The sequence below is a fragment of the Myxine glutinosa genome, chromosome 1 (genome assembly GCF_964187855.1).
Source record: "Myxine glutinosa chromosome 1, kmMyxGlut1.1, whole genome shotgun sequence".
Taxonomy (NCBI): domain Eukaryota; kingdom Metazoa; phylum Chordata; class Myxini; order Myxiniformes; family Myxinidae; genus Myxine; species Myxine glutinosa.
In genome coordinates, this window is record NC_136261.1 from 98,169,978 (window position 1) to 98,458,335 (window position 288,358).

A 288,358-nucleotide genomic window follows, 5' to 3' on the forward strand; every position below is an offset into this window, starting at 1 on the left:
ACGGTTGAGAAGGAACGGCTGGCTTGGCAAGCGACAGCAAGCTGATTGATCATGGAAAATACATTGTGTTGCAAAGCCTGATTGTCGTTAAGGACGCGTAGACTGCCTGGAAACCGCGAAGCCACGCCCCTCGGTCAGTTGTGTTTTTAATGAGTCGAAATCGATGAACTAGTGCAACTTATAAACGTCTAATTGCTTCACTGTGAGTTGTGTTGTCCTTTAAAAGCCTGACATATCATATGAAAACGAAGCTGGTTTCCTCGAGAAGAAGGAACGAGGTCAGAATACCTTCAAAGTATTAAATTGCTTATTTAAGTTGTGATTTTAACAGATTTTGAGGTTGTTTGAAGATGACGAAAGGAAAGTTATTCGAATATTCCCTTTTGGAGAATTTCTCAAAGAAATCCGCAATGAGGGAAACTCATGTGAGCTCCATCGGACGATGAACGGAGGAAAGGCGACGGTAAAGAGAGGGAAATAAAGCACAAACGTTTGGACGGATCAGGAGGGCGTGTCCTCGACGAAGTCCGACTTTCCGGCATATAAATCGCGCAATTCAGCCAATTGATCTGGGTAGTGAACGTTCACCACCTCGTTGTCTCTTGTGGTCAAAGCTCCTTGGTCCTTGGAGGAGTCTTCCGGTTCACAAGACGTTGTTGTGGATGAGTCTTCCGGTTCACAAGACGTTGGGGTGGAGGTGTCTTCCGGTTCACAAGACATTGTTGTGGAGGAGTCTTCCTGTTCACAAGACGTTGTTGTGGATGAGTCTTCCGGTTCACAAGACGTTGGGGTGGAGGAGTCTTCCGGTTGACAAGACGTTGGGGTGGAGGAGTCTTCCGGTTCACAAGACGTTGTTGTGGAGGATTCTTCCGGTTCACAAGATATTGTTGTGGAGGAGTCTTTCGGTTTTCAAGACGTTGTTGTGGAGGAGTCTTCCAGTTCAAAATATGTTGTTGTGGAGAAGTCTTTTGGTTCACAAGACGTTGTTGTGGGGGAGTCTTCCGGTTCACAAGACGTTGTTGTGGAGGAGTCTTCCGGTTCACAAGACGTTGTTGTGGAGGAGTCTTCCGGTTCACAAGACATTGTTGTGGAGGAGTCTTCCTGTTCACCAGACGTTGTTGTGGAGGAGTCTTCCGGTTCACAAGACGTTGTTGTGGAGGAGTCTTCTGGTTCACAAGACATTGTTGTGGAGGAGTCTTCCTGTTCACAAGACGTTGTTGTGGAGGAGTCTTCCGGTTCACAAGACGTTGTTGTGGAGGAGTCCTCTGGTTCACAAGACATTGTTGTGGAGGAGTCTTCTGGTTCACAAGACGTTGTTGTGGATGAGACTTATGGTTCACAAGACGTTGTTTTGGAGGAGTCATTGGGTCAGCAAGACGTTGTTGTGGATGAGACTTATGGTTCACAAGACGTTGTTGTGGAGGAGACTTATGGTTCATAAGACGTTGTTGTGGAGGAGTCTTCCGGTTCTCAAGACATTGTTGTGGAGGAGTCTTCCGGTTCATAAGACGTTGTTGCGGAGGAGTTTTCCGGTTCAAAAAACGTTGTTGTGGAGGAGTCTTCTGGTTCACAAGACGTTGTTGTAGAGGAGTCTTCCAGTTCACAAGACGTTGTTGTGGAATAGTCTTCCAGTTCACAAGACGTTGTTGTGGAGGAGTCTTCCGGTTCACAAGACGTTGTTGTGGAGGAGTATTCCGGTTCACAAGACGTTGTTGTGGATGAGTCTTCTGGTTCACAAGACTTTGGGGTGGAGGAGTCTTCCGGTTCACAAGAAGTTGTTGTGGAGGATTCTTCCGGTTCACAAGATGTTGTTGTGGAGGAGTCTTTCGGTTTACAAGACGTTGTTGTGGAGGAGTCTTCCAGTTCAAAATATGTTGTTGTGGAGAAGTCTTTTGGTTCACAAGACGTTGTTGTGGAGGAGTCTTCCAGTTCACAAGACGTTGTTGTGGAGGAGTCTTCTGTTTCACAAGACGTTGTTGTGGAGGAGTCTTCCGGTTCACAAGACATTGTTGTGGAGGAGTCTTCCTGTTCACAAGACGTTGTTGTGGAGGAGTCTTCCGATTCACAAGACGTTGTTGTGGAGGAGTCCTCTGGTTCACAAGACATTGTTGTGGAGGAGTCTTCTGGTTCACAAGACGTTGTTGTGGATGAGACTTATGGTTCACAAGACATTGTTGTGGAGGAGTCATTGGGTCAGCAAGACGTTGTTGTGGATGAGACTTATGGTTCACAAGACGTTGTTGTGGAGGAGACTTATGGTTCATAAGACGTTGTTGTGGAGGAGTCTTCCGGTTCACAAGACATTGTTGTGGAGGAGTCTTCCGGTTCACAAGACGTTGTTGCGGAGGAGTTTTCTGGTTCAAAAAACGTTGTTGTGGAGGAGTCTTCTGGTTCACAAGACGTTGTTGTGGAACAGTCTTCCAGTTCACAAGACGTTGTTGTGGAGGAGTCTTCCGGTTCACAAGACATTGTTGTGGATGAGACTTATGGTTCACAAGACATTGTTGTGGAGGAGTCATTGGGTCAGCAAGACGTTGTTGTGGATGAGACTTATGGTTCACAAGACGTTGTTGTGGAGGAGACTTATGGTTCATAAGACGTTGTTGTGGAGGAGTCTTCCGGTTCACAAGACATTGTTGTGGAGGAGTCTTCCGGTTCACAAGACGTTGTTGCGGAGGAGTTTTCCGGTTCAAAAAACGTTGTTGTGGAGGAGTCTTCTGGTTCACAAGACGTTGTTGTAGAGGAGTCTTCCAGTTCACAAGACGTTGTTGTGGAACAGTCTTCCAGTTCACAAGACGTTGTTGTGGAGGAGTCTTCCGGTTCACAAGACGTTGTTGTGGAGGAGTCTTCCGGTTCACAAGACGTTGTTGATCTATGTAATACCGGCACCATCCGCACAATAGAGATTAGTGGTGGTGACTGCAGAAATCTGTTGTCGGATTGGCGCACACTCGCACCCCCTCTTAACCAATAAGAATGGACAGGATTCTAACATTTTCTCCAGTGACCATCCTGATCGATGACGAAACTGTAATCGATAGTAATTGATAGATTAAAAATTTGGAAATGCTCTGCGACCCTCCGCCAGGTCTGCAGGTGTGTTCCATTGTCAATAAACTTGTGGAGTGCTCGCCTAATTTTAAACACTCAAGCAAGCACTCCAAAGAAACGGTTGAGAAGGAACGGCTGGCTTGGCAAGCGACAGCAAGCTGGTTGCTCATGGAAAATACATTGTGTTGCAAAGCCTGATTGTCGTTAAGGAGGCGTAGACTGCCTGGAAACCGCGAAGCCACGCCCCTCGGCCAGTTGTGTTTTTAATGAGTCGAAATCGATGAACTAGTGCAACTTATAAACGTCTAATTGCTTCACTGTGAGTTGTGTTGTCCTTTAAAAGCCTGAAATATCATATGAAAACGAAGGTGGTTTCCTCGAGAAGAAGGAACGAGGTCAGAATACCTTCAAAGTATTAAATTGCTTATTTAAGTTGTGATTTTAACAGATTTTGAGGTTGTTTGAAGATGACTAAAGGAAAGTTATTCGAATATTCCCTTTTGGAGAATTTCTCAAAGAAATCCGCAATGAGGGAAACTCATGTGAGCTCCATCGGACGATGAACGGAGGAAAGGCGACGGTAAAGAGAGGGAAATAAAGCACAAACGTTTGGACGGATCAGGGGGGCGTGTCCTCGACGGAGTCCGACTTTCCGGCATATAAATCGCGCAATTCAGCCAATTGATCTGGGTAGTGAACGTTCACCACCTCGTTGTCTCTTGTGGTCAAAGCTCCTTGGTCCTTGGAGGAGTCTTCCGGTTCACAAGACGTTGTTGTGGATGAGTCTTCCGGTTCACAAGACGTTGGGGTGGAGGAGTCTACCGGTTCACAAGACGTTGTTGTGGAGGATTCTTCCGGTTCACAAGATGTTGTTGTGGAGGAGTCTTTCGGTTTACAAGACGTTGTTGTGGAGGAGTCTTCCAGTTCAAAATATGTTGTTGTGGAGAAGTCTTTTGGTTCACAAGACGTTGTTGTGGAGGAGTCTTCCGGTTCACAAGACGTTGTTGTGGAGGAGTCTTCCGGTTCACAAGACGTTGTTGTGGAGAAGTCTTCCGGTTCACAAGACATTGTTGTGGAGGAGTCTTCCTGTTCACAAGACGTTGTTGTGGAGGAGTCTTCCGGTTCACAAGACGTTGTTGTGGAGGAGTCCTCTGGTTCACAAGACATTGTTGTGGAGGAGTCTTCTGGTTCACAAGACGTTGTTGTGGATGAGACTTATGGTTCGCAAGACGTTGTTTTGGAGGAGTCATTGGGTCAGCAAGACGTTGTTGTGGATGAGACTTATGGTTCACAAGACGTTGTTGTGGAGGAGACTTATGGTTCATAAGACGTTGTTGTGGAGGAGTCTTCCGATTCTCAAGACATTGTTGTGGATGAGTCTTCCGGTTCACAAGACGTTGTTGCGGAGGAGTTTTCCGGTTCAAAAAACGTTGTTGTGGAGGAGTCTTCTGGTTCACAAGACGTTGTTGTAGAGGAGTCTTCCAGTTCACAAGACGTTGTTGTGGAATAGTCTGCCAGTTCACAAGACGTTGTTGTGGAGGAGTCTTCCGGTTCACAAGACGTTGTTGTGGAGGAGTATTCCGGTTCACAAGACGTTGTTGTGGATGAGTCTTCTGGTTCACAAGACGTTGGGGTGGAGGAGTCTTCCGGTTCACAAGATGTTGTTGTGGAGGAGTCTTCCGGTTCACAAGATGTTGTTGTGGAGGAGTCTTTCGGTTTACAAGACGTTGTTGTGGAGGAGTCTTCCAGTTCACAAGACGTTGTTGTGGAGGAGTCTTCCAGTTCACAAGACGTTGTTGTGGAGGAGTCTTCCAGTTCAAAGACGTTGTTGTGGAGGAGTCTTCCGGTTCACAAGACATTGTTGTGGAGGAGTCTTCCTGTTCACAAGACGTTGTTGTGGAGGAGACTTATGGTTCATAAGACGTTGTTGTGGAGGAGTCTTCCGGTTCTCAAGACATTGTTGTGGAGGAGTCTTCCGGTTCACAAGACATTGTTGTGGAGGAGTCTTCCTGTTCACAAGACGTTGTTGTGGAGGAGTCTTCCGGTTCACAAGACGTTGTTGTGGAGGAGTCTTCCGGTTCACAAGACGTTGTTGTGGAGGATTCTTCCGGTTCACAAGATGATGTTGTTAGAGGAGTCTTTCGGTTTACAAGACGTTGTTGTGGAGGAGTCTTCCAGTTCAAAATATGTTGTTGTGGAGAAGTCTTTTGGTTCACAAGACGTTGTTGTGGAGGAGTCTTCCGGTTCACAAGACGTTGTTGTGGAGGAGTCTTCCGGTTCACAAGACGTTGTTGTGGAGGAGTCTTCCGGTTCACAAGACATTGTTGTGGAGGAGTCTTCCTGTTCACAAGACGTTGTTGTGGAGGAGTCTTCCGGTTCACAAGACGTTGTTGTGGAGGAGTCCTCTGGTTCACAAGACATTGTTGTGGAGGAGTCTTCTGGTTCACAAGACGTTGTTGTGGATGAGACTTATGGTTCACAAGACGTTGTTTTGGAGGAGTCATTGGGTCAGCAAGACGTTGTTGTGGATGAGACTTATGGTTCACAAGACGTTGTTGTGGAGGAGACTTATGGTTCATAAGACGTTGTTGTGGAGGAGTCTTCCGGTTCTCAAGACATTGTTGTGGAGGAGTCTTCCGGTTCACAAGACGTTGTTGCGGAGGAGTTTTCCGGTTCAAAAAACGTTGTTGTGGAGGAGTCTTCTGGTTCACAAGACGTTGTTGTAGAGGAGTCTTACAGTTCACAAGACGTTGTTGTGGAATAGTCTTCCAGTTCACAGGACGTTGTTGTGGAGGAGTCTTCCGGTTCACAAGACGTTGTTGTGGAGGAGTATTCCGGTTCACAAGACGTTGTTGTGGATGAGTCTTCTGGTTCACAAGACGTTGGGGTGGAGGAGTCTTCCGGTTCACAAGAAGTTGTTGTGGAGGATTCTTCCGGTTCACAAGATGTTGTTGTGGAGGAGTCTTTCGGTTTACAAGATGTTGTTGTGGAGGAGTCTTCCGGTTCACAAGATGTTGTTGTGGAGGAGTCTTTCGGTTTACAAGACGTTGTTGTGGAGGAGTCTTCCAGTTCACAAGACGTTGTTGTGGAGGAGTCTTCCAGTTCACAAGACGTTGTTGTGGAGGAGTCTTCCAGTTCACAAGACGTTGTTGTGGAGGAGTCTTCCGGTTCACAAGACATTGTTGTGGAGGAGTCTTCCTGTTCACAAGACGTTGTTGTGGAGGAGTCTTCCGATTCACAAGACGTTGTTGTGGAGGAGTCTTCCGATTCACAAGACGTTGTTGTGGAGGAGTCCTCTGGTTCACAAGACATTGTTGTGGATGAGACTTATGGTTCACAAGACATTGTTGTGGATGAGACTTATGGTTCACAAGACATTGTTGTGGAGGAGTCATTGGGTCAGCAAGACGTTGTTGTGGATGAGACTTATGGTTCACAAGACGTTGTTGTGGAGGAGACTTATGGTTCATAAGACGTTGTTGTGGAGGAGTCTTCCGGTTCACAAGACATTGTTGTGGAGGAGTCTTCCGGTTCACAAGACGTTGTTGCGGAGGAGTTTTCCGGTTCAAAAAACGTTGTTGTGGAGGAGTCTTCTGGTTCACAAGACGTTGTTGTAGAGGAGTCTTCCAGTTCACAAGACGTTGTTGTGGAACAGTCTTCCAGTTCACAAGACGTTGTTGTGGAGGAGTCTTCCGGTTCACAAGACGTTGTTGTGGAGGAGTCCTCTGGTTCACAAGACATTGTTGTGGAGGAGTCTTCTGGTTCACAAGACGTTGTTGTGGATGAGACTTATGGTTCACAAGACGTTGTTTTGGAGGAGTCATTGGGTCAGCAAGACGTTGTTGTGGATGAGACTTATGGTTCACAAGACGTTGTTGTGGAGGAGACTTATGGTTCATAAGACGTTGTTGTGGAGGAGTCTTCCGGTTCTCAAGACATTGTTGTGGAGGAGTCTTCCGGTTCACAAGACATTGTTGTGGAGGAGTCTTCCTGTTCACAAGACGTTGTTGTGGAGGAGTCTTCCGGTTCACAAGACGTTGTTGTGGAGGAGTCTTCCGGTTCACAAGACGTTGTTGTGGAGGATTCTTCCGGTTCACAAGATGATGTTGTGGAGGAGTCTTTCGGTTTACAAGACGTTGTTGTGGAGGAGTCTTCCAGTTCAAAATATGTTGTTGTGGAGAAGTCTTTTGGTTCACAAGACGTTGTTGTGCAGGAGTCCTCTGGTTCACAAGACATTGTTGTGGAGGAGTCTTCCTGTTCACAAGACGTTGTTGTGGAGGAGTCTTCCGGTTCACAAGACGTTGTTGTGGAGGAGTCCTCTGGTTCACAAGACATTGTTGTGGAGGAGTCTTCTGGTTCACAAGACGTTGTTGTGGATGAGACTTATGGTTCACAAGACGTTGTTTTGGAGGAGTCATTGGGTCAGCAAGACGTTGTTGTGGATGAGACTTATGGTTCACAAGACGTTGTTGTGGAGGAGACTTATGGTTCATAAGACGTTGTTGTGGAGGAGTCTTCCGGTTCTCAAGACATTGTTGTGGAGGAGTCTTCCGGTTCATAAGACGTTGTTGCGGAGGAGTTTTCCGGTTCAAAAAACGTTGTTGTGGAGGAGTCTTCTGGTTCACAAGACGTTGTTGTAGAGGAGTCTTCCAGTTCACAAGACGTTGTTGTGGAATAGTCTTCCAGTTCACAAGACGTTGTTGTGGAGGAGTCTTCCGGTTCACAAGACGTTGTTGTGGAGGAGTATTCCGGTTCACAAGACGTTGTTGTGGATGAGTCTTCTGGTTCACAAGACTTTGGGGTGGAGGAGTCTTCCGGTTCACAAGAAGTTGTTGTGGAGGATTCTTCCGGTTCACAAGATGTTGTTGTGGAGGAGTCTTTCGGTTTACAAGACGTTGTTGTGGAGGAGTCTTCCAGTTCAAAATATGTTGTTGTGGAGAAGTCTTTTGGTTCACAAGACGTTGTTGTGGAGGAGTCTTCCAGTTCACAAGACGTTGTTGTGGAGGAGTCTTCTGTTTCACAAGACGTTGTTGTGGAGGAGTCTTCCGGTTCACAAGACATTGTTGTGGAGGAGTCTTCCTGTTCACAAGACGTTGTTGTGGAGGAGTCTTCCGATTCACAAGACGTTGTTGTGGAGGAGTCCTCTGGTTCACAAGACATTGTTGTGGAGGAGTCTTCTGGTTCACAAGACGTTGTTGTGGATGAGACTTATGGTTCACAAGACATTGTTGTGGAGGAGTCATTGGGTCAGCAAGACGTTGTTGTGGATGAGACTTATGGTTCACAAGACGTTGTTGTGGAGGAGACTTATGGTTCATAAGACGTTGTTGTGGAGGAGTCTTCCGGTTCACAAGACATTGTTGTGGAGGAGTCTTCCGGTTCACAAGACGTTGTTGCGGAGGAGTTTTCCGGTTCAAAAAACGTTGTTGTGGAGGAGTCTTCTGGTTCACAAGACGTTGTTGTGGAACAGTCTTCCAGTTCACAAGACGTTGTTGTGGAGGAGTCTTCCGGTTCACAAGACATTGTTGTGGATGAGACTTATGGTTCACAAGACATTGTTGTGGAGGAGTCATTGGGTCAGCAAGACGTTGTTGTGGATGAGACTTATGGTTCACAAGACGTTGTTGTGGAGGAGACTTATGGTTCATAAGACGTTGTTGTGGAGGAGTCTTCCGGTTCACAAGACATTGTTGTGGAGGAGTCTTCCGGTTCACAAGACGTTGTTGCGGAGGAGTTTTCCGGTTCAAAAAACGTTGTTGTGGAGGAGTCTTCTGGTTCACAAGACGTTGTTGTAGAGGAGTCTTCCAGTTCACAAGACGTTGTTGTGGAACAGTCTTCCAGTTCACAAGACGTTGTTGTGGAGGAGTCTTCCGGTTCACAAGACGTTGTTGTGGAGGAGTCTTCCGGTTCACAAGACGTTGTTGATCTATGTAATACCGGCACCATCCGCACAATAGAGATTAGTGGTGGTGACTGCAGAAATCTGTTGTCGGATTGGCGCACACTCGCACCCCCTGTTAACCAATAAGAATGGACAGGATTCTAACATTTTCTCCAGTGACCATCCTGATCGATGACGAAACTGTAATCGATAGTAATTGATAGATTAAAAATTTGGAAATGCTCTGCGACCCTCCGCCAGGTCTGCAGGTGTGTTCCATTGTCAATAAACTTGTGGAGTGCTCGCCTAATTTTAAACACTCAAGCAAGCACTCCAAAGAAACGGTTGAGAAGGAACGGCTGGCTTGGCAAGCGACAGCAAGCTGATTGATCATGGAAAATACATTGTGTTGCAAAGCCTGATTGTCGTTAAGGACGCGTAGACTGCCTGGAATCACCGAAGCCACGCCCCTCGGTCAGTTGTGTTTTTAATGAGTCGAAATCGATGAACTAGTGCAACTTATAAACGTCTAATTGCTTCACTGTGAGTTGTGTTGTCCTTTAAAAGCCTGAAATATCATATGAAAACGAAGGTGGTTTCCTCGAGAAGAAGGAACGAGGTCAGAATACCTTCAAAGTATTAAATTGCTTATTTAAGTTGTGATTTTAACAGATTTTGAGGTTGTTTGAAGATGACGAAAGGAAAGTTATTCGAATATTCCCTTTTGGAGAATTTATCAAAGAAATCCGCAATGAGGGAAACTCATGTGAGCTCCATCGGACGATGAACGGAGGAAAGGCGACGGTAAAGAGAGGGAAATAAAGCACAAACGTTTGGACGGATCAGGAGGGCGTGTCCTCGACGAAGTCCGACTTTCCGGCATATAAATCGCGCAATTCAGCCAATTGATCTGGGTAGTGAACGTTCACCACCTCGTTGTCTCTTGTGGTCAAAGCTCCTTGGTCCTTGGAGGAGTCTTCCGGTTCACAAGACGTTGTTGTGGATGAGTCTTCCGGTTCACAAGACGTTGGGGTGGAGGAGTCTTCCGGTTCACAAGACGTTGTTGTGGAGGATTCTTCCGGTTCACAAGATGTTGTTGTGGAGGAGTCTTTCGGTTTACAAGACGTTGTTGTGGAGGAGTCTTCCAGTTCAAAATATGTTGTTGTGGAGAAGTCTTTTGGTTCACAAGACGTTGTTGTGGAGGAGTCTTCCGGTTCACAAGACGTTGTTGTGGAGGAGTCTTCCGGTTCACAAGACGTTGTTGTGGAGGAGTCTTCCGGTTCACAAGTCATTATTGTGGAGGAGTCTTCCTGTTCACAAGACGTTGTTGTGGAGGAGTCTTCCGGTTCACAAGACGTTGTTGTGGAGGAGTCCTCTGGTTCACAAGACATTGTTGTGGAGGAGTCTTCTGGTTCACAAGACGTTGTTGTGGATGAGACTTATGGTTCACAAGACGTTGTTTTGGAGGAGTCATTGGGTCAGCAAGACGTTGTTGTGGATGAGACTTATGGTTCACAAGACGTTGTTGTGGAGGAGACTTATGGTTCATAAGACGTTGTTGTGGAGGAGTCTTCCGGTTCTCAAGACATTGTTGTGGAGGAGTCTTCCGGTTCACAAGACATTGTTGTGGAGGAGTCTTCCTGTTCACAAGACGTTGTTGTGGAGGAGTCTTCCGGTTCACAAGACGTTGTTGTGGAGGAGTCTTCCGGTTCACAAGACGTTGTTGTGGAGGATTCTTCCGGTTCACAAGATGATGTTGTGGAGGAGTCTTTCGGTTTACAAGACGTTGTTGTGGAGGAGTCTTCCAGTTCAAAATATGTTGTTGTGGAGAAGTCTTTTGGTTCACAAGACGTTGTTGTGGAGGAGTCCTCTGGTTCACAAGACATTGTTGTGGAGGAGTCTTCCTGTTCACAAGACGTTGTTGTGGAGGAGTCTTCCGGTTCACAAGACGTTGTTGTGGATGAGTCTTCCGGTTCACAAGACGTTGGGGTGGAGGAGTCTACCGGTTCACAAGACGTTGTTGTGGAGGATTCTTCCGGTTCACAAGATGTTGTTGTGGAGGAGTCTTTCGGTTTACAAGACGTTGTTGTGGAGGAGTCTTCCAGTTCAAAATATGTTGTTGTGGAGAAGTCTTTTGGTTCACAAGACGTTGTTGTGGAGGAGTCTTCCGGTTCACAAGACGTTGTTGTGGAGGAGTCTTCCGGTTCACAAGACGTTGTTGTGGAGAAGTCTTCCGGTTCACAAGACATTGTTGTGGAGGAGTCTTCCTGTTCACAAGACGTTGTTGTGGAGGAGTCTTCCGGTTCACAAGACGTTGTTGTGGAGGAGTCCTCTGGTTCACAAGACATTGTTGTGGAGGAGTCTTCTGGTTCACAAGACGTTGTTGTGGATGAGACTTATGGTTCGCAAGACGTTGTTTTGGAGGAGTCATTGGGTCAGCAAGACGTTGTTGTGGATGAGACTTATGGTTCACAAGACGTTGTTGTGGAGGAGACTTATGGTTCATAAGACGTTGTTGTGGAGGAGTCTTCCAGTTCAAAATATGTTGTTGTGGAGAAGTCTTTTGGTTCACAAGACGTTGTTGTGGAGGAGTCTTCCGGTTCACAAGACGTTGTTGTGGAGGAGTCTTCCGGTTCACAAGACGTTGTTGTGGAGAAGTCTTCCGGTGCACAAGACATTGTTGTGGAGGAGTCTTCCTGTTCACAAGACGTTGTTGTGGAGGAGTCTTCCGGTTCACAAGACGTTGTTGTGGAGGAGTCCTCTGGTTCACAAGACATTGTTGTGGAGGAGTCTTCTGGTTCACAAGACGTTGTTGTGGATGAGACTTATGGTTCGCAAGACGTTGTTTTGGAGGAGTCATTGGGTCAGCAAGACGTTGTTGTGGATGAGACTTATGGTTCACAAGACGTTGTTGTGGAGGAGACTTATGGTTCATAAGACGTTGTTGTGGAGGAGTCTTCCGATTCTCAAGACATTGTTGTGGATGAGTCTTCCGGTTCACAAGACGTTGTTGCGGAGGAGTTTTCCGGTTCAAAAAACGTTGTTGTGGAGGAGTCTTCTGGTTCACAAGACGTTGTTGTAGAGGAGTCTTCCAGTTCACAAGACGTTGTTGTGGAATAGTCTGCCAGTTCACAAGACGTTGTTGTGGAGGAGTCTTCCGGTTCACAAGACGTTGTTGTGGAGGAGTATTCCGGTTCACAAGACGTTGTTGTGGATGAGTCTTCTGGTTCACAAGACGTTGGGGTGGAGGAGTCTTCCGGTTCACAAGATGTTGTTGTGGAGGAGTCTTCCGGTTCACAAGATGTTGTTGTGGAGGAGTCTTTCGGTTTACAAGACGTTGTTGTGGAGGAGTCTTCCAGTTCACAAGACGTTGTTGTGGAGGAGTCTTCCAGTTCACAAGACGTTGTTGTGGAGGAGTCTTCCAGTTCAAAGACGTTGTTGTGGAGGAGTCTTCCGGTTCACAAGACATTGTTGTGGAGGAGTCTTCCTGTTCACAAGACGTTGTTGTGGAGGAGACTTATGGTTCATAAGACGTTGTTGTGGAGGAGTCTTCCGGTTCTCAAGACATTGTTGTGGAGGAGTCTTCCGGTTCACAAGACATTGTTGTGGAGGAGTCTTCCTGTTCACAAGACGTTGTTGTGGAGGAGTCTTCCGGTTCACAAGACGTTGTTGTGGAGGAGTCTTCCGGTTCACAAGACGTTGTTGTGGAGGATTCTTCCGGTTCACAAGATGATGTTGTTAGAGGAGTCTTTCGGTTTACAAGACGTTGTTGTGGAGGAGTCTTCCAGTTCAAAATATGTTGTTGTGGAGAAGTCTTTTGGTTCACAAGACGTTGTTGTGGAGGAGTCTTCCGGTTCACAAGACGTTGTTGTGGAGGAGTCTTCCGGTTCACAAGACGTTGTTGTGGAGGAGTCTTCCGGTTCACAAGACATTGTTGTGGAGGAGTCTTCCTGTTCACAAGACGTTGTTGTGGAGGAGTCTTCCGGTTCACAAGACGTTGTTGTGGAGGAGTCCTCTGGTTCACAAGACATTGTTGTGGAGGAGTCTTCTGGTTCACAAGACGTTGTTGTGGATGAGACTTATGGTTCACAAGACGTTGTTTTGGAGGAGTCATTGGGTCAGCAAGACGTTGTTGTGGATGAGACTTATGGTTCACAAGACGTTGTTGTGGAGGAGACTTATGGTTCATAAGACGTTGTTGTGGAGGAGTCTTCCGGTTCTCAAGACATTGTTGTGGAGGAGTCTTCCGGTTCACAAGACGTTGTTGCGGAGGAGTTTTCCGGTTCAAAAAACGTTGTTGTGGAGGAGTCTTCTGGTTCACAAGACGTTGTTGTAGAGGAGTCTTACAGTTCACAAGACGTTGTTGTGGAATAGTCTTCCAGTTCACAGGACGTTGTTGTGGAGGAGTCTTCCGGTTCACAAGACGTTGTTGTGGAGGAGTATTCCGGTTCACAAGACGTTGTTGTGGATGAGTCTTCTGGTTCACAAGACGTTGGGGTGGAGGAGTCTTCCGGTTCACAAGAAGTTGTTGTGGAGGATTCTTCCGGTTCACAAGATGTTGTTGTGGAGGAGTCTTTCGGTTTACAAGATGTTGTTGTGGAGGAGTCTTCCGGTTCACAAGATGTTGTTGTGGAGGAGTCTTTCGGTTTACAAGACGTTGTTGTGGAGGAGTCTTCCAGTTCACAAGACGTTGTTGTGGAGGAGTCTTCCAGTTCACAAGACGTTGTTGTGGAGGAGTCTTCCAGTTCACAAGACGTTGTTGTGGAGGAGTCTTCCGGTTCACAAGACATTGTTGTGGAGGAGTCTTCCTGTTCACAAGACGTTGTTGTGGAGGAGTCTTCCGATTCACAAGACGTTGTTGTGGAGGAGTCTTCCGATTCACAAGACGTTGTTGTGGAGGAGTCCTCTGGTTCACAAGACATTGTTGTGGATGAGACTTATGGTTCACAAGACATTGTTGTGGATGAGACTTATGGTTCACAAGACATTGTTGTGGAGGAGTCATTGGGTCAGCAAGACGTTGTTGTGGATGAGACTTATGGTTCACAAGACGTTGTTGTGGAGGAGACTTATGGTTCATAAGACGTTGTTGTGGAGGAGTCTTCCGGTTCACAAGACATTGTTGTGGAGGAGTCTTCCGGTTCACAAGACGTTGTTGCGGAGGAGTTTTCCGGTTCAAAAAACGTTGTTGTGGAGGAGTCTTCTGGTTCACAAGACGTTGTTGTAGAGGAGTCTTCCAGTTCACAAGACGTTGTTGTGGAACAGTCTTCCAGTTCACAAGACGTTGTTGTGGAGGAGTCTTCCGGTTCACAAGACGTTGTTGTGGAGGAGTCCTCTGGTTCACAAGACATTGTTGTGGAGGAGTCTTCTGGTTCACAAGACGTTGTTGTGGATGAGACTTATGGTTCACAAGACGTTGTTTTGGAGGAGTCATTGGGTCAGCAAGACGTTGTTGTGGATGAGACTTATGGTTCACAAGACGTTGTTGTGGAGGAGACTTATGGTTCATAAGACGTTGTTGTGGAGGAGTCTTCCGGTTCTCAAGACATTGTTGTGGAGGAGTCTTCCGGTTCACAAGACATTGTTGTGGAGGAGTCTTCCTGTTCACAAGACGTTGTTGTGGAGGAGTCTTCCGGTTCACAAGACGTTGTTGTGGAGGAGTCTTCCGGTTCACAAGACGTTGTTGTGGAGGATTCTTCCGGTTCACAAGATGATGTTGTGGAGGAGTCTTTCGGTTTACAAGACGTTGTTGTGGAGGAGTCTTCCAGTTCAAAATATGTTGTTGTGGAGAAGTCTTTTGGTTCACAAGACGTTGTTGTGGAGGAGTCCTCTGGTTCACAAGACATTGTTGTGGAGGAGTCTTCCTGTTCACAAGACGTTGTTGTGGAGGAGTCTTCCGGTTCACAAGACGTTGTTGTGGAGGAGTCCTCTGGTTCACAAGACATTGTTGTGGAGGAGTCTTCTGGTTCACAAGACGTTGTTGTGGATGAGACTTATGGTTCACAAGACGTTGTTTTGGAGGAGTCATTGGGTCAGCAAGACGTTGTTGTGGATGAGACTTATGGTTCACAAGACGTTGTTGTGGAGGAGACTTATGGTTCATAAGACGTTGTTGTGGAGGAGTCTTCCGGTTCTCAAGACATTGTTGTGGAGGAGTCTTCCGGTTCATAAGACGTTGTTGCGGAGGAGTTTTCCGGTTCAAAAAACGTTGTTGTGGAGGAGTCTTCTGGTTCACAAGACGTTGTTGTAGAGGAGTCTTCCAGTTCACAAGACGTTGTTGTGGAATAGTCTTCCAGTTCACAAGACGTTGTTGTGGAGGAGTCTTCCGGTTCACAAGACGTTGTTGTGGAGGAGTATTCCGGTTCACAAGACGTTGTTGTGGATGAGTCTTCTGGTTCACAAGACTTTGGGGTGGAGGAGTCTTCCGGTTCACAAGAAGTTGTTGTGGAGGATTCTTCCGGTTCACAAGATGTTGTTGTGGAGGAGTCTTTCGGTTTACAAGACGTTGTTGTGGAGGAGTCTTCCAGTTCAAAATATGTTGTTGTGGAGAAGTCTTTTGGTTCACAAGACGTTGTTGTGGAGGAGTCTTCCAGTTCACAAGACGTTGTTGTGGAGGAGTCTTCTGTTTCACAAGACGTTGTTGTGGAGGAGTCTTCCGGTTCACAAGACATTGTTGTGGAGGAGTCTTCCTGTTCACAAGACGTTGTTGTGGAGGAGTCTTCCGATTCACAAGACGTTGTTGTGGAGGAGTCCTCTGGTTCACAAGACATTGTTGTGGAGGAGTCTTCTGGTTCACAAGACGTTGTTGTGGATGAGACTTATGGTTCACAAGACATTGTTGTGGAGGAGTCATTGGGTCAGCAAGACGTTGTTGTGGATGAGACTTATGGTTCACAAGACGTTGTTGTGGAGGAGACTTATGGTTCATAAGACGTTGTTGTGGAGGAGTCTTCCGGTTCACAAGACATTGTTGTGGAGGAGTCTTCCGGTTCACAAGACGTTGTTGCGGAGGAGTTTTCCGGTTCAAAAAACGTTGTTGTGGAGGAGTCTTCTGGTTCACAAGACGTTGTTGTGGAACAGTCTTCCAGTTCACAAGACGTTGTTGTGGAGGAGTCTTCCGGTTCACAAGACATTGTTGTGGATGAGACTTATGGTTCACAAGACATTGTTGTGGAGGAGTCATTGGGTCAGCAAGACGTTGTTGTGGATGAGACTTATGGTTCACAAGACGTTGTTGTGGAGGAGACTTATGGTTCATAAGACGTTGTTGTGGAGGAGTCTTCCGGTTCACAAGACATTGTTGTGGAGGAGTCTTCCGGTTCACAAGACGTTGTTGCGGAGGAGTTTTCCGGTTCAAAAAACGTTGTTGTGGAGGAGTCTTCTGGTTCACAAGACGTTGTTGTAGAGGAGTCTTCCAGTTCACAAGACGTTGTTGTGGAACAGTCTTCCAGTTCACAAGACGTTGTTGTGGAGGAGTCTTCCGGTTCACAAGACGTTGTTGTGGAGGAGTCTTCCGGTTCACAAGACGTTGTTGATCTATGTAATACCGGCACCATCCGCACAATAGAGATTAGTGGTGGTGACTGCAGAAATCTGTTGTCGGATTGGCGCACACTCGCACCCCCTGTTAACCAATAAGAATGGACAGGATTCTAACATTTTCTCCAGTGACCATCCTGATCGATGACGAAACTGTAATCGATAGTAATTGATAGATTAAAAATTTGGAAATGCTCTGCGACCCTCCGCCAGGTCTGCAGGTGTGTTCCATTGTCAATAAACTTGTGGAGTGCTCGCCTAATTTTAAACACTCAAGCAAGCACTCCAAAGAAACGGTTGAGAAGGAACGGCTGGCTTGGCAAGCGACAGCAAGCTGATTGATCATGGAAAATACATTGTGTTGCAAAGCCTGATTGTCGTTAAGGACGCGTAGACTGCCTGGAATCACCGAAGCCACGCCCCTCGGTCAGTTGTGTTTTTAATGAGTCGAAATCGATGAACTAGTGCAACTTATAAACGTCTAATTGCTTCACTGTGAGTTGTGTTGTCCTTTAAAAGCCTGAAATATCATATGAAAACGAAGGTGGTTTCCTCGAGAAGAAGGAACGAGGTCAGAATACCTTCAAAGTATTAAATTGCTTATTTAAGTTGTGATTTTAACAGATTTTGAGGTTGTTTGAAGATGACGAAAGGAAAGTTATTCGAATATTCCCTTTTGGAGAATTTATCAAAGAAATCCGCAATGAGGGAAACTCATGTGAGCTCCATCGGACGATGAACGGAGGAAAGGCGACGGTAAAGAGAGGGAAATAAAGCACAAACGTTTGGACGGATCAGGAGGGCGTGTCCTCGACGAAGTCCGACTTTCCGGCATATAAATCGCGCAATTCAGCCAATTGATCTGGGTAGTGAACGTTCACCACCTCGTTGTCTCTTGTGGTCAAAGCTCCTTGGTCCTTGGAGGAGTCTTCCGGTTCACAAGACGTTGTTGTGGATGAGTCTTCCGGTTCACAAGACGTTGGGGTGGAGGAGTCTTCCGGTTCACAAGACGTTGTTGTGGAGGATTCTTCCGGTTCACAAGATGTTGTTGTGGAGGAGTCTTTCGGTTTACAAGACGTTGTTGTGGAGGAGTCTTCCAGTTCAAAATATGTTGTTGTGGAGAAGTCTTTTGGTTCACAAGACGTTGTTGTGGAGGAGTCTTCCGGTTCACAAGACGTTGTTGTGGAGGAGTCTTCCGGTTCACAAGACGTTGTTGTGGAGGAGTCTTCCGGTTCACAAGACATTATTGTGGAGGAGTCTTCCTGTTCACAAGACGTTGTTGTGGAGGAGTCTTCCGGTTCACAAGACGTTGTTGTGGAGGAGTCCTCTGGTTCACAAGACATTGTTGTGGAGGAGTCTTCTGGTTCACAAGACGTTGTTGTGGATGAGACTTATGGTTCACAAGACGTTGTTTTGGAGGAGTCATTGGGTCAGCAAGACGTTGTTGTGGATGAGACTTATGGTTCACAAGACGTTGTTGTGGAGGAGACTTATGGTTCATAAGACGTTGTTGTGGAGGAGTCTTCCGGTTCTCAAGACATTGTTGTGGAGGAGTCTTCCGGTTCACAAGACATTGTTGTGGAGGAGTCTTCCTGTTCACAAGACGTTGTTGTGGAGGAGTCTTCCGGTTCACAAGACGTTGTTGTGGAGGAGTCTTCCGGTTCACAAGACGTTGTTGTGGAGGATTCTTCCGGTTCACAAGATGATGTTGTGGAGGAGTCTTTCGGTTTACAAGACGTTGTTGTGGAGGAGTCTTCCAGTTCAAAATATGTTGTTGTGGAGAAGTCTTTTGGTTCACAAGACGTTGTTGTGGAGGAGTCCTCTGGTTCACAAGACATTGTTGTGGAGGAGTCTTCCTGTTCACAAGACGTTGTTGTGGAGGAGTCTTCCGGTTCACAAGACGTTGTTGTGGATGAGTCTTCCGGTTCACAAGATGTTGGGGTGGAGGAGTCTACCGGTTCACAAGACGTTGTTGTGGAGGATTCTTCCGGTTCACAAGATGTTGTTGTGGAGGAGTCTTTCGGTTTACAAGACGTTGTTGTGGAGGAGTCTTCCAGTTCAAAATATGTTGTTGTGGAGAAGTCTTTTGGTTCACAAGACGTTGTTGTGGAGGAGTCTTCCGGTTCACAAGACGTTGTTGTGGAGGAGTCTTCCGGTTCACAAGACGTTGTTGTGGAGAAGTCTTCCGGTTCACAAGACATTGTTGTGGAGGAGTCTTCCTGTTCACAAGACGTTGTTGTGGAGGAGTCTTCCGGTTCACAAGACGTTGTTGTGGAGGAGTCCTCTGGTTCACAAGACATTGTTGTGGAGGAGTCTTCTGGTTCACAAGACGTTGTTGTGGATGAGACTTATGGTTCGCAAGACGTTGTTTTGGAGGAGTCATTGGGTCAGCAAGACGTTGTTGTGGATGAGACTTATGGTTCACAAGACGTTGTTGTGGAGGAGACTTATGGTTCATAAGACGTTGTTGTGGAGGAGTCTTCCGATTCTCAAGACATTGTTGTGGATGAGTCTTCCGGTTCACAAGACGTTGTTGCGGAGGAGTTTTCCGGTTCAAAAAACGTTGTTGTAGAGGAGTCTTCTGGTTCACAAGACGTTGTTGTAGAGGAGTCTTCCAGTTCACAAGACGTTGTTGTGGAATAGTCTGCCAGTTCACAAGACGTTGTTGTGGAGGAGTCTTCCGGTTCACAAGACGTTGTTGTGGAGGAGTATTCCGGTTCACAAGACGTTGTTGTGGATGAGTCTTCTGGTTCACAAGACGTTGGGGTGGAGGAGTCTTCCGGTTCACAAGATGTTGTTGTGGAGGAGTCTTCCGGTTCACAAGATGTTGTTGTGGAGGAGTCTTTCGGTTTACAAGACGTTGTTGTGGAGGAGTCTTCCAGTTCACAAGACGTTGTTGTGGAGGAGTCTTCCAGTTCACAAGACGTTGTTGTGGAGGAGTCTTCCAGTTCAAAGACGTTGTTGTGGAGGAGTCTTCCGGTTCACAAGACATTGTTGTGGAGGAGTCTTCCTGTTCACAAGACGTTGTTGTGGAGGAGACTTATGGTTCATAAGACGTTGTTGTGGAGGAGTCTTCCGGTTCTCAAGACATTGTTGTGGAGGAGTCTTCCGGTTCACAAGACATTGTTGTGGAGGAGTCTTCCTGTTCACAAGACGTTGTTGTGGAGGAGTCTTCCGGTTCACAAGACGTTGTTGTGGAGGAGTCTTCCGGTTCACAAGACGTTGTTGTGGAGGATTCTTCCGGTTCACAAGATGATGTTGTTAGAGGAGTCTTTCGGTTTACAAGACGTTGTTGTGGAGGAGTCTTCCAGTTCAAAATATGTTGTTGTGGAGAAGTCTTTTGGTTCACAAGACGTTGTTGTGGAGGAGTCTTCCGGTTCACAAGACGTTGTTGTGGAGGAGTCTTCCGGTTCACAAGACGTTGTTGTGGAGGAGTCTTCCGGTTCACAAGACATTGTTGTGGAGGAGTCTTCCTGTTCACAAGACGTTGTTGTGGAGGAGTCTTCCGGTTCACAAGACGTTGTTGTGGAGGAGTCCTCTGGTTCACAAGACATTGTTGTGGAGGAGTCTTCTGGTTCACAAGACGTTGTTGTGGATGAGACTTATGGTTCACAAGACGTTGTTTTGGAGGAGTCATTGGGTCAGCAAGACGTTGTTGTGGATGAGACTTATGGTTCACAAGACGTTGTTGTGGAGGAGACTTATGGTTCATAAGACGTTGTTGTGGAGGAGTCTTCCGGTTCTCAAGACATTGTTGTGGAGGAGTCTTCCGGTTCACAAGACGTTGTTGCGGAGGAGTTTTCCGGTTCAAAAAACGTTGTTGTGGAGGAGTCTTCTGGTTCACAAGACGTTGTTGTAGAGGAGTCTTACAGTTCACAAGACGTTGTTGTGGAATAGTCTTCCAGTTCACAGGACGTTGTTGTGGAGGAGTCTTCCGGTTCACAAGACGTTGTTGTGGAGGAGTATTCCGGTTCACAAGACGTTGTTGTGGATGAGTCTTCTGGTTCACAAGACGTTGGGGTGGAGGAGTCTTCCGGTTCACAAGAAGTTGTTGTGGAGGATTCTTCCGGTTCACAAGATGTTGTTGTGGAGGAGTCTTTCGGTTTACAAGATGTTGTTGTGGAGGAGTCTTCCGGTTCACAAGATGTTGTTGTGGAGGAGTCTTTCGGTTTACAAGACGTTGTTGTGGAGGAGTCTTCCAGTTCACAAGACGTTGTTGTGGAGGAGTCTTCCAGTTCACAAGACGTTGTTGTGGAGGAGTCTTCCAGTTCACAAGACGTTGTTGTGGAGGAGTCTTCCGGTTCACAAGACATTGTTGTGGAGGAGTCTTCCTGTTCACAAGACGTTGTTGTGGAGGAGTCTTCCGATTCACAAGACGTTGTTGTGGAGGAGTCTTCCGATTCACAAGACGTTGTTGTGGAGGAGTCCTCTGGTTCACAAGACATTGTTGTGGATGAGACTTATGGTTCACAAGACATTGTTGTGGATGAGACTTATGGTTCACAAGACATTGTTGTGGAGGAGTCATTGGGTCAGCAAGACGTTGTTGTGGATGAGACTTATGGTTCACAAGACGTTGTTGTGGAGGAGACTTATGGTTCATAAGACGTTGTTGTGGAGGAGTCTTCCGGTTCACAAGACATTGTTGTGGAGGAGTCTTCCGGTTCACAAGACGTTGTTGCGGAGGAGTTTTCCGGTTCAAAAAACGTTGTTGTGGAGGAGTCTTCTGGTTCACAAGACGTTGTTGTAGAGGAGTCTTCCAGTTCACAAGACGTTGTTGTGGAACAGTCTTCCAGTTCACAAGACGTTGTTGTGGAGGAGTCTTCCGGTTCACAAGACGTTGTTGTGGAGGAGTCCTCTGGTTCACAAGACATTGTTGTGGAGGAGTCTTCTGGTTCACAAGACGTTGTTGTGGATGAGACTTATGGTTCACAAGACGTTGTTTTGGAGGAGTCATTGGGTCAGCAAGACGTTGTTGTGGATGAGACTTATGGTTCACAAGACGTTGTTGTGGAGGAGACTTATGGTTCATAAGACGTTGTTGTGGAGGAGTCTTCCGGTTCTCAAGACATTGTTGTGGAGGAGTCTTCCGGTTCACAAGACATTGTTGTGGAGGAGTCTTCCTGTTCACAAGACGTTGTTGTGGAGGAGTCTTCCGGTTCACAAGACGTTGTTGTGGAGGAGTCTTCCGGTTCACAAGACGTTGTTGTGGAGGATTCTTCCGGTTCACAAGATGATGTTGTGGAGGAGTCTTTCGGTTTACAAGACGTTGTTGTGGAGGAGTCTTCCAGTTCAAAATATGTTGTTGTGGAGAAGTCTTTTGGTTCACAAGACGTTGTTGTGGAGGAGTCCTCTGGTTCACAAGACATTGTTGTGGAGGAGTCTTCCTGTTCACAAGACGTTGTTGTGGAGGAGTCTTCCGGTTCACAAGACGTTGTTGTGGAGGAGTCCTCTGGTTCACAAGACATTGTTGTGGAGGAGTCTTCTGGTTCACAAGACGTTGTTGTGGATGAGACTTATGGTTCACAAGACGTTGTTTTGGAGGAGTCATTGGGTCAGCAAGACGTTGTTGTGGATGAGACTTATGGTTCACAAGACGTTGTTGTGGAGGAGACTTATGGTTCATAAGACGTTGTTGTGGAGGAGTCTTCCGGTTCTCAAGACATTGTTGTGGAGGAGTCTTCCGGTTCATAAGACGTTGTTGCGGAGGAGTTTTCCGGTTCAAAAAACGTTGTTGTGGAGGAGTCTTCTGGTTCACAAGACGTTGTTGTAGAGGAGTCTTCCAGTTCACAAGACGTTGTTGTGGAATAGTCTTCCAGTTCACAAGACGTTGTTGTGGAGGAGTCTTCCGGTTCACAAGACGTTGTTGTGGAGGAGTATTCCGGTTCACAAGACGTTGTTGTGGATGAGTCTTCTGGTTCACAAGACTTTGGGGTGGAGGAGTCTTCCGGTTCACAAGAAGTTGTTGTGGAGGATTCTTCCGGTTCACAAGATGTTGTTGTGGAGGAGTCTTTCGGTTTACAAGACGTTGTTGTGGAGGAGTCTTCCAGTTCAAAATATGTTGTTGTGGAGAAGTCTTTTGGTTCACAAGACGTTGTTGTGGAGGAGTCTTCCAGTTCACAAGACGTTGTTGTGGAGAAGTCTTCTGTTTCACAAGACGTTGTTGTGGAGGAGTCTTCTGGTTCACAAGACATTGTTGTGGAGGAGTCTTCCTGTTCACAAGACGTTGTTGTGGAGGAGTCTTCCGATTCACAAGACGTTGTTGTGGAGGAGTCCTCTGGTTCACAAGACATTGTTGTGGAGGAGTCTTCTGGTTCACAAGACGTTGTTGTGGATGAGACTTATGGTTCACAAGACATTGTTGTGGAGGAGTCATTGGGTCAGCAAGACGTTGTTGTGGATGAGACTTATGGTTCACAAGACGTTGTTGTGGAGGAGACTTATGGTTCATAAGACGTTGTTGTGGAGGAGTCTTCCGGTTCACAAGACATTGTTGTGGAGGAGTCTTCCGGTTCACAAGACGTTGTTGCGGAGGAGTTTTCCGGTTCAAAAAACGTTGTTGTGGAGGAGTCTTCTGGTTCACAAGACGTTGTTGTGGAACAGTCTTCCAGTTCACAAGACGTTGTTGTGGAGGAGTCTTCCGGTTCACAAGACATTGTTGTGGATGAGACTTATGGTTCACAAGACATTGTTGTGGAGGAGTCATTGGGTCAGCAAGACGTTGTTGTGGATGAGACTTATGGTTCACAAGACGTTGTTGTGGAGGAGACTTATGGTTCATAAGACGTTGTTGTGGAGGAGTCTTCCGGTTCACAAGACATTGTTGTGGAGGAGTCTTCCGGTTCACAAGACGTTGTTGCGGAGGAGTTTTCCGGTTCAAAAAACGTTGTTGTGGAGGAGTCTTCTGGTTCACAAGACGTTGTTGTAGAGGAGTCTTCCAGTTCACAAGACGTTGTTGTGGAACAGTCTTCCAGTTCACAAGACGTTGTTGTGGAGGAGTCTTCCGGTTCACAAGACGTTGTTGTGGAGGAGTCTTCCGGTTCACAAGACGTTGTTGATCTATGTAATACCGGCACCATCCGCACAATAGAGATTAGTGGTGGTGACTGCAGAAATCTGTTGTCGGATTGGCGCACACTCGCACCCCCTGTTAACCAATAAGAATGGACAGGATTCTAACATTTTCTCCAGTGACCATCCTGATCGATGACGAAACTGTAATCGATAGTAATTGATAGATTAAAAATTTGGAAATGCTCTGCGACCCTCCGCCAGGTCTGCAGGTGTGTTCCATTGTCAATAAACTTGTGGAGTGCTCGCCTAATTTTAAACACTCAAGCAAGCACTCCAAAGAAACGGTTGAGAAGGAACGGCTGGCTTGGCAAGCGACAGCAAGCTGATTGATCATGGAAAATACATTGTGTTGCAAAGCCTGATTGTCGTTAAGGACGCGTAGACTGCCTGGAATCACCGAAGCCACGCCCCTCGGTCAGTTGTGTTTTTAATGAGTCGAAATCGATGAACTAGTGCAACTTATAAACGTCTAATTGCTTCACTGTGAGTTGTGTTGTCCTTTAAAAGCCTGAAATATCATATGAAAACGAAGGTGGTTTCCTCGAGAAGAAGGAACGAGGTCAGAATACCTTCAAAGTATTAAATTGCTTATTTAAGTTGTGATTTTAACAGATTTTGAGGTTGTTTGAAGATGACGAAAGGAAAGTTATTCGAATATTCCCTTTTGGAGAATTTATCAAAGAAATCCGCAATGAGGGAAACTCATGTGAGCTCCATCGGACGATGAACGGAGGAAAGGCGACGGTAAAGAGAGGGAAATAAAGCACAAACGTTTGGACGGATCAGGAGGGCGTGTCCTCGACGAAGTCCGACTTTCCGGCATATAAATCGCGCAATTCAGCCAATTGATCTGGGTAGTGAACGTTCACCACCTCGTTGTCTCTTGTGGTCAAAGCTCCTTGGTCCTTGGAGGAGTCTTCCGGTTCACAAGACGTTGTTGTGGATGAGTCTTCCGGTTCACAAGACGTTGGGGTGGAGGAGTCTTCCGGTTCACAAGACGTTGTTGTGGAGGATTCTTCCGGTTCACAAGATGTTGTTGTGGAGGAGTCTTTCGGTTTACAAGACGTTGTTGTGGAGGACTCTTCCAGTTCAAAATATGTTGTTGTGGAGAAGTCTTTTGGTTCACAAGACGTTGTTGTGGAGGAGTCTTCCGGTTCACAAGACGTTGTTGTGGAGGAGTCTTCCGGTTCACAAGACGTTGTTGTGGAGGAGTCTTCCGGTTCACAAGACATTATTGTGGAGGAGTCTTCCTGTTCACAAGACGTTGTTGTGGAGGAGTCTTCCGGTTCACAAGACGTTGTTGTGGAGGAGTCCTCTGGTTCACAAGACATTGTTGTGGAGGAGTCTTCTGGTTCACAAGACGTTGTTGTGGATGAGACTTATGGTTCACAAGACGTTGTTTTGGAGGAGTCATTGGGTCAGCAAGACGTTGTTGTGGATGAGACTTATGGTTCACAAGACGTTGTTGTGGAGGAGACTTATGGTTCATAAGACGTTGTTGTGGAGGAGTCTTCCGGTTCTCAAGACATTGTTGTGGAGGAGTCTTCCGGTTCACAAGACATTGTTGTGGAGGAGTCTTCCTGTTCACAAGACGTTGTTGTGGAGGAGTCTTCCGGTTCACAAGACGTTGTTGTGGAGGAGTCTTCCGGTTCACAAGACGTTGTTGTGGAGGATTCTTCCGGTTCACAAGATGATGTTGTGGAGGAGTCTTTCGGTTTACAAGACGTTGTTGTGGAGGAGTCTTCCAGTTCAAAATATGTTGTTGTGGAGAAGTCTTTTGGTTCACAAGACGTTGTTGTGGAGGAGTCCTCTGGTTCACAAGACATTGTTGTGGAGGAGTCTTCCTGTTCACAAGACGTTGTTGTGGAGGAGTCTTCCGGTTCACAAGACGTTGTTGTGGAGGAGTCCTCTGGTTCACAAGACATTGTTGTGGAGGAGTCTTCTGGTTCACAAGACGTTGTTGTGGAGGAGACTTATGGTTCATAAGACGTTGTTGTGGAGGAGTCTTCCGGTTCTCAAGACATTGTTGTGGAGGAGTCTTCCGGTTCATAAGACGTTGTTGCGGAGGAGTTTTCCGGTTCAAAAAACGTTGTTGTGGAGGAGTCTTCTGGTTCACAAGACGTTGTTGTAGAGGAGTCTTCCAGTTCACAAGACGTTGTTGTGGAATAGTCTTCCAGTTCACAAGACGTTGTTGTGGAGGAGTCTTCCGGTTCACAAGACGTTGTTGTGGAGGAGTATTCCGGTTCACAAGACGTTGTTGTGGATGAGTCTTCTGGTTCACAAGACTTTGGGGTGGAGGAGTCTTCCGTTTCACAAGAAGTTGTTGTGGAGGATTCTTCCGGTTCACAAGATGTTGTTGTGGAGGAGTCTTTCGGTTTACAAGACGTTGTTGTGGAGGAGTCTTCCAGTTCAAAATATGTTGTTGTGGAGAAGTCTTTTGGTTCACAAGACGTTGTTGTGGAGGAGTCTTCCAGTTCACAAGACGTTGTTGTGGAGGAGTCTTCTGTTTCACAAGACGTTGTTGTGGAGGAGTCTTCCGGTTCACAAGACATTGTTGTGGAGGAGTCTTCCTGTTCACAAGACGTTGTTGTGGAGGAGTCTTCCGATTCACAAGACGTTGTTGTGGAGGAGTCCTCTGGTTCACAAGACATTGTTGTGGAGGAGTCTTCTGGTTCACAAGACGTTGTTGTGGATGAGACTTATGGTTCACAAGACATTGTTGTGGAGGAGTCATTGGGTCAGCAAGACGTTGTTGTGGATGAGACTTATGGTTCACAAGACGTTGTTGTGGAGGAGACTTATGGTTCATAAGACGTTGTTGTGGAGGAGTCTTCCGGTTCACAAGACATTGTTGTGGAGGAGTCTTCCGGTTCACAAGACGTTGTTGCGGAGGAGTTTTCCGGTTCAAAAAACGTTGTTGTGGAGGAGTCTTCTGGTTCACAAGACGTTGTTGTGGAACAGTCTTCCAGTTCACAAGACGTTGTTGTGGAGGAGTCTTCCGGTTCACAAGACATTGTTGTGGATGAGACTTATGGTTCACAAGACATTGTTGTGGAGGAGTCATTGGGTCAGCAAGACGTTGTTGTGGATGAGACTTATGGTTCACAAGACGTTGTTGTGGAGGAGACTTATGGTTCATAAGACGTTGTTGTGGAGGAGTCTTCCGGTTCACAAGACATTGTTGTGGAGGAGTCTTCCGGTTCACAAGACGTTGTTGCGGAGGAGTTTTCCGGTTCAAAAAACGTTGTTGTGGAGGAGTCTTCTGGTTCACAAGACGTTGTTGTAGAGGAGTCTCTTCCAGTTCACAAGACGTTGTTGTGGAACAGTCTTCCAGTTCACAAGACGTTGTTGTGGAGGAGTCTTCCGGTTCACAAGACGTTGTTGTGGAGGAGTCTTCCGGTTCACAAGACGTTGTTGATCTATGTAATACCGGCACCATCCGCACAATAGAGATTAGTGGTGGTGACTGCAGAAATCTGTTGTCGGATTGGCGCACACTCGCACCCCCTGTTAACCAATAAGAATGGACAGGATTCTAACATTTTCTCCAGTGACCATCCTGATCGATGACGAAACTGTAATCGATAGTAATTGATAGATTAAAAATTTGGAAATGCTCTGCGACCCTCCGCCAGGTCTGCAGGTGTGTTCCATTGTCAATAAACTTGTGGAGTGCTCGCCTAATTTTAAACACTCAAGCAAGCACTCCAAAGAAACGGTTGAGAAGGAACGGCTGGCTTGGCAAGCGACAGCAAGCTGATTGATCATGGAAAATACATTGTGTTGCAAAGCCTGATTGTCGTTAAGGACGCGTAGACTGCCTGGAATCACCGAAGCCGCGCCCCTCGGTCAGTTGTGTTTTTAATGAGTCGAAATCGATGAACTAGTGCAACTTATAAACGTCTAATTGCTTCACTGTGAGTTGTGTTGTCCTTTAAAAGCCTGAAATATCATATGAAAACGAAGGTGGTTTCCTCGAGAAGAAGGAACGAGGTCAGAATACCTTCAAAGTATTAAATTGCTTATTTAAGTTGTGATTTTAACAGATTTTGAGGTTGTTTGAAGATGACGAAAGGAAAGTTATTCGAATATTCCCTTTTGGAGAATTTATCAAAGAAATCCGCAATGAGGGAAACTCATGTGAGCTCCATCGGACGATGAACGGAGGAAAGGCGACGGTAAAGAGAGGGAAATAAAGCACAAACGTTTGGACGGATCAGGAGGGCGTGTCCTCGACGAAGTCCGACTTTCCGGCATATAAATCGCGCAATTCAGCCAATTGATCTGGGTAGTGAACGTTCACCACCTCGTTGTCTCTTGTGGTCAAAGCTCCTTGGTCCTTGGAGGAGTCTTCCGGTTCACAAGACGTTGTTGTGGATGAGTCTTCCGGTTCACAAGACGTTGGGGTGGAGGAGTCTTCCGGTTCACAAGACGTTGTTGTGGAGGATTCTTCCGGTTCACAAGATGTTGTTGTGGAGGAGTCTTTCGGTTTACAAGACGTTGTTGTGGAGGAGTCTTCCAGTTCAAAATATGTTGTTGTGGAGAAGTCTTTTGGTTCACAAGACGTTGTTGTGGAGGAGTCTTCCGGTTCACAAGACGTTGTTGTGGAGGAGTCTTCCGGTTCACAAGACGTTGTTGTGGAGGAGTCTTCCGGTTCACAAGACATTATTGTGGAGGAGTCTTCCTGTTCACAAGACGTTGTTGTGGAGGAGTCTTCCGGTTCACAAGACGTTGTTGTGGAGGAGTCCTCTGGTTCACAAGACATTGTTGTGGAGGAGTCTTCTGGTTCACAAGACGTTGTTGTGGATGAGACTTATGGTTCACAAGACGTTGTTTTGGAGGAGTCATTGGGTCAGCAAGACGTTGTTGTGGATGAGACTTATGGTTCACAAGACGTTGTTGTGGAGGAGACTTATGGTTCATAAGACGTTGTTGTGGAGGAGTCTTCCGGTTCTCAAGACATTGTTGTGGAGGAGTCTTCCGGTTCACAAGACATTGTTGTGGAGGAGTCTTCCTGTTCACAAGACGTTGTTGTGGAGGAGTCTTCCGGTTCACAAGACGTTGTTGTGGAGGAGTCTTCCGGTTCACAAGACGTTGTTGTGGAGGATTCTTCCGGTTCACAAGATGATGTTGTGGAGGAGTCTTTCGGTTTACAAGACGTTGTTGTGGAGGAGTCTTCCAGTTCAAAATATGTTGTTGTGGAGAAGTCTTTTGGTTCACAAGACGTTGTTGTGGAGGAGTCCTCTGGTTCACAAGACATTGTTGTGGAGGAGTCTTCCTGTTCACAAGACGTTGTTGTGGAGGAGTCTTCCGGTTCACAAGACGTTGTTGTGGATGAGTCTTCCGGTTCACAAGACGTTGGGGTGGAGGAGTCTACCGGTTCACAAGACGTTGTTGTGGAGGATTCTTCCGGTTCACAAGATGTTGTTGTGGAGGAGTCTTTCGGTTTACAAGACGTTGTTGTGGAGGAGTCTTCCAGTTCAAAATATGTTGTTGTGGAGAAGTCTTTTGGTTCACAAGACGTTGTTGTGGAGGAGTCTTCCGGTTCACAAGACGTTGTTGTGGAGGAGTCTTCCGGTTCACAAGACGTTGTTGTGGAGAAGTCTTCCGGTTCACAAGACATTGTTGTGGAGGAGTCTTCCTGTTCACAAGACGTTGTTGTGGAGGAGTCTTCCGGTTCACAAGACGTTGTTGTGGAGGAGTCCTCTGGTTCACAAGACATTGTTGTGGAGGAGTCTTCTGGTTCACAAGACGTTGTTGTGGATGAGACTTATGGTTCGCAAGACGTTGTTTTGGAGGAGTCATTGGGTCAGCAAGACGTTGTTGTGGATGAGACTTATGGTTCACAAGACGTTGTTGTGGAGGAGACTTATGGTTCATAAGACGTTGTTGTGGAGGAGTCTTCCAGTTCAAAATATGTTGTTGTGGAGAAGTCTTTTGGTTCACAAGACGTTGTTGTGGAGGAGTCTTCCGGTTCACAAGACGTTGTTGTGGAGGAGTCTTCCGGTTCACAAGACGTTGTTGTGGAGAAGTCTTCCGGTGCACAAGACATTGTTGTGGAGGAGTCTTCCTGTTCACAAGACGTTGTTGTGGAGGAGTCTTCCGGTTCACAAGACGTTGTTGTGGAGGAGTCCTCTGGTTCACAAGACATTGTTGTGGAGGAGTCTTCTGGTTCACAAGACGTTGTTGTGGATGAGACTTATGGTTCGCAAGACGTTGTTTTGGAGGAGTCATTGGGTCAGCAAGACGTTGTTGTGGATGAGACTTATGGTTCACAAGACGTTGTTGTGGAGGAGACTTATGGTTCATAAGACGTTGTTGTGGAGGAGTCTTCCGATTCTCAAGACATTGTTGTGGATGAGTCTTCCGGTTCACAAGACGTTGTTGCGGAGGAGTTTTCCGGTTCAAAAAACGTTGTTGTGGAGGAGTCTTCTGGTTCACAAGACGTTGTTGTAGAGGAGTCTTCCAGTTCACAAGACGTTGTTGTGGAATAGTCTGCCAGTTCACAAGACGTTGTTGTGGAGGAGTCTTCCGGTTCACAAGACGTTGTTGTGGAGGAGTATTCCGGTTCACAAGACGTTGTTGTGGATGAGTCTTCTGGTTCACAAGACGTTGGGGTGGAGGAGTCTTCCGGTTCACAAGATGTTGTTGTGGAGGAGTCTTCCGGTTCACAAGATGTTGTTGTGGAGGAGTCTTTCGGTTTACAAGACGTTGTTGTGGAGGAGTCTTCCAGTTCACAAGACGTTGTTGTGGAGGAGTCTTCCAGTTCACAAGACGTTGTTGTGGAGGAGTCTTCCAGTTCAAAGACGTTGTTGTGGAGGAGTCTTCCGGTTCACAAGACATTGTTGTGGAGGAGTCTTCCTGTTCACAAGACGTTGTTGTGGAGGAGACTTATGGTTCATAAGACGTTGTTGTGGAGGAGTCTTCCGGTTCTCAAGACATTGTTGTGGAGGAGTCTTCCGGTTCACAAGACATTGTTGTGGAGGAGTCTTCCTGTTCACAAGACGTTGTTGTGGAGGAGTCTTCCGGTTCACAAGACGTTGTTGTGGAGGAGTCTTCCGGTTCACAAGACGTTGTTGTGGAGGATTCTTCCGGTTCACAAGATGATGTTGTTAGAGGAGTCTTTCGGTTTACAAGACGTTGTTGTGGAGGAGTCTTCCAGTTCAAAATATGTTGTTGTGGAGAAGTCTTCCGGTTCACAAGACGTTGTTGATCTATGTAATACCGGCACCATCCGCACAATAGAGATTAGTGGTGGTGACTGCAGAAATCTGTTGTCGGATTGGCGCACACTCGCACCCCCTGTTAACCAATAAGAATGGACAGGATTCTAACATTTTCTCCAGTGACCATCCTGATCGATGACGAAACTGTAATCGATAGTAATTGATAGATTAAAAATTTGGAAATGCTCTGCGACCCTCCGCCAGGTCTGCAGGTGTGTTCCATTGTCAATAAACTTGTGGAGTGCTCGCCTAATTTTAAACACTCAAGCAAGCACTCCAAAGAAACGGTTGAGAAGGAACGGCTGGCTTGGCAAGCGACAGCAAGCTGATTGATCATGGAAAATACATTGTGTTGCAAAGCCTGATTGTCGTTAAGGACGCGTAGACTGCCTGGAATCACCGAAGCCACGCCCCTCGGTCAGTTGTGTTTTTAATGAGTCGAAATCGATGAACTAGTGCAACTTATAAACGTCTAATTGCTTCACTGTGAGTTGTGTTGTCCTTTAAAAGCCTGAAATATCATATGAAAACGAAGGTGGTTTCCTCGAGAAGAAGGAACGAGGTCAGAATACCTTCAAAGTATTAAATTGCTTATTTAAGTTGTGATTTTAACAGATTTTGAGGTTGTTTGAAGATGACGAAAGGAAAGTTATTCGAATATTCCCTTTTGGAGAATTTATCAAAGAAATCCGCAATGAGGGAAACTCATGTGAGCTCCATCGGACGATGAACGGAGGAAAGGCGACGGTAAAGAGAGGGAAATAAAGCACAAACGTTTGGACGGATCAGGAGGGCGTGTCCTCGACGAAGTCCGACTTTCCGGCATATAAATCGCGCAATTCAGCCAATTGATCTGGGTAGTGAACGTTCACCACCTCGTTGTCTCTTGTGGTCAAAGCTCCTTGGTCCTTGGAGGAGTCTTCCGGTTCACAAGACGTTGTTGTGGATGAGTCTTCCGGTTCACAAGACGTTGGGGTGGAGGAGTCTTCCGGTTCACAAGACGTTGTTGTGGAGGATTCTTCCGGTTCACAAGATGTTGTTGTGGAGGAGTCTTTCGGTTTACAAGACGTTGTTGTGGAGGAGTCTTCCAGTTCAAAATATGTTGTTGTGGAGAAGTCTTTTGGTTCACAAGACGTTGTTGTGGAGGAGTCTTCCGGTTCACAAGACGTTGTTGTGGAGGAGTCTTCCGGTTCACAAGACGTTGTTGTGGAGGAGTCTTCCGGTTCACAAGACATTATTGTGGAGGAGTCTTCCTGTTCACAAGACGTTGTTGTGGAGGAGTCTTCCGGTTCACAAGACGTTGTTGTGGAGGAGTCCTCTGGTTCACAAGACATTGTTGTGGAGGAGTCTTCTGGTTCACAAGACGTTGTTGTGGATGAGACTTATGGTTCACAAGACGTTGTTTTGGAGGAGTCATTGGGTCAGCAAGACGTTGTTGTGGATGAGACTTATGGTTCACAAGACGTTGTTGTGGAGGAGACTTATGGTTCATAAGACGTTGTTGTGGAGGAGTCTTCCGGTTCTCAAGACATTGTTGTGGAGGAGTCTTCCGGTTCACAAGACATTGTTGTGGAGGAGTCTTCCTGTTCACAAGACGTTGTTGTGGAGGAGTCTTCCGGTTCACAAGACGTTGTTGTGGAGGAGTCTTCCGGTTCACAAGACGTTGTTGTGGAGGATTCTTCCGGTTCACAAGATGATGTTGTGGAGGAGTCTTTCGGTTTACAAGACGTTGTTGTGGAGGAGTCTTCCAGTTCAAAATATGTTGTTGTGGAGAAGTCTTTTGGTTCACAAGACGTTGTTGTGGAGGAGTCCTCTGGTTCACAAGACATTGTTGTGGAGGAGTCTTCCTGTTCACAAGACGTTGTTGTGGAGGAGTCTTCCGGTTCACAAGACGTTGTTGTGGATGAGTCTTCCGGTTCACAAGACGTTGGGGTGGAGGAGTCTACCGGTTCACAAGACGTTGTTGTGGAGGATTCTTCCGGTTCACAAGATGTTGTTGTGGAGGAGTCTTTCGGTTTACAAGACGTTGTTGTGGAGGAGTCTTCCAGTTCAAAATATGTTGTTGTGGAGAAGTCTTTTGGTTCACAAGACGTTGTTGTGGAGGAGTCTTCCGGTTCACAAGACGTTGTTGTGGAGGAGTCTTCCGGTTCACAAGACGTTGTTGTGGAGAAGTCTTCCGGTTCACAAGACATTGTTGTGGAGGAGTCTTCCTGTTCACAAGACGTTGTTGTGGAGGAGTCTTCCGGTTCACAAGACGTTGTTGTGGAGGAGTCCTCTGGTTCACAAGACATTGTTGTGGAGGAGTCTTCTGGTTCACAAGACGTTGTTGTGGATGAGACTTATGGTTCGCAAGACGTTGTTTTGGAGGAGTCATTGGGTCAGCAAGACGTTGTTGTGGATGAGACTTATGGTTCACAAGACGTTGTTGTGGAGGAGACTTATGGTTCATAAGACGTTGTTGTGGAGGAGTCTTCCAGTTCAAAATATGTTGTTGTGGAGAAGTCTTTTGGTTCACAAGACGTTGTTGTGGAGGAGTCTTCCGGTTCACAAGACGTTGTTGTGGAGGAGTCTTCCGGTTCACAAGACGTTGTTGTGGAGAAGTCTTCCGGTGCACAAGACATTGTTGTGGAGGAGTCTTCCTGTTCACAAGACGTTGTTGTGGAGGAGTCTTCCGGTTCACAAGACGTTGTTGTGGAGGAGTCCTCTGGTTCACAAGACATTGTTGTGGAGGAGTCTTCTGGTTCACAAGACGTTGTTGTGGATGAGACTTATGGTTCGCAAGACGTTGTTTTGGAGGAGTCATTGGGTCAGCAAGACGTTGTTGTGGATGAGACTTATGGTTCACAAGACGTTGTTGTGGAGGAGACTTATGGTTCATAAGACGTTGTTGTGGAGGAGTCTTCCGATTCTCAAGACATTGTTGTGGATGAGTCTTCCGGTTCACAAGACGTTGTTGCGGAGGAGTTTTCCGGTTCAAAAAACGTTGTTGTGGAGGAGTCTTCTGGTTCACAAGACGTTGTTGTAGAGGAGTCTTCCAGTTCACAAGACGTTGTTGTGGAATAGTCTGCCAGTTCACAAGACGTTGTTGTGGAGGAGTCTTCCGGTTCACAAGACGTTGTTGTGGAGGAGTATTCCGGTTCACAAGACGTTGTTGTGGATGAGTCTTCTGGTTCACAAGACGTTGGGGTGGAGGAGTCTTCCGGTTCACAAGATGTTGTTGTGGAGGAGTCTTCCGGTTCACAAGATGTTGTTGTGGAGGAGTCTTTCGGTTTACAAGACGTTGTTGTGGAGGAGTCTTCCAGTTCACAAGACGTTGTTGTGGAGGAGTCTTCCAGTTCACAAGACGTTGTTGTGGAGGAGTCTTCCAGTTCAAAGACGTTGTTGTGGAGGAGTCTTCCGGTTCACAAGACATTGTTGTGGAGGAGTCTTCCTGTTCACAAGACGTTGTTGTGGAGGAGACTTATGGTTCATAAGACGTTGTTGTGGAGGAGTCTTCCGGTTCTCAAGACATTGTTGTGGAGGAGTCTTCCGGTTCACAAGACATTGTTGTGGAGGAGTCTTCCTGTTCACAAGACGTTGTTGTGGAGGAGTCTTCCGGTTCACAAGACGTTGTTGTGGAGGAGTCTTCCGGTTCACAAGACGTTGTTGTGGAGGATTCTTCCGGTTCACAAGATGATGTTGTTAGAGGAGTCTTTCGGTTTACAAGACGTTGTTGTGGAGGAGTCTTCCAGTTCAAAATATGTTGTTGTGGAGAAGTCTTTTGGTTCACAAGACGTTGTTGTGGAGGAGTCTTCCGGTTCACAAGACGTTGTTGTGGAGGAGTCTTCCGGTTCACAAGACGTTGTTGTGGAGGAGTCTTCCGGTTCACAAGACATTGTTGTGGAGGAGTCTTCCTGTTCACAAGACGTTGTTGTGGAGGAGTCTTCCGGTTCACAAGACGTTGTTGTGGAGGAGTCCTCTGGTTCACAAGACATTGTTGTGGAGGAGTCTTCTGGTTCACAAGACGTTGTTGTGGATGAGACTTATGGTTCACAAGACGTTGTTTTGGAGGAGTCATTGGGTCAGCAAGACGTTGTTGTGGATGAGACTTATGGTTCACAAGACGTTGTTGTGGAGGAGACTTATGGTTCATAAGACGTTGTTGTGGAGGAGTCTTCCGGTTCTCAAGACATTGTTGTGGAGGAGTCTTCCGGTTCACAAGACGTTGTTGCGGAGGAGTCTTCCAGTTCACAAGACGTTGTTGTGGAATAGTCTTCCAGTTCACAAGACGTTGTTGTGGAGGAGTCTTCCGGTTCACAAGACGTTGTTGTGGAGGAGTATTCCGGTTCACAAGACGTTGTTGTGGATGAGTCTTCTGGTTCACAAGACTTTGGGGTGGAGGAGTCTTCCGGTTCACAAGAAGTTGTTGTGGAGGATTCTTCCGGTTCACAAGATGTTGTTGTGGAGGAGTCTTTCGGTTTACAAGACGTTGTTGTGGAGGAGTCTTCCAGTTCAAAATATGTTGTTGTGGAGAAGTCTTTTGGTTCACAAGACGTTGTTGTGGAGGAGTCTTCCAGTTCACAAGACGTTGTTGTGGAGGAGTCTTCTGTTTCACAAGACGTTGTTGTGGAGGAGTCTTCCGGTTCACAAGACATTGTTGTGGAGGAGTCTTCCTGTTCACAAGACGTTGTTGTGGAGGAGTCTTCCGATTCACAAGACGTTGTTGTGGAGGAGTCCTCTGGTTCACAAGACATTGTTGTGGAGGAGTCTTCTGGTTCACAAGACGTTGTTGTGGATGAGACTTATGGTTCACAAGACATTGTTGTGGAGGAGTCATTGGGTCAGCAAGACGTTGTTGTGGATGAGACTTATGGTTCACAAGACGTTGTTGTGGAGGAGACTTATGGTTCATAAGACGTTGTTGTGGAGGAGTCTTCCGGTTCACAAGACATTGTTGTGGAGGAGTCTTCCGGTTCACAAGACGTTGTTGCGGAGGAGTTTTCCGGTTCAAAAAACGTTGTTGTGGAGGAGTCTTCTGGTTCACAAGACGTTGTTGTGGAACAGTCTTCCAGTTCACAAGACGTTGTTGTGGAGGAGTCTTCCGGTTCACAAGACATTGTTGTGGATGAGACTTATGGTTCACAAGACATTGTTGTGGAGGAGTCATTGGGTCAGCAAGACGTTGTTGTGGATGAGACTTATGGTTCACAAGACGTTGTTGTGGAGGAGACTTATGGTTCATAAGACGTTGTTGTGGAGGAGTCTTCCGGTTCACAAGACATTGTTGTGGAGGAGTCTTCCGGTTCACAAGACGTTGTTGCGGAGGAGTTTTCCGGTTCAAAAAACGTTGTTGTGGAGGAGTCTTCTGGTTCACAAGACGTTGTTGTAGAGGAGTCTTCCAGTTCACAAGACGTTGTTGTGGAACAGTCTTCCAGTTCACAAGACGTTGTTGTGGAGGAGTCTTCCGGTTCACAAGACGTTGTTGTGGAGGAGTCTTCCGGTTCACAAGACGTTGTTGATCTATGTAATACCGGCACCATCCGCACAATAGAGATTAGTGGTGGTGACTGCAGAAATCTGTTGTCGGATTGGCGCACACTCGCACCCCCTGTTAACCAATAAGAATGGACAGGATTCTAACATTTTCTCCAGTGACCATCCTGATCGATGACGAAACTGTAATCGATAGTAATTGATAGATTAAAAATTTGGAAATGCTCTGCGACCCTCCGCCAGGTCTGCAGGTGTGTTCCATTGTCAATAAACTTGTGGAGTGCTCGCCTAATTTTAAACACTCAAGCAAGCACTCCAAAGAAACGGTTGAGAAGGAACGGCTGGCTTGGCAAGCGACAGCAAGCTGATTGATCATGGAAAATACATTGTGTTGCAAAGCCTGATTGTCGTTAAGGACGCGTAGACTGCCTGGAATCACCGAAGCCACGCCCCTCGGTCAGTTGTGTTTTTAATGAGTCGAAATCGATGAACTAGTGCAACTTATAAACGTCTAATTGCTTCACTGTGAGTTGTGTTGTCCTTTAAAAGCCTGAAATATCATATGAAAACGAAGGTGGTTTCCTCGAGAAGAAGGAACGAGGTCAGAATACCTTCAAAGTATTAAATTGCTTATTTAAGTTGTGATTTTAACAGATTTTGAGGTTGTTTGAAGATGACGAAAGGAAAGTTATTCGAATATTCCCTTTTGGAGAATTTATCAAAGAAATCCGCAATGAGGGAAACTCATGTGAGCTCCATCGGACGATGAACGGAGGAAAGGCGACGGTAAAGAGAGGGAAATAAAGCACAAACGTTTGGACGGATCAGGAGGGCGTGTCCTCGACGAAGTCCGACTTTCCGGCATATAAATCGCGCAATTCAGCCAATTGATCTGGGTAGTGAACGTTCACCACCTCGTTGTCTCTTGTGGTCAAAGCTCCTTGGTCCTTGGAGGAGTCTTCCGGTTCACAAGACGTTGTTGTGGATGAGTCTTCCGGTTCACAAGACGTTGGGGTGGAGGAGTCTTCCGGTTCATAAGACGTTGTTGTGGAGGAGTCTTCCGGTTCTCAAGACATTGTTGTGGAGGAGTCTTCCGGTTCACAAGACATTGTTGTGGAGGAGTCTTCCTGTTCACAAGACATTGTTGTGGAGGAGTCTTCTGGTTCACAAGACGTTGTTGTGGATGAGACTTATGGTTCACAAGACGTTGTTTTGGAGGAGTCATTGGGTCAGCAAGACGTTGTTGTGGATGAGACTTATGGTTCACAAGACGTTGTTGTGGAGGAGACTTATGGTTCATAAGACGTTGTTGTGGAGGAGTCTTCCGGTTCTCAAGACATTGTTGTGGAGGAGTCTTCCGGTTCATAAGACGTTGTTGCGGAGGAGTTTTCCGGTTCAAAAAACGTTGTTGTGGAGGAGTCTTCTGGTTCACAAGACGTTGTTGTAGAGGAGTCTTCCAGTTCACAAGACGTTGTTGTGGAATAGTCTTCCAGTTCACAAGACGTTGTTGTGGAGGAGTCTTCCGGTTCACAAGACGTTGTTGTGGAGGAGTATTCCGGTTCACAAGACGTTGTTGTGGATGAGTCTTCTGGTTCACAAGACTTTGGGGTGGAGGAGTCTTCCGGTTCACAAGAAGTTGTTGTGGAGGATTCTTCCGGTTCACAAGATGTTGTTGTGGAGGAGTCTTTCGGTTTACAAGACGTTGTTGTGGAGGAGTCTTCCAGTTCAAAATATGTTGTTGTGGAGAAGTCTTTTGGTTCACAAGACGTTGTTGTGGAGGAGTCTTCCAGTTCACAAGACGTTGTTGTGGAGGAGTCTTCTGTTTCACAAGACGTTGTTGTGGAGGAGTCTTCCGGTTCACAAGACATTGTTGTGGAGGAGTCTTCCTGTTCACAAGACGTTGTTGTGGAGGAGTCTTCCGATTCACAAGACGTTGTTGTGGAGGAGTCCTCTGGTTCACAAGACATTGTTGTGGAGGAGTCTTCTGGTTCACAAGACGTTGTTGTGGATGAGACTTATGGTTCACAAGACATTGTTGTGGAGGAGTCATTGGGTCAGCAAGACGTTGTTGTGGATGAGACTTATGGTTCACAAGACGTTGTTGTGGAGGAGACTTATGGTTCATAAGACGTTGTTGTGGAGGAGTCTTCCGGTTCACAAGACATTGTTGTGGAGGAGTCTTCCGGTTCACAAGACGTTGTTGCGGAGGAGTTTTCCGGTTCAAAAAACGTTGTTGTGGAGGAGTCTTCTGGTTCACAAGACGTTGTTGTGGAACAGTCTTCCAGTTCACAAGACGTTGTTGTGGAGGAGTCTTCCGGTTCACAAGACATTGTTGTGGATGAGACTTATGGTTCACAAGACATTGTTGTGGAGGAGTCATTGGGTCAGCAAGACGTTGTTGTGGATGAGACTTATGGTTCACAAGACGTTGTTGTGGAGGAGACTTATGGTTCATAAGACGTTGTTGTGGAGGAGTCTTCCGGTTCACAAGACATTGTTGTGGAGGAGTCTTCCGGTTCACAAGACGTTGTTGCGGAGGAGTTTTCCGGTTCAAAAAACGTTGTTGTGGAGGAGTCTTCTGGTTCACAAGACGTTGTTGTAGAGGAGTCTTCCAGTTCACAAGACGTTGTTGTGGAACAGTCTTCCAGTTCACAAGACGTTGTTGTGGAGGAGTCTTCCGGTTCACAAGACGTTGTTGTGGAGGAGTCTTCCGGTTCACAAGACGTTGTTGATCTATGTAATACCGGCACCATCCGCACAATAGAGATTAGTGGTGGTGACTGCAGAAATCTGTTGTCGGATTGGCGCACACTCGCACCCCCTGTTAACCAATAAGAATGGACAGGATTCTAACATTTTCTCCAGTGACCATCCTGATCGATGACGAAACTGTAATCGATAGTAATTGATAGATTAAAAATTTGGAAATGCTCTGCGACCCTCCGCCAGGTCTGCAGGTGTGTTCCATTGTCAATAAACTTGTGGAGTGCTCGCCTAATTTTAAACACTCAAGCAAGCACTCCAAAGAAACGGTTGAGAAGGAACGGCTGGCTTGGCAAGCGACAGCAAGCTGATTGATCATGGAAAATACATTGTGTTGCAAAGCCTGATTGTCGTTAAGGACGCGTAGACTGCCTGGAATCACCGAAGCCACGCCCCTCGGTCAGTTGTGTTTTTAATGAGTCGAAATCGATGAACTAGTGCAACTTATAAACGTCTAATTGCTTCACTGTGAGTTGTGTTGTCCTTTAAAAGCCTGAAATATCATATGAAAACGAAGGTGGTTTCCTCGAGAAGAAGGAACGAGGTCAGAATACCTTCAAAGTATTAAATTGCTTATTTAAGTTGTGATTTTAACAGATTTTGAGGTTGTTTGAAGATGACGAAAGGAAAGTTATTCGAATATTCCCTTTTGGAGAATTTATCAAAGAAATCCGCAATGAGGGAAACTCATGTGAGCTCCATCGGACGATGAACGGAGGAAAGGCGACGGTAAAGAGAGGGAAATAAAGCACAAACGTTTGGACGGATCAGGAGGGCGTGTCCTCGACGAAGTCCGACTTTCCGGCATATAAATCGCGCAATTCAGCCAATTGATCTGGGTAGTGAACGTTCACCACCTCGTTGTCTCTTGTGGTCAAAGCTCCTTGGTCCTTGGAGGAGTCTTCCGGTTCACAAGACGTTGTTGTGGATGAGTCTTCCGGTTCACAAGACGTTGGGGTGGAGGAGTCTTCCGGTTCACAAGACGTTGTTGTGGAGGATTCTTCCGGTTCACAAGATGTTGTTGTGGAGGAGTCTTTCGGTTTACAAGACGTTGTTGTGGAGGAGTCTTCCAGTTCAAAATATGTTGTTGTGGAGAAGTCTTTTGGTTCACAAGACGTTGTTGTGGAGGAGTCTTCCGGTTCACAAGACGTTGTTGTGGAGGAGTCTTCCGGTTCACAAGACGTTGTTGTGGAGGAGTCTTCCGGTTCACAAGACATTATTGTGGAGGAGTCTTCCTGTTCACAAGACGTTGTTGTGGAGGAGTCTTCCGGTTCACAAGACGTTGTTGTGGAGGAGTCCTCTGGTTCACAAGACATTGTTGTGGAGGAGTCTTCTGGTTCACAAGACGTTGTTGTGGATGAGACTTATGGTTCACAAGACGTTGTTTTGGAGGAGTCATTGGGTCAGCAAGACGTTGTTGTGGATGAGACTTATGGTTCACAAGACGTTGTTGTGGAGGAGACTTATGGTTCATAAGACGTTGTTGTGGAGGAGTCTTCCGGTTCTCAAGACATTGTTGTGGAGGAGTCTTCCGGTTCACAAGACATTGTTGTGGAGGAGTCTTCCTGTTCACAAGACGTTGTTGTGGAGGAGTCTTCCGGTTCACAAGACGTTGTTGTGGAGGAGTCTTCCGGTTCACAAGACGTTGTTGTGGAGGATTCTTCCGGTTCACAAGATGATGTTGTGGAGGAGTCTTTCGGTTTACAAGACGTTGTTGTGGAGGAGTCTTCCAGTTCAAAATATGTTGTTGTGGAGAAGTCTTTTGGTTCACAAGACGTTGTTGTGGAGGAGTCCTCTGGTTCACAAGACATTGTTGTGGAGGAGTCTTCCTGTTCACAAGACGTTGTTGTGGAGGAGTCTTCCGGTTCACAAGACGTTGTTGTGGATGAGTCTTCCGGTTCACAAGATGTTGGGGTGGAGGAGTCTACCGGTTCACAAGACGTTGTTGTGGAGGATTCTTCCGGTTCACAAGATGTTGTTGTGGAGGAGTCTTTCGGTTTACAAGACGTTGTTGTGGAGGAGTCTTCCAGTTCAAAATATGTTGTTGTGGAGAAGTCTTTTGGTTCACAAGACGTTGTTGTGGAGGAGTCTTCCGGTTCACAAGACGTTGTTGTGGAGGAGTCTTCCGGTTCACAAGACGTTGTTGTGGAGAAGTCTTCCGGTTCACAAGACATTGTTGTGGAGGAGTCTTCCTGTTCACAAGACGTTGTTGTGGAGGAGTCTTCCGGTTCACAAGACGTTGTTGTGGAGGAGTCCTCTGGTTCACAAGACATTGTTGTGGAGGAGTCTTCTGGTTCACAAGACGTTGTTGTGGATGAGACTTATGGTTCGCAAGACGTTGTTTTGGAGGAGTCATTGGGTCAGCAAGACGTTGTTGTGGATGAGACTTATGGTTCACAAGACGTTGTTGTGGAGGAGACTTATGGTTCATAAGACGTTGTTGTGGAGGAGTCTTCCGATTCTCAAGACATTGTTGTGGATGAGTCTTCCGGTTCACAAGACGTTGTTGCGGAGGAGTTTTCCGGTTCAAAAAACGTTGTTGTGGAGGAGTCTTCTGGTTCACAAGACGTTGTTGTAGAGGAGTCTTCCAGTTCACAAGACGTTGTTGTGGAATAGTCTGCCAGTTCACAAGACGTTGTTGTGGAGGAGTCTTCCGGTTCACAAGACGTTGTTGTGGAGGAGTATTCCGGTTCACAAGACGTTGTTGTGGATGAGTCTTCTGGTTCACAAGACGTTGGGGTGGAGGAGTCTTCCGGTTCACAAGATGTTGTTGTGGAGGAGTCTTCCGGTTCACAAGATGTTGTTGTGGAGGAGTCTTTCGGTTTACAAGACGTTGTTGTGGAGGAGTCTTCCAGTTCACAAGACGTTGTTGTGGAGGAGTCTTCCAGTTCACAAGACGTTGTTGTGGAGGAGTCTTCCAGTTCAAAGACGTTGTTGTGGAGGAGTCTTCCGGTTCACAAGACATTGTTGTGGAGGAGTCTTCCTGTTCACAAGACGTTGTTGTGGAGGAGACTTATGGTTCATAAGACGTTGTTGTGGAGGAGTCTTCCGGTTCTCAAGACATTGTTGTGGAGGAGTCTTCCGGTTCACAAGACATTGTTGTGGAGGAGTCTTCCTGTTCACAAGACGTTGTTGTGGAGGAGTCTTCCGGTTCACAAGACGTTGTTGTGGAGGAGTCTTCCGGTTCACAAGACGTTGTTGTGGAGGATTCTTCCGGTTCACAAGATGATGTTGTTAGAGGAGTCTTTCGGTTTACAAGACGTTGTTGTGGAGGAGTCTTCCAGTTCAAAATATGTTGTTGTGGAGAAGTCTTTTGGTTCACAAGACGTTGTTGTGGAGGAGTCTTCCGGTTCACAAGACGTTGTTGTGGAGGAGTCTTCCGGTTCACAAGACGTTGTTGTGGAGGAGTCTTCCGGTTCACAAGACATTGTTGTGGAGGAGTCTTCCTGTTCACAAGACGTTGTTGTGGAGGAGTCTTCCGGTTCACAAGACGTTGTTGTGGAGGAGTCCTCTGGTTCACAAGACATTGTTGTGGAGGAGTCTTCTGGTTCACAAGACGTTGTTGTGGATGAGACTTATGGTTCACAAGACGTTGTTTTGGAGGAGTCATTGGGTCAGCAAGACGTTGTTGTGGATGAGACTTATGGTTCACAAGACGTTGTTGTGGAGGAGACTTATGGTTCATAAGACGTTGTTGTGGAGGAGTCTTCCGGTTCTCAAGACATTGTTGTGGAGGAGTCTTCCGGTTCACAAGACGTTGTTGCGGAGGAGTTTTCCGGTTCAAAAAACGTTGTTGTGGAGGAGTCTTCTGGTTCACAAGACGTTGTTGTAGAGGAGTCTTACAGTTCACAAGACGTTGTTGTGGAATAGTCTTCCAGTTCACAGGACGTTGTTGTGGAGGAGTCTTCCGGTTCACAAGACGTTGTTGTGGAGGAGTATTCCGGTTCACAAGACGTTGTTGTGGATGAGTCTTCTGGTTCACAAGACGTTGGGGTGGAGGAGTCTTCCGGTTCACAAGAAGTTGTTGTGGAGGATTCTTCCGGTTCACAAGATGTTGTTGTGGAGGAGTCTTTCGGTTTACAAGATGTTGTTGTGGAGGAGTCTTCCGGTTCACAAGATGTTGTTGTGGAGGAGTCTTTCGGTTTACAAGACGTTGTTGTGGAGGAGTCTTCCAGTTCACAAGACGTTGTTGTGGAGGAGTCTTCCAGTTCACAAGACGTTGTTGTGGAGGAGTCTTCCAGTTCACAAGACGTTGTTGTGGAGGAGTCTTCCGGTTCACAAGACATTGTTGTGGAGGAGTCTTCCTGTTCACAAGACGTTGTTGTGGAGGAGTCTTCCGATTCACAAGACGTTGTTGTGGAGGAGTCTTCCGATTCACAAGACGTTGTTGTGGAGGAGTCCTCTGGTTCACAAGACATTGTTGTGGATGAGACTTATGGTTCACAAGACATTGTTGTGGATGAGACTTATGGTTCACAAGACATTGTTGTGGAGGAGTCATTGGGTCAGCAAGACGTTGTTGTGGATGAGACTTATGGTTCACAAGACGTTGTTGTGGAGGAGACTTATGGTTCATAAGACGTTGTTGTGGAGGAGTCTTCCGGTTCACAAGACATTGTTGTGGAGGAGTCTTCCGGTTCACAAGACGTTGTTGCGGAGGAGTTTTCCGGTTCAAAAAACGTTGTTGTGGAGGAGTCTTCTGGTTCACAAGACGTTGTTGTAGAGGAGTCTTCCAGTTCACAAGACGTTGTTGTGGAACAGTCTTCCAGTTCACAAGACGTTGTTGTGGAGGAGTCTTCCAGTTCACAAGACGTTGTTGTGGAGGAGTCCTCTGGTTCACAAGACATTGTTGTGGAGGAGTCTTCTGGTTCACAAGACGTTGTTGTGGATGAGACTTATGGTTCACAAGACGTTGTTTTGGAGGAGTCATTGGGTCAGCAAGACGTTGTTGTGGATGAGACTTATGGTTCACAAGACGTTGTTGTGGAGGAGACTTATGGTTCATAAGACGTTGTTGTGGAGGAGTCTTCCGGTTCTCAAGACATTGTTGTGGAGGAGTCTTCCGGTTCACAAGACATTGTTGTGGAGGAGTCTTCCTGTTCACAAGACGTTGTTGTGGAGGAGTCTTCCGGTTCACAAGACGTTGTTGTGGAGGAGTCTTCCGGTTCACAAGACGTTGTTGTGGAGGATTCTTCCGGTTCACAAGATGATGTTGTGGAGGAGTCTTTCGGTTTACAAGACGTTGTTGTGGAGGAGTCTTCCAGTTCAAAATATGTTGTTGTGGAGAAGTCTTTTGGTTCACAAGACGTTGTTGTGGAGGAGTCCTCTGGTTCACAAGACATTGTTGTGGAGGAGTCTTCCTGTTCACAAGACGTTGTTGTGGAGGAGTCTTCCGGTTCACAAGACGTTGTTGTGGAGGAGTCCTCTGGTTCACAAGACATTGTTGTGGAGGAGTCTTCTGGTTCACAAGACGTTGTTGTGGATGAGACTTATGGTTCACAAGACGTTGTTTTGGAGGAGTCATTGGGTCAGCAAGACGTTGTTGTGGATGAGACTTATGGTTCACAAGACGTTGTTGTGGAGGAGACTTATGGTTCATAAGACGTTGTTGTGGAGGAGTCTTCCGGTTCTCAAGACATTGTTGTGGAGGAGTCTTCCGGTTCATAAGACGTTGTTGCGGAGGAGTTTTCCGGTTCAAAAAACGTTGTTGTGGAGGAGTCTTCTGGTTCACAAGACGTTGTTGTAGAGGAGTCTTCCAGTTCACAAGACGTTGTTGTGGAATAGTCTTCCAGTTCACAAGACGTTGTTGTGGAGGAGTCTTCCGGTTCACAAGACGTTGTTGTGGAGGAGTATTCCGGTTCACAAGACGTTGTTGTGGATGAGTCTTCTGGTTCACAAGACTTTGGGGTGGAGGAGTCTTCCGGTTCACAAGAAGTTGTTGTGGAGGATTCTTCCGGTTCACAAGATGTTGTTGTGGAGGAGTCTTTCGGTTTACAAGACGTTGTTGTGGAGGAGTCTTCCAGTTCAAAATATGTTGTTGTGGAGAAGTCTTTTGGTTCACAAGACGTTGTTGTGGAGGAGTCTTCCAGTTCACAAGACGTTGTTGTGGAGAAGTCTTCTGTTTCACAAGACGTTGTTGTGGAGGAGTCTTCTGGTTCACAAGACATTGTTGTGGAGGAGTCTTCCTGTTCACAAGACGTTGTTGTGGAGGAGTCTTCCGATTCACAAGACGTTGTTGTGGAGGAGTCCTCTGGTTCACAAGACATTGTTGTGGAGGAGTCTTCTGGTTCACAAGACGTTGTTGTGGATGAGACTTATGGTTCACAAGACATTGTTGTGGAGGAGTCATTGGGTCAGCAAGACGTTGTTGTGGATGAGACTTATGGTTCACAAGACGTTGTTGTGGAGGAGACTTATGGTTCATAAGACGTTGTTGTGGAGGAGTCTTCCGGTTCACAAGACATTGTTGTGGAGGAGTCTTCCGGTTCACAAGACGTTGTTGCGGAGGAGTTTTCCGGTTCAAAAAACGTTGTTGTGGAGGAGTCTTCTGGTTCACAAGACGTTGTTGTGGAACAGTCTTCCAGTTCACAAGACGTTGTTGTGGAGGAGTCTTCCGGTTCACAAGACATTGTTGTGGATGAGACTTATGGTTCACAAGACATTGTTGTGGAGGAGTCATTGGGTCAGCAAGACGTTGTTGTGGATGAGACTTATGGTTCACAAGACGTTGTTGTGGAGGAGACTTATGGTTCATAAGACGTTGTTGTGGAGGAGTCTTCCGGTTCACAAGACATTGTTGTGGAGGAGTCTTCCGGTTCACAAGACGTTGTTGCGGAGGAGTTTTCCGGTTCAAAAAACGTTGTTGTGGAGGAGTCTTCTGGTTCACAAGACGTTGTTGTAGAGGAGTCTTCCAGTTCACAAGACGTTGTTGTGGAACAGTCTTCCAGTTCACAAGACGTTGTTGTGGAGGAGTCTTCCGGTTCACAAGACGTTGTTGTGGAGGAGTCTTCCGGTTCACAAGACGTTGTTGATCTATGTAATACCGGCACCATCCGCACAATAGAGATTAGTGGTGGTGACTGCAGAAATCTGTTGTCGGATTGGCGCACACTCGCACCCCCTGTTAACCAATAAGAATGGACAGGATTCTAACATTTTCTCCAGTGACCATCCTGATCGATGACGAAACTGTAATCGATAGTAATTGATAGATTAAAAATTTGGAAATGCTCTGCGACCCTCCGCCAGGTCTGCAGGTGTGTTCCATTGTCAATAAACTTGTGGAGTGCTCGCCTAATTTTAAACACTCAAGCAAGCACTCCAAAGAAACGGTTGAGAAGGAACGGCTGGCTTGGCAAGCGACAGCAAGCTGATTGATCATGGAAAATACATTGTGTTGCAAAGCCTGATTGTCGTTAAGGACGCGTAGACTGCCTGGAATCACCGAAGCCACGCCCCTCGGTCAGTTGTGTTTTTAATGAGTCGAAATCGATGAACTAGTGCAACTTATAAACGTCTAATTGCTTCACTGTGAGTTGTGTTGTCCTTTAAAAGCCTGAAATATCATATGAAAACGAAGGTGGTTTCCTCGAGAAGAAGGAACGAGGTCAGAATACCTTCAAAGTATTAAATTGCTTATTTAAGTTGTGATTTTAACAGATTTTGAGGTTGTTTGAAGATGACGAAAGGAAAGTTATTCGAATATTCCCTTTTGGAGAATTTATCAAAGAAATCCGCAATGAGGGAAACTCATGTGAGCTCCATCGGACGATGAACGGAGGAAAGGCGACGGTAAAGAGAGGGAAATAAAGCACAAACGTTTGGACGGATCAGGAGGGCGTGTCCTCGACGAAGTCCGACTTTCCGGCATATAAATCGCGCAATTCAGCCAATTGATCTGGGTAGTGAACGTTCACCACCTCGTTGTCTCTTGTGGTCAAAGCTCCTTGGTCCTTGGAGGAGTCTTCCGGTTCACAAGACGTTGTTGTGGATGAGTCTTCCGGTTCACAAGACGTTGGGGTGGAGGAGTCTTCCGGTTCACAAGACGTTGTTGTGGAGGATTCTTCCGGTTCACAAGATGTTGTTGTGGAGGAGTCTTTCGGTTTACAAGACGTTGTTGTGGAGGACTCTTCCAGTTCAAAATATGTTGTTGTGGAGAAGTCTTTTGGTTCACAAGACGTTGTTGTGGAGGAGTCTTCCGGTTCACAAGACGTTGTTGTGGAGGAGTCTTCCGGTTCACAAGACGTTGTTGTGGAGGAGTCTTCCGGTTCACAAGACATTATTGTGGAGGAGTCTTCCTGTTCACAAGACGTTGTTGTGGAGGAGTCTTCCGGTTCACAAGACGTTGTTGTGGAGGAGTCCTCTGGTTCACAAGACATTGTTGTGGAGGAGTCTTCTGGTTCACAAGACGTTGTTGTGGATGAGACTTATGGTTCACAAGACGTTGTTTTGGAGGAGTCATTGGGTCAGCAAGACGTTGTTGTGGATGAGACTTATGGTTCACAAGACGTTGTTGTGGAGGAGACTTATGGTTCATAAGACGTTGTTGTGGAGGAGTCTTCCGGTTCTCAAGACATTGTTGTGGAGGAGTCTTCCGGTTCACAAGACATTGTTGTGGAGGAGTCTTCCTGTTCACAAGACGTTGTTGTGGAGGAGTCTTCCGGTTCACAAGACGTTGTTGTGGAGGAGTCTTCCGGTTCACAAGACGTTGTTGTGGAGGATTCTTCCGGTTCACAAGATGATGTTGTGGAGGAGTCTTTCGGTTTACAAGACGTTGTTGTGGAGGAGTCTTCCAGTTCAAAATATGTTGTTGTGGAGAAGTCTTTTGGTTCACAAGACGTTGTTGTGGAGGAGTCCTCTGGTTCACAAGACATTGTTGTGGAGGAGTCTTCCTGTTCACAAGACGTTGTTGTGGAGGAGTCTTCCGGTTCACAAGACGTTGTTGTGGAGGAGTCCTCTGGTTCACAAGACATTGTTGTGGAGGAGTCTTCTGGTTCACAAGACGTTGTTGTGGAGGAGACTTATGGTTCATAAGACGTTGTTGTGGAGGAGTCTTCCGGTTCTCAAGACATTGTTGTGGAGGAGTCTTCCGGTTCATAAGACGTTGTTGCGGAGGAGTTTTCCGGTTCAAAAAACGTTGTTGTGGAGGAGTCTTCTGGTTCACAAGACGTTGTTGTAGAGGAGTCTTCCAGTTCACAAGACGTTGTTGTGGAATAGTCTTCCAGTTCACAAGACGTTGTTGTGGAGGAGTCTTCCGGTTCACAAGACGTTGTTGTGGAGGAGTATTCCGGTTCACAAGACGTTGTTGTGGATGAGTCTTCTGGTTCACAAGACTTTGGGGTGGAGGAGTCTTCCGTTTCACAAGAAGTTGTTGTGGAGGATTCTTCCGGTTCACAAGATGTTGTTGTGGAGGAGTCTTTCGGTTTACAAGACGTTGTTGTGGAGGAGTCTTCCAGTTCAAAATATGTTGTTGTGGAGAAGTCTTTTGGTTCACAAGACGTTGTTGTGGAGGAGTCTTCCAGTTCACAAGACGTTGTTGTGGAGGAGTCTTCTGTTTCACAAGACGTTGTTGTGGAGGAGTCTTCCGGTTCACAAGACATTGTTGTGGAGGAGTCTTCCTGTTCACAAGACGTTGTTGTGGAGGAGTCTTCCGATTCACAAGACGTTGTTGTGGAGGAGTCCTCTGGTTCACAAGACATTGTTGTGGAGGAGTCTTCTGGTTCACAAGACGTTGTTGTGGATGAGACTTATGGTTCACAAGACATTGTTGTGGAGGAGTCATTGGGTCAGCAAGACGTTGTTGTGGATGAGACTTATGGTTCACAAGACGTTGTTGTGGAGGAGACTTATGGTTCATAAGACGTTGTTGTGGAGGAGTCTTCCGGTTCACAAGACATTGTTGTGGAGGAGTCTTCCGGTTCACAAGACGTTGTTGCGGAGGAGTTTTCCGGTTCAAAAAACGTTGTTGTGGAGGAGTCTTCTGGTTCACAAGACGTTGTTGTGGAACAGTCTTCCAGTTCACAAGACGTTGTTGTGGAGGAGTCTTCCGGTTCACAAGACATTGTTGTGGATGAGACTTATGGTTCACAAGACATTGTTGTGGAGGAGTCATTGGGTCAGCAAGACGTTGTTGTGGATGAGACTTATGGTTCACAAGACGTTGTTGTGGAGGAGACTTATGGTTCATAAGACGTTGTTGTGGAGGAGTCTTCCGGTTCACAAGACATTGTTGTGGAGGAGTCTTCCGGTTCACAAGACGTTGTTGCGGAGGAGTTTTCCGGTTCAAAAAACGTTGTTGTGGAGGAGTCTTCTGGTTCACAAGACGTTGTTGTAGAGGAGTCTCTTCCAGTTCACAAGACGTTGTTGTGGAACAGTCTTCCAGTTCACAAGACGTTGTTGTGGAGGAGTCTTCCGGTTCACAAGACGTTGTTGTGGAGGAGTCTTCCGGTTCACAAGACGTTGTTGATCTATGTAATACCGGCACCATCCGCACAATAGAGATTAGTGGTGGTGACTGCAGAAATCTGTTGTCGGATTGGCGCACACTCGCACCCCCTGTTAACCAATAAGAATGGACAGGATTCTAACATTTTCTCCAGTGACCATCCTGATCGATGACGAAACTGTAATCGATAGTAATTGATAGATTAAAAATTTGGAAATGCTCTGCGACCCTCCGCCAGGTCTGCAGGTGTGTTCCATTGTCAATAAACTTGTGGAGTGCTCGCCTAATTTTAAACACTCAAGCAAGCACTCCAAAGAAACGGTTGAGAAGGAACGGCTGGCTTGGCAAGCGACAGCAAGCTGATTGATCATGGAAAATACATTGTGTTGCAAAGCCTGATTGTCGTTAAGGACGCGTAGACTGCCTGGAATCACCGAAGCCACGCCCCTCGGTCAGTTGTGTTTTTAATGAGTCGAAATCGATGAACTAGTGCAACTTATAAACGTCTAATTGCTTCACTGTGAGTTGTGTTGTCCTTTAAAAGCCTGAAATATCATATGAAAACGAAGGTGGTTTCCTCGAGAAGAAGGAACGAGGTCAGAATACCTTCAAAGTATTAAATTGCTTATTTAAGTTGTGATTTTAACAGATTTTGAGGTTGTTTGAAGATGACGAAAGGAAAGTTATTCGAATATTCCCTTTTGGAGAATTTATCAAAGAAATCCGCAATGAGGGAAACTCATGTGAGCTCCATCGGACGATGAACGGAGGAAAGGCGACGGTAAAGAGAGGGAAATAAAGCACAAACGTTTGGACGGATCAGGAGGGCGTGTCCTCGACGAAGTCCGACTTTCCGGCATATAAATCGCGCAATTCAGCCAATTGATCTGGGTAGTGAACGTTCACCACCTCGTTGTCTCTTGTGGTCAAAGCTCCTTGGTCCTTGGAGGAGTCTTCCGGTTCACAAGACGTTGTTGTGGATGAGTCTTCCGGTTCACAAGACGTTGGGGTGGAGGAGTCTTCCGGTTCACAAGACGTTGTTGTGGAGGATTCTTCCGGTTCACAAGATGTTGTTGTGGAGGAGTCTTTCGGTTTACAAGACGTTGTTGTGGAGGAGTCTTCCAGTTCAAAATATGTTGTTGTGGAGAAGTCTTTTGGTTCACAAGACGTTGTTGTGGAGGAGTCTTCCGGTTCACAAGACGTTGTTGTGGAGGAGTCTTCCGGTTCACAAGACGTTGTTGTGGAGGAGTCTTCCGGTTCACAAGACATTATTGTGGAGGAGTCTTCCTGTTCACAAGACGTTGTTGTGGAGGAGTCTTCCGGTTCACAAGACGTTGTTGTGGAGGAGTCCTCTGGTTCACAAGACATTGTTGTGGAGGAGTCTTCTGGTTCACAAGACGTTGTTGTGGATGAGACTTATGGTTCACAAGACGTTGTTTTGGAGGAGTCATTGGGTCAGCAAGACGTTGTTGTGGATGAGACTTATGGTTCACAAGACGTTGTTGTGGAGGAGACTTATGGTTCATAAGACGTTGTTGTGGAGGAGTCTTCCGGTTCTCAAGACATTGTTGTGGAGGAGTCTTCCGGTTCACAAGACATTGTTGTGGAGGAGTCTTCCTGTTCACAAGACGTTGTTGTGGAGGAGTCTTCCGGTTCACAAGACGTTGTTGTGGAGGAGTCTTCCGGTTCACAAGACGTTGTTGTGGAGGATTCTTCCGGTTCACAAGATGATGTTGTGGAGGAGTCTTTCGGTTTACAAGACGTTGTTGTGGAGGAGTCTTCCAGTTCAAAATATGTTGTTGTGGAGAAGTCTTTTGGTTCACAAGACGTTGTTGTGGAGGAGTCCTCTGGTTCACAAGACATTGTTGTGGAGGAGTCTTCCTGTTCACAAGACGTTGTTGTGGAGGAGTCTTCCGGTTCACAAGACGTTGTTGTGGATGAGTCTTCCGGTTCACAAGACGTTGGGGTGGAGGAGTCTACCGGTTCACAAGACGTTGTTGTGGAGGATTCTTCCGGTTCACAAGATGTTGTTGTGGAGGAGTCTTTCGGTTTACAAGACGTTGTTGTGGAGGAGTCTTCCAGTTCAAAATATGTTGTTGTGGAGAAGTCTTTTGGTTCACAAGACGTTGTTGTGGAGGAGTCTTCCGGTTCACAAGACGTTGTTGTGGAGGAGTCTTCCGGTTCACAAGACGTTGTTGTGGAGAAGTCTTCCGGTTCACAAGACATTGTTGTGGAGGAGTCTTCCTGTTCACAAGACGTTGTTGTGGAGGAGTCTTCCGGTTCACAAGACGTTGTTGTGGAGGAGTCCTCTGGTTCACAAGACATTGTTGTGGAGGAGTCTTCTGGTTCACAAGACGTTGTTGTGGATGAGACTTATGGTTCGCAAGACGTTGTTTTGGAGGAGTCATTGGGTCAGCAAGACGTTGTTGTGGATGAGACTTATGGTTCACAAGACGTTGTTGTGGAGGAGACTTATGGTTCATAAGACGTTGTTGTGGAGGAGTCTTCCAGTTCAAAATATGTTGTTGTGGAGAAGTCTTTTGGTTCACAAGACGTTGTTGTGGAGGAGTCTTCCGGTTCACAAGACGTTGTTGTGGAGGAGTCTTCCGGTTCACAAGACGTTGTTGTGGAGAAGTCTTCCGGTGCACAAGACATTGTTGTGGAGGAGTCTTCCTGTTCACAAGACGTTGTTGTGGAGGAGTCTTCCGGTTCACAAGACGTTGTTGTGGAGGAGTCCTCTGGTTCACAAGACATTGTTGTGGAGGAGTCTTCTGGTTCACAAGACGTTGTTGTGGATGAGACTTATGGTTCGCAAGACGTTGTTTTGGAGGAGTCATTGGGTCAGCAAGACGTTGTTGTGGATGAGACTTATGGTTCACAAGACGTTGTTGTGGAGGAGACTTATGGTTCATAAGACGTTGTTGTGGAGGAGTCTTCCGATTCTCAAGACATTGTTGTGGATGAGTCTTCCGGTTCACACGACGTTGTTGCGGAGGAGTTTTCCGGTTCAAAAAACGTTGTTGTGGAGGAGTCTTCTGGTTCACAAGACGTTGTTGTAGAGGAGTCTTCCAGTTCACAAGACGTTGTTGTGGAATAGTCTGCCAGTTCACAAGACGTTGTTGTGGAGGAGTCTTCCGGTTCACAAGACGTTGTTGTGGAGGAGTATTCCGGTTCACAAGACGTTGTTGTGGATGAGTCTTCTGGTTCACAAGACGTTGGGGTGGAGGAGTCTTCCGGTTCACAAGATGTTGTTGTGGAGGAGTCTTCCGGTTCACAAGATGTTGTTGTGGAGGAGTCTTTCGGTTTACAAGACGTTGTTGTGGAGGAGTCTTCCAGTTCACAAGACGTTGTTGTGGAGGAGTCTTCCAGTTCACAAGACGTTGTTGTGGAGGAGTCTTCCAGTTCAAAGACGTTGTTGTGGAGGAGTCTTCCGGTTCACAAGACATTGTTGTGGAGGAGTCTTCCTGTTCACAAGACGTTGTTGTGGAGGAGACTTATGGTTCATAAGACGTTGTTGTGGAGGAGTCTTCCGGTTCTCAAGACATTGTTGTGGAGGAGTCTTCCGGTTCACAAGACATTGTTGTGGAGGAGTCTTCCTGTTCACAAGACGTTGTTGTGGAGGAGTCTTCCGGTTCACAAGACGTTGTTGTGGAGGAGTCTTCCGGTTCACAAGACGTTGTTGTGGAGGATTCTTCCGGTTCACAAGATGATGTTGTTAGAGGAGTCTTTCGGTTTACAAGACGTTGTTGTGGAGGAGTCTTCCAGTTCAAAATATGTTGTTGTGGAGAAGTCTTCCGGTTCACAAGACGTTGTTGATCTATGTAATACCGGCACCATCCGCACAATAGAGATTAGTGGTGGTGACTGCAGAAATCTGTTGTCGGATTGGCGCACACTCGCACCCCCTGTTAACCAATAAGAATGGACAGGATTCTAACATTTTCTCCAGTGACCATCCTGATCGATGACGAAACTGTAATCGATAGTAATTGATAGATTAAAAATTTGGAAATGCTCTGCGACCCTCCGCCAGGTCTGCAGGTGTGTTCCATTGTCAATAAACTTGTGGAGTGCTCGCCTAATTTTAAACACTCAAGCAAGCACTCCAAAGAAACGGTTGAGAAGGAACGGCTGGCTTGGCAAGCGACAGCAAGCTGATTGATCATGGAAAATACATTGTGTTGCAAAGCCTGATTGTCGTTAAGGACGCGTAGACTGCCTGGAATCACCGAAGCCACGCCCCTCGGTCAGTTGTGTTTTTAATGAGTCGAAATCGATGAACTAGTGCAACTTATAAACGTCTAATTGCTTCACTGTGAGTTGTGTTGTCCTTTAAAAGCCTGAAATATCATATGAAAACGAAGGTGGTTTCCTCGAGAAGAAGGAACGAGGTCAGAATACCTTCAAAGTATTAAATTGCTTATTTAAGTTGTGATTTTAACAGATTTTGAGGTTGTTTGAAGATGACGAAAGGAAAGTTATTCGAATATTCCCTTTTGGAGAATTTATCAAAGAAATCCGCAATGAGGGAAACTCATGTGAGCTCCATCGGACGATGAACGGAGGAAAGGCGACGGTAAAGAGAGGGAAATAAAGCACAAACGTTTGGACGGATCAGGAGGGCGTGTCCTCGACGAAGTCCGACTTTCCGGCATATAAATCGCGCAATTCAGCCAATTGATCTGGGTAGTGAACGTTCACCACCTCGTTGTCTCTTGTGGTCAAAGCTCCTTGGTCCTTGGAGGAGTCTTCCGGTTCACAAGACGTTGTTGTGGATGAGTCTTCCGGTTCACAAGACGTTGGGGTGGAGGAGTCTTCCGGTTCACAAGACGTTGTTGTGGAGGATTCTTCCGGTTCACAAGATGTTGTTGTGGAGGAGTCTTTCGGTTTACAAGACGTTGTTGTGGAGGAGTCTTCCAGTTCAAAATATGTTGTTGTGGAGAAGTCTTTTGGTTCACAAGACGTTGTTGTGGAGGAGTCTTCCGGTTCACAAGACGTTGTTGTGGAGGAGTCTTCCGGTTCACAAGACGTTGTTGTGGAGGAGTCTTCCGGTTCACAAGACATTATTGTGGAGGAGTCTTCCTGTTCACAAGACGTTGTTGTGGAGGAGTCTTCCGGTTCACAAGACGTTGTTGTGGAGGAGTCCTCTGGTTCACAAGACATTGTTGTGGAGGAGTCTTCTGGTTCACAAGACGTTGTTGTGGATGAGACTTATGGTTCACAAGACGTTGTTTTGGAGGAGTCATTGGGTCAGCAAGACGTTGTTGTGGATGAGACTTATGGTTCACAAGACGTTGTTGTGGAGGAGACTTATGGTTCATAAGACGTTGTTGTGGAGGAGTCTTCCGGTTCTCAAGACATTGTTGTGGAGGAGTCTTCCGGTTCACAAGACATTGTTGTGGAGGAGTCTTCCTGTTCACAAGACGTTGTTGTGGAGGAGTCTTCCGGTTCACAAGACGTTGTTGTGGAGGAGTCTTCCGGTTCACAAGACGTTGTTGTGGAGGATTCTTCCGGTTCACAAGATGATGTTGTGGAGGAGTCTTTCGGTTTACAAGACGTTGTTGTGGAGGAGTCTTCCAGTTCAAAATATGTTGTTGTGGAGAAGTCTTTTGGTTCACAAGACGTTGTTGTGGAGGAGTCCTCTGGTTCACAAGACATTGTTGTGGAGGAGTCTTCCTGTTCACAAGACGTTGTTGTGGAGGAGTCTTCCGGTTCACAAGACGTTGTTGTGGATGAGTCTTCCGGTTCACAAGACGTTGGGGTGGAGGAGTCTACCGGTTCACAAGACGTTGTTGTGGAGGATTCTTCCGGTTCACAAGATGTTGTTGTGGAGGAGTCTTTCGGTTTACAAGACGTTGTTGTGGAGGAGTCTTCCAGTTCAAAATATGTTGTTGTGGAGAAGTCTTTTGGTTCACAAGACGTTGTTGTGGAGGAGTCTTCCGGTTCACAAGACGTTGTTGTGGAGGAGTCTTCCGGTTCACAAGACGTTGTTGTGGAGAAGTCTTCCGGTTCACAAGACATTGTTGTGGAGGAGTCTTCCTGTTCACAAGACGTTGTTGTGGAGGAGTCTTCCGGTTCACAAGACGTTGTTGTGGAGGAGTCCTCTGGTTCACAAGACATTGTTGTGGAGGAGTCTTCTGGTTCACAAGACGTTGTTGTGGATGAGACTTATGGTTCGCAAGACGTTGTTTTGGAGGAGTCATTGGGTCAGCAAGACGTTGTTGTGGATGAGACTTATGGTTCACAAGACGTTGTTGTGGAGGAGACTTATGGTTCATAAGACGTTGTTGTGGAGGAGTCTTCCAGTTCAAAATATGTTGTTGTGGAGAAGTCTTTTGGTTCACAAGACGTTGTTGTGGAGGAGTCTTCCGGTTCACAAGACGTTGTTGTGGAGGAGTCTTCCGGTTCACAAGACGTTGTTGTGGAGAAGTCTTCCGGTGCACAAGACATTGTTGTGGAGGAGTCTTCCTGTTCACAAGACGTTGTTGTGGAGGAGTCTTCCGGTTCACAAGACGTTGTTGTGGAGGAGTCCTCTGGTTCACAAGACATTGTTGTGGAGGAGTCTTCTGGTTCACAAGACGTTGTTGTGGATGAGACTTATGGTTCGCAAGACGTTGTTTTGGAGGAGTCATTGGGTCAGCAAGACGTTGTTGTGGATGAGACTTATGGTTCACAAGACGTTGTTGTGGAGGAGACTTATGGTTCATAAGACGTTGTTGTGGAGGAGTCTTCCGATTCTCAAGACATTGTTGTGGATGAGTCTTCCGGTTCACAAGACGTTGTTGCGGAGGAGTTTTCCGGTTCAAAAAACGTTGTTGTGGAGGAGTCTTCTGGTTCACAAGACGTTGTTGTAGAGGAGTCTTCCAGTTCACAAGACGTTGTTGTGGAATAGTCTGCCAGTTCACAAGACGTTGTTGTGGAGGAGTCTTCCGGTTCACAAGACGTTGTTGTGGAGGAGTATTCCGGTTCACAAGACGTTGTTGTGGATGAGTCTTCTGGTTCACAAGACGTTGGGGTGGAGGAGTCTTCCGGTTCACAAGATGTTGTTGTGGAGGAGTCTTCCGGTTCACAAGATGTTGTTGTGGAGGAGTCTTTCGGTTTACAAGACGTTGTTGTGGAGGAGTCTTCCAGTTCACAAGACGTTGTTGTGGAGGAGTCTTCCAGTTCACAAGACGTTGTTGTGGAGGAGTCTTCCAGTTCAAAGACGTTGTTGTGGAGGAGTCTTCCGGTTCACAAGACATTGTTGTGGAGGAGTCTTCCTGTTCACAAGACGTTGTTGTGGAGGAGACTTATGGTTCATAAGACGTTGTTGTGGAGGAGTCTTCCGGTTCTCAAGACATTGTTGTGGAGGAGTCTTCCGGTTCACAAGACATTGTTGTGGAGGAGTCTTCCTGTTCACAAGACGTTGTTGTGGAGGAGTCTTCCGGTTCACAAGACGTTGTTGTGGAGGAGTCTTCCGGTTCACAAGACGTTGTTGTGGAGGATTCTTCCGGTTCACAAGATGATGTTGTTAGAGGAGTCTTTCGGTTTACAAGACGTTGTTGTGGAGGAGTCTTCCAGTTCAAAATATGTTGTTGTGGAGAAGTCTTTTGGTTCACAAGACGTTGTTGTGGAGGAGTCTTCCGGTTCACAAGACGTTGTTGTGGAGGAGTCTTCCGGTTCACAAGACGTTGTTGTGGAGGAGTCTTCCGGTTCACAAGACATTGTTGTGGAGGAGTCTTCCTGTTCACAAGACGTTGTTGTGGAGGAGTCTTCCGGTTCACAAGACGTTGTTGTGGAGGAGTCCTCTGGTTCACAAGACATTGTTGTGGAGGAGTCTTCTGGTTCACAAGACGTTGTTGTGGATGAGACTTATGGTTCACAAGACGTTGTTTTGGAGGAGTCATTGGGTCAGCAAGACGTTGTTGTGGATGAGACTTATGGTTCACAAGACGTTGTTGTGGAGGAGACTTATGGTTCATAAGACGTTGTTGTGGAGGAGTCTTCCGGTTCTCAAGACATTGTTGTGGAGGAGTCTTCCGGTTCACAAGACGTTGTTGCGGAGGAGTCTTCCAGTTCACAAGACGTTGTTGTGGAATAGTCTTCCAGTTCACAAGACGTTGTTGTGGAGGAGTCTTCCGGTTCACAAGACGTTGTTGTGGAGGAGTATTCCGGTTCACAAGACGTTGTTGTGGATGAGTCTTCTGGTTCACAAGACTTTGGGGTGGAGGAGTCTTCCGGTTCACAAGAAGTTGTTGTGGAGGATTCTTCCGGTTCACAAGATGTTGTTGTGGAGGAGTCTTTCGGTTTACAAGACGTTGTTGTGGAGGAGTCTTCCAGTTCAAAATATGTTGTTGTGGAGAAGTCTTTTGGTTCACAAGACGTTGTTGTGGAGGAGTCTTCCAGTTCACAAGACGTTGTTGTGGAGGAGTCTTCTGTTTCACAAGACGTTGTTGTGGAGGAGTCTTCCGGTTCACAAGACATTGTTGTGGAGGAGTCTTCCTGTTCACAAGACGTTGTTGTGGAGGAGTCTTCCGATTCACAAGACGTTGTTGTGGAGGAGTCCTCTGGTTCACAAGACATTGTTGTGGAGGAGTCTTCTGGTTCACAAGACGTTGTTGTGGATGAGACTTATGGTTCACAAGACATTGTTGTGGAGGAGTCATTGGGTCAGCAAGACGTTGTTGTGGATGAGACTTATGGTTCACAAGACGTTGTTGTGGAGGAGACTTATGGTTCATAAGACGTTGTTGTGGAGGAGTCTTCCGGTTCACAAGACATTGTTGTGGAGGAGTCTTCCGGTTCACAAGACGTTGTTGCGGAGGAGTTTTCCGGTTCAAAAAACGTTGTTGTGGAGGAGTCTTCTGGTTCACAAGACGTTGTTGTGGAACAGTCTTCCAGTTCACAAGACGTTGTTGTGGAGGAGTCTTCCGGTTCACAAGACATTGTTGTGGATGAGACTTATGGTTCACAAGACATTGTTGTGGAGGAGTCATTGGGTCAGCAAGACGTTGTTGTGGATGAGACTTATGGTTCACAAGACGTTGTTGTGGAGGAGACTTATGGTTCATAAGACGTTGTTGTGGAGGAGTCTTCCGGTTCACAAGACATTGTTGTGGAGGAGTCTTCCGGTTCACAAGACGTTGTTGCGGAGGAGTTTTCCGGTTCAAAAAACGTTGTTGTGGAGGAGTCTTCTGGTTCACAAGACGTTGTTGTAGAGGAGTCTTCCAGTTCACAAGACGTTGTTGTGGAACAGTCTTCCAGTTCACAAGACGTTGTTGTGGAGGAGTCTTCCGGTTCACAAGACGTTGTTGTGGAGGAGTCTTCCGGTTCACAAGACGTTGTTGATCTATGTAATACCGGCACCATCCGCACAATAGAGATTAGTGGTGGTGACTGCAGAAATCTGTTGTCGGATTGGCGCACACTCGCACCCCCTGTTAACCAATAAGAATGGACAGGATTCTAACATTTTCTCCAGTGACCATCCTGATCGATGACGAAACTGTAATCGATAGTAATTGATAGATTAAAAATTTGGAAATGCTCTGCGACCCTCCGCCAGGTCTGCAGGTGTGTTCCATTGTCAATAAACTTGTGGAGTGCTCGCCTAATTTTAAACACTCAAGCAAGCACTCCAAAGAAACGGTTGAGAAGGAACGGCTGGCTTGGCAAGCGACAGCAAGCTGATTGATCATGGAAAATACATTGTGTTGCAAAGCCTGATTGTCGTTAAGGACGCGTAGACTGCCTGGAATCACCGAAGCCACGCCCCTCGGTCAGTTGTGTTTTTAATGAGTCGAAATCGATGAACTAGTGCAACTTATAAACGTCTAATTGCTTCACTGTGAGTTGTGTTGTCCTTTAAAAGCCTGAAATATCATATGAAAACGAAGGTGGTTTCCTCGAGAAGAAGGAACGAGGTCAGAATACCTTCAAAGTATTAAATTGCTTATTTAAGTTGTGATTTTAACAGATTTTGAGGTTGTTTGAAGATGACGAAAGGAAAGTTATTCGAATATTCCCTTTTGGAGAATTTATCAAAGAAATCCGCAATGAGGGAAACTCATGTGAGCTCCATCGGACGATGAACGGAGGAAAGGCGACGGTAAAGAGAGGGAAATAAAGCACAAACGTTTGGACGGATCAGGAGGGCGTGTCCTCGACGAAGTCCGACTTTCCGGCATATAAATCGCGCAATTCAGCCAATTGATCTGGGTAGTGAACGTTCACCACCTCGTTGTCTCTTGTGGTCAAAGCTCCTTGGTCCTTGGAGGAGTCTTCCGGTTCACAAGACGTTGTTGTGGATGAGTCTTCCGGTTCACAAGACGTTGGGGTGGAGGAGTCTTCCGGTTCACAAGACGTTGTTGTGGAGGATTCTTCCGGTTCACAAGATGTTGTTGTGGAGGAGTCTTTCGGTTTACAAGACGTTGTTGTGGAGGAGTCTTCCAGTTCAAAATATGTTGTTGTGGAGAAGTCTTTTGGTTCACAAGACGTTGTTGTGGAGGAGTCTTCCGGTTCACAAGACGTTGTTGTGGAGGAGTCTTCCGGTTCACAAGACGTTGTTGTGGAGGAGTCTTCCGGTTCACAAGACATTATTGTGGAGGAGTCTTCCTGTTCACAAGACGTTGTTGTGGAGGAGTCTTCCGGTTCACAAGACGTTGTTGTGGAGGAGTCCTCTGGTTCACAAGACATTGTTGTGGAGGAGTCTTCTGGTTCACAAGACGTTGTTGTGGATGAGACTTATGGTTCACAAGACGTTGTTTTGGAGGAGTCATTGGGTCAGCAAGACGTTGTTGTGGATGAGACTTATGGTTCACAAGACGTTGTTGTGGAGGAGACTTATGGTTCATAAGACGTTGTTGTGGAGGAGTCTTCCGGTTCTCAAGACATTGTTGTGGAGGAGTCTTCCGGTTCACAAGACATTGTTGTGGAGGAGTCTTCCTGTTCACAAGACGTTGTTGTGGAGGAGTCTTCCGGTTCACAAGACGTTGTTGTGGAGGAGTCTTCCGGTTCACAAGACGTTGTTGTGGAGGATTCTTCCGGTTCACAAGATGATGTTGTGGAGGAGTCTTTCGGTTTACAAGACGTTGTTGTGGAGGAGTCTTCCAGTTCAAAATATGTTGTTGTGGAGAAGTCTTTTGGTTCACAAGACGTTGTTGTGGAGGAGTCCTCTGGTTCACAAGACATTGTTGTGGAGGAGTCTTCCTGTTCACAAGACGTTGTTGTGGAGGAGTCTTCCGGTTCACAAGACGTTGTTGTGGATGAGTCTTCCGGTTCACAAGATGTTGGGGTGGAGGAGTCTACCGGTTCACAAGACGTTGTTGTGGAGGATTCTTCCGGTTCACAAGATGTTGTTGTGGAGGAGTCTTTCGGTGTACAAGACGTTGTTGTGGAGGAGTCTTCCAGTTCAAAATATGTTGTTGTGGAGAAGTCTTTTGGTTCACAAGACGTTGTTGTGGAGGAGTCTTCCGGTTCACAAGACGTTGTTGTGGAGGAGTCTTCCGGTTCACAAGACGTTGTTGTGGAGAAGTCTTCCGGTTCACAAGACATTGTTGTGGAGGAGTCTTCCTGTTCACAAGACGTTGTTGTGGAGGAGTCTTCTGGTTCACAAGACGTTGTTGTGGATGAGACTTATGGTTCGCAAGACGTTGTTTTGGAGGAGTCATTGGGTCAGCAAGACGTTGTTGTGGATGAGACTTATGGTTCACAAGACGTTGTTGTGGAGGAGACTTATGGTTCATAAGACGTTGTTGTGGAGGAGTCTTCCGATTCTCAAGACATTGTTGTGGATGAGTCTTCCGGTTCACAAGACGTTGTTGCGGAGGAGTTTTCCGGTTCAAAAAACGTTGTTGTGGAGGAGTCTTCTGGTTCACAAGACGTTGTTGTAGAGGAGTCTTCCAGTTCACAAGACGTTGTTGTGGAATAGTCTGCCAGTTCACAAGACGTTGTTGTGGAGGAGTCTTCCGGTTCACAAGACGTTGTTGTGGAGGAGTATTCCGGTTCACAAGACGTTGTTGTGGATGAGTCTTCTGGTTCACAAGACGTTGGGGTGGAGGAGTCTTCCGGTTCACAAGATGTTGTTGTGGAGGAGTCTTCCGGTTCACAAGATGTTGTTGTGGAGGAGTCTTTCGGTTTACAAGACGTTGTTGTGGAGGAGTCTTCCAGTTCACAAGACGTTGTTGTGGAGGAGTCTTCCAGTTCACAAGACGTTGTTGTGGAGGAGTCTTCCAGTTCAAAGACGTTGTTGTGGAGGAGTCTTCCGGTTCACAAGACATTGTTGTGGAGGAGTCTTCCTGTTCACAAGACGTTGTTGTGGAGGAGACTTATGGTTCATAAGACGTTGTTGTGGAGGAGTCTTCCGGTTCTCAAGACATTGTTGTGGAGGAGTCTTCCGGTTCACAAGACATTGTTGTGGAGGAGTCTTCCTGTTCACAAGACGTTGTTGTGGAGGAGTCTTCCGGTTCACAAGACGTTGTTGTGGAGGAGTCTTCCGGTTCACAAGACGTTGTTGTGGAGGATTCTTCCGGTTCACAAGATGATGTTGTTAGAGGAGTCTTTCGGTTTACAAGACGTTGTTGTGGAGGAGTCTTCCAGTTCAAAATATGTTGTTGTGGAGAAGTCTTTTGGTTCACAAGACGTTGTTGTGGAGGAGTCTTCCGGTTCACAAGACGTTGTTGTGGAGGAGTCTTCCGGTTCACAAGACGTTGTTGTGGAGGAGTCTTCCGGTTCACAAGACATTGTTGTGGAGGAGTCTTCCTGTTCACAAGACGTTGTTGTGGAGGAGTCTTCCGGTTCACAAGACGTTGTTGTGGAGGAGTCCTCTGGTTCACAAGACATTGTTGTGGAGGAGTCTTCTGGTTCACAAGACGTTGTTGTGGATGAGACTTATGGTTCACAAGACGTTGTTTTGGAGGAGTCATTGGGTCAGCAAGACGTTGTTGTGGATGAGACTTATGGTTCACAAGACGTTGTTGTGGAGGAGACTTATGGTTCATAAGACGTTGTTGTGGAGGAGTCTTCCGGTTCTCAAGACATTGTTGTGGAGGAGTCTTCCGGTTCACAAGACGTTGTTGCGGAGGAGTTTTCCGGTTCAAAAAACGTTGTTGTGGAGGAGTCTTCTGGTTCACAAGACGTTGTTGTAGAGGAGTCTTACAGTTCACAAGACGTTGTTGTGGAATAGTCTTCCAGTTCACAGGACGTTGTTGTGGAGGAGTCTTCCGGTTCACAAGACGTTGTTGTGGAGGAGTATTCCGGTTCACAAGACGTTGTTGTGGATGAGTCTTCTGGTTCACAAGACGTTGGGGTGGAGGAGTCTTCCGGTTCACAAGAAGTTGTTGTGGAGGATTCTTCCGGTTCACAAGATGTTGTTGTGGAGGAGTCTTTCGGTTTACAAGATGTTGTTGTGGAGGAGTCTTCCGGTTCACAAGATGTTGTTGTGGAGGAGTCTTTCGGTTTACAAGACGTTGTTGTGGAGGAGTCTTCCAGTTCACAAGACGTTGTTGTGGAGGAGTCTTCCAGTTCACAAGACGTTGTTGTGGAGGAGTCTTCCAGTTCACAAGACGTTGTTGTGGAGGAGTCTTCCGGTTCACAAGACATTGTTGTGGAGGAGTCTTCCTGTTCACAAGACGTTGTTGTGGAGGAGTCTTCCGATTCACAAGACGTTGTTGTGGAGGAGTCTTCCGATTCACAAGACGTTGTTGTGGAGGAGTCCTCTGGTTCACAAGACATTGTTGTGGATGAGACTTATGGTTCACAAGACATTGTTGTGGATGAGACTTATGGTTCACAAGACATTGTTGTGGAGGAGTCATTGGGTCAGCAAGACGTTGTTGTGGATGAGACTTATGGTTCACAAGACGTTGTTGTGGAGGAGACTTATGGTTCATAAGACGTTGTTGTGGAGGAGTCTTCCGGTTCACAAGACATTGTTGTGGAGGAGTCTTCCGGTTCACAAGACGTTGTTGCGGAGGAGTTTTCCGGTTCAAAAAACGTTGTTGTGGAGGAGTCTTCTGGTTCACAAGACGTTGTTGTAGAGGAGTCTTCCAGTTCACAAGACGTTGTTGTGGAACAGTCTTCCAGTTCACAAGACGTTGTTGTGGAGGAGTCTTCCGGTTCACAAGACGTTGTTGTGGAGGAGTCCTCTGGTTCACAAGACATTGTTGTGGAGGAGTCTTCTGGTTCACAAGACGTTGTTGTGGATGAGACTTATGGTTCACAAGACGTTGTTTTGGAGGAGTCATTGGGTCAGCAAGACGTTGTTGTGGATGAGACTTATGGTTCACAAGACGTTGTTGTGGAGGAGACTTATGGTTCATAAGACGTTGTTGTGGAGGAGTCTTCCGGTTCTCAAGACATTGTTGTGGAGGAGTCTTCCGGTTCACAAGACATTGTTGTGGAGGAGTCTTCCTGTTCACAAGACGTTGTTGTGGAGGAGTCTTCCGGTTCACAAGACGTTGTTGTGGAGGAGTCTTCCGGTTCACAAGACGTTGTTGTGGAGGATTCTTCCGGTTCACAAGATGATGTTGTGGAGGAGTCTTTCGGTTTACAAGACGTTGTTGTGGAGGAGTCTTCCAGTTCAAAATATGTTGTTGTGGAGAAGTCTTTTGGTTCACAAGACGTTGTTGTGGAGGAGTCCTCTGGTTCACAAGACATTGTTGTGGAGGAGTCTTCCTGTTCACAAGACGTTGTTGTGGAGGAGTCTTCCGGTTCACAAGACGTTGTTGTGGAGGAGTCCTCTGGTTCACAAGACATTGTTGTGGAGGAGTCTTCTGGTTCACAAGACGTTGTTGTGGATGAGACTTATGGTTCACAAGACGTTGTTTTGGAGGAGTCATTGGGTCAGCAAGACGTTGTTGTGGATGAGACTTATGGTTCACAAGACGTTGTTGTGGAGGAGACTTATGGTTCATAAGACGTTGTTGTGGAGGAGTCTTCCGGTTCTCAAGACATTGTTGTGGAGGAGTCTTCCGGTTCATAAGACGTTGTTGCGGAGGAGTTTTCCGGTTCAAAAAACGTTGTTGTGGAGGAGTCTTCTGGTTCACAAGACGTTGTTGTAGAGGAGTCTTCCAGTTCACAAGACGTTGTTGTGGAATAGTCTTCCAGTTCACAAGACGTTGTTGTGGAGGAGTCTTCCGGTTCACAAGACGTTGTTGTGGAGGAGTATTCCGGTTCACAAGACGTTGTTGTGGATGAGTCTTCTGGTTCACAAGACTTTGGGGTGGAGGAGTCTTCCGGTTCACAAGAAGTTGTTGTGGAGGATTCTTCCGGTTCACAAGATGTTGTTGTGGAGGAGTCTTTCGGTTTACAAGACGTTGTTGTGGAGGAGTCTTCCAGTTCAAAATATGTTGTTGTGGAGAAGTCTTTTGGTTCACAAGACGTTGTTGTGGAGGAGTCTTCCAGTTGACAAGACGTTGTTGTGGAGGAGTCTTCTGTTTCACAAGACGTTGTTGTGGAGGAGTCTTCCGGTTCACAAGACATTGTTGTGGAGGAGTCTTCCTGTTCACAAGACGTTGTTGTGGAGGAGTCTTCCGATTCACAAGACGTTGTTGTGGAGGAGTCCTCTGGTTCACAAGACATTGTTGTGGAGGAGTCTTCTGGTTCACAAGACGTTGTTGTGGATGAGACTTATGGTTCACAAGACATTGTTGTGGAGGAGTCATTGGGTCAGCAAGACGTTGTTGTGGATGAGACTTATGGTTCACAAGACGTTGTTGTGGAGGAGACTTATGGTTCATAAAACGTTGTTGTGGAGGAGTCTTCCGGTTCACAAGACATTGTTGTGGAGGAGTCTTCCGGTTCACAAGACGTTGTTGCGGAGGAGTTTTCCGGTTCAAAAAACGTTGTTGTGGAGGAGTCTTCTGGTTCACAAGACGTTGTTGTGGAACAGTCTTCCAGTTCACAAGACGTTGTTGTGGAGGAGTCTTCCGGTTCACAAGACATTGTTGTGGATGAGACTTATGGTTCACAAGACATTGTTGTGGAGGAGTCATTGGGTCAGCAAGACGTTGTTGTGGATGAGACTTATGGTTCACAAGACGTTGTTGTGGAGGAGACTTATGGTTCATAAGACGTTGTTGTGGAGGAGTCTTCCGGTTCACAAGACATTGTTGTGGAGGAGTCTTCCGGTTCACAAGACGTTGTTGCGGAGGAGTTTTCCGGTTCAAAAAACGTTGTTGTGGAGGAGTCTTCTGGTTCACAAGACGTTGTTGTAGAGGAGTCTTCCAGTTCACAAGACGTTGTTGTGGAACAGTCTTCCAGTTCACAAGACGTTGTTGTGGAGGAGTCTTCCGGTTCACAAGACGTTGTTGTGGAGGAGTCTTCCGGTTCACAAGACGTTGTTGATCTATGTAATACCGGCACCATCCGCACAATAGAGATTAGTGGTGGTGACTGCAGAAATCTGTTGTCGGATTGGCGCACACTCGCACCCCCTGTTAACCAATAAGAATGGACAGGATTCTAACATTTTCTCCAGTGACCATCCTGATCGATGACGAAACTGTAATCGATAGTAATTGATAGATTAAAAATTTGGAAATGCTCTGCGACCCTCCGCCAGGTCTGCAGGTGTGTTCCATTGTCAATAAACTTGTGGAGTGCTCGCCTAATTTTAAACACTCAAGCAAGCACTCCAAAGAAACGGTTGAGAAGGAACGGCTGGCTTGGCAAGCGACAGCAAGCTGATTGATCATGGAAAATACATTGTGTTGCAAAGCCTGATTGTCGTTAAGGACGCGTAGACTGCCTGGAATCACCGAAGCCACGCCCCTCGGTCAGTTGTGTTTTTAATGAGTCGAAATCGATGAACTAGTGCAACTTATAAACGTCTAATTGCTTCACTGTGAGTTGTGTTGTCCTTTAAAAGCCTGAAATATCATATGAAAACGAAGGTGGTTTCCTCGAGAAGAAGGAACGAGGTCAGAATACCTTCAAAGTATTAAATTGCTTATTTAAGTTGTGATTTTAACAGATTTTGAGGTTGTTTGAAGATGACGAAAGGAAAGTTATTCGAATATTCCCTTTTGGAGAATTTATCAAAGAAATCCGCAATGAGGGAAACTCATGTGAGCTCCATCGGACGATGAACGGAGGAAAGGCGACGGTAAAGAGAGGGAAATAAAGCACAAACGTTTGGACGGATCAGGAGGGCGTGTCCTCGACGAAGTCCGACTTTCCGGCATATAAATCGCGCAATTCAGCCAATTGATCTGGGTAGTGAACGTTCACCACCTCGTTGTCTCTTGTGGTCAAAGCTCCTTGGTCCTTGGAGGAGTCTTCCGGTTCACAAGACGTTGTTGTGGATGAGTCTTCCGGTTCACAAGACGTTGGGGTGGAGGAGTCTTCCGGTTCACAAGACGTTGTTGTGGAGGATTCTTCCGGTTCACAAGATGTTGTTGTGGAGGAGTCTTTCGGTTTACAAGACGTTGTTGTGGAGGAGTCTTCCAGTTCAAAATATGTTGTTGTGGAGAAGTCTTTTGGTTCACAAGACGTTGTTGTGGAGGAGTCTTCCGGTTCACAAGACGTTGTTGTGGAGGAGTCTTCCGGTTCACAAGACGTTGTTGTGGAGGAGTCTTCCGGTTCACAAGACATTATTGTGGAGGAGTCTTCCTGTTCACAAGACGTTGTTGTGGAGGAGTCTTCCGGTTCACAAGACGTTGTTGTGGAGGAGTCCTCTGGTTCACAAGACATTGTTGTGGAGGAGTCTTCTGGTTCACAAGACGTTGTTGTGGATGAGACTTATGGCTCACAAGACGTTGTTTTGGAGGAGTCATTGGGTCAGCAAGACGTTGTTGTGGATGAGACTTATGGTTCACAAGACGTTGTTGTGGAGGAGACTTATGGTTCATAAGACGTTGTTGTGGAGGAGTCTTCCGGTTCTCAAGACATTGTTGTGGAGGAGTCTTCCGGTTCACAAGACATTGTTGTGGAGGAGTCTTCCTGTTCACAAGACGTTGTTGTGGAGGAGTCTTCCGGTTCACAAGACGTTGTTGTGGAGGAGTCTTCCGGTTCACAAGACGTTGTTGTGGAGGATTCTTCCGGTTCACAAGATGATGTTGTGGAGGAGTCTTTCGGTTTACAAGACGTTGTTGTGGAGGAGTCTTCCAGTTCAAAATATGTTGTTGTGGAGAAGTCTTTTGGTTCACAAGACGTTGTTGTGGAGGAGTCCTCTGGTTCACAAGACATTGTTGTGGAGGAGTCTTCCTGTTCACAAGACGTTGTTGTGGAGGAGTCTTCCGGTTCACAAGACGTTGTTGTGGAGGAGTCCTCTGGTTCACAAGACATTGTTGTGGAGGAGTCTTCTGGTTCACAAGACGTTGTTGTGGATGAGACTTATGGTTCACAAGACGTTGTTTTGGAGGAGTCATTGGGTCAGCAAGACGTTGTTGTGGATGAGACTTATGGTTCACAAGACGTTGTTGTGGAGGAGACTTATGGTTCATAAGACGTTGTTGTGGAGGAGTCTTCCGGTTCTCAAGACATTGTTGTGGAGGAGTCTTCCGGTTCATAAGACGTTGTTGCGGAGGAGTTTTCCGGTTCAAAAAACGTTGTTGTGGAGGAGTCTTCTGGTTCACAAGACGTTGTTGTAGAGGAGTCTTCCAGGTCACAAGACGTTGTTGTGGAATAGTCTTCCAGTTCACAAGACGTTGTTGTGGAGGAGTCTTCCGGTTCACAAGACGTTGTTGTGGAGGAGTATTCCGGTTCACAAGACGTTGTTGTGGATGAGTCTTCTGGTTCACAAGACTTTGGGGTGGAGGAGTCTTCCGGTTCACAAGAAGTTGTTGTGGAGGATTCTTCCGGTTCACAAGATGTTGTTGTGGAGGAGTCTTTCGGTTTACAAGACGTTGTTGTGGAGGAGTCTTCCAGTTCAAAATATGTTGTTGTGGAGAAGTCTTTTGGTTCACAAGACGTTGTTGTGGAGGAGTCTTCCAGTTCACAAGACGTTGTTGTGGAGGAGTCTTCTGTTTCACAAGACGTTGTTGTGGAGGAGTCTTCCGGTTCACAAGACATTGTTGTGGAGGAGTCTTCCTGTTCACAAGACGTTGTTGTGGAGGAGTCTTCCGATTCACAAGACGTTGTTGTGGAGGAGTCCTCTGGTTCACAAGACATTGTTGTGGAGGAGTCTTCTGGTTCACAAGACGTTGTTGTGGATGAGACTTATGGTTCACAAGACATTGTTGTGGAGGAGTCATTGGGTCAGCAAGACGTTGTTGTGGATGAGACTTATGGTTCACAAGACGTTGTTGTGGAGGAGACTTATGGTTCATAAGACGTTGTTGTGGAGGAGTCTTCCGGTTCACAAGACATTGTTGTGTAGGAGTCTTCCGGTTCACAAGACGTTGTTGCGGAGGAGTTTTCCGGTTCAAAAAACGTTGTTGTGGAGGAGTCTTCTGGTTCACAAGACGTTGTTGTGGAATAGTCTTCCAGTTCACAAGACGTTGTTGTGGAGGAGTCTTCCGGTTCACAAGACATTGTTGTGGATGAGACTTATGGTTCACAAGACATTGTTGTGGAGGAGTCATTGGGTCAGCAAGACGTTGTTGTGGATGAGACTTATGGTTCACAAGACGTTGTTGTGGAGGAGACTTATGGTTCATAAGACGTTGTTGTGGAGGAGTCTTCCGGTTCACAAGACATTGTTGTGGAGGAGTCTTCCGGTTCACAAGACGTTGTTGCGGAGGAGTTTTCCGGTTCAAAAAACGTTGTTGTGGAGGAGTCTTCTGGTTCACAAGACGTTGTTGTAGAGGAGTCTTCCAGTTCACAAGACGTTGTTGTGGAACAGTCTTACAGTTCACAAGACGTTGTTGTGGAGGAGTCTTCCGGTTCACAAGACGTTGTTGTGGAGGAGTCTTCCGGTTCACAAGACGTTGTTGATCTATGTAATACCGGCACCATCCGCACAATAGAGATTAGTGGTGGTGACTGCAGAAATCTGTTGTCGGATTGGCGCACACTCGCACCCCCTGTTAACCAATAAGAATGGACAGGATTCTAACATTTTCTCCAGTGACCATCCTGATCGATGACGAAACTGTAATCGATAGTAATTGATAGATTAAAAATTTGGAAATGCTCTGCGACCCTCCGCCAGGTCTGCAGGTGTGTTCCATTGTCAATAAACTTGTGGAGTGCTCGCCTAATTTTAAACACTCAAGCAAGCACTCCAAAGAAACGGTTGAGAAGGAACGGCTGGCTTGGCAAGCGACAGCAAGCTGATTGATCATGGAAAATACATTGTGTTGCAAAGCCTGATTGTCGTTAAGGACGCGTAGACTGCCTGGAATCACCGAAGCCACGCCCCTCGGTCAGTTGTGTTTTTAATGAGTCGAAATCGATGAACTAGTGCAACTTATAAACGTCTAATTGCTTCACTGTGAGTTGTGTTGTCCTTTAAAAGCCTGAAATATCATATGAAAACGAAGGTGGTTTCCTCGAGAAGAAGGAACGAGGTCAGAATACCTTCAAAGTATTAAATTGCTTATTTAAGTTGTGATTTTAACAGATTTTGAGGTTGTTTGAAGATGACGAAAGGAAAGTTATTCGAATATTCCCTTTTGGAGAATTTATCAAAGAAATCCGCAATGAGGGAAACTCATGTGAGCTCCATCGGACGATGAACGGAGGAAAGGCGACGGTAAAGAGAGGGAAATAAAGCACAAACGTTTGGACGGATCAGGAGGGCGTGTCCTCGACGAAGTCCGACTTTCCGGCATATAAATCGCGCAATTCAGCCAATTGATCTGGGTAGTGAACGTTCACCACCTCGTTGTCTCTTGTGGTCAAAGCTCCTTGGTCCTTGGAGGAGTCTTCCGGTTCACAAGACGTTGTTGTGGATGAGTCTTCCGGTTCACAAGACGTTGGGGTGGAGGAGTCTTCCGGTTCACAAGACGTTGTTGTGGAGGATTCTTCCGGTTCACAAGATGTTGTTGTGGAGGAGTCTTTCGGTTTACAAGACGTTGTTGTGGAGGAGTCTTCCAGTTCAAAATATGTTGTTGTGGAGAAGTCTTTTGGTTCACAAGACGTTGTTGTGGAGGAGTCTTCCGGTTCACAAGACGTTGTTGTGGAGGAGTCTTCCGGTTCACAAGACGTTGTTGTGGAGGAGTCTTCCGGTTCACAAGACATTATTGTGGAGGAGTCTTCCTGTTCACAAGACGTTGTTGTGGAGGAGTCTTCCGGTTCACAAGACGTTGTTGTGGAGGAGTCCTCTGGTTCACAAGACATTGTTGTGGAGGAGTCTTCTGGTTCACAAGACGTTGTTGTGGATGAGACTTATGGTTCACAAGACGTTGTTTTGGAGGAGTCATTGGGTCAGCAAGACGTTGTTGTGGATGAGACTTATGGTTCACAAGACGTTGTTGTGGAGGAGACTTATGGTTCATAAGACGTTGTTGTGGAGGAGTCTTCCGGTTCTCAAGACATTGTTGTGGAGGAGTCTTCCGGTTCACAAGACATTGTTGTGGAGGAGTCTTCCTGTTCACAAGACGTTGTTGTGGAGGAGTCTTCCGGTTCACAAGACGTTGTTGTGGAGGAGTCTTCCGGTTCACAAGACGTTGTTGTGGAGGATTCTTCCGGTTCACAAGATGATGTTGTGGAGGAGTCTTTCGGTTTACAAGACGTTGCTGTGGAGGAGTCTTCCAGTTCAAAATATGTTGTTGTGGAGAAGTCTTTTGGTTCACAAGACGTTGTTGTGGAGGAGTCCTCTGGTTCACAAGACATTGTTGTGGAGGAGTCTTCCTGTTCACAAGACGTTGTTGTGGAGGAGTCTTCCGGTTCACAAGACGTTGTTGTGGAGGAGTCCTCTGGTTCACAAGACATTGTTGTGGAGGAGTCTTCTGGTTCACAAGACGTTGTTGTGGATGAGACTTATGGTTCACAAGACGTTGTTTTGGAGGAGTCATTGGGTCAGCAAGACGTTGTTGTGGATGAGACTTATGGTTCACAAGACGTTGTTGTGGAGGAGACTTATGGTTCATAAGACGTTGTTGTGGAGGAGTCTTCCGGTTCTCAAGACATTGTTGTGGAGGAGTCTTCCGGTTCATAAGACGTTGTTGCGGAGGAGTTTTCCGGTTCAAAAAACGTTGTTGTGGAGGAGTCTTCTGGTTCACAAGACGTTGTTGTAGAGGAGTCTTCCAGTTCACAAGACGTTGTTGTGGAATAGTCTTCCAGTTCACAAGACGTTGTTGTGGAGGAGTCTTCCGGTTCACAAGACGTTGTTGTGGAGGAGTATTCCGGTTCACAAGACGTTGTTGTGGATGAGTCTTCTGGTTCACAAGACTTTGGGGTGGAGGAGTCTTCCGGTTCACAAGAAGTTGTTGTGGAGGATTCTTCCGGTTCACAAGATGTTGTTGTGGAGGAGTCTTTCGGTTTACAAGACGTTGTTGTGGAGGAGTCTTCCAGTTCAAAATATGTTGTTGTGGAGAAGTCTTTTGGTTCACAAGACGTTGTTGTGGAGGAGTCTTCCAGTTCACAAGACGTTGTTGTGGAGGAGTCTTCTGTTTCACAAGACGTTGTTGTGGAGGAGTCTTCCGGTTCACAAGACATTGTTGTGGAGGAGTCTTCCTGTTCACAAGACGTTGTTGTGGAGGAGTCTTCCGATTCACAAGACGTTGTTGTGGAGGAGTCCTCTGGTTCACAAGACATTGTTGTGGAGGAGTCTTCTGGTTCACAAGACGTTGTTGTGGATGAGACTTATGGTTCACAAGACATTGTTGTGGAGGAGTCATTGGGTCAGCAAGACGTTGTTGTGGATGAGACTTATGGTTCACAAGACGTTGTTGTGGAGGAGACTTATGGTTCATAAGACGTTGTTGTGGAGGAGTCTTCCGGTTCACAAGACATTGTTGTGTAGGAGTCTTCCGGTTCACAAGACGTTGTTGCGGAGGAGTTTTCCGGTTCAAAAAACGTTGTTGTGGAGGAGTCTTCTGGTTCACAAGACGTTGTTGTGGAATAGTCTTCCAGTTCACAAGACGTTGTTGTGGAGGAGTCTTCCGGTTCACAAGACATTGTTGTGGATGAGACTTATGGTTCACAAGACATTGTTGTGGAGGAGTCATTGGGTCAGCAAGACGTTGTTGTGGATGAGACTTATGGTTCACAAGACGTTGTTGTGGAGGAGACTTATGGTTCATAAGACGTTGTTGTGGAGGAGTCTTCCGGTTCACAAGACATTGTTGTGGAGGAGTCTTCCGGTTCACAAGACGTTGTTGCGGAGGAGTTTTCCGGTTCAAAAAACGTTGTTGTGGAGGAGTCTTCTGGTTCACAAGACGTTGTTGTAGAGGAGTCTTCCAGTTCACAAGACGTTGTTGTGGAACAGTCTTCCAGTTCACAAGACGTTGTTGTGGAGGAGTCTTCCGGTTCACAAGACGTTGTTGTGGAGGAGTCTTCCGGTTCACAAGACGTTGTTGATCTATGTAATACCGGCACCATCCGCACAATAGAGATTAGTGGTGGTGACTGCAGAAATCTGTTGTCGGATTGGCGCACACTCGCACCCCCTGTTAACCAATAAGAATGGACAGGATTCTAACATTTTCTCCAGTGACCATCCTGATCGATGACGAAACTGTAATCGATAGTAATTGATAGATTAAAAATTTGGAAATGCTCTGCGACCCTCCGCCAGGTCTGCAGGTGTGTTCCATTGTCAATAAACTTGTGGAGTGCTCGCCTAATTTTAAACACTCAAGCAAGCACTCCAAAGAAACGGTTGAGAAGGAACGGCTGGCTTGGCAAGCGACAGCAAGCTGATTGATCATGGAAAATACATTGTGTTGCAAAGCCTGATTGTCGTTAAGGACGCGTAGACTGCCTGGAAACCGCGAAGCCACGCCCCTCGGTCAGTTGTGTTTTTAATGAGTCGAAATCGATGAACTAGTGCAACTTATAAACGTCTAATTGCTTCACTGTGAGTTGTGTTGTCCTTTAAAAGCCTGAAATATCATATGAAAACGAAGGTGGTTTCCTCGAGAAGAAGGAACGAGGTCAGAATACCTTCAAAGTATTAAATTGCTTATTTAAGTTGTGATTTTAACAGATTTTGAGGTTGTTTGAAGATGACGAAAGGAAAGTTATTCGAATATTCCCTTTTGGAGAATTTCTCAAAGAAATCCGCAATGAGGGAAACTCATGTGAGCTCCATCGGACGATGAACGGAGGAAAGGCGACGGTAAAGAGAGGGAAATAAAGCACAAACGTTTGGACGGATCAGGAGGGCGTGTCCTCGACGAAGTCCGACTTTCCGGCATATAAATCGCGCAATTCAGCCAATTGATCTGGGTAGTGAACGTTCACCACCTCGTTGTCTCTTGTGGTCAAAGCTCCTTGGTCCTTGGAGGAGTCTTCCGGTTCACAAGACGTTGTTGTGGATGAGTCTTCCGGTTCACAAGACGTTGGGGTGGAGGAGTCTTCCGGTTCACAAGACATTGTTGTGGAGGAGTCTTCCTGTTCACAAGACGTTGTTGTGGAGGAGTCTTCCGGTTCACAAGACGTTGTTGTGGAGGAGTCCTCTGGTTCACAAGACATTGTTGTGGAGGAGTCTTCTGGTTCACAAGACGTTGTTGTGGATGAGACTTATGGTTCACAAGACGTTGTTTTGGAGGAGTCATTGGGTCAGCAAGACGTTGTTGTGGATGAGACTTATGGTTCACAAGACGTTGTTGTGGAGGAGACTTATGGTTCATAAGACGTTGTTGTGGAGGAGTCTTCCGGTTCTCAAGACATTGTTGTGGAGGAGTCTTCCGGTTCACAAGACGTTGTTGTGGAGGAGTTTTCCGGTTCAAAAAACGTTGTTGTGGAGGAGTCTTCTGGTTCACAAGACGTTGTTGTAGAGGAGTCTTCCAGTTCACAAGACGTTGTTGTGGAATAGTCTTCCAGTTCACAAGACGTTGTTGTGGACGAGTCTTCCGGTTCACAAGACGTTGTTGTGGAGGAGTATTCCGGTTCACAAGAAGTTGTTGTGGATGAGTCTTCTGGTTCACAAGACGTTGGGGTGGAGGAGTCTTCCGGTTCACAAGAAGTTGTTGTGGAGGATTCTTCCGGTTCACAAGATGTTGTTGTGGAGGAGTCTTTCGGTTTACAAGACGTTGTTGTGGAGGAGTCTTCCAGTTCAAAATATGTTGTTGTGGAGAAGTCTTTTGGTTCACAAGACGTTGTTGTGGAGGAGTCTTCCAGTTCACAAGACGTTGTTGTGGAGGAGTCTTCCGTTTCACAAGACGTTGTTGTGGAGCAGTCTTCCGGTTCACAAGACATTGTTGTGGAGGAGTCTTCCTGTTCACAAGACGTTGTTGTGGAGGAGTCTTCCGATTCACAAGACGTTGTTGTGGAGGAGTCCTCTGGTTCACAAGACATTGTTGTGGAGGAGTCTTCTGGTTCACAAGACGTTGTTGTAGAGGAGTCTTCCAGTTCACAAGACGTTGTTGTGGAACAGTCTTCCAGTTCACAAGACGTTGTTGTGGAGGAGTCTTCCGGTTCACAAGACGTTGTTGATCTATGTAATACCGGCACCATCCGCACAATAGAGATTAGTGGTGTTGACTGCAGAAATCTGTTGTCGGATTGGCGCACACTCGCACCCCCTGTTAACCAATAAGAATGGACAGGATTCTAACATTTTCTCCAGTGACCATCCTGATCGATGACGAAACTGTAATCGATAGTAATTGATAGATTAAAAATTTGGAAATGCTCTGCGACCCTCCGCCAGGTCTGCAGGTGTGTTCCATTGTCAATAAACTTGTGGAGTGCTCGCCTAATTTTAAACACTCAAGCAAGCACTCCAAAGAAACGGTTGAGAAGGAACGGCTGGCTTGGCAAGCGACAGCAAGCTGATTGATCATGGAAAATACATTGTGTTGCAAAGCCTGATTGTCGTTAAGGACGCGTAGACTGCCTGGAAACCGCGAAGCCACGCCCCTCGGTCAGTTGTGTTTTTAATGAGTCGAAATCGATGAACTAGTGCAACTTATAAACGTCTAATTGCTTCACTGTGAGTTGTGTTGTCCTTTAAAAGCCTGAAATATCATATGAAAACGAAGGTGGTTTCCTCGAGAAGAAGGAACGAGGTCAGAATACCTTCAAAGTATTAAATTGCTTATTTAAGTTGTGATTTTAACAGATTTTGAGGTTGTTTGAAGATGACGAAAGGAAAGTTATTCGAATATTCCCTTTTGGAGAATTTCTCAAAGAAATCCGCAATGAGGGAAACTCATGTGAGCTCCATCGGACGATGAACGGAGGAAAGGCGACGGTAAAGAGAGGGAAATAAAGCACAAACGTTTGGACGGATCAGGAGGGCGTGTCCTCGACGAAGTCCGACTTTCCGGCATATAAATCGCGCAATTCAGCCAATTGATCTGGGTAGTGAACGTTCACCACCTCGTTGTCTCTTGTGGTCAAAGCTCCTTGGTCCTTGGAGGAGTCTTCCGGTTCACAAGACGTTGTTGTGGATGAGTCTTCCGGTTCACAAGACGTTGGGGTGGAGGAGTCTTCCGGTTCACAAGACATTGTTGTGGAGGAGTCTTCCTGTTCACAAGACGTTGTTGTGGAGGAGTCTTCCGGTTCACAAGACGTTGTTGTGGAGGAGTCCTCTGGTTCACAAGACATTGTTGTGGAGGAGTCTTCTGGTTCACAAGACGTTGTTGTGGATGAGACTTATGGTTCACAAGACGTTGTTTTGGAGGAGTCATTGGGTCAGCAAGACGTTGTTGTGGATGAGACTTATGGTTCACAAGACGTTGTTGTGGAGGAGACTTATGGTTCATAAGACGTTGTTGTGGAGGAGACTTATGGTTCATAAGACGTTGTTGTGGAGGAGTCTTCCGGTTCACAAGACGTTGTTGCAGAGGAGTTTTCTGGTTCAAAAAACGTTGTTGTGGAGGAGTCTTCTGGTTCACAAGACGTTGTTGTAGAGGAGTCTTCCAGTTCACAAGACGTTGTTGTGGAACAGTCTTCCAGTTCACAAGACGTTGTTGTGGAGGAGTCTTCCGGTTCACAAGACGTTGTTGTGGAGGAGTCTTCCGGTTCACAAGACGTTGTTGATCTATGTAATACCGGCACCATCCGCACAATAGAGATTAGTGGTGGTGACTGCAGAAATCTGTTGTCGGATTGGCGCACACTCGCACCCCCTGTTAACCAATAAGAATGGACAGGATTCTAACATTTTCTCCAGTGACCATCCTGATCGATGACGAAACTGTAATCGATAGTAATTGATAGATTAAAAATTTGGAAATGCTCTGCGACCCTCCGCCAGATCTGCAGGTGTGTTCCATTGTCAATAAACTTGTGGAGTGCTCGCCTAATTTTAAACACTCAAGCAAGCACTCCAAAGAAACGGTTGAGAAGGAACGGCTGGCTTGGCAAGCGACAGCAAGCTGATTGATCATGGAAAATACATTGTGTTGCAAAGCCTGATTGTCGTTAAGGACGCGTAGACTGCCTGGAAACCGCGAAGCCACGCCCCTCGGTCAGTTGTGTTTTTAATGAGTCGAAATCGATGAACTAGTGCAACTTATAAACGTCTAATTGCTTCACTGTGAGTTGTGTTGTCCTTTAAAAGCCTGAAATATCATATGAAAACGAAGGTGGTTTCCTCGAGAAGAAGGAACGAGGTCAGAATACCTGCAAAGTATTAAATTGCTTATTTAAGTTGTGATTTTAACAGATTTTGAGGTTGTTTGAAGATGACGAAAGGAAAGTTATTCGAATATTCCCTTTTGGAGAATTTCTCAAAGAAATCCGCAATGAGGGAAACTCATGTGAGCTCCATCGGACGATGAACGGAGGAAAGGCGACGGTAAAGAGAGGGAATTAAAGCACAAACGTTTGGACGGATCAGGAGGGCGTGTCCTCGACGAAGTCCGACTTTCCGGCATATAAATCGCGCAATTCAGCCAATTGATCTGGGTAGTGAACGTTCACCACCTCGTTGTCTCTTGTGGTCAAAGCTCCTTGGTCCTTGGAGGAGTCTTCCGGTTCACAAGACGTTGTTGTGGATGAGTCTTCCGGTTCACAAGACGTTGGGGTGGAGGAGTCTTCCGGTTCACAAGACATTGTTGTGGAGGAGTCTTCCTGTTCACAAGACGTTGTTGTGGAGGAGTCTTCCGGTTCACAAGACGTTGTTGTGGAGGAGTCCTCTGGTTCACAAGACATTGTTGTGGAGGAGTCTTCTGGTTCACAAGACGTTGTTGTGGATGAGACTTATGGTTCACAAGACGTTGTTTTGGAGGAGTCATTGGGTCAGCAAGACGTTGTTGTGGATGAGACTTATGGTTCACAAGACGTTGTTGTGGAGGAGACTTATGGTTCATAAGACGTTGTTGTGGAGGAGTCTTCCGGTTCTCAAGACATTGTTGTGGAGGAGTCTTCCGGTTCACAAGACGTTGTTGTGGAGGAGTTTTCCGGTTCAAAAAACGTTGTTGTGGAGGAGTCTTCTGGTTCACAAGACGTTGTTGTAGAGGAGTCTTCCAGTTCACAAGACGTTGTTGTGGAATAGTCTTCCAGTTCACAAGACGTTGTTGTGGACGAGTCTTCCGGTTCACAAGACGTTGTTGTGGAGGAGTATTCCGGTTCACAAGAAGTTGTTGTGGATGAGTCTTCTGGTTCACAAGACGTTGGGGTGGAGGAGTCTTCCGGTTCACAAGAAGTTGTTGTGGAGGATTCTTCCGGTTCACAAGATGTTGTTGTGGAGGAGTCTTTCGGTTTACAAGACGTTGTTGTGGAGGAGTCTTCCAGTTCAAAATATGTTGTTGTGGAGAAGTCTTTTGGTTCACAAGACGTTGTTGTGGAGGAGTCTTCCAGTTCACAAGACGTTGTTGTGGAGGAGTCTTCCGTTTCACAAGACGTTGTTGTGGAGCAGTCTTCCGGTTCACAAGACATTGTTGTGGAGGAGTCTTCCTGTTCACAAGACGTTGTTGTGGAGGAGTCTTCCGATTCACAAGACGTTGTTGTGGAGGAGTCCTCTGGTTCACAAGACATTGTTGTGGAGGAGTCTTCTGGTTCACAAGACGTTGTTGTAGAGGAGTCTTCCAGTTCACAAGACGTTGTTGTGGAACAGTCTTCCAGTTCACAAGACGTTGTTGTGGAGGAGTCTTCCGGTTCACAAGACGTTGTTGATCTATGTAATACCGGCACCATCCGCACAATAGAGATTAGTGGTGTTGACTGCAGAAATCTGTTGTCGGATTGGCGCACACTCGCACCCCCTGTTAACCAATAAGAATGGACAGGATTCTAACATTTTCTCCAGTGACCATCCTGATCGATGACGAAACTGTAATCGATAGTAATTGATAGATTAAAAATTTGGAAATGCTCTGCGACCCTCCGCCAGGTCTGCAGGTGTGTTCCATTGTCAATAAACTTGTGGAGTGCTCGCCTAATTTTAAACACTCAAGCAAGCACTCCAAAGAAACGGTTGAGAAGGAACGGCTGGCTTGGCAAGCGACAGCAAGCTGATTGATCATGGAAAATACATTGTGTTGCAAAGCCTGATTGTCGTTAAGGACGCGTAGACTGCCTGGAAACCGCGAAGCCACGCCCCTCGGTCAGTTGTGTTTTTAATGAGTCGAAATCGATGAACTAGTGCAACTTATAAACGTCTAATTGCTTCACTGTGAGTTGTGTTGTCCTTTAAAAGCCTGAAATATCATATGAAAACGAAGGTGGTTTCCTCGAGAAGAAGGAACGAGGTCAGAATACCTTCAAAGTATTAAATTGCTTATTTAAGTTGTGATTTTAACAGATTTTGAGGTTGTTTGAAGATGACGAAAGGAAAGTTATTCGAATATTCCCTTTTGGAGAATTTCTCAAAGAAATCCGCAATGAGGGAAACTCATGTGAGCTCCATCGGACGATGAACGGAGGAAAGGCGACGGTAAAGAGAGGGAAATAAAGCACAAACGTTTGGACGGATCAGGAGGGCGTGTCCTCGACGAAGTCCGACTTTCCGGCATATAAATCGCGCAATTCAGCCAATTGATCTGGGTAGTGAACGTTCACCACCTCGTTGTCTCTTGTGGTCAAAGCTCCTTGGTCCTTGGAGGAGTCTTCCGGTTCACAAGACGTTGTTGTGGATGAGTCTTCCGGTTCACAAGACGTTGGGGTGGAGGAGTCTTCCGGTTCACAAGACATTGTTGTGGAGGAGTCTTCCTGTTCACAAGACGTTGTTGTGGAGGAGTCTTCCGGTTCACAAGACGTTGTTGTGGAGGAGTCCTCTGGTTCACAAGACATTGTTGTGGAGGAGTCTTCTGGTTCACAAGACGTTGTTGTGGATGAGACTTATGGTTCACAAGACGTTGTTTTGGAGGAGTCATTGGGTCAGCAAGACGTTGTTGTGGATGAGACTTATGGTTCACAAGACGTTGTTGTGGAGGAGACTTATGGTTCATAAGACGTTGTTGTGGAGGAGTCTTCCGGTTCACAAGACATTGTTGTGGAGGAGTCTTCCGGTTCACAAGACGTTGTTGCAGAGGAGTTTTCTGGTTCAAAAAACGTTGTTGTGGAGGAGTCTTCTGGTTCACAAGACGTTGTTGTAGAGGAGTCTTCCAGTTCACAAGACGTTGTTGTGGAACAGTCTTCCAGTTCACAAGACGTTGTTGTGGAGGAGTCTTCCGGTTCACAAGACGTTGTTGTGGAGGAGTCTTCCGGTTCACAAGACGTTGTTGATCTATGTAATACCGGCACCATCCGCACAATAGAGATTAGTGGTGGTGACTGCAGAAATCTGTTGTCGGATTGGCGCACACTCGCACCCCCTGTTAACCAATAAGAATGGACAGGATTCTAACATTTTCTCCAGTGACCATCCTGATCGATGACGAAACTGTAATCGATAGTAATTGATAGATTAAAAATTTGGAAATGCTCTGCGACCCTCCGCCAGATCTGCAGGTGTGTTCCATTGTCAATAAACTTGTGGAGTGCTCGCCTAATTTTAAACACTCAAGCAAGCACTCCAAAGAAACGGTTGAGAAGGAACGGCTGGCTTGGCAAGCGACAGCAAGCTGATTGATCATGGAAAATACATTGTGTTGCAAAGCCTGATTGTCGTTAAGGACGCGTAGACTGCCTGGAAACCGCGAAGCCACGCCCCTCGGTCAGTTGTGTTTTTAATGAGTCGAAATCGATGAACTAGTGCAACTTATAAACGTCTAATTGCTTCACTGTGAGTTGTGTTGTCCTTTAAAAGCCTGAAATATCATATGAAAACGAAGGTGGTTTCCTCGAGAAGAAGGAACGAGGTCAGAATACCTTCAAAGTATTAAATTGCTTATTTAAGTTGTGATTTTAACAGATTTTGAGGTTGTTTGAAGATGACGAAAGGAAAGTTATTCGAATATTCCCTTTTGGAGAATTTCTCAAAGAAATCCGCAATGAGGGAAACTCATGTGAGCTCCATCGGACGATGAACGGAGGAAAGGCGACGGTAAAGAGAGGGAAATAAAGCACAAACGTTTGGACGGATCAGGAGGGCGTGTCCTCGACGAAGTCCGACTTTCCAGCATATAAATCGCGCAATTCAGCCAATTGATCTGGGTAGTGAACGTTCACCACCTCGTTGTCTCTTGTGGTCAAAGCTCCTTGGTCCTTGGAGGAGTCTTCCGGTTCACAAGACGTTGTTGTGGATGAGTCTTCCGGTTCACAAGACGTTGGGGTGGAGGAGTCTTCCGGTTCACAAGACATTGTTGTGGAGGAGTCTTCCTGTTCACAAGACGTTGTTGTGGAGGAGTCTTCCGGTTCACAAGACGTTGTTGTGGAGGAGTCCTCTGGTTCACAAGACATTGTTGTGGAGGAGTCTTCTGGTTCACAAGACGTTGTTGTGGATGAGACTTATGGTTCACAAGACGTTGTTTTGGAGGAGTCATTGGGTCAGCAAGACGTTGTTGTGGATGAGACTTATGGTTCACAAGACGTTGTTGTGGAGGAGACTTATGGTTCATAAGACGTTGTTGTGGAGGAGTCTTCCGGTTCTCAAGACATTGTTGTGGAGGAGTCTTCCGGTTCACAAGACGTTGTTGTGGAGGAGTTTTCCGGTTCAAAAAACGTTGTTGTGGAGGAGTCTTCTGGTTCACAAGACGTTGTTGTAGAGGAGTCTTCCAGTTCACAAGACGTTGTTGTGGAATAGTCTTCCAGTTCACAAGACGTTGTTGTGGACGAGTCTTCCGGTTCACAAGACGTTGTTGTGGAGGAGTATTCCGGTTCACAAGAAGTTGTTGTGGATGAGTCTTCTGGTTCACAAGACGTTGGGGTGGAGGAGTCTTCCGGTTCACAAGAAGTTGTTGTGGAGGATTCTTCCGGTTCACAAGATGTTGTTGTGGAGGAGTCTTTCGGTTTACAAGACGTTGTTGTGGAGGAGTCTTCCAGTTCAAAATATGTTGTTCTGGAGAAGTCTTTTGGTTCACAAGACGTTGTTGTGGAGGAGTCTTCCAGTTCACAAGACGTTGTTGTGGAGGAGTCTTCCGTTTCACAAGACGTTGTTGTGGAGCAGTCTTCCGGTTCACAAGACATTGTTGTGGAGGAGTCTTCCTGTTCACAAGACGTTGTTGTGGAGGAGTCTTCCGATTCACAAGACGTTGTTGTGGAGGAGTCTTCTGGTTCACAAGACGTTGTTGTAGAGGAGTCTTCCAGTTCACAAGACGTTGTTGTGGAACAGTCTTCCAGTTCACAAGACGTTGTTGTGGAGGAGTCTTCCGGTTCACAAGACGTTGTTGATCTATGTAATACCGGCACCATCCGCACAATAGAGATTAGTGGTGTTGACTGCAGAAATCTGTTGTCGGATTGGCGCACACTCGCACCCCCTGTTAACCAATAAGAATGGACAGGATTCTAACATTTTCTCCAGTGACCATCCTGATCGATGACGAAACTGTAATCGATAGTAATTGATAGATTAAAAATTTGGAAATGCTCTGCGACCCTCCGCCAGGTCTGCAGGTGTGTTCCATTGTCAATAAACTTGTGGAGTGCTCGCCTAATTTTAAACACTCAAGCAAGCACTCCAAAGAAACGGTTGAGAAGGAACGGCTGGCTTGGCAAGCGACAGCAAGCTGATTGATCATGGAAAATACATTGTGTTGCAAAGCCTGATTGTCGTTAAGGACGTGTAGACTGCCTGGAAACCGCGAAGCCACGCCCCTCGGTCAGTTGTGTTTTTAATGAGTCGAAATCGATGAACTAGTGCAACTTATAAACGTCTAATTGCTTCACTGTGAGTTGTGTTGTCCTTTAAAAGCCTGAAATATCATATGAAAACGAAGGTGGTTTCCTCGAGAAGAAGGAACGAGGTCAGAATACCTTCAAAGTATTAAATTGCTTATTTAAGTTGTGATTTTAACAGATTTTGAGGTTGTTTGAAGATGACGAAAGGAAAGTTATTCGAATATTCCCTTTTGGAGAATTTCTCAAAGAAATCCGCAATGAGGGAAACTCATGTGAGCTCCATCGGACGATGAACGGAGGAAAGGCGACGGTAAAGAGAGGGAAATAAAGCACAAACGTTTGGACGGATCAGGAGGGCGTGTCCTCGACGAAGTCCGACTTTCCGGCATATAAATCGCGCAATTCAGCCAATTGATCTGGGTAGTGAACGTTCACCACCTCGTTGTCTCTTGTGGTCAAAGCTCCTTGGTCCTTGGAGGAGTCTTCCGGTTCACAAGACGTTGTTGTGGATGAGTCTTCCGGTTCACAAGACGTTGGGGTGGAGGAGTCTTCCGGTTCACAAGACATTGTTGTGGAGGAGTCTTCCTGTTCACAAGACGTTGTTGTGGAGGAGTCTTCCGGTTCACAAGACGTTGTTGTGGAGGAGTCCTCTGGTTCACAAGACATTGTTGTGGAGGAGTCTTCTGGTTCACAAGACGTTGTTGTGGATGAGACTTATGGTTCACAAGACGTTGTTTTGGAGGAGTCATTGGGTCAGCAAGACGTTGTTGTGGATGAGACTTATGGTTCACAAGACGTTGTTGTGGAGGAGACTTATGGTTCATAAGACGTTGTTGTGGAGGAGTCTTCCGGTTCACAAGACATTGTTGTGGAGGAGTCTTCCGGTTCACAAGACGTTGTTGCGGAGGAGTTTTCCGGTTCAAAAAACGTTGTTGTGGAGGAGTCTTCTGGTTCACAAGACGTTGTTGTAGAGGAGTCTTCCAGTTCACAAGACGTTGTTGTGGAACAGTCTTCCAGTTCACAAGACGTTGTTGTGGAGGAGTCTTCCGGTTCACAAGACGTTGTTGTGGAGGAGTCTTCCGGTTCACAAGACGTTGTTGATCTATGTAATACCGGCACCATCCGCACAATAGAGATTAGTGGTGGTGACTGCAGAAATCTGTTGTCGGATTGGCGCACACTCGCACCCCCTGTTAACCAATAAGAATGGACAGGATTCTAACATTTTCTCCAGTGACCATCCTGATCGATGACGAAACTGTAATCGATAGTAATTGATAGATTAAAAATTTGGAAATGCTCTGCGACCCTCCGCCAGATCTGCAGGTGTGTTCCATTGTCAATAAACTTGTGGAGTGCTCGCCTAATTTTAAACACTCAAGCAAGCACTCCAAAGAAACGGTTGAGAAGGAACGGCTGGCTTGGCAAGCGACAGCAAGCTGATTGATCATGGAAAATACATTGTGTTGCAAAGCCTGATTGTCGTTAAGGACGCGTAGACTGCCTGGAAACCGCGAAGCCACGCCCCTCGGTCAGTTGTGTTTTTAATGAGTCGAAATCGATGAACTAGTGCAACTTATAAACGTCTAATTGCTTCACTGTGAGTTGTGTTGTCCTTTAAAAGCCTGAAATATCATATGAAAACGAAGGTGGTTTCCTCGAGAAGAAGGAACGAGGTCAGAATACCTTCAAAGTATTAAATTGCTTATTTAAGTTGTGATTTTAACAGATTTTGAGGTTGTTTGAAGATGACGAAAGGAAAGTTATTCGAATATTCCCTTTTGGAGAATTTCTCAAAGAAATCCGCAATGAGGGAAACTCATGTGAGCTCCATCGGACGATGAACGGAGGAAAGGCGACGGTAAAGAGAGGGAAATAAAGCACAAACGTTTGGACGGATCAGGAGGGCGTGTCCTCGACGAAGTCCGACTTTCCGGCATATAAATCGCGCAATTCAGCCAATTGATCTGGGTAGTGAACGTTCACCACCTCGTTGTCTCTTGTGGTCAAAGCTCCTTGGTCCTTGGAGGAGTCTTCCGGTTCACAAGACGTTGTTGTGGATGAGTCTTCCGGTTCACAAGACGTTGGGGTGGAGGTGTCTTCCAGTTCACAAGACATTGTTGTGGAGGAGTCTTCCTGTTCACAAGACGTTGTTGTGGATGAGTCTTCCGGTTCACAAGACGTTGGGGTGGAGGAGTCTTCCGGTTCACAAGACGTTGGGGTGGAGGAGTCTTCCGGTTCACAAGACGTTGTTGTGGAGGATTCTTCCGGTTCACAAGATATTGTTGTGGAGGAGTCTTTCGGTTTACAAGACGTTGTTGTGGAGGAGTCTTCCAGTTCAAAATATGTTGTTGTGGAGAAGTCTTTTGGTTCACAAGACGTTGTTGTGGGGGAGTCTTCCGGTTCACAAGACGTTGTTGTGGAGGAGTCTTCCGGTTCACAAGACGTTGTTGTGGAGGAGTCTTCCGGTTCACAAGACATTGTTGTGGAGGAGTCTTCCTGTTCACCAGACGTTGTTGTGGAGGAGTCTTCCGGTTCACAAGACGTTGTTGTGGAGGAGTCTTCTGGTTCACAAGACATTGTTGTGGAGGAGTCTTCCTGTTCACAAGACGTTGTTGTGGAGGAGTCTTCCGGTTCACAAGACGTTGTTGTGGAGGAGTCCTCTGGTTCACAAGACATTGTTGTGGAGGAGTCTTCTGGTTCACAAGACGTTGTTGTGGATGAGACTTATGGTTCACAAGACGTTGTTTTGGAGGAGTCATTGGGTCAGCAAGACGTTGTTGTGGATGAGACTTATGGTTCACAAGACGTTGTTGTGGAGGAGACTTATGGTTCATAAGACGTTGTTGTGGAGGAGTCTTCCGGTTCTCAAGACATTGTTGTGGAGGAGTCTTCCGGTTCATAAGACGTTGTTGCGGAGGAGTTTTCCGGTTCAAAAAACGTTGTTGTGGAGGAGTCTTCTGGTTCACTAGACGTTGTTGTAGAGGATTCTTCCAGTTCACAAGACGTTGTTGTGGAATAGTCTTCCAGTTCACAAGACGTTGTTGTGGAGGAGTCTTCCGGTTCACAAGACGTTGTTGTGGAGGAGTATTCCGGTTCACAAGACGTTGTTGTGGATGAGTCTTCTGGTTCACAAGACTTTGGGGTGGAGGAGTCTTCCGGTTCACAAGAAGTTGTTGTGGAGGATTCTTCCGGTTCACAAGATGTTGTTGTGGAGGAGTCTTTCGGTTTACAAGACGTTGTTGTGGAGGAGTCTTCCAGTTCAAAATATGTTGTTGTGGAGAAGTCTTTTGGTTCACAAGACGTTGTTGTGGAGGAGTCTTCCAGTTCACAAGACGTTGTTGTGGAGGAGTCTTCTGTTTCACAAGACGTTGTTGTGGAGGAGTCTTCCGGTTCACAAGACATTGTTGTGGAGGAGTCTTCCTGTTCACAAGACGTTGTTGTGGAGGAGTCTTCCGATTCACAAGACGTTGTTGTGGAGGAGTCCTCTGGTTCACAAGACATTGTTGTGGAGGAGTCTTCTGGTTCACAAGACGTTGTTGTGGATGAGACTTATGGTTCACAAGACATTGTTGTGGAGGAGTCATTGGGTCAGCAAGACGTTGTTGTGGATGAGACTTATGGTTCACAAGACGTTGTTGTGGAGGAGACTTATGGTTCATAAGACGTTGTTGTGGAGGAGTCTTCCGGTTCACAAGACATTGTTGTGGAGGAGTCTTCCGGTTCACAAGACGTTGTTGCGGAGGAGTTTTCCGGTTCAAAAAACGTTGTTGTGGAGGAGTCTTCTGGTTCACAAGACGTTGTTGTGGAACAGTCTTCCAGTTCACAAGACGTTGTTGTGGAGGAGTCTTCCGGTTCACAAGACATTGTTGTGGATGAGACTTATGGTTCACAAGACATTGTTGTGGAGGAGTCATTGGGTCAGCAAGACGTTGTTGTGGATGAGACTTATGGTTCACAAGACGTTGTTGTGGAGGAGACTTATGGTTCATAAGACGTTGTTGTGGAGGAGTCTTCCGGTTCACAAGACATTGTTGTGGAGGAGTCTTCCGGTTCACAAGACGTTGTTGCGGAGGAGTTTTCCGGTTCAAAAAACGTTGTTGTGGAGGAGTCTTCTGGTTCACAAGACGTTGTTGTAGAGGAGTCTTCCAGTTCACAAGACGTTGTTGTGGAACAGTCTTCCAGTTCACAAGACGTTGTTGTGGAGGAGTCTTCCGGTTCACAAGACGTTGTTGTGGAGGAGTCTTCCGGTTCACAAGACGTTGTTGATCTATGTAATACCGGCACCATCCGCACAATAGAGATTAGTGGTGGTGACTGCAGAAATCTGTTGTCGGATTGGCGCACACTCGCACCCCCTGTTAACCAATAAGAATGGACAGGATTCTAACATTTTCTCCAGTGACCATCCTGATCGATGACGAAACTGTAATCGATAGTAATTGATAGATTAAAAATTTGGAAATGCTCTGCGACCCTCCGCCAGGTCTGCAGGTGTGTTCCATTGTCAATAAACTTGTGGAGTGCTCGCCTAATTTTAAACACTCAAGCAAGCACTCCAAAGAAACGGTTGAGAAGGAACGGCTGGCTTGGCAAGCGACAGCAAGCTGATTGATCATGGAAAATACATTGTGTTGCAAAGCCTGATTGTCGTTAAGGACGCGTAGACTGCCTGGAAACCGCGAAGCCACGCCCCTCGGTCAGTTGTGTTTTTAATGAGTCGAAATCGATGAACTAGTGCCACTTATAAACGTCTAATTGCTTCACTGTGAGTTGTGTTGTCCTTTAAAAGCCTGAAATATCATATGAAAACGAAGGTGGTTTCCTCGAGAAGAAGGAACGAGGTCAGAATACCTTCAAAGTATTAAATTGCTTATTTAAGTTGTGATTTTAACAGATTTTGAGGTTGTTTGAAGATGACGAAAGGAAAGTTATTCGAATATTCCCTTTTGGAGAATTTCTCAAAGAAATCCGCAATGAGGGAAACTCATGTGAGCTCCATCGGACGATGAACGGAGGAAAGGCGACGGTAAAGAGAGGGAAATAAAGCACAAACGTTTGGACGGATCAGGAGGGCGTGTCCTCGACGAAGTCCGACTTTCCGGCATATAAATCGCGCAATTCAGCCAATTGATCTGGGTAGTGAACGTTCACCACCTCGTTGTCTCTTGTGGTCAAAGCTCCTTGGTCCTTGGAGGAGTCTTCCGGTTCACAAGACGTTGTTGTGGATGAGTCTTCCGGTTCACAAGACGTTGGGGTGGAGGAGTCTTCCGGTTCACAAGACATTGTTGTGGAGGAGTCTTCCTGTTCACAAGACGTTGTTGTGGAGGAGTCTTCCGGTTCACAAGACGTTGTTGTGGAGGAGTCCTCTGGTTCACAAGACATTGTTGTGGAGGAGTCTTCTGGTTCACAAGACGTTGTTGTGGATGAGACTTATGGTTCACAAGACGTTGTTTTGGAGGAGTCATTGGGTCAGCAAGACGTTGTTGTGGATGAGACTTATGGTTCACAAGACGTTGTTGTGGAGGAGACTTATGGTTCATAAGACGTTGTTGTGGAGGAGTCTTCCGGTTCTCAAGACATTGTTGTGGAGGAGTCTTCCGGTTCACAAGACGTTGTTGTGGAGGAGTTTTCCGGTTCAAAAAACGTTGTTGTGGAGGAGTCTTCTGGTTCACAAGACGTTGTTGTAGAGGAGTCTTCCAGTTCACAAGACGTTGTTGTGGAATAGTCTTCCAGTTCACAAGACGTTGTTGTGGACGAGTCTTCCGGTTCACAAGACGTTGTTGTGGAGGAGTATTCCGGTTCACAAGAAGTTGTTGTGGATGAGTCTTCTGGTTCACAAGACGTTGGGGTGGAGGAGTCTTCCGGTTCACAAGAAGTTGTTGTGGAGGATTCTTCCGGTTCACAAGATGTTGTTGTGGAGGAGTCTTTCGGTTTACAAGACGTTGTTGTGGAGGAGTCTTCCAGTTCAAAATATGTTGTTGTGGAGAAGTCTTTTGGTTCACAAGACGTTGTTGTGGAGGAGTCTTCCAGTTCACAAGACGTTGTTGTGGAGGAGTCTTCCGTTTCACAAGACGTTGTTGTGGAGCAGTCTTCCGGTTCACAAGACATTGTTGTGGAGGAGTCTTCCTGTTCACAAGACGTTGTTGTGGAGGAGTCTTCCGATTCACAAGACGTTGTTGTGGAGGAGTCCTCTGGTTCACAAGACATTGTTGTGGAGGAGTCTTCTGGTTCACAAGACGTTGTTGTAGAGGAGTCTTCCAGTTCACAAGACGTTGTTGTGGAACAGTCTTCCAGTTCACAAGACGTTGTTGTGGAGGAGTCTTCCGGTTCACAAGACGTTGTTGATCTATGTAATACCGGCACCATCCGCACAATAGAGATTAGTGGTGTTGACTGCAGAAATCTGTTGTCGGATTGGCGCACACTCGCACCCCCTGTTAACCAATAAGAATGGACAGGATTCTAACATTTTCTCCAGTGACCATCCTGATCGATGACGAAACTGTAATCGATAGTAATTGATAGATTAAAAATTTGGAAATGCTCTGCGACCCTCCGCCAGGTCTGCAGGTGTGTTCCATTGTCAATAAACTTGTGGAGTGCTCGCCTAATTTTAAACACTCAAGCAAGCGCTCCAAAGAAACGGTTGAGAAGGAACGGCTGGCTTGTCAAGCGACAGCAAGCTGATTGATCATGGAAAATACATTGTGTTGCAAAGCCTGATTGTCGTTAAGGACGCGTAGACTGCCTGGAAACCGCGAAGCCACGCCCCTCGGTCAGTTGTGTTTTTAATGAGTCGAAATCGATGAACTAGTGCAACTTATAAACGTCTAATTGCTTCACTGTGAGTTGTGTTGTCCTTTAAAAGCCTGAAATATCATATGAAAACGAAGGTGGTTTCCTCGAGAAGAAGGAACGAGGTCAGAATACCTTCAAAGTATTAAATTGCTTATTTAAGTTGTGATTTTAACAGATTTTGAGGTTGTTTGAAGATGACGAAAGGAAAGTTATTCGAATATTCCCTTTTGGAGAATTTCTCAAAGAAATCCGCAATGAGGGAAACTCATGTGAGCTCCATCGGACGATGAACGGAGGAAAGGCGACGGTAAAGAGAGGGAAATAAAGCACAAACGTTTGGACGGATCAGGAGGGCGTGTCCTCGACGAAGTCCGACTTTCCGGCATATAAATCGCGCAATTCAGCCAATTGATCTGGGTAGTGAACGTTCACCACCTCGTTGTCTCTTGTGGTCAAAGCTCCTTGGTCCTTGGAGGAGTCTTCCGGTTCACAAGACGTTGTTGTGGATGAGTCTTCCGGTTCACAAGACGTTGGGGTGGAGGAGTCTTCCGGTTCACAAGACATTGTTGTGGAGGAGTCTTCCTGTTCACAAGACGTTGTTGTGGAGGAGTCTTCCGGTTCACAAGACGTTGTTGTGGAGGAGTCCTCTGGTTCACAAGACATTGTTGTGGAGGAGTCTTCTGGTTCACAAGACGTTGTTGTGGATGAGACTTATGGTTCACAAGACGTTGTTTTGGAGGAGTCATTGGGTCAGCAAGACGTTGTTGTGGATGAGACTTATGGTTCACAAGACGTTGTTGTGGAGGAGACTTATGGTTCATAAGACGTTGTTGTGGAGGAGTCTTCCGGTTCTCAAGACATTGTTGTCGAGGAGTCTTCCGGTTCACAAGACGTTGTTGCGGAGGAGTTTTCCGGTTCAAAAAACGTTGTTGTGGAGGAGTCTTCTGGTTCACAAGACGTTGTTGTAGAGGAGTCTTCCAGTTCACAAGACGTTGTTGTGGAATAGTCTTCCAGTTCACAAGACGTTGTTGTGGAGGAGTCTTCCGGTTCACAAGACGTTGTTGTGGAGGAGTATTCCGGTTCACAAGAAGTTGTTGTGGATGAGTCTTCTGGTTCACAAGACGTTGGGGTGGAGGAGTCTTCCGGTTCACAAGAAGTTGTTGTGGAGGATTCTTCCGGTTCACAAGATGTTGTTGTGGAGGAGTCTTTCGGTTTACAAGACGTTGTTGTGGAGGAGTCTTCCAGTTCAAAATATGTTGTTGTGGAGAAGTCTTTTGGTTCACAAGACGTTGTTGTGGAGGAGTCTTCCAGTTCACAAGACGTTGTTGTGGAGGAGTCTTCCGTTTCACAAGACGTTGTTGTGGAGCAGTCTTCCGGTTCACAAGACATTGTTGTGGAGGAGTCTTCCTGTTCACAAGACGTTGTTGTGGAGGAGTCTTCCGATTCACAAGACGTTGTTGTGGAGGAGTCCTCTGGTTCACAAGACATTGTTGTGGAGGAGTCTTCTGGTTCACAAGACGTTGTTGTAGAGGAGTCTTCCAGTTCACAAGACGTTGTTGTGGAACAGTCTTCCAGTTCACAAGACGTTGTTGTGCAGGAGTCTTCCGGTTCACAAGACGTTGTTGATCTATGTAATACCGGCACCATCCGCACAATAGAGATTAGTGGTGGTGACTGCAGAAATCTGTTGTCGGATTGGCGCACACTCGCACCCCCTGTTAACCAATAAGAATGGACAGGATTCTAACATTTTCTCCAGTGACCATCCTGATCGATGACGAAACTGTAATCGATAGTAATTGATAGATTAAAAATTTGGAAATGCTCTGCGACCCTCCGCCAGGTCTGCAGGTGTGTTCCATTGTCAATAAACTTGTGGAGTGCTCGCCTAATTTTAAACACTCAAGCAAGCACTCCAAAGAAACGGTTGAGAAGGAACGGCTGGCTTGGCAAGCGACAGCAAGCTGATTGCTCATGGAAAATACATTGTGTTGCAAAGCCTGATTGTCGTTAAGGACGCGTAGACTGCCTGGAAACCGCGAAGCCACGCCCCTTGGTCAGTTGTGTTTTTAATTAGTCGAAATCGATGAACTGGTGCAACTTATAAACGTCTAATTGCTTCACTGTGAGTTGTGTTGTCCTTTAAAAGCCTGAAATATCATATGAAAACGAAGGTGGTTTCCTCGAGAAGAAGGAACGAGGTCAGAATACCTTCAAAATATTAAATTGCTTATTTAAGTTGTGATTTTAACAGATTTTGAGGTTGTTTGAAGATGACTAAAGGAAAGTTATTCGAATATTCCCTTTTGGAGAATTTCTCAAAGAAATCCGCAATGAGGGAAACTCATGTGAGCTCCATCGGACGATGAACGGAGGAAAGGCGACGGTAAAGAGAGGGAAATAAAGCACAAACGTTTGGACGGATCAGGAGGGCGTGTCCTCGACGAAGTCCGACTTTCCGGCATATAAATCGCGCAATTCAGCCAATTGATCTGGGTAGTGAACGTTCACCACCTCGTTGTCTCTTGTGGTCAAAGCTCCTTGGTCCTTGGAGGAGTCTTCCGGTTCACAACACGTTGTTGTGGATGAGTCTTCCGGTTCACAAGACGTTGGGGTGGAGGAGTCTTCCGGTTCACAAGACGTTGTTGTGGAGGATTCTTCCGGTTCACAAGATGTTGTTGTGGAGGAGTCTTTCGGTTTACAAGACGTTGTTGTGGAGGAGTCTTCCAGTTCAAAATATGTTGTTGTTGAGAAGTCTTTTGGTTCACAAGACGTTGTTGTGGAGGAGTCTTCCGGTTCACAAGACGTTGTTGTGGAGGAGTCTTCCGGTTCACAAGACGTTGTTGTGGAGGAGTCTTCTGGTTCACAAGACATTGTTGTGGAGGAGTCTTCCTGTTCACAAGACGTTGTTGTGGAGGAGTCTTCCGGTTCACAAGACGTTGTTGTGGAGGAGTCCTCTGGTTCACAAGACATTGTTGTGGTGGAGTCTTCTGGTTCACAAGACGTTGTTGTGGATGAGACTTATGGTTCACAAGACGTTGTTTTGGAGGAGTCATTGGGTCAGCAAGACGTTGTTGTGGATGAGACTTATGGTTCACAAGACGTTGTTGTGGAGGAGACTTATGGTTCATAAGACGTTGTTGTGGAGGAGTCTTCCGGTTCTCAAGACATTGTTGTGGAGGAGTCTTCCGGTTCACAAGACGTTGTTGCGGAGGAGTTTTCCGGTTCAAAAAACGTTGTTGTGGAGGAGTCTTCTGGTTCACAAGACGTTGTTGTAGAGGAGTCTTCCAGTTCACAAGACGTTGTTGTGGAATAGTCTTCCAGTTCACAAGACGTTGTTGTGGAGGAGTCTTCCGGTTCACAAGACGTTGTTGTGGAGGAGTATTCCGGTTCACAAGACGTTGTTGTGGATGAGTCTTCTGGTTCACAAGACGTTGGGGTGGAGGAGTCTTCCGGTTCACAAGAGGTTGTTGTGGAGGATTCTTCCGGTTCACAAGATGTTGTTGTGGAGGAGTCTTTCGGTTTACAAGACGTTGTTGTGGAGGAGTCTTCCAGTTCAAAATATGTTGTTGTGGAGAAGTCTTTTGGTTCACAAGACGTTGTTGTGGAGGAGTCTTCCAGTTCACAAGACGTTGTTGTGGAGGAGTCTTCCGTTTCACAAGACGTTGTTGTGGAGGAGTCTTCCGGTTCACAAGACATTGTTGTGGAGGAGTCTTCCTGTTCACAAGACGTTGTTGTGGAGGAGTCTTCCGATTCACAAGACGTTGTTGTGGAGGAGTCCTCTGGTTCACAAGACATTGTTGTGGAGGAGTCTTCTGGTTCACAAGACGTTGTTGTGGATGAGACTTATGGTTCACAAGACATTGTTGTGGAGGAGTCATTGGGTCAGCAAGACGTTGTTGTGGATGAGACTTATGGTTCACAAGACGTTGTTGTGGAGGAGACTTATGGTTCATAAGACGTTGTTGTGGAGGAGTCTTCCGGTTCACAAGACATTGTTGTGGAGGAGTCTTCCGGTTCACAAGACGTTGTTGCGGAGGAGTTTTCCGATTCACAAGACGTTGTTGTGGAGGAGTCCTCTGGTTCACAAGACATTGTTGTGGAGGAGTCTTCCGATTCACAAGACGTTGTTGTGGAGGAGTCCTCTGGTTCACAAGACATTGTTGTGGAGGAGTCTTCTGGTTCACAAGACGTTGTTGTAGAGGAGTCTTCCAGTTCACAAGACGTTGTTGTGGAACAGTCTTCCAGTTCACAAGACGTTGTTGTGGAGGAGTCTTCCGGTTCACAAGACGTTGTTGATCTATGTAATACCGGCACCATCCGCACAATAGAGATTAGTGGTGGTGACTGCAGAAATCTGTTGTCGGATTGGCGCACACTCGCACCCCCTGTTAACCAATAAGAATGGACAGGATTCTAACATTTTCTCCAGTGACCATCCTGATCGATGACGAAACTGTAATCGATAGTAATTGATAGATTAAAAATTTGGAAATGCTCTGCGACCCTCCGCCAGGTCTGCAGGTGTGTTCCATTGTCAATAAACTTGTGGAGTGCTCGCCTAATTTTAAACACTCAAGCAAGCACTCCAAAGAAACGGTTGAGAAGGAACGGCTGGCTTGGCAAGCGACAGCAAGCTGATTGCTCATGGAAAATACATTGTGTTGCAAAGCCTGATTGTCGTTAAGGACGCGTAGACTGCCTGGAAACCGCGAAGCCACGCCCCTTGGTCAGTTGTGTTTTTAATGAGTCGAAATCGATGAACTGGTGCAACTTATAAACGTCTAATTGCTTCACTGTGAGTTGTGTTGTCCTTTAAAAGCCTGAAATATCATATGAAAACGAAGGTGGTTTCCTCGAGAAGAAGGAACGAGGTCAGAATACCTTCAAAATATTAAATTGCTTATTTAAGTTGTGATTTTAACAGATTTTGAGGTTGTTTGAAGATGACTAAAGGAAAGTTATTCGAATATTCCCTTTTGGAGAATTTCTCAAAGAAATCCGCAATGAGGGAAACTCATGTGAGCTCCATCGGACGATGAACGGAGGAAAGGCGACGGTAAAGAGAGGGAAATAAAGCACAAACGTTTGGACGGATCAGGAGGGCGTGTCCTCGACGAAGTCCGACTTTCCGGCATATAAATCGCGCAATTCAGCCAATTGATCTGGGTAGTGAACGTTCACCACCTCGTTGTCTCTTGTGGTCAAAGCTCCTTGGTCCTTGGAGGAGTCTTCCGGTTCACAACACGTTGTTGTGGATGAGTCTTCCGGTTCACAAGACGTTGGGGTGGAGGAGTCTTCCGGTTCACAAGACGTTGTTGTGGAGGATTCTTCCGGTTCACAAGATGTTGTTGTGGAGGAGTCTTTCGGTTTACAAGACGTTGTTGTGGAGGAGTCTTCCAGTTCAAAATATGTTGTTGTTGAGAAGTCTTTTGGTTCACAAGACGTTGTTGTGGAGGAGTCTTCCGGTTCACAAGACGTTGTTGTGGAGGAGTCTTCCGGTTCACAAGACGTTGTTGTGGAGGAGTCTTCTGGTTCACAAGACATTGTTGTGGAGGAGTCTTCCTGTTCACAAGACGTTGTTGTGGAGGAGTCTTCCGTTTCACAAGACGTTGTTGTGGAGGAGTCCTCTGGTTCACAAGACATTGTTGTGGAGGAGTCTTCTGGTTCACAAGACGTTGTTGTGGATGAGACTTATGGTTCACAAGACGTTGTTTTGGAGGAGTCATTGGGTCAGCAAGACGTTGTTGTGGATGAGACTTATGGTTCACAAGACGTTGTTGTGGAGGAGACTTATGGTTCATAAGACGTTGTTGTGGAGGAGTCTTCCGGTTCTCAAGACATTGTTGTGGAGGAGTCTTCCGGTTCACAAGACGTTGTTGCGGAGGAGTTTTCCGGTTCAAAAAACGTTGTTGTGGAGGAGTCTTCTGGTTCACAAGACGTTGTTGTAGAGGAGTCTTCCAGTTCACAAGACGTTGTTGTGGAATAGTCTTCCAGTTCACAAGACGTTGTTGTGGAGGAGTCTTCCGGTTCACAAGACGTTGTTGTGGAGGAGTATTCCGGTTCACAAGACGTTGTTGTGGATGAGTCTTCTGGTTCACAAGACGTTGGGGTGGAGGAGTCTTCCGGTTCACAAGAAGTTGTTGTGGAGGATTCTTCCGGTTCACAAGATGTTGTTGTGGAGGAGTCTTTCGGTTTACAAGACGTTGTTGTGGAGGAGTCTTCCAGTTCAAAATATGTTGTTGTGGAGAAGTCTTTTGGTTCACAAGACGTTGTTGTGGAGGAGTCTTCCAGTTCACAAGACGTTGTTGTGGAGGAGTCTTCCGTTTCACAAGACGTTGTTGTGGAGGAGTCTTCCGGTTCACAAGACATTGTTGTGGAGGAGTCTTCCTGTTCACAAGACGTTGTTGTGGAGGAGTCTTCCGATTCACAAGACGTTGTTGTGGAGGAGTCCTCTGGTTCACAAGACATTGTTGTGGAGGAGTCTTCTGGTTCACAAGACGTTGTTGTGGATGAGACTTATGGTTCACAAGACATTGTTGTGGAGGAGTCATTGGGTCAGCAAGACGTTGTTGTGGATGAGACTTATGGTTCACAAGACGTTGTTGTGGAGGAGACTTATGGTTCATAAGACGTTGTTGTGGAGGAGTCTTCCGGTTCACAAGACATTGTTGTGGAGGAGTCTTCCGGTTCACAAGACGTTGTTGCGGAGGAGTTTTCCGATTCACAAGACGTTGTTGTGGAGGACTCCTCTGGTTCACAAGACATTGTTGTGGAGGAGTCTTCTGGTTCACAAGACGTTGTTGTAGAGGAGTCTTCCAGTTCACAAGACGTTGTTGTGGAACAGTCTTCCAGTTCACAAGACGTTGTTGTGGAGGAGTCTTCCGGTTCACAAGACGTTGTTGATCTATGTAATACCGGCACCATCCGCACAATAGAGATTAGTGGTGGTGACTGCAGAAATCTGTTGTCGGATTGGCGCACACTCGCACCCCCTGTTAACCAATAAGAATGGACAGGATTCTAACATTTTCTCCAGTGACCATCCTGATCGATGACGAAACTGTAATCGATAGTAATTGATAGATTAAAAATTTGGAAATGCTCTGCGACCCTCCGCCATGTCTGCAGGTGTGTTCCATTGTCAATAAACTTGTGGAGTGCTCGCCTAATTTTAAACACTCATGCAAGCACTCCAAAGAAACGGTTGAGAAGGAACGGGTGGCTTGGCAAGCGACAGCAAGCTGATTGCTCATGGAAAATACATTGTGTTGCAAAGCCTGATTGTCGTTAAGGACGCGTAGACTGCCTGGAAACCGCGAAGCCACGCCCCTCGGTCAGTTGTGTTTTTAATGAGTCGAAATCGATGAACGAGTGCAACTTATAAACGTCTAATTGCTTCACTGTGAGTTGTGTCGTCCTTTGAAAGGCTGAAATATCATATGAAAACGAAGGTGGTTTCCTCGAGAAGAAGGAACGAGGTCAGAATACCTTCAAAGTATTAAATTGCTTATTTAAGTTGTGATTTTAACAGATTTTGAGGTTGTTTGAAGATGACAAAAGGAAAGTTATTCGAATATTCCCTTTTGGAGAATTTCTCAAAGAAATCCGCAATGAGGGAAATTCATGTGAGCTCCATCGGACGATGAACGGAGGAAAGGCGACGGTAAAGAGAGGGAAATAAAGCACAAACGTTTGGACGGATCAGGAGGGCGTGTCCTCGACGAAGTCCGCCTTTCCGGCATATAAATCGCGCAATTCAGCCAATTGATCTGGGTAGTGAACGTTCACCACCTCGTTGTCTCTTGTGGTCAAAGCTCCTTGGTCCTTGGAGGAGTGTTCCGGTTCACAAGATGTTGTTGTGGAACAGTCTTCCGGTTCACAAAAGGTTGTTGTGGGGGAGTCTTTCGGTTTACAAGACGTTGTTGTGGAGGAGTCTTCCGGTTGACAAGACGTTGTGGAGGAGCCTTACGTTTCACAAGACGTTGTTGTGGAGGAGTCTTCCGGTTCACAAGAGGTTGTTGTGGGGGAGTCTTTCGGTTTACAAGACGTTGTTGTGGAGGAGTCTTCTGGTTGACAAGGCGTTGTTGAGGAGAATTTTTTTGGTTCACAAGACGTTGTTGTGGAGGAGTCTTCCGGTTCACAAGACGTTGTTGTGGAGGAGTCTTCCGGTTCACAAGACGTTGTTTTGGTGGAGTCTTCTGGTTCACAAGACGTTGTTGTGAAGGAGTCTTCCGGTTCACAAGACATTGTTGTGGAGGAGTCTTCTGGTTCACAAGACGTTGTTGTGGAGGAGTCCTCTGTTTAACAAGACATTGTTGTGGAGGAGCCTTCTGGTTCGCAAGACGTTGTTGTGGATTAGACTTATGGTTCACAAAACGTTGTTTTGGAGGAGTCATTTGGTCAGCAAGACGTTGTTGTGGATGAGACTTATGGTTCACAAGACGTTGTTGTGGAGGAGACTTATGGTTCATAAGACGTTGTTGTGGAGGAGTCTTCCGGTTCACAAGACATTGTTGTGGAGGAGTCTTCCGGTTCACAAGACGTTGTTGCGGAGGAGACTTATGCTTCACAAGACATTGTTGTGGAGGAGTCATTGGGTCAGCAAGACGTTGTTGTGGTTGAGACTTATGGTTCACAAGACGTTGTTGTGGAGGAGGCTTATGGTTCATAAGACGTTGGTGTGGAGGAGTCCTCTGGTTCACAAGACATTGTTGTGGAGGAGTCTTCTGGTTCACAAGACGTTGTTGTGGATGAGACTTATGCTTCACAAGACATTGTTGTGGAGGAGTCATTAGGTCAGCAAGACGTTGTTGTGGATGAGACTTATGGTTCACAAGACGTTGTTGTGGAGGAGGCTTATGGTTCATAAGACGTTGTTGTGGAGGAGTCTTCCGGTTCACAAGACGTTGTTGTGGAGGAGTCTTCCTGTTCACAAGACGTTGTTACAGAGGAGTTTTCTGGTTCAAAAAACGTTGCTGTGGAGGAGTCTTCCGGTTCACAAGACGTTGTTGTAGAGGAGTCTTCCAGTTCACAAGACGTTGTTGTGGAACAGTCTCCCAGTTCACAAGACGTTGTTGTGGAGGAGTCTTCCGGTTCACAAGACGTTGTTGTGGAGGAGTCTTTCGGTTTACAAGACGTTGTGGAGGAGTCTTCCGGTTCACAAGATGTTGTTGTGGAGGCGTCTTCCGGTTCACAAGACGTTGTTGTGGATGAGTCTTCCGGTTCACAAGACGTTGTTTTGTGGAGGAGTCTTCCTGTTCACAAGACGTTGTGGAGGAGTCTTACGGTTCACAAGACGTTGTTGTGGAGGAGTCTTCCGGTTCACAAGACGTTGTTGCGTCGGAGTCTTCCGGTTCACAAAACGTTGTTGTGGAGGTTATCTTCCGGTTCACAAGATGTTGTTGTGGAGGAGTCTTCCAGTTCACAAGACATTGTTGTGGAGGAGTCTTCTGGTTCGCAAGACGTTGTTGTGGATGAGACTTATGGTTCACAAGACGTTGTTGTGGAGGAGTCATTGGGTCAGCAAGATGTTGTTGTGGATGAGACTTATGGTTCACAAGACGTTGTTGTGGAGGAGACTTATGGTTCACAAGACGTTGTTGTGGAGGAGACTTATGGTTCATAAGACGTTGTTGTGGAGGAGTCTTCCAGTTCACAAGACATTGTTGTGGAGGAGTCTTCCGGTTCACAAGACGTTGTTGCGGAGGAGTTTTCCGGTTCAAAAAACGTTGTTGTGGAGGAGTCTTCTGGTTCACAAGACGTTGTTGTAGAGGAGTCTTCCAGTTCACAAGAGGTTGTTGTGGAACAGTCTACCAGTTCACAAGACGTTGTTGTGGATGAGTCCTCCGGTTCACAAGACGTTGTTGTGGAGAAGTATTCCGGTTGACAAGACGTTGTTGTGGAACCGTCTTCCGGTTCACAAGACGTTGTTGTGGAGGAGTCTTTTGGCTTACAAGATGTTGTTGTGGAGGAGTCTTCCGGTTCGCAAGACGTTGTTGTGGAGAAGTCTTTTGGTTCACAAGACGTTGTTGTGGAGGAGTCTTCCGGTTCACAAGACGTTGTTGTGGAGGAGTCTTCCGGTTCACAAGACGTTGTTGCGGGGGAGTCTTCTGGTTCACAAGACGTTGATGTGGATGAGTCTTCCGGTTCACAAGATGTTGTTGTGGAGGAGTCATTTGGTCAGCAAGACGTTGTTGTGGAGGAGTCCTCTGGTCCACAAGACGTTGTTGTGGAGGAGTCATTGGGTTATGTCAGGGAATTTGTACTGGGGGACTCACAGGACTCCAATGACCGGACACAGGTTACAAAAGGTCTAGTTTATTAAACTGTATTCACTTCATCCAATTACCAAAATGATACCGCATAATATAATGGATCAGGTTAACTCTTTTCGCTGGTCCTTCTCGTTCATCCGACACTCCCGTTCGGTCAGCGCTTCACGTAGCAAGTACTCTCGACTCCAGCCGCAGCTCCCGCTTATATGGACCAACTCGACTTAATCCTCTGTCCGCTGAACTCGTAATCTCTTCTCCGCTGACGTTACTGGTCGCCTTCCTGGCGCCAGCTAGCCCCCCCTGTTGTGAGTTCCATTTATCAAACAATAGGGGGGTGCTCCAGCCTGGGGCTGTGACCAGGTGTTTCAAGAGATTATCATGTTCGTGCACATTCCTAACTCATTTACAAACTCGTCCTTCACAGAGTTTGCATGTAAAATGTATTTGCTTTGTTACCAGGTTAATTAATAAGTTACCAGTGCCAATTAATAAGTTACGCTGAGTTACACTTCCACAATTCCCTCATCTTTTTGTTTTTTGTTTATATTAACCATTAATCTAAACATCAATATAAGTAAATAATCAATCACTACAAGTAAACATCATTACAAGTATAAGTAAATAATCAATCACTACAAGTAAACATCATTACAAGTATAAGTAAATAATCAATCACTTTGGTAATCAAATTCCCTTGGGCATACACCGTCATCCTGCAAGAATCACAAAACATTTCGTTGGTCATTGACTCCTTCCATATCGTTCAATCTATTGCATTTGCATCACAAATATATTTTCAAAACAACACTTCACCATCACCAAGATACAACAATTTCACTTCATTTTCAAGTTTTGTAAAGCATCTGCACCATCTGGCAAAAAACGTTTTCCTCCACACAAATGTTGACTTTGTTTGAAAGGAAGGGCTGATCACTTGTGTTTGAATCCTGGTATGAAACATTTTCTCCTAATGTCTTCATAGCTCCTGCACTACTTCGTGTAGGATTTCGCTGTTGTGGTAACATTGCGGAGTCATAGGCTGACCCTGCTCTCCTTGTAGCATTCTTGCCACTTTTTGCTGTAAACCATAGTAATTCCTGAACACGGCCTTCACCCAGTTGTAGTCGACTTGCCTCCTCCCTCATTGTGAGTGGGCAGCAAGTATTGGTGTGACGTTGATTGGCCAGCAAGATGTGGAACAGGGATGCCGGATGCATCCACAATGATGTTGGGACCATGGTGTTCAGGTCATTCATGGTCCTTACCAGGAGCAACCAGCAGAATCGTGCACAGCTGTTGTGACAAGGGCACAGCCGTTTTTTTTGCAGCTCCATGCTGGTTCCCCGGACGTTGGTGAAGTAATAACATATGTCCCCGCATTTCACAGAGGTTGCAGGTAAAATGTCGTTGTCCTGCAACTTCTGATGTGGTGAATGTTCGAAGCCTTCGAACAAGAGTAAGTGATCGCCTTTCTTTCATATGTTGCAGTGTGATCCAGGCAAATGGTCACATAAATTTCCTTGGTGAAGGTAAGCATTCATCTCCAAGTTACACGGGAGAATGTCTTCATCATTCTTTGAGAAAGAGGGTGTATGCCACGATTAACTTCATTTTTTAGCCACAAATTTTCTTTCTCGACCTTCTTCCCAATTCCGTTAGCAATCCCTCCAAACTGTGATCTCGTCTTATCCTTATGCTCAGTTACATCTGAATCTGCTTTCCGCACACACTGGATCAGATAGGGTACATCTTACCATGAAATCAGCATAATCATGTATATCTTCCGACAGTTTCACATTCAACAATTTGTTGTTTTTTCCTTAACACAAACGTTATATTCATTTATATGCGTCACACAAATAATATTCAATCAGGTATGTATTTTATTACTAATCTAAGAATAGCATTGTATATGATTACAATCACAAACGGGAATATCTAATTCCCAACAACAATTTTCCCAAACCAACAAATTAAGCATAATGTATTATTACCATAATTCCTCTCCACTTTTTCTTTTCCCTCTGTTTTTCTAACAGTGTGTCACTCGTGGTGATATGAGTTCACTGATATTGTAATTGACACAACTCATAACATTGTCGTTATGCCATTATCTTAATTCTACTGTTTATGTCGCCATAAAAGTCTTCCTTTTCTGGTTTCACATTTCTTTCCTCATTTGTCACTTCATGCGTTATCATCGTGTTGTTGGTTACCTTATTCAAACACACCGTCACTAAGGCTTTCAAGCAAGCCACCACTAAAACAATTGCCAATATAACTACTAAACCAACAAACAAGTCTGCTACTCCTTGTATATATTCATACCTATGACATAGTTATATGTCGATGACATTTAACATTATATACCAAACTAACAAGCTTCCTAAAAGGTAAATAAAGAAAATCCCTTAATATGTAACATAATCAGATTATTTGTCTTGCCCTGATCCCCCTATCTCCCGGGGTTGAACTCAATCCCCTGATCATGAGTGTAGTTGTGATACATTTTTCACTCATGTTGTATTAATATCAGCAGGTAATTGTATGTCATGTAGGCAAATAAATGTCACTATCCCAAGTAGGAATATCACATGTTGAAAATGTAATGTTTAACAATGCAAGGGGTGTTAAAATGTAATTCAAATGACTGTAAATCACGACTATCATTTATCTACCACTGAATGTTCTGCTGGGCTGCTAGGTGCAGCCTCATTTTCTGTGGGATCGTCCACCTTAGCCCCATGTCCTTGTTTGCAATGAGGGGCATGAATCCAACTTTCTATTTTGGGTCCATATTTTTTTTTCTATTCTTATCAATCTCCTATGGTTTATCAATTTGTTCCAAAACACTGCAACCAAAGGTTTTAACCAAAGCTCTACCAAACTATTTCCAATTTGAACTCAAAATGCTAATTAAACAACAATTCAAAGAATTAACTTCAATGGGTCAACAAACTCATTTTATAAACAGATCTAATTTTCCCATCCAATAATTTTCCTTGCCAAATGTCATATTGCAACACTTTAATAAACCTTCGAAAAATGTCTCCCAAATCAATAAATTCCCTTTTTACTTCCCAAATACTCATCTGTAAATTACATATTCAATTACAGTTTTTTCCTATTTGTTCGGCCTAAATGGCCACTGAAGTGGCTGCCAACATGCAGTACCGTTTTTATCTACCAAGCAAGTATTCGTCCGCATAAGATCTCTACCAAAATGTTGTTTGTAAAAACAAATCTGGGATTTCTGATTACATGGATGCACACTCTCAGGACATTTCAGGCTGCTTGTTAACAATCCACTACGATTAATTAATTCCTTTACCCACAATCAAATAATTAGTACAAATTGAGGATATTATCCCTATCACATTCATTTATAGATTCATTATGTTGGATCTAAATTTTCTCCCACTGCTGCAAGGAAGAACAATAGCTCTAATAAGTCTTTGTAATATCTCACTTCATTTACCCAGCATCGAAGAATTTATTTACTATCCATTCCCATCTGTTAACCAGTGACTTTGTTTGAACTCCAAAACTTAATTTGATGAATCCCATGTGTATGGTACCACTTATTGAAACCCCTACTTTTGTAGAAAGTATCCAAGTAAGTGTTTTAATACACCCCCTTAACTGTTGCTCATCCATTTCTATGCACCCAGTGAGTACTACTGACACCAGTATGCCAATATAGGTGTGCGAGATTAACAAATATGTTGCAGGTACACGTAACAGCGCGTTCTGAGTATAAATAACGTAACAGCGCGTTCATGTCTGCCCCTTGGTTTAAGATGCACAATGCATTCCGTTTTAAAACTCACAATAGTTCCAATCAGCAAGATTTTCTTTACTATTTTCCCATATCATCTATGCCTAATACACATCCATACATGCAGCACAATTTATATGCTGATAAAATTCAAGTTTATATATATATATATATAAATCCATGAGCAGAGTATTCTGGGAAGTCAGTGTAAGACCTCTCCCAAATTTGGATAATTTTGTACTCCCTCATTTCCTTTTATGAAGCTCATATCCATAAATAGCTGTTATTCTCATATAAATTCTATCAAAATGGAATCCCCAAATTACTCACAATTTTACTATTAATTAATGGCTGCTCATAACCCAGCACATCAAAAAAAAAAATTATATTCCATTTCCCTTGACAAAAGAGATAATGTTCATAATCAAATTATATTTCTATTTTATTTTACGGATTCTCTGGATATTCAATCCCATCCACATATCCCAATCCCATCCACATATAACTATCCATTTCCAGACAGGCACACTGTCGGTGTCAACAATCTTGTAAGATTGATACACAAAAACACACACACACATGCATTATGCATATTTGTTTGCGTTGGAACCATTATTTACAGATCAGATGGGTGTCAATTTTATTTCAATTTCATAAAATTTGTCAATCAAATTCAAAATGCTTATAGACAAATAAACCAAAAGTCCATTCTTAGAAAACCCTTATGATGTCAAATTGAAATTACCCTTTCTGCCTTCACAATAATCTATCCAAATTTTGACTACACACCCATTTGCATGTCAGTCGACCATTGACCTATCAATCGTGCGGAACAATAGTCCGAAATTCCCACCTGATCATCATGTGACTCTTGTTACTTGGTTTGCCAACAATTGCAACGCAATTGTTCCAAACTTTGTAAATTTAAAATTGCTGTGCCCAAAATAGAAGATCCAATTTTGGCATTTGATCAATTAATTATTAATTTGTTAACAAGCAAAAAGAAAAATGAATCATTCTTGCTCTGAAAACTTTTCAGACACAAGAATCATTGACAGTTGTTCATGTTTGTCCAGTAATCGAATCTGTTGAGGCCAATCATCATTTGGGATTTGCAGCAATGAAGGCCTAATCATTGTCTGAGGTACCGGTAAGCACTGGTACCCTTGATCTTGGTTTGCCCCATGACCTTGTCTTCCTGTTGACATACGGACATCTTCTTCTCCAATGTCCCATCTTTCCACACTCGAAACACCGGTTTCTGTCGTTGTCTGATCTGTGCGCCTGTGCACTTGTATTGCTGGGCTGCATCTCTACATCCCTGAGTTGCCACTGCAATCTCTCGTTATCTCCTGAAACACGAAAAAATTCTCTGTACCGTCCTTTTTGGGGAGACAACTGGAAATCAGATGGGACAACTGTGACTTTCATTCCTAATTTCGAGGGCAGTTGTGCATTTGTCTCCTCCACTGTATCCTGTATCCTTTTTATTTTAAGTTCTAGTTCCGTTATCCGTTCTTGCTGTTCCCGTTGTCTGGATTCACCATCCCAAAGATGGAATGCAAGCCAGTCTACCGTTAGATTCTGTCTCTTCCTGGCTTTCAATCTTTGTTCCAATCTTTCCAATCGACTTCGCTCAAATGTACCATCTCTTGGAAACTCCTCATCATGTCCCTTTGTCCACAAATACCAATTCTCGACCTGCCTTATAGCTTCGGCACCATAACGGTCGTACATATGATGTGTACAAGTACCTTTTTGTGGAATCTCTGGTTGTCCTTGTGTGTTCTTGCAGGCTCCATTTCCCATTCTGCCTTTTATCAAAGTAGCGTTGGATGTGTTGTAGCTTGTTCCAGGTTCCTCTAAAGCTTCACTCGTACCTCCAGGAAGGATCTCTCCACCTGTTCGCACGGTGATTTCCAGAGAATCTCCCTCAGCTGTGGCTTTTGCACAATCCAATCTCACAGATCAGTATTTGCAGATGAGCCGGAGGGTCAGTATGAAGTGGGTGAATCCTCAGGTGTCCGCTCTGTTTGACGGGGAAATCACACAATGGTAACCGCACATATATATCTGTATATAAACTCACCACCTTGCTCAATTTTCCCAGGTTGTCTCCACATTGATAATATCTCGCAAAGATATCAAAGCTTCTTTCTTGAGACCGCATTTTCATCAATCAAACAATCAATATATTCAATTCAATTTATTCAGTTCAATTTATGCAATTAAATTCAATCAATTAGATTCAATCAATTAACAATTCAATCAATTATTCAATTTCAATTAATTCATCAATATTCATCAATAAATCAAATTAATCATTTTGAATGACTCCTTGCATAAGCCCTTTCCCCAATGTTGTCAGGACAGGTCCATCCATTGACTGAGATCGACTCTCATCGGTCGTCACCTCTGGTTCGTACCTCATGTCAATTGATGAATCACCGTCCTGTCCTAGGGTCATATCTGACATATTTCCCCATTTTGCCTGGTCTCCACAAATTTTCTTTGCAACCACTAAAGGCAACTCATCCTTCATTCGTGAGACAGCCAAAATGGATGGCAGATATTAAAGTTCATTGGAAAAAATCTCATCATTTTTTCCTTTAATAGTACCCAAATCTCTTGGCAATTTAAATTTCGTAAAACTCCTGAAATAAGACTGTAAAATTCCTTCAATCATGCTAAATTTTGAAAGTCCATCGCTTGTAACACCCAATTTTTATCCCATAGGGCTTGAAAGTTCTTTCCCAAGTTCATGCAATCATTCTGCATTTGAACCCTATGATATCATTCACAATAATCATCATGATTTTATAGTCATGGTCATATCATAATCATCTATTTAAAACGAACATTTCCTTTATCACCACAGCTATGTGGTATAATCAACAATAGAATAAAACTGTACATAGCAACAGGCTACCTCATGGCCACTTAGTATACCTATTGACTATAAGTCATAACAATATCGAATAATCATTGAACAATTCAAAAATCGCTTCCACTGCTCCAGCCGCAGCATTCGTCATTTTGTCTGCTCATCAGCGTGACCAAAACGAAATAAAGGGAGCTCAACCATTACACAGCGCTTTTAATGGCGCATGCCATAGGAACTCAACGCAATTTCGACTCGGCCAGAAAACGAGCAAATTTTGCAGGATGTTAACTGGAATTAGCCGTGAAAATATATCCAAAATACACAAAAATACCCACCCACAAAAATAAACAACAAAACCCAAACAAACCCAAGGTCGACCATATTACACAATTAAATTACACATTCAATTACTCATTAAATTACTCATTAAATTACTCATTAAATTACTCATTAAATTACTCATTTCAGCATCGTATTGATTGCTGAACTGTTCATGGGTTTATACACACCTTTAAAGAGGTATGCTTTGTGGTGTTGCCCACCTACCACGTTTAATTAAATTACACCATTTCAGCATCGTATTGATTGCTGAACTGTTCATGGGTTTATACACACCTTAAAAGAGGTATGCTTTGTGGTGTTGCCCACCTACCACGTTTAATTAAATTACACCATTTCAGCATCGTATTGATTGCTGAACTGTTCATGGGTTTATACACACCTTAAAAGAGGTATGCTTTGTGGTGTTGCCCACCTACCACGTTGAATTAAATTACATCATTTCAATTAAAACATCGCTTCTACTGCTCCAGCCGCAGCATACGTCACTTTGTCTGCTCATCCGCATGACCAAAACGAAATAAAGGGAGCTCAACCATTACACAGCGCTTTTAATGGCGCATGCCATAGGAACTCAACGCAATTTCGACTCGGCCAGAAAACGAGCAAATTTTGCAGGATGTTAACTGGAATTAGCCGTGAAAATATATCCAAAATACACAAAAATACACACCCACACAAATAAACAACATTTATTCCGTTTAACAGAACAAACATTTCCTCTATCATGACATGCATGTCTTCAAAATTATATGCCCAAGAGAAAAAGTAAAATTAATTAAAACTGCGGGCAGTGATGATCCGGGGACCATACCGCTCCATCCTGATTGGACGAGTGCGTGCTAGAGTCGTTAACAACGACAGTCCAGATCCGATTGTTCAAAATTTCAACTCAATCGATCGAAAAATGAACGCAGGGATGCATTTTAAAGGTGCAGTGGCACTAACTGAGTTGCCACGAATATGGCCATGAAATTGCCAATATGGCCATCACAAAATATTTTCCTTAATCAATTGGCTCATAGCATAACCAATCTGCAAGTATTTCATCCGAAGATGTGTCTCTGAGGACTTTTAATTAAATAAGTCATTTATAAATCAACGAGTTAATTTATTAAATGATTAATCAATAAATCAAATTTTTCCTTGACAGCCATATCACTCGGTCAGTGTCATGTCCAAATATCAGCTTCCTTACTCAAAAGGTGCCTGAGTTAATGTAATGTAATTACTGTAATAAGATTACTGCAATTACTGTAATGATTACTGTAATTACTGTAATTACCGGAACTGTAATTACTGTAATTACCCCAGGTAATTACTGTAATGTAATTACTGTAATGTAATAAGAAATGTAATTAATTAAATAAGTACTTCATTAATCGTTAATAATGAAATAATTCCTGAATTCTCATTCGATTCACTTGACATTCGAATGTCCCCAAAACGTTGGAGCAAAACGTTGCAACAACGAAAGTGAAACGTTGTGGCGACGTTGTGGAAACGTTAGCAAAACCCAACATTTGAATGTTCCGAAAACATTCCAACAACAAGTTCCAACAACAAGTTCCAACAGCAAGTTCCAACAACAAGTTCCAACAACAAGTTCCAACAACAAGTTCCAACAACAAGTTCCAACAACAAGTTCCAACAACAAGTTCCAACAACAAGTTCCAACAGCAAGTTCCAACAACAAGTTCCAACAACAAGTTCCAACAACAAGTTCCAACAACAAGTTCCAACAAGTTCCAACAACAAGTTCCAACAGCAAGTTCCAACAAGTTCCAACAACAAGTTCCAACAGCAAGTTCCAACAACAAGTTCCAACAAGTTCCAACAACAAGTTCCAACAGCAAGTTCCAACAACAAGTTCCAACAACAAGTTCCAACAGCAAGTTCCAACAGCAAGTTCCAACAACAAGTTCCAACAGCAAGTTCCAACAACAAGTTCCAACAGCAAGTTCCAACAACAAGTTCCAACAACAAGTTCCAACAACAAGTTCCAACAACAAGTTCCAACAGCAAGTTCCAACAACAAGTTCCAAGAACAAGTTCCAACAACAAGTTCCAACAACAAGTTCCAACAACAAGTTCCAACAAGTTCCAACAACAAGTTCCAACAGCAAGTTCCAACAACAAGTTCCAACAACAAGTTCCAACAGCAAGTTCCAACAACAAGTTCCAACAACAAGTTCCAACAGCAAGTCCCAACAACAAGTTCCAACAACAAGTTCCAACAACAAGTTCCAACAACAAGTTCCAACAAGTTCCAACAACAAGTTCCAACAACAAGTTCCAACAACAAGTTCCAACAACAAGTTCCAACAACAAGTTCCAACAAGTTCCAACAACAAGTTCCAACAGCAAGTTCCAACAACAAGTTCCAACAACAAGTTCCAACAACAAGTTCCAACAACAAGTTCCAACAGCAAGTTCCAACAACAAGTTCCAACAACAAGTTCCAACAGCAAGTTCCAACAACAAGTTCCAACAACAAGTTCCAACAACAAGTTCCAACAGCAAGTTCCAACAGCAAGTTCCAACAGCAAGTTCCAACAGCAAGTTCCAACAACAAGTTCCAACAACAAGTTCCAACAACAAGTTCCAACAACAAGTTCCAACAACAAGTTCCAACAACAAGTTCCAACAACAAGTTCCAACAACAAGTTCCAACAAGTTCCAACAACAAGTTCCAACAGCAAGTTCCAACAACAAGTTCCAACAACAAGTTCCAACAACAAGTTCCAACAAGTTCCAACAGCAAGTTCCAACAGCAAGTTCCAACAACAAGTTCCAACAAGTTCCAACAACAAGTTCCAACAGCAAGTTCCAACAGCAAGTTCCAACAACAAGTTCCAACAACAAGTTCCAACAGCAAGTTCCAACAACAAGTTCCAACAACAAGTTCCAACAACAAGTTCCAACAACAAGTTCCAACAACAAGTTCCAACAACAAGTTCCAACAGCAAATGGTCACAAGTCATTATCACATTGCAATGACCTCTAAACATTCCTAAACCAATATCCCATTAAAAAATCCCATTAAAATCCCATATTTTGTCACCCTTTGCATTGTTGAAAGCAATTAATTCCATAACTTAATATTACCTCTGGTTTATATATACTAGGGCGTGCCCGCACGTACGTGCTCGCCCGTACGTGCTTGCAAAAAACATGCGTGCAAACAACAACAACAAAACTTTGAAACCACGTGGCAGTAACGACCACAGAACCACCCTCCTATTTGCATGGAATGGTTTGGTCCATTCGCAAAGCCAAAACGAACGACCACAGAACCACCCTCCTATTTACATGGAATGGTTTGGTCCATTCGCAAAGCCAAAACGAACGACCACAGAACCCCCCTTCTATTTACATGCAATGGTTCGGTCCATCCGCAGAGCCAAAGCGAACGGCTTGCGAGTACGGTGACCATACCTTGGGACCCCCTTGTCCGATTAATTTCAAACCTTGACAAATTTTCCATTCCTTCCCTTCCTGATCTTTCGATGTAGGGCTGGGTTCTTTTTTTAGGATCATGTTGCATCGAGCATTATTTTCCAAAACAGTGTGAACATTAACCCACACCAAAACCTCTGACATCCCACCATTAACACCTATTGTAAGCGTGCCGAATCAGTAAGCATCACCCCTTCTATGAGCCTCGACCAGAGGGTGGTTGTTACTCACAAACACCATTTCCTGTAATTATCTCTCACTAGGGCATGCCCGTACTATATATATATCTAAAATTATATCCCCCGCCGAGCAAGTCGCTGGCTCCAAGTCGAGTGCTTTGAACAAAAAAAAGAAGTACTCTAAACGGTGGTTTTTTATTCAACCGTGAAGCATGTCTCAAAGGCTTCTTGATGGACCTGGACAAAATTTGATGCAATTTTTTTTTTCTCAATCGCCATCTTTCATCATAATTCTGGACCGGCATGAGGGGGGGTTGTCTGTCATGAATTTATAGGCATGGCGGGAAAACTGAAAAAATTATTTATTTAAAACGGGTGTACACGATTGTACACGTGTACGGACGGACCTTACCGAACCGGCAAACAAGTCGCTTCATGCACATCAGTGGTGCGTTTCTTCGTGGCGCGTGTCAGAAGAATTACACAGCGCAGGAAAAATACGTATTTACAGAAATCGTTAAAAAAAAACTCGGATAATCGCTAAAATCGTTGTGGCCGGTGTACCATATTGGAAATATATATATATATAAATATAATTCCGTTTCCCGGTTCCCTGTCGCTCGCCGAGCGCCGAGCAAGTCAAGTGCTTCGAACAAGTGCAAAAAAAAAGTAGTACTTTATCCGTGTGCGGGTGGGTAAACGAGTGTACCGGCCTTACACGTCCTGGAAGCAAGCGGTCGCAAGGTGCACACTTGCTTCGTTTGCTTCCAGGTTACAGTAAGGCCCTTTAATAACCAGCGCAAAAATACGTATTTACAGAAATCATTTAGAAAAAAAACGAATAAATTGCTACAGTCGTTTATCGAAATCCCATTCGTGATGGCTCACGCCACCTATATCGCGGCATCGGTGCGCAAAGAAGCCCCAGACCACCTGCTCCCCCATGTATGTACCCATAACTTCCAAGTTCGTAAATCATATTGGACCAAACAAGACACACTCACCTTTTAAAGACTTGTTTGTGTCCAGTTGATCCCAGCGGTGCCTCCAAGATTGTCAGGGAATTTGTACTGGGGGACTCACAGGACTCCAATGACCGGACAAAGGTTACAAAAGGTCTAGTTTATTAAACTGTATTCACTTCATCCAATTACCAAAATGATACCGCATAATATAATGGATCAGGTTAACTCTTTTCGCTGGTCCTTCTCGTTCATCCGACACTCCCGTTCGGTCAGCGCTTCACGTAGCAAGTACTCTCGACTCCAGCCGCAGCTCCCGCTTATATGGACCAACTCGACTTAATCCTCTGTCCGCTGAACTCGTAATCTCTTCTCCGCTGACGTTACTGGTCGCCTTCCTGGCGCCAGCTAGCCCCCCCTGTTGTGAGTTCCATTTATCAAACAATAGGGGGGTGCTCCAGCCTGGGGCTGTGACCAGGTGTTTCAAGAGATTATCATGTTCGTGCACATTCCTAACTCATTTACAAACTCGTCCTTCACAGAGTTTGCATGTAAAATGTATTTGCTTTGTTACCAGGTTAATTAATAAGTTACCAGTGCCAATTAATAAGTTACGCTGAGTTACACTTCCACAGTTAGCAAGACGTTGTTGTGGATGAGACTTATGGTTTACAATACGTTGTTGTGGAGGAGTCTTCCGGTTCGCAAGACGTTGTTGTGGAGGAGTCTTTCGGTTCACAAGACGTTGTTGTGGAGGAGTCTTTCGGTTTACAAGACGTTGTTGTGGAGGAGTCTTCCAGTTCACAAGACGTTGTTGTGGAGGAGTCATTGCGTTAGCAAGACGTTGTTGTGGATGAGACTTATGGTTCACAAGACGTTGTTGTGGAGGAGTCCCCCGGTTCACAAGACGTTGTTGATCTATGTAATACCGGCACCATCCGCACAATAGAGATTAGTGGTGGTGACTGCAGAAATCTGTTGTCGGATTGGCGCACACTCGCACCCCCTGTTAACCAATAAGATGTCACCTCGTCGTGTCCCAATGCGAGCTCCTCGCTCAACATGCGCCCAATGTTCTCCCCCAATTTTTTCATTTCTTTCTCCGACGCCACCCTCATTTTCTCCAATGTCTCCCCTCGGGTGTCCACTTTTTCATTCATTTTATTTATGTCATTCTTTAGGGCGTCCATTTTCGCATTCAGTTCGCCCTTGTTACACCTTTCTTCATCCCTCATTTCTTTCATGTCCCTCATAATTTGGGCTAGGTATGACCCAATGTCGAGCCCGTTCTGCACAGCGGGCCCGGCTGCCACCGCCACGTGTGAGGCGCCGCCATTTTCTACCCCTGCTGCCGGCCCCTCTTCACTTCCCTCCTCTTCTCCCAACTCTTCCTGTGGGTCCTGGGTTATTAATTCTTCCTGATCATCTACCTCATCTTCTACCCGCACCGGCATTCGAATGCCTTGACTAGCTATGGTACGAATATACAATTTTGGATTTTAAAAACTAAATTTTGGTCGCTCGTAATTTGGAGCCAATTTGTCCAAAAAAAATTCGTTAGGGTTCCAAATCCCACTCCTGACACCAATTGTTACGGTTCTTCACCGCCCTTCTTCCCCTTACCAAGGGGGGGGTTAATCCCCTTGTTCTTTCTGGGCTTGGCGGAACCGAGACTTGAAACGTCCCTTCCGGGCAAACGCAAAGTAGGGTTTCGGGACCAACTCTCGCTCGTACCTAATTCCCATTCCCTAATTCCCAAGACCAACTCTCGCATTTTCATCAATCAAACAATCAATATATTCAATTCAATTTATTCAGTTCAATTTATGCAATTAAATTCAATCAATTAGATTCAATCAATTAACAATTCAATCAATTATTCAATTTCAATTAATTCATCAATATTCATCAATAAATCAAATTAATCATTTTGAATGACTCCTTGCATAAGCCCTTTCCCCAATGTTGTCAGGACAGGTCCATCCATTGACTGAGATCGACTCTCATCGGTCGTCACCTCTGGTTCGTACCTCATGTCAATTGATGAATCACCGTCCTGTCCTAGGGTCATATCTGACATATTTCCCCATTTTGCCTGGTCTCCACAAATTTTCTTTGCAACCACTAAAGGCAACTCATCCTTCATTCGTGAGACAGCCAAAATGGATGGCAGATATTAAAGTTCATTGGAAAAAATCTCATCATTTTTTCCTTTAATAGTACCCAAATCTCTTGGCAATTTAAATTTCGTAAAACTCCTGAAATAAGACTGTAAAATTCCTTCAATCATGCTAAATTTTGAAAGTCCATCGCTTGTAACACCCAATTTTTATCCCATAGGGCTTGAAAGTTCTTTCCCAAGTTCATGCAATCATTCTGCATTTGAACCCTATGATATCATTCACAATAATCATCATGATTTTATAGTCATGGTCATATCATAATCATCTATTTAAAACGAACATTTCCTTTATCACCACAGCTATGTGGTATAATCAACAATAGAATAAAACTGTACATAGCAACAGGCTACCTCATGGCCACTTAGTATACCTATTGACTATAAGTCATAACAATATCGAATAATCATTGAACAATTCAAAAATCGCTTCCACTGCTCCAGCCGCAGCATTCGTCATTTTGTCTGCTCATCAGCGTGACCAAAACGAAATAAAGGGAGCTCAACCATTACACAGCGCTTTTAATGGCGCATGCCATAGGAACTCAACGCAATTTCGACTCGGCCAGAAAACGAGCAAATTTTGCAGGATGTTAACTGGAATTAGCCGTGAAAATATATCCAAAATACACAAAAATACCCACCCACAAAAATAAACAACAAAACCCAAACAAACCCAAGGTCGACCATATTACACAATTAAATTACACATTCAATTACTCATTAAATTACTCATTAAATTACTCATTAAATTACTCATTAAATTACTCATTTCAGCATCGTATTGATTGCTGAACTGTTCATGGGTTTATACACACCTTAAAAGAGGTATGCTTTGTGGTGTTGCCCACCTACCACGTTTAATTAAATTACACCATTTCAGCATCGTATTGATTGCTGAACTGTTCATGGGTTTATACACACCTTAAAAGAGGTATGCTTTGTGGTGTTGCCCACCTACCACGTTTAATTAAATTACACCATTTCAGCATCGTATTGATTGCTGAACTGTTCATGGGTTTATACACACCTTAAAAGAGGTATGCTTTGTGGTGTTGCCCACCTACCACGTTGAATTAAATTACATCATTTCAATTAAAACATCGCTTCTACTGCTCCAGCCGCAGCATACGTCACTTTGTCTGCTCATCCGCATGACCAAAACGAAATAAAGGGAGCTCAACCATTACACAGCGCTTTTAATGGCGCATGCCATAGGAACTCAACGCAATTTCGACTCGGCCAGAAAACGAGCAAATTTTGCAGGATGTTAACTGGAATTAGCCGTGAAAATATATCCAAAATACACAAAAATACACACCCACACAAATAAACAACATTTATTCCGTTTAACAGAACAAACATTTCCTCTATCATGACATGCATGTCTTCAAAATTATATGCCCAAGAGAAAAAGTAAAATTAATTAAAACTGCGGGCAGTGATGATCCGGGGACCATACCGCTCCATCCTGATTGGACGAGTGCGTGCTAGAGTCGTTAACAACGACAGTCCAGATCCGATTGTTCAAAATTTCAACTCAATCGATCGAAAAATGAACGCAGGGATGCATTTTAAAGGTGCAGTGGCACTAACTGAGTTGCCACGAATATGGCCATGAAATTGCCAATATGGCCATCACAAAATATTTTCCTTAATCAATTGGCTCATAGCATAACCAATCTGCAAGTATTTCATCCGAAGATGTGTCTCTGAGGACTTTTAATTAAATAAGTCATTTATAAATCAACGAGTTAATTTATTAAATGATTAATCAATAAATCAAATTTTTCCTTGACAGCCATATCACTCGGTCAGTGTCATGTCCAAATATCAGCTTCCTTACTCAAAAGGTGCCTGAGTTAATGTAATGTAATTACTGTAATAAGATTACTGCAATTACTGTAATGATTACTGTAATTACTGTAATTACCGGAACTGTAATTACTGTAATTACCCCAGGTAATTACTGTAATGTAATTACTGTAATGTAATAAGAAATGTAATTAATTAAATAAGTACTTCATTAATCGTTAATAATGAAATAATTCCTGAATTCTCATTCGATTCACTTGACATTCGAATGTCCCCAAAACGTTGGAGCAAAACGTTGCAACAACGAAAGTGAAACGTTGTGGCGACGTTAGCAAAACCCAACATTTGAATGTTCCGAAAACATTCCAACAACAAGTTCCAACAACAAGTTCCAACAGCAAGTTCCAACAACAAGTTCCAACAACAAGTTCCAACAACAAGTTCCAACAACAAGTTCCAACAACAAGTTCCAACAACAAGTTCCAACAACAAGTTCCAACAGCAAGTTCCAACAACAAGTTCCAACAACAAGTTCCAACAACAAGTTCCAACAACAAGTTCCAACAAGTTCCAACAACAAGTTCCAACAGCAAGTTCCAACAAGTTCCAACAACAAGTTCCAACAGCAAGTTCCAACAACAAGTTCCAACAAGTTCCAACAACAAGTTCCAACAGCAAGTTCCAACAACAAGTTCCAACAACAAGTTCCAACAGCAAGTTCCAACAGCAAGTTCCAACAACAAGTTCCAACAGCAAGTTCCAACAACAAGTTCCAACAGCAAGTTCCAACAACAAGTTCCAACAACAAGTTCCAACAACAAGTTCCAACAACAAGTTCCAACAGCAAGTTCCAACAACAAGTTCCAACAACAAGTTCCAACAACAAGTTCCAACAACAAGTTCCAACAACAAGTTCCAACAAGTTCCAACAACAAGTTCCAACAGCAAGTTCCAACAACAAGTTCCAACAACAAGTTCCAACAGCAAGTTCCAACAACAAGTTCCAACAACAAGTTCCAACAGCAAGTTCCAACAACAAGTTCCAACAACAAGTTCCAACAACAAGTTCCAACAACAAGTTCCAACAAGTTCCAACAACAAGTTCCAACAACAAGTTCCAACAACAAGTTCCAACAACAAGTTCCAACAAGTTCCAACAACAAGTTCCAACAGCAAGTTCCAACAACAAGTTCCAACAACAAGTTCCAACAACAAGTTCCAACAACAAGTTCCAACAGCAAGTTCCAACAACAAGTTCCAACAACAAGTTCCAACAGCAAGTTCCAACAACAAGTTCCAACAACAAGTTCCAACAACAAGTTCCAACAGCAAGTTCCAACAGCAAGTTCCAACAACAAGTTCCAACAGCAAGTTCCAACAACAAGTTCCAACAGCAAGTTCCAACAACAAGTTCCAACAACAAGTTCCAACAACAAGTTCCAACAACAAGTTCCAACAGCAAGTTCCAACAACAAGTTCCAACAACAAGTTCCAACAACAAGTTCCAACAACAAGTTCCAACAACAAGTTCCAACAAGTTCCAACAACAAGTTCCAACAGCAAGTTCCAACAACAAGTTCCAACAACAAGTTCCAACAACAAGTTCCAACAAGTTCCAACAGCAAGTTCCAACAGCAAGTTCCAACAACAAGTTCCAACAAGTTCCAACAACAAGTTCCAACAGCAAGTTCCAACAGCAAGTTCCAACAACAAGTTCCAACAACAAGTTCCAACAGCAAGTTCCAACAACAAGTTCCAACAACAAGTTCCAACAACAAGTTCCAACAACAAGTTCCAACAACAAGTTCCAACAACAAGTTCCAACAGCAAATGGTCACAAGTCATTATCACATTGCAATGACCTCTAAACATTCCTAAACCAATATCCCATTAAAAAATCCCATTAAAATCCCATATTTTGTCACCCTTTGCATTGTTGAAAGCAATTAATTCCATAACTTAATATTACCTCTGGTTTATATATACTAGGGCGTGCCCGCACGTACGTGCTCGCCCGTACGTGCTTGCAAAAAACATGCGTGCAAACAACAACAACAAAACTTTGAAACCACGTGGCAGTAACGACCACAGAACCACCCTCCTATTTGCATGGAATGGTTTGGTCCATTCGCAAAGCCAAAACGAACGACCACAGAACCACCCTCCTATTTACATGGAATGGTTTGGTCCATTCGCAAAGCCAAAACGAACGACCACAGAACCCCCCTTCTATTTACATGCAATGGTTCGGTCCATCCGCAGAGCCAAAGCGAACGGCTTGCGAGTACGGTGACCATACCTTGGGACCCCCTTGTCCGATTAATTTCAAACCTTGACAAATTTTCCATTCCTTCCCTTCCTGATCTTTCGATGTAGGGCTGGGTTCTTTTTTTAGGATCATGTTGCATCGAGCATTATTTTCCAAAACAGTGTGAACATTAACCCACACCAAAACCTCTGACATCCCACCATTAACACCTATTGTAAGCGTGCCGAATCAGTAAGCATCACCCCTTCTATGAGCCTCGACCAGAGGGTGGTTGTTACTCACAAACACCATTTCCTGTAATTATCTCTCACTAGGGCATGCCCGTACTATATATATATCTAAAATTATATCCCCCGCCGAGCAAGTCGCTGGCTCCAAGTCGAGTGCTTTGAACAAAAAAAAGAAGTACTCTAAACGGTGGTTTTTTATTCAACCGTGAAGCATGTCTCAAAGGCTTCTTGATGGACCTGGACAAAATTTGATGCAATTTTTTTTTTCTCAATCGCCATCTTTCATCATAATTCTGGACCGGCATGAGGGGGGGTTGTCTGTCATGAATTTATAGGCATGGCGGGAAAACTGAAAAAATTATTTATTTAAAACGGGTGTACACGATTGTACATGTGTACGGACGGACCTTACCGAACCGGCAAACAAGTCGCTTCATGCACATCAGTGGTGCGTTTCTTCGTGGCGCGTGTCAGAAGAATTACACAGCGCAGGAAAAATACGTATTTACAGAAATCGTTAAAAAAAAACTCGGATAATCGCTAAAATCGTTGTGGCCGGTGTACCATATTGGAAATATATATATATATAAATATAATTCCGTTTCCCGGTTCCCTGTCGCTCGCCGAGCGCCGAGCAAGTCAAGTGCTTCGAACAAGTGCAAAAAAAAAGTAGTACTTTATCCGTGTGCGGGTGGGTAAACGAGTGTACCGGCCTTACACGTCCTGGAAGCAAGCGGTCGCAAGGTGCACACTTGCTTCGTTTGCTTCCAGGTTACAGTAAGGCCCTTTAATAACCAGCGCAAAAATACGTATTTACAGAAATCATTTAGAAAAAAAACGAATAAATTGCTACAGTCGTTTATCGAAATCCCATTCGTGATGGCTCACGCCACCTATATCGCGGCATCGGTGCGCAAAGAAGCCCCAGACCACCTGCTCCCCCATGTATGTACCCATAACTTCCAAGTTCGTAAATCATATTGGACCAAACAAGACACACTCACCTTTTAAAGACTTGTTTGTGTCCAGTTGATCCCAGCGGTGCCTCCAAGATTGTCAGGGAATTTGTACTGGGGGACTCACAGGACTCCAATGACCGGACACAGGTTACAAAAGGTCTAGTTTATTAAACTGTATTCACTTCATCCAATTACCAAAATGATACCGCATAATATAATGGATCAGGTTAACTCTTTTCGCTGGTCCTTCTCGTTCATCCGACACTCCCGTTCGGTCAGCGCTTCACGTAGCAAGTACTCTCGACTCCAGCCGCAGCTCCCGCTTATATGGACCAACTCGACTTAATCCTCTGTCCGCTGAACTCGTAATCTCTTCTCCGCTGACGTTACTGGTCGCCTTCCTGGCGCCAGCTAGCCCCCCCCTGTTGTGAGTTCCATTTATCAAACAATAGGGGGGTGCTCCAGCCTGGGGCTGTGACCAGGTGTTTCAAGAGATTATCATGTTCGTGCACATTCCTAACTCATTTACAAACTCGTCCTTCACAGAGTTTGCATGTAAAATGTATTTGCTTTGTTACCAGGTTAATTAATAAGTTACCAGTGCCAATTAATAAGTTACGCTGAGTTACACTTCCACAGTTAGCAAGACGTTGTTGTGGATGAGACTTATGGTTTACAATACGTTGTTGTGGAGGAGTCTTCCGGTTCGCAAGACGTTGTTGTGGAGGAGTCTTTCGGTTCACAAGACGTTGTTGTGGAGGAGTCTTTCGGTTTACAAGACGTTGTTGTGGAGGAGTCTTCCAGTTCACAAGACGTTGTTGTGGAGGAGTCATTGCGTTAGCAAGACGTTGTTGTGGATGAGACTTATGGTTCACAAGACGTTGTTGTGGAGGAGTCCCCCGGTTCACAAGACGTTGTTGATCTATGTAATACCGGCACCATCCGCACAATAGAGATTAGTGGTGGTGACTGCAGAAATCTGTTGTCGGATTGGCGCACACTCGCACCCCCTGTTAACCAATAAGATGTCACCTCGTCGTGTCCCAATGCGAGCTCCTCGCTCAACATGCGCCCAATGTTCTCCCCCAATTTTTTCATTTCTTTCTCCGACGCCACCCTCATTTTCTCCAATGTCTCCCCTCGGGTGTCCACTTTTTCATTCATTTTATTTATGTCATTCTTTAGGGCGTCCATTTTCGCATTCAGTTCGCCCTTGTTACACCTTTCTTCATCCCTCATTTCTTTCATGTCCCTCATAATTTGGGCTAGGTATGACCCAATGTCGAGCCCGTTCTGCACAGCGGGCCCGGCTGCCACCGCCACGTGTGAGGCGCCGCCATTTTCTACCCCTGCTGCCGGCCCCTCTTCACTTCCCTCCTCTTCTCCCAACTCTTCCTGTGGGTCCTGGGTTATTAATTCTTCCTGATCATCTACCTCATCTTCTACCCGCACCGGCATTCGAATGCCTTGACTAGCTATGGTACGAATATACAATTTTGGATTTTAAAAACTAAATTTTGGTCGCTCGTAATTTGGAGCCAATTTGTCCAAAAAAAATTCGTTAGGGTTCCAAATCCCACTCCTGACACCAATTGTTACGGTTCTTCACCGCCCTTCTTCCCCTTACCAAGGGGGGGGTTAATCCCCTTGTTCTTTCTGGGCTTGGCGGAACCGAGACTTGAAACGTCCCTTCCGGGCAAACGCAAAGTAGGGTTTCGGGACCAACTCTCGCTCGTACCTAATTCCCATTCCCTAATTCCCAAGACCAACTCTCGCATTTTCATCAATCAAACAATCAATATATTCAATTCAATTTATTCAGTTCAATTTATGCAATTAAATTCAATCAATTAGATTCAATCAATTAACAATTCAATCAATTATTCAATTTCAATTAATTCATCAATATTCATCAATAAATCAAATTAATCATTTTGAATGACTCCTTGCATAAGCCCTTTCCCCAATGTTGTCAGGACAGGTCCATCCATTGACTGAGATCGACTCTCATCGGTCGTCACCTCTGGTTCGTACCTCATGTCAATTGATGAATCACCGTCCTGTCCTAGGGTCATATCTGACATATTTCCCCATTTTGCCTGGTCTCCACAAATTTTCTTTGCAACCACTAAAGGCAACTCATCCTTCATTCGTGAGACAGCCAAAATGGATGGCAGATATTAAAGTTCATTGGAAAAAATCTCATCATTTTTTCCTTTAATAGTACCCAAATCTCTTGGCAATTTAAATTTCGTAAAACTCCTGAAATAAGACTGTAAAATTCCTTCAATCATGCTAAATTTTGAAAGTCCATCGCTTGTAACACCCAATTTTTATCCCATAGGGCTTGAAAGTTCTTTCCCAAGTTCATGCAATCATTCTGCATTTGAACCCTATGATATCATTCACAATAATCATCATGATTTTATAGTCATGGTCATATCATAATCATCTATTTAAAACGAACATTTCCTTTATCACCACAGCTATGTGGTATAATCAACAATAGAATAAAACTGTACATAGCAACAGGCTACCTCATGGCCACTTAGTATACCTATTGACTATAAGTCATAACAATATCGAATAATCATTGAACAATTCAAAAATCGCTTCCACTGCTCCAGCCGCAGCATTCGTCATTTTGTCTGCTCATCAGCGTGACCAAAACGAAATAAAGGGAGCTCAACCATTACACAGCGCTTTTAATGGCGCATGCCATAGGAACTCAACGCAATTTCGACTCGGCCAGAAAACGAGCAAATTTTGCAGGATGTTAACTGGAATTAGCCGTGAAAATATATCCAAAATACACAAAAATACCCACCCACAAAAATAAACAACAAAACCCAAACAAACCCAAGGTCGACCATATTACACAATTAAATTACACATTCAATTACTCATTAAATTACTCATTAAATTACTCATTAAATTACTCATTAAATTACTCATTAAATTACTCATTTCAGCATCGTATTGATTGCTGAACTGTTCATGGGTTTATACACACCTTAAAAGAGGTATGCTTTGTGGTGTTGCCCACCTACCACGTTTAATTAAATTACACCATTTCAGCATCGTATTGATTGCTGAACTGTTCATGGGTTTATACACACCTTAAAAGAGGTATGCTTTGTGGTGTTGCCCACCTACCACGTTTAATTAAATTACACCATTTCAGCATCGTATTGATTGCTGAACTGTTCATGGGTTTATACACACCTTAAAAGAGGTATGCTTTGTGGTGTTGCCCACCTACCACGTTGAATTAAATTACATCATTTCAATTAAAACATCGCTTCTACTGCTCCAGCCGCAGCATACGTCACTTTGTCTGCTCATCCGCATGACCAAAACGAAATAAAGGGAGCTCAACCATTACACAGCGCTTTTAATGGCGCATGCCATAGGAACTCAACGCAATTTCGACTCGGCCAGAAAACGAGCAAATTCTGCAGGATGTTAACTGGAATTAGCCGTGAAAATATATCCAAAATACACAAAAATACACACCCACACAAATAAACAACATTTATTCCGTTTAACAGAACAAACATTTCCTCTATCATGACATGCATGTCTTCAAAATTATATGCCCAAGAGAAAAAGTAAAATTAATTAAAACTGCGGGCAGTGATGATCCGGGGACCATACCGCTCCATCCTGATTGGACGAGTGCGTGCTAGAGTCGTTAACAACGACAGTCCAGATCCGATTGTTCAAAATTTCAACTCAATCGATCGAAAAATGAACGCAGGGATGCATTTTAAAGGTGCAGTGGCACTAACTGAGTTGCCACGAATATGGCCATGAAATTGCCAATATGGCCATCACAAAATATTTTCCTTAATCAATTGGCTCATAGCATAACCAATCTGCAAGTATTTCATCCGAAGATGTGTCTCTGAGGACTTTTAATTAAATAAGTCATTTATAAATCAACGAGTTAATTTATTAAATGATTAATCAATAAATCAAATTTTTCCTTGACAGCCATATCACTCGGTCAGTGTCATGTCCAAATATCAGCTTCCTTACTCAAAAGGTGCCTGAGTTAATGTAATGTAATTACTGTAATAAGATTACTGCAATTACTGTAATGATTACTGTAATTACTGTAATTACCGGAACTGTAATTACTGTAATTACCCCAGGTAATTACTGTAATGTAATTACTGTAATGTAATAAGAAATGTAATTAATTAAATAAGTACTTCATTAATCGTTAATAATGAAATAATTCCTGAATTCTCATTCGATTCACTTGACATTCGAATGTCCCCAAAACGTTGGAGCAAAACGTTGCAACAACGAAAGTGAAACGTTGTGGCGACGTTGTGGAAACGTTAGCAAAACCCAACATTTGAATGTTCCGAAAACATTCCAACAACAAGTTCCAACAACAAGTTCCAACAGCAAGTTCCAACAACAAGTTCCAACAACAAGTTCCAACAACAAGTTCCAACAACAAGTTCCAACAACAAGTTCCAACAACAAGTTCCAACAACAAGTTCCAACAACAAGTTCCAACAGCAAATGGTCACAAGTCATTATCGCATTGCAATGACCTCTAAACATTCCTAAACCAATATCCCATTTAAAAATCCCATTAAAATCCCATATTTTGTCACCCTTTGCATTGTTGAAAGCAATTAATTCCATAACTTAATATTACCTCTGGTTTATATATACTAGGGCGTGCCCGCACGTACGTGCTCGCCCGTACGTGCTTGCAAAAAACATGCGTGCAAACAACAACAACAAAACTTTGAAACCACGTGGCAGTAACGACCACAGAACCACCCTCCTATTTGCATGGAATGGTTTGGTCCATTCGCAAAGCCAAAACGAACGACCACAGAACCACCCTCCTATTTACATGGAATGGTTTGGTCCATTCGCAAAGCCAAAACGAACGACCACAGAACCCCCCTTCTATTTACATGCAATGGTTCGGTCCATCCGCAGAGCCAAAGCGAACGGCTTGCGAGTACGGTGACCATACCTTGGGACCCCCTTGTCCGATTAATTTCAAACCTTGACAAATTTTCCATTCCTTCCCTTCCTGATCTTTCGATGTAGGGCTGGGTTCTTTTTTTAGGATCATGTTGCATCGAGCATTATTTTCCAAAACAGTGTGAAAATTAACCCACACCAAAACCTCTGACATCCCACCATTAACACCTATTGTAAGCGTGCCGAATCAGTAAGCATCACCCCTTCTATGAGCCTCGACCAGAGGGTGGTTGTTACTCACAAACACCATTTCCTGTAATTATCTCTCACTAGGGCATGCCCGTACTATATATATATCTAAAATTATATCCCCCGCCGAGCAAGTCGCTGGCTCCAAGTCGAGTGCTTTGAACAAAAAAAAGAAGTACTCTAAACGGTGGTTTTTTATTCAACCGTGAAGCATGTCTCAAAGGCTTCTTGATGGACCTGGACAAAATTTGATGCAATTTTTTTTTTCTCAATCGCCATCTTTCATCATAATTCTGGACCGGCATGAGGGGGGGGTTGTCTGTCATGAATTTATAGGCATGGCGGGAAAACTGAAAAAATTATTTATTTAAAACGGGTGTACACGATTGTACACGTGTACGGACGGACCTTACCGAACCGGCAAACAAGTCGCTTCATGCACATCAGTGGTGCGTTTCTTCGTGGCGCATGTCAGAAGAATTACACAGCGCAGGAAAAATACGTATTTACAGAAATCGTTAAAAAAAAACTCGGATAATCGCTAAAATCGTTGTGGCCGGTGTACCATATTGGAAATATATATATATATAAATATAATTCCGTTTCCCGGTTCCCTGTCGCTCGCCGAGCGCCGAGCAAGTCAAGTGCTTCGAACAAGTGCAAAAAAAAAGTAGTACTTTATCCGTGTGCGGGTGGGTAAACGAGTGTACCGGCCTTACACGTCCTGGAAGCAAGCGGTCGCAAGGTGCACACTTGCTTCGTTTGCTTCCAGGTTACAGTAAGGCCCTTTAATAACCAGCGCAAAAATACGTATTTACAGAAATCATTTAGAAAAAAAACGAATAAATTGCTACAGTCGTTTATCGAAATCCCATTCGTGATGGCTCACGCCACCTATATCGCGGCATCGGTGCGCAAAGAAGCCCCAGACCACCTGCTCCCCCATGTATGTACCCATAACTTCCAAGTTCGTAAATCATATTGGACCAAACAAGACACACTCACCTTTTAAAGACTTGTTTGTGTCCAGTTGATCCCAGCGGTGCCTCCAAGATTGTCAGGGAATTTGTACTGGGGGACTCACAGGACTCCAATGACCGGACACAGGTTACAAAAGGTCTAGTTTATTAAACTGTATTCACTTCATCCAATTACCAAAATGATACCGCATAATATAATGGATCAGGTTAACTCTTTTCGCTGGTCCTTCTCGTTCATCCGACACTCCCGTTCGGTCAGCGCTTCACGTAGCAAGTACTCTCGACTCCAGCCGCAGCTCCCGCTTATATGGACCAACTCGACTTAATCCTCTGTCCGCTGAACTCGTAATCTCTTCTCCGCTGACGTTACTGGTCGCCTTCCTGGCGCCAGCTAGCCCCCCCTGTTGTGAGTTCCATTTATCAAACAATAGGGGGGTGCTCCAGCCTGGGGCTGTGACCAGGTGTTTCAAGAGATTATCATGTTCGTGCACATTCCTAACTCATTTACAAACTCGTCCTTCACAGAGTTTGCATGTAAAATGTATTTGCTTTGTTACCAGGTTAATTAATAAGTTACCAGTGCCAATTAATAAGTTACGCTGAGTTACACTTCCACAGTTAGCAAGACGTTGTTGTGGATGAGACTTATGGTTTACAATACGTTGTTGTGGAGGAGTCTTCCGGTTCGCAAGACGTTGTTGTGGAGGAGTCTTTCGGTTCACAAGACGTTGTTGTGGAGGAGTCTTTCGGTTTACAAGACGTTGTTGTGGAGGAGTCTTCCAGTTCACAAGACGTTGTTGTGGAGGAGTCATTGCGTTAGCAAGACGTTGTTGTGGATGAGACTTATGGTTCACAAGACGTTGTTGTGGAGGAGTCCCCCGGTTCACAAGACGTTGTTGATCTATGTAATACCGGCACCATCCGCACAATAGAGATTAGTGGTGGTGACTGCAGAAATCTGTTGTCGGATTGGCGCACACTCGCACCCCCTGTTAACCAATAAGATGTCACCTCGTCGTGTCCCAATGCGAGCTCCTCGCTCAACATGCCCCCAATGTTCTCCCCCAATTTTTTCATTTCTTTCTCCGACGCCACCCTCATTTTCTCCAATGTCTCCCCTCGGGTGTCCACTTTTTCATTCATTTTATTTATGTCATTCTTTAGGGCGTCCATTTTCGCATTCAGTTCGCCCTTGTTACACCTTTCTTCATCCCTCATTTCTTTCATGTCCCTCATAATTTGGGCTAGGTATGACCCAATGTCGAGCCCGTTCTGCACAGCGGGCCCGGCTGCCACCGCCACGTGTGAGGCGCCGCCATTTTCTACCCCTGCTGCCGGCCCCTCTTCACTTCCCTCCTCTTCTCCCAACTCTTCCTGTGGGTCCTGGGTTATTAATTCTTCCTGATCGTCTACCTCATCTTCTACCCGCACCGGCATTCGAATGCCTTGACTAGCTATGGTACGAATATACAATTTTGGATTTTAAAAACTAAATTTTGGTCGCTCGTAATTTGGAGCCAATTTGTCCAAAAAAAATTCGTTAGGGTTCCAAATCCCACTCCTGACACCAATTGTTACGGTTCTTCACCGCCCTTCTTCCCCTTACCAAGGGGGGGTTAATCCCCTTGTTCTTTCTGGGCTTGGCGGAACCGAGACTTGAAACGTCCCTTCCGGGCAAACGCAAAGTAGGGTTTCGGGACCAACTCTCGCTCGTACCTAATTCCCTGCGCCGCCACGGAAGCGAGGAAGCAAGCCTCGCACGAGCCACGTGTGGTTTGGGTACGGCGAGTGGATTGAGTACCACGTGGTCCATGCAGTTTAGGTAGTGGAACCCGATTCGAGCGGTTCTATTCGTACCACGCTTAGCCAATGAGGAAACCACAGGACTGATAGAATGGAAAAAAGGAAGAACACAGGTTTAATTATTCCCGCATGTAAATACAGTGATCGGGATGCAGAGACACAGAGCAGCACTTAGTCAGTCTTATCTTATCCCCCGGACTCGGGCCCGTCACACTCACACAGGGAATTGCAGATGGGTTGATGTTCAGCCAAACGCGTCGACGTGGTCGTCCAGGAATGGCCCCGTCCGGCTCTCCACGGTCCCAGCACGTCCCGAGAAGATGGCAGCAGGCGGTGGAAGGAACCTCATAGCGTGTCCCCTGAACAAAGTCAGCCGATGAGGTGGAATGGCAAATGCGGGACTCTCAGCGTGGCTGGCGATTACACAGCCGTTATCACTCGCGCGACTTAATGCACTGTATATGGATCGGCCTCCAACTCAACCGGGCGTCAATTTATAATAGCGCGTATTCTGGTTCATGTGCATCTCTCTTCACCCGCGTATCTCTCACAGTTCTTTGACTCTCTCAACTCCTGCTCGTCAACAATCCCTCCTGGTTGGTCAGTGTGCGCGAGTCCTCCCTTGGCAGCAGCCCTCTCGGGAGCAAGTTCTTTTGCTGCAAGTCCTCAAGTCCTCTCGGGGGCTTTGTGCAACGCTTATACAGATACGCCCCCCGAACCTGCTCGAACCCTCTCGAACCTTCTTACCACGCCCTGTGACGCAGTGCTGCCGCCACCACCTCAGAGCCCTGATTTGCGGCTCGTGCTTACCGTCAGCGTCTCTGCTGCCCCTGATTTGGCTCCGCCCCGACCCTCCTAGGCCTGCATCGTGTTCATTCGCCCAAAATGAACCAAAGTCAGCGCAAAGGGGCATGAGGCTAGGGAGGCTGGAAAGTCGGTAGAAGTAGGACCTATTCTCCCGACTCTACTCAACGCAAAACTAACATAGGAAAAGGACTAAGCTCACAAATACTAAGAGATAACTACACTATCGCGAGGCTACATGTTGCTTGTGTGACTAACTATGAGGGGGAAATTTTAACCTTTATTATACTGACTGTACAAAACTCAAAACCGCAACAATATATATATATATATATATATATATATATATATATATATATATATATATATATATATATATATATATACACACTTGGCATTTAATATGGAATATTTTTCTTGTGGGGGTGAACTTACTTTTCAAGATGACTTAGAACCAAAAGTTCATTGGAATTATGTTGAAATTATTCTAGATTTTGTTAATGTGACCTTTAAAAGAAACAAAAACCACATTTGACATTTCAAAGCAAATAAATTGATCCTTGAAAGTGATGTTTACTGATATTGAACTGAATTCATGGACAGTACAGTGTTAAACTTCTGTACGTTTTCCAGAACTATCTCTTTATTTTGCACATTAGCCCAAATTTTTTTCAACAAAAACAAAATTAAATTATGACTGGGATTACGGACAGTAAGATTCAGTTCAGTACTTCGTGTAACCCCCACGAGCATTCAGGAGAGCACGTACACGTCGAGGCATGCTGTTCATGAGATTTGCCAAGGTTTGGACAGGAATCGCTTGCCATGCAGTGACAATAGCCTGCTGCAATTCACGCACAGAGGTCCGCTGCTGGTCCAAGCTGTCGATTTGACGCGTTAATTCTGCCCACAAGTTCTCTATCGGATTCATATCCGGGGACATGGCAGGCCACTCCATATGCTCTACACCATGGTCATCAAGAAAGTGTTGGATCATGCGAGCACGATGAGGCCATGCATTGTCATCTTGCAAGACAAAGTTTCATCGAAAGGTTGCACGAGCAAATGGAAGCAATGTTTCTTCCAGAATGGCCCTGCACTTGAACTGGTTCAGGTTTCCATTCAGAACAACCAGGTCAGCTTTGCCCCCTGCATGAAAAGCAGCCCAAATGGTCACCCCACCACCTCCAGCTTGGACTCTTGGCACTATACAATCTTCATTGTAGGCTTCATGCACTTGTCTGCGCACTCGGACGTGGCCATCTTGACGATAGACCAGAAATCTGGACTCATCACTGAAGGTCATGTGATTCCAGTGTCCTGGCTGCCATTGACGGTGCTCTCTTGCCCACTGCAATCGGCACTGGCTGTGTTGTCTGGTCAGGCGTGGCTTTCGCAGGGGACGCCTGGCACGATAGCCTGCTTGAACCAGTCGTTGGTTGACTAGCCTTCTGGATACAGGCACATTTGTCAGTTGCTGCCACTCAGCCCGAAGCCGATTATTTGACTTGGTACGGCCATTGCAGACTAACCGGTGCAGCTGGCGATCATCTCTCCTTGTGGTTCTGCGGGGACGTCCTGGCCTTGGTATTGGAGTGGGGACACCCCTCTGAGCATTTCGTTTCAGCATCTTTGACACCTGACCTTGAGTGATGCCATACTTCCGAGCAATAGCACGCTGTCTCATGCCGGAATTTCGAAAAGCCACCACTCCATGACAAACAGCATTGTCGAGTTGACGGACCATCTCCAGAGGAAGCGGCAATACCTTTTGTAGACGTGCAGAAGTCGTTTTCCACTTATACAGAACTCAACAACCCTTATGTACCCGATTGTGTGGCCAATCGTCAAATGTACCTGTCCTTACATTTTGTCACGCCACCTGTGATATTATCCTGTTATTGACTTCTTGCTGTGAAAGACAATCAGTGACATGGTTCTTTGAACAAAGAAATCACCGAAGCATAAAAGAAACTCACCAGATTGATATACTGAGTTCAGAAAGTAAACCCAAGTCAAGAAAAAAGAAAAATTCCATATTAAATGCCAAGTCTGTATATATATATATATATATATATATATATATATATATATATATATATATATATATATATATATATATATATATATGTACGTATATATATTGTAACGGTTTTGAGAAGTGTAACGAATTTGAGAAGTGTAACGGTTTTTGAGAAGTGTAACAATTTTGGAGGAAGTGTAACGAAGGTGAAAAGTATGGTTTTGTTGTGTGTAACACCCTCGTAATGTAAATAATGGTCGCAGCCGTCCTCCTAGTTAATTCCATGAAACTTACACACAGGCCACGATATATCTTTTTAAATCGTGTATTTCCTTATTCTATGTAGGCTAAATATGTTTTTCCCACTAGATTGACTTTGCATTGTATCAAACAAAATAAGCGTAGGCCCTTTCAATTTCCCCAAACATCTCCGCTCTCCAAAGTTCCTTTCAAAAGGGGTGCGAGTGGTGTTCAATCCCGCAAGCCGCCATTGCCCATGTGCTCATCTCGGAGAAGAGGGGGGTAGGAGCCGCCAACTCACAGGCGTGGCACGTCGCCATGAGCAAAGGAGGAATCGGACAGCCCTAACAGCCAACCAGCACCGCGGTTAGCGACCCGGTAGGCGTGCCCTCGCAGCCGGCGGCTTGATTCCGCCCCAAGTGATAAAAGCGACTGGAAGGGACTGCTTCACCAGATGGGAGATGAGCGAAGAGGTGACATGCGAGAGGAGCTGTGAGCTGAGCTGTGAGCGGTGAGATGAGAGACGCTCCAAGCCAAAAAGGAGAGATACTTGGGGAGGAAACAAGGTTTGAAGAGACGCGCTGAGAGGAGGGAGACGGCTCCACCAGAAGGAGAGGAACAGGTGTGACCGAGCCAGCGCGTGACGTCTACAGCATCGGCAGCGGATACGCCACTGAGGGTTTTCCCGCCAAAAACGCGAAGAATTGAGAGCTGCTACCTCCGACCCTGCCTCCCTCTCCAGCAACCCACCTCCGCCAATCCTGCCTGCAATTTCCCCCGTGTAAGTGTGAACGTCGTCTGTCCTAATCGTTGTCCTGGGGTTAAGTAAATTGAATAGTGTAAGTTAACGATTCGCTGTGTGACTGCTTCTTCCATCCATTGCTTGTGTGTGTATAATAAATCTGTTCTTCCTCCGTACTCTGTCTTCTTCTCTTTTTCCTTCTCTTGCGGTCGCTTTAGAGGTTTCCCGATTGAATATCTGTGGTGCGATCTGGTCAACGTCGGGTGGAATCGGGTTCTAATCGGGGAGTAACTGTTCGGTCGCGGTTGGACCATCCGCTCGGCCCATCATAACATCTAAACCGCGTCTGTAACAATATATATATATATATTGTTACGGTTTTTAGAACCTTCACTAGTAAATTTTAGTAAATGTTTCCCTTATAATTGTTCTCCTGTAAATATCCCCATCAATTGGCTTGTTAAAGATCGCACCCTAGGTAGTCCATGTACAACACGTAGCGAACCATAGGACCTCTCCGTAGTTATTTCATTATTATGTGTTTCAGTTAAGGATCTGTTCCCAATAGTTGAATCTGCGTTGCATTAATCAAATAAGATAGGCCCCTTTCAATTCCTCCAATCGTCTCCGCATAGTAGCAGTCGGGCGACGTTCACTGCTCCTTGCCTTGATTCGGTTGTTGGCCCCAAACCGACATAAGCCATGCGGTCAAGCCGAGGAAGGAGGGGGCGGAGCCACAAGAACAAGGCGTGGCACGCCGACGCACCACCAGAGGCGGAGCCAGCGAGCCCCGACCAGCCAACCAGCGCTGACGAAATACGATCACGGGCGTGGCTCTTTGAAGAGCACATTGATTTGGAAGCATGTAATATAAGCGCCCGCGCGAAGCCTTTTTACGGAGATGAACGGGAGATGAACGAGAGTCGACTTGGGTTGGAGACAGCGCGTGGTGAGGTCTGGCTGAGAGAGACAAAGCTGCGTGGAGCTCTTTGACAAGCTGCTTCGAAAAGCCCTACCGCGAGAACGAATACGTGAAGCTGCCGCTGGCTGTTCGCGTCCAGCCTGGAGCATGGACCTGGAGCGGCCCTCCTTGCTGTGCCTCTGCCCGAACCTTCCAGCCCTGCTGTCCCACTTGGACCCTTCTCCTTCTTCCAGTCATTCCTGCCTGCTATTCCCCTTTCGTGTAAGTCTGTTTGTCTGACTTGGGCGTTGATAATATAAGACTGTTTAAGGCTGCCTTGTGTTTCTTCTTTTTCTTCGTTCTGGATATTACTTTCGTTTCTTCTTCTTTGGTTTTGGTTTTGTACATAATTAATAAATGTCTGTTATTTCTTACCTTTGGTTTCTTATTTCCCCCGATCGCTTTTGGCCTGTCTCCAATTGAGTACCTGTGGCACGATTTGGCCAACGCTCGGAATCCGGTTAGTCAATTATTGCTAATGGCTCGAATCTCGGATTGCTAAACCGCTCAGCAAATACCATCTTGTCCGTGGTTCGAGCGGTACTTGTCTCCCTGTTTTGTGGAGGGATTGGTAAAGGTGTTTGGGAGAACACCTTGACCAATAACCCTGACCAATTTCACCCCGCAAAAGAGTGTTATAAGTACCAGGACTAGAGACGGCCAGCTTAACAGGCCAAGGGGATTAACCCCCCCTTGCTAAGGGGACTGCCGTCTCTGAGTTCCGTAACAATTGGTATCGGGGAGTGGGATTTGAGGCCCGAACCAAATTTTTAAAACATCTAAAAATTTGGCCAAAATTTGGAGCGGCCGAAATTTTTATTAACACCACCAAATTTAAATCGTGCCATGGATGATCAAGGTGATCGGATGCTGGAAGGGGAGGTAGAAGAGGGGTTAGAGGCAATCCAGGACCCCAGGGAGGAGGAGAGCAATGAGGGTGCGGTAGCGGGGGTTGCAGGTGCACAAGATTGCGGCGCCTCGCACGAGGTTGCAGCAGCACAAAACGGCGCCTCGCACATGGCGGCGAGGGCCACGCCTGCCGCGCAAATGGGGGTTATGGTTGTGCATTCCTATCTGGACACCTTCATGGCACAAATGGGGGCCTATGCCCTATATGGTAGAGTCGGGGAGTAAGATGGATGCAATGAGGGACGAAGCGAGGGGTACCAGTGAGCAATTGAGAAACGAGATGGGAAACCAAATTGGAGGATTGGAAAGTAGAATGGGGGGGGCGATTAGAAAGCCAGATAGGGGGGCTAGAAAGCAAATTGGGAGGATTAGGAGGCCAACTGGAGGATGTGGGTAACCAAATAGGGGAAGTAAATGAGGTGTTAGCGAGGGACAAGGCCACATATGAGGTAAGGGAAGTTGAGAGGGAGGTTAACCGCAGGTTGAGCGAAGAGGTCGCGGGGGTACGCGATGAGGTAACGCGGTTTGAGAAGCGCGGGTTGAGCGAGGCGGAGCAGAGCGTGGTTAAAATGACGGGTATAGAGATCACGACCCGGGGTATGGGGGAGCCGGCGACCGCTGAGGTAGAAGAGGAAATTTTAATAAAGCCAGTGGTCGTCGAAGAGAAAGAAACTAACGAATTGGTTATAGTCGAAATTGGGATTGAAGAGACGGCAGAAATTGGAATGGAATCGGAGAAAGTGATGGATAATGTGCAAAGTCCATGCTCGCATCATGATGCCGTGCTTAATCCTTATAAAGATTTGCAGGTGTTGGAGCGAGGAGGAAGAAGAATCCCCAAGGTGGCCCGGGTAGTATATGGGGTGAAGAGATTTTTCGGCAAAGTGTTTGGCGCGAAAAGAATTTTCGCGCGCTTGGGATTCCAACGTAACCCGGGCGCTCGTAAAAGGTCTGTGGTGCGCTGTGTGAGAGAAAATAGCAGGTGTGTGAGGAAAAAGTGCGTCGAAGAGTGAGTGTGTTACAAAGTGTGGGAGTGATACCGAGTGCGAGCGAGAATGCACGTCAGAGTGTATGTGTGACGAGAGTGACACGGAGAGTGAGATGGATGAGGAGCGGGTGCGAGGAGGCACATCTGAGTTGGTTGTGGCGCGTGTGCGGGAGGGCACATCAGAGCACGTGAGTGGGTATATGCAGGAGTGCACACCCGTGGTGAGTGTTACGGAGGACGTAACGGAGGAGAGGTGTAGAACGGAGGTGTGCGTGATAATAGAGTGTGTGAGGAGAATGGGTGCGCAAGAATGTGCACGAGAGTGTGTGTTGAGCATTATGAGTAGACCTGAGTATGGAGCGAAAGAGAATGCACGAGCAAGTACAATAACGAAGTGTATGGAGACACCTGGATGTGTGAGGAGGAAAAGGAACGAGTGGTGTGAGCATGTACGGGGAGCATCGACGTTAAACTGGATAGCGTTCAGACCGATGTATAGCCGACGTGAGCTCCCGGTCCGTGCCGGGCTTTGGGTATTGCGGGAGCCGGCGGGGATCGGTGACGCGTCGCTCCTCTTCGGAGCATCGTGCACGATCTGGGCCAGGCCCCACCCCGCATGGTCGTGTCCGGGCTTTGCCGGGCAAGGCGACCGGCCGGTTCGAGGGAAGTTAGGAGGGATCGGAATGGCTCCCCCTTGTGGTTGCAGCGTTCCGGCCAGGCAGGGTTGGCCCACTGCGCAGGGGAGCGAAAGGCCCCGCGCTGGGATGGTGCTTTGAATCTCGGCCCAACCAAACCTCCTCCCCTGAACCGAATGCCCGACGGACCCAACCTGCAGGTGACCAAACCACCCGTATGCATTGCGCGGCTTTGCAAAGCATGTACATGCATGGACGTACCGAGAGGCTCAAGCTTAATGGATGTTTGGTAGGGATAGTGAATAGGATTGGCAAATTGGATTGGCAAATTTGATGGAGAAAAATGATTGGCAGTAATGATTGGCTAATTTGATTGGCAATAATTGGATGGGCAAAAGTGATAATGGGAGATGTCCGATGTGGAGGGATGGCAACTCCGCCATCCCTCCCATCCACCCGGGCACATGAGCAATAGTTTGTGGGGTTATGGCGGTGCAAACCAAGCCAGGGAGGGTTTGGATAATTGTTAGGGACTTAGGAAGATGACCATAGGTAACTGTAGGGTTAAGTAGCGACATGTACCTGTGGAGGGGACGTAGCAGATTAGTGGATTATAACGACGAGGGAGAGCAATAGTATAAGGGGCGACTGGGAAGCGCGAGTTTCAGAAGGGGGGTTGTCAGCTTAGATGATGCAGTGTATGATTGAGTAATTGTGATTGTGAATTGCATTGCATGAATGAGCCTGGGAGGAAAACGGGTGCAAGAGCCACCAGGTGTGTGTGAGCCCCAGGTGAGTGAGCAAGTGCAGGTGAAGCATGAGTGAATGGAGCATGGAGAGAATGGTTGAATGGAATAGATGGAATGGAGTATGGAATGGATGGTATGGAGTGAGTAGTGTGGAATATGTGGAGTGGAGTGGTTGGTGCGAAAGGAGTGAATGGGGAAGATGGACCTCTTTCACGAATACCCGGGGAGGGTAGTTTAAGAGTAGGTAGAGGGAGTAGGTAAATTGTGGTTGGATATTGGCATCTGTGGTGCGAGTATTTGCACAGAGTGTTGGATGTGTGCATTAGTGGAGTGAAATGGCTGGGCGTGTGGCCTGTTAGTGTGTGTATGGTTAAATGGGCACTCCGCCACTGTTAGGCTGTCGGCCAGGTGAGGCCGCAGGTAGGCTCTGGGAGCCAGTAGTTGTGAATGGGGCTCGAGGATCCGGAGGACGGACCCGGGTAGCCCAGTGCCAGAGAGGGCACCGAGTGGGGAGAGCACCAGAGGGCCTTCCCCAGATAGGTTAGGGAGAGGAGCTAGGCAAGCTCGGGAGGCAACTGCAGTGGCGGAGGTGTGCAGGTGAGTAGACCTGCTGGTGAGCCACATGACCCAGCCCTGAAATTGTGCAAAGGCACAGGGAGGAGAATTGGGGGAGTGAGACCCCAAATTGGTGAGCACCACAGTTTGGTCAATGGGAGTTCGGTTCTGAGAACCACATAGTGTAAGATGGCCAATGGTTTTGCAGGGAAAGACCCCGGGTCGAGTAAAGGTGTTAAAGTCATTTAGAAGGTAGTTAGGATTGTAAGTCCCTTCGCACCATATACATCCACTCACCAGGGTGATATGACTCCACACCATGTTTGTTTGTTTTGTTGCAAATGTTGTGGAATGGTAAGATGCATCATGATGTGGGGGTGACATTGTGCTTGTTTATTCCATCTCTTCCTCCTTATGAGGGATGGATGATGAATTGATTGATGGCAAATTTTAGAAATTGGGATTGTGAACGAATTTGGTATTAGGGGAGATATGGGGAAGACAAGACGGCAGTGACGAATTTGTAAATGTGTAGAGTTTTGTAAATGCAGAGTAAGGGCAAGGGTAGGGTAGGTGACAGGGGGGGGGGGGTGACGTACGGTAGGGACGAGCTTTCTCCACTCGCTCCCATGCGCACCTCACCTTGCATTGCCTTGTATTAATGTGTACCCTTGTGACCTTGCCCCGATGCTTGCTTTGCCCTTCCTTCCCCAATCACGGCTTGTTTCTTTTGGGTCCGTGGGGGAGTGCGCAGGTAGCCGCACTTGTGTGCCAGAGCCACCGCTGCACAGCCTGCCTGGATCGATACACCACCTTATGGACTGCACGACTTGCGGCCTAGCACCACCATAGGGACCACACGTTTCTGCGGCCAAGCACCACACACTGATGGACCCCACGTGTTGGGGCTTGACCCCTCTGCTGGGACCGGCCATGATGGCCAGAGAGAGTCCTTGCTTGCGGACCACGGTGAGGTGGCCCCTTTTTCCACACAGGTGGACCACCCATAGTTGGCCCCTGTTGGCCCTAAATAAAAATGGACGTGTTGTGTGCCTTTTTATTATTTTCAAATAGGCAGCAAGCCACAAGATCAAGAACAACAACAAGAAACATTGGACCAGCAGAGCAGAGGAAGCAGGAGCTGACAACCCGGTCAACAATTTGTTTGCTTTTTATGTGTGAAATGAGCACTGGATGGTGCTTTGTGTGTTTCATGGTGCTTATTGGTGCTGATGGTGCTTTGGTGCTTTGTGATGCTCTTGTGCTCGGGGGTGCACTGCAATATCAATTGTGCATCCCCGGGCACTTGCGTATGGTGTATCGGTGCAGTGCAGTGCATGCTCTTCCTCTTTTCAAAAGATTATTTTGTCTCCCAAAATGACAGGTCCTGGGTTTGCAGTGTAAATACAAATTAGTGTCTTGTAAATAATGCTCCCCACCAGCTTGATGTATAGTTTGAGAACCATTCCGCAATTCGGTTATTCTGTGGGCGTGAGTCTGTGAGGTAGGATGCAACGTAGCAGGCGGGACATACGTAGTTGTTTTAAAACTGTCACACTCAAGGGTAAGGTTAATAGTAGAGGGCTACTACACCTGAGTGTCACATTAAGTAAAGTTATTTCGGGTCAGGACGACCCTAGAGGAAAAACGGGTGCTGTGTTACGGTTTTTAGAACCTTCACTAGTAAATTTTAGTAAATGTTTCCCTTATAAATGTTCCCCTGTAAATATCCCCATCAATTGGCTTGTTAAAGATCGCACCCTAGGTAGTCCATGTACAACACGTAGCGAACAATAGGACCTCTCTGTAGTTATTTCATTATTATGTGTTTCAGTTAAGGATCTGTTCCCAATAGTTGAATCTGCGTTGCATTAATCAAATAAGATAGGCCCCTTTCAATTCTCCCAATCGTCTCCGCAAAGTAACAGTCGGGCGATGTTCGCTGCTCCTTGCCTTGATTCGGTTGTTGGCCCCAAACCGCCATAAGCCATGTGGTCAAGCCGAGGAAGGAGGGGGTGGAGCCACAAGAACAAGGCATGGCACGCCGACGCACCACCAGAGGCGGAGCCAGCGAGCCCCGACCATCCAACCAGGGCTGACGAAATGCGATCACGGGCGTGGCTCTATGAAGCGCGCATTGATTTGGAAGCACGTAATATAAGCGCCAGCGCGAAGCCTCTTTACGGAGATGAACGGGAGATGAACGAGAGTCGACTTGGGTTGGAGACGGCGCGTGGTGAGGTCTGGCTGAGAGAGACGAAGCTGCACGGAGCGCTTTGACAAGCTGCTTCGAAAAGCCCTACCGCGAGAACGAATACGTGAAGCTGCCGCTGGCTGTTCGTGTCCAGCCTGGAGCATGGACCTGGAGTGGCCCTCCTTGCTGTGCCTCTGCCCGAACCTTCCAGCCCTGCTGTCCCACTTGGACCCTTCTCCTTCTTCCAGTCATTCCTGCCTGCTATTCCCCTTTCATGTAAGTCTGTTTGTCTGACTTGGGCGTTGATAATATAAGACTGTTTAAGGCTGCCCTGTGTTTCTTCTTCTTCTTCGTTCTGTATATTACTTTCGTTTCTTCTTCTTTGGTTTTGGTTTTGTACATAATTAATAAATGTCTGTTATTTCTTACCTTTGGTTTCTTATTTCCCCCGATCGCTTTCATCCTGTCTCCAATTGAGTACCTGTGGCACGATTTGGCCAACGCTCAGAATCGGGTTAGTCAATTGCTAACGGCTCGAATCGCGGATTGCTAAACCGCTCGGCAAATACAATCTTGTCAGTGGTTCGAGCGGTACTTGTCTCCCTGTTTTGTGGAGGGATTGGTAAAGGTATTCGGGAGAACACCTTGACCAATAACCCTGACCAATTTCACTCCGCAAAAGAGCGTTATAAGTACCAGGACGAGAGACGGCCAGCTTAACAGGCCAAGGGAATTAACCGCCCCCCCCCTTGCTAAGGGGAGTGCCGTCTCTGAGATCCGTAACAATATATATATACATATATATACTGAAACGCAAAAGAAACTTACCACTTGTTTGAAATGTAATAAAATTGTAACAGTTCAAAATAAAACAAACCAACAATTGCTAATTGAAACATTGGCATTTTATTGATGACATGTCAAGTTTTTGACCAAGATACACCATCTCATCAGTTTGTTCTACAGTACAGAACAGCACAGGGTGCAATTTCAGTCCCCTTTCAATAGCGTGTGTGGCCACCATTGTTTTGGATACAGGCAGTGCATCGTCGGCGTATCCTGCCTACCAGTCTTTGGATGGATTGCTGCTGGATTCTGTCCCACTCAGTCCTCAATGTCTGAAGCAGCTCTGCCCGTGTCCTGGCCCTGCCAACTACGTGTCTCCCAAGCTCATCCCACAGGTGCTCTATGGGATTCAGGTCAGGGGAGAGCGCAGGCCACTGCATGGTGTTGATGTTCTCGCCTTGGAGAAATGCAGTGGTAAAGCGAGCAGCATGGGGACGAGCGTTGTCATGCTGAAAGGTTCTCAGTTCTGGGTGGTCTAGCAGGAATGGCAGCAGATGAGGTCGCAGGATGTTATCCACTTACCGCTGGGCGTTAAGATTCCCATCCACAACCACCAGTGGCGTCCTGTACCGGCCTGATATGGCGGCCCACACCATCACACTTGGGCCACCCCACCTGTTGGCCTGATGCATGCAACAATCGGCATATCGCTCACCAGTTCTTCTCCAGACACGCTCACGCCCATCAGGACTGTCCACACAGAACCTTGACTCATCGCTGAAAGCGACCTCGTTCCACTGCACCAAGGTCCACCGCTGATGCTGCTGGCACCATCTCTGTCGGTTGTGGCGATCGGCAGCCGTCATCCTCTGTATGGTCTTCTGGCAGTCAGCCCATAGTCATGCAGTCGTCTTCGTGCAGTATCATTGGAGATCCGTGGGTTTGCACACCCCGGAGTTCTGCCGCAGTGCGGGATGCTGGACGGAATCGATCCCGCAGGTGATTTCGGACCATCTGCCTGTCCTGCCTTGCAGTGGTGACTCTTGGCCTCCCTGATCGAGGTCTGTCATCTGCAGAGTTGTGGAGGGTGTCTCCGTCCACCAGGGCCGATATCGTCTGGTGTGAACAGCCAAGGCAACGTGCCACCTCACGGTAGCTCAGTCCGCCTTGCAGCATGCCCAGGGCACGCTGCCATTGATCCCTTGACAATCGTGGCATGTTGATTGAAATGCCCATTTTGCACTGGCCTTTTTAAAGCCAATATAAAGACATCACGTGCAGCTCATTAAAATCATCCCGTACCCCTTGGCTAATCACTGACAGTCAAAACGGCTGTTCAACAGCTGTGCTATGAAGTGACCATTGAAGGTTCAAGTGACCATCCGTGACCGTTTTGTCTGACAGTGAGGACACTATTGTCCACAAATAAGTTCACACATTTACTACACGCAGTGATATTGTTGATATTTAAAGGTTTCAAAGGTGGTAAGTTTCTTTTGCGTTTCAGTATATATATACAGTCACATGAGTAAGTACACCCCATGTAAAGTTTTGACTTTATCAACATACAGCTATTTGATCTTCATTTCAACAATATTCACAGATAAAGGTGATATCATATAACAAATATCATGAAACATTTACATTTTGTAGTTCATTGTACAATTTAATTAAACATAAATGCAAATTTCACATGTGGAAAAAGTAAGTACACCCCGACATTTATCACTACTTCAAATACCGAAAATTAGAATCAGGTGCACCAGCTCAGGTGCAAATGATTAGAACATCGTTGGAGAAGATCTTGGAGGAACCTGTCTTATTTAAACCTCAGACATTTCGTTTGGTTTGCTCTTTGTGGTTGAAGTGTGTGGCGTCACCATGCCTAGATCAAAAGAGCTCTCTGAGGCCTTCAGAAAGAAGGTTATAGATGCCTACGTGTCTGGGAAGGGATTTAAAAAGATTTCCAAACAATTTGAAATCAATCATTCGACTTGCCGGAAGATCATCTACAAGTGGAGAAGATTCCAAACAACTGCCAACTTGTTCAGGCCAGGCCACCCCAGCAAGTTCAGCCGGAGAGCAGACCGCAAGATGCTGAAAGAAGTCTCTAAGAACCCCAGAATGCCATTACGGGACCTACAGGTAGCTCTTGCCACTGTTGATGTCAAAGTGCATGAGTCTACCATTAGAAAGAAGCTGCACAAATTTGATCTACATGGGAGGTGTGCCAGGAGGAAACCTTTGCTGCACAGAAAGAACATCAGGGCAAGACTAAAGTTTGCCAATGAACACCTTGGCAAAGACCAGCACTTCTGGAACAATGTGCTCTGGACAGATGAGTCAAAGGTGGAGATATTTGGCCAGTGTACCAGAAGACATGTTTGGTGAAAACCAAAGACAGCATTTGACCACAAGAACCTGATACCAACTGTAAAGCATGGTGGTGGAAATATTATGGTTTGGGGCAGCTTTGCTGCACCAGGGCCTGGGCAGCTCACTATCATAGAATCCACTATGAATTCTTCATTGTACCAGAGGGTGCTTGAGGATATTGTGAGGCCATCTGTCGGAGAGTTGAAGCTCAACAGAAGGTGGACCTTGCAACATGACAATGACCCTAAACATACCAGGAAATCAACCAAGAAATGGCTGAAAAGAAAGAAATGGAGGGTTCTGGAAAGGCCAAGTCAAAGCCCGGATCTAAATCCCACCGAGATGTTGTGGGGGGATTTGAAACGAGCTGTGCATGCAAGAAACCCCTCAAACATCGCACAGCTGAAAGAATTCTGCATGGAGGAGTGGGCAAAAATTTCTCCCAGTCGATGTCAGAGACTGGTAGACAGTTATAAGAACGCCTACTTGAGGTTGTTTCTGCCAAAGGGGGCAATACCACCTGTTAGAGCCAAGGGTGTACATACTTTTTCCACATGCAAAATTTGCATTTATGTTTATTTAAATTATACAATGGACTACAAAATGTAAATGTTTCATGATATTTGTTGTATTATATCACCTTTATCTATCAATATTGTTGAAATGAAGATCAAATAGCTGTATGTTGAAATATGTTGAAAAAGTCAAAACTTTACATGGGGTGTACTTACTTTTTCACGTGACTACTGACTATATATATATATATACATATATATATATATATATATACATGTATATATATATATATATATATATATATATATATATATATATATATATATACATATATATATATATATATATATATATATATATATATATATATATATATATATGTAGGGAGCTATTATGCCCCTCCCCCTTTGTTAATTCTTGCTGCTTTACCAATTACCAAGTATAACCAATTATATGTTTTGTTTTGACTGATTGCTGTACTCTTTTATAATACTTAGTCCTTTCTTGTGCATTGAGGATGTGTAATATCCTAATAAGGAGTTCTGTGCTTGTGAGCTCTTGGCCTGTGTGGGCACAATCTCTTAGTTCCCCTCTTTGGCCTTGGTTGCAGCTGCTATCTCTCTGCCTCCCATATGACCTTGCCAATATCCTGTGGGCTGACACATTTATGAGTGCCCACTCCCTTTGTACTTTCCCAACCAAGGTCTCTATACAGAAAGTTGTAAACATGTTGCCACATATGGCTGACCATCTCCTTATCTGAGCTAACCTATGAGTGGCCTTGGATGAGCTTCCTCTAACTAACTGAACAACAGGATGGGACTATGGTGGGAGGGCCAATGAGCCCATTCTGTCTCTGTATCTTGTGAGCTAAAACCACACCCGATATTCCTTATATAAAGCAAGTTTTAATCGAATTATTTCAGAGCATCTTGTTGTAGTGTTGGTCATTTCATGTGAGCTTCCTGCGACACCCTGTTCCCCGCAAGCTTGTGTAAACGAGTTCTAATAAATATATCCGTTGCTCCTTTCTCTGAGTCTTCTGAGTCCCAAGTTCTAAGTCCCAATCCAACAAGTGGTGGCAGCAGTGGGGTGGCAGCGAACCTCACGGGTACAAGGCTACGAGTCTCTCAAGAGTTAGGTAGAAGGCCGTATCTCGCGAGGCGGGCGAACCTCACGGGTACAAGGCTACGAGTCTCTCAAGAGTTAGGTAGAAGGCCGTATCTCGCGAGGCGGGCGAACCTCACGGGTACAAGGCTACGTCGGTAAACTAAATTTTCCTAGGATGGGGAACAGGATGGGTAATAAGACTGTAAAGGCAGGTGAACCTCTTAGAAATACCCCAGCATTTTTCATGTTTCGGAGGTATGGCTATGATGCTGCGAGACCAGGGAAGTCATGGGTTGCGCTGACTAAGGATCTAGGTGAACCGTGGCCCGAAGGAGGGTCTTTTGCGCTGGAAAAATTGGACGTGTTGTATGGGGCATTAGAAAAGTTAGAACAGGACACGAAACACTTCCCACCTGACTATTGGAAAGTCTTTGGTTGGTGGAAGGAAGAAGCGATGAAGTGACAGGCAAGATCGAAACAGGCCAGCCTGGCCGGTGAGGTATTAAAACTCAAGGGCCTGAGGAAACAGGTGAATAAAATGCAGGATGAAGCGGTTAAGGAAATAGAGAGGCAGGCTAACGAGTGACTGATGCCGCTCGTTGAAAGTCAAGTCCCCGTGGGAGGGTCAGGCAGATACCAAACCCCTACCCTCCCAGCCCTGAGCTCTGTCCCGGGGTTCCAGGCAACACCACCCTCCCTGCCCCACCCTTTTCACCCCAACTCACCCTTTCCACCCCGGTCTAAGAATCCCCTTTCTTTTGAATGAATGAGACATAAGGCGTTGTACACGACCCACTCAGGTCGTTGTGCTGTGAATTTTTGCGACTGTTCACACTGCTGAATGTGCGCAGTGGTTTGAAATGCGAGCCGGTTTGTCAGTCACGTGGTATGGAGAATGTATAGGGAAACGCATGATTTAAAATGCGTTGCCTAGGTTGGCAGGGGAGTGGCTGTGGTGCATGGTTGGAGTCGATCCGGTGTTCGCGCGACGTCTGAGAGACTCATTGGTATATGAATGAATGAATAAATGTATATATGGATGTCTGTCATTGAAGTATGTATTTGTGTCCATTGTGTGTGTGTGTCATTGACGTATGAAAGGGTTTCTTGTATGCAATGTCGATTGGTATTGGCTACTTGTGCTGTATGTATGGATGTGTGAGGTGTATTAGGCATGAATGACGTGGGAAAATAGTAAAGAAAATCTTGCTGAAATTGAACTATTGTGAGTTTTAAAAGGTTGCATAGAAAGCTTAGAAATAGGTAAGGGGGCGTAGAAACACTTACTCGGATATTTTCTCCAACCTGACGGTGTTGGAGAGTAGGTTGGAGGTTTTTGTAAGCTAAAAATGGAATATTTCTCCTGTGGCCTGTGATCCGACTGACAAGGTCCCAATGTATGATGTCATGTAGGAAAGACGTGTCTGCCTGTTTGTCTGATCGTAAATCTGTGGTGCGATTCCACGGAGGGCCAAGGTTTAATCCAGTAAATGGGAGTTTTATGTTGTGGCAAGTGTGCGAGGGGGCACATCGGAGCACGCGAGTGGGGGTATTTGCGGGAGTGCACACCCGTGGTGAGTGTTATGGGGAAAGACATATGGGAACTTTTTATTTTCAATAAACAGACTAGGTTATTTTCTTGTTTATTTGTTTATTTACGAAAAATAAATAAATAACAGGGGGAGGTAGGTTAATGGTGGTTTGTTGGCGGTAAAATTGGTTGAAAGTCGAGTTGAAACAATTTATATTGGGATATTGGGATTCATAATAGCTATTGGGCAGGTGGGATTGAATTTAACATTGGCTATTGGATAAATAATGAAATTCATGCCGGGAATGTCGATTTAACGTCCATCCGAAGGATGTAGCACATTGTGAAGCTGCACATTGCTTGACAGGACATGGGAGCCAATGAGCTGTGTAATGAGAAGGATTAAAATTATGTCATGGTGTGAAATGCTGTAGAGGTGTGAAATACACACCTTTGGCCTGGAGGGGAGTTCTTTTGGTAACTTACTTCCATGATTTACGTTCCATTGGAAGGGGAATAGGAAAATATGGGAATAATATGGAACAAATTGACAAGACAAATTGGGGTTACAAACTCACCATGGAAGGAGAATGGAGGTTATAGTTTCATTGTTGTGTCTGTCTGGCTGTCTAGCAGGCCATGGAGTTATATTTCTGAAACATGGATTTCGACAGTAAAGACAGGTGTGTACCCTGAGAAAATTGTGGGTTGTGGAGTGGGCACTTTTGATGGAAAATGGGAGATGACGTCAGTGTGCTCCGAGTTGAAGTTGAGGTTGATGTTGTTGTGTAAATATGTGTTGTAGATGGAGCGAGTATCAATGTCGGAGTGTCAGTGTCGCTTCCAGTGGCCATGGGTGGCTGTGGGGCTGAGTGGTGGCATGATGCCTGTGGTGGGGCACGTTGGTGGATTGTAGTGATGGGGGAGCGCAATAATATAAGGGGCGACTGCAAAGCGCAAGTTTCAGAAGGGAGTAGTTAGATCAAATGATGCTGTGTGTGTGTGTAGAAGAGTATTGTCTAGTGAGCAGAGTATTGTGAGTGTGGGTGAGTGCATTGTATTGAATGAAGAAGCCTGGAGTCAGTGTGTGGGCACAGGTGTGCAAACCCAGGTGTATGGAGAATGGTTGTGTGAAATAACTTGGTTGGAATGGATGGCTCGCTCGCTGACAGCTACAATCCATGTGGATTGTGACCGACGCTAACATTTCTATGAATGTATAAATGGAAAATAGTTATTTAAATAGATATTGTGTCATGACACAAAAGGTTGAACGTGCGATTCCAGGAATGAGCAAGTATTTTTGATATAAGCTGATGTTTCAAGTGACGATTTGAAATGTTGGAAGCTTAGATCAATCTTAAAGATACAAGCTTTTCATCTGTGAGCCACAAGTCGACCATTTGTTTAATTTTAGATACTATACCTAATATTTACATGTAAATGCATGACTGGTCTGGATTTGGACTGCTCTGTGAGTTTTTGGGAAAACGGTATGTGCAGCTGGATTAAGTTTGAGTGGTTGTTACATATACTCTGGGTATATGTTGTGGCTTGATGGATGAATTGGACTTGCTGTGAACAGTGTAGATGCAAGAAGAGATAGACAGGGACACAATGAGCTGCTAAGTGAGCCATTGAGGTGGATTGGATGTTTTGTTGTTGTTGTTTTGGGAGTTTGGTTGTTGCATTGCCAAGGGTTTCTGTGTAGTGTGGTATCTGTTGAAAGTGGATCACCTGTCATCTTGTGTGGCGTGAGCAGGGATGTATGTAACTGCCTGGGTTCAGGAAAATAACTTCAGTTGCAATTTGGTTTAAATTAAAGGTTAACGTTAGCTGGAAATTGTCAAAGGTGCTTTAAAAAGCTACGTCCAATTTCATTTTGCCATTTTTAGAAGAAAATTCACTGCATTTAACATGCGTTTCCTTTAAACAGGCTTGGTCGGGCCAGCAGGAAAAAAGAATACATTTCAGCCAAAGTCTTATCTGGTCCACTCCCACACCAGGCCCGACTCGTGCTGCGACTTTGGGTTGAACTGTCGGTTTAATTTGCACAGGGAATGAATTAAGGGGATTGTAATGGGAGAAAGTGAACATTTGTGGATCTGAGGACAAGCTGGTTTGAATGTGTACCTGGGGTTTTCTGTGTGTCACAGTGTCTGTGTCTGTCTGTCTGTCACACTGGACTCTTGGATGGGTTTTCATGAGACGAATTTCAGACAAAACCCTCTTTGTTATTTCAGAATTGATCTGCACCCCACCTCACTGTGAAATGGACAGGTTGTGTGTGTGTCTCAGAGGTTTATGGACAACGTGGAGTGGCTGGTGCGAAGGGAGTGGTTGGGAAAGATGGACCCCCTTCACGAATACCCGTGGATAGTAGTTTAAAATAGGTAGAGGGTACAGGTAAATTGTGGTGGATATGGGCTGTGGTGCGCGTGGTAGAATTGGAAGGGCTACTCCAAAGCATTTTGCTTCCCCGCGCTATTGCGGTGATCAAATGTCGCGGCCATCAAAGGGCGGACACTGACGTTGCTCGGGGCAACGCAAGGGTGGACGAGGCGGCAGGAAAGGCCGCCAACCAAAGGATGGACAGGTACGATAGTAAAGTGGATATTGACCGCCTTGGCAATAGTCCTTGGAATCGTGGTTTGTTGTGTACTAATCAAGGCTTTAGTCCTTGCGTGTGTGAGAAAGTTTACCACAGGATGGACACTGAAGACGACACCAGAAAAGGCCATGGTGATGACCGACAAGCTGACCGTGGGACCGGATGACACTCCGGCCGTCGACGTGACTGCAGATCGCGGATCCTGGAACGACGACCCGAACGAGTCACTGGGCCGCAACAATGAGATCTCCACTTCTGAAGATTGTTCTTCCATTGTTGATATTACTGATAATGATTTTGATTACACATTTGCGGACCTCAGAGCATTTCAGGCTGCCAGGACGCCGATTACTCTGGGCCCCAACATGTCGCATGCAGACGCCAACGAGTTCCTAAGGGATTCCTCGCATTTTTTCTCGATGTGTAAGGCTATGACTGTTGCTGGCCGCCGACGCCGCAGGCCTACGCCACCTGAGAATAATGTTACTGATGATGTTACCAATGATGTTGTGGGCCACTTGCAAGGGTCCCCGACTGATGTTTATGTCTCAATGCAGGCCTTGCCTCTTTATGTTTCACAAGCTCACCTTTACGTCTCACAAGCTCACAGTGAGTCAAACGCCACTGACCCAGTCCGGGATTTGGACCCAACTGCAACCCCAAGCCCGGATGGAGAGGAACTCGATCGTGGAGATACTCTGAGTTCCGAGTCTGATTGTTTTACGAATTCGTCCAGGAATAGCAGCGATGCAAGCAGCATCGCCTCGGACGATCTCGACTTTGACCCAAAGGAAGTCGCTCTCCCTCCTTTGGACCGTTATGCTTTATTTTATGGCCATAGGTTTGAGCCACCTGATACTGATGATGTTGTGTCTTCCCCAGATCACCAGCATGTAAGAGACCTCATGAACATGAATATCGATTGAGCGCTGAAGATCTCCAAGGATTTAACCTGGGGAAGCCTGGGCGAGCTCCAGTTGGGGAGGAGTCCTGGCCGCACCTCTGTGCTCCAAGGGTGGGTCGGGAGATCTTCCTGGGTGTGGACCCCGGTGGAACCAGAGGTCTTCATTGTGGATTTGGCACGCTATTCGATCTTCATGCCTCTACGGTCTCACCTCATACACCCATCTACACCTGACTTACATCATACACCCACAAACACCCACTTACACCCACATACACGCAGATCATCCTGCTGAGTGCTATGTGTGGTACTCGGGTACGGGACATGCTCACTGGGCTGCATCCGCGTGGTATGTTTAGTGAACCCTTTACACTGTCTATCTCACCTCTCTTGGAGGATTTTTCATGCCATTTGATCACCCTGCTTTTACGGACTTACATTGTATACTCACATACAGACGCGAATCATCCTACTGAGTGCTATGTGTGGTGCTTTGGGTACGGGACATGCTCACTGGGCTGCCTTCGCGTGATATGTTGAATGACTTTCCTGATTGGTTTTGTTTCTGCTTTGTTTGAAATAAAGGCCTTTGATTGGCTCGTAGATAACTTTGTATCTTAGATCCAAAAGGGCGGTATGTAGGGAGCTATTATGCCCCTCCCCCTTTGTTAATTCTTGCTGCTTTACCAATTACCAAGTATAACCAATTATATGTTTTGTTTTGACTGATTGCTGTACTCTTTTATAATACTTAGTCCTTTCTTGTGCATTGAGGATGTGTAATATCCTAATAAGGAGTTCTGTGCTTGTGAGCTCTTGGCCTGTGTGGGCACAATCTCTTAGTTCCCCTCTTTGGCCTTGGTTGCAGCTGCTATCTCTCTGCCTCCCATATGACTTTGCCAATATCCTGTGGGCTGACACATTTATGAGTGCCCACTCCCTTTGTACTTTCCCAACCAAGGTCTCTATACAGAAAGTTGTAAACATGTTGCCACATATGGCTGACCATCTCCTTATCTGAGCTAACCTATGAGTGGCCTTGGATGAGCTTCCTCTAACTAACTGAACAACAGGATGGGACTATGGTGGGAGGGCCAATGAGCCCATTCTGTCTCTGTATCTTGTGAGCTAAAACCACACCCGATATTCCTTATATAAAGCAAGTTCTAATCGAATTATTTCAGAGCATCTTGTTGTAGTGTTGGTCATTTCATGTGAGCTTCCTGCGACACCCTGTTCCCCGCAAGCTTGTGTAAACGAGTTCTAATAAATATATCCGTTGCTCCTTTCTCTGAGTCTTCTGAGTCCCAAGTTCTAAGTCCCAATCCAACATATATATATATATATATATATATATATATATATATATATATATATATATATATATATATATATATATATACACATATATATATATATATATATATATATATATATATATATATATATATATATATATATATATATATATATATATATGTTGTGACGGGAGTAGTGTTGTTTTTTTTATCCTGACCCTGACGTTTTGGAGGTTGCCTCCGGATAAGTCTGAAAGGACTGCTTGTCTTTAAAAGACCACAACCGCCAGTCACCCCTGAATTCCCTGCTGTGTCCCACACCCATAGTCATGACTACCAAACGAAAAAGCCCAAGTACAAGTGGTACAGTGCCGACGATTACGTAACTAATCTTAAGTAGTTGGCTGAGTGGGCCTATTATTTACGTAACTGTTTCTAGTGCTTAGCAGCCCAATGAACCCTTGGTTATCCTTTACCATTATCAGGACTGACAGAATGCAAATAACAGTCACAATAAATAAAGAGACAAAGTTTCTTACAGAAATGGCTTTTATTGGCAGTGATAAGAAAATAGCAATTGTTTACAAGGAAGACACAATGGCACGTATATTACAGATATGTTTAGCACATATACATTCCACTTATCACCTATGCTACAAACCTGCCCTTGGAACCTTAACAGTGACTTAGCAAATCTATAGTTGCTGACACCACATGCATCCGGGGAAATAGAGATCGGAAGAGGGTCAAGAGAGTGGGGGTTGGGGGGGGACGGACGTAAAAGCTGGGGTTGTGTGCCGTGCCCCTTCACATCTTGCACCGACTTGGTGGAGCTGGCGCCGTCAATGGTTCTGAAGATGGTCTGGTGTCAAAGCACCTTGAACTCTGCTCACTGTTCATCCTTGCTGTCACCTTCTCTCTGCCTTCTCCCTAAAATCAATTGGGTCTTTCCTTTGCTGTGCGAACTGGACGTCGATTTTGGTGCCAACGCATGAGAGGTGTACGAGGCGAAGCTTGGGTTGATGGTTGATTCACGGTGTGCATACTGTGCATTTTAACGAGTAGGGCTCAACACAGGTACGAATGGAGGAGAGGTGTTGAAAGTGACATAAGAAATAAGCATGGGAATTAAAGAAAAGTGAACAAAGAAATAGAAAGCAGGAGAACAAAGAGAAAGAGGAATGGAGAGAAAGCAGGGATGAAAGCTGGTCAGACGAGAATATGTGCAAGGAGAATTCGCAAGAAGTTTGAGGCAGGCTGTTGTCTAGGAATTTTCACTCCATTCAGAGTCTTGTCTTAGCTCTCACTGGTTTGCCGTTGCCTTTTATTGCATCTGTACTCTCCTGCTTGCTTCCCATCACCCCCTCCCCCTTCAGTCCACAGGAGGAGCTCACCCGCCAACAGATCCCTCCCTCTCATACCTGATTGGTGTTCTGGTAATCCGACCCCCGGAAGAAGGTGAAATTCACCTGCTGATTGGCCTTTACAGTTCTGGCTTCCTATGTTGGGATGATTGATTGGCCCAGGTGCTCAACAAACTGGTCTGAGGCGGTTGCTTATAGTGTTGAGGCTGGGGGTTTAATGAACGGTGGCTGGCGAGTGAGGATAATTTAGCGGCGAGACTGTAGCTGTGGCGTAGTATGTGAGAAATGAAGGCGGCGAGCGTTTGGAATAGGATGAAGTAAATATAGAATTTATAACCAAACACTCCAAACACATATCTGCTCACATGGACACAGTAAATACTTAAAAGTGAAAGAGATTACTAAGATATAACGAACCTTACTCTGTGTGTCGGTGCTTAATTCCTTCTCCCTAGGGAGGGGGAAGGTCAAAAACCACAATAATGTACTCTGCATTGTGAAATGCTCGATTTTATTACAGCTGTGATTGGTTGATGCAAATTACACTTTGATCATTCCAGTTGCCCTTGCTCGTATTCACCTTTGTTAGGCTTAATCTGTAAAGGTTGTTTATCCTCTGTCATTTGTTTTCAATGTGCAGACACTAGCTGAAAGCAATTGGTGGCACATGTAAATTGGGATTAATTGGCTTGACGTGATTTGTCACATACAATTTTATAATTCTTTTATCACAGGTGTGGCCTATAACTAAAAAAAAACAATAAAAAAAACACCTTTAGAGGCCATTTTTCCCCGCAAGCGGGGGTTGGCCTTTTTCGGGGACCGTGGTTGTTGTTGTTTTTTGGTCCCCTTTTTGAAGCAATGTTTTACGGCCGGGTGCCCTTCCTGCCGCCAACCCTTTTTGTCGCCAACCCTTTTTGTCGCCAACCCTTTTTGTCGCCTTTTTACGACAAACAGGGAATTACCAGTGAACTGGTACTCAATTTGCCGACCTCGGAAGGCATGACAGGCTGAGTCAACCCCCCCTGGCGTTAATTCAGCGATCGACCGGGATTCGAACCCAGGATCCTAGGGTCCTAAGCTGGCACCCTAGCCGCTAGCCCAACACCAGGGTGGCCTATAATTAAGTTAGAAGAAAAAGGCAGCACCAGCACATTTTTATCATGCATTTCTCATAGCTTGTTTATTTGCAGTTTCTGAGATGTAGCTAAAGTTAGTCCAATCTTAAGATAAGATCCATCCATGGGAGTATGTTAATTTCGTTCTTGCATTAAATGGGACTTAACTGCGATATTATAGGTTGCAGTAACTGCGATATTATAGGTTGCAGTAACTGCGATATTTTAGATGGCATTAATTGGCTACGAAGAGAGCAAACCAATAAAGAACACACACATAAAGTTTCATTTAGATTCAATGTCCCATTACTTTGAACGGTCATACAGAAGAAAAAGCCAATGGAATGACCGTCTCATTGTCTTTCATGTCTGCTGTTTTTTTACTGTCGCAATATATCAAACTGACGTTTTGTTAGGGACATTGCTCCCGATGAACCTCACCATATGTTTCCAGTGATAAAATGTTAGCAGTTCATACATAATCCATCAACAATGGAGAAATGTTCTAGTTAATAACTCCAACACAACTGAAAAATGATTCATTTTATGTTGAAGATGCGTGTGTGTGTGTATGTATGTATATATATATATACAGTCGTGGCCAAAAATATTGTCACCCTTGCACCTTTTTCAAATAACTCACAATTCTCTAAAAATAAGTTGAAATTGACAAAAATATTTGGGGCCCACAATTCTTTATTTAACTGTTAATATTACAGAACCTTTGTTTTTTTTATTCAGAACTTAATATATCCTTTTAAATCGGAAAATAAAAAGAAATGACATTGACAAAATTATTGACACCACAGACTTAATATTTGGTAGCATGCATGGCCTTTGGACAAAATAACTGCAGTCAAGCACTTCCTATAGCAATGAATGAGCTTCCTACACCTCCCCACTGGCAGTTTGTCCCACTTTTCTTGTGAAAACTGCTCCAATTCTCCCAGATTGAAGGGTGCCTTCTCCAATCTGCTGTTTTCAGATCTCCCCACAGGTGTTCACTGGGATTTAGATCTGGACTCATCACTGGCCACTTCAGAACAGTCCAGTATTTTGTCTTGAACCATTCCTGGTGCTTTTTGAAGCGTGTTTGAGGTCATTGTCCTGCTTCAAGACCCATGGCCTTCGACAGAGACCCATCTTTCTGACACCGGGTTGAACATTGCGCTCCAAATGCCTTGGTAATCTCCTGATTTCATAATGCCATGCACACATTCAAGGCACCCAGTGCCAGAGGCAGCACAAGAAACCCCAAAACATCATTGAACCTCCTCCATGTTTGACTGTAGGGAAGGTGTTCTTTTGTTTGAAGGCTTCATTTTGTTTTCTGTAAACATAAAGATGATGTACTATACCAAAAAGCTCTAATTTGGTCTCATCTGTCAACAGTAAATTCTCCCAGAAGGACTTTGGCTTATTCAGGTGTGTTTCGAAAAACTACAGTCGGACTTTATTATCTTTATTATCTCTCTCTCTTTCTCTCTCTCTCTCTCTCTCTCTCTCTCTCTCTCTCTCTCTCTCTCTCTCTCTCTCTCTCTCTCTCTCTCTCTCTATCTCTCTCTGTCTCCACCTAGGACCCCTACCATAGAACCCCCTTTCATTGATTTGGCGACGGATGGTGCGAGTTCACACTGCCATACCTTGTGTCTGAAGTTCAGCTTGAATCTGTTTGGCAGTTCATCGAGGTGCTTTCTCCACCATTCGAACAATCCTTCGCTGCAATCTCCGATCAAGTTTTCTCTTGCGGCCAAGTCCAAGGAGTGTGGCTACAGTGACATGGGCCTTAAACTTCCTTATAATATTGCGTATGGTGGAAGCAGGAACATCAAGGTCTCTGGAGATGGACTTGTAGCCTTGAAATTGTCCATGCTTGGCTACAATCTTGTGTCTGACCTCGGGACAATGCATGCCTTGACCTCGGGAGACCTTGCTTGACTTGACCTTGCTTGACCTTGCTTGTGTCTTGTGGCATGTTTTGTGTCTGACCTCGGGAGAAGACAATTCTCGGGTTTTTTTTCTTATTTCCATGCTCATTGCGGTACACACAGTGACACAAAACAGGAGAATGACTCCTTTTCTCTATTCAAACTGGTTGAATGAGTGATTCTTCACTCACCTGGAACAAAGTTCAGGGGAGCTTATGCGATGGCGCGTCTTCCGTCCATCAGTCCGTCCGTAAACACTTGAAACTTCTTCTCGGAAACCACTGATGGGATTGCACCCAAATTTGGCACAAATGATATCTGTTGTGTTGTGACTAAAGTTTGTTGACAGCATTTTAAAAAATCGGGGTTTATGGGGGTTTACCGGGGACAAAGTGGATCCAGGTTTGACTCACCAAAATAGTAATTTGCTTTTTCCTCTGAAACAACACAAACTATTTCGATGAAACTTTACCACAACCTTCAACACCCGTGATGTACCAAAGTTTGTTCACGGCATTAAAGAAATCTGCCCATGTAGGGGTCTACAGGAGGGTGGCCCTCCAAAATCGGTGTTTGTTTTCTTCTCAGAATCTACACATGCAATTCCGATGAAACTTATCCACAACCTTCATCACTCGTGATGTAACAACGCTTGTTCACAACATTTAAAAAAATCGGGGTCTGAGGTGGTCTATGGAGGGGGGGGGGATTTGCCCCCCAAAACAAAATTTTCCTCACTCTCCTTGCACCGCCCTCTCTCCACCTCACCCCCAGGAGTACCTCTGCCTACGGCTTCCTCTCCGCTCCCACCTTTTGTTCACATGTGTGCTGTACCGTGCTCCAAACAGTGATGACTCCATTTACATTTCTCTGTCTGACAACATGGACCAACCTCTATCCACTCATCCCAACTCTCTCTTCCTCATATGTGGTGACTTCAACTGTCACATGCCAGCTGGTTGGGTGTGGGTTCCTCTCTCACCAGTCATGGCACCTCAGCAAAGGACTTCTGTGACTCACTGGGATTGACACAATCTGTCAATTTCCTGACCCGTTTCTCAGCCAATGGAGTATCTTCTCTTCTAGACTTGGTTATGACAAACTTCCCTGCTAATGTCTGCTGCTCTTCTTCTGCTCCAATCGGTTCTTCTGATCATGTGCTTGTTAAAGTGGACATCTCTCTGGCCATTCTCAGAGAGCCTCTTCAGCGTCGACGAGTCTGGCATTTCACTCAGGCCAACTGGCACGGTCTTCAAGCAGCCATCAATCATCTGGACTGGTCTCCCATCTCTACTGCCTCTGACATAAATTCTTCCTGGGAATTCTTCCAAAGCAAACTGCTCTCTCTCATGCACAGATTTATCCCATCTCGTCTTCAGTTGTCTTACCCTTCCTCCCGTCCATGGCACACTGAATCTTGTGGTGAGGCAGTTGCCCTGAAACAACTTGCCTTTGCCTCTTGGAAGGCTAATCCAACTGAAGGCAATCTCAATTCCTTCCACCAAGCTCGGAACAAGTGTGTGTCTACCCTCAGGGGTGCCAGGAAGCACGATCCCTCCACACTCAAGAATGAACTCTCAAACGTGTCTCCTTCCTCCAAATCCTGGTGGCATCTGGTCAAATCCGTTTCTGGTGTTTGTTCCCCCTCCATGCCCTCCCTTACCTCAAATGGCTACACAGTTGACACCGCACGTGACAAAGCCGAATGCCTCAACTCTGTCTTTGCCTCAAAATCTTGTGTCCCAAACCCATCTCTCTCTGTTCCCACCTTACCCAGTCGAACCCAACTGCTCCTGGACTCTGTGTCCTTCTCTCCTGACAAGGTGGAGGAGTTTTTGTCAAACCTCGACTCTGATTCTGCAACTGGACCAGACGGCATCAGCCCACGGGTCCTAAAATCCTGCTCTGCCGCTCTATCTCACCCTCTCTCTGTTCTTTTCACCCTCTCTTTTGCTCAAGGTCATCTGCCAGCATCCTGGAAATCAGCAAACATTACCGCTTTACACAAAAAGGTGCAAAAACAGATCCTTGCAACTACAGACCAATCAGCCTGCTCCCAATTATCAGCAAAGTCATGGAATCCATCATTGCTTCAGATATCAAATCCTTCCTCTTCTCCAATGGCTTGATCTCCGATCATCAATTTGGATTCAGACCAGGTCATTCTATTCTGGACATGCTGCTTCTGCTGTCTCAACAATGGATGGAGGTCCTCAATGCCAATCAGGAAATCAGAGCTGTCTCCCTTGACATATCACATGCCTTCGATACGGTCTGGCACCCAGCTCTGCTCACCAAACTCTCCTCCTATGGTATCCATGGAAATCTCCATGCATGGATTGCGGACTTCCTCTCTGGTCGTAGTCAACATGTGGCCCTGAATGGATTTCTCTCATCTCCCCTTCCTGTTCAGGCTGGAATTCCCCAAGGCAGTGTTCTGGGCCCTGTGCTTTTTCTGGTCTTTATCAATGATCTCTCTGACTCTCTGGAAAATCCACTCTGTCTCTTTGCTGATGACTCCACTCTCTGCCGCTCCATTCCTCTACCCTCAGATCGGCAGTCTGCAGCCTCCTCACTCTCTGAAGACCTGGACAAAATCACAGACTGGTCAAACAAGTGGAACATGTCTTTCAATCCTGACAAATCTCACACTCTTACTATGTCTCTCCAAAAAGATCGACTGGACAACCCTCCCATCTACTTTCTCAACAATCCTCCCCAAGAAGTTCTGTCGCTCAAGCTTTTGGGTCTCACTATCTGCCGTGATCTTTCTTGGGAAAACCACATTTCCAAGCTGGCCTCCAAAGCCAGTCGCCGACTGGGCATCCTCCGTCCTGCGAAGTCCTTCCTAGGCACACCTGAGCTCCACACCACATACAAGGCTTTCATCCACAGCTCAATGGGATACTGTTCTCCCCTATGGGCCGGTGCTCCTGCCTCACACCTAGCTCGGCTTCACGCTGTTGAAACCAAAGCTTTCAGAATCATTGGAATCTCCCGCGATGAAGCTATCTCCGAGGGCCTTTCACTCACTCACCGCAGGCAGGTAGGTGGTCTTTCTGTCTTCTACCGACTCCTCTCTCTCCTTGCTCCCCCAGCTCTCTCTGTGCTTTGTCCCATATTCCCTTTGTCCCATATTCCCTTTGTCCCATATTCCTCCTCATATGTCCCTTTGTCCAAATATTCCTACAGGTCGCACAAGATCTGCCAGCAACCCTCTGATGGTGAAACTGCCGAAATCTCGACTCTCTGCTCACCTTCACTCTTTCATTCCTCTTTTCTCCCGCCTCTGGAACAAACTCCCACACTCCCTTCAATCCCACTCCTCCCTGCAGGTCTTTAAAACAGCTGTTCACCACCTTCTGTTATCTTCCCCCATCCAAAATCTTGATCTTTTCTACCCCCGCTAATTCACCCCAGATCCACCTTGTTTGAAATTCCAACTTCTTTCCTGGAAGTCCTGGCAGTGTCCATATGTTTTATACCTCTCCAACCCCCCCCCCCCTTCCCATGCCCCTCCCCAAAGCCCTCTCCCTCCCACAGATCTCTCTGTGTCCCTGCTCTCAAATGTGCTTGTGTCCTTCCCCCTCTCTCCCCATCTTGTGTACAGCTCCCTATGTTATATGTTTTATGTGTCGGTTTGTCTTTCTGTGTGATTAATGTTAGCTCTTTCACGAGCTATCTTGTATACCAAATCTTGTATCTTGTATACCAAAAAATATATATAAAAAAAATAGGTATTTGCTTTTTTTTCTCAGAACACACACAATTTTGATGAAACGTCACCACAATCCTTCATCATCCGTGATGTACCAATGTTTATTCAAGGCATTGGAAAAATTGGGGTCTGACGAGAAACACGGGGTGGGAGGGGGGGGGGGTTGAGGAGGGTGGGGGTTTGGGGGGGGGGGGTTGCCCTCAAAATATATATTTTTGTTTGTTTGTTTAAAGTCTTATGATTATGTTAGTATGATTCTACATGCTTCCCTGTCTTCCAGCAAGCATTGAAATTGGTTTAAAATACCCTTCGTCATTGCAGTATACTGTATATTCTACAAGGTGAGTGCCGGGGGTATTGCCCCTATTATATGTTTGTATTGCAGGTACCTCCAACTCACCATAGGTGAGTTCAATTCCAAAGTAAACGAGAATCACATGCTTGAAATCTAATTATTTCCAACAACTTCTAAAAGGTGCCAATAATATTGTCCGGGCCATTTTCGGATTTCTGTGTGGAATAACCTAAGATTTAGTAATTTTTTCAGTTTTTTGTTTTGTTCCACTGCAAACCAAAGAAATACATATGTGGATACCAAAATATTTTTTTATTTCAACAATTTTTTTTGAAAGAAATGGTATATATATACAGGGTGAGTCAAAACTAGTGCCCAATTTCTGTTTTTTCGGCTATCAGATTCTTTCTGGGATGTCATGTTGTTAATATAATTGTCGGGTATAATTGTTGTTAATAATTGTTGTTAATAATGTTGTTGTTGTTAATAATAATTGTTAATAATAAATATTGTAAATAATGTTAATAATAAATAATTGTTAATAAATAGAAATCGGGCGCTACTTTTGACTCACCCTGTATATATACAGTCACGTGAAAAAGTAAGTACACCCCATGTAAAGTTTTGACTTTTTCAACATATTTCAACATACAGCTATTTGATCTTCATTTCAACAATATTGACAGATAAAGGTGATAAAATATAACAAATATCATGAAACATTTACATTTTGTAGTCCATTCTATAATTTAAATAAACATAAATGCAAATTTCGCATGTGGAAAAAGTAAGTACACCCTTGGCTCTTATAGGTGGCATTGCCCTCTTTGGCAGAAACAACATCAAGTAGGCATTTCTTATAACTGTCTACCAGTCTCTGACATCGACTGGGAGAAATTTTTGCCCACTCCTCCATGCAGAATTTTTCAGCTGTGCAATGTTTGAGGGGTTTCTTGCATGCACAGCTCGTTTCAAATCCCCCCACAACATCTCGATGGGATTTAGATCCGGGCTTTGACTTGGCCATTCCAGAACCCTCCATTTCTTTCTTTTCAGCCATTCCTTGGTGGATGTACTGGTATGTTTAGGGTCATTGTCATGTTGCAAGGTCCACCTTCGGTTGAGCTTCAACACTCTGACAGATGGCCTCACATTATATTCAAGCACCCTCTGGTACAATGAAGAATTCATCGTGGATTCTATGATGGTGAGCTGCCCAGGCCCTGATGCAGCAAAGCTGCCCCAAACCATAATATTTCCACCACCATGCTTTACAGTTGGTATCAGGTTCTTGTGGTCAAATGCTGTCTTTGGTTTTGGCCAAACATGTCTTCTTGTACTGTGGCCAAATAGCTCTACCTTTGACTCAACTGTCCAGAGAACATTGTTCCAGAAGTGCTGGTCATTGCCGAGGTGTTCATTGGCAAACTTGAGTCTTGCCCTGATGTTCTTTCTGGACAGCAAAGATTTCCTCCTGGCACACCTCCCATGTCGATCAAATTTGTGCAGCCTCTTTCTTATGGTAGACTCGTGCACTTTGACATCAACAGTTGCAATAGCTACCTGTAGGTCCTATGATGACATTCTGGGGTTCTTAGAGACTTCTTTCAGCATCTTGCGATCTGCTCTCGGGCTGAACTTGCTGGGGTGGCCTGGCCTGATAAAGTTGGCAGTTGTTTGGAATCTTCTCCACTTGAAAAGGATCTTCCGGACAGTCAAATGATTGATTTCAAATTGTTTGGAGATCTTTTTAAATCCCTTCCCAGACTCGTAGGCATCTATAACCTTCTTTCTGAAGGCCTCAGAGAGCTCTTTTGATCTCGGCATGGTGACGCCGCACACTTCAACAACAAAGAGCAAACCAAACGAAATGTCTGAGGTTCAAATAAGACAGGTTCCTCCAAGATCCTCTCTAACGATGTTCTAATCATTTGCACCTGAGCTGGTGCACCTCATTCTAATTTTAGGTATTTGAAGTAGTGATAAATGTAGGGGTGTACTTACTTTTTCCACATGCGAAATTTGCATTTATGTTTATTTAAATTATACAATGGACTACAAAATGTAAATGTTTCATGATATTTGTTGTATTATATCACCTTTATCTATCAATATTGTTGAAATGAAGATCAAATAACTGTATGTTGAAATATGTTGAAAAAGTCAAAACTTTACATGGGGTGTACTTACTTTTTCACGTGACTGCATATATATATACATACATACATACATACATACATATATATATATATAATATATATATATATATATATATATATATATATATATACATATATATATATACATATATATATATATATATATATATCTATATATATATGCTTGGTGAGGCGAGCGTTACTGAGGAATGAGCTTATATTAGCTGAGGCTATTGACTGTACCTGAGTTGCTGTGTTGTCATGATTTACACCAATCATAATAATGCAAACAATTATTTTGCATAAATTTATTTGTAGTGTTTGTGATATTACATTTTTATAAGCAATTTAGATTGAAGATTTAGGTTGAAAAAATATATAAAATTCAAAAAAGAACCCCTCAGCACTTACATACGGGAGGGGTTGGTGCAGACTGGAAGTTTGGGACGATTACATCTCACCACCACGTAATTCAAAACACCTCACCACCACGTAATTCAAAACACCTCACCACCACGTAATTCAAAACACTTCACCACAACGTAATTCAAAACACCTCACCACCATGTAATTTAAAACACCTCACCACCACGTAATTCAAAACACCTCACCACCATGTAATTCAAAGCACCTCACCACCACATAATTCAAAACACCTCACCACCATGTAATTTAAAACACCTCACCCCCACGTAATTTAAAACACCACACCCCCACCAAATTTAAAACAACTCACCACCACGTAATCCAAAACACCTCACCCCCATGTAATTCAAAACACCTCACCACCATGTAATTCAAAACACCTCACCACTACGTAATTGAAAACACCTCACCTCCACATAATTTAAAACACCTCACCACCACGTTATTCAAAACACCTTACCACCATGTAATTCAAAACACCTCACCACCACGTAATTTAAAACACCTCACCACCAAGTAATTCAAAACACCTCATCACCACATAATTAAAAACACCTCACCACCACATAATTAAAAACATCTCACCACCAATTAATTCAAAACACCTCACCACCATGTAATTCAAAACACCTCACCACCACGTGATTTAAAAACACCTCACCACCATGTCATTTAAAAACACCTCACCACCACATAATTCAAAATACCTCAGCACCACGTGATTTAAAACCACCACCACGTTATTAAAAACACTTCACAACCACGGAAACAAAAGTTTGAGGGAGTAGTTAAGTGACAACACAGACACTGCCCAGATATGTAGATATACAAATAAATGACTGTACCTGTGTTGCCGTTTCGTCATGGTTTACACCAATCATAATTCAACCAATCATAATGCACAAATGTATTTGTAATATACGTGATATTACATTTTATAAACAATTGAATTTGAAAACTTAAGTTGAATAAAAAAAAAAATTCCCCAAAAAATTGCCCCCAAAAATATATATATTGTTACTGATTCGGGGGATGGCACTCCCGTTAGCAAGGGGGGGGTTAATCCCCTTGTCCTGTTAAGCTGGCCGTCCGACCAGTCCTGGGGGTATGACGTCACGCCCGGTCAACGCTGAATAGGGTAGTAGGCCAATCCTTCCTAATACCTAAGTACCAGCGCCTTCCGGTACGCGAGTAAATACTCCCGCCCGAGCCGCAGCGTAATAGATGGATTGCGCCGAGCGTAGCGAGCTGCAACGCGGGCCGTTAACAAAAGACTAAACCCGAATGTAAGCGGTTCGGCCGAAATCACGCCACAGGTACTCAATTGGGAAATCACCAAAGCGATCGGACGAGAAATAAACCAAAGAATAAGAATGAACAGGGATTTATTAATTATTTACACAAAAACCAAAACCAAAGAAGAAGGGAACGAAAGTAATTTACAGGGCGAAGAAGAAGAAGATACACAGGGCAATTCTTAAACAGGCTTACTTATACCCACAGGACAATACAGACAGACTCACACGAATAGGGAATTGCAGGCAGGAATGGCTGGAGGGATGAGAAGGGCAGACGGTCCACAGAGCTGGTGGCAGGGAGGTCCAGGGATCGCGGCACGACGTCGGTGCCCCACGTGCACACCCTCGCCCTTGGATCAGTGGCGAAAACCCAGTCTCTCAGTGCTGGTTGGTATCGCCCACGAGCGTGCCGACTCTCACTCGCCGCAGGATGTTCGCGCCAAGAAATGAATGGTCGATCCTCTCTCAACTTCTCGTGTCGTGCTCCCTCACTCATCTGCCTCTTACCGACTCTCTTCAACCTCCTCATGAGTCTCTGGTGGGGGCCTCGCGCCCAGGGTTTTATTACCACGCCCTTGGAACCCTCTCGAACTCACCAGACGTTTCTTGCCACGCCCTATCAAGCCATGCCCACCGAGCCCTGGTTGGTTGTTAAGGGTTCTCTGACTCCACCTTTGATGACGATGAAGTGCCACGCCCATGCTCAGGCGGCTCCTCCCCAACTTCTTGGCCTCGTGTGTAATGGAGTTTGGCACCAGGCAGCCAACGCTGCTGGGCGAGCAGAGGGGGTGTGATGCCCAGGAAAACAGCCCAACTGTTACTGGCACTTTGAAGAGATGATTGGGGAACTGAAAGGGGACCTATCTTAGTTGATTGATGCAACGTAGAGTCAACTATTGGAAACACAGTCTTACCTGGAACACATAATAATGATATAACTATAGAGAGATCCTAAAGTGTCCTACGTGTTGTACATGGACTAACTAAGGTGCAATCTTTAATTAACAGCCAATTAAGGGGACATGTACACAGGGATCATTTATAAGGGAATTTACTACTAAATTTGCATGTGAAGGTTCTAAAAACCATAACACAGTACCCTCATTCCTCACGGGACGTCCCGGCCCGAAAACTTTACTTAATGTGACACTCAGGTGTGGTAACCCTCTACTATTAACTTCTCCCCTGAGTGCGACATTTTAAAAAGAGTTAAATATTTCCCGCCTGCTACGTTGCACCCTACCTAACAGATTCGCACCCACAATTAACCGAATTGCGGAATTAATTTGCAAACTATACATGTACGGTGGGGAGCATTATTTACAAGACACTATTTGTATTTACATGGCAAACTCAGGACCTGTCATTTCTTTGGGAAACAAAAGAACCCTGCAGGAGGGAGGAAAAAGCATGCACTGCACCGATACACCACCTCCACATGCCCGGGGATGCAGAATTGATATTGCAATGCATCCCCGAGCATGCAAGCACCAAAGCACCAATAAGCACCATCAAGCACCATCCAGTGCTACAGTCATACATTTCAATAAAAAAAAAATGTTGCACGGTCTTCTTTCTGCTCCTGCTCTGCTGGTTCGATGTTTCTTCTAGATGTTGTCCTTTTCTTGCTCTTGGCTTGCTGCCTATTTGCAAAATAATAAAACGGCACAAAACACGTCCATTTTTATTTGGGGCCCACAGGGGCCAACTATGGGTGGTCCACCTTTAGGGCAAAATGGGCCACCTCACCATGGTCCGCAAGCAAACTTTCCTAGGCCATCGTGGCCGGTCCCAGCAGAGGAGCCGGGCCCCAACACGTGGGGTCCATCAGTGGTGCTCGGCCACAGTACCGTGGTCCATATGGGTGTGGTGCTTAGCCACAAACGTGTGGTCCATAAGGTGGTGCATCGATCCAGGCAGCTGGCAGCGGAGGCTCGGGCACACAGATGCGGCTCCTGCACGCTCTCCCTCAGTGCCCAGAGAGCACGGTCCATGGGTGGGGAGGAAGACAAAGCAGAGTCAGCGATGGGTAAGGGTGCAACGGTACACATCAACACAAGGCAATGCAGAGGTGAGGTGCGCCTGGAGAGCGAGCGGAGAAAGATCGTCCCTAACGTACGTCACCCCCCCTGTCACCTACTCTACCCTCGCCCCTTACCCTGTATTTACACAACAATTTACAAATGCGTCACTACGTCTCGTCCTCCCCATATCTCCCCTAATACCAAATTGGTTCACAATCCCTCTAACCAACCAAATTTGCCATCACCCAATTCATCATCAATCCCTCTTAAGGAGGAAGAGATGTAACAACCAGCACAATGTCTCACCCACATCATGATGCGTCTTACACTCCAAAACATTTGCAACAAAATTAAACAAAACCATGGTGTGGAGTTCCGTTACCACCTCAGGTGAGTGGCTGTAGATGGTGCGAAGAGATTTCAATCCTAACTATCCTCTAAATGACTTTAACTTTCTTTACACTACCCGGGGGTCTTTCCCTGCCAAACTATTGGCCGTCTTACACTATGCGGTTCTAAAAACCGAACTCCCATTGCACATACTGTGGCGCTCTCCAATTTGGGGTCTCACTCCCCCGATTCAACTCCCTGTGCCTTTGCACAATTTCAGGACTGGGTCGTGTGGCTTCCCTAGCAGGTCTACTCACCTGCACACCTCCGCCACTGCAGTTGCCTCCGAGCTTACCTGCTCCTTACCTAACCTATCTAACTGGGGGAAGGCCCTCCCTGGCACTTACCCCCTCGGTGCCCTCTCTGGCACTGGGCTACCCGGGTCCATCCTCCGGATCCTCGTGCCCCATTCACAACTCTACCGGCTCCCAGAGCCCACCCGTGGCCTCACCTGGCCGACATCCTCACAGTGGCGGAGTGCCAATTTAACCATACACACTAACAGGCCACACGCCCAGCCATTTCCATGTCACTAATGCACCCATCCAAACACCATTCTACCACACGCACCACAGATGCCAATATCCACCACAATTTACCTATAACCTCTACCTACTCTTAAACTACCCTCCCTGGGTATTCGTGATAGGGGTCCATCTTCCCCATCCACTCCCTTCACACCAACCACTCCACTCCCCGTTTTCCACACTACTCACTCAACACCATCCATTCCATACTCCATTCCATACTAGCTATTTCACACAACCATTCTCCATACACCTGTTCACTTGCACACCTGTTCCATCACACCTGGTGCTCCCTGCCCCCTCCTTCCTCCAGGACCATTCGCTCAATACAATGCACAATCACCTCACACTTTTCACCATACGCTGCTCAATACACTTTCCATTCTCCAAACCATTGCCTCTGGCACTCAGATTTTCCCACGCTCACACACACATCTTTCCCGAGCATTGCCTCTCAATTCCTCATTTCAACATGATCACCAGCAAGACTCTCATACCAATTCCCCATTCAATAAAAAAACCACAAACACACTGCATCATCTGATCTACCTACCCCCCTTCTAAAACTCGCACTTCCCAGTCGCCCCTTATACTATTGCGCTCCCTTGTCATTATCATCCAACTAATCTATTCTACGTCCCCTACTACAGGTATATGTCACTACTTAATTATACAGTTACCTATTGTCATTTCTAGGTCCTTATACATTTATCCTAACCCGCCCTGGCTTGGTTTGCACCGCCATAACCCCATAAACTATAGCTCATGTGCCCGGGGGATGTCAGGGATGGCAGAGTTGCCATTCCTTTACCCATATACCATTCGCCAATCAAAGGCATCAAATTTCAACCAAATTCGCCCATCCAATTTTGCCAATCACATCTGCCAATCAATTTGCCCATCAATTTTGCAAATCCAATTTGCCAATCATCAATTTCCTACCAGTTCCAAACAATTACACTATCGCTATCGCCATCACAGTCCATTAAACTACGAGCCTCGGTGCGTCGTTGCATTATCAAAGCTCGGCTTCGCAAAGCCGCGCAATGCATACGGGTGGTTTGGTCTACTGTAGGTTGGGTCCGTCCGGCATTTACAATTCTGGGGAGGCGGCATGCTCGGGCCGAGATTCCATGCACCATCTCGGCGCGGAGCCTTGCGGTCTCCGGCCCGACGACCGAAGCTCGCCTGGCCGGAACCCTGTCCCCGCCAGGGGGCGAAGGTCCGACGCCCACCCCTCCCCCGGAATCGCGCCGATCGCCGCTCTGACGCGGCACCGACCATTCAGTGCGGGGCCCGGCCCGAATCGTGCACGACGCCCCGAACAGGAGCGACGCGCTTACGGTCCCGGCCGGTCCTCGCAGCAAACAAGGCGCACCGCACACCGAGTGCTCGCGTTGGCTAAACGTCAGCCTAAGCGCTGCCCTGGTCCACGTCGATGCTTTCTCTGCATGCTCACACCACTCGTTTCATCTTCCACTCGCCCATCTCGGTATCTCAGCGCCTCTCGTGCATCCCATGCATTCTACTCGCGCACCCATTCCACCATTCGCACACTCTGTCATCACACACCCACTGTTCGCACACTCCATTACACACCTCTCTGCGGCACACCTTCCTTCCACGCACTCCTTGTGTGCACTCACCCCCGTTACGTACTCCGTAACACTCACGGGTGTGCGCTCTCTCGCACCCCCGTCCAGCGCACACCTACCCATGGGTGTGCAGTCCATCGTCGTACACCCAATCACGCGCTCCACCACAAACTCACCCTCCGTGTCACACTCCATACACTCTCTTTGACACATACCCTCCGACGTGCATTCTCGCTCGCACTCGGTTTTACTCCTACACTTTGTAACACACTCACCCTCCGACGCACACTTTTTTCTCACAAGCGCGCCAATTCCACTCACACCACTCACAAGGGACCCTCCACCAACGCCCGGGTGCTTTCTCGATCCCAAGCGCGCAAAAATTGTTTTTGCGCCAAACATCCTCCTGCAAAATCTCCCCGCACAATATACAGCACGACTCACCTGGGCGCTTCTTCTCCTTCGCTCCAACACCACCTGCAAACTTTCATTGGTGTTAATAAGCACAGCATCATGATGCGAATCCAGACTTTGTGCATTTTCCATTTCTCCCTGCCGCGAGTGCTTTTCTACATCTGCGGTCTCTCCAATTCCAATTTCCACTACTGCTTCGAATGATTCGGACTTAATTTCTTTTTTCTTTCCATCGACGACCGCTGGTCCGAATAAAATTTTCTCTCCTACCTCGGCGGTTGCCAGCTTTCCCATACCCCGGGTCGCGATTTCTATGCCCATCCACGTGACTTCGCTTTGCTTACCCTCGCTCACCCCGCGCTTCTCAAACAGCGTTACCTCGTCGTGCACCGATGTGCCCCTCCCGCTCGACATGCGGTCTATGTCTCTCCCCATCTTTTTTATGTTGGCGTTTATTTGCTCCCGATATCCCTCTGGGTTGGCCCTTGCTTCATTCCTCCTTTTTTCCATGCCGATCCCCTGGGCAGCCATCATTGCATCCAATCCCTTACTGTCACCCTTCATAGATGCACTGAAATGCATCATAAAAAGGCCCCAGTCCATTGGCACTGCGGGTGTGGCTGCCGCAGCCACGTGCGAGGCGCCATTTTGTGCGCCTCTAACTTCGTGCATGAGGCCGCCATCTTGTGCACCTGAAATCCCCTCTACCGCATTCTCATTGCTCTCCTCCTCCAATTCCTCCCTGGGGTCCTGGATTACCTCCAAACCCTCTTCTTCTACCCCCACCGGCATCCGACCGCCTTGATCATCCATGGCACGATTTAATTTAGGATATTAATAAAATTTCGGCCGCTCCAAATTTTGACCAATTTTTTTTCGATGGATTAGAAATTTGGCTCAGGTCCAAATCCCACTCCCAGACACCAATTGTTACGGCCAATAACACAATTGGTGTCAAAAATTTGGTCTAAATAAAATTTAGTCCCAGGTTCTAAATCCCACTCCTGACACCAATTGTTACGGATCCGGGGGACGGCACTCCCGTTAACAAGGGTGGGGGGGGGGTTAATCCCCTTGTCCTGCTAAGCTGGCCATCCAACCGGTCCTGGGGGTATGACGTCACACCCGGTTAGCGCTGAATAGGGTAGTAGGCCAATCCTTCCTATGACCTATGTACCAGCACCTTCCGGTACGCGAAGAAGTACTACCGCCCGAGCCGCAGCGTAATAGATGGATTGCGCCAAGCAAAGCGAGCTGCGACGCGGGCCGTTAACAGAAGACTAAACCCGATTGTAAGCGGTTCGGCCGAAATCGCGCCACAGGTACTCAATGGTGAAATCACTAAAGCGATCGGACGAGAAAGAAACCAAAGAATAAGAATGAACAGGGATTTATTAATTATCTACACAAAAACCAAAACCAAAGAAGAAGGGAATGAAAGTAATTTACAGGGTGAAGAAGAAGAAGAAGATACACAGGGCAATTCTTAAACAGGCTTACTTATACCCACAGGACAATACAGACAGACTCACACGAATAGGGAATTGCAGGCAGGAATGGCTGGAGGGATGAGAAGGGCAGATGGTCCACAGAGCTGGCGGCAGGGAGGTCCGGAGATCGCGGCACGACGTCGATGCCCCGCGTGCACGCCCTTACCCTTGGTTCAGTGGCGAAAACCCGGTCGTCAGTGCTGGTTGGTATCGCCCACGAGCGTGCTGACTCTCACTCGCTGCAGGATGTTCACGCCAAGAAATGAATGGTCGATCCTCTCTCAACTTTTCGGGTCGTGCTCCCTCACTCATCTGCCTCTTACCGACTCTCTTGAACCTCCTCACGCGTCTCTGGTGGGGGCCTCGCGCCAAGGGTTTTATTACCACGCCCTTGGAACCCTCTCGAACTCACCAGACGTTTCTTGTCACGCCATATCAAGCCATGCCCACCGAGCCCTGGTTGGTTGTTAAGGGTTCTCTGACTCCACCTTTGATGATGATGAGGTGCCACGCCCATGATCGGGTGGTTCCTCCCCCCTTCTTGGCCTCGTGCGTAATTGAGTTTGGCGCCAGGCAGCGAACGCTGCTGGGCGAGCAGAGGCGGTGTGATACCCACGAAAACAGCCCAACTGTTACTGGCACTTTGAAGAGATGATTGGGGAACTGAAAGGGGACCTATCTTAGTTGATTTGATGCAACGTAGAGTCAACTATTGGAACCACAGCCTTACCTGGAGCACATAATAATGATATAACTATAGAGAGATCCTAAAGTGTCCTACGTGTTGTACATGGACTAACTAAGGTGCAATCTTTAATTAACAGCCAATTAAGGGGACATGTACACAGGGGTCATTTATAAGGGAATTTACTACTAAATTTACATGTGAAGGTTCTAAGAACCTTAACAATATATTGGAAATTTTTTCAAAGAAAATACCCTTAGTACATACTGACGGGAGAGATAGTACATACTGACGGGTACATACTGTACATTAGTACATACTGACGGGAGGTGCATACCAGAAGTTTGGTACGATTTCACTGAAGTTTGAGGGAGTAGTTCAGTGACAACACAACACAACACAACACAACACAGCATAACACAGACACTGCACAGATATATATATATATATCTCCCAGATATATAGGTTCTGTGCAGAAGGCAGGAATACCAGGATCACCAGGATGCATTGAACACTCGGCAATGGTCTGGCAAGTGTTACAGAAGGCAAAGAGGCAAAGGAAGGATGTGGCGGTGGTATAGCTGGATTTGTAGAATGCATATGGTTCAGTGCCGCATGCCTTGATCAGGTATGCCATGGATTTCTTTTGGGTGCCAAGGAGATTTAGGGATTTTTTGATGGCATATTATGATCACTTTTGGATGCGGTTTGCGACACAGTCCTATGTAACAGAGTGGCAGAAGTTGGAAGTGGGGATCCCGATGGGATGTAACATCTCCCCGATTTTGTTTGTGCTGGTTATGGAGTTGTTGATACGTGCGGTGAGTGGACATGGGAAAGAAGTGGAGCTAGCCCCTGGTCAGAGGTTGCCAGCAATGTTTGCTTTCATGGATGACCTGACAGTTGTCCAACAGTCCGCTGATGCAACAGTAGAGGTACTGGGACGACTGGAAAGGTTGATACGGTGGGCAAGAATGGGATTTAAAGCAAGAAAGTCGAGGAGTGTGGTAGTGAGACAACGAGTGGTGGATAACATGCACATGTTTGAGCTGGGAGGGGAGGTGGTTCCATCATTGGTGGAGGCCCCTGTGAAGAGTTTGGGAAGATGGTATACAGTGGAGTTGAATGATGTGGGAAGAGTGGTGGAGGTCAGAAACAAACTTTTGAGAGGTTTGAAGAGGATTGATGGATGTGGTTTGCCAGGTAAGTTGAAGTTATGGTGTTTGAAGTTTGGGTTGATGCCACGAGTATTGTGGCCATTGATGATGTATGATATTGCAATTTGGCATGTAGAGAGGATAGAGGTTGTAGTGAGTGGGTTTGTGAGGAGGTGGTTGGGAGTGCCACGCTGTTTGACGAACATTGCCTTTTATGGTCAGGGTGGAAAACTCCAGTTTCCCTTGACATCATTAACCGAGGAGTTTAAGGTGGTGAGGCTGCGGGAGTTCATGATGTTGCGGGATTCAAGTGATGCAGTGGTAAAGAATGCTCTCCCAGAGAAGAAGGGAAGTCGGAAGTGGATTGCAAGAGCAGAGGTGGACGAGATGGAGGAGCGGTTGCAACAGGAGGAGGTCATGGGGATGGTACAGCATGGGAAGCATGGCTTGGGGTGGATGGAGCATGAGCGATGGGGAAAGGCATGTGTGAAAGAGAGGAGGAAGATGGTTGAGGAAGAAAGAAGGAGAGGTGAGAAGAAAGGAAGAGGAGGGGAGATATGTGAAAGCAGTCGGTCAGGCACAGCAAGGTGCTTGGACTAAGTGGGAAGGTGTGCGGGTGAGGATATTGAAGTGGCAAGAGATTTGGAGGATGGAGCCAATATTGTTGAATTTCCTGTTGCGGGCAACGTATGATGTGCTTCCGTCACCAGTAAACTTGAGATTGTGGGGGTTGTTGCAGGAGGAGAGATGTTATTTGTGTGGAGGTGTGGGAACGGTGCAGCATGCACTGAGTGCATGCTCAGTAGCATTGGCAGCAGGAAGATACAGGTGGCGACATGATCAGGTGCTGGCGGTGGTGGTGCAGATGGTGCAACAAGAGGTACTGAGATCGAGAGAGAGAAGAGTGGAGAAGGAGACTGATGGGGGAGAGGTGTGGTTTGTGAAAGAGGGCCAATTGGTAAGAGGTGGAAAGAGGAGGAGGTGGAAAACAAGAGGGCTGTCAGATGCTTGTGATTGGCAGGTGGTGGCAGACCTAAAGCCACAATTGGTATTCCCAGAGGAGATCTGTGTGACATGGTTGCAGCCTGACATTGTCATTTGGTCAAGTGCAACAAGACAGGTCATCTTAGGGGAGTTGTCGGTACCTTGGGAAGAGAACATGGAGGAGGTGCACGAGAGGAAGAGAGGAAAGTACAGTGAGCTGGAGGCAGAGTGCCGGGAGAAGGGTTGGCGAGTTTCGTGTCAGCTATTTGAGGTGGCGTGTAGAGGGTATATTGGCAATTCCTTTTCTGCATTTCTTGCTAGGCTTCGAGTGTGTGGGACAGAAAGAAGGAAGGTGTGTGACACGGTGGCCCAGGTTGCCTCGAAAGGCTCATTTTGGATATGGAGGAAGTTTATGGAGACACGTCGAACGGTGTAGGTTGGTTGTTTTTTTTTTTGTTTTTTTTGTTATTACCATTATTATTTCTTATTTTGTGTATATGAGTGAGTGGGTGAGGGTGTGTGTTTTTGCATGAATTAATCTTTGCATGAGTGTGTGTTTTTGTGTGTTGAGTGGTGTATGATGTAAGGGTAGGTGGTTGGTTGGTTGGTGTTGTTTGTGTATGTGTGTGTATGGGTGTGCATGTGTGTGTATGAATGATCTGGTGTGTTTTGTTGGTGAGTGGTGAAGGGTATAAAGGTGGGTGTTTGAGTGTTCCACCATGTTCGTTTGGTGCTGTGGATCGGATGCGTCGGCTAGAGTGAACCAGTTCTGTTCTCCTTTGCCGGTGTTTTTCGTTTCCTGTGTTTTGCTGTGTTTGCATTTCTTATTATTTACTTATTGCTTTGATTATTGCTTGTTTGTCCTGCATTTTCGTTCGTCTTTTCCCTCCCTGCTTTCCCCCATCTTCCTCCTGTTTGGGGGGCGTTGCCCACCAGACAGGGGGGAGTCTTGTACCCCCCTTCGTCTCCCGTCCCTCCCCCCCCCCCCCCCCCCCCCCCCACCCCGAGTGTTGTCCTCCGCCCCTCCTAGAACCCCGGCATGGCGAGCAGGCGCCATAATTGTGTCCGGTTTCGGTTGGTTGATGTGGCTTGCAGTGTGCCGGCTGGAGATAGATTCGGGAAAGATGTATTGTTGGGTGTGCTGGGGTTCAAGGCTGTTGACTTTTTCTGCCTGATCTCCCTCGCCCGTGGCTTCGACGTGTCCTTTCAAACAGGGCAGGGACTTGCCGAGTTCTGGCGCCGGTGGGCTACCGCTCGGTCTGCTGGGAAACTGGCAGACTGGGCGGTCGAGGCTCTCTCAGAAACACAAGAGAGAGTCGTGACCGTCCACCTGTACAACGAAGGCGTGAGTGACTATGATGTCAAGGTTTGGCTCAGTCGATACGCGGACATCCGAGGCCCAGTACGGCTCGTCCGGAACAGCCTCGGTATTTGGACCGGTTCTCGGCAGTTCCGGGTAAAGCTGCGGACGAGGCAGGACGGCACGGCCACCCATATCCCTAATGGAATTATGGTTGGGATGGACCGAGGCCAAGTCTTTTACGCGGGACAGCCGAAATTATGCTGCTGATGCGGTCAACTTGGCCACTTGATTACTGGGTGTACAGCGAGTATCTGCACCCAGTGTGGCGAGTTGGGACATTTGAGGGAGCGCTGCACCCAAACGGTGCGGTGCAACCTCTGTGGTGCGCCGGGGCACACTTTCCGCTCCTGCCCGCAGAGTTATGCGAGCAAGATGCGTGCTGCTGCGGGCGGGAGTGGGGGTGTTGCCCAAGGGACAGGGGACGGTGTGCCCCCAGGGACAGGGAAAGGGGACGGTGTGCCTCCAGGGACCAGGGGGGGTGTTGCCCAAGGGGTGGGGGAGGGGGTTGCTCAAGGGGTGGGGGAGGGGGTTGCCCAAGGGGCTGGGGAGGGGGTTGCCCAAGGGGCTGGGGAGGGGGTTGCCCAAGGGATAGGGGAAGGGGTTGCCCAAGGGGTGGGGGAGGGGGTTGCCCAAGGGGCTGAGAAGGGGGTTGTCCAAGGGGCTGGGGAGGGGGTTGTCCAAGGGGCTGGGGAGGGGGTTGCCCAAGGGGTGGGGGAGAGGGTTGCCCAAGGGGTGGGGGAGGGGGTTGCCCAAGGGGTGGGAGAGGGGGTTGCCCAAGGGGTGGGGAAGGGGGTTGCTCAAGGGGTGGGGGAGGGGTTTGCCCAAGGGACAGGGGAGGGTATTGCATCTGGGGTCGGGGGGGGGGACTAATGTGTTTGTGTGTGTGTCAGCCCCCCGCCCCGTAGAAAGTAAAGGGAGGGAGGTGGAGGGAAAGGAGAACATGGAGGAGGGAGGGTTAGATCAGGACCTGGATGTGGCTTCGCCGGGTGTCGGGCCCACTGCGGTGGGAGGGGATGATGCACGAGGAATGGTGGCTCCGGTGGCGGGGTCAGAAGAAACATCCTCGGTGCCAGAAACCCCGCTGCCGGAGGCTGGAAGTGATGGCTCCTCCTCCGGCTATGAGCAAAGTGACCCTGGACAATGGATAGAGAAGAAGCGTCGGAGGAGGGGCCAGGACAAAGGAAAAGCTCCTCTGGGCAAAGCCCCACAGGGAAAGAACACAAGAACGTCAAAGAAGAAAACCCCTGTGGGGCGTAGAGCCCCCCGTGCATCAAGCGACCCATCCAGGCCTGGGGGATCGCCTGCTCGTGGTAGGGGTGGGGCGCAGTCGGGGTTGGCCACAGCAGGTCTCCGGGGGAGGGCCCGAATGCCGTCTTCCCCTGAACGCTCACGTTCCCGTTCCCCCGTGAGTCGTTCCCCACCCGTTGACCTTACCCCTCCTCCGGGGGCAGCTGTGGCCATGGGCCTCAAGGAGGGTTTGCTCGCGGAGGACTGGTGGCTTTCTTCCCCGGGTGGCGGGCGAGGGGGGGTAATTTATTTGACCCCCGAGGAGGAGGACCTCTCCCTGCTACCCGGGGAGAATGTCTGCATAGATGGGGACTGGCTCCCGGGCACCCTCGTGGCTCCCGGCTGCGGGAAGAACCGCAGGGGGAGGAAGAATGGTAGCTCGTCGTGTCTTGGCAAGGAGGGAGGAGCTTCATAAGTCCTATGACTCCCCTTTCGTGGTTTGCACTAGTGTTGGTGATTAATACACTAACACCTATGAGCTTTAAACTAACGAGTTTAAATGTACGGGGAGTCCGTACCACGGTCCGGAGGATCGCTATTTTTGAAGAACTGCGCAATTTTGAATGGGATGTCTGCCTGTTGCAGGAATGCCATATTCCGCACGGTGAGTATGGATACCTCCGTGCAAATTGGCGGTAAGGAGAGTCGTATTGGTCCGGCAGCTACACTAACAGGGCGGCAGGATTAGGGTTCCTTATTAAGAGCCCGAATGTCGAGGTCCTTAGTTTAGAAGAAATTATCCCGGGGCGATTGGCCGTGCTCAGGGTGGTGGTTTCCTCGACCCCACTGTCCTTGGTCAATGTGTACGCTCCTACGATGGTGGGAGAAAGAGTGGAGCTCCTGTGCCAGTTGGGGCCCCTCCTCTCCACCTCTGGCCCCGTGATCGTCGGGGGAGATTTTAATATAAGTTTGGACAGGTTGCCCCTGGAGTCATCGGCGCGGGCCCTTAAAGGGCTTGTTCAGGATTTTAGGTTGAGGGACACGGGTGCGGAAAGGAATGAGGTCACCCGGACCGATGCGGCTGGTACCAGTCGGGCTAGGATTGATTACATTCTTTTGACACCAAATTTTGGCGACCCGGACCTGGTACTTCACGCGGTGGCATTTTCAGATCACTGTCGTTTGTCTCTGGGTATTGAATTAAATGGGGTGCGTCCCCGGTGTTCTGGACTCTGGAAGCTTAACTGTCACCTTTTGCAGGATGACAGTTTAGTGCGTGCCTACGTTCGGAAGTATAGGGAGTGGGAAACGGTCAGGTGCCTCTTCCCTACCTCGGCAGCCTGGTGGGAGGAGGTGAAACGTAGGACCATAGGGTTTTTCCGAACGGCCGGGCGAATGAGGGCCACGGGGAAACGAGAGCGTTTGAAGCGCATGCAGGCGTACCTCCAGCGCCTGCATAAGAAACTTTGCGAAAGGAGGGACGTGTCAGAGAAAATCCGCCGGGTGAAGGGGAGGATTTTTAGCCTCCTCGAAGCCAGGGTGAGGGCCGTCATCTTCCGGAGCAAGGTGCAGGCATTGGAGTGGAACGAAAGGTGTACCAGATTCTTCTTTCAACGATGTGCCAGGCGGAGGGGCGGTTTGGCCCAGGTTAATGTGGGGGGAGGCCGTGTTTCCGATCCGGACCAAATTACTGAAGCAGTGGAGGACTATTACTCCAGGCTTTTTGAAAAACGACCGGTTGACCAAATCCAGATGGCCGACGTTCTCGGCCATCTGAGGAATCGTTTGAGCCCCGAACAGCGGGAGCGGTTGGAGGAGCCGGTGAGCCTGGAGGAATTGACCTCCGCTGTTAGGGATTTGGCCGCGAATAAAACCCCGGGTGACGACGGCCTGCCCGTGGAGTTTTATCGCCGCCTTTGGCACGTCCTTGGCGAGGCCTATCTGCAGGTAGTGAGGGAGCTAGCCACCTCTGCGAGGCTTCCAGATTCGATGCGCCGGTGCGTCGTAAACCTCGTGCACAAGAAGGGTGATCGGGAGGATCTGTCCAACTGGCGCCCGATCACTTTGTTGAATGTCGACTACAAGATACTAACAAAGGTGCTGTCTAAGAGGGTGCACGGTGTCATGGTGGACCTCGTGCACCCGGACCAGACTTGTGCTGTTCCGGGACGCAGAGTGTCCGACAGCCTGGGCCTGGTTCGAGAGGCGATCCAGCTAGCGGAGGAGAGAGGCCTCCCACTGAGCATAGTCAGTTTGGACCAGGAGAAGGCTTTCGACAGAGTGTCACATGAATACATGATGGCCGTTTTGGACCGTTTTGGCTTTGGGCCAAATTTGATGCATTGGGTGGACCTGATGTATAGGGACGTTGAAGCCCGTGTTTTGGTCAACGGACACCTCTCGGGAGCCTTCCCAGTCGCTTCTGGGGTCAGGCAGGGCTGCCCAATGTCACCAGTCCTTTTTGTCCTTTGTATTGAACCGTTTGCTTGTGCACTGCGAGCGGACCCATCCTTCCCTGGGTTGTGGATTCCCGGAACCCATGGGGAGCGCCTAAAGGTGAGTCTGTACATGGACGACGTGTCGGTGTTCGTCACCGATGCAGTCGCCATGTGCAGACTGGTGGGTCTCTGCGAGCGTTTTGGGTTGGCCTCCTCTTCTAAAATCAGTCCTCAGAAGAGTGAGGTCATGCACTTTGGTCGGCACAGGACGGGCTCTGGCCCCCCTTGCCCGTACACGGAGTGGAGAGATCGATTAAAGATCCTCGGGGTCTGCTTTGACCCAGGCGGCGTGGCCGCTGAGAACTGGCGAACGGTCATTGGGGGATTGGAATTGGAGGTCGCTTCTTGGCGGTCTCGTCGCCTAACCATGGAGGGGCGAAATTTAGTTATCAAGAATGTTTTGATCGGTAAGTTGTTGTATTTGGCGAGAATCTCCCCACCTCCTCCTGCGGTGGGACGGGCTCTAGAAGGAATAATTTTCACTTTCTTCTGGGGTACCCGAGCAGAGCGCAGGAGTAGGAGGGTCGTGAAGATGAGCCCGTCCTTGGGTGGGAAGGGTGTCCCCTGCCCGGTGTTTGTATGTATGTCTGCGTTTGCATGTACTCTCATGGAGTTATTTGTGTCTGAGGACCCGGGTCGCCGGCTGGCGCGGGACTTTCTGTTTTTCTTTCTGGGGCCGTCCGTCGCGCGGTTGGAAGTGCGGTCCCTCCCGCTGTCTCGGCCTTTTTCTGGGTCGTGTCCGGGGCATTTCCGGATGTTTGAGGGGTTCGCCCGGGAGCAGGGCCTGTTGACCTGTCGGCCCATCGGTTGGCAGTTGTCGCGGGTCCTGGATCACTTGCGCCCAAGGGAGGTGCTGCGGGAGGTGCGTATCCTTCGCGGAAGGCCTCTCGCAGAACGTACGGCGAGAGAGGTTTGGGAGAACGTGTCGGCTCGCTGTCTCGCCAACGACCAGAAGGACGTCACGTGGCAAGCCGCCCATGAGTGTCTTCCGGTCCGGGTGTTTCAGTTCCAGAGGGACCTGAACGTGTCGGTCCAGTGTCCCCGACCCCGATGCACAGGGGACGAAACCGTCAGGCATGTCCTTTGGGACTGCCCTGTCGCCGAGGGGGTCTGGTCGCCTGCGGCTGGCCTCCTCGAATGCTATGTGCCTTGGCTGGTGATGGTCAGACGGGACGTCTTTGCGTTTAGCGGGCTCCTACCACAACCAGTGCCTGTCCGCAAATGGAGGCAGGCCTGGACAACGGTCTGTATAATCAAGACCGTCTTGTGGCGAGCGAGAACCAGAGGTTTCTATACCAGGGTATGGTTGGATCCTGGGCAGATATGGGGCAGAGCCCAATCCTGCCTCCAAAGGTACAGGCTTGGCGACAGCCTGCGGGCGACGGGGCGGGGTGCTGGCCGCAACGATGCGTCAGGTGTGTCGTAAAGCCCTCCCTGGAGCGGAGAATACGGCCGGCTTTTCCGTGGTGAAGGGGGGGGGGGGGGGTCCCGCGGGAGGTTACTTCCAAATGTGCGGGCGACAGTCATGTGCAGCCGTAGTCCCTGACCGAGCTTGCCGCCCGGGCTTGGAAAGGTTGGGGGTGCTCCGGCAGGTGTGCTTGCGGGCCCTGTCGGGCGGTGATTCTCATTGGGACACTCACGCCTCGTGGGCAGCTCAGGGAGCTGGGGCCTTCCTTGTGGGGCATCTTCCGGGTGGGCCCTCCCGGGCGCGGCCTGGGGAGAGTGGGGGCAGTTGGGTTTCCTTTTGTTTGATCTTGATTTTGCCTTGGTTTGATTTTTATTTTCTTTCATTATTATTTCCAGCGGTGGGTCGAGCCCTCAACGTGTTTGTGGCTGCATGTTCCCGGCTGCGGTTAGCAGCCGGTTGTTGATTTCGGTATGCAAAGGAAAAAAGGCCCCTTGACCCTTATTGTTTTAAGGTGTCCCTTCTTTGGTTGTTTTCGGGGGGGTGGGAGGGGGGATAGGGTCTTCTTTCCTTTCTCCCTCCCCTTTGGTTAGTTAGAGTTAGGTGTCTGCTGCCTGGGGTGGGAGAGGGGTTTTGGGGGGTTTGGGATAGGGATTATGGACTTTAGTTTTTATGATTTATGGTTTATTGAATTTGATTTGATTTTCATTTTGGTCTTTGAACCTTGTTTTCTTGCGTTTTCTTGATCTTTTGGTTTGCTTTCTCTCTTTGAGTTCCTATTTATTGTTTGATATCTTGTTTCCTGGCTTTTGATTTCTTGGTTTTTGATTTTTCTGGGTTCTTGTGTGGTGGTGATGGTGATGGGTTTATTGATTGTCTTTTGAGCGTGTTTTTTTTACCTTTTTTTAATAATAAAAAAGGCCTCGGCCATAAAAGAGGCGCCGTCACGAGTGAACGAGTTCTGTTTCCCTGCCGGTGTTTTCGTTTCCTGTGTTTTTTGCTGTGTTTGCATTTATTTCTTATTATTATCTTGCCAAAACGAAGTTTTTGCAAGATGTATTAGTCAGCTTGTATGTTTGTTTGTTTTTTTGTTTGTGGTTAATCATTTTTTTTCACGTTTAGATCACTCTGTAGACCACAGTTATTATTGGAAACTCCTGTAACTTCGCATATCAGAGTCCTATAGAGATACCCTTCAGCACACAAAATTTTGAAGGTCAAGGTCAAAGGTCAAGGTCACTTTGTGGTCAATCATGGAGGTCGACGAAACACTAATTTTTTGAGTAACTTTGATCGGATCGTCTCCAAACTTCATGGGAATCTAGTATATGGTCCGGCGCTCAGCTGATTAGTTTTTGGTGGCGATCGGCCTTGACCTTCATGGTTAGCGCTGGAGGTCGAAAATTATTGACCCCAAGGTCAAATTTTGAAATCGTAGGTACCATATCGAGTAATACCTCATATGAATGCCCTTGATGAGTGCTTCCCAGATCTGTAAACAGTTTGACGCTATGACGTCATTTGATGACGTCATGACGAAAAAAACGGAATTTTCACATTTTGGCAAGATACGGTTCACCCTGTGGGTGACATATTTTTTATTTATTGCTTTGATTATTGCTTGTTTGTCCTGCATTTTCGTTAGTCTTTTCCCTCCCTGCTTTCCCCCATCCTTCCTCCTGTTTGGGGGGCGTTGCCCACCAGACAGGGGGGGAGTCTTGTGCCCCCCTTCGTCTCCCCCCCCCTCCCTCCCCCCCCCACCCCGAGTGTTGTCCTCCGCCCCTCCTAGAACCCCGGCATGGCGAGCAGGCGCCATAATTGTGTCCGGTTTCGGTTGGTTGAAGTGGATTGCAGTGTGCCGGCTGGAGATAGATTCGGTAAAGATGTATTGTTGGGTGTGCTGGGGTTCAAGGCTGTTGACTTTTTCTGCCTGATCTCCCTCGCCCGTGGCTTCGACGTGTCCTTTCAAACAGGGCAGGGACTTGCCGAGTTCTGGCGCCGGTGGGCTACCGCTCGGTCTGCTGGGAAACTGGCAGACTGGGCGGTCGAGGCTCTCTCAGAAACACAGGAGAGAGTCGTGACCGTCCACCTGTACAACGAAGGCGTGAGTGACTATGATGTCAAGGTTTGGCTCAGTCGATACGCGGACATCCGAGGCCCAGTACGGCTCGTCCGGAACAGCCTCGGTATTTGGACCGGGTCTCGGCAGTTCCGGGTAAAGCTGCGGACGAGGCAGGACGGCACGGCCACCCATATCCCTAATGGAATTATGGTTGGGATGGACCGAGGCCAAGTCTTTTACGCGGGACAGCCGAAATTATGCCGCTGATGCGGTCAACTTGGCCACTTGATTACTGGGTGTACAGCGAATATCTGCACCCAGTGTGGCGAGTTGGGACATTTGAGGGAGCGCTGCACCCAAGCGGTGCGGTGCAACCTCTGTGGTGCGCCGGGGCACACTTTCCGCTCCTGCCCGCAGAGTTACGTGAGCAAGATGCGTGCTGCTGCGGGCGGGAGTGGGGGTGTTGCCCAAGGGACAGGGGACGGTGTGCCCCCAGGGACAGGGAAAGGGGACGGTGTGCCTCCAAGGACCAGGGGGGGTGTTGCCCAAGGGGTGGGGGAGGGGGTTGCCCAAGGGGTGGGGGAGGGGGTTGCCCAAGGGGTGGGGGAGGGGGTTGCCCAAGGGGTGGGGGAGGGGGTTGCCCAAGGGGTGGGGGAGGGGGTTGCCCAAGGGGCTGGGGAGGGGGTTGCCCAAGGGGCTGGGGAGGGGGTTGCCCAAGGGATAGGGGAGGGGGTTGCCCAAGGGATGGGGGAAGGGGTTGCCCAAGGGGTGGGGGAGGGGGTTGCCCAAGGGGTGGGGGAGGGGGTTGCCCAAGGGGCTGGGGAGGGGGTTGTCCAAGGGGCTGGGGAGGGGGTTGCCCAAGGGGTGGGGGAGGGGTTGCCCAAGGGGTGGGGGAGGGGGTTGCCCAAGGGGTGGGGAAGGGGGTTGCCCAAGGGGTGGGGGAGGGGTTTGCCCAAGGGACAGGGGAGGGTATTGCATCTGGGGTCGGGGGGGGGGGACTAATGTGTTTGTGTGTGTGTCAGCCCCCCGCCCCGTAGAAAGTAAAGTAAAGGGAGGGAGGTGGAGGGAAAGGAGAACATGGAGGAGGGAGGGTTAGATCAGGACCTGGATGTGGCTTCGCCGGGTGTCGGGCCCACTGCGGTGGGAGGGGAGGATGCACGAGGAATGGTGGCTCCGGTGGCGGGGTCAGAAGAAACATCCTCGGTGCCAGAAACCCCGCTGCCGGAGGCTGGAAGTGATGGCTCCTCCTCCGGCTATGAGCAAAGTGACCCTGGACAATGGATCGAGAAGAAGCGTCGGAGGAGGGGCCAGGACAAAGGAAAAGCTCCTCTGGGCAAAGCCCCACAGGGAAAGAACACAAGAACGTCAAAGAAGAAAACCCCTGTGGGGCGCAGAGCCCCCCGTGCATCAAGCGACCCATCCAGGCCTGGGGGATCGCCTGCTCGTGGTAGGGGTGGGGTGCAGTCCGGGTTGGCCGCAGCAGGTCTCCGGGGGAGGCCCCAAAGGCCGTCTTCCCCTGAACGCTCACGTTCCCGTTCCCCCGTGAGTCGTTCCCCACCCGTTGACCTTACCCCTCCTCCGGGGGCAGCTGTGGCCATGGGCCTCAAGGAGGGTTTGCTCGCGGAGGACTGGTGGCTTTCTTCCCCGGGTGGCGGGCGAGGGGGGGTAATTTATTTGACCCCCGAGGAGGAGGACCTCTCCCTGCTACCTGGGGAGAATGTCTGCATAGATGGGGACTGGCTCCCGGGCACCCTCGTGGCTCCCGGCTGCGGGAAGAACCGCAGGGGGAGGAAGAATGGTAGCTCGTCGTGTCTTGGCAAGGAGGGAGGAGCTTAATAAGTCCTATGACTCCCCTTTCGTGGTTTGCACTAGGGTTGGTGATTAATACACTAACACCTATGAGCTTTAAACTAACGAGTTTAAATGTACGGGGAGTCCGTACCACGGTCCGGAGGATCGCTATTTTTGAAGAACTGCGCAATTTTGAATGGGATGTCTGCCTGTTGCAGGAATGCCATGTTCCGCACGGTGAGTATGGATACCTCCGTGCAAATTGGCGGTACGTAGAGTCGTATTGGTCCGGCAGCTATACTAACAGGGCGGCAGGATTAGGGTTCCTTATTAAGAGCCCGAATGTCGAGGTCCTTAGTTTAGAAGAAATTATCCCGGGGCGGTTGGCCGTGCTCAGGGTGGTGGTGTCCTCGACCCCACTGACCCTGGTCAACGTGTACGCTCCAACGAGGGGGGAAGAAAGAGTGGAGCTCCTGCGCCAGTTGGGGCCCCTCCTAACCACCTCTGGCCCCGTGATCGTTGGTGGAGATTTTAATATAAGATTGGACAGGTTGCCCCTGGGGCCATCGGCGCGGGCCCTTAAAGGGCTTGTTTAGGATCTTAGGTTGAGGGACACGGGTGCGGAAAGGAATGAGGTCACCTGGACCGATGCGGCTGGTACCAGTCGGGCTAGGCTTGATTACATCCTTTTGACACCAAATTTTGGCGACCCGGACCTGGTACTTCACGCGGTGGCATTTTCAGATCACTGTCGTTTGTCTCTGGATATTGAACTAAATGGGGTGCGTCCCCAGCGCTCTGGACTCTGGAAGCTTAACTGTCGCCTTTTGCAGGATGACAGTTTTGTGCGTGCCTACGTTCGGAAGTATAGGGAGTGGGAAACGGTTAGGTGCCTCTTCCCTACCTCGGCAGCCTGGTGGGAGGAGGTGAAACGTTGGACCATAGGGTTTTTCCGTACGGCCGGGCGAATGAGGGCCGCGGGGAAACGAGAGCGTTTGAAGCGCATGCAGGCATACCTCCAGCGCCTGCATAATAAACTTTGCGAAGGGAGGGACGTGTCGGGGAAAATCCGCTGGGTGAAGGGGAAGCTTTCTTGCCTCCTCGAAGCCAGGGCGAGGGCCGTCATCTTCCGGAGCAAGGTGCAGGCATTGGAGGGGAACGAAAGGTGTACCAGATTTTTCTTCCAACGATGTGCCAGGCAGAGGGGCGACTTGGCCCAGGTTAATGTGGGGGGAGGCCGTGTTTCGGATCCGGACCAAATTACTGAAGCAGTGGAGGACTATTACTCCAGGCTTTTTGAAAAATGACCGGTTGACCAAATCCAGATGGCCGACGTTCTCAGCCATCTGAGGAATCATCTGAGCCCCGAACAGCGGGAGCGATTGGAGGAGCCGGTGAGCCTGGAGGAATTGACCTCTGCTGTTAGGGATTTGGCCGCGAATAAAACCCCGGGTGACGACGGCCTGCCTGTGGAGTTTTATCGCCGCCTTTGGCACGTCCTTGGCGAGGACTATCTGCAGGTAGTGAGGGAGCTAGCCACCTCTGCGAGGCTTCCAGATTCGATGCGCCGGGGCGTCGTAAACCTCGTGCACAAGAAGGGTGATCGGGAGGATCTGTCCAACTGGCGCCCGATCACTTTGTTGAATGTCGACTACAAGATACTAACAAAGGTGCTGTCTAAGAGGGTGCACGGTGTCATGGTGGACCTCGTGCACCCGGACCAGACTTGTGCTGTTCCGGGACGCAGAGTGTCCGACAGCCTGGGCCTGGTTCGAGAGGCGATCCAGCTAGCGGAGGAGAGAGGCCTCCCACTGAGCATAGTCAGTTTGGACCAGGAGAAGGCTTTCGACAGAGTGTCACATAAATACATGATGGCCGTTTTGGACCGTTTTGGCTTTGGGCCAAATTTGATACATTGGGTAGACCTGATGTATAGGGACGTTGAAGCCCGCGTTTTGGTCAACGGACACCTTTCGGGAGCCTTCCCAGTCGCTTCTGGGGTCAGGCAGGGCTGCCCAATGTCACCAGTCCTTTTTGTCCTTTGTATTGAACCGTTTGCTTGTGCACTGCAAGCGGACCCATCCTTCCCTGGGTTGTGGATTCCCGGAACCCATGGGGAGCGCCTAAAGGTGAGTCTGTACATGGACGACGTGTCGTTGTTTGTCACCGATGCAGTCGCCATGTGCAGACTGGTGGGTCTCTGCGAGCGTTTTGGGTTGGCCTCCTCTTCTAAAATCAATCCTCAGAAGAGTGAGGTCATGCACTTTGGTCGGCACAGGACGGGCTCTGGCCCCCCTTCCCCGTACACGGAGCGGAGAGATCGATTAAAGATCCTCGGTGTCTGCTTTGACCCAGGCGGCGTGGCCGCTGAGAACTGGCGAACGGTCATTGGGGGATTGGAATTGGAGGTCGCTTCTTGGCGGTCTCGTCACCTAACCATGGAGGGGCGAAATTTAGTGATCAAGAAAGTTTTGATCGGTAAGTTGTTGTATTTGGCGAGAATCTCCCCACCTCCTCCTGCGGTGGGACAGGCTCTAGAAAGATTAATTTTCACTTTCTTCTGGGGTACCCGAGCAGAGCGCAGGAGTAGGAGGGTTGTGAAGATGAGCCCGTCGTTGGGTGGGAAGGGTGTCCCCTGCCCGGTGTTTGTATGTATGTCTGCGTTTGCGTGTACTCTCATGGAGTTATTCGTGTCTGAGGACCCGGGTCGCCTGCTGGCGCGGGATTTTTTGTTCTTCTTTCTGGGGCCGTCCATCGCGCGGTTGGAAGGGCGGTCCCTCCCACTGTCTCGGCCTTTTTCTGGGTCGTGTCCGGGGCATTTCCGGATGTTTGAGGGGTTCACCCGGGAGCAGGGCCTGTTGACCTGTCGGCCCATTGGTTGGCAGTTGTCGCAGGTCCTGGATCACTTGCGCCAAAGGGAGGTGCTGCGTGAGGTGCGTATCCTTTGCGGAGGGCCTCTCGCAGAACATACGGCGAGAAAGGTTTGGGAGAACGTTTCGGCTCGCTGTCTCACTAACGACCAGAAGGACGTCACGTGGCAAGCCGCCCATGTGTGTCTTCCGGTCCGGGTGTTTCAGTTCCAGAGGGACCTGAACGTGTCGGTCCAGTGTCCCCGACCCGGATGCACAGGGGACGAAACCGTCAGGCATGTCCTTTGGGACTGCCCTGTTGCCGAGGGGGTCTGGTCGCTTGCGGCTGGCCTCCTCGAATGCTATGTGCCTTGGCTGGTGATGGTCAGACGGGATGTCTTTGTGTTTAGCGGGCTCCTACCACAACCAGTGCCTGTCCGCAAGTGGAGGCAGGCCTGGAGAACGGTCTGTATAATCAAGACCATCTTGTGGCGAGCGAGAACCAGAGGTTTCCATACCAGGGTGTGGTTGGATCCTGGGCAGATATGGGGCATGGCCCAATCCTGCCTCCAAAGGTACAGGCTTGGCGACAGCCTGCGGGCGACGGGGCGGGGTGCTGGCCGCAACGATGCGTCAGGTGTGTTGTAAAGCCCTCCCTGGAGCAGAGAATACGGCCGGGCTTTTCCGTGGTGAAGGGGGGGGGGGTCCCGCGGGAGGTTACTTCCAAATGTGCGGGCGACAGTCATGTGCAGCCGTAGTCCCTGACCGAGCTTGCCGCCCGGGCTTGGAAAGGTTGGGGGTGCTCCGGCAGGTGTGCTTGCGGGCCCTGTCGGGCGGTGATTCTCATTGGGACACTCACGCCTTGTGGGCAGCTCAGGGAGCCGGGGCCTTCCTTGTGGTGCATCTTCCGGGTGGGCCCTCCCGGGCGCGGCCTGTGGAGGGTGGGGGCAGTTGGGTTTCCTTTTGTTTGATCTTGATTTTGCCTTGGTTTGATTTTTATTTTCTTTCATTATCATTTCCAGCGGTGGGTCGAGCCCTCAACGTGTTTGTGGCTGCATGTTCCCGGCTGCGGTTAGCAGCCGGTTGTTGATTTTGGTATGCAAAGGAAAAAAGGCCCCTTGACCCTTATTGTTTTAAGGTGTCCCTTCTTTGGTTGTTTTCGGGGGGGTTGTAGGGGGGATAGGGTCTTCTTTCCTTTCTCCCTCCCCTTTGGTTAGTTAGAGTTAGGTGTCTGCTGCCTGGGGTGGGAGAGGGGTTTTTGGGGGTTTGGGCTAGGGATGATGGACTTTGGTTTTTATGATTTATGGTTTATTGAATTTGATTTGATTTTCATTTTGGTCTTTGAACCTTGTTTTCTTTCGTTTCTTGATCTTTTGGTTTGCTTTCTCTCTTTGAGTTCCTATTTATTGTTTGATATCTTGTTTCTTGGCTTTTGATTTCTTGGTTTTTGATTTTCCTGGGTTCTTGTGTGGTGTTGATGGTGATGGGTTTATTGATTGTCTTTTGAGCATGTTTTTTTTACCTTTTTTTATAATAAAAAAGGCCTCGGCCATAAAAGAGGTGTTGTTGTTGTTGTTCGCACTGGCTGGGGGTGGGGGTATGTACGCATCCAGGTGCAGTTGCTGCATGAGGATGTGTATGTGCTCCTGCTGGCCCATCTTAGCTGACCGTATCGAGGTTGAAGGGCCAAAACGGGATGATGCTGAGGACCTCGACTGAGGACCCGGTCAGTGCGGCACACTTGTGACCAGGTGAGTTTTGAACTATATATATTGTTGTGGATATGAGAATGGTTTTTTTGTTGTTGTTGTTGTTGTGTAAATAGTTGTAAAAATATCGCTCTCCTTACTCCAGTGTTGTATAAAGGTCAAAGGGCGTTCCCGTAGTTAATTCCATAAAGTATACACGAAGGACACCATATATCCATGTTCAGTAGTTATATCCTTATTATGTGTATTAGGCTAAGGATTTGTCTTCCATTAATTTGACACTCCATTGCACTGCATTAAATAAAGTAGATCCCTTTTGGAACATGGAACATGGCATCTTCCAAGTGCCAGGTTTAGCCACTTTGCTGCATTTCATCTGCCGTCCACTTTGCTGCAATTGCCAACTGCATTTTGGGTGGTTTTCTTCATTGCCATTGCTGCCCTTTGGCTGGGGCTAGCACGAATCGCCCCCAAAACCACCATTGGCCACGAGGCAAGGTCGGGGAAGAAGGGCGTGTCTCCACCTCGTCATAGAGGGGAGGAGTGAACCAGCCCTTGCCGACCAACCCAGAACGAGGGGTTGGCTTTAGAGGGTGGAGAGAGAACGTTTGGGGGAGGTTCGCAAAAGGGTCAAGGGTGGGGCTTAGATAACCCGAGGCAGAGGCCCCCAGAGAGAGTCGAGGAGGGAGGAGATCAGAACACCGAAAAGCCTGGAAGTTGTTGTTGGACTAAGCAAGAGAGGAAGTTGTTGGACTGGGTTGGACTAAGAAAGAGAGAGGAGAGAACCCGTCACGCCAAACCCCCCACCAGCGCGTCGGCTCCACCAAGCAGCTCCGACCCGTGATCCCGCGCACACGACAGGATCGGTGGCATCGGCGGCCGTCGAGGTCCAGCCCGACGTCCCGTGCGGGATCAAGCTCCAGCCAGCTCCGTGCCTTCCTCCCCCTCCAGCCACCCACCTCCTTCCAGCCAATCCACTCTGCAATTCCCCGTGTGAGTCCGTCTTTGTTTGTTCTGTCCAGGGAATAAGTTAAGCCTGTTAGATAAGCTAGTATTTTCACTGTGTCTCTGATTTCTTCTGTAAATTATTTTATTATCCTTCCTTCTTCCTTGGTTTCTTTGGTCCTGTAAATAGCAAATAAATTATATTCGTATTGCAAATCCTTTTTGTCTTCTTCTTCTTCTTCACATCCGTGTCGCCTTTGACTTTTCCCTATTGAATATCTGTGGCGCGATTCGGCCAACGTTCAGGAATCGGGTTAGTCGAGGTAACTGTTAGGGCGCGGCGCCATCCGCTCGGCAAAACAACATCCTAGCCGTGTCCGTAACAATTGGCGTCTGGGTGTGAGATACGAGGCCCGAACCAAATTTTAAAAAAAAACATCTAGAAAAAATTTGGTCAAAATTTGGAGCGGCCGAAATTTGTTTTGTTTAAAAAAAAAAAACCCCGAACTTTGAAATCACGCCATGGCTAGTCAAGGCGATCAGATGCAGGTGGGTGAGCTAGAAGAGGGGTTAGGGGTAACACAGGACCACAGGGAAGAAATGGAGGAGAGCAATGAGGAGGAGGTATCGGGTGCACAAAATGGAGCTCTCGCGCATGTGGTATCAGACGCACAAAGTGGCAGCTCGCACGAGCGCGGGGTAGCCGCGCCCGCTGCGCAAATAGGGGGAATTGATGTGCGGGACCTCATGGCGCAGATTAATGCAGCCATACTAATGGCGAATATGGGGCTAGAAGCCAAAATGGGAGAAATGGGGGGTGAAATGGGGGCCAAAATGGGAGAAATGGGGGAGTGGCTAGAAGCTAAATTTGAGGGGTTAGACAATAATTTTAAGGGGTTAGACAATAATTTTAAGGGGTTGGACAATAAATTTGAGGGGTTAGACAACGGGATAAAAGAGGTGAAGAATGGGTTAACGGGGGTGGAAAATAGAATGGCTGCCTAGGAGAATCAGATAGAGGGGGTGAAAAATGGGTTAAGGGGGTTAGAAAACACAATGGACGACAAATTGCGGGAAGTAGGGGAGCAATCCGCCCGGGAAATCAAACGGATGGGGAACCAGATAGAGGAGGTGAAAATCGGGTTAGAAGGTAAATTGGATGCTCAGAGGGATGAATTGGGACAGATGAGGGTGGCATCTACAAAAGAGATGGAGGAGATGAAGGAGGAGATACGACGAGGTGTAAGCGAGGAGGTCTCGGGGGTACGCGAGGAGGTAAAGCGAAGTGAGAAGCATATGGAGAAAGAGGTGAGGAATAATATGGCTAGGTTACAGGGGGGCATAGAGGACCTGACGCAGGAGGTGGAACAGCTGACGGTGGGACAGACGGAGTTAGTGGAGCAGGTACAAAGGAACACTGCGGTACTAGGAGGGTTAAAAGCGACACAAAAAGACATTAAGAACGAATTAATAGCGACACAGAAGGAATGTCAGATGGTACGTGAGGGACTGACAACGAGGTTGGACGAGGTGACAGAAGTAATGGAGACAAAGGACCGGGAGGTGAGGACGCACATAGAAACGGTCAAGGTAGCCTTAGAGGACAAAATTGAGGAGACGCACCGGGAAATAAAAAAGGTGAAGGAAAAATTAGAGAAGGTGGAAGAGGGGGAGAGTGAAATTAAGAAGAGATGGACGGAAACTAAGAAGGAGATAAAGGAGGAGGTGATGGAATATGTACAAGGTCGGTGCTCAAATCGTGATGGTGTGCTCGCTAACCAAATAAAGAGTTTGCAGGTGGCGAAGGAGGTGCGGAGACGAGGTGCCAAGGTGAGTGGCGATATATGCGGAAATGTATATGATGTGAGGGGAGCTTCAGTCGGCTTGGGGGTTGATTTGGATCCGGGTGTTCATGAGAGGCCGTTGGTGAAGTGTGCGACAGGTATGGTGTGCGAAGGAGGAGGTGTGCGAGAATGTCCGACTCTGGGGTGTGTGAGGAAAAAGTGTGCGCCAAGGAGTGAGTGTGCTGTCGAGAGTGAGTTGGTCGTAGCACGTGTGCGAGGGGGCACATGGAAGCGCGGGATGGGGAGTGTTACAAGGGATGTAACGGAAGCATGCACGCATGTGGTGAGTGTTACGGAGGGTGTAACGGGAGAGTGTGCGCGAGAAAGGTGTGTAACGGACGGGTGCATGAGGAAAGAGTGCGCTGGCAAGAGTAAGGGTGAATGCGCGACCGAGTGTGGAGGTGAGAGTAGTGAGAGTGACACGGAGCGTGAGTTGGTTGTGGCAGGTGAGAGAGGATGTACACCTGGAATGGAAGGATGCGCACCTGGAATGGTAGAGCGCGTATGGGAATGCACACTGGAATTGGTAGTGAGGCACGTGATTGGCTGTGCAAGTGAGAGCACACCTGTGGTTGTCACAGAGGAGGTGACCGAGGAAGGGGCGCGAAGAGGTGTGTTGGTGAGGTGTGCGAACGACGAGTGTGTGCAAAGGTGTGCGATGGTCAGGTGTGTGACAAAGTCTGTAAGCGGGATGAGTGTACCTGGGTGTGCCAGGGAAGGTGCAATGACAAAGAGCATGGAGACGGCTGGATGTATGAGCAAGGAACGGGCTGCGGGGTGTAAGCATGCGAATGGAGCATCGATGCTAACCGGGTTAGCGGTTAGAGCGACGTATAGCCGAATCGGGCCTTCGGTGCGAACCGGGCAGCTTTGCGTGCCGCGGGGATCCGCGGCGGTTTCGAAAGAACCGCCATGCGGGATCCACGCCAGGCCGCGCTTTGAACGGCCGCGTCCATGCTCCACTAAGCGGAGCGGGCGGCCCTGTAGGAAGGGTCGTCACGACAACCCCTTTTTGTTGAGGCGTTCCGGCAGGTCGAGATCGGGCCATTGGACGGCTCTGTGCCGAGATGGTGCGTGGGATCTCGGCCCGGGTAAGCGTCCTTCCCTGCACCGAATGCCGGACGTATCCAGCCGCCGGCACCAAGCAACCCGCATTCATTGCTCGGCCGTGCGAAGCCGGGCTGTAGAAGTGAATTGGCGCATCGAGAGGCACTAGTGAGTAGACTGTGATGATGAGGATAGTGTTTTGGCCCTGAAATTAGAAAAACAAAATTTGATGATTGGCAGTAATGATTGGTAATGGTAGAGTGATTGGTAGTGATTGGCAAATTTTTGATTGGCTGATATTTGGTGAGCAAAATTTATAGTGAGAGATACCCGATGTGATGGGATGGCAACTCTGCCATCTCTCACAACGGGGGCAAAGGAGCAATAGATTTATGGGGTTTGGCAGTGAAAACTAGCCCGGGAGGGTTAGGATATAGTGTGTAGGGATCTAGAGAAGATGACCTTCGGTAACGGTAAGTTTAGGTAGTGACAATGATACCTGTAGTGGGGACGCAGGTAGATTAGTGTGGATGATAATGACGTGGTATGTGCTTAGTTTAAAGGGAAGACGGGGAGCACTAAGTTAGCAGGGCAACAGGTAGTTTAGATGATGCCGTGTGTATGGTTAAAAGGTGTGATTGCACAGGTGTGCAACTGAACAGGTGTATGGAGCAGTGTGTGAGTGAGTGATAGTGATGAGTTGTGCTGACCAAATGGTCCAGGAAGGAAGGAGGGTGCAGGTGGCACCAGGTGATTGCACAGGTGTGCAACTGCAGGTGAATGGAGAATGGTTGTGTGAAATACATGGAGTGTGGGATATATGGAGTATTGGAATGGATGGTCGTGGAGTGAGTATGGTGGAAACTGTGGAGTGGAGTGGATGGTGTGAAGGTGTGAATGGGGGAAGGATGGACCCCCATCACGAATACCCGGGGAGGGTAGTGTAAGTGTTAGGTAGAGGGTATAGGTAAATTGTGGTTGGATATTGGCATCTGTGGTGCGTGGTGAAAGAATGGTATTTGGATGGGTGCATTAGTGACGTGGAAATGGCTGGGCGTGTAGCCTGTTAGTGTGTGTAGTTGGTTTGGGCACTCCACCACTATGAAGATGTCGGCCAGGTGAGGCCGCAGGTGGGCTCTGGGAGCCGGTAGAGTTGTTGTGGATGGGGCCCGAGGATCCGGAGGACGGACCCGGGTAGCCCAGTGCCAGAGGGCACCAAGGGGTGACAGAGCCAGGAGGGGCCTTCCCCAGTTAGATAGGTTAGGTAAGGAGCAGGTAAGCTCGGGTGGCAACTGCAGTGGTGGAGGTGTGCAGGTGGGTAGGCCTGCTGGGAGAGCTACACGCCCCAGTCCTGAAATTGTGCAAGGGCACAGGGAGTTGCATCGGGGGAGTGAGACCCCAAATTAAGGAAGCACCACAGTTTGGTCAATGGGAATTGGTTTTTAGAACCCATAGTGTAAGTTGGCCAATGGATTGGCAGGGAAAGACCCCGGGTAGTGTAAAGTGTGTTAAAGTCATTTAGAGGATAGTTAGGATTGAAGTCTCCTCGCACCATCTACATCCACTCACCTTAGGTGACAGGACTCCACACCATGCCATGGTTGTTTTTATTATTTTTATGATGCAAATGTTTTGGATTGTGAGACACATCATGACGTGGGTGTGACATTGTGCTTTGTTGTTCCATCTCTCCCTCCTTATGAGGATTGATGATGAATTGGGTGAAGGCAAATTTTGGATCGAGGGATTGTGGAGACGAATTTGGTATAGGGGAAATATGGGGAAGACGTGACATTAGCGACGAATTTGTAAAGGTGTAGATTTTGTAAATATGGGGTAAGGCCAAGGGTAGAGTAGGTGACAGGGGGGGGTGACGTATGGTAGGGACGAGCTTTCTCACTTCGCTCTCCGTACGCACTTCGCCTTGCATTGCCTGTATTGATGTGTACCCTTGTGACCTTACCCCTCGCTCATCTGTCTTTTCCCCCCTTGTCTCCCACATGAGGACCTCTGCGCCACTGGGCACCGAGGGGAGCGTGCGTGAGTCCGCCATTGTGCGCCCGGAACTCCCAGAACCAGCTGTCTGCATCGATGCACCACATTATGGACCACATGTCTGTGGCTGAGCACCACTTATGGACCCCATGGGTTGGGGCATGGCCCCTCTGCTGGAACCGGCCATGAAGGCCCGAGATCTTGCTGGCAGACCTTGGCCACAGGGCACCGATGCCCCACAGGTGAACCATACATAGTCGGCCCCCTGTGGGCCATAAATAAAAGAAATGGACACGTTGGGTGCATTTTATTTCATGTGCAAATAGGCCGCCAGCAAAGAAGATGACAACACCTGGAAGATAGCAATAGCCAGCAGAGGGAGCCGAAGAGCAAGAGACCACCAGCAGGGTTTGTCGGTTTATTTTTTATTGAACAGTGATGACTGTGCACCGATTGGTGCTTGAGGGTGCTTTGGTGTATTTTTGGGGTGCTTCATGGTGCATCGATGCAGGGCAGACTGTCTCCCCCCCCCCCCCCCCCAAAAGAACGATCACAGGTCCTGGGTTAGTATTGTAAATAAAAGCAGAGTCATTGTAAATAATGCGCCCCCACCGTAAATGTATAGTTTGAAGACCATTCCGCAATTCGGTTAGCTGTGGGCGTGAATCTGTTAGGCAGGGTGCAATGGAGCAGCGGGACATATTTATTTATGTTTTAAAACTGTCGCACTCAGGGTCAGGTTAAATGTAGAGGGAACTACACCTACGTGCCACACTAAAAGTTAAGGTAAGAGGCCCGGCCGTGCCTAAGAGGAGGAGGGTGCAGTGTTGTGGATATGAGAATGTTTTTTTTGTTGTTGTTGTTGTTGTGTAAATAGTTGGAAAAATATTGCCATCCTTACTCCAGTGTTGTATAAAGGTCAAAGGGCGTTCCCGTAGTTAATTCCATAAAGCATACACGAAGGACACCATATATCCATGTTCAGTAGTTATATCCTTATTATGTGTATTAGGCTAAGGATTTGTCTTCCATTAATTTGACACTCCATTGCACTGCATTAAATAAAGTAGATCCCTCCGACATGGCATCTTCCAAGTGCCAGGTTTAGTCACTTTGCTGCATTTCATCTGCCGTCCACTTTGCTGCAATTGCCAACTGCATTTTGGGTGGTTTTCTTCATTGCCATTGCTGCCCTTTTGCTGGGGCTAGCGCGAATCGCCCCCAAAACCACCATTGGCCATGAGGCAAGGTCGGGGAAGAAGGGCGTGTCTCCACCTCGTCATAGAGGGGAGGAGTGAACCAGCCCTTGCCGACCAACCCAGAACGAGGGGTTGGCTTTAGAGGGCAGAGAGAGAACATTTGGGGGAGGTTCGCAAAAGGGTCAAGGGGTGGGGCTTATATAACCCGAGGCAGAGGCCCCCAGAGAGAGTCGAGGAGGGAGGAGATCAGAACACCGAAAAGCCTGGAAGTTGTTGTTGGACTAAGCAAGAGAGGAAGTTGTTGGACTGGGTTGGACTAAGAAAGAGAGAGGAGAGAACCCGTCACGCCAGACCCCCCACCAGCGCGTCGGCTCCACCAAGCAGCTCCGACCCATGATCCCGCGCACACGACAGGATCGGTGGCTTCGGCGGCCGTCGAGGTCCAGCCCGACGTCCCGTGCGGGATCAAGCTCCAGCCAGCTCCGTGCCTTCCTCCCCCTCCAGCCACCCACCTCCTTCCAGCCAATCCACTCTGCAATTCCCCGTGTGAGTCCGTCTTTGTTTGTTCTGTCCAGGGAATAAGTTAAGCCTATTAGATAAGCTAGTATTTTCACTGTGTCTCTGATTTCTTCTGTAAATTATTTTATTATCCTTCCTTCTTCCTTGGTTTCTTTGGTCCTGTAAATAGCAAATAAATTATATTCGTATTGCAAACCCTTTTTGTCTTCTTCTTCTTCTTCACATCCGTGTCGCCTTTGTCTTTTCCCTATTGAATATCTGTGGCGCGATTCGGCCAACGTTCAGGAATCGGGTTAGTCGGGGTAACTGTTAGGGCGCGGCGCCATCCGCTCGGCAAAACAACATCCTAGCCGTGTCTGTAACAATATATATTGTTGGGGTTTTTAGAACCCTCCGCTTTGTAAATAATAATCCCTTATAAATAATCCCCTGTAAATATCCCCTATTCTAATGTTAAACGAGAGCACCATAGATAGGCCACGAGCAACACGTAGGACACCATAGGATCTTCTTTAGTTATTTCATTAGTATGTGTTTCAGGTAAGGCTCTGTTCCCAATAGTTTCAATCTACGTTGCATTGATGAAATAAGGATAGGCCCTGCAGCTCCCTCAACATCAGTGCGATTGGTTTTCTAACCCGTGCGATGCCATTACGCACGCGGTCGTCTTGGAGAAGAAGGGGGAGGAGTCAGCCAAGCGCCAGGAACAAGGCGTGGCTCTGTCAATGCCTCATCAAGGGGCGGGACCCGTGAGCCCTCGCGACCAACCAAGGCCGAGGCGAGCTCACCGGTGGGCATTTCCAAAAGGCCAGTGGCTTGATACGCAGGCGGCCAATATAAGCGCCGCCGCGGACTACTTACGGAGTCTAGCTAAAAAGGGGAGAGAAGGCGTGCACAAGAGAGTTGTGGAGAAGGCCTTGGTTCGGTTCATGAACTTGTTGGAGGCACGCGCCGTGAAAGAAGGGTTGGAGAGGGTTCGCTAGCACGACCATCCAGCTATTACGTATGCGAAGGATCCAAGTTTTCCCCCGCTGTATATAATTGTCCGGTCGCGTTCAATGACACGCGGAGCTGGTTGCCGGGTTTCGCCTCGAACCCGGAGTGTGGACCGGGGCGCGAGGTTGGAGCCGGACATCGACACCTACCATCTACCTGGACCCTTCTCTTCCTTCCCACCATCCCTGCCATTCTTCCATCCTTTCGCGTAAGTGTGTTTGTTCTGTCCTGTGCGTGTTAATTAAGACTGTTTAAGCTTGCCCTGTGTCCTTTTATTTCCTCTCTTGTATATTCTTGCCCTTTCGTTTCCTCATTAATCATTACTGTATAAATAAACCATATTTGTTCTTTCTTTACCACTTGGTTTTTTCTCATCTGATCGCTTTCGTCCTGTCCCCAATTGATATACGTGGCACGATTTCACCAACCGCTTAATCGGGTTTAGTCTTATTGCTAACGGCCCGAGTCGCGGCTCGCTTCGCTCGGCGTATCCATTAATGCTGCGACTCGGGCGGAAGTTATCTCCCTGTTTTTCGGAGAGATTGGCAAAGGTATTTGGGAGCCCATCTTGACCAATCACCCTGGCCAATCTCAACCCCGCAAAGGAGCATTATAATTTCCAGGGCTGGGGGATCGGCCAGTGTAAAAGACAAGTGGATTACCCCCCCCCCCCCTTGGTAAGGGGAGCGCCGACCCCCGGATCCGCAACAATTGGTGTCAGGAGTGGGATTTGAAGCCCGAACCAAATTTTATATATCATCTTAAAAAATTTGGTCAAAAATTATGAGCGGCCAAAATTTTTATTAACATCCAAATTGAGTCGTGCCATGGATACTCAAGGTGATCGGATGCCAGTGGGGGAGATAGAAGAGGGGTTAGAGGCAACCCAGGACCCCACAGAACAAATGGGAGTAATGGAGGAGGAGGTTGAAGAAGGTGGGGTAGAGGGGGTTGCAGGCGCGCAAAATGGCGGCGCCTCGCACGTGGCGACGAGGGCTGCGCCCGCTGCACAAATCGAGGGGATGAATGTGCAGGACCTCATGGCGCAGATCTATGCAGCCATACGAATGGAGAATGAGGGGTTAAAAATGATTTGGGGAGCCAAATTGGGGGATTAGACAGTAAATTGGGGGGATTAGAAAATAAATTGGTAAGATTAGAGGGCAAATTAGGGGACCAATTGGAGGACATAAATGGCCAAGCCCGGGGAGTAAATGAGGGACTGGCGAGGGGGCAAGCCATGTATGAAATAAAATAATTTGAGAAGGGGTGGACCACAGAGTGAGCGAAAAGGTCGCGGGGGTATGCGACGAGGTAACGCGACTCGAGGAGAGCAGGTTGAGTGAGTTGGAGCAAGGCAAAGTCACGTGGACCGGGGTAGAGATCGCGACCCAGGGTATGGGGAAGCCGGCGACTGCCGAAGTAGAAAAGAAAATTTTAATAGAGCCAGCGGTCGTCGAGAAAAAAGCAAAAGAAATAACCGAAGCAATAGTGGAAATTGGAAAGACGCCGGACTTAGAAGAGCACTCGCGGGGTGAAGGAATGGAAATTGTGCAAAGTCTGTATTCGCATCATGATGCCGTGCTTATTAACCAAATGGAAAGTTTGCAGGTGGTGGAGCGAGGAAGAAGAAGCCCGAAGGTGAGTCGGGCTGTATATGGGGCTAAGAGATTTTGCAGGAGAATGTTTTGCGCGAAAAGAATTTTCACGCGCTTGGGATCCCAGCGTACCGCGGGTGTTTGTGGGAGGTCCGTGGTGCGCTGTGTGAGTGGAAATGGTGCGCGTGTGTGAATGGCGCCGGAGCGAGAGTGTGTTACCAAGTGCGAGCGTGAATGCACATCGGAGTGTGATAGTGGGAGTGATTGTGATACAGAGAGTGAGATGGATGAGGAGCGGGTGCGATAATGCACACTTGAGTTGGTGGTGAAGCGCGTGATTGGGTGTGCGACGATGGCTTGCACACCCGTGGGTAGGTGTGTGCTGAATGGGTGGATGCAAGAGTGCACCCCCATGAGTGGTACGGAGTACGTACCGGGGGAGATTGCACAAGACGGTGCGCGAGAGAGGTGTGTTATGGAGTGTGCGAACAGTGAGTGGTCTGTAACAAAGAGTGTGGTGGTGAAACTGACGGAGTGTATGAGATGTATGAGTGTAGAACGGAACGCATGTTGTGAGCATGCGAGTAAAGCATCGACGTTGACCGGGACAGCGTTTAGGCTGACAGGTAGCCGACGCGAGCTCTCGGTGCGTGGTGTTCTTTGTGTGCTGCGGGAGCCGGCGGGGATCGTAGACCTGTCGCCCCTGCACGGGACGCCGTGCACGGTTCGGGCCGGGTCCCGCCCTGTACGGTCGGTGCCGCGCTTTGTTAGGCAAAGCGATCGGCCCGGTTCGAAAGGTAGGAGGGGTCCCACAATCCCACAACAATCCCAACAATCCCACTCCTGACACCAATTGTTGCGGATCCAGGGGTCGGCGCTCCCCTTACCAAGGGGGGGGGGGGGTTAATCCCCTTGTCTTTTACACTGGCCGATCCCCCAGCCCTGGAAATTATAACCCTCCTTTGTGGGGTTGAGATTGGCCAGGGTGATTGGTCAAGATGGGCTCCAAAATACCTTTGCCAATCTCTCCGCAAAACAGGGAGATAACTTCCGCCCGAGCCGCAGCGTTAATGGATACGCCGAGGGCTCGACTCGTAGGGCTCCCAAATAATTAAATAATACAACTAATGCCACAATGTCTGAACAGCTGCCTGGAGTAATTAGCATCCACTGAATTGCTTTACAAATCCCTTTGTGTTTACAAAACTAGTGAATAATCGACTCAGTACAAAGTCCAAGCTAAACATTGTATTGATAAGTGAATGCAAAATACTTGGTAATTATTTTGCAGAGTTTGGGCAAAAAGAGTTCCCGTTGGACAATGGAAGGTGGATGATTTGCTTTGCACTGGTCGATGGGGGATGGGCCCACTGCACTTTCTTTCTATTTATCGAATAGATAGTTTTATGAAATTGTCAGCATTCTCAGTAAAATCTTTCAAAAGAACGATGGTTAAACACTGAATCAAATAAAAAAAACTTATAGCTTGTTAGTGTTTGATAGGGGTTAGTCTAAAAGTAGGCTAGCTCTCTCTGGCTCTCTGATCCAATATCTTCTCAGTAAAAGATCTTTTGTGGGATTGCAGTATGATTTTGACTTATGAGGGAAAAATGCGTTTTGCAGATTGAAAAAGGATGTGATTGTCATAGCTACTGAGTGACCTTTTGATTAAATAAGGACTTTCTTATTGTATGCCTGTTTTTTTAGATTTCTAAATATTAAACCATAAATTTAATGTCCCTGCAATGGCATTATAAAACGTTGCTGCAAAGTTATAATAACGTTAATGCAACGTAATGATTGATAGAGTCTTGGCGCCGAAGAGTCTCGACCAACACATTCTTCTTATTAAAGAATTTGAAAATGCAGATCTGCTCTCAGCGGGGAGTACTCTCATCTCAATATTTCACTCGACCAATCACATTGTATCCCCCAATCCTTGCTCCCTCCCACCCAAACTTTGCCCAACCAATCCTACTGCTCTCCTCCCCTCTCTTCGCTCCTCCCCCCTCCACTTGCTCCTCCCTCTTGAAATTGTATAAGAATCAGAACTGATGTCCAAATAGCAGGATTAGCACTGGAATTGTAAGATGTTGGGTTGTTGTACTTTAGGATTTTCACTAGGTTTGTAATGCTGTACTTAGGATGTTTTACGTGGCTGGTCGATTCTGTATGTTTACACTGTATGTTAACTGTATTCTATGCATGCTGGTGTTTGGTATGACATTTCTTTGTGCATCTCTACTGCACCAGGATTTCACTTGGGACCTTCTGTGATGTTGACTGTATACTGTGCATGCTACTGTATCCTTATGATGTTTTCTTTGTGCATCTCTACTGTACCAGGATTTCACTTGGGACCTTCTGTGAATCTTGCAATGTAATTTGTGAATTGTAATATGCTCTTCTATGGATTGATAAAGGTTATTGTTTCTTGCTGTGTATTTCCTTGCAGACAGAAAGTGTTGTCCTCCTCGGATGGGCAGGTGTTCCCCAACGCGTCAAGAGATGGTCCCCGTCCGGCTCTCCACGGTCCCCGGCACGTCCCGCGAAGATGGTGGCAGGCGAAGGCAGGGACTCGTAGCGCGTCTCTCATACAAGCAGATGATGGGGCGGAACGGTAGAGGGCGGACTTTAGCACGGCTGGCGGTTACTCAGCCTTGCTCACTCGTGCGTCTGAAATGCGCTATATTCGTTCTAAGCGCGTCTGGCTGTGCCCGCGTATATGTAGCAGCCAACTCCACTTCTTCTATACACTCCGAGCTGGTTAGTGTGCGCGTTCTCGTGCAAGTGCATCAAGTTCATCAGCTTTCACCGCTTATCAAGTTCTTTCGCCAATCCTTTTGCCGCAAGTCCTGCGTTCCTCTGTGAATCCTGGCATGCAAGTCCTTCCCATTAAGTGGTCCCGCGCTAGTCCTCTTATCTTTCTCTCACGCAGCAAGTCCTCCTCATTAAGTGTTCCCGCGCTAGTCCTGTCGAGGGCTTTCACGCAGCGGTTTTTATAGCTACGCCCCCCGAACCTTCTGGAACTCACCCGAACCTTCTCACCACACCCTCTGACGCAACGCCGCCGCCACCACCCCCGAGCTCTGATTGGCAGCTCGTGCTTACCATCAGCGCTTTCGCCGCTCCACTCTCGACTCCGCCCGACCTTCCTAGGCCTGCCTCGTGTTAACTCGCGTTAACTCGCCCAATGATCAACCAATGCTTAACAAACTGGATCGAGGCTAGGGTGGCTGGGAAATCGGTGGCAAGTAGGGCCTATTCTCCTGGCTCCTACTCAACGCAGAATTAACACTGGAAATGAACTAAGCTCACAAATACAAAGACATAACTATACTATCGCGAGGCTACATGTTGCTTGTGTGACTAACTATGGGGTACAGACTTTAACCCTTATTAAACTCACTTGACAGACTCAAAACCGCAACAATATATATAATTATATATATATATATATATATATATATATATATATATATATATATATATATATATATATATATATATATATATACTTGCAAAAGTATCCGGCGTTGCCTGGTAACAATGAGTCGCTTCCTTATGGGAATATGAATGGGGGGGGAGGGAGGAAGAGAGGAGGGAAAGGGAAGGGGGATTGGGAGGGAAGGGAGGAAAGGGGAAGGGGTGAGGAAAGGGGGATAGCAGGGGAAGGGAAAGAGTGAGGCCAGGGGGGAAAGAGGGAGGGGAGGTGAAGGGAGGGAAACGGTGATGAGAGGAGCAGGAAAGGGAGGGGGACGGTGAGAGAAAGAAATTAGGGAGGAGAGTAGAAGGGAGGGTGGAGGGGGAAAGGGGGAGAGAGCAGGGTGGGGGAGCGAGGAGGGGGAGGAGCATGGAGGAGAGAGAGAAGGGAAGGAGTGTGAAGCGAGGAAGCAGGGTGGGGAGGTGGAGAGTGACTATATCGCATAAAAATGTTAGTCAATGAAAAATTGGGTGCATGAAAACAAAAAGGCAACTTTGTCTACTGTCACGCCATGGCTTGCAAAAGCAGCCTGAATAGTGTTCACCAAGGGGTGGTTCACCTCCTTAAGCATATTTAAAAAGGGTGGTATAACACACCCAAACTTCCCCGGCCTTGTGACAAATTAATTAAGTACACAGGCATTTCTCACTTCATTTGTGGAGTCCTTGCCAAGCAGCTTAAGCATCACAGCAAGCACTCCAACGAAATGGGTGATAAGGAACGGCTGGCTGGCTTGGCAAGCATTAGCAAGCTGATTGTTTCTGGTTGAAATGGCCAAGGAATTTTAAAAACAGATCGCTTTCAAGCAGCAAATCAGCAAAATGTGGAAACCACTGAGAGCAGACAAATTAATAAACATAGGGGCAATACCCCTGGTGCTCACCTGGTACAATAAACAGTATACTGCATGACTAAAGGTATTTTAAACCAATTTCAATGCTTGCTAGAAGACAGGGCAGCATGTCGAATCATACTAACATAATAATAAGACTTTAAATAAACAAACAAAAAAATACCAATTTTGTGGGGCACCACCCCGTCGTGTACCTCCTCAGACCCCAATTTTTCCAATGCCTTGAACAAACAAAGGTACATCATGGATGATGAAGGTTGTGGTGACATTTCATCAAAATTGTGTGTGTAGGTTCTGAGAAAAAAGCAAATATCTATTGTGGGGGGAAAGCCACCCATAGACCCCCTTAAACCCTAATTTTCTTAAATTCCAGGAACAAACTTTGGTACAACACAGGTGATTAAGGTTGTGGTCAAGTTTCATCAAAATTGCATATGTAGTTTCTGAGAAGAAAGCAATTACCTATTTTGGGGGGCAACCCCCCTGTAGATCCCCAAAGGGGCAGATGTTTTTAATGTCATGAACAAACTTTGGTACATCACGGGTGGTGAATGATGTCGTGAAGTTTCATCGAAATAGTGTGTGTAGTTTCAAAGAAGAAAGCAAATATTTATTTTGGGGGGGGGGTCAAACCTGGACCCACTTTGAACCCCCGTAGACCACCAAAGAGGCAGCTTTTTTTTAATGGCGCGAACAAACTTTTGTACATCACGAGTGATGTACCAAAACTATTGTAACAAATGGTGGCAGAGGGTATTTATTGTTCATGGTTGATGTACCAAAAACATAGGGGCAATAAACATGGTTTCACAACCACTCCACTAGAGTACACCCCATGTAAAGAATAAACAGTATACTGCACTGACTGAAGGTATTTTAAACCAATTTTAATACTTGCTGGAAGACAGGGCAGCATGTACAATTATACTAACATCATCATAAGACTTTAAATAAACAAAGAAAAATACCAATTTTGGGGGAACCCCTCCCACCCCATGTACCTCCTCAGACCCCAATTTTTCCAATGCCTTGAACAAACAAAGGTACATCACAGATGATGAAGGTTGTGGTGACATTTCATCAAAATTGTGTGTGTAGATTCTGAGAAAAAAAGAAAATACCTATTTTGGGGGGGCAACCCCCCTAAACACCCTAAGGGGCAGATTTTTCCATGCCGTGAACAAACTTTGGTACAGCATGGGTGCTGAAGGTTGTGGTCAAGTTTTATTGAAATCGTGTATGTAGTTTCTGAGAAGAAAGCAAATATCTATTTTGGGGGATCAAACCCGGATCCACTTTGACCCTGGTAAACCCCCTTAGATCCCGATTTTTTTTTGATGCCGTGAACAAAATTTTGTCTCAAAAAAACAAATATCATTTGTGCCAAATTTGGCCTCGACCCCATCAGGGGTTTCGTAGAAGAAGTTTCAAGTGTTTACAGACTGACGGACTCATTGACGGACTCACTGACGGACGGACGTCGGACTGATGGATGGCCGACGCTCCATCACATAAGCTTCTCTGAACTTCGATTGCAGGTGAGCTAAAAACTGATCGATTTAAAGCAGCAAATCATGTGGAAACGACTGAGAGCAGACAAATTCAAAATAAGGGTGTTATAACACACCCCAACTTCCCCGGCCTTGTGACTGAAAACAAAAGGGGAGGTCTGCCTACTGTAACGTCATGGCTTGCAAAAGCAGCCTGAATAGCTTTCACCAATCGCTAGATATGGTCAATTTTGTTAGATTTCACTCCAGATTTGGACATTATTTAGTCTACAGCATCCAATCCTCATATCCGAATCCAGATTCTGATGATATGCTACAATTATGGAATGATAATTGATCGTGTTTCCAAGGCAAGGCACGTTTGAGTAGGCTGAAACAAAATGGAAGCTTAAGAACCCGGCGAGGTGCAGTGGGCTGACCAAGATGGCGGGCTGCCATATTGGTAAGCCACCACATCGTTTTTTTTCTTCTTATGAGCATCTTGTAAATCATCTTCAAAAAGGGTGTTATAGCACACCCAAACACCCAGTTTTCATCCTTGCAAACTGTTGGATGTCCAGCTGTATGCATGCAAAGTTTGGGCCTGCTAGATTTCATGGTTTTGGAGTTATGGAGAAGACAGTCTCCTATTTGGTACATCACGCCTATTTGGTACATCACCATCAGTCTGTCGGTTCGGGGATGCAGCCAGAATGTTCACATTGTCCAATAACTGCCAGGAGGTGAATACTCGAGGCATGGAACACTGGTCAAACGAGGTCACCTTTGACAGAGGAGACTGTGGCGTTATCACAGGCGTATGGACCTATCATTCACAAATATACCAGAGAGACACCGATACTGGGAGGAGGACAAAGACAAAGTGGGACATAACTAACACAGGTGACGAAGATAACACAAAGGCAATGCACCTCTCAAACAGACACAAAACGCATGCAACACAAGCTTGTCACGGGTCAATGGTCACGAGGTTCTCGGTAGTGAGTGTTGCAACCGAGGACAGACAATTTTTACGCACTATGCTCTTCAGCACTCGGCAGTCCCATTCTGTGAGCTTGTGTGGCCTACCACTTCGCGGCTGAGCTGTTGTTGCTCCCAGACGTTTCCCGTTCACAATAACAGCATTTACAGTTGACCGGGGCAGCTCCAGCAAGGCAGAAATTTGACGAACCGACTTGTTGGAAAGGTGGCAACCTAGTTTGCAGTGCCAATCTTGCAGTGCAATCTTGCACTGCAATCTTGCAGTGCCACGTTGAAAGTCAATGAGCTCTTCAGTACGGCCTATTCTACTGCTAATGTTTGCCTATGGAGATTGCATGGCTGTGTGCTTGATTATACCCTTGTCCCTTGTGTATATACCTGTCAGCAATGGGTGTGGCTGAAACAGCCAAATCCACGAATTAGAAGGTGTGTCCGCATACTTTTGGTCATGCATACTTTTGGTATGGTCTTGTAGTATGTGTGTATATATATATATATATATATGTACATATGCTGTACATACACCTTGATGCAAAAACAACACTACACAAGGAAACGGGTAATGAAGATGAGCACAGGGTGAATAAATGATTGTGCAGAAGCAGTAGACAGTGAAGTCATTAAAACTAAAGTAATCTTGCAGTGGAATATGGAATCCAATTTCATGAGGAGATGCCATTAAACGAAACGATGGAGAAGGAGATCGCAGTGTAAAGGAAAGGATGAATGTCTTGGCAGCAGAGGGCGCTTTAATTCTGACAAGTGAGCACGAAGCGAAGATCTTGCAGGAACATCTAGGTGCATGGACAAGAAGAAACTCATTGAGAAGAGTGGAAACAGAATGCAATAAGAACGTTAAATGAATCACTATGAGCCATAAAAATAGAACGATGTAAAATGGATCATATCTCGGGGTGTGAATATTTGTAGAGAGAGTATGAGAGCATAGGAATGCGGAGACAGAATTAGATGCTTGGGGATTTGGAGAAAATGATCAAAATAGCAACTTTATGCCATCATTATTATTCAAAGCATTCATTAATGCCCTCAAAGCATGATGAAGAACTCTAATCTCTGCTGATGAAGGATTCTTATTCACTTTGATTGCTATATTGATTTAACTGTATATCTCATGATTGATTGAAAGTTTCTATTGTTTTGCTATAAAAGGTAAATGGTAATGGAGCGTGTAAAATGAATGCTATAAATGCAAATGGTAATGTTAGTAATTATAAAAGGTAATGCAGAGTGAAAGATGGGATTTCTGAGAAAGAGATAAATAAATAGGGGAAACAATTTATTTGAAAGAACAATTAGTACGTAAGCAAAGATGTTCTTCGCTGATGAAGATATATGAGCATAAAGTAGAGATCTGTAACATTAGTGGAGGTAGACAGAATTAGAAAACAAGCCTAGAGAGAGAGAGAGAGAGAGAGAGAGAGAGAGAGAGAGAGAGAGAGAGAGAGAGAGAGAGAGAGAGAGAGAGAGAGTGTGTGTTTAAATGCATCATCAATGGCTGGTGGGGGCAGATATAAAGGGAGCTGCAGGAGGAGAGAGTGGATGACGATGCAGAGAGAGCTCTGGAGAGGGCCGGGCATATGTGGGAGGGAAAACGAGGGAAGGGGAGGCAAGGGGTGGCTGTACGTGCAGCATCCTTGGTCCTAGGGTGAGATGGGGTAGAAAAAGCTGAAGAAATGGAGATGTTGATGTGTTCTGTAGGAAATTTGTAGTTGGTGAGCTGAAAATAGTATTTAGGAGGGTGACATACATCAGTTGTTGTATTGAGCTTTAGTGACAGATGCATCGCTGGTAGGCTTGGGACAGAGACAGCAAAATAATAGGCAGACAAAGGAAGAAAGATCGGTATAGCGCTATCGGGACAGCGGAGCAAGAGATGGAACATTAGAACGAGCCAGGCAGGGAGGGAAGAAAACAATATCGAGTAAGGTAAATTTTAAAACAGAGACAGATATACAACAGCAAATCATATACAGGCATAGACAGGAGCGATGCCGGCAAAACAAGCGATGAACTGAGAGAGATAGTTTGTCATGAGTTTTGACCAATAAAGGAACAAGACAGAAATAAAAAGCTGAACGAGCTGAGCAAAGGCAGAACTACCTCTGAAGATGGAGTTACATCCGTGCTCTGGAGTTCAATGTTCGAAGCTGTGGAGCTCAAGTTGATCACCAAGAGACCTAAGGACCGGAAAACCCAGGGAGTCAAGGAGAAAGGAAGCCTCATGCCGCAGGATGCTGGGGCTGGCTCGAGGCCTGTGCTTTCTGGCTGCTGCCTGCCTGTGCCCTTCCAGCATCGTCTCCTTCCCAAGCAGCGTGCAAATCGGTGCGGTTTTTCATGAACTTTACCATCCATTCATAAAATTATCTGTTCTCGTTGAATCCGGTTGCTTGCTCCTTCCTACCATCCTCTATTCACATCTATTCATTGTATTTAGCTTGGACACCATATCATTTCAGATAAGATATGTTTCAAACTCATTGCAAGGATTTCCTTGTGATCATTTGCAAATAAATTTATCAACTTGTAAATAATGTGTAGCTGCAATGACTTGGGCCTTTTTCGATATTTAATTCCCTTCCTTACTTTGACTTTTATCAAATTCAGTAAGGATGGCTTTGCATGGTGCTGCCTCTTCATCACAAGCATTGTTGTTCCCATCCAAAGTTTTTCTGAGGAAGCATCTATTCATGGCTTGGGATTCCATGAGTGAGAGTCATTATTTTGGACCTGCTACAGTCACGTGAAAAAGTAAGTACACCCCATGTAAAGTTTTGACTTTTTCAACATATTTCATTATACAGCTATTTGATCTTCATTTCAACAATATTGATAGATAAAGGTGATATAATATAACAAACATCATGAAACATTTACATTTTGTAGTCCATTGTATAATTTAAATAAACATAAATGCAAATTTCGCATGTGGAAAAAGTAAGTACACCCTTGGCTCTAATAGGTGGTGTTGCCCCCTTTGGCAGAAACAACCTCAAGTAGGCGTTCTTATAACTGTCTACCAGTCTCTAACATCGACTGGGAGAAATTTTTGCCCACTCCTCCATGCAGCATTCTTTCAGCTGTGCGATGTTTGAGGGGTTTCTTGCATGCACAGCTCGTTTCAAATCCCCCCACAACATCTCGATGGGATTTAGATCCGGGCTTTGACTTGGCCATTCCAGAACCCTCCATTTCTTTCTTTTCAGCCATTTCTTGGTGGATTTCCTGGTATGTTTAGGGTCATTGTCATGTTGCAAGGTCCACCTTCGGTTGAGCTTCAACTTCCGACAGATGGCCTCACATTATCCTCAAGCACCCTCTGGTACAATGAAGATTTCATAGTGGATTCTATGATGGTGAGCTGCCCAGGCCCTGATGCAGCAAAGCTGCCCCAAACCATAATATTTCCACCACCATGCTTTCCAGTTGGTATCAGGTTCTTGTTGTCAAATGCTGTCTTTTGTTTTTGCCAAACATGTCTTCTGGTACTGTGGCCAAATAGCTCTACCTTTGACTCATCTGTCCAGAGCACATTGCTCCAGAAGTGCTGGTCTTTGCCTCGATGTTCATTGGTAAACTTTAGTCTTGCCCTGATGTTCTTTCTGGACAGCAAAGGTTTCCTCCTGGCACACCTCCCATGTAGATCAAATTTGTGCAGCCTCTTTCTGATGGTAGACTCGTGCACTTCGACATCAACAGTGGCAAGAGCTACCTGTATGTCCCGTGATGACATTCTGGGGTTCTTAGAGACTTCTTTCAGCATCTTGCGGTCTGCTCTCGGGCTGAACTTGCTGGGGCGGCCTGGCCTGAACAAGTTGGAAGTTGTTTGGAATCTTCTCCACTTGTAGATGATCTTCTGGACAGTCGAATGATTGATTTCAAATTGTTTGGAGATCTTTTTAAATCCCTTCCCAGACTCGTAGGCATCTATAACCTTCTTTCTGAAGGCCTCAGAGAGCTCTTTTGATCTAGGCATGGTGACGCCGTACACATCAACAACAAAGAGCAAACCAAACTAAATGTCTGAGGTTTAAATAAGACAAGTTCCTCCAAGATCTTCTCTAACGATGTTCTAATCATTTGCACCTGAGCTGGTGCACCTGATTCTAATTTTAGGTATTTGAAGTAGTGATAAATGTAGGGGTGTACTTAGTTTTTCCACATGCTAAATTTGCATTTATGTTTATTTAAATTATACAATGAACTACAAAATGTAAATGTTTCATGATATTTGTTTTATTATATCACCTTTATCTGTCAATATTGCTGAAATGAAGATCAAATAGCTTTATGTTGAAATATGTTGAAAAAGTCAAAACTTTACATGGGGTGTACTTACTTTTTCACATGACTGGATGTGGCATTTCTGGAAGATCCAAGCTGGACTACGATTTGCTTTAACAATTTGCTAATAGTGAGCTGGTAGCTATCTTTGTTTTCGCTCAGCAGACCTGTCACAAATGGAATTAGGTTTGCTGTTGCAATGTCTCAAATTATGTGCAGCTTCCAACAAGTAAGCTTCATTAGCAAAAATACATGCATCTCAAGCTGATTCCTTCAAATAACTTGTCTATTTCCTTATTAATTTGCATATACAAAGGAACATAATTTTGCCGTCTCAGGTTTGGCAGTATATTGATAAATGCATTATTTTTATTTAAAAAAATATTTATTCACGGATGACCAGCACACTTTGAAGAAAAGGACATCTTGTGTAATATAATCATGAATATTTGAAATGTAGGTCTTGTTTTAATTTTTGAAATATTTAATAATATTTTGATGGGCGAATTATGTGGTGGTGACATGCCAAATGGCCTGTAGCTCTTGCTGACATTCTCCATTTATTTTTAAATAACCTTCATGAATTTCTGATGAAGCTACATATTGGTTTAACAGCTGGTAAGTAAATAAAGATAACTACCAGATTCAGTGGCATATTGGTTGGAACGCCCACCCGCTCTGAGTCTGGGAGGTCGGTGGTTGGAACCCGAGTCATACGAAAGACTTTAAATATGGTACGTGCTGCTTCCTTGCTTGACGCTCAGCATTTAGAGGATAGAATATGACATACCCATGCGTTGGCAGCCCATAGGAAGGGGATATTTTCTCCTCAATTTCCCCATTGACCGCAAAGTGAAAAGCAACATCATAAATATGGCGTCGCTGGTACCTACATGCATGTACATGTAGAATGCTCCAGGAAGTTATGTCAATTCCCCCACCCTCCCCCTCCCCTCCCCTCCAAGGTAAGCGGTTGTGTTTGTCTAAAGTCAACTATGGTGTTGTCTCCTGTATTTGTCTGTGTGTTTGAGTGATTTTTGTTGCATTTCCTCCACAAGCTACCTTCTTGTTTTTTCGCAAGTTATTGATAGTTTCAGTAGACTCAGTTAGAGCATCTGCTCCGAGTCAGTGAGGTCAGCAGTTTGAACCCGACCCAAAGACTTAAAAATAGTATGTGCTGCTTCCTTGCAAACTCTCAGCATTTAAAAGGGATAGAGCATGGAGAAACAACCATAGATTGGCAACCGTTGCACTGGCTTGATGGGCCTCCTCCTACATTGACTTGCCTGTAAGGGAACTTGTATTTATTCACACACTAGGTTGTGAGTGAACTTGTTGGTTTGTCATGATCAGTTAGATTTAGGGGAAAATGTATTGGTATTTGCAGAGGTGTTCGAAGTTATACGATGAGATACTCACAATAGTGTAAGATCCGCCAATATGATTTTTGTATTTTTCAATTGCATGATATTTCAAAACGTTGTGGACCAGTTATGACCGAACTTGGTGGACGAGTTGGTTAAGTGATAAGAACAATCTGATTCGATTTTGGTTACGATTTGGGTCCAGATCCGGCCTATCAATGGGATACAAAACCTAAATTGTTCAGCCTTTGGCCTTCAGCCTAAACAATTGTCTGCAAAAGTATGCACCCTCTATCAATAATGGCACATTTAAATGAATTATGAATTATGTAGAAACAAATTTTCCAAATGAATTTTTTTATTCATAGCTGAAGGGATCAAACTAAACACTGTTATAGTTGAAGGAGGTTACATGTCAGGAATACCTGCAAAAACATGTACAAATCAATAAAAATTCACTGGTTGCAAAAGCATACAGTCCCTTATCGTATTCAGTCAGTACATGGTGGAAGCACCTTTTCCAGCAATGACCACAATGAGTCTTTTTGGGTCGATCTCTACCAGCTTTGTGCAGTGAGATGGTGAAATCTTTGCCCATTCTTCACGTGAAAATTGCTCTAGTTCTGCCAAGTATGATGGGAGTCGTCGAAGGACTGCAATCTTCAAGTTTTTGCCATAAATGTTCAATTGGGTTCAAGTCAGGAATTTGACTGGGCCACTCAAGAACATTTATTTTATTCTTATTCAGCCACCTCAGTGTGGATTTAGCTTTGTGCTTCAGATCATTGGCCTGCTGAAATGTGAATCTCCTACCCAGTTTCAGATTCATGGTTGATTCAAACAGGTTTTCATCAAGGATTCTCCTCTACTTTGTACCATCCATTGTCCCTTCTATCCTGACAAGCTTGTCACTCCCTGCTGATGAAAAGCAGCCCCACAGCATGATGCTGCCACCACCACGATTGACAGTAAGGATGGTGTTGGCTGGGTGATGTGCAGTGTTAGGCTAGCACCAGATGTAAAGCTTTGAATTTAGACCGAAAAGTTAAATATTTGTCTTGTCTGACCATAAAACATTGGTCCACATACCTGCAGTATCATTAGGATGCTTTTTCGCAAACTCCATACGAACTTTTAGATGTTTATTTTTCAGTAATGGTTTCTATCTTACCACCTGTCCATAGAGGCTAGTCTTGCAAAGGGAACAGGATATTGTTTATTGATGAACATAACCCTTCTCAAACAGAGCTTTGCAGATCTTTGAAAGTCGGATTTACAGTGACATCTCAAACCAGTTTGCTGCTTGCCCGGCTGCTGAGTTTGGATGGGAAACCTGATCTGGGTAGATTCTGGGTGGTATGATGCATCTTCCACTTCTTAATTATGGATTTCACTGTACTCAAAGGGATAATGAGAGACTTTGAAATCTTCTTATAACCCTCTCTTGAACAGAGCTTCCCCACCACTTTATGTCTGACCTCTTTGGAAAGCTCCTAGGTCTTCATGTTTATTTTTTCGGTTGACCCCGTGAGTTGCGCATTAAAACTCCTTAGATATGTGGGGAGCTTAATTTGAAGTTAAAACCACTGATTACATCCAGGTGAAACCTATTACACTTGTTTTTAAACCTTTCAAACAAATAATTTGCACCTGAAGTGGTTTAGAGTTAATTATGCAAAGGGTTTGAATATTTCTACAAATGAGAATCATTTGATTTTTCTCTGTTAATCTAACTTATTCACATTTTATCTGCATCTTTTTTTTTAGATTTTCACTTTGGAGTTGTTTGTGAAGACTCTATATATCAAGTTTGATTTTAAAACATCATGAAATATGGTCAGGTGGCATCAAAATGTGAAAACTTTGGAAGGGGGGTGAATACTTTTGCAGACCACTGCATGCCGAGGGCAGTTCTAGTTCAAACTATAATACACATGATTGGTAAAATAATTCTTTATTTGAATATTGTATATACATCGTGATACTCTTCCGTGTGCTAGACTCCCATTGTGACTATTTGGTTCATATAAATATAGGAGTACCCCACCTACGTTTTGCCAGAAGTGGAGTATTACCCTTAAAGTCAGAGGTTGAGCACTTTTACAGTTCAGTGTAAATATTGTACACCGCACCTTTCCTATGCCATCTCCAGGCGCTGCATAACGTCATTGCCGGGCACCGAAGGGGGCTCGGCAATGACGCATGATGAAAGGGAGTACTCAGTTTTCACTCTGGTTGTTTTCTTTCTTGTTCTCTTGTTTGTTTGATGTTTGTCCTTTGAGCGAGGAAGCTGAAATTTCGGCACAAGAGTGAGCAAGTATTTGTCAAAAACTGGATTTTTGTTTTTTGATTAATCAATTAATTGATGAATTATTTAATTATTAGCGATTAATTTAGTACTTATACATTTCCTTTTTCTTCTGGCCATTATCTCAGGCACCTTTTGAGTTGGGAAGCTGATATTTGGACATGCCAATGACCATGTGATTTGGATGCAAAGGCTATTTTTGATTTATTGATTAATCAATTAATCAATTAATCGATTCATTATTTAATTATTCGATTAATGACAAAAACATTTTTTTTCAGTTACAGATTCTGATGAAATGGTGGTGGTTTATGTGTTCTATTAGCGAATTGATTAATTATTTAATGTTTTTATGATTATTATTTATTTACTTTCATTATTAATTATTCATTTATTTTATTTCTCATATTTTATTTTTTATTTTTTTTGTATACAAGATCGAGGCTCGTCAAAGAGCTAACATTAATCACACAGAAAGACAAACCGACACATAAAACATATAATATGGGGAGCGGTAGACAAGATGGGGAGAGAGGGGGAAGGACACAAACACAACATTTGAGAGCAGGGACATCGAGAGATCTGTGGGAGGGAGAGGGCTTTGGGGGGGGGGAGGCATAGGAAGGGGAGGTGGGAGAGGTATAAAACATATGGACACTGCCAGGACTTCCAGGAAAGAAGTTGGAATTTCAAACAAGGTGGATCTGGGGTGAATTAGCGGGTCAATATCTCAGGCACCTCTTGAGCAAGGAAGCTGATATTTGGACATGACAATGACCAAGTGATTTGGCTGTAAAGGGTATTTTATATTTATTTTTTAATTAATTAATCGATTAATTATTTAATTATTCGATTAATTAGTTAATTAATTATTTTTTAAAGTTACAGATTCGGATAAAATGTTGGTGGTTTATGTATTCTATTAGCCAATAGATTAACTATTTAATTTTTGGTGATTATTATTTATTTATTTTCATTATTAATCATTTATTAGTCCCCTACCGGTGTACACCGGAGGGGACTATTGGTTTGCACGCCGTCCCTCCGTCTGTCAGTCCGTCAGCCTGTCAGTCCGTCAGTCCGTCATGCAAAGAACAGTTTTCCGGACTTTTTGTCGAAACGCTTAATGCTAATGATTTCAAACTTGGCACATGGTTTCCTCATGATAAGTTACAGATGAAGTTCGAACTTCACGACGTTTCGATCATTTTTGACAAAGTTATGGCACTTTGAACTTTGGAAATTCTGATAATTCTGATGATCCTTAACTCAGTGCCATTTTAAGTTTTAATTTCCTTTAAAAACCAATTTCTCTGCAATAATAGGACCGATTGAGATAAAAATTTTACCATATGATGGACTCGGTCTGTAGAATATTTTAATGGTAATTATTACGTCACAGGTCACGTGGTTCTGCCGCCATATTGTTTTTCGTGAAAACACGAAAACCCCTTTTTCTCTGCAACGGCTGAACAGATCGAGGCCAAACTTTGCAGGCAGAATCGCATACCCATGACGGACAAAAAAGTCAGCGAACATGACGTCATGCATCACATGGTTTCAGAGTTATGACGTTTTTAAGCATGAACCTTTAAAACCGAGCTCCTCCCTCATTTTTGATCCAATCGAGGGGAAACTTAACAGATCTGTTCAGCACTAAAATGTCCTTTTGGAATTTGCGATAGGGCACGTGGTTTGGCAGATATCGTTAATTAAACGAAAATATTTTTTTAAATGGATATCTCTTGTTTATTTTCTTTCTCATCTGGGCAATATCTCAGGAACCTTTTGAGCTAGGAAGCTAATATTTGGCCATGACACGTCATGACAGTGACCAAGTGATGTGGCTATAAAGGATATTTTTGATTTATTGATTCATTATTTAATCGATTAATTAATTTATGGATTAATCAATTAAATTTTTTTTATATTAATGACCTATTTAATTAAATTTCGAAAGGATACATCTTCGGATGAAGCACTCGTGGTTTTGTTATGATATTAGCCAATTGATTAAGAAAATATTTTATGATAATCTTTTATTGATTTTAATTATGCAATTAATCGTGAGAGCGTGACCAAGCCTCTTGCGCATCATGAGAGCGTGACCAAGGGTTGGCGTCAGGAAGGGCATCCGGCCATAAAACATTGCCTCAAACAGGGAACCATGATTGTCATGGGGCCCGCAAGGCTAACCCCGGCTCTAGCGGGGAAGATGGCCTTAAAACGATCATTCAATTAATCAATCAATTATTGTACACCTCTCCCTCCCAATGCAGTCTCTATGAGCTGGAGGCGCCCCGGCAATGGCGCGCTGGAGGATATTTAATTATTTGGCATGGGGGTGATGTACTTTGAATGTATCTGTACTTGTCTGTACTTGTTTTTTGTTATTTGTAATGTTAATTTATGAATTTGATGTATTATTCAAGAGTCTATGTGGCTTGAGATGAAATGCAACTCTTTTTTTAATTGAAAAGTTTGAATACATGTCCACTTTAGGATACACTTTCGGAGCTTTAATTCAATACACTTTAGGAACAGTCAATACGAAGTGGTGCTTATTATTCTCAAAATATGAGAATAATGTGAGTGACTCAGTTGTGAAAATCTAGGAATTGTCCATACCTTGTTTGGTGTGGTCTCAGGTCGGGGCTCATGAACAGCTGTATGAATGAGTGTGAAGGTCAACAAAAGTAACACCAATCCAGAGAGGAACAGATGAGCAAGCTTTATGCAACATCACAATGAGTTGATGAAATTGCAGGAGAAAAGAGTGGGCAGGGTCAGCCAACATAAAAAGGTCATTAGTAGGGATGGAAAAGAACACAAGGTGATCATTCCTTACCGTCTTGAAGATCCAAATTGAATACCAGAAAAAGACATATTCAGGAAGGCGATTTCAAATACTGTATTTGTTTGTATGGATATTGGATTGAATGTTATTTATGAGTGTGAAATGAAATTCTGCAGCATTTTATAATACGACACGATTGTATTGCTGATGTAGTGTCCTTTGTAGATTAGGGCAGCTAGGAATTGTAAACCGCACCTTTCCTATGCCATCTCCAGGCGCTGCATAACGTCATTGCCAGGCACCGAAGGGGGCTCGGCAGTGACGCACGCTGAAAGGGAGTACTCAGTTTTCACTCTGGTTTCTTGCTTTCTTGGTTGTCCGGGCGATATCTCAGCCATCCTTTGAGCTAGGAAGCTGAAATTTCGGCTCGCCAATGGGGGCTAGGGTTAGGGTTGTTAGGGTTAGGGTTAGGGGGCTCGCCAGTGACGCACGCTGAAAGGGAGTACTAAGTTTTCACTCTGGTTGTTTTCTTGCTTTCTTGTTTGTTGTACACCGCACCTTTCCTATGCCATCTCCAGGCATTGCAAATCGTCATTGCTGGGCACCGAAGGGGGCTCGGCAGTGACGCACGCTGAAAGGGAGTACTCAGTTTTCACTCTGGTTTCTTGCTTTCTTGGTTGTCCGGGCGATATCTCAGCCATCCTTTGAGCTAGGAAGCTGAAATTTCGGCACAATAGTGAGCAAGTGCTTTGTCAAAAACGGTATTTTTTGTTTTTTGATTAATCAATTAATTGAGGAGTTATTTAATTATTAACGATTAATGAAGTACTTATTTAATTAATCAAATTTCCCTTCTCTTCTGACCATTAACTCAGGCACCTTTTGACTTAGGAAGCTGATATTTGGCCATGCCAATGACCAAGTGATTTGGCTGCAAAGGCTATTTTTGATTCATTAATTAATCAATGAATCGATTAATTATTTAATTATTCGATTAATTACTACAAAAAAAAAATTCAGTCACAGATTCTGATGAAATGGTGTTGGTTTATGTGTTCTGTGACCGAATTGATTAATAATTTAATTTTTTAATGATTATTATTTATTTATTTTCATTATTAATCATTTATTTATTTTCTCTCATTTGGCCAATATCTCAGGCACCTTTTGAGCTGGGAAGCTAATATTTGGACATGACAGTGACCAAGTGATGTGGCTATCAAGGATATTTTTGTACACCACTCCTTTCCTATGCCATCTCCAGGCATTGCAAATCGTCATTGCTGGGCACCGAAGGGGGCTCGGCAGTGACGCATGCTGAAAGAGAGTACTCAGTTTTCACTCTGGTTGTTTGTTGTACACCGCTCCTTTCCTATGCCATCTCCAGGCATTGCAAATCGTCATTGCCGGGCACCGAAGGGGGCTCGGCAGTGACGCACGCTGAAAGAGAGTACTCAGTTTTCACTCTGGTTTCTTGCTTTCTTTTTTGCTTTCTTGCTTTCTTGGTTGTCCGGGCGATATCTCAGCCATCCTTTGAGCTAGGAAGCTGAAATTTCGGCACAATAGTGAGCAAGTCCTTTGTCAAAAACGGTATTTTTTTTTTTGATTAATCAATAAATTGAGGAGTTATTTAATTTTTCGCGATTAATTAAGTACTTATTTAATTAATCAAATTTCCTTTCTCTTCTGACCATTAACTCAGGCACCTTTTGAGTTAGGAAGCTGATATTTGGACATGCCAATGACCAGGTGATTTGGCTGCAAAGGATATTTTTGATTTATTAATTAATCAATTAATCGATTAATTATTTAATTATTCGATTAACGACAAAAAAATTTTTTTTTTTAAGTTACAGATTCTGATGAAATAGTGGTAGTTTATGTGTTCTCTGACCAAATTGATTAATAATTTAATTTTTTTATGATTATTATTTATTTATTTTCATTATTAATCATTTATTTATTTTCTTTCTCATTTGGCCAATATCTCAGGCACCTTTTGAGCTGGGAAGCTAATATTTGGACATGAGTGACCAAGTGATGTGGCTATCAAGGATATTTTTGATTTATTGATTAATCATTTCATCTATTAATTATTTATTGATTAATCGATTAATTATTTATTGAGTAATCAATTAATTATTTAATTTTTTATAAATGACTTATTTAATTAAATTTCTAAAAGATACATCTTCGGATGAAGCACTCGTGGTTTAGTTATGCGATTAGCCAATTGATTATGAAAATATTTTGTGATAATCTTTTATTGATTTTAATTATACAATTAATCAATCAATTAATGTACACCTCTCCCTCCCAATGCAGCCTCAATGAGCCGCGCTGCAGCATATTTATTTATTTGGCATGGGGCGGTGTACTTTGAATGTATGTGTACTTGTTGTACACCGCTCATTTCCTATGCCATCTCCAGGCATTGCAAATCGTCATTGCCGGGCACCAAAGGGGGCTCGGCAGTGACGCACGCTGAAAGAGAGTACTCAGTTTTCACTCTTGTTTCTTTCTTTCTTGTTTGTTTGTTTTCTTTCTTGGTTGTCCGGGCGATATCTCAGCCATCCTTTGAGCTAGGAAGCTGAAATTTCGGCACGGTAGTGAGCAAGTCCTTTGTCAAAAACGTTTTTTTTTTTTTTTGATTAATCAATAAATTGAGGAGTTATTTAATTATTAGCGATTAATTAAGTACTTATTTAATTAATCAAATTTCCTTTCTCTTCTGACCATTAACTCAGGCACCTTTTGAGTTAGGAAGCTGATATTTGGACATGCCAATGACCAGGTGATTTGGCTGCAAAGGATATTTTTGATTTATTAATTAATCAATTAATCGATTAATTATTTAATTATTTGATTAATGACAAAAAAATTTTTTTTTTTATGGTTACAGATTCTGATGAAATAGTGGTAGTTTATGTGTTCTCTGACCAAATTGATTAATAATTTAATTTTTTTATGGTTATTATTTCTTTATTTTCATTATTAATCATTTATTTATTTTCTTTCTCATTTGCCCAATATCTCAGGCACCTTTTGAGCTGGGAAGCTAATATTTGGACATGAGTGGCCAAGTGATTTGGCTATCAAGGATATTTTTGATTTATTGATTAATCATTTCATCTATTAATTATTTATTGATTAATCGATTAATTGAGATCTCGCGAGATCTCGGAGACGGTGGGAGGGATTTTCGAAGCTCCACACGGTCTCCACGTTTTTCGAAGTTAAGTCTGTTCACAATTGTATTTTGTCGAAACTGTATTTATCTTTCGGTGTGTGAAGTTATTGTGTGCAACTTTGGTTGTTTCTCGGTGTTTATCTTTCATAAATTGATCGTCTGTTTGCCGTGTCGTGTCTTGAGGCCTTGTACAGTGTGCACTGTACAACCTTGAGGCTTTGTTTTTCTCTCAGCGGTCCGTCGTTTGTGATCCAATAACTTTCGTTCTCTGTATTCCCAGTCTTTTCACCCATAGCCTACTTCCTTGTGTAAATCTCAACTCAAAAAAATAAAAAAAAAATAAAAAATAAAAACATTTCCTTCTCTGTTCTCATTCGTTTATTCATTCTTATTCGTTCGTTCGTTCTTCGACCACGTGTTTCTCCCCCATTTCCCCAGATAGTTTTCACTCATTAACCTTCAATGTTTACACTTTCCCCTCAAGTTATGTATTCCGTCATATTTTATAACACCTTTTTCTTCTTCTTCTTTAAAAGGCTGCTTTCGACTTGCTCACCAAATCAATTCATCCCAAAAAAAATATCCATCTCCTATAGTGCCTTTTTTCTACATTCCCTAAACTCTCCTGCACTCCATCCTCCATCCAGCGTCCTTAAACGTATTTTTAACTCGAAGGTCACAAGAAACTCATTTTGCAATAAATGTTCGTTTCCCATAAATCGTACACTTTCAAAAATCCAATCTCACCCCTCCCCTCCAAATCTTCCCCATAACCCCTCCCCTCCAAATCTTCCCCATCACCCCTCCCCTCCAAATCTTCCCCATCACCCATCCCTTTCAAATCTCCCCCCTTGCCCCCTCCCTCCTAAACTACCCCCTCACCCCTCCCCGCCAAGACGCCCCCTCGCCCCTCCCCTCCTAGACTCCTGCCTCACCCCTCCCCTCCAAATCTCCCCCATATCCCATCCCTTTCAAATCCCTCCCCTTGTCCCTTCCCTCCCAAACTCCCCCCTCCCCCCTCCCCTTCAAATCTCCCCACCCTCATTGCTTCTCAATTTCCCCCCTCTCACTCCCCCTCCTCAAAGCGTCCTCCCCGCTTCTTCCCCCTTCAAACTCTCACCTCCATCTCCCCCAACCTTCTGCCTCGCTCTTCCCCCTCCTCAAATAACACCTCATTGTGGCTCACCCAATCACCATCAAACCTTTTGTCCGCCCCATCCTTCCCTTTCTCCGAGCTATTCTGAAATCTCTGACACACCTTCAACAGCTCTCCCTATCTCTTCCACCTCTTCCACATCTTACCCTACCCCTCCTCCCCCCTGTTCTGTATCTGATGCTCCCCCTTCCTCTTCATTAACGGTATGGACCTCAAACATCCGGGGCCTTCGTTCAAACTTAACTGATCTCTCCATACAGGTTGCTTCTGTCAAACCAGACGTGATCTGCTTAACAGAAACTTTCCTCCTTTATGATGTCTCTGATTCCATAGTATCTCTCCCGGGCTACTCCCTCCTCCGGTATGATAGACCTGAGCCTCGTCCTGGAGGCGGGGTTGCTATCTTTATCAAAAACTCTCTTCCTCACTCGCCCTGCACTGCACTCTCTCCACCTCACCCCCAGGAATACCTCTGGCTACGGCTTCCCCTTCGCTCCCACCTCTTGTTCATATGTGTGTTGTACCGTCCACCAAACAGTGATGACTCCATCTACATCTCGCTGTCTGATGATATGGACCAACTTCTATCTACTCATCCCAACTCTCTCTTCCTCATATGTGGTGATTTCAATTGTCACCATGCCAGTTGGCTGGGTGTGGGTACCTCTCTCACCAGCCATGGCTCTTCAGCAAAGGACTTCTGCGACTCACTGGGACTGACACAATCTGTCAATTTCCCGACCCGGATCTCAGTCAACGGAACATCTTCTCTTCTGGACTTGGTTATGACTAACTTCCCTGAAAATGTCTGCTGCTCTTCTTCTGCTCCGATCGGATCATCTGATCATGTCCTTGTTAAAGTGGACATCTCTCTGACCATCCTCAGGGAGCCTGCTCAGCGTCGACGAGTCTGGCATTTCACTCAGACCAACTGGCACGGTCTTCAAGCAGCCATCAATCATCTGGACTGGTCTCCCATCTCTACCACCTCTGACATCAACTCATCCTGGGAATTCTTCCAAAGCAAATTGCTCTCTCTCATGCACAGATTTATCCCATCTCGTCTTCAATTGTCATACCCTTCCTCCCGTCCATGGTACACAGAATCTTGTGGTGAGGCTGTTGCCCAGAAACAACTTGCCTTCGTCTCCTGGAAAGCAAATCCAACGGAAGGAAATCTCATTTCCTTTCACAAAGCCCGAAACAAGTGTGTGTCCACCCTCAGGAGAGCCAGGAAACAATATCTCTCCGTTCTCAAGACCGAACTCTCTTATCTGTCTCCCTCTTCCAAATCCTGGTGGCGTCTGGTCAAATCCGTTTCTGGTGTTTGTTCCCCCTCCATCCCCTCCCTTACCTCAAACGGCTACACAGCTGACTCCGCACGTGAAAAAGCTGAATGCCTCAACTCTGTGTTTGCCTCTAAATCTTGTGTCCCAAACCCATCCCTCTCTGTACCCACCATACCCAGTCGTACCCTGCTGCTCCTGGACTCCGTGTCCTTTCCTCCTGACAAGGTGGAAAAGTTTCTGTCAACCCTCGACTCTGATTCTGCAACTGGACCCGACGGCATCAGCCCACGGGTCCTAAAATCCTGCTCTGCTGCTGTATCTCACCCTCTCTCTGTTCTTTTCACCCTCTCTTTTGCTCAAGGTCAACTGCCATCTGCTTGGAAATCAGCCAACATCACCGCTTTGCACAAAAAAGGTGCAAAAACAGATCCTAGCAACTACAGACCAATCAGCCTTCTCCCAATTATCAGCAAAGTCATGGAATCCATCATTGCTTCGGATATGAAATCTTTCCTCTTCTCCAATGGCTTGATCTCTGATCATCAATTTGGTTTCAGACCAGGTCACTCTACTCTGGACATGCTGCTTCTGCTGTCTCAACAATGGATGGAGGTCCTCAATGCCAAACAGGAAATTAGAGCTGTCTCCCTCGACATATCACGTGCCTTCGACACGGTCTGGCACCCCGCTCTGCTCACCAAACTCTCCTCCTTTGGTATCCATGGAAATCTCCACGCATGGCTGGCGGACTTCCTCTCTAGTCGTCGTCAACGTGTGGCCCTGAATGGGTTTCTCTCATCTCCTCTTCCTGTTCAGGCTGGAGTTCCCCAAGGCAGTGTTCTGGGCCCCGTGCTTTTTCTGGTCTTCATCAATGATCTCTCTGACTCTCTCGAAAATCCTCTCTATCTCTTTGCTGATGACTCCACTCTCTGCCGCTCCATTCCTCTTCCCTCAGATCGGCAGTCTGCTGCCTCCTCACTCTCTGAAGACCTGGACAAAATCACAGACTGGTCAAACAAGTGGAACATGTCTTTCAATCCTGACAAATCTCACACTCTTACAATGTCTCTCCGAAAAGATCGACTGGACAACCCTCCCATCTACTTTCTCAACAATCCTCTCCAAGAAGTTCTGTCGCTCAAGATTTTGGGTCTCACTATCTGCCATGATCTTTCTTGGGAAAACCACATTTCCAAGCTGGCCTCCAAAGCCAGTCGCCGACTGGGCATCCTCCGTCGTGCGAAGTCCTTCCTCGGCACACCTGAGCTCCTCACCACATACAAGGCTTTCATCCGCAGCTCAATGGAATACTGTTCTCCCCTATGGGCCGGTGCTCCTGCCTCACACCTAGCTCGGCTTCACGCTGTTGAAACCAAAGCTTTCAGAATTATTGGAATCTCCCGCGATGAAGCTATCTCTGAGGGCCTTTCACTCACTCACCGCAGGCAGGTAGGTGGTCTTTCTGTCTTCTACCGACTCCTCTCCGGCCTTGCACCCCCAGCTCTCTCTGTGCTCTGTCCCCCAAATATTCCTACAGGTCGCACAAGATCTGCCAGCAACCCTCTGATGGTTAAACTGCCGAAATCTCGGCTCTCTGCTCACCTTCACTCTTTCATTCCTCTTTTCTCCCGCCTCTGGAACAAACTCCCTCACTCCCTTCAATCCCACTCCTCCCTCCAGGTCTTTAAAACAGCTGTTCACCACCATCTCTTATCTTCCCCCATCCAAAACCTTGATCTTTTCTACCCCCGCTAATTCACCCCAGATCCACCTTGTTTGAAATTCCAACTTCTTTCCTGGAAGTCCTGGCAGTGTCCATATGTTTTATACCTCTCCCACCGCCCCCTTCCCATGCCCCCCCCCCCCCCAAAGCCCTCGCCCTCTCTCAGATCTCTCGATGTCTCCATGTCTCTCGGTCCCTGCTCTCAAATGTTGTGTTTGTGTCCTTCCCCCTCTCTCCCCATCTTGTCTACCGCTCCCGATGTTATATGTTTTATGTGTCGGTTTGTCTTTCTGTGTGATTAATGTTCGCTCTTTCACGAGCCTCGATCTTGTATACAAAAAAAAAAAAAAAAAAAAAAAAAAAATTTATTGAGTAATCAATTAATTAATTATTTTTTTATAAATGACTTATTTAATTAAATTTCTAAAAGATACATCTTCGGATGAAGCACTAGTGGTTTAGTTATGCGATTAGCCAATTGATTATGAAAATATTTTGTGATTATCTTTTATTGATTTTAATTATACAATTAATCAATCAATTAGTGTACACCTCTCCCTCCCAATGCAGCCTCAATGAGCTGCACTGCGGTATTGCCAGGCGCCGCAGGCGCCCCGGCAATGCCGCGTTGTAGGATATTTAATTATTTGGCATGGGGGCGGTGTACTTTGAATGTATGTGTACTTGTTTTCTTTCTTGTTTGTTTGTTTTCTTTCTTGTTTGTTTGTCCGGGCGATATTTCAGCCATCCTTTGAGCTAGGAAGCTGAAATTTCGGCACAATAGTGAGCAAGTCCTTTGACAAAAACCATATTTTTTGTTTTTTGATTAATCAATTAATTGATGAGTTATTTAATTATTAGCGATTAATTAAGTACTTATTTAATTAATTACATTTCATTTCTCTTCTGACCATTAACTCAGGAACCTTTTGAGTTAGGAAGCTGATATTTGGACATGCCAATGACAAGGTGATTTGGCTGCAAAGGCTATTTTTGATTTATTAATTAATCAATTAATCAATTAATCAATTAATCAATTAATTATTTAATTATTTGATTAATGACCAAAAAAAAAATTTTTTTTAAGTTACAGATTCTGATGAAATGGTGGTGGTTTATGTGTTCTCTGACCGAATTGATTAATAATTTAATTTTTTTATGATTATTATTTATTTATTTTCATTATTAATCATTTATTTGTCTTCTTTCTCATTTGGCCAATATCTCAGGCACCTTTTGAGCTCAGAAGCTAATATTTGGACATGAGTGACCAAGTGATGTGGCTATCAAGGATATTTTTGATTTATTGATTAATCAATTAATCAATGTATCGATTAATTATTTAATTATTCGATGAATTACTAAAAATGTTTTTTTTTTTTTCAGTTACAGATTCTGATGAAATGGTGGTGGTTTATGTGTTCTGTGACCGAATTGATTAATAATTTAATTTTTTTAGGATTATTATTTATTTATTTTCATTATTAATTATTTATTTATTTTCTTTCTTATTTGGCCAATATCTCAGGCACCTTTTGAGCTGGGAAGCTAATATTTGGACATGACAGTCACCAAGTGATGTGGCTATCAAGGATATTTTTCATTTATTGATTAATCATTTAATCGATTAATTATTTATTGATTAATCAATTAATTATTTAATTTTGTATTAATGACTTATTTAATTAAATTTCTAAAAGATACATCTTCGGATGAAGCACTAGTGGTTTAGTTATGCTATTAGCCAATTGATTATGAAAATATTTTGTGATAATCTTTTATTGATTTTAATTATACAATTAATCAATAATAATAATAATAATAATTCATTTATTTTGTATAGCGCTTTTCCAGAAGCCCAAAGGCGCTTTGACAGAGTGGAAAACATAATGCATAACAATACATGAAAACAACAATTGCAAAAAGACAAGAATCAAGAAAACAAACAGCAGCGATATACGGCATATATATAAGACAAGAATCAAAAAGACAAGACAAGAATCAATAGGGAAATATTTAAAGCAAAAGGAGGGAGAAGGAGAAGAGATAGTCAGGGGTTAAATGCTGTGGGTTGAATGTTGAATGCAGCGTTGAACAGGTGGGTCTTTAGTGATGTTTTGAATGTGGTGAGTGAGGAGGAGTCTCTGATGGTGTGAGGTAGTGAGTTCCAGAGGGTGGGAGCAGCGATGGAGAAGGCCCTGTCCCCCCAGGATCTGAATTTGGTCCGGATGGAGGGGGTCAGGAGGTTGGTACCAGCAGAGCGGAGGTTGCGGGTGGGAGTGTGTCTGGAGAGGAGGTCAGCCAGGTAGGATGGGGCCAGGTTATGGAGGGCTTTGTATGTCAAGAGGAGGATTTTGTACTGGATTCTCTGGGGGATGGGGAGCCAGTGAAGCTTGTAAAGGACGGGGGTGATGTGGTCACGGGTCCGGGAATGAGTGAGTAGACGGGCAGCGGAGTTCTGAATGTATTGGAGTTTATTGGTGATTTTTGAGGGTGAACCATAGAGGAGGCTATTGCAGTAGTCCAGACGGGAGGTGATGAAGGCGTGGATGAGGGTTTCTGCAGCCGTGGAGGAGAGGGATGAGCGGAGACGGGCAATGTTTTTCAGGTGAAAGAAGGCTGACTTTGTGATCTGTTTAGTGTATTTGTCGAAGGAAAGGGTCAAAGATGACGCCAAGATTCCGGATGTGAGGGGAGGTGGATACTGGGATACCGTCGATGTTGAGGGCAAAGTTATGGGTGGATTTTGTGAGCGTTTTTGGGCCAATGATGATTATTTCAGATTTATCACAGTTAAGCTTGAGGAAGTTGATTTGAAGCCAGGATTTTATTTCAGTGATGCAGTTTGTCAGGATAGAGTGGGTGTCGGTGGAGACGGACTTGGTGGAGATGAAAAGCTGGATGTCATCGGCGAAGCAGTGGAATTGGAGACCATGACGGCGGATTAAGTGACCGAGCGGGGACAGGTAAAGGATGAAGAGGAGGGGGCCAAGAACTGAACCTTGGGGGACACCTTGGGGGAGGGGAGCAGTGGGGGATTTGCAGTTATTGATGGAGATGAACTGGCATCTGTCAGAGAGGTATGATTTAATCCAAGAGAGGGCAGTGCCGGTGACGTTAAAGGTGGATTCAAGTCGGGTGAGGAGGATAGTGTGATCGATGGTGTCAAAGGCAGCGCTGAGGTCGAGGAGGACGAGAATGTTGAGGTTGCCAGCGTCAGAGGAGAGGAGAAGGTCGTTGGTGATTTTGAGGAGAGCAGTTTCAGTACTGTGGTTGGAGCGGAATCCGGATTGGAATGTTTCATACAAGTTATTGGCAGAGAGATGATGTTTGAGTTGAGTGGCTACAGCGCGTTCCAAAACTTTTGACAGAAAGGGTAGGTTGGAGATGGGTCTGAAGTTGTTTAGGGTGTCAGGGTTTAGACCAGGTTTTTTTAGAATGGGGGTAACAGCAGCAATTTTGAGGGAAGGTGGGACGATGCCTGTAGACAGGGAGGAGTTTATTGTTGCAATGATAAGTGGAGAGAGAGCAGGGAGGGAGGCTTTGACAAAGCTGGAGGGGATGGGGTCAAGAGTGCAGGTGGCAGTTTTCATTCCTATGAGGAGTTCAGAGAGGTCAGTAGGAGAGATTGGGGAGAACCGAGACAGGGGATGGCAGGACAAGGGGGGGCAGGTGGTTGGAGGGGGAGCGGGTGCGGCGGTGGTCAAGCTGTTGTAGATGTTGTCAATTTTGCGTTGGAAGAAAGAGAGGAAGGAGATGCAGTTGTCTACTGTGAATGACTGGGTGGTGGTGTTCAGGGGGCGGAGGAGTTTGTTTATTGTCGAGAAGAGTGCTTTTGGGTTTCCGGAGCCAGAGTGGATAATTTGAGAGTAGTAGGCAGAGCGGGCGCGGGAGAGGGCATCTTTGTAGTGCTGTAGGTGGTCTTTGTAGGCTTGGGAGTGAACTGTGAGACCCGTTTTATTGCGGAGTCTTTCAAGTTGGCGAGCACGAGTTTTCATCAGGTGGAGTTCAGGGGTAAACCAGGGAGCAGAATGGGTGAAAGAAACTGTTTTGGTTTTTACAGGCGCAAGCTGGTCAAGGCAGGAGGAGAGAGTGTGGTTGTAGTAGTCAGTGAGGTCGGAAGGGGTGTGGAGGTCAATGAAGGGAGAAGTGGACATTTTTTCAGAGAGGGTGGATGAGAATGAGGTAGGTGAAAGAGCGTTTAGCTTACGGAAGTTGATTGTGCGATAATGCCTTGGTGTTGGGGCGGGGATGTTGATGGTCAGAGTGATGGCTAAGTGGTCAGAGAGGGTGAGGTCGGAGCCATAGAGATGGTGCAAATTTAATCCAGTGGAGCAGACAAGGTCCAAAATGTGACCACGGATATGGGTAGGAAAGTCGACATGTTGAGTGAGGTTAAAGCAGGTGAGTAAATCAGTGAAGTCAGTGGTTATTGTGGAGTCAGTGGAGTCCATGTGGATATTGAAATCACCAAGGAGGAGGATTGAGGGGGAGAGGGAACATAGCTGGGTCAGAAAGTAGGAGAAGTCAGACAGGAATGATGGGTGTGGTTTGGGAGGGCGGTAGACGACAGCCATGACTGACTGCGTGTGACCAGAGAGTTTTAAAGCCAGGTGTTCAAATGATGGAGCAGATGAGATGGAGATGAGGTTGGTCTTGATGTCTTGACGGTGGATAACGGCAATTCCACCACCTCGGCCCTCCGAGCGTGGTTTATTGACGTAGGAATATCCATTGGGTGTGGTGAGGTTGAGTGTGTAGTAGTCCAGAGGTTGTTGCCAGGTTTCGGTGAGACAGAGAAAGTCCAGTTTGTTATCCAGGATGTATTCGTTCAGGATGAGGCATTTATTGTTGAGGGACCGGGTGTTGAACAGGGTGAGCTTGATGTTGTTTTGAACAGCAGGGATGAATTCAGGTGATTTAGCCAGGGTTCGTAGGCAAGAGGTGCGATCGTGTGGGTTGCTGTGACCAGGTGCGCTGGGACGAAGAGTGAGAGTGCGCTGAGCCGACCAGAGGACGGGGATGGAGTGACCTGATTGCAAATAAACAAACTTGCGACCGGAGCCACGGTGAATGTACCTGGGTCGTCGGAGGAGTCCATTTGATTTGATGGCAGAGATGCATGATGGGGTGGAGCGGGTATTGAGCAGAAGAAGCCTTGCGGCGGAGTACTTCAGAGCCATGCCAGGCAGGAGCGAAGGGACGAGTACGAGGCCAAGGTCGAGGAGGCAAAGCGGCAAACGCAGCGGCAAACGCAGCGGCAAACGCAGCGGCAAACGACTGCAGCCGCTAATCAAGACCACAGCGGCAAACAAGGCCACAAGGCCACCGGCAAACAAGGCCACGGCCACAATCAACGGGAGCGGGCCTTTCGAATTCCGTATTCCGTACCATCAAAAGCAGATTCCGTTATCCAGCCGGAGAACACGCGGCACGTGCGGGTGTGAAAAGGCAGGACTGGTGTGAGATGTCAGGTCAGAAAGGTAGAAGCAGACCCTGTACATCCATCCAGTCGGAGAAGCGGCGAATATGCAACGCCAGCGTCCTCTCGCAACCGAACCCGGAAGTGATTAGTGTACACCAATCAATTAGTGTACACCTCTCCCTCCCAATGCAGCCTCAATGAGCTGCACTGCGGTATTGCCGGGCGCCAGAGGCGCCCCGGCAATGCCGCGCTGCAGCATATTTAATTATTTGGCATGGGGCGGTGTACTTTGAATGTATCTGTACTTGTCATTTATTTATTTTCTTTCTCATTTGGCCAATATCTCAGGCACCTTTTGAGCTGGGAAGCTAATATTTGGACATGACAGTGACCAAGTGATGTGGCTATCAAGGATATTTTTGATTTATTGATTAATTATTTCATCTATTAATTATTTATTGATTAATCGATTAATTATTTATTGATTAATCAATTAATTATTTAATTTTTTATTAATGACTTATTTAATTAAATTTCTAAATGATACATCTTTGGATGAAGCACTAGTGGTTTAGTTATGCTATTAGCCAATTGATTATGAAAATATTTTGTGATAATCTTTTATTGATTTTCATTATACAATTAATCAATCAATTAGTGTACACCTCTCCCTCCCAATGCAGCCTCAACGAGCTGCACTGTGGTATTGCCGGGCGCCGGAGGCGCCCCGGCAATGCCGTGCTGTAGGATATTTAATTATTTGGCATGGGGGCGGTGTACTTTGAATGTATGTGTACTTGTTGATTTATTGATTAATCATTTAATCGATTAATTATTTATTGATTAATCGATGAATTATTTATTCATTAATCAATGAATTATTAATTTTTTATTAACGACTTATTTAATTAAATTTCTAAAAGGTACATCTTCGGATGAAGCACTAGTGGTTTAGTTATGCTATTAGCCAATTGATTAAGAAAATATTTTGTGATAATCTTTTATTGATTTTAATTATACAATTAATCAATCAATTAGTGCACACATCTCCCTCCCAATGCAGCCTCAATGAGCTGAACTGCGGTATTGCCGGGCACCAGGGGCGCCCCAGCAATGCCGCGCTGTAGGATATTTAATTATTTCGCATGGGGGCGGTGTACTTTGAATGTATCTGTACTTGTTGTACACCGCACCTTTCCGATGCCATCTCCAGGCATTGCAAATCGTCATTGCTGGGCACCGAAGGGGGCTCGGCAGTGACGCACGCTGAAAGGGAGTACTCAGTTTTCACTCTGTTTGTTTGTTTTCTTTCTTGTTGTGCACCGCACCTTTCCTATGCCATCTCCAGGCATTGCAAATCGTCATTGCTGGGCACAGAAGTGGGCTCGGCAGTGACGCACGCTGAAAGGGAGTACTCAGTTTTCACTCTGTTTGTTTGTTTTCTTGCTTTCTTGTTTGTTTTCTTGTTTGTTTGTCTGGGCGATATCTCAGCCATCCTTTGAGCTAGGAAGCTGAAATTTCGGCACAGTAGTGAGCAAATCCTTTGTCAAAAACGGGTATTTTTTGTTTTTTGAATAATCAATTAATTGAGGAGTTATTTAATTATTAGCGATTAATTAAGTACTTATTTAACTAATTAAATTACCTTTCTCTTCTGACCATTAACTCAGGCACCTTTTCATTTAGGAAGCTGATATTTGGACATGCCATTGACCAGGTGATTTGGCTGCAAAGGCTATTTTTGATTTATTAATTAATCAATTAATCAATAAATCGCTTAATTATTTAATTATTTGATTAATGAGTAAAAAAAAAATTTTAAAGTTAAAGATTCTGATGAAATGGTGGTGGTTTATGTGTTCTCTGACCGAATTGATTAATAATTTTCTTTTTTAATGATTATCATTTATTTATTTTCATTATTAATTAATCATTCATTTATTTTCTTTCTCATTTGGCAAATATCTCAGGAACCTTTTGAGCTAGGAAGATAATATTTGGACATGACAGTGACCATGTGATGTGGATATCAAGGATATTTTTGATTTATTGATTAATCATTTAATCGATTAATTATTTATTGATTAATCAATTAATTATTAATGTTTTTATTAATGACTTATTTAATTAAATTTCTAAAAGATACATCTTCGGATGAAGCACTTGTGGTTCAGTTATGCATCTCAGTTATGCTATTAGCCAATTGATTAAGAAAATATTTTGTGATAATCTTTTATTGATTTTAATTATACAATTAATCAATCAATTATTGTACACCTCTCCCTCCCAATGCAATCTCTATGAGCTGCAATGCGGTATTGCCTGGCGCCGGAGGCCCCCCGGCAATGCCGCGCTGTAGGATATTTAATTATTTGGCATGGGGGCGGTGTACTTTGAATGTATCAGTGCTTGTTTTTAAATTGTTCAGGATGCTGACAATACTTCACCCACTCTTTGTGGAAGACACCGCAGGATGTTTAACACCCACCAACTAATGCTGGCAGATGGAACACCTGGCTTAACATCGATCCATTGGATAGCACACGCATTGATGAATGCCCAACTTTATTGGCTGGCCTCGAATTGAACCCAGACTCGACATTTAAAGAGAGAATCATACTACCTCCGCACCATCCTGTCAGACTTTACTTATGATAGAAAAGATGGACATGGAAGCAGCAGAGGCTGATGATAGAGATCTCTGCAACTTAATTATGAATGTTTTGCAAAATAAATTGTTCACCTTGTTCTGCACAAATACAGTTTAATGTTCTGTGAAAATGCAAGTATTAGTATTCATGAGAGTGGAAGCTTTGTTTGTCATCATATCACTTATTTCACTATCAGAAGTTGTGAAAGCTCCATCTGTAAAAATTTAATGTTCAGGATAATATAAATCTTTACTGTCTAAAAAGCACACATTACTGCTGCACATTCATTTGAGATTATAAGAAAATTTTCACTTTTGAAGCACTGCTTTTAAAACCATGAATCGCAGTTGAATTCGACAATTTATCTAATAGCAAAATTATCAGCAATTGAAGAGCTATTTGAATTATTTGACGATTACGAGTCATGTTCTCATGTTTTGTTCTCCATTGACACAAAATTTGCATGTACTTTATGAACAAGTCACAAAGATATACAGTCACGTGAAAAAGTAAGTACACCCCATGTAAAGTTTTGACTTTTTCAACATATTTCAGCATACAGCTATTTGATCTTCATTTCAACAATATTGATAGATAAAGGTGATATAATATAACAAATATCATGAAACATTTACATTTTGTAGTCCATTGTATAATTTAAATAAACATAAATGCAAATTTCGCATGTGGAAAAAGTAAGTACACCCCTACATTTATCACTACTTCAAATACCTAAAATTAGAATCAGGTGCACTAGCTCAGGTGCAAATGATTAGAACATCGTTAGAGAGGATCGTGGAGTCACCTGTCTTATTTAAACCTCAGACATTTAGTTTGGTTTGCTCTTTGTTGGTGAAGTGTGCGACGTCACCATGCCTAGATCAAAAGAGCTCTCTGAGGCCTTCAGTAAGAAGGTTATGGATGCCTACGAGTCTGGGAAGGGATTTAAAATGATCTCCAAACAATTTGAAATCAATCATTCGACTGTCCAGAAGATAATCTACAAGTGGAGAAGATTCCAAGCGACTGCCAACTTGTTCAGGCCAGGCCACCCCAGCAAGATCAGCCCGAGAGCAGACCGCAAGATGCTGAAAGAAGTCTCTAAGAACCCCAGAATGTCATCACGGGACCTACAGGCAGCTCTTGCCACTGTTGATGTCAAAGTGCACGAGTCTACTATTAGAAAGAGGCTGCACAAATTCGATCTACATGGGAAGTGTGCCAGGAGGAAAACTTTGCTGTCCAGAAAGAACATCAGGGCAAGACTAAAGTTTGCCAATGAACACCTTGGGAAAGACCAGCACTTCTGGAACAATGTGCTCTGGACAGATGAGTCAAAGGTAGAGCTATATGGCCACAGTACCAGAAGACATGTTTGGCGAAAACCAAAGACAGCATTTGACCACAAGAACGTGATACCAACTGTAAAGCATGGTGGTGGAAATATTATGGTTTGGGGCAGCTTTGCTGCATCAGGGCCTGGGCAGCTCACCATCATATAATCCACTATGAATTCTTCATTGTACCAGAGGGTGCTTGAGGATAATGTGAGGCCATCTGTCGGAAAGTTGAAATTAAACTGAAGGTGGACCTTGCAACATGACAATGACCTTAAACATACCAGTAAATCCACCAAGGAATGACTGAAAAGAAAGAAATGGAGCTTTCTGGAATGGCCAAGTCAAAGCCCGGATCTAAATCCCATCGAGATGTTGTGGGGGGATTTGAAACGAGCTGTGCATGCAAGAAACCCCTCAAACATCGCACAGCTGAAATAATTCTGCATGGAGGAGAGGGCAAAAATTACTCCCAGTCGATGTCAGAGACTGGTAGACAGTTATAAGAAACGCCTACTTGAGGTTGTTTCTGCCAAAGGTGGCAATACCACCGATTAGAGCCAAGGGTGTACTTACTTTTTCCACATGCGTAATTTGCATTTATATTTATTTAAATTATACAATGGACTACAAAATGTAAATGTTTCATGATATTTGTTATATTATATCACCGTTATCTATTAATATTGTTGAAATGAAGATCAAATAGCTGTATGTTGTGTTACGTGTTCCTCCCCGACCTCCTGGTCTCGGTAAACCTCCGAACCCCGAGAGGAGCCACGGCAGAAAAATATGTTATTCTGTGTCAGTAATCAATAGTGAAACCACACCAATGATTATAAACGAACAAAAGTTGTATTAAAAATTACACACAAAAATAATGGTACAACCAATAGCAATCAAAAGTGCACTCAATACATCTTAAGATGGTACCATCAGCTAAAGTAAGATAACTCACTGCGCTCCCAGTGAATGAAAAAGAACACTCCTCAATGTCTCTATAACTCAAAGGTGATCCCCTCCTGCGATTATGGATGAGGCGAAGAGGCGATGAGGCGATGAGGCATAGGTAAAGCGTGGACCATCACGTGGTCCAAACAAAAGCAAACTGGCATCGGAAAGGGAAATCCCAAAGGCGCGATCCAGACATGCACGTTCACCGTTCAATCAGCGAACCGCCACGTAATCTTCAAATGCCGCTTTTGCGCACGCACTTATCCCTGGCAGACAACAGGATGGTGAGAAAAGCTGACGCGTAGCAAAACCTTTTTCGGTGAATGAAGCGCGAGGTTCAAAATGGCCGACGGCTTTTACTTGAGTCGAAGCGACCTGGCGAGGATTCTTCAGAACTTCAGCGCCTATACCTGACTACGCAGGTTTCTCAATCCTCCAGCGATAACACCTATCGCAGGAAATTCCTTTCAAGGAAACTCAAAGTTCACTCGCGACTTTCGTTCGATCACGCTCGCTACGGAGCTTCAAGACACGCATCTTGTCCGACTTTTTCTCACCACCCTCCTCTTCTTCTTCCTCTCCTTCCTCCTCGTCGTCGTCCGGTTCCGGTTTAATTTAAAACATTAATTCTTTTTCCCTTTTGAAAACAGTTCATAAACACTAAACCTTTGGAAGACAATAATAGTACATAGAATCAGAAATATTTCAAGTGGAGGAAAACCCCAACAAAGGAAGTGACGAATCCATAACACTTCCCCCCCTCAAGAAAGAAAGTTTGAACACAGCGAAAACTTTCTTCGCAGGCAAACTCTTTAAACAAACAAAAGTAAACTCACAACCCAAATCATCAATTCCCGTGGGCAACAATACTCAATATTCCCCAAAAATAAAGCAACAAAACTTCAAACAACCCACAGAGATTTCCAAAGTTAATTCACTCTGGACAAAGTGTCAACAACGACATTGTCCCTGCCCTTTACATGTTAAATTTCCCAGTTGGACTCCTGCAAAGCCAAACTCCATCTCAGCACCCTCTGATTTTTTACTTTTAGTTTCTTTTGAATGAAGGTTAAGGGGTGGTGATCAAAAATCCAAAGTCAAGCAAATCTGCAGCACTTTTTCCAGGAGGCCGGGCTGAGAGCCAGGTTCCATGGTGGTTGGGTGGTGAGGCCTGGATGTATTCACTACATGGACGCCTTTAGGAATGTGGAGTTCACGGATAATCCGTGTAGGAAAGTTCACTACATGGACGCCTTTAAGAACGTGGCGTTCACGGTTAATCCATGTAGGAATCTTGGCTCGGCTGCTCCGCAGCATTCAGTGCTTTAACTCTTCCGAACTTTCATAATAATCACGGTTGGATCGCTTGTCACTGTAGTCACATGAATAGCGGTCTCCTTCTCGGCCACTACTCTGATAATCATTCCTTCGGGAGCTGCCGTAACTCTGGGAGCCTCCATCGTAATATCGACTGCGGCCACCACCAAAACCAGAACTTCCATGTTGTCCTCCTCTGTAGCCCCCTCGACACCTATGAAATGCCTTCTCTCCTGTTATGGTCCGACCCTCCAACTCCTTGTTATTCAGATCCTTTTCTGCATCTCTGGCGTCCTTTGTCTTTTCAAACGTGACAAAGCCAAACCCTCTTGACTTTTGTGTCTCCCTGTCTTTTATCAGCAGCACTTCCAAAAGCGGGCCATATTTGCCGAAGACAGAGGCCAGAACATTTTTCCTTGTTTTGAAGTTCAGTCCACATACAAAGAGCTTACCAACATTGCCTCCATCCCTGACTTGTGTAGTGTTATTTTCCATACTTGGCTTTTTAACAAACATCGGGTTACCAGAAACTTGACCACCGGCCAAATCATTCCCGATAACAAAAGATACTCCCTCTACAGGGAGAGTGGCTTGTAGACCTACGGTGACCAGTCCTGACACCAAATCAGACTCTAAACGGATGAGATGAAGTGGAGCTTTAACACAGCCCCAAGCCTGACACCAAGGCAAGATGCCTTCAAGCATCAAAGATTGATGTGCTCCTGTGTCCCTCAATACCCTAACCGGTTTCTGGTTAGTCGAGTCTCCATCCAGTGACACAAACCCCTCTGAAATAAATGGTTGGTAACCCTTTTGAGGGCGATTTCTCACATTTGCCATTGCATTCGGAGTTGTACTCGTCTGACTCCGCTCCTGATTTTGCCTTTCCATAGCATATCATCGGGACATCAAGTGTCCAGGTTTCTTGCAAAACACGCAATTAGGCCCGGAGGAGAAACTCGTGGTTTGTCTCGGGCCCCCCGGAGGATAACTCTCCGGGCCAACTCTAGGCGGGAAGTTAGGTTTGTGGAACCCCATCCTGTGTGTCAAGGCATAGTCATCTGCCACGGTTGCTGCCTCATACAACTCTGGTACTTTCTTTTCATCCAGATGTACTTTAATGTCCGCGTGGGCACACTGTTTGAATTCCTCCACCAAATCAATTGTTGCAACAGGTTGAAGTCTTTCCCAATCTCCTTCGAGTCACACCACCTATCAAACATGGTTTCCTTCATTCTGGCAAACTCCACGTGGGTCTCACTCTCCCTCTTCCTGGCATTCCTGAATTTTTGCCGGTAAGCTTCAGGGACCAATTCATAGGCTTTGAGAATGGCTTTCTTCACTTTATCATAATCTGCACATTGGTCAATCGGTAAAGCCGAATAGATATCTTGAGCTTTACCCACCAGAACACTTTGCACTAACATAGTCCCAAGACCCCACAGGCCATTTTAGCATTTGAGCCACTTTCTCAAAGTGTAAAAAAAACTTGGCTACCTCCTTTTCATTGAAGGGTGGAACCAGCCTCACATGCCTACCAACATCCCAAGTGTTCTGACTAGTTGTCGAACTAGCCTGCATGGATACTACTTCTCTCCGTTCTCCCATTAATTCCAGCTCCTTGAGTTTAAGTTCCTTCTGATACTCCATGTCACGTTCCTTTAACTCCCTTTCGGCTCTCCTTTCCTCTCTTCTTTCCTCTGCTCTTCTTTCTTCTTCAGCTCTCCTTTCCTCTGCTCTTCTCTCCTCGAGTTCTCGTTCCTGTTCTGCTCTTTCCTTTTCTGCTTTCCTTTCCTCTGCTTTTAACCTTTCCTGGCTCTGCAGTTGCATCTCCATTTTCCGGAGCTCCACATTTTCTTTTTCCTCGGGTAACCAATCCAAGGCTACCTCTTTCCATGTTCCTTGTCCCACCAGAGATTCTACCACCAATGTCTGCATCTCTGCCTTCTTCATATTAACTTGGACCTCCAAGTTAAAATATTTGGCCAATATCAAGAGTTCCGATCTTTTTAACGCTTGGAACTGTGCCTCATTAGGGGACGCCGCAAACGTTTCTGCGTCAAACACCATGGAGACTATCAGTTAACACCTCTTATCCTTCACACAAAAAAATTCAAATTTTTTTTTTTGGAAAAATTTGGGAATGTTAGAAAAATTCCCAATTTGGGAATTTTGGGAATGTTAGGGAATTCTTTCCCGGACCAGTTTTAGGGAATTTAATCCCGGACGAGGATGGTAGGAAATTCTATCAGCAAAGACGAGCCCCCAATTTCAATTTGGGCCAATTTTGGAACTGCGGGAGAAAAGGGAGAAAAGAGGCGGGAGAAAAGCGGGAGGAATGAAGCGGGAGAAAAGAGGAATGAAGGAGTGAAGGTGAGCAGAGAGTCTTGATTTTGGCAGTTTGACCATAAGAGGGTTGCAGGCAGATCTTGTGCGACCTGTAGGAATATTTGTGGGACAGAGCCCAGAGAGAGCTGGGGGGGGGGGGGGCAAGGCCAGAGAGGAGTCGGTAGAAGACGGAACGACCACCAAACTGCCTGCGGTGAGTGAGTGAGAGGCCCTTGGAGTTAGCTTCATCGCCGGAGATTCCAATGATTCTGAATGCTTTGGTTTCAACAGCGTGAAGATGAGCGAGGTGTGAGGCAGGAGCACCAGCCCAGAGGGGAGAGCAGTATTCAATTGAGCTGCGGATGAAAGCCTTGTGTATGGTGAGGAGCTCAGGTGTGCCAAGGAAGGACTTCGCACGACGGAGGATGCCCAGTCGGCGACTGGCTTTGGAGGCCAGATTTGAAATGTGGTTTTCCCAGGAAAGATCACGGCAGATAGTGAGACCCAAAAGCTTGAGTGACAGAACTTCTTGGAGAGGATTATTCAGAAAGTGGATGGGAGGGTTGTCCAGTCGGTCTTTTCGGAGAGACATCGTAAGAGTGTGAGATTTGTCAGGATTGAAAGACATGTTCCACTTGTTTGCCCAGTCTGTGATTTTGTCCAGGTCTGCAGAGAGTGAGGAGGCTGCAAACTGCCGATCTGAGGGCGACAGAGAGTAGAGTCATCAGCAAAGAGATACAGAGGATTTTCAAGAGAGTCAGAGAGATCATTGATGAAGACCAGAAAAAGCACAGGGCCCAGAACACTGCCTTGTGGAACTCCAGCCTGAACAGGAAGAGGAGATGAGAGAAACCCATTCAGGGCCACACGTTGACTATGACTAGAGAGGAAGTCCGCCAGCCATGCGTGGAGATTTCCATGGATACCAAAAGAGGAGAGTTTGGTGAGCAGAGCAGGGTGCCAGACCGTATCGAAGGCATGTGATATGTCAAGGGAGACTGCTCTAATTTCCTGTTTGGCATTGAGGACCTCCATCCATTGTTGAGAAAGCAGAAGCAGCATGTCCAGAGTAGAGTGTCCAGGTCTGAAACCAAATTGATGATCAGAGATCAAGCCATTGGAGAAGACGAAATATTTCATATCTGAAGCAATGATGGATTCCATGACTTTGCTGATAATTGGGAGAAGGCTGATTGGTCTGTAGTTGCTGGGATCGGTTTTTACACCTTTTTTGTGCAAAGCGGTGATGTTGGCAGATTTCCAAGCAGATGGAAGATGATCTTGAGCAAAAGAGAGGGTGAAGAGAACAGAGAGAGGGAGTGAAAGAGCGGAAGAACAGGATTTTAGGACCCGTGGGCTGATGCCGTCAGGTCCAGTTGCAGAATCCGAGTCGAGGGTTGAAAGAAACTTTTCCACCTTGTCAGGAGGAAAGGACACAGAGTCCAGGAGCAGCTGGGTACGACTGGGTACGGTGGGTACAGAGAGGGATGGGTTTGGGACACAAGATTTAGAGGCAAACACAGAGTTGAGGCATTCAGCTTTTTCACGTGCGGAGTCAGCCGTGTGGCCATTTGAGGTGAGGGAGGGGATGGAGGGGGAACAAACACCAGAAACAGATTTGACCAGACGCCACCAGGATTTGGAAGAGGGAGACAGATAAGAGAGTTCGGTCCTGAGAACGGAGAGATATTGTTTCCTGGCTCTCCTGAGGGTGGACACACACTTGTTTCGGGCTTTGTGAAAGGAAATGAGATTTCCTTCCGTTGGATTTGCTTTCCAGGAGACGAAAGCAAGTTGTTTCTGGGCAATAGCCTCACCACAAGATCCCGTGTACAATGGACGGGAGGAAGGGTATGACAACTGAAGACGAGATGGGATAAATCTGTGCATGAGAGAGAGCAATTTACTTCGGAAGAATTCCCAGGATGAGTTGATGTCAGAGGCGGTAGAGATGGGAGACCAGTCCAGATGATTGATGGCTGCTTGAAGACCGTGCCAGTTGGCCTGAGTGAAATGCCAGACTCGTCGACGCTGAGGAGGCTCTCTGAGAATGGTCAGAGAGATGTCCACTTTAACAAGCACATGATCAGAAGAGCCGATTGGAGCAGAAGAAGAGCAGCAGACATTTTCAGGGAAGTTAGTCATAACCAAAATATGGTATTTTGGTATTTACACATTGGAGGTATTTACACAAAGAATTATTTACAAAGGGTATATTTACAACACTTTACACAGTACAGGGTTCTCAAAACCCCAACAATATATATATACACACATATATACACATGTACATATATATATATATATATATATATATATATATATATATATATATATATATATATATATATATATATATATATAGATATATATATAGATATATATGTATATATATATATATATACAGTATACACACACACACACATGTACATATATAGATAGATATATACACATGCCTTTCCTGCCATTCGGTATATAGGGCTGCAGATTCATTGGCTAGGGGGGCACAAGCCTGGGCAGGGCGCTAATCTGGCAAGGATACTCGAATTGCTCATTTGTTCCAGAGCTGGTACTCATTTTGCCGACCTCGGAAGGATGATCGGCTGGGTCAACCAGCTGGTGTTACTTTTGTCACAACAGGGGCTTGACACTCGGGATCTTAAGATCCCAAGCTAGCCACCTTAACCGTTAAGCCACCACCAATCTCTCTCTCTCTCGCGCTCCCTGCTGGCCGTTCGTGTGTTGGGCGTGGCAAGATGGCGGTTGTGCATGTGTGGTGAGGTGTGAGCTGTTCCAATCTCCGATCTTTCTACCCCCACCCCCCTTGCTCGTCGCTGTTACCTCTGCTTTTCCACTTTTCTTTCTTATCCTCACGTTGTCTACCCTCTGTCTGCCCCCACCACTCCATTTCAAAAAACCCGCTACTAGAACTCCTCTCCTCGTCCGCTCTGTCCTCCCTCTACCCGCTCCCCCCCCCCCCACACCCCCTCCTACCCCCCCCACACCCCCTCCTACCCCCCCCCCCACACCCCCTCCTACCCCCCCCCAACCCATCACGTTCCCCGCCTGTGTTGCTGTCTCGATCCTTTTCCTTCCAGCTTCTTCTACTTTTTCTTTGAGATACAGAGAGAGAGGGAGAGCCCACGCCTTTCGGTGAGGTCGACGGGTGAGTGGTATTCCTATAGATACTCTAAGGAGTTGCAATGGGTTTTGGCCCCTTTCCTCATTAAGAGGTGTGTTTTAACGTGTTCGTTTTCTCGTGCTGGTACATGCCGAGTGGCTTTTCCTTGCGGTTTTTTCCCCTCCTGCTTTTACAGAAAACTGTACCCGACCCCGCCCCTTTTTCCCCCGACCCCAACTCGGCTTAGTCCGGGTAATTTGAATTAGTAAAATGTCGACACGTTCCCCGTATGCGGCTTTCGAAGCTCTCACACGGAAGCATGGCGTGGTGTGTGTTCCTCCCGATGAGGTTAGTGTGGAACAACACATTGTTATTGCTATTGGGAATATCATTGGGATGGAAAAGATCAGTGCAGCGTCACGAATGAATAAACGTATCGTGGTTTTTTTAGCCGAGGAAAGCCTCGTGCATGAGGTTGTCGCGGCTGGTCTGTCCACAGACTATGGACATTTCGTCTTAGTTTCCCCACTCGATACGCCAGCTGTTAAAATACTCCTATCCAAATCCAACGCCCCCCCCGTTTCTAAAAAATGAGTCGCTGTTAGCGGAACTAGGTAATGTCGGAGTTTACGGGCGTAAACTCAAAAATTTCTAAAAAGTAATTTTATTTGTTTTACTTGATTAAAAACGATTAATTTTTTTTTAAATATTGATCCGTTCAGTTTGAGCACTCAGTTATGGCAGGCGGTCGTCCCCCAGCTCCTCGTTTTATTGTGCCACAAGATGAAATTTTAGATGATAACGCTATGGTCGCGGCGGATCATAATATCACTTCTTTGGCTCTAATACCTGACATTATTAAGTGGTGTGCATGTCGCAGACTCATCAAGAATTATTAGCGCTGAGGAAGCGCCTCTAGCGAATGACTTCCAGCCAGTGTAACGCGAATTCCTGTCACAGGAATTCTGAGATCATATAAGTGTGACGTGGCAGTTCCTGATTGGTTCGTGTTGGGGAACCCCTTCTCGCTGCCGACGTGACGTAAATTCGCGCACGCGCACTGGTGAAGCGCGAGATTCGGCCCAAGGTTCTTATTATTATTATTATTATTTTTGTATACAAGATCGAGGCTCGAACCATGATCGAGGCTCGAAATTCCATGCCCGAACCTCAGCGCAATCCAAGAGGATTCACTTGTTGTATTTGCCCTCGATGTAATGTCCATTGTGGTTTTATTACTCGTGGTGATGTATGAGACGGGAAGACATGGTACTGCTCTCCCTGTAAGACTCGACAAAGCATTCGTCAAGGCAGTTGGTTTGAAGGCAGCCACCTATCCCTCCACAATCGTCTTATCATCAGTTACTGTTAGGCCTATGACTATCCACAGAAAGCTATAGCCAGAGAGGCGTCATGTGATAAAACTAAGACCGTCGTTGACTGAGCAAACTTCCACCGTGAGGTGTGTGAACAATTTATTGAGACAAACCCATCAGAAATTGGTGGCATTGATGAAAGAACTGGTGAGCCTATCGTTGTTGAGGTGGATGAAAGGAAGTTTTTCCACCGAAAATACCACCGAGGCCAATGGCGAGAGGGTCATTGGGTGTTCGGTGGTATCGAACGCGGCTCTCACAAATGCTTTCTTGTGATTGTTCCTGACCGCACCGAGCAGACTCTGCGCGACCTCACCCTCCAATGGATCCTTCCAGGTTCTCACATTATCACTGATGGCTGGCGCACCTACAACAATGTTGATGACTGGGCACATGGTATCTACACGCACAGCACAATCATACACCAGGAGAACTTCGTCAACCCGCTGGATCAAGACGTCCACACACAGAATGTGGAAAACATGTGGATGAGGGCCAAGCGCAAGATTCGCCGTCAGTTTGGTACCTCGGATGCGCTATTCACCTCATACCTGCATTAATTTATTTGGAGGCAGACTGTTCCTGAGGCTAAGTCCTTCCAACATTTAATAACCCTCATTGCTAGTATGTATCATGTGTAATTATTGTTTTTAACTGAATAAAATTACTTTTTAGAAATTTTTAGAGTTTACGCCCGTAAACTCCGACATTACCCGGAACTATCGCACTATGGTACAGTCGGGTCCCAGATCAAGATGCTGCCGCTGGGCTGTCAGAGTGAACAGGCGAAGCACGTCATGTCTTTCCGACGCCAGGCATAGCCTACATTGTACTTCCCACAGCCAAAGTGGATAAAGTATTAAACGTGGTAATTAAATTCCGTATAAAAGATCACGACTACCAAGTATATGCGTCAACCGAGACATTAAAATGCTTCACTTGTGGAAAGTTCGGACATTTAAAACGTTTCTGTCCCCAAACTGCATCCTCTGTGACCGAGCAGACAGGCTCTCTGGACAATACTGTGCTCCCTCTACCTCTCAACACTGATGGGAAAACTCCCCCAACTACTGTCTCAGATGACATCGTACCAAATGTAACGACCGCTGATATTACGAACATGAACATCTGGGATGGGTTTACACTTGTTTCCTCATTAAGGAAGAGAAAAACACCCCAGGATTCATCTTCACCTCGTAAAGAAAAGGTGGTAGTTTTTCAGTCAAACACTGCGGGAATGCCTCTGTCCGACCAAACTACTACCAGCAACCGGTCCGAACTGCTCATGCATGAGAATGTAGATCCCCAGCCCTTACCTGAGACTTTCCCCCACAATGCAACGGAGGAAAATTACATCCCTCCTCAAGGGAAAAGTAAAACTGTTCCGTGTCCTTCTTCTGTGAATGATGCCGAAGTGCAACAAGACCCGATTGTAAAAATAGGAGGGAACCCGATAGCAGAAAACCTGATCGTACCTCCAGCACCCCCAATTTCTGAGCACAATGAAAATATTCTAACCCCAGTAGTACCTGTGCCGGCGGTCTTACATAACATGCCTGAGCACATTGGTAAAACTGATGGAGAACCTCAAACTGTCAAACCGGTGAAGGTTTCCCCCGCTCCCCTCCCACTACCCGAAGCTCCTTTAATTCCACTACCCCCTCCTGCTCCTATTAATATGGAGCAAGATGACACCTGCACACCACAAGTTACCTCAGAGCCCCAAGAACCAGGAATTGAAAGTTTCCCAGACAGTGGTTCCGACATGTCTGATGAGGAATCTTACGAAATTGAGGAGTTCCCTACAAGTGAATCCAATGTATTACCAGCCCAAATATTGAAATTCCTCAACCACACTTTTAGAAAAAGACACGTAGACATTAAAGATCACTTTTCTGACCTGCACGGGTTTATCGACACGGCAAGGAACATCATCCGACGGCCCAGCGACCACCATTTCACAGAAGCCCAATGTAGCAGGCTGAAAAAGTACATTGTGAGAGCAAAAGATGAACTAAAAAAAATGAGTTTTGGAAGCTTAAATATAAATGGTGGCGCGAGTCAGCTGCGCAAACTCCAAGTGGTGAACCTTGCACTACAGAAAAAATTAGACGTACTTTTCTTACAGGAAACCCACACTACGCCAGCATCCCATGCAAAATGGAACCGGATGATGAAAACGACCAATTTTTTTAGTGATTCCAATTCCCGAACTGCGGGAGTGGCTTTTCTTTTGAATCCCCATTTCCATCCATCAAAACTTTCCTTAACATAATCCCAGGCCACCTAGCCTCCCTAGAATTTGTTATTAATAACAAATTTTACTTTGTTGAACGTTTATGCCCCTTCAAATAGCACGGAGCGGCAACGCTTCTACGCTAGATTAGTGCTTTATATGAGGCAAATAGACCTGCACAGGTGTATTATAATGGCAGGTGATTTTAACTGCACTCTGCAACCAAACCTAGACAGGAACGGTGCGGAACCCCATCCCGGACCAGCTAAATTATTAGCAGAGATAATAAGGGATTTTAAGCTTCAGGATCTTTGGCGGCAACAAAATCCCATGACGCATCAATTTACCTGGAGCAAGATTACAAACAACCAAGTATCCCTAGCTAGCTAGGCTCGACCGGATCTATATAAATTCACCATTTTTTAATCTCTCCCCTACGACTGGAATTTTGCCCTCTGGTTTTTCAGATCACCATTTAAATCCTGTGAATTACCATTCACATCTGTCTTCGAGTTGACATTCTTTCTGGAAGCTTAATGTCACCATCTGAGAAAACCCCTCCTTTCGGGCTGCTTTTAAAGACGTATGGTCCGTTTTATTAAATCAAAAACACCAGTTTACAGATCAGCGTTTGTGGTGGGACAACATAAAGGCCCAATGCAGAGGTTTTTGCCAACAATTTTGCTTCCTAAGAACACAAGAGGAACGTAGAATAAAGGCTAGTTTAGAAAAGGAAATTCTACAAATTCAAACAAATTTAAAAACTCACTCTTCTCCCCAACAAGAACTGAGACTGAAAGAAAAGAAAGCTTTCCTTAATACAATAATTGAGAACCAAACCCAAGGGGCATTAAAAAGATTACGGTTTCAGCAGCTCAACCTTTTGGACACGCCAACCCGATACTTCTTTGATTTTGAATCTAAGGTTCCTCACCCCCAAATTACTGCTCTAAAATGCCTTGACAATTCTGTCATCACTCACCCTGAAGGAATCAACTGGGAAGCTAGACTCTTTTTCTCCAACCTTCACAAAACAAAAGAAGTTGACCTAAATGGTGTCTCTCACTTATTTGATGGTGTTTCCACCTTAACCCCAGAGCAAAGGAAAAGCCTGGAGAAACCACTTACACTTGAGGAACTCTCCATCGCACTAAAGAGCCTTGGCAAAGGAAAATCACCTGGCATCGACAGTCTACCGTCAGAATTTTTCGAATCTTTCTGGGACCTAATTGGCCCTGAACTGCTATCAGTCTTCCAGGAAAGCCTTGAAAAGAATGAACTCCCGCTGAGCTGCAGAAGAGCAGTACTTACCTTGCTCCCAAAGAAAGGCGACCCTTTACTCATCTCCCAGTGGAGCTCAATATCATTACTATGTACTGATTACAAGATCTTTTCCAAAGCTATTGCCTTACGTTTTTCACCCTTCCTAAAGGACATTGTAGACATGGACCAAACTTATTGTGTTCCTGGTCGTAATATCCATGACAGTATTTCTGTTATTCGTGATTTGATTGATGTTTGTGATATCCATCATGAAAGTGTTGGCCTTGTTTTCCTAGATCAGGAGAAGGCTTTTGATTATGTTTCTCATGAATACTTGTCCGAAGTCTTAAATAGATTTGGTTTTGGCCCCTTTATTTTATCATGTATACATGTGTGTTACTCAAACGTATCTGCCCTGCTAAACATAAATAATGAGCTCGTACCCCCGTTTTGTATTAAAAGAGGTGTCAGGCAGGTCTGCCCACTGTCAGGTGCTTTATACACCCTTTCCCTTGAACCCCTCTTAAACACGCTTCGAAAGTCTTTGACTGGTTTCACTGTTAGAGGTTTAAACCACACTATAAAGACCATTGCCTATGCTGATGATATATGTGTTTGTATCAAAAACTCTGATGACATTGCTAAGATGATGCATGCTTTAACACTTTTTAACAGAGCCTCGTCAGCAAAAATCAATTGGAAAAAGATTGAGGCACTGTGGCTCGAATCCCTTTCCCAACCCCCATTCTCCCCACCCCCCGCCTCACCCCCATTTCTCCCCACAAATATTGCTTGGAGAAGAGATGGGATCAAGTTTTTGGGAGTTTTTCTCTGTCCCGGAGATTTCATCAGGCATAACTGGGAAGGTTTGCCTGAACGCATTGAACTGCTTTTAATAAAATGGAAAGGCCTACTCCGCCAATTGTGTTACCGTGGCAGAGTATTGGTCATAAACAACCTGGTTACCTCCATTCTGTGGCACAAGGTCTTGGCTCTGCAACCACCTGCGGGGTTAATCGACAGAATACAGAAGAGCGTCACTCATTTCTTCTGGTCTGGAATGCATTGGCTACGACCGGAAAGGTTGAATTTGCCGATATCTGAGGGTGGTCAAGGACTTGTCAACGTAAAAAGTCGAATCATGGCTTTTCGTCTATGCACGATATGGTCCATTTGCATGAGCCTGTTGTGCTTTGGAGCAACTTGCATGCTGCATTTTGGGTCGTTTTGAGAATTTCGGTCATGCTAAGGAGCTTTTCCTGATGGACTTGACAATGTTTGATTTCTCTTCACTCCCCTCTTTCTACCGAAGTTTGTTAAATGCATGGCAAGCTCTCAAAAGCCATCGCGATCATACTACGTACGAGAGATCCATGTTCTTCAACGAGCCACTGTTTTACAACTCACTTTTTGAGGGTTTTGGCAACAGCAGGGCCTTCATTCAAAAGTTTGTGGCTGCATCAATAACTAAAGTGTGCCACCTTAGAGACGATGCAAATGATAAGTGGCTAAGTGTTGCTGCTATTGCCACGGCGACTGATGTCAGATCATCTCGCCAACTAGACAGATGTTTAAGGGCGGTGCTTCGTGCCTATGGTACCTCCCAACCTTGGTTGGTTCGTCCTGTACCTCCCTCTGAGCCGAGCTTCTCTCCTTTCCCCAACCTTCTTTTGTCGGCCTCTGAAAACTTGGAGCCAATAAATTTTGGCCGCGCCTTTTCCTCTTCCAGTGGTAACCGTAAAACCTTATGCCTAGGTCACACATAGGCGGATTTGTCGGCGACTACTGGCGACTGAAGAAATCGCCACCATCCGCCGACAATCGTAATGAAACCGTAATGGACGGTCGCCTGTAGTCGTGGTTATCCTCCCCAAGTCGCCTGCAGTCGGCAAGAGTCGCAAAGGGGCCAAAAAGTTTTAAAAATGTTTAAAAATGGCGCGCTCAGTCGCAATGGAAAAAAATCCGCCATGCTGTCGTGATGGAACCGCCATGCTGTCGTCGGTATCCGTAATAAGAGCGTAAAGCGGCCGCAACCCAGTCGCTCATAGTCTTCCGCAATCGCCCCACCAACTAGCACGGCAGAGATGCGAATGCCATACGGCCTTCCTGCGGCATCTTCCCGACTACGGGCCGACACTGTTGCGGCTGCATATCGACTACAGAAGAACTGCCACGTCTCCCCTGCGGCTATGGGAGACTGACGACGACAGCAGTAGGACTAGTGGCGGCCGAGTTACGACTGCCTGGCGACTGCATTACAACATACCACGATTCCATGGCAAGACAGGATGGTGTGAGGGTCTCCGTGGAGTGAGGTCCTGTGGTGCCGACAAGGATATGGCTTTATTGTTTGGACTTGGGACTTTTGGGAACTTTATTTTTGGGACTTTGGTCCTTTGGAAACTTTATTTATGGGACTTGGGACCAGTGGAAATAATTTGTTGGACTTTATTTCCACTCTCTCTCCCTGCAGAAAAGTTTGATTATTACATTACAATGATACATCTTTATTAACTTTCTTATTGTACATCAAACATCTTTATGCTTCATGTCATACATCATTGAAATGAATAAAGTGAAATGTAAAATAGAGAGATAAAGATTTAAAAAGTTGTGTGAATCATCTCCAATCGCCGGCGGTCTTATTGCAGTCTTGCGGACGTCGGAGTAAACCGCCACCCGGCCCCAATGCAGTCGCCGCGATCCGCCATCGGTCGTAATCTAGCCGCCAGACTGTCGCCACGCTGCCGCCGTGCATCCGCAATGCAGTCGTCATCGATCTTCAACAGTCGCCATCCCACTCGGGCGTCGTCGCAATGCAGGCGCAATGTGGCCGCCTGCAGTCGCCATACTGCCGCCTGATATTGATGGTCTGTCACATTACCACCTGACATCGCCAGTAGTCGCCGAAAAATCGTGATCGCCGGCAGTCGCCGGTAGTCGCCAAAATATCCGCCTATGTGTGACCTAGGAATTATATCTCCAATGTTTAAAAGCTCTATTCCCCTCCTTGTCTTCCCCAGCACCTTGCAGGTGGTATGCAGTCCTGCCACACACTCCTCCTTTCTCCCCAAACTGGAGATGGTATTATAAAAATCCTGTGCCAAAACGTGCTGGTGATCTCCAATGGAGAATCGCACATTGGATAATACCCACAAACTCTCTCATTCACCGCTTTTCACAAGCGACAAGTGATCAGTGTCCCTTTTGTGGACAGAGAAACCTTGCCCCATGCGTATATTCAATGCAGTCATTTAACTCCTCTTTTTGTTTTCTTGAAAGTGCTATTTGCACGTCTTTCCATTGATTTCAATTTTCCAATCTTCATTTTAGGTCCAAGTGGCCCCTTAAACATCCAAGCAACAATTCTTGCAAACTTTTTCATTTCCCAAGCAAAATTGGCAATTTACAAAACCAGAAAATCCAAGATAAAGAATGATTTGTACAGTACAGATACTGTAGCAATGATCAGAGCTTTTTGTGAAAGCCGGATAAAACTTGATTTTTACTGTTACTCGCTTTCTAGCCAACTTGAACTCTTTGAAAGAATGTGGTGTGTAAAGGATTTTTGTGAAATATCTGAGGGTCATTTGGTGCTTTCTCTCTTGTCTTTACCAAATATCCTTTGTGGTTTTTTTTGGTAGCTTAACGGGTTGTTGGTTTTGATTTCCCCAATGGTAAAATTGTATGTAACTAGTTTGTTTATTTTGTTTTGACTGTAAAACATCTTCATTTTATACTTTTGTAATAAAAGGACATAAAAAGTCAAAGTCTTTCCTCTTCTCTCTCTTTCTCTCTTTCTCTCTCTCTCTCTCTCTCTCTCTCTCTCCTCTCTCTTTCTCTTTCTCTTTCTCTCTTTCTTTCTCTCTTTCTTTCTCTCTCTCCCCCCCCCTCGCTTTCCCTTTCTCAATTTTTCACTTAATCTAATCAAACGCTTAATTTGCTCTTGATGTGTTCATAGCTCTTGCGTGAGCATTTCCTTTAAAATTGTTTGTGGTTTCTGTTTGTGTCCTCACCTTTGGTTGGTAAAATTTTTATACTTGCTGGTTTCTTTTGAATATCCTTTGTTCTTTTTTGGTGTGTTTATGCTCCTTATACAATGTTTCTTTGAACTTGTTGCTTGGTTTAACACTGCTTTGTGGAATGGTTTTATACTTTTATAATAAAAGGATACAAAAGTCAAAAAGTCTTTCTCTCTCTCTCTCTCTCTCTCTCTCTCTCTCTCTTTCTCTCTCTCTCTTTCTCTCTCTCTTTCTCTCTCTCTCTTTCTCTCTCTCTCTTTCTCTCTCTCTTTCTCTCTCTCTCTTTCTCTCTCTCTTTCTCTCTCTCTTTCTCTCTCTCTTTCTTTCTCTCCTTTCTCTCTCTCTTGCCCCCTGCTGGCCGTTGGCACGCTGGTTGTACTGTCATGGCGGCTGCTTGTGGAGGCCTGTGAGTGCTCTGTGTTGTTGCTCGCTTCACTTCAGGCGAGTTCCTTCACATCAGGAACTTCACATCAGGATTTAAATATTTGTTTATGTCACGAATGTTGTTAAAAGTTTATTTTTTATATGAATGTTATTTAATTTGTGATTGGAGTTATGCTGTTTCGAATGAAAAAACGGATATCGAGTTCAAGTGAATGACGGAATGCCGTGATGGTTTCTACTTTCTAAACGTGACATTCGCGGATCGCCATATGCAGATTCGCCATTGACTGGGTATGGAACACACGTACCTTTTTGTTTGCAAACGGGTACGTTTTTCATGGAAGTCCTTCACGACCTTGCTGTCCATGTCTGACGTGCGACTGAAGGTGCTACAGGAATGTGGAATTTATTGGTTGCATGCTTTAGCATTCACCGTTTCTGCATTGTCTGGTTGCTTCTGGGCTCTCACCCGTGCATAGCACGGGTACCGCACTAGTCTTACTATAATTCACCAAATGTCCATCCGTCTGTCCGTTTGAAGGTACCACAAAAATGGCTGAACCGATCACAACGATATGTTGGGTGGGTAATCCTAGGACCTGTCGGAGTAAAATAGGCTATATTGTTTTTCCAATTTTTCCAAGTTTTCCAATTTTCCAGTTTTTCCAAACACAATGGAATAATATTTACCGATATGAACAGTGATGTCGCTTTTGTTGAAATTCTACATACCAGGAGAGAGTAGATCGACTCCTGACAAACTCTTCCTATATAAACGTGCAGCTCCGTAGTAACACGGCAGCGTGTGCAAAGCGACTGAGAAACAGGTGTAGCGGCCGCTTCCGTGTTACAGATTCAGCGCGCACTCTTCACACATAAACGTGCGACTGAGAAAGATGTCTAGCGGCCGCTTCCATTTTGCAGAATTCAATCTTTTTTCAAAATGGGTGCCATGTACTGTTTAGATTTTGATGATTTGCATGTGATATGATTCAAGGGATGTTTATATGAATCGTTTAAAATAAAAAAAACCTTCAATTTCTGATATTTTGCCTTTTCATTTGGGCTTCCCAATTGAAGCCTCGCCCGTAGGGAGGCAGGATGGTGCTTAAATTTTACGTTGCTAAAATTTACGTTGCGTTGTTTTACCGTTTCTAGTTGCTTAAATTTTACGAAATACAAAAGGGATCTCTTGCATCTCTAGAATTCCACTACTGTGAAAGTTTATACTATTTTTTATATCTATGCCCCAAGTACGCCTGTAGCTCGGCGAGTGTTTTTTAAATAATCTTGGGATACACCTAACTTCCCTCGACAGCCAAAATGCCCTAAAAGACCAAGACAATCATGTTTGTATTGGTGGAGATTTTAATTGCACCCTCCAACCCCAGCTAGACAGGAACAGTGCAGAGCCCCATCCTGCCCTCCAAACCCCCCCCCCCCCCCCTCACCAAATTTTTAAAACAAATTAATTTCACAGATATATGGTGGGTACAGCATACATCAATCAGGCAATACACATGGTGTCGATGCATTCAGAATAATATTGTACTTGCTCGCTTGGACAAGTTTTATGTTAATCCTCCACTTGAACACCTTGTGCTGTCATCCCAAATTTGCCCATCAGGATTCTCGGACCACAGCGCAACATTTCTCAAAATTTCTGCCCCTTGCCCAAAACACAAGAGTGCTTTTTGGAAATTTAATAACGATTTACTTGTGACAGTACCTTTGAGGACTTTTTTCCTGAAATTTGGAATATCCTGGTTGCCTCCCAAGGGAATTTCCCAAACCTCAGACAATGGTGGGATAATGCCAAAACACACATCAGACTGTTCTGCCAACAATATCGTGCGTATGGTGTTCAAGACGAAAATTTAAAAAAACCACAACCTTACTTCAAGACGAAATCCTGGAATTGCAGGAACAGCTCCAGTGAACCGCATGTGTGAGCTACCAGGAAATGAGGCAGCAAATTCATGGAGAAACGGCCTTGCTGAATTCCATATCTGAAAGGCGAGCACAAAATGCCTTTTTACGCCTGAAGATAAGATACATACATGACCTTGATGCTCCAACCAAATTCTTCTTCAGCCTTAAAAGGGGGGCCTCTTCGTCAGTGATTACACGCTTGCTGCATGATGGGGAACTCCTTTATGAAGATGGCACCATCAGGGAATGTGCCTGGAATCATTTTAAGCAATGGTTTATGTGGCACGACATTAACCATGAGGCAATATCTGAATTTATTTCTAACCTTCAACATTGGTGGAGGATCAGAAGCAGCAGTTGGAGGCTACTCTTAATTTACCTGAGCTCACCGCTGCCTTGAAGGCGGTGGAACCTGATAAAGCCTCTGGACTGGATGGGCTGACTAGCGAATTTTTCCAGTGTTTTTGGAACGCCATTGGACCTCACCTACTGCAGGTCTTGAATGAATGTTTAGAGGACGGACAACTGCCGTGAAGTTGCCGGAGAGCAGTCACCACTTTAATTCCTAAGAAAGGAGACACTCAACTTAAAGAGAATTTGCATCCTATTTCTGTTTTATGTACGGATTAATTTTTTTTTAGCCAAAGCCTTGTCCAATCGCATGAAACCTTTTATGAATGTACTAGTAAGAGAACATCAATCCTCTTGTATCCCTGGACATACTATTTTTAATAATGTCTTTCTTTTCCGTGATACCATTCGGTTTTGTAATAATTTTAATAAGAACGTTGGTCTGTTTTGTATTGACCAAGCAAAAGCCTTTGATTGTATTGACCACATGTACCTTTTTAGAGTTTTGGAGAATTTCGGTTTTGGGCCTATTTTTATCTTGTATGTTAAGCTTTTGTATTGTAATATATCCAGTGTTCTTAAAATTAATCAAGTATTGTGTAGCCCCATTGCTGTGCAATGGGGAGTACGGCAAGGTTGCCCGCTATCTGGGCTTTTATACTCTCTTGCCATCTAACCTCTTCTGCTCCAATTACCTACGCACATTTCTGGCTTCACTGGATCAATTCTTACCACACCACTAAAAGTCTCTGCTTATGCAGATGATGTTTGTATTTTTGTAAAAAAAAATAATGCTGATGTCACTGCAGTGGCTCAGGCATAAAAAGACATATTGTCAGGCTTGTTCAGGCCAGGTGAACTGAAAGAAGAGTGGAGCCCTTTGGGTAGGACCTGGAGCTTGCTCATCAATTGTCCTGCCAGGAGGAGTGAACTGGCAGTAAAATGGCATCAAATACCTCGGTATTTTCCTAGGAGACACCTTTGAGCAGCAGAACTGGATTGGATTACCGGACAAGGTAATGGTGAAACTAGCCCGTTGGAAAGGACTTCTTTCTCAACTTTCCTACCGCGGATGAACTCTTGTCATCAACAATCTTGTTGCCTCTGTGCTATGGCATAAAATGATATGCCTACAACCGCCTGGGAACCTTCTTATCACACTCCAAAAGAACATTGTTGATTTTTTTCTGGTGTGGGAAACATTGGCTCCAACCCGCCATGGCATACTTACCACTTACTGAAGGTGGCCAAGGTCTCATTGACATCCGTAGCCGGATTATGGTCTTCCGGCTTCATATCGTCCGTCAACTTTTATATGGAGATGAAGCCCTACTCTGGAGGCCTCTGGCTAACTGCATAGTGCAGCTTGCATGCAATCTGGGCTACTGCCGAGAAATTTTCTTGATGAACCCTCATCAAATCGATTTATCCTTGCTGCCAAGCTTTTACCAAGGTACCCAGGGGGCAAACCCCCCATTTTTTGTGAAAACAGACATGGTCTGCTATAAAAGGTTCTTGTATATGGTTGGATTCCTTAGACCCCCAGCAACAACTTCCAGGTGGACAACCTTTCCAACAGGCTACTGTAACTGTGCAATTCAAGATGGCGTCCAAGATGGTCGCCATATTTTTAAATCTCCATATTGTCGTCAATTGTTATGTTATTTTCATGTGTAATACTTTGTTCTCTGGTTTTCAAGGTCAGGGAATCTATTTATGATGGTTTCAGAGTGATATGATGTGTTTTATACCATGTACTAGGCCTAATATTTATTACATGTTAATATATTATTTTAAGGCGACCATGACACAGAAAATCTACAAGAACAATACACAGTAGTTTATTGTTGTTGTAAGAACAATAATGGTACAGAAAGGTACTAGTTACCAAGAACAGATTACATGAGAAATGAACTACTGCATGTGCTTCACAGTTTGGAATGCAAGCCAAATGGCTGAGGCAAATATTTGTAAAATTCATGTCAGTGATACACGCCACAATGTTGCATCCTATGAACAGGTCTACCACTCAATATAATGCTGCAATACAAGTGTCCATGTGAACAGCTGATGGTATACAGTTAATTGTCACTGTTTGAGTCACTGCTGTCACTACTGTCACTACTGTCACTGCTGTCACTGCTGTCAAATGCTGCAATGTATTTCACTCGGCTGCACTTGGTGGCTGATCCCTGGCAACGACATACAATGTAACAGGCCACGTTCTTCCTGGCACAGGAACAGTTCCTGCTGCAGCCTTTGGTGCAGCCACATGCAACAGCCTTTGTAATTGTCTGTGGCCAGGCTGATTGAGTTGACAGGACTGGAACTAGTTTCCCATCCTCCAGAGCCCAACCATAATCCACAAATGGGGGAAGCTGAGGCTTGGCCACATGTGCAGTCTTATCTATAATAGTTGCAAGAGCTGCATGCTGTAGATGTAGAAGGAATGTATGTTCTGTTGGTGGGAGTAGTTTTAGCATGGTTGACCTGTTGATCAGGAATTTATAGGCTCGAAGCTTTCCAAGATCGCAGTCCTCAAAGTCATCAGATCTGTTAGTGTACACAGCAATGACAAGTTTGCGTGCCTGGTTGATGAGGTCTGATGTGATCTGGTTGCGGTTCTGACCTTGCTCACCAAAGTGTTTGAGCTCAGTTATGTCTGTGGTATAGCTACGGTTCAACCAGGTCTTTTTGCCATTGAAGAATGGGTCGCTGGTCGTATCCCTTCCACTCAGGCTGTGGATGAAGGGAAGTGCACGACATTTCGAACGTCCTAGTGACCTAGCCATTTGGTGTATGAGCAGATATGTCTCTGCAGCAGTTCTTACCCACAGTTCAGGAAGATCTTCCAGAATGCTGGCAGCATAGTAGATACAAATGATGATTATATCTGTCATTGCCATGAATGACCACTCTATCAACACCTTCATTCTGGACACTATAAATAGCATGAAGCTTTGGTATCAGCTCTGGTATCAGCATTGATACTCTGGTATCAGCTCTGGTATCTGGTATCTCTGATGCCTCTGGTATCTGATGGACTCTGGTATCAGCCTCCTGCTGTGTAGACTCCAAGGCAGTGATGTCGGTGGCTGACCCCTCAGTGACCAGCATGCTCTTGGTTTCTTCATTGAAGCCTCCACCTAAGTAAAGGCGAGTTGAGCCCAGTGCTGGATTTAGCTGTTCACTCTTGCTCCATGTCTCACACAAGAAACTCAAAAGGGCTGCTTTGTTAGCTGACACAGAGAAGAATTCCTGTGGGTCAGGGGCTTTGTACTGCTCACTGACCTCAAACACCTTTGCTTGCCTGGATTGGCCATACCTGTGTTGCTGTTCTGCTGATTTGAGGCTTTGTTCACTGTATCGGTCGCAGCAGAAATGTATGATCTCTGTGCCAGCAGGCACATCTTTCAGCAGCTGCTCCTTGTAGCGATCAGCAATGTTTCCAAATGTCTCATTTTTCTTGAAGGACCAATGGCGTATGGCATGCATTGCATCAACCACTACTGTCGTCTTCCAGTCTCCTTGTGGCAGAATATCAGCACTGGTCACTTGAGTCTCCTCCTACAGTGTTTTCACTAGACTAGCCTTTGTACCTGCAGCCCTCATGGTTCCATCTTCATTGAATAAAGATGGGGGTACTTTACTGCACTCGTGTTTGCCAATAAAGTTGACGACATCGACGTCTCCACCACTGGCATTAACCTTGAATTTTGGTTAACCTTGAATGCTGGGAAGAGGTACTGCACCCAGGCTGGATCAAGTCTTCAGCATCACTGCTTCCAATGTTCTTCTTTTCAGCAAGTTTGTAACCCTTTTCATTCGTGTACCAGTTTCTACATTTACTGTGCCATTTGGGCATTTTGTCTGTCAGCCATGTACCAGTAGCCAAATCATATTTGAGTCTCTCAAATGTCTCATCTTGTCGAGCCTTCATGGCCAAAACTAGTTTGTCTGTTGTAATATTATATAGTCCCTTTGCACCAAGTCCTTGACATATTATGCACTTTGTGTAGTCAATGTCAGTGTCCTGGCGTCTCCTCTTGGGTTCCTTTTTCAGTGACCAGCTTCCTTCCACCACCCGTTTCTCTGCCTGGGTCATCATCGTACCTCTCATGCAATCACCTGCAACAGCAAAACCACCACCATGTTATGCATACTAGCAACTAGAGTAGGCCTACATGCAAGCTATTGATATGCTACACTACATGCAAATTTCTGATATGCTAGACTACATGCACACTACATAATGGCCACACCACTACAGATCACACAGTTTTGGACATTTCTGCCCACATGATTTTTATGAGACAAATGGCATAAAACACATCATATCACTCTGAAACCATCATAAATAGATTCCCTGACCTTGAAAACCAGAGAAACAAAGTATTACACATGAAAATAAGATAACAATTGACGACAATATGGAGATTTAAAAATATGGCGACCATCTTGGACGCCATCTTGAATTGCACAGTTACAGTAGCCTGTTGGAAAGGTTGTCCACCTGGAAGTTGTTGCTGGGGGTCTAAGGAATCCAACCATATACAAAAACCTTTTATAGCAGACCGTGTCTGGTTGACCACTCTGTCAAGCCCTGTCCCTTTCCCGTGAAATGGCATCATACAACATGGAAATGCTTTTGAATGAACCCCTATGCTACAACCCCTTCCTGGAAAACAGTTTAAATAATAGAGGACTCATTCAACGTTTTGTTGATGCCAAGATGCTGCGAGTAAAAGACCTCATGACAGAGTCTGGGAGCCGATGGTTGAGTGCTGCTGCTGTGGCACATAAAACTGGAATAAAATCTGTCAGGGTTATCTCACGTTTCCTTCAAGGAATACTCAGAATGTATTGTAGTACCTGCGAGGAACTTGGACCTTCCCCCGAGGAAACAACAGGTGACTTCCCGAAGCTCCTTGTCTTCAGCCCACCACTTAATCTGTCGCCTGGTCTGAACAGTCCTGATGATACTGCATTATCCCTCCCTTCCTTTCCAAAGAAAACTTTGTACAACGCGTATGTTAAAATTTTATAGGCAAAAATATTTTCTGAGCACACGAGGCTTCGATGGCGGGATTTTTTTTGATTTTTTTTTGTATACTGAATCGAGGCTCGTGAAAGAGCTGACATTTACTTCACAAACAAATCAACCAGACAAACAAAATATATAAAAAGAGGGAGCGGAAGACAAGAGAAGGGGAAGCACACAAACACTTGAGAGCACACAACATTTGAGAGCAGGGAGATGTGTGGGAGGGAGAGGGCTTGGGGGGAGGAGGCGTGGGAAGGGGGGTGGGGGGGGGGTGGGAGAATTATAAAATACAAGGGCACCAAGGACTTCCAGGACAGAAGTTGGTATTTCAAAAAAGTGGAATTTGGGGTTAAATTAGCGGGGTTAGAAAATATCAAGGTTTTGGATGGGGGAAGATAAGAGATGGTGAACAGCTGTTTTAAAGACCTGGAGGGTGGAGTGGGATTGAAGAGAGTGAGGGAGTTTGTTCCAGAGGCGGGAGAAAAGAGGAATGAAGGAGTGAAGGTGAGCAGAGAGTCTTGATTTTGGCAGTTTAACCATAAGAGGGTTGCAGGCAGATCTTGTGCGACCTGTAGGAATATTTGCGGGACAGAGCCCAGAGAGAGCTGGGGGGGCAAGGCCAGAGAGGAGTCGGTAGAAGATGGAAAGACCACCAACCTGCCTGTGGTGAGTGAGTGAGAGGCCCTTGGAGTTAGCTTCATCACGGGAGATTCCAATGATTCTGAATGCTTTGGTTTCAACAGCGTGAAGACGAGCTAGGTGTGAGGCAGGAGCACCAGCCCAGAGGGGAGAGCAGTATTCCATTGAGCTGCGGATGAAAGCCTTGTATGTGGTGAGGAGCTCAGGTGTGCCAAGGAAGGACTTCGCACGACGGAGGATGCCCAGTCGGCGACTGGCTTTGGAGGCCAGATTTGAAATGTGGTTTTCCCAGGAAAGATCATGGCAGAAAGTGAGACCCAAAAGCTTGAGTGACAGAACTTCTTGGAGAGGATTATTAAGACCCAACCAATATCCCCCAACTGTCCCAATTGGCGAAGTTTTTATCTCTTGCCTACTCCAAAGTATATTGGAGATATTCAATGGAAGCTTGTACACTGGATTTTACCTTATAATGTTTTACTGAACCGTTTTTCTACTGCTAATTCTAATCTGTGCCCTTTCTGTGCATCCATTGAAACTTTACCGCATATACAGTCATGTGAAAAAGTAAGTACACCCCATGTAAAGTTTTGACTTTTTCAACATATTTCAACATACAGCTATTTGATCTTCATTTCAACAATATTGATAGATAAAGGTGATATAATTTAACAAATATCATGAAACATTTACATTTTGGAGTCCATTGCATAATTTAAATAAACATAACTGCAAATTTTGCATGTGGAAAAAGTAAGTACACCCTTGGCAATAGGTGGTGTTGCCCCTTTGGCAGAAACAACCTCAAGTAGGCGTTTCTTATAACTGGCTACCATTCTCTGACATCGACTGGAAGAGATTTTTGCCCACTCCTCCATGCAGAATTCTTTCAGCTGTGCGATGTTTGAGGGGTTTCTTGCATGCACAGCTCGTTTCAAATCCCCCCACAACATCTCGATGGGATTAAATCCGGGCTTTGACTTGGCCATTCCAGAACCCTCCATTTCTTTCTTTTCAGCCATTCCTTGGTGGATTTACTGGTATGTTTAGGGTCATTGTCATGTTGCAAGGTCCACCTTCGGTTGGGCTTCAACTCTCCGACAGATGGCCTCACATTATCCTCAAGCACCATCTGGTACAATGAAGAATTCATAGTGGATTCTATGATGGTGAGCTGCCCAGGTCCTGATGCAGCAAAGCTGCCCCAAATCATAATATTTCCACCACCATGCTTTACAGTGGTATCAGGTTCTTGTGGTCAAATGCTGTCTTTGGTTTTCGCCAAACATGTCTTCTGGTACTGTGGCCAAATAGCTCTACCTTTGACTCATCTGTCCAGAGCACATTGTTCCAGAAGTGCTGGTCTTTGCCGAGGTGTTCATTGGCAAACTTTAGTCTTGCCCTCATGTTCTTTCTGGACAGCAAAGGTTTCCTCCTGGCACACCTCCCATGTAGATCAAATTAGTGCAGCCTCTTTCTAATGGTAGACTCGTGCACTTTGACACCTCAACAGTGGCAAGAGCTACCTGTAGGTCCCGTGATGACATTCTGGGGTTCTTCGAGACTTCTTTCAGCATCTTGCGGTCTGATCTCGGGCTGAACTTGCTGGGGCGGCCTGGCCTGAACAAGTTGGCAGTTGTTTGGAATCTTCTCCACTTGTAAATGATATTCCGGACAGTCGAATGATTGATTTCAAATTGTTTGGAGATGTTTTTAAATCCCTTCCCAGACTCGTAGGCATCTATAATCTTCTTTCTGAAGGCCTCAGAGAGCTCTTTTGATCTAGGCATGGTGACGCTGCACACTTCAACAACAAAGAGCAAACCAAACTAAATGTCTGAGTTTAAATAAGACAGGTTCCTCCAAGATCCTCTCTAACGATGTTCTAATCATTTGCACCTGAGCTGTTGCACCTGATTCTAATTTTAGGTATTTGAAGTAATGATAAATGTAGGGGTGTACTTACTTTTTCCACGTGCGAAATTTGCATTTATGTTTATTTAAATTATACAATGCACAACAAAATGTAAATGTTCCATGATATTTGTTATATTATATCACCTTTATCTTTCAATATTGTTGAAATGAAGATCAAATAGCTGTATGTTGAAATATGTTGAAAAAGTCAAAACTTTACATGGGGTGTACTTACTTTTTCACGTGACTGTATACCCCTCTTGAGAGTGAGAGAGTGAGGGAGCACACATGGTGATACCAGTAAGGGTTCCCCCTTAGTGCGGTTCCCTCTTCTTCTTTTTTCGCTTCGTGTTACTAATCATAATACTTTTTCTGTTTCTTTTTTCGCAATTATTTTTATTTTTCGTTTGTTGACTGGAGCTTTTTGGCTTCATTAACCCTTTATACATTTATCCTTTGTTTAAACGTGGAAATGATTGTGGGTAGCTCTCATTGCATGTCTCTTTAAATGCTAACCAGGAAACATGGGTTAGTTTGTACACCTCCATCGGGAATCGACGTCGAGGCCATTATCCTTGCCGTCAGAGAGATAATCTGTTTGGATAATGTAAAAGCGGCTTCTCGCATGAATAAACGTGTGGTAATCTTTGTTTCCACCGTACCCATGGTTGCTCAAATAGTCGAGCACAGGCTTTTCTTTGCTCCTGACGTGTTTGTTCAGGTATGTCCACTCGACACGTCGGCAGTTCGGGTTTCTCTCTCCAACGCTCCTCCTCCGTTGCTTAAGAACAAAGACATGGTTACTGAACTAAACAAACTTGGTTCTGTCGACTCTTCAGCTACTATGGTTCCTGTACGAGGGCAAAATAACCGTTTAAAACACGTCATGCCCTTTCATCGTTTTGTTTATATGATTTTACCGCATGGTGTAACCTCTTTAAATGTGGTATTGCCCTTCAAGGTCGAAGGTCACACTTATCGGGTCTTTGTCTCCACAGAGTCTCTAGTTTGTTTTGGGTGTGGTCAATATGGTCATTTAAAAGACTTGTGCCCAAAAAAGTTCATGCCTGAATGGTGATGAACAGCATGGCTCCACTGAGATTGTTGTCGATAATATAAATAGTATGGGTGGTGCTGACACAAACCCCATTGTTGACTAACAGAGAACCAGGAAAAGAACCCTCTTACCTTCTAGCGACCTCAACGAGCCTGATGATAAGGTCTTGGCCGTTCCTCCAACCTTCGCTCAAGTGGCTAGTGAAGGTAACGGTGGAGCGCAATCTCCTCCTCAGCAGTTGCCTCCAGTTGAGGTAATTCCTCAGCCTCCTCTGCCCCCAGAATCTTTTGAGGGTAAAGTGATACAACAACAGGCATTTTAAGGCCATTTTCCCTGCTAGAGCGGGGGTTAGCCTTGCGGGCCCCATGACAATCTTCTCTATTTTGCCCTATTTTCTGCATCTCCCCTTGTTATCCCCCTTGCCTGCATTTCTTCTTCCATCACCTTTAGCCAAGTCTTTCTCGGTCTTCCCCGTCCGCCACTTCCTTCTAGATTCATTTCCATCACTCTTCTCAACCACTTACTTTCATCCTTCCTCAACACATGACCAAACCATCTCAACCTGTTTCTCTTCACAGCATCCATCACAGGCTCTATTCCCATCATCTTTCGCAATTCATCATTTGTCTTCCTCTCTCTCAACGATACTCCACACATCCACCGAACCATTCGCATTTCCTCCCTTTCCAGCCTTCGTTGATGCTCTACGTTCATTACCCTTATCTCGCTCCCATAAATCATAACACTTCTCACACATGCAGCATACACCTTTCCCTTCAGCTTCAACGACACTCCCCTCCTCGTCAGCACACCACTCAGTTCCCAAAACTTCTTCCATGCACATCTCACTCTGGCAACCGTCGCCGAGTCTGATCCACCTTCTCCATTCAGCATGTCTCCTAGGTAGCAAAATGATTTCACACCTTCCAGCTTCATGCCGTCTCCAAGATCCAACTCAACATTTCCTCCATCTGCAGCTCCCTCTGTGCACACCTTACACTTGAATGTAGCTGCCACACTGGTTAATGACCCTCTCATACTCAGGTAATTATGAGGTAATGTGATAAATGCTGAAAATTATGTGTTGTCCAGACAGCTCCTGGGTCTCTCGGATGTTCTGAGGGTAAACTTCCTTGTGAGGTTGAGCCTCCAGGTGTGTCCCTTGCTGAAGCTTGTGTTTATTGTGTCATCCCTCCCTCTGTGGGGAGTGGTGAGTGTGTTGGAACTAGTGATCTGTCTGTGATCGAATCCTCCATTGAGGCAGTTGAGCCTTGTCAAGCTCATGGTCAGCAGGGTGATAGTGTTGTTACGGCCTGAAGCAAGCCAAGCCTTCAACAACACTGTCTTTATTTATGGATTATCACATGAAAATCTCTTCCAACACATAAAACCAAGAAGGGAGAAAAGAGGGAAAACCCCAAATAGGCCGTTCCAAGAGTAGGCCGGTCCAAGAGTAGGCCGGTCCAAGAGTAGGCCGGTCCAAGAGTGGGCCGGTCCAAGAGTGGGCCGGTCCAAGAGTGGGCCGGTCCAAGAGTGGGCAGGTCCAAGAGTGGGCCGGTCCAAGAGTAGACCCCAAGGCAGGCCCAACAGTAGGCTCCTGGGCAGGCCCCATAGTAGGCCCCAAGGCAGGCCCAACAGTAGGCCCCAGGGCAGCCCCCCCCCCCCCCCAGTAGTATGCCCCATGGTAGGCCCAACAGAGTAGGCCCAACAGTAAGCCCTAGGGCAGGCCCAGTGGTAGGCCCCAGTGCACGCCTAGCACGAGGTGGTAGGAGTAGGCAAGTCCACGAGTAGGCCCCAAGGCAGGCCCAACAGTGGGCCCCAGGGCAGGCCCAACAGTAGGCCCCAAGGCAGGCCCAGCACGAGAGGGTAGGAGTAGGCAAGTCCACAAGTAGGCTCCAAGGCAGGCCCAACAGTAGGTTCCAGGGCAGGCCCCAGTGGTAGGCAGCCAGAGTTCGATCAACGTCACCCTTCAGGTGGAGAGATTGCAGCTGGACACACGACAACCCCCGAAAAAGCACTCTGCCCTAAGCCCTCCTCCAAAATGGCCACTCACTCCTCTGAATCACCATCCTGGCCACTCCCCCACCCCACAGCCAATCATAGGCTTTATACACATGGACCAAACCACTTGGTCTAACTCACAGAGGGGTGTGGGGGAAGGAAGAAGAAAAAGGTCACAAACCGTAACAGTGTTGAAGTCTCAGATTGTTGCGTTGATGAGTCCGTTGCTTCGGCAATGCACTCTCAATGCAATGATTGTGACTCTGATGGGGGTTCTTCCGTTGCCTCACTGAGTGATGGTGAGGCCGACTTCTCATCGGAGCATGTCTCTGGAGACTCTGTTCCTCCGACTAAAATCATGGATTTCCTACAAAAAAAACTTACCGTAAAAGGCGCGTGAAAATTAGCGATTTCTCCGTTGACACTCACGCCTTCATTATTGGGGCTCAGGAAGTTGTACAACAATCTGCGGCCCTTCATATTTCTGATAAATCACTGAAAAGACTGAAGAGGTACCTTGTCAAGGAAAGAATTAAACTTGTAATGGCTGTGTTGCTGCCTATGTTTTCATGAACGTAGCAAGTTTGAACATTAATGGTGGGCGCAGTCAGCTGCGTCGGTCCCAGACTGTGCAATTAGCCAGGAGGGAAAAGATTGATGTACTCGTGCCACTGCAGACTGCATGGCTGATTGGCAGCAACAGCTGATTTGCACTTGGTTTTTTAGTAATACAGATTCTGTGAGTGTGGGTATTGCCTTTTTTGGTCAGGATGCATTTGTCTGTCTCCCCCTCCTATCTTTAAGGAAATCGTACCAGGCTATCTAGCCTCTGTAGAGTTTGAATTCAATCAGCAATGATTTATGTTTGTTAACGTCTATGCTCCAAGCAATAGTACAGATAGAGGAACTTTTTTTAATCAGTCCTTTAATTTCCTGAGACACCTCTCTTCTGATACGTTGTTGTGCTTAGGGGGTGACTCTAACTATACTTCAAACCCAACTTTAGATAGGAACAGTGCAGAGCCATGTGCAGCTTCAAGTAGGCCTCTTTCCAATATAATTTCGCGGCATGACCTCAACGATGTATGGCGGCAACAACACCCAAACCTGCAGCAATTTAGCTGGTGTCGGGTTTTACTAAATCATCTTTCACTTGCTCATCTTGATAAATTGTATATTCCTAACTCTGCTATCAATCTTGTGACATATACGGCTATTGTCCCTTCTGGTTTCTCTGATCATTCTTTGGTAAAACTGTGCTTTTCTTTTCCTCGTTTCAAACGCCGCACCTTGTATTGGTCTTTTAACACCTCCCTTCTGAGCGATCCTTTCTTTAAATCATCCTTTGTGTTTTTTGGGGAAAAGGTTGTGTATTTCCAACATCGTTTCCTAAATCTCTGTCAATGGTGGGATTATGCTAAAGTGCAGATCCAAGTTTTCGGTCAGCAATCCAAAACCAATTGCTCTCGAAGTAAACAATTATGTATTGATGCCCTGAAACAAGAAATTCTTCGATTGCAGGAAGGTGCTGAGGTCCTTAGTGATGAAAAACGGTGTCAACTCCTCTTTGAAAAACAAACTCTGCTTAAGGAATTAATTCAAGAAAATGGTATTGGTGCCTTAGTCAGGCTGAGAGTGAATGGTTTACTGTCCTCAGACACATGTTGTAAAGATTTCTTTAAGTTTGAGAAGACGACCAAGGCGAGCCAGCAAATGCTTAGTCTTCGGGCTCGTGATGGGCATATTCTTAGTGATAATACGGAGATTGTTCATTTTGTTCGGTCTTACTTTGAGAATGTGTTTTCCTTTAAGCCTAATGATATGTGCCTGAAATGCAGAATATTACGATCAATGTACCGCAGATAGATGAGCATCAGCGACATGTCTTGGATGAGAACATTACTGTCGATGAACTTAAAACTGCGCGAGATGACCTTGCTGATCATAAGGCTCCTGGTTTTGATGGGTTACCAGCTGAATTTTTTAAAACCTTTTGGGACATGCTTGGTCCTGCTTTGCATTCAGTGTTTTTATACATCCTTTGTGAGGGATTGTTACCCCTTAGTTGTCGACGTGCAGTTGTTTGCCTTATACCTAAGAAAAACGATCTGCAATTGATACAGAACTGGCGCCCAATTTCTCTTCTCTGCACAGATTACAAGATTTTTGCCAAAGCGCTTGCTGACCGTGTAAAGACTGTTTTAAGCACAGTTATACATCAGGATCAATCGTACTGTGTTATGCACAGATCTATGCACGATAACTTTTTTTTGGTGCGGGTCCTGTGGGATGTGTGTGCATTTTAACAACAACATACCGGTCTCTTTGTATTCATCAAGAAAAGGCTTTTGACTCTGTTAATCATGAGTATTTGTTTCACATATTAAAGCAATTTGGTTGTGGGGCATGTTTTATTTCTTATGTATCTTTTTTGTATAATCACATTTTTAGCTTTATCAAAGTCAATGATGGTCTCTGTTCACCTTTGCGGATTGGGAGGGGAATTCGGCAAGGTTGTCCCTTATCTGGAATCTTGTACTCTCTTGGCATGGAGCGTGGAGCCCCTTTTGATTCGTTTACGATCTTCTCTTGGCTGGCCTTATGGGCCTTATGCCTTATGCCTTATGCCTTATGCCTTATGGGCTTTATGCCTTATGTTTAAGCCTTATGGGCTTTTCAGTGACTCAATCAGAAAAGACCGTTATCATTTTGGCCTATGCTGATGATGCATGTGTTGCTGTTCATAGCAATAATGACATTGCTATGCTGTTTGAGTGTCTACGGGTCTACTCTCAAGCATGTACAACACAAATTAATTGGCCTGAATGTAAAGCAGTTTGGGCCGGCGGTACGCCACCTTCTGCCCTTCCAATTCTCCAATTCAACTTTCATTGCCCATACCCATTCCATTTTCATTGCCCATTCCAATTCAAATATGAATTTGACATGGGGAAAAGAAGGTGTGAAATACCTTGGTGTTTATCTTGGAACCCCTGGTTTTCTCAAAAGGAATTGGGATGGATTGCTCCACAAAATTAGCAATAAATTCAACAGATGGAGAGGAATTTTGTCGACCTTGTCTTTTAGAGGTCGTGCCCTGATCATTAACCTTGCAGCCACCTGCAATGTTGGTGTCATCAATCCAAAAATGCTTACTTGACTTATTTTGGGATGGCAAACATTGGCTAAAGCCAGAGACTATTTGCCTTCCACTGGAAGAAGGGGGTCATGGACTTGAGGACATTCTTTGTCGGGTGATGGCCTTCCGAGTCTCGACAGCTCGTCGTTTTATATTTCTGGAGGCCTTGCCCTGGAAATCTACTGCAAACTGTATATTAAAACAAGCCGGCATGCCAGGCTACAATTGTGAACTTTTCTTCATGGAGCTGCAACATATCGATGCTTTGCTGCTCCCTGACTTTTACCAAGATGTCTTGCACGTCTGGCGGTTCATTTCAGTAACTCAGCAAATGGGGACGTACAACAGTGAAAGGTTCCTCCGGGAACCCCTTTTCTACAATGCCCTTTTTCCTGCTATTCCTCACTCACGTGCTTTTGTGCAACGTTTTTTGAGTGCTGGCGTGAGCACGACTCGGGACCTTCGTGACTGTAACAGGAATAGTTGGTTCTCTGCAGGACATCTTCAAGTAAGAACTGGTATCAGATCTTTGAGGAGCGTAGCCAAAGTTCTACAGGAAATCCTGTGTGTTTTTAGGCACTTGGGCCTGACCTTAACCGTCAACATTGGTGACCACCATACACCACCACAGATCTGTGATAGCTCTAGCCTGCCGGCTGATAGTGCCACAACATCTATCTTGTTATCCTCATTACCACTTTCCAGCAAGGATAAAAAGGGACTGTATCGTTTGTGTCTTTCAATCCGGTTTCCCTTGTTACAGCCGGTTTCTTTTGGGGCTCGATGGAAAGAGAAACTGCCTTCTGGGTCTCCCTCCCATCCACAATGTATGTTTCACCGATTGTTAAAAGAACTGGTGATATTGCTTGGAGACTCGCCCATATGGTGTTGCCCTCCAATCTTTTATTACATCGTTTTAATGAGGATAATTCAGTGGAATGCCATTTTTGTATGATTTCTGAAGATATTTTCCATGCTTACGTAGATTGTGCAAGACTCTCTCCCTTCTTTGGTTTTTTTATCAACTTTTTTTAATCGTATGAACTTTTCTTTTTCTACACGGGTTTTTATTTTTGGAACACAACTTGGTTACAAAAAACGCTCTGAGACTGCTCTTGCTAATTTCTTAATTTCTATTGGAAAATTAGCAATCTACAAGACAAGAAAAGCAAAGCTCCTGGCAAATGCTGATATTTTATGTGATGTGGTAATTGTGTTTAAGGCTCTGGTCATGGCAAGGTTGCGCTTGGAATTTTATTTTTGCCAAATGAAAGATGATTTACAAGCCTTTGTGGAAAAATGGTGTGTAAAGGGTGGGTTTTGTAAACTTGATAATGGCTTGTTAAATTTTTTATTTTAGTGTTTGGTGTTTTTATTGTTGTTGTTCGGCTGCACATGTTCGGAATTGTAGTGACTTTACTATTTGCATGACTTGTGTGGTTTTCTTACCTTTATAATAAAAGAGCTTCAAAAGTCAAAGTCTCTCTGTCTCTCTATCTGTCTCTCTCTACATACATACATACATACATACAAGCATTATAGTGTCTGTATCCTGAGGTTTTGTATTATATATGTGGTTTTGTATTTGTGTCTGTATCTGTATATATATATATACAGTATATATATATATATATATTTCTGTCAGTTGATTGTTTGTTTGCCATTTGTATTACAGTGTACAAGAAGGTAGAAATAAATGAATGACATGTTTATCTAACCATTTATTCGGGGGAAAATTCGCCAGAACAGAAACAGAACAGAAAGCCGAAAAAACAGAAATCGGGCGCTACTTTTGACTCACCCTGTATATATGTGTATATATATTGTTACGGCCCGCGGATATGGATGTTGGTTTGCCGAGCGGATGGCACCGTGGCCTAACAGTTACCCCGATTAACCCGATCCCCGAACGTTGGCCGGATCGCGCCACAGCTATTCAATATGGAAAAGACAAAAGCGACACGGATGTGAAGAAGAAGAAGAAGACGAAAAAAAGGTTGAAAATACTACTAAATTTATTCCTACTATATACAGGCTCAAAATAACCAAGGAAGAAGGAAAGATAAGAAAATAATTTACAGAAGATTTTAGACAGTGCAACCTAGCTTATACAAACTTAATTAAATACCCAGGACAGAACAAACAAAGACAGACTCACGTGGGGAATGATGATAGGACTGGCGGGAGGTGGATGGCTGGAGGGAGAGGAAAGTCCAAGGGGTCCTGCAGCACGATCGGCACGTTTAGCAGCCGCCGTTCCTTTGCGGGCCTGCTCAAAACCGCCGTCCAGGCCCCAAGCGGCTGCTGAGTGTTGTTGCTGCTGTGGCCGCCGCTGCTGCTGCTGCTGTGGATGTCGCGGGCTTTGCCAGGACTACAACAGGCTTTGTGCTTCCCTGGATGATGATCTCCTTAATGTTCTCTCGCAGTTGGTTCTCTCTGTTCTCCTGGATCATCTTTTTACACAACTCAGCAACTACTCCACTGACAACTTCTTGCGCGCGCGCCTTTATAGCGCCTCCGGCGATCAAGCCGCCGGCCTTCAGGACACGCCCATCGGTGTGCTCACCTCGGTCCTGGTTGGTCGCGCGACCCTCTGGCTCCGCCCTTGATGACGACGGGCGGGCACGCCTTTCTTCCCCGACCCGAGCACATGTTCAATGGTGGTTTTGGAGGGGATGTAATTTGCAATCGAGGCTTGGCCATGACGAAAGGGGAAATGGAGGTTTTGGGAATGGGAATGAAGAATGAAGGGAATCTATCTTATTTCACTTGGTGCAATGGAGTGTCATTTTAATGGAAGACAAAGCCTTAACCTAATACACAGAATAAGGAAATAAACTACTGAACAGGGATATTATAGTGTCCTTCATGTATGCTTTATTGAACTAACAATGGGAACGCCCTTTGACCTTTATACAACACTGGAGGCAGGAGGGTCCAGACTAAAGCAATATTCACAACAATTGGTATACAATACAACACAATCAAAAAAAACTCAATCCTCATATCTGCAACACTATATATATATATATATATATATAATCGTTAGATTAAATAAGACGCGGACGTAGCTTCAGGACGTCGATCTTTAATTGTCGACAAGCTTTCGACCAACAAAGGTCTTCTTCTGAGTCTACAAAAACAGCAGGCATGTATATCAGTCAAGTATGTATGGTGATATGTGTGTGAGATGTGTGATGTGTGTAGAAAATGCATACAGAAGGAAGAGCCACGCCAAAGTTCACTCACCAGCCCCAAGTTCAACGGAAGTGACCGTTTGCGTTACAGTTAGGGTGCACGTGCATATACAAATATAGAGATATACATACATAAACACACAAGCATATATTCATATCCCATTTATATTCATATAATATATTTATATATTTATATAAATGACATATAAAGGTAGAATGAATGCATGAATGAATGAATGATGAATGAATGAATGAATGGGTTACGGTTAACAATTTGATTGGGTTGATGTGGGAACATGCTTTAGTCATCAAAATTTATGCCATGAGGGACTTTTGTCCGAAGTTTGTGTATCCAAAAGGACTCACGTTTCAGAATCGTGGTGTGTGATCGATTTGTGATTGATTCAATGGCAGAGATCTGAATGTCATTTATAGAGTGATCCGATTGATTAAAGTGTATCGTGTAAGGTAGAGATTTGCCCTGACTGGTGTGGAAGTTATTGATTTCTGACCTGGTGTTATTAAATCGTGTGTAGAGTGTATTTTCAGTTTTTCCAACATATTGTTTGGTGCACTTTTGGCAAGTGATTAGGTATATGACCCATGTAGATTTGCAGTTCATATAGGAGGTGATGGGGAATTTTTGTCCAGTGCTAGAACTACAGAATTTGTTTCCTTCTAGTAAATGCTTGTGAATAATGCATTTGTTTGCTGTGCATTTATAGAAGCCAGGGATCCTAGTTTCTTTGTTGTGGGGCTGTGGGTGCTTTGCTTTTACCAAGAGGTCCCTGAGTGTCCGACCACGTCGAAATGATGTTAGTGGAGGTTGAGGAAATGTGGTGCCGAGTGTTTCTGATTGATGGAGGAGAGGAAGGGCCTTATTCAGAATACTTGGCAATTGGGATGAGGTAGCAGAGTAGGTGGTTACCAGTGGGACACGGTTAGTTGCAGGTTTGGGCTTGTAAGTCAGAAGGTCTGCTCTCGGTATGTGTTTTGCTCGGGTTATTGCTTCTTGCACAGAGTGAGGGTCATAGTTTCTTGCAATGAAGTGTGTTTCTAATTGGCAGAGAGAAGTTTCTTCTGCCATTTTTGTTGAGCAAATGCGTCTTACTCTGAGTGCTTGACTGTATGGTATGCTTGCAATTGTATGTTTAGGATGAGATGAAGAAGGGAGAAGGTAAGAGTGAGTGTCTGTTGGTTTGGTGTATAGTTCTGTTTCGAGTCTGTTATTTTGAAGCGTGAGTGATGTGTCTAGAAAGTGAACTTCGGACTGTGAGCTGTCGAATGTGAACTTGATGGTCGGATGAATCAAATTTAATTCATTTTGGAATTGGGTGAGACTACGGGGGGATTTTGACCAGATGAACTGGATGTCATCAATATAACGTACCCAGGATTTTTCCAAGATTCCGTGATGAGGTTGTGCATTGATCTTGGCCTCTATCATTCCCATGAAGATGTTAGCGTACGATGGTGCAACAGGGGTACCCATAGCGGTACCTTGAGTTTGAATGTAATGTCGTCCGTTGAATTGGAAATTATTCAGTTTGAGTGTCAGTTCTAATAGGCGCATAAGGTCTTGAGTAGGTGGCATTGGGACTTGTCGTGTATCGAGGGCTTTGCGGCATGCAGACAGGCCTTCTGAATGTGGAATATTAGTGTAGAGGGATGTAACATCTGCTGTGACTAAAATGGTTTGGGAGTTGAAAGGTGAGTATATTCTGTTCAATCCTTGGATGTGGGTCAGAAAACTGGTTGTGTCCTTGAGGTATGAGGAGAGCTTCAACACGAGAGGACGTAAATGACAGTCAACAAATTTTGATATTAGAACAGTTGGACATGTGCAGCCAGATACGATTGGTCTACCTGGATTGTTTACCTTGTGTATTTTAGGAAGAAAATAAAGGTTAGGGCAATGAGGATCTTTCGGAACCAAACGAGAACCAAGTGGATAAAACCATCAAATCTCGCTTGGTTCCGAAAGATCCTCATTGCCCTAACCTTTATTTTCTTCCTAAAATACACAAGGTAAACAATCCAGGTAGACCAATCGTATCTGGCTGCACATGTCCAACTGTTCTAATATCAAAATTTGTTGACTGTCATTTACGTCCTCTCGTGTTGAAGCTCTCCTCATACCTCAAGGACACAACCAGTTTTCTGACCCACATCCAAGGATTGAACAGAATATACTCACCTTTCAACTCCCAAACCATTTTAGTCACAGCAGATGTTACATCCCTCTACACTAATATTCCACATTCAGAAGGCCTGTCTGCATGCCGCAAAGCCCTCGATACACGACAAGTCCCAATGCCACCTACTCAAGACCTTATGCGCCTATTAGAACTGACACTCAAACTGAATAATTTCCAATTCAACGGACGACATTACATTCAAACTCAAGGTACCGCTATGGGTACCCCTGTTGCACCATCGTACGCTAACATCTTCATGGGAATGATAGAGGCCAAGATCAATGCACAACCTCATCACGGAATCTTGGAAAAATCCTGGGTACGTTATATTGATGACATCCAGTTCATCTGGTCAAAATCCCCCCGTAGTCTCACCCAATTCCAAAATGAATTAAATTTGATTCATCCGACCATCAAGTTCACATTCGACAGCTCACAGTCCGAAGTTCACTTTCTAGACACATCACTCACGCTTCAAAATAACAGACTCGAAACAGAACTATACACCAAACCAACAGACACTCACTCTTACCTTCTCCCTTCTTCATCTCATCCTAAACATACAATTGCAAGCATACCATACAGTCAAGCACTCAGAGTAAGACGCATTTGCTCAACAAAAATGGCAGAAGAAACTTCTCTCTGCCAATTAGAAACACACTTCATTGCAAGAAACTATGACCCTCACTCTGTGCAAGAAGCAATAACCCGAGCAAAACACATACCGAGAGCAGACCTTCTGACTTACAAGCCCAAACCTGCAACTAACCGTGTCCCACTGGTAACCACCTACTCTGCTACCTCATCCCAATTGCCAAGTATTCTGAATAAGGCCCTTCCTCTCCTCCATCAATCAGAAACACTCGGCACCACATTTCCTCAACCTCCACTAACATCATTTCGACGTGGTCGGACACTCAGGGACCTCTTGGTAAAAGCAAAGCACCCACAGCCCCACAACAAAGAAACTAGGATCCCTGGCTTCTATAAATGCACAGCAAACAAATGCATTATTCACAAGCATTTACTAGAAGGAAACAAATTCTGTAGTTCTAGCACTGGACAAAAATTCCCCATCACCTCCTATATGAACTGCAAATCTACATGGGTCATATACCTAATCACTTGCCAAAAGTGCACCAAACAATATGTTGGAAAAACTGAAAATACACTCTACACACGATTTAATAACACCCGGTCAGAAATCAATAACTTCCACACCAGTCAGGGCAAATCTCTACCTTACACGATACACTTTAATCAACCGGATCACTCTATAAATGACATTCAGATCTCTGCCATTGAATCAATCACAAATCGATCACACACCACGATTCTGAAACGTGAGTCCTTTTGGATACACAAACTTCGGACAAAAGTCCCTCATGGCATAAATTTGATGACTAAAGCATGTTCCCACATCAACCCAATCAAATTGTTAACCGTAACCCATTCATTCATTCATTCATCATTCATTCATTCATTTATTCATTCTACCTTTATATGTCATTTATATAAATATATAAATATATTATATGAATATAAATGGGATATGAATATATGCTTGTGTGTTTATGTATGTATATCTCTATATTTGTATATGCACGTGCACCCTAACTGTAACGCAAACGGTCACTTCCGTTGAACTTGGGGCTGGTGAGTGAACTTTGGCGTGGCTCTTCCTTCTGTATGCATTTTCTACACACATCACACATCTCACACACATATCACCATACATACTTGACTGATATACATGCCTGCTGTTTTTGTAGACTCAGAAGAAGACCTTTGTTGGTCGAAAGCTTGTCGACAATTAAAGATCGACGTCCTGAAGCTACGTCCGCGTCTTATTTAATCTAACGATTATTTATTCAATACAAATGAGACGTCCTGCTCGTACTTTGGAGTTTCTACTATTTCTTACAGTTATATATATATATATATATATATATATATATATATATATATATATATATATATATATATATATATATATATTGTTGCGGATATGAGGATTGCATTTTTTTGATTGTGTTGTATTATATTGGAGATGGTGATGAACATTGTTGGATATGGCCCCTCCTGCCTCCAGAGTTGTATAAAGGTAGAAAGGGCGTCTCGGTAATTAGTCCAAAGGCATACACGTCAGCTAATCATAGAATACCCTTGTTCAGTAGCTTATATCTTATTATGTGTCTTAGAGTAAGGCTGTGTCTCCCATTAACTTAAATACTCCATTGCACCAAGTGAAAGAGATAGATTCCCTTCATTCCCATTCCCAAAAACCTCCATTCCCCCTTTCGTCGATTGGCAATTACCTCCCCTCCAATTGCCGCCATTGACCACGAGGCAGGGTCGGAGAAGAAAGGCGTGTCTCCACCTCGTCATAGAGGGGAGGAGTGAGCCAGCCCCACTCGACCAACCATGAGCCAGGGGTTTGGCTAGAGAGGGCGGAGGAAGAGCGATCGGGGAGGTTCGCAAAGGTTGAGGGGCGGGGCCTATATAACCCACGGCAGGGCGTTTCCCGAGGCAGATGAGCTTTTATGGAATGAGCAATGACAGGAGCGGAGTGTGTGGTTTTTTTGGTCAGAGCTGGGTTGGTCGTCAGTGGTGGTCAGTGTTTGCGTAGAGTGGAGGGGTTGCGTTGAGTTGTCGGTGGTGAGGAAAAGTTGGACTAAGCAAGAGAGAAAGAGTCCTGGAGTTAGTGAGAGAGGGAGAGAGAACCCGTCACGCCAGACCCCCCACCAGCAGCGTTGGCTTGGCTCCACCAAGCAGCTCCGACCCGCTACCCCGTGCACACAACAGGATCGGTGGCATCGGCGGCCGTCGAGGTCCAGCCCGACGTCCCGTGCGGAATAAAACTCCAGCCAGCTCCGTGCCTTCCTCCAGCCACCCACCTCCTGTCATTCCTGCCTGCAATTTCCATCCATTTGCGTACGTGAGTTTGTTTTGTTCGTGCTGTCCTGGGTAGTAACAATAAGTCTGTATAAGCTAAAGATTTCACTGTGTCACCTGCGTCTCATGTCCCTATAAATAAACGTGACTGCTTTCTTCTTGCTTATATGTGTGTAAATAATAAATCCAGTTACTCTTCTGTACGTCTTCTTCCTCTTTGCATTCGGTCGCTTTAGAGTTTTCCCGATTGAATAGCGGTGGCGCGATCCGGCCAAAGTTTGGGGTAAATCGGGTTTTAGAAACGGGGAATAACTGTTCGGTCGCGGAGCCTCCGCTCGGCAAATATAACATCTTTAACCGCGTCCGTAACAATATATATATATATATATATATATATATATATATATATATATATATATATATATATATATATATATATATACACACACACATACAGTATATGCACAGTATTAAGATTATCTAAGGTTCATGTAGAAGCTCATACAAATGTCATGTATGGGACAATATAATCTGCCAGTCAATTTTATTGCCGTTTGCTTCGTGACCGCATTTTTAGATTGTATTATTTTCCTGCATTATTTATTTATTTATTTACTTTCCTCGATGATATGAGATGAGCATATGGCTTTGGGCATCTAAAAAGCACCTATGACTTTAACCTTGTGCTAACGTCGCAGGGCTCTGAAGACTAAGGCCTTGTAGGAAAGGGTAAATGTCTTGATATCCATGCTGTTCTTTTTTGTCCCTGATGAGTCATTAGCAGAAACAGGACAGGTGTTAATGTGAACTTGAGAAAATCCATTTGACCATTGCTCATTGTCCTTTCCAACACATTGTCCTTTCCATGTGGTGGCACATTCCCTGTAGAGATATCCTTCTCCAATTCCTTAAATGTAGCAAATATTTTTCATTTTGAAGCATTCTAAAAAGGTTTATGCATTTACGAAATCACTTAAAAAAGTAATAAACAAATTAAAATGAAATCTGTATGTAGTGAGGAGCTTGGTTGAGGAGTGGTTTAAGTCTTGTGTTATCGTCATTGGTGTAGGTTTGGTTCCCATGTGTAGCACTTTCTGCACTATGTGATGGAGTGGCAACCCTTCCATGATTGCTACTTAGCAACAAAAACATTCAGACTCATCATGAGCACCCTGATGCTCCGCCAATTGTATGGGCCTCTGCCATATAATTAAACAGCATCTTGTTAAAATGAATAATGTTGGATTTGCATTTTGAGAATGTAATTCGTGAATGTATTTGTTTTTTAATGTTCGGAAACTGATGATGTCAAATGATGACCATGCAACTGGGCCGAATTGTGGAGACAAATATGAAACGTATGAACAATATCGCACAATCTTTAACAACATGAAAACAATTTAAGCATGAAAACGAGGTGTCACGATCTGTTGTACAACTTGCTTTTCCTTTGCACTCTCTGTGACAATTTGTTGGTGGCATGGATCCGCCATTGGAGCCTGAAGCGTTTGGTGGAAGCGGGGAGGAAAGCCCTCCACTGCTCTGCTAAACAGTGGAATTACACAAACAAAAACACACTCACACGTCACTCACACGTCACTCACACGTCACTCACATGTCACTCACACGTCATTCACACGTCATTCACACGTCATTCACACGTCACTCACTTTCACACTCAGTTTCACACTCAGTTTCACACTCGGTTTCACACTCGGTTTCACACCCACTTTCACACCCACGTTTACTAACTTTCACAGAAGCCGAATGTTTTCTTACAGTGGCATCCTTCCCAATTCTACTCCATCTTTATTATGCAGTTTAAGATACCAAATCCAAAAAAAATTTCAATTGCTAAAAAACGAGCTCAGTGGGAATGCAATTTTTGTTCTTCTTTATTTGTGAGTAAGCAAGCGGCAAACTGCACCCACTGATCTAAAAAAAATTATAAATTATTATGAATTGGTTAAATATTTTTGAAGCCCCTAGAAGTACAGTGATGGGGTTGTTTACTCTCCAAAGAAACCTTTGTTTTTATGCAGTGGCGCTTGCTAAAATGCCAACTTATGTTGCATTCATGTGCAGAAATTAACAATATGCTGCATGTGGGAAATCATTTCACAAGTAAGTGTTATGTTTGTCGGACATATTGAAAATATAGGCTCCAATTGCCTAAAAGCTATAGGCCTATGCTTATAAGAAGTTAAATGCCAGGCCTTTTAAAAATATTATATATTTATCAATTACGTATGGCATTCAACTTGATCTAGCACATAAATATCGAGCACACAAATGTTATAGTGCTATGGTTAATAGTTAGGCTTAATCCAAGGCTGTAGCCGTTGCAGGTCTAAAGGCCAAATATATTACCTAGCCTAGACATCAGCATAGTTGCCGAGCCTAATAGAGCCTTTATGGCCATGCCTAACTCTAGAGGTTGTGTTAATTACTAGCACCAGCATGACTGCAACTATGTTAAATAAGGACTAATGTAACGTTACATTGTTGTTAAGTTAAACTTAACCACGGCAAATCTTGAAGTTTCTGCCTTTTGATATTATGCAGATTATTGATACTGAACAGTATGAACAGCTAGTGAGATGTGGTAAACGTGCCACATGGTAACTTTATACACAGACATATACATATTGTTATGGCCTGGGGTTCGGCACTACTACGAGGGAGGTAGCCTCCGTTCCCTCCCGAACTTACCGGACCTGAAGCTGCCGTGCGTGAATAACTTCGTACTTCGGCAGGTTGTGAACCAGCAACTACAAACGCCAATTGGTCTGTCATGTGATAGCAGGGTCCAATCGTCTTACACCTCTTACCTGTACCATGTGACGGTTCCAATCGGGTAACGTACCCTCTGGCGGTGTACCACCTTTGTTCCTGGATGGAAATTTAGACAGCCGAGCAACCGTTGGTACCTGCCGGGCTGATGTTAATTTTGTTATGGCCGATCGCTACTCTGAGTGCGAGCAATGGCGCCGGACCAATGAAAGAAAGGACATTCATGTACAGTTGGAAAGGAAACGTTTAACGATTCGATTTATTTGCAATTATTTGCAGTGCAACTTATCGACAGGAAAGAAAGAAGGACAAGAGGCAGAAACTTAGCATAATCTATGCCTTATGACGATCACTACGAATAAACACAAGGGCCCCCGGCACACATTCACAGGGGAGGGGGAGGGGAAAACGAACATTGTGACCCTGTCAGCAAAATGGTTACGATGTTACCAGGACCTTGTTGTCTTGATTCACCAACAAGCACCACGCCAACAAAGGGTAGTCCCCAGCACGAGCACGAAGAGGCAGTCACCAGCTCAAACAAGGGCAGGCAGTCCCAGCACGAACACGGGCAGGGAGTCCCAGCACGAATACGAGGCAGGCAAGCAGGCACGTGCAGAGAGAGTCCAAGTCATGCACACGTGCAAAGTGCAGAGAGTCCGATGAACACGTGCAGAGTGTCAGATGAACACATGCACCAAGAGGGAGCAGAGAGAGAGAGAGAGAGAGATGAATCAATTACATGTGCTGAGGCCTGAGAGAGAGAGTGCCGTGCACACGTGCAGCGAGAAGGAGCAGAGAGACCGGCCAAGAGGTAGAATCATGCAGACACGTGCAGAGAGAGTCCAGTCCAGCCAGCAGAGAGCAGGCATGTGCAGAGTGAAACCGGCAGACAGAGAGCAGGCATGTGCAGAGGCATGAGAAAGAGTCCAGCCAAGAGAGAGCGTCATGCAGATACATGCAGAGAGAACAAGGTCCAAGGCCTTTCTGTCAGCAGAGAGTGTCATGCAGGCATGTGCAGAGACCTGAGGGAGGGTCTGGCCAAGAGAGAGAATCAAGTGTGCAAGGCCTTTTTGTCAGGCCCTGGCGAGGGTGGGGGATGTTTGAGGGTGTTCTCCAGGCTGCTGATTGGTGGAGTGTCGCTTCTCCTGCCCCCACAAGCCCTCTCGAAGGGACTTTTACCTGGTGCTTGGATGGTGTGCCTTTGAGCCTGTGTGCATTGCCTGGCAAATTATCCCCTTATGAGTGGAGGGCCTGTCTTTCCCTTCCCAACGCATAATGACATACTAACCCATATAAAGGGGAAGAGACTAATTTAATTATAGGGGAAGGAACTAAGGGACCTGTATGGTTGTTGTCATTACTTCTGATTGGTTTCTCCAAACCGCAACAATATCTTGACACCATTATGGAAAGATCACATGTACTCATGACCGAGCTTCAGGGCATTTAAGACAAGTCGAGAAAGTCGTTCAAGCTTAGAATCAATCCTAGAAGGGGAAACATGTGCCACTCTGTCATGGCACACTCTACTGAAAGTGGCAGGGATTTGTAATTTTTTCAGCGTGCCGGTGATAACTCGCACCTTCTCCACAAAATACACCATGGGGGTCTTTAATGTCCACCAACCACCAGTGCTAGTATTGGTGGGTTCTCCGGCTTAACGCGTCCTTCCGAGGGATGACGCATGCATTGATGTGTTGCCCTGCATGTGAAACGCCAGGATGACCGTTTGTGTCTGGGTCAAGATTCGAACCCAGAGTACAGCTCTACAGGGTGAGTGTGCATACCTCTAGGTGATATCCTATACCAATCCCATCTTTAATTATAGTACTTTGCTTTTCATACCAGCAAAGGCCCCTTCCTTACAGGCATGTTAATTTCCCCAATTCTCTGACCTCCATGGCATATTACATTGTAAGGCAGAAAAACATTAAAAACATGTCGGGATGGGATTCCAAAAAACAACAAAACAAGGTGGGAAAGAATGATAATGGAGGAATAACACCACAATTCTTTTTTATGGATTGCCATCATGACATCTTTTGACATTTTTGTTTTTAGTGGCAATAGTAACAATAATTGTATGAAGTTAGAGGTAGTTGTAAATTTGTAGATATATGTTAGAGGTAGTTGTAGATTTGTAGTGTGAGTTTGTGTAATTGTAATGTCAAAAAAAAACGTTGTGATGGCAATGGAGGTGAAGCTGTCAGGTCTATGTGGATGCATCTGATATGCTGTTGCATCACCATTATTTTGTACTAAACATGCAGGGGCGCGTGATATCTATAATAATAAAGGTGTGTGTGTGTGTGTGTGTGTGTGTGTGTGTGTGTGTGTGTGTGTGTGTGTGTGTGTGTGTGTGTGTGTGTGTGTGTGCGTGTGTGTGTGTGTGTGTGTGTGTGTCTCCTTCATAACTCCAAAAACATAAAACCCAGCGGCCTCAATCTTTGCATCCATACTTATCGAACTCCAAGGGATTGCATGAATGAAAATTGGGTGATTTGGTGTCTTTAAGCACCACTTTTGATGATCACTTCGGTGGTGCTCATTACAAAAAGAAATGCCTACCAAAATGACGGTGCGCCATCTTGGTCAGTGCTTTGTCACATTGTTGGGTTCTTAAGCCGCTATTTTGTTTTGGCCTATTCAAATGTGCATTGCCTTGGAAACATGATCTACTCTCCCAGACTGGATTCAGATTTGAGGATTGGATCCAGTACACTGAATAAGTATCGAAATCTGGAGTGAAATCTGAAAAATTTAAGACACGAGCGATTCTTATAAGGCCAAGTAAAAAAAAAAAAAGTTTCTCGTCCCCACCCGCTTCCGTTTTAGACGCCGCCTACTTTTATTTACTATTTAATACTTTTTTTTTTTATATATATACTTGTTTAAAAAAAAATCGTTTTGCGAAGAAACTCGGTCTAAAACTTTCCGTTTCTGGGCGTTTGCTGATCGTATCTTGTGCATTGATGATCTGAACTATTATGGATCTCGCCGTCTAACGGAACTTCCTGGTTAATACATGCTAGGCTTAACGCAGACACTTTGTGCTAAAGACGGTCAATTCTCGCAGCGGTTGTGCACTGGGCAAGTGCAATTTACGTGTAAAAATCTTGCATTTCATACTTTTAATGGTACAAATTTGAGTGGAGAATATGACGATATTCGTGTGTGTAAGCATACGTTCGTCGACAAAAGTTTTGAAGTCTTGGTTCGCGAGATCAGTTGTAGATGAGAAGCGAACGTTGAACGATCTCTTCGCTAAATTTGCCAGTGGAGAATTTGACGATGGAGATGACATTGGTGATGGATACCAAACAACGAAAGTAAGTTGGCGTCGTGATATAGCGTAAATATTTATTAAAGCCATATCAAGACATACATTTTCTAGTGTACTTGTTTTTAAATACTTGGTGCATTAAAAAATCCATATGTAGCTGTAACGCTATACTTGGATGGCCTAGTACTAGTTGTAGTTTCGTGTATTCTGAAGTGTGAATACAGTCAGGCCATAGTCCTACCCTATGATGTAGGTTTAATGGTGGGAGGTGGGAGTACAACGCGGGTCTCTGAGTGAGAAGCTAGGTATCTAGGCCCTGTTGTAGTTAATAAAGTAGGCCTAGATTAGGCCTACTATATAAAGTAGGCCTGAAATTACAGGCCTTTCGGTAACAATCAACACTGGCAAGTTTCACATTACATTGGACAAACTATAGAGTCTTTAAGTCAGCCACAGTGGTCATTCAATTCATGGCAGCCATCTTGGAGAAAATAGCAAAAAAAATGAAAATAGTAAATAGTAAGGGCCTCCCTCCTCCTTTTTCAAAAAAGTCCGGACGAGAAACATTTTTATTTTTTTACTTGGCCTAACTAAGTTTATTTATTTATTTATTTAAGCTAGGCTGTCATTCCTCCTTCTGCTCTGTCATCTTAATTCATACCTCTATGTCCGTTGAACGTCTAACGTCTAAGGATAAGGTGTCATTCTACTGTACTGGGACCTGTGATACTTATCGGAAACCCAAAGATTTGAACCATCCGTTTTTAAAATTCCCTCTACATGATGGACCTATATTGCATCTATTTCAAAGTATTAAAGAAATGGGGATTGGTGGGTTGGATCTGCCAACATTTTTGTGTACATACAGTACATACATACATAGTGTATATACCTATTTACTTTACGGAAGCAAGGCTCTAATTTCTGCTTCTCCATATTTTGACAAGAAAATGTGAAATTGCCAAAGGATTAAGGATTACACCTAACTTACACAAAGTTATTACACAAAGGATTACACTTAACTTTTTCTACTAGTTGGAGAATTATATTGAGTGAGAATTCGGAGAATTATACAGATCTCCTGATGTCCCTGTTCTCTACTGCTGTTGTGCTTCGCTCTCTCCTCCTCCTCTTGTCTCCCACTCCTTTTATTATATGCTACTAGTGGGGTCACCCGTGGGAATCCCACGGGCATGGAGGTGTATTGTTGCGATCGGTGCAGCCGTTTTTGCGGTACCCGGGATAATAACGTTAGGCGGGAGTCCAAACCTGAAAATGCCGGAGACCAAAGCTGAAATTGGAAAAACAATATAGCCTATTTTACTCCAGGGGGTCACAGGATTACCCACCCAAAATTTCGTTGTGATCGGTTCAGCCGTTTTTGCGGTACCTCCTGGGAACGGACGGACGGACGGACAGACAGACAGACAGACATTTGGTGAATTGTAGTAAGATATGTGTTAGTTATCATACGAGCCGATACTAAGTATGCAAAAAAAGAAAAAGAAGTGATTCTTCACCATTGAGTGATATGGCTAAAAACGTTATATTGCACGAAATTTCAAAAAGTTGTGGATGACTTATGACAAAACTTGGTGGATGAGTTGGCTAAGTGACAAGAACAAGCCGATTTGATTTTGGTTCAGTTCCGGATCCAAATCCGACCTATCTTTGGGATGCAAACTGTAAACTGTTCAGTTCAGTGTCATTCTAGTTTATAATATAACTATATAATTATATATAATATATATAATTAATAATTTATAATATAAATAATATAATATAATTTATAATATAATAATAATTTATAATATAATATATATAATTCTAGTTTAATGTCAGTAAAAAAAACCGTCAAAAATGACAGGTTGGAACAGTTTAGTCAACGGTACAGCCTCGTGAGTCTGCCAAAGTCTGAAGCCTCGGCCTAGTGTCAGGTTCTATATTCTCTATTTATTAGACATCATACAGATGTAAATCTGTATTTGTATACCTCATATTGTATACATCATACATTTATACATCATACTTCATATAATTGTATTGTATACATCATACAGATCTGTTTCTGGTGTTTGTTCCCGCTCCATCCCCTCCCTTACCTCAAACGGCTACACAGCTGACGCCGCACGTGAAAAAGATGAATGCCTCAACTCTGTGTTTGCCTCTAAATCTTGTGTCTCAAACCCGTCTCCCTCTGTACCCACCGTACCCAGTCGTACCCAGCTGTTCCTGGACTCTGTGTCCTTCTCTCCTGACAAGGTGGAGAAGTTTCTGTCAACCCTCGACTCTGATTCTGCAACTGGACCAGACGGCATCAGCCCACGGGTCCTAAAATCCTGCTCTGCCGCTATATCTCACCATCTCTCTGTTCTTTTCACCCTCTCTTTTGCTCAAGGTCATCTGCCAGCATCCTGGAAATCAGCAAACATTACCGCTTTACACAAAAAATGTGCAAAACAAATCCTTGCAACTACAGAACAATTAGCCTGCTCCCAATTATCAGCAAAGTCATGGAATCCATCATTGTTTCGGATATCAAATCCTTCCTCTTCTCCAATGGCTTGATCTCTGATCATCAATTTGGATTCATACCAGGTCACTCTACTCTGGACATGCTGCTTCTGCTGTCTCAATAATGAATGGAGGTCCTCAATGTCAAACAGGAAATTAGAGCTGTCTCCCTTGACATATCACGTGCCTTCGATATGGTCTGGCACCCTGCTCTACTCACCAAACTCTCCTCCTATGGTATCCATGTAAATCTCCATGAATGGATTTCTCTCATCTCCCCTTCCTGTTCAGGCTGGAATTCCCCAAGGCAGTGTTCTGGGCCCTGTGCTTTCTCTGGTCTTCATCAATGATCTCTCCGACTCTCTGGAAATCCTCTCTATCTCTTTGCTGATGACTCCACTCTCTGCCGCTCCATTCCTCATCCCTCAGATCGGCAGTCTGCAGCCTCCTCATTCTGCAGACCTGGACAAAATCCCAGACTGGTCAAACAAGTGGAACATGTCTTTCAATCCTGACAAATGTCACACTCTCACTATGTCTCTCCGAAAAGACCGTCTGGACAATGCTCCCATCTACTTTCTCAACAATCCTCTCCAAAAAGTTCTGTCACTCAAGCTCTTGGGTCTCACGATCTGCCATGATCTTTCCTGGGAAAATCACATTTCCAAGCTGGCCTCCAAAGCCAGTCGTCGACTGGGCATCCTCCGTCGTGCGAAGTCCTTCCTTGGCACACCTGAGCTCCTCACCACATACAAGGCTTTCATCCGCAGCTCAATGGAACACTGCTCTCCCATCTGGACTGGTGCTCCTGCCTCACACCTAGCTTGGCTTCACGCTGTTGAAACCAAAGCTTTCAGAATCATTGGAATCTCCCGCGATGAAGCGAACTCCGAGGGTTTTTCACTCGCTCACCGCAGGCAGGTTGGTGGTCTTTCTGTCTTCTACCAACTCCTCTCTGGCTTAGCACCCTCAGCCTTGTCTGTGCTCTGTCCCACAAATACTCCTACAGGTCGCACAGGATCTGTCAGCAACCCTCTTCTGGTGAAACTGCCAAAATCAAGACTCTCTGCTCACCTTCACTCTTTCATTCCTCTTTTCTCTCGCCTCTGGAACAAACTCCCTCACTCTCTTCAATCCCATTCCTCCCTCCAGGTCTTTAAAACAGCTGTTCACCACCATATGTTATCTTCCCCCATCCAAAACCTTGATCTTTTCTACCCCCGTTAATTCACCCCAGATCCACTTTTCTGAAATACCAATTTCTTTCCTGGAAGTTCTAGCTGTGTCCATGTGTTTTTTTTTTACCTCTCCCACCCCCCATACCCCTTCCCACGCCTCCTCCCTCTCAGCCATCTCCCTCTCCCTCTCAGCCCTCTCCCTCCCACAGATCTCCCTGCTGTCAGCTGTTGTGCTTGTGTCCTTCACAATCTCTCCCCATCTTGTCTCCCACTCCCTTTGTTATGTCTTATGTGTCTGTTTGTTTTTTGTGTCATCAATGTTAGCTCTTTCACGAGCCTCGATGTTATGTACAAAAATTTAAAAAAAAAAAATGAACACTCGTTTTACTCTGCATGTGTTGCACATCACGTGCAGTGAATTTCCACTCCCTTTGTCTTGTATTTATTGTTATTAAAAAAAAAACGCTTCTGTACACCACCCTTGAGGCTCGGTTTGCAAGCCACCGTCTACAATTCCAATATAAGAGACATAATTACTCTTTTATGGAAAATGTTTTTCGAGTGTGTTTTATCCTCAAAAATAGACCGCAGTGAACACACATTCGTGTTAAAAGATTGGCTTTTAAAACCTACCCTTATGAAGGGGGTGAGACATTGTACAATCACACAAACTGACATTTTTGGTTTTATATGGTAGATGCTGTTCATTCTGGGCCTTTGCCCTTTGCATATTTACACATTTTGTAGTACCTTGCCATTAACGTTGCTTTACAATCCACAAGGCCTTGTAATTCTCAGCAAAGTTTTTACGACAGAAAGTGAGCTTTACAGCAGAGAGTTTTACGACAGTGTCTCGATCTGCACATGTGCTTGTGGTGCATTGTGAGTGTATTGTTTTTGTGTCGTTCAATTTTTGAAATTGTTATACATTTGTTCTAGTAGCCTACATATGCAATTCCCAAGACACAATGTTGCTTTCTCTCTCTGGAATCATCTGGAAAGGGCAAAAGGAGAGAGATCAAGCATCTTAAATTGGTATTGAAAGCCAATGGCTACCCAGACCACCTCTGCCCAAAAAATGAAATGGTACTGGCATCTCCAAGAACCCAGGACGTGCCACAGGAACCACCTCAGGGCTTCTGCGTGCTACCATTTGTGCCACGAGTAGCTCAAAGGATTGGCAGGATTTTGAGACCGGTCGGGGTGAGGGTTAACTACCAACCTATATACACCTTGAGACGTGCACTGACCAAGGTCAAAGACAAAAAACTAAAGAATGATTGCACAGGTGTGGTATCCACCATCCCATGTGACTGTGGTGGAGAATACATCGGCGAGACTGGAAGAACCTTAGGCCAGCACATTAATGAACACCACAAGGCCTTTGAGTGTAATCACCCAGAAAGATCTGATATCACCAAGCATGGAATAAGGGCGGGCCATGTTCCTCTATGGGACAATGTGAACGTGCTGGCGGCATCCCCGAACCGGGCCAGGAGGCGAATACTGGAGGCCTGGCACACTGGCCAAACGCGGGCACCATTGACAGAGGAGACTGTGGCGTTACCACAGGCATACGGACCTCTCATGCATAAATACACCAGAGAGACACCGATGCTGGGAGGAGGACAAAGACAAAGTGGGACATAGCCGACACAGGCAAGAGGGACAACAAAACACAATACACCGCTCAAACACACACACAAAACACTTGCAACATAAGCCGAACATGGGTCTATGGTCACGAGATCTCGCAACACAGCTTTGTGATTGGTTGATAGAATAGGCCCAACCCTCCCCCCAGGTATATCTGGGAGGAGGTGAACAAGGGAGCTTCTCTTGATGGAGGCTAGTGAAGGCCCAGCGCACGCTGGGTTTCTGGCCGAAACGTTGAGTTTTTTAAAGACAAAGCTATAGGTTTGAGAACGGAAAAATGGATGTCGTGGATATAATTCCCAACCGCCGTTCATTACTTGATATATATATGTATGTGTATATATATATATATATATATATATATATATATATATATATATATATATATATATATATATTAGGGTGGGCTTCAAAAAATCAAAATGCAGATTTTCTCCGGGACATGGTCTATTTTGTTCCTTTTGGTGTCAAAGGAAACCACACCAAATGTGAATGGAATCCAATAATATTTAGGGGTGCCACATCAGTGATGAATTTTCCCCCATGCAAAAATAGGAATTCCCATTTTTTGGGCTGTATATACACAAAATAAATACATAATTATATATATACATTAAATATAATATTAAAAATAAATATATAGTAAATATACATTAAATAATAAATATACATAAATACACATTATACATTATATATATACAATATATTATACATACAGTTTTGAGACTTCCTATGATCACTATCTGGGCAATTTTCATGCATGTTTTGTACAGGTTCCCGGGGTCAGGGGTACGCTTTTTTAGTGTGTAATATGTAGGCCTAACTTATTGACTGTGGCTCTTTTGTAGAGAGTGACCCTGTGGAGTAAGAATTAACAGGATTTTACCCACATTCTTGCTTATTTTGCAGATATGGCATGTGCTAGTACCAGTGTTTTATTGAAAACTCGGGCTCAGGATAATGTGTATCTCATTGGGTCCACTTCTGGAGATGCCATCAAAGGTGCCAAGCTCCCGACTGTGCATCAATCTCTTGTCCTGTTTTTCCATCACCTGAAGAAGGAGAATCGCACTTCCCGGGAGAGTGCAACCCTCACCATTGAAGAGGTTGTGAAGTTCTGGGAAAAAGCTCACCTACCTACAACGACGAAGCAGCACTGCATCCATCGTTTGGAGAGGCTATATGAAGAATGGAGGAGCCTCCAAAAAGGTGCAAAGCGGGGTGGTGCGACCCAAGAGAAAAAGGAAGCATCCTTCAAGGCCTCCTTGGAGAAGACGTTTGATCTTAGGCATGCAGATTCGGAGGCCATAATCACCAACCCCGAGGACAGGAAGTTTCTTCACGATCAATTCTCAGAGAGGAAGGCTTCAATGGGATCTGTAGACACTGTGTTGGAAGCAAAAACGAAGCGAAAGAAAGAAAGGGAAGAAAAGGAGAAGACTAAGGCAGAGAAGGAAAATAAGAGACAGGAAATGGTCATGAAGGGTGCTACTGCTATGGAAGTCACAGACTCAGACTCTGACTCTGAGACCATGGCACAGGCTGGTTCTTCATCATCTGATGGTGGGATATCTCGTCCCAAGAAAAGAAGGCCTATCAACATTGTCACTCCTGAAGTCGCAGCTTCTTTGGATCGTACGAAAACAAGTGACCGAATGGCTGTCCACAACTTGGCATCCATTTGTAGAGCAGTAGGATGGGATCCTGCAGAGCTGGCACTAAACCGATGGACAGTGCGGCGGAATCGCATGATGCATCGATGCAAAACCATGGACGAAATAAAAGAAGCATTTCATCATAATGTGCAGGGTCCTTTAGTGGTCCATTGGGATGGAAAGCTTCTTCCCGATGTCACTGGAGATTTTGTGCATGTGAAGGTGGATCGTCTTCCAATCCTTGTGTCCAACCAGTACCATGGAATGGAGCAGCTGTTGAATGTTCCCAAGTTACCTGACGGGGGAGGAGAAGCTATGGCAACCGCTGTAGTGGACACACTGAAGAGCTGGAACCTTGTGGGCAAGGTGAAGGCTTTGTCTTTTGACACAACGGCCAGCAATTCAGGTGTTCGTGGAGGGGCTGCTGTCCTCATTGAAAAGAAGCTACAGACTGAACTAATTCATTTGGCTTGCCGCCATCATGCGCCCGAAATCATTCTGGGAGATGTTTTCACCACTCTTTTCGGTCCTTCATCAGGCCCTGACATCCAGCTTTTTATGCGGTTTCAGGCGGAGTGGCCGTCCATTGCCCATCACCAACCAAAAAATGGATTCACAGATCCTGATACGGCAGCTGAGTTTGCACAGAACAATGACATGATGGATGAAGCTCTGGAATTTGCTCTTGTGTGTTTGAAAGATCAGCAGCCACGAGATGATTATCGTGAACTCCTAGAACTGACTGTCATCTACATGGGAGGAATCCCACCTCGTGGAATCCGGATCATGGCTCCAGGAGCAATACACAGAGCCAGATGGATGGCAAAAGCACTATATTCACTACAGGTGTTCATGTTTCGGTCAGAGTTCCACTTGACACTTCGAGAGGCGAGAGAACTCCGAGCCTTCAACATTTTTGTCTGCCTTGTGTATGTACAGGCTTGGTTTCGGGCTCCACAAGCTATTGAGGCTCCCCTGAATGACATTAACCTCTTCAAGAAGTTGGAAAAGTTTGAACAAATCAATCAGAAGATGGCTCAGGCAGCCTTGAAGGCACTTGGCCGCCACACGTGGTACATGAGCCCAGTACTAGTGGCATTTGCATTCCTTGACACCAGAATTGACAAAGAAAGCAAGATCAATATGATTGAGCATTGAAAAATGACGGTGAAAACCCCTCTCCAAAGAGACCAGCTATCAAACGAGGAACCGCCCTGTCAATCGCTGGCCTCATAACAAAACACACCAAGCATTTCTTCAGCATCCTAGGGATCCCAACTGATTGGATGGATAAGGATCCTGGTTCATGGGAGCAAGAAACCAGCTTTCAGGAAGCAAAGAAAGCTGCCAGTGGCTTAGTCGTGGTGAACGACAGGGCAGAAAGGGGTGTTGCATTGATACAAGACTACAATAAGCTCCTTACAAAGGATGAAGAGCAAAAGCAAGCTCTGCTCCAAGTTGTTGCTGCTCACAGGAAGATGTACCCCGATGCCAAGAAGGCAACAGTGGTGAAACAGGCCCAGAAATAGGAGTTACATTTCTCATTATATTTGGGTTTTTTAATATTATGTGATATGGTGTCTCTTCATTTTATGAACTGAACATTTGGATTGTTATCATTGAATTTGAGTTTTCATAGCAATAAAGTGCTATTTGTGCAGCTATTGTAACTTGTGTTTGCTAGAATACAAAGAAAGTGAGTGGAGGGTGGATTTTCATAAAACAAACTTCTGGTTTTGCTTTCGATCCATATATAGAAAAGTTTTGTAGACACCTTTATTTTGAAGGCTGATGTGGCACCCCTAAATAAAATCAGATTGCTTTCATATTTGGTGTCTTTTAATTTTGGAACAAAAGGAACAACATAAAGCCATGTCCCAGTAAATATTTTTTTTAAATTATTTTGAGCACCTCCCTAATATATATATATATATATAAATATATATATATATATATATATATATTGTTACGGGACCGCGGCGAGGATGTTGTTTGCCAAGCGGATGGCTGCCGCGCCCGAACAGTTACCCCGACTAACCCGATTCCTGAACGTTGGCCGAATCGCGCCACAGATATTCAATGGGGAAAAGACTAAGACGAAGGATGTAAAGAAGAAAGAAAGGCAAAGGGTAAGAAATACAAATATGATTTATTTACTATTTACACAATTGAAAGAAACCAAGGAAGAAGGAAGGATAAGAAAATAAAATACAGAAGAGGAAAGGTGACACAGTGAAATGCTAGCTTATCTATACAGGCTTAATTAACCCAGGGACAGAACAAACAAAGACAGACTCATGCGGGGAATGATGACAGGAATGGCAGGAGGTGGATGGCTGGAGGGAGAGGACGAAAACTGGAACCGGAGCACGGTCAGGCCGGGAGTGAGCAGCCGCCGCCCCCCTGGTCGATCGGCACGTTTAGCAGCCACCGTTCCTTCGCAGCCACGGACGAAAACTGCCGTCAAAGCTCAAAGCTGTGGTGGTTTAAAGCTGCGGTGGTTGCACTTGTTCTCAGGCTTGGCACTTGTTACTTGTCCTCAGACTTGGCACTTGGCACTTGTTCTCTCTGACTCCCTCTCCTCCTCTCTTGCTTCACCCTGACTCCCTCTTTCTGCTTCTTTCTCCCTCTCTCTCTCTTGCTCTCTTCGCTTCGCTTCGCCCTCCTCGCGCACTTCTGTTAAAACGGCTTCCGCGCGCGCTCTTTATAACGCCGCAGGCAAATCAAGCCGCCGGCCTCTAGAACACGCCCATCGGTGAGCTCGCCTCGGCCCTGAATGGTCGGCACGGCCCTCTGGCTCCACCCTTGATGACGATGGGCGGGCATGCCCAGGATTCGGCAGCTCCTCCCCCTTCTTCTCTGAGCCTACCTCGTGGCGAATGGAGTCGCGGAGGGAACAGTTGGCAATTGCAGCTTTGGGAATGGGAATGAAAGGGGATCTATCTATTTGAATTCGGTGCAATGGAGTGTCAATTAATGGAAGACAAGGCCTTACCCTACTACACAGAATAAGGAAATAACTGTCAACAAGGGGGAAATCTATGATTGGCTAACGTGAGTGCTTATGAACTAATTACGGGACGCACTTTGACCATTATACATAACTGGAGCAAGGAGGGCGATATTTTTTCACCAATTTACACAACAAAAGAAAAACACCATTCTCATATCCACAACACTGCACCCTCCTCCTCTTCGGCATGTCCCGGGCCTCTTACCTTGACTTTTAGTGTGGCACATAGGTGTAGTTCCCTCTACATTTAACCTGACCCTGAGTGTGACAGTTTTAAAACATAAATAAATATGTCCCGCTGCTCCATTGCACCCTGCCTAACAGAGTGACGCCCACAGCTAACCGAATTGCGGAATGGTCTTCAAACTACACATTTACGGTGGGGGCGCATTATTTACAATGACTCTACTTTTATTTACAATACGCAACGCAGGACCTGTGATCGTTCTTTTGTGGGGGGGAGACAGTCTGCCCTGCATCGATGCACCATGAAAGCACCCAAAAACGCACCAAAGCACCGTCAAGCACCAATCGGTGCACAGTCACCACAGTTCAATAAAAAATAAAACCAACAAACCCTTGGTGGTGTCTTGCTCTTCGGCTCCCTCTGCTGGTTATTATTATTTTCCTGATGTTGTCATCTTCTTTGCTGGCGGCCTATTTGCACATAAAATAAAATGCACCAACCGTGTCCCGTTGTTATTTATTTATGGCCCCTCATTGTGTGCCCTCATTAATGTGCCCCTCATTCCACTGAATGTAATACCGACTTGACTTGAAATGCTAGAGTACTGCATGTCTCTCTCTCTCTCTCTCTCTCTCTCTCTCTCTCTCTCTCTCTCTCTCTCTCTCTCTGTCTCTGTCTCTGTCTCTCTCTCTTTCTGTGTCTCTCTGTGTGTCTCTCTCTCTCTGCTATGCTAGTAAAAGTGACTATCATTTGAATATATTCCGCTAAGTTATGAATAAAATAAATTATGATTTAGAGACAATCATTTTAAAACACTTGTCAACAGATACATGATGGTGAGAACATACAAAAGGAAGACAGAGAGGGGCAATTATGGCCAAAGCAACTTGTCTGCAGCCTTGACAGCAGTGAGCGAGGGACTTCCACTCATTCGTGCCAGCAAGGACTTTGGTGTTCCGGCACGTAGGCCTACCCTACGAAGGCACAGAGACCAGCAAGTAGCAGCACCTGGTGTGCTGAATTTTGGGAGATATAAGAACGCCCTTCCTCCTGAGATCGACGCGCAGCTG